Source organism: Protopterus annectens, chromosome 12.part0, assembly GCF_019279795.1.
Source record: "Protopterus annectens isolate FY-2018-M chromosome 12.part0, PAN1.0, whole genome shotgun sequence".
Lineage (NCBI taxonomy): Eukaryota > Metazoa > Chordata > Ceratodontiformes > Protopteridae > Protopterus > Protopterus annectens.
This window is the reverse complement of record NC_056746.1, coordinates 345,011,555-345,299,912: the sequence shown is the minus strand read 5'-3', so window position 1 is coordinate 345,299,912 and position 288,358 is coordinate 345,011,555.

Below are 288,358 nucleotides of genomic sequence, written 5' to 3'. Positions count from 1 at the left end.
ATTAAGAAGCTCAAAGTTGAATATGAACTTAAAATAATCAGTGAAATTAAAATGCATACATACTCATACAGTTGGTCAAGCCCAACTGCCCTTCATAGTCAGTAAAACAGTTATCTATAGTTGTTTTAAATTGTTTTATATCCTTGGACTACCTATTAGATTTTGCTATCCTATTTCATTCATTCTCAACTGAACTGAACATTTATTACTCTATTATTCTCTGAAAAGGTCCTGCATAATAATTGTGACCCACTTACATAACTTTTCACTAGTCAAGGCACTCTCATAAATATTTATCTTTGAAATAACTACCAACCTTTCTTTAACAGAGTCAAGATGTTAAAAACTATCAGTCAGCAATTATTGGAGATAGTCCACAATAATACTGCTCAAAGAAAATAGCTAATATCATAATCAACAAAGTTAGTACACATTTTATTCAACATGCAGTTATAAATATCCCAGAGATTCCACAGTTCCAATAATCTCCTATAACTTCTATGGAGCAATTCCATTCAGCTCTCTAAAAAAAGCTAAGTGTGAGCAACTCATCCAAGGACTGTGATAACATAACAGGTTACTACATTATCAATACCAAATATGGGTTGTGCAAACTCATAATTGTCTTCTTTAATCTAAGCCTCTCCACTGTTTACATTCCCAAAACTAGGAAATCAGCCACTGTAAAACAATGACTCAGCTATAGGCCTTGACAGTCTTGCTAGCCTCATATGTGAAGCTTTAGTACATATTATCTCAGATCTTATTAATCTGGAAATTGAAGATCTCTTAACCAAAGACCCTCCTCAGTTTGGCTTTGCCAAAGCAGGTCCTACTTCTTTAACTGCATTAATATCTTATGTCTTTAAAAAAACACTGAAACAGTGGATAGTGATCACAAAAATAATGCAGCATATCTGAACATAATCAAGGGCTTTAACACTATTTCCAGTGCAGTTATTATTGATAATCCTGTAAATCTGAATATAAGTCTAAGGGCAGGATTCACGAAGCCTCCGTGTAAGAGTTACAAGGCTTACACGGAGGCTGCAGTTAAACGGTGTGACGTCAGCATGTCATGCATATGCATGAGGGCATGCTGAATCACACCTAAGGCTAACACGGTCCGTGGAAGACAGCAGGGGGCGTGTCCGTAGGCCGAGCCCTGCAAACAGACATGCCCCCAGAAGAGTAAAGGTCCCGAAAGTAAACCCCCACGACAGAGCCCATGTAAATGTGAATAAACACAACACAACACATGCCCCCACAGACTACGAACATAAAATGTAGAAATTAACATCTTATAATTTTTTTTTAAATTGTAAAGATGTTTGCCTGTGAGTGCGCTCGTTTGCGTGGGCGTGCCCGTAGCTTAGCCACAGTTAGCAGTCAGTGGAAAAGCATATAAGAACTAAATATGCAAAGTAAGCCAAGAAGCAATAGCGTAGCAGTAGAGATGTCGACTGAAGAGCAAGCAGTCATGGTTCGAGCCCCCACAGCATCAATTTTTATTTTTTAGTGAAATAAGCACGAAACAAGTCCCTGACATATATGTACAGATATAAAATTATATTTTATGTAAAATGTAATGAAATGGGCCATGTATTTTGAAGAAATGTGAGATAATAAAAAAAAAATGTCAGATGTGCCTATAGCTGAGCTACAGTCTAACAAGTTGAGTACATCTGCCTGTAGGTGAGCAGTGTTTTAACAGGTATAAAATGAGTGCCCGTAGGTGAGCAGTGGTTTAACAGGTGTAAAATGAGTGCGCGTAGGTGAGCAGTGGTTTAACACGCTGAAACTGTGTGCCCATAGCTGAGCTGAGCGTAATATGCGTGCTGACAGCCAAATGACACATAAACCAGCGTAACCCATTTGCGCAGAGCTGTGAGCCGCACCAACAAGCTAACCGACGGGTAACGTTGAGCAAGCTGTAACAAAACTGCTTTTACACAGACACACCTCCTAGCCTGTGTAGACCATCATAAAATATAAAAAGCAGTGGCCAGGTTCGAACCCAGGATACCATTCACCGTACTCAAGGTACTGAACCACTAAGCCATGACAGTTGCACTTAGAAATGCAGTAATAGCATATATATAGGAATGAATAGAAAGAGGAGCATGACAAAGCAGGTTTTGTGAAGCTGATACAATTCCAAAATGGCCAATCACAGATAAGTGCGGGAAAAACGGCATATATAAGCCCCATAGGCGGGAATACACAGCATAACCGATTGTAGAACCGACTTGCAGCCAGAATGTCAGGTGTAGGTGAGGGTAGTTGCTTCCGAGCACAGAGGTGGGGCATTGAGGAGTCCAAATATATGGTTTGGCTCCTTGTCCACAATCATGAGGCCCAACTCATGCAGGGCCAGGTCCTGTGGGGAGCATATAGGGCTGAGGCATGGGACTGGTTGGCTCATGATCTCACCAGTGCCACAAGGATACCAAGGACTGGTGAGCAGGTCCATCACCACCATGCAGACCTGAAGAGACAGAAGCAGGACCAACTGAACCGTTGGATCCAAGAGGCCTGGCAAATGCCCAATGCCCCACTACTGAGTAAGTTACATGTAATTATTTATGTAAGAAATTAACCTAGCTGATATTATGGAGATGTGTATTCCAATATTACTTTATTTATATTACAGCTGCAGGTGTCCGTTCTGCGAACCGTACAGCCTATGGAGATAGGCTGGCATGGTTGCGCCACCAGGCAGGTCAGTAATTCTCTCCCTGTAACTGTAAATAAATATATAAGTATGACAGTTAGCAAAAGAGTGCAGTGTAGTCACTAATTAATAAAATGTGCAAGTAACAGTGTAAGAGGGTTTGCAAGTATTGCTTGATTACAAAAGTGTGATGCAGCCTGTAATCCAAACATAAAAATTAAACAAGTCTGAAATAAAGATGTCCCACCTGTAATATAATAGTACATAACCTGCAGCAGGCTGAAAAGTACAGCTGCAGAAGCTGAGTAAAACACGTGTGAAATATATCCCTGTTGAAATACAGAAACATGACAGAAGTGAGACTGTTGGAAAGGATTGTTATAACTACAGGTAAAACATGCCAATAAAGCCTAGAATTAAGTACCATCCTGAATTGTAAAAATAAAACAAGTGAGAGAGTGTGAGAAAAAGTTATGAATCCACCAATAAAGTAGTAATAACTCCTGAATAAAGTATACTGCAGTCAGTACAGAATGAAATGAATGTGACAGGCAGAACCAAACAGTAACATGTGTTGAAAACGGTACCGCAGCTGGAATGTGTATCCCAAAATCTGGATATGTTGCTCTCAGTCTGCAATATGCAGATAGTATGGTTGTCTGAAATACCAAACATCCACAGTTGTCTATAGCTATATAAAGCAAATGTAGCAGGATGATGTAGCTGAACAGAGCCAGATATGAATGTGTATGAATAAAAATGAAAATGTATATTGATGTAGCAGTAACATTCCTATCACCAACTTGAAGTAGTTATCACATAGGAAACTGTAGGCAGAACTATATGTGTATATATCTGCAGCTATTAGAAATGTACAGCATATGTATTGGTATTTGAAATTGTTAATTAAATTTTCTTCACCCTACCCTATAACCACATATAATCCATTCCACGTGAAATTGGTATGTGCAATCACAATTAACACCCCTGGACATTTGTCCTGTTGGTTCATACATATTTGCATGTACGTTGATGCATCTGCCCTGTTCATACATCCAAACCTGATGGCCTGTTGCCATCAATCAACCCTGCATGTTGTTGGACTGTGTATTGCTGTTCAAAATATGCATGTGTTATGCTTGCTGTTCAATGGTTTGAATATCTGGGTGTTTGGTTAATGGGAATACTAATGCATGCTGTTACAACTAATTGTGAATGGTATTGTATGTTACTAACCCAAACTGTCATGACATAATGCAAAACATAGGACGACAGGGAAGGCGGGTTCCAGCGGACCCACCTCTCCCTCCTGAGCTGGCGAGTGCACCTGGCAGTAGTGCCCAGGCCGGACCCCCCTCCGGTGGCCCTGTGCCACCTGCGGGTGGAAGCAGTGCAGGGGATGGGGCTTGTCCCCCCTCTGCAAGTGTGGCCGGAGGAGAACATCCACTCACCCTCTGTAATGTCCGGACTGTGGTGCGTAGAGAGATCTGGGACGCTGTTCTTGGGCCCCTATGCCAGCTTGAGGCACAGGTGGCACAACTAACAGGCATGCCTGCTGCCCAGCCTACACAGCCCCCAGCACAACCCCATCCTGGGCAGTGAAGGCACAGTGGCAACTGCCCATGGGTGGGGATATCAGTTCCACTGTTGCCATCTGTGGGCTCATGGGCTCTAGATATCCAAACATCCGTCTCCGTCAATTGTGTAACCCCCCCAAATGTGTCATACACCACCTCTGTATGCGTCTTGTTTGTCTTGTCTGTTAACCTACCCAACCTACCTCCCCAGCTATACTGACTTCCTGCACCTGACATACCACTCTCACATGAAAAAAAAAAAAAAAAAGGGCACTCTGTACCCACAAAAAAATTACGCCCCATACATAGCTGCCCATTTCACACACATGTCTGCTGGACATGGAAACACAATTACAATTGGCTGTACAACAAGTATTATTGTTGTCCTTACACCTCTCTCAGGGGTGGAAGGTTTCAAATGTCACACCAAATTACAAACATATGCACAGCTGTTTCTGATGAAGAAATGGGCAGCTATGGGCCTCACCTACATCCCTCCTGCAAAATCCGAGCTTGTTTCCCTACTGTCTTACCTTCTTTGTGACCCTTTTTCACCACTTTCCTGTCTCCCCATTTTCATTTCTTTCAAAGAAATTAGCACGGGTGTGCACAAGAGTAAGCACTTTTAAGCAGTTGTAAGCGGGTGTGCACGGAGCTGAACACCAGTGCTTATGCGTGAGCTCCGCACAAACCAGCGCTAACCCGGTTACAATTGCTTAAAAGTGCCTTAGTCACTCTGAATGACAAGGCCTGTAGTCTTCTCAAAAGCAAAATAAAATCCCACTATCAGTCCCGAACCCAGGACCTTGGAAACAGTAGTCTGCATGACTTACCACTAAGCCATGACTGTTATATAAGAACATTGTGCTACAATAAATATATCATGTAATAGCAGGAATGAATGTAAAGGGAATATAGAATGTGTAGTACACAAAGCATGTCATGTATATTTACTGTCAAATGTAGTGGATTTCTATAATAGTAGTGTGTGAACAGAAACAGCCATGCTAGTTGGTAGCTAGTAGGTAATAATGTCACTGTAGCACCTTGCAAGCCTCACAGATACTCACAGCAGGATAATCACTGCCCATACCCCACAACCTCTTACAGCAACACATCTGGACTAAGTAATAAAAAATGTGGAGCAAAGGCCCAAAAACAGGGACACATTCCAAATATTGCTCCAACAAACTTAGACAGTTGAGAGAGTAACAGGTTTCGCATTATGTTGGATGTTTGGAAGGGTATGAAGTCTGAAACTGAAATGTTTGTCACTATAGTCTGACTTGAGCCCAGAGTGATTTGCCAGAAAAAGCTGTTTATGAGATATGGACCAAAATATGAGGCAAAAATGTGGACATCCTGCAAATATATGTACACTTGAGAGGTCTGACACTGCCATATTTGAATAGTTAAGAGCCTAGACATAGCAACAGTAACTGAGTTACAGGGATGCCCCACAGACTCCCTGTGAAATGTACAAACAGTAGGCAGAAATATGTTACAACACATGCAATGGTAACTATGAAGTACTGAAAGTATGCACCACTTGCACGTCGGAAATAGTGTAGTAATACATATGCTCATGCTAACCCACAGTCACAACTGCAGAATACCAGGCAATTTAATGGGTGTACCCCACTGATATGTACCATTCCATGAGGCAGATAAAAGATGCACCTGAGAGTCTCTGGGGCCTGCTCAGCAGCATGCTCAAATACCCTAATAGATGTCAAGGCCCACACCATGGCCAGACCACACTGCATGCAGTAACACCCTAGCAGATATAGCAAGCATTCCAAGGTGTGAATGTACATGGAAAATAGGAAAGCCACAGCAACACACTACAGTCAAGACACCTAGCAGGCATACAAGTAGTGAATGTAAAGGGCAAATATTGAAGCCATAGCAACAAAGTGCAAGAGCCACTGCTATATACCAGTTACACCACATGTCCCACAGGAAAGCACACACACCCACATTAACAGTAGTAGTAGTCTTAGGTGTCAGTGTACATACACACTTAGTACAGGAAACTGGAGAAATGAATGGAGAAATGTTAATCTACAACACAGCCAGAAATATGAGAGAGATACTAACCTTTACACTCACAGAACAGTGTCCACAGCATACCAGCATGGTCCCTGCCCTTAAACTCTGAAAGGGCTATGCCTATCTCACATACCTTTTTATAGCACTGTCCTGGAATCACAGTGAGAACTGCAATCAGTACACAACTGGCTGCATGCAATTAGCAAATGCTGGCTAACAATTGGTACAGAGGCCATCACATGGACATATGCAGATACCTACAAAAGCATGCTGTACTCCCAGTCCACACATGCAATACTTTCATTGCACCCTCTGGAGGTAGGGAGAGAGAGAGAGAAAAAAAAAACATACACAAACAAAAACACTCATCAAAACCGACTAGAAAGCTGACATCTGCCAACTGGAGCAGGACACCAAACCAAACGGCAACGCAAGCAGCTGTGACAAACACAGGTAATGTAAAGTAATACTTTAAAAGTCTACATACTGTGAACCCTCCATATGTGTCATTGGTCTGTACCCATATGTATATGAAGATGTGCATAGTGCAGGGGACATACAGCAACTATCAGTGAAGGCTGTACATACATATGTATGTGAGGGCATCTATGTGCACATATCAATGTAGGCTGAATGTAGGTTGTAGTGCAATGTACAAAGTAGGTTTCACAGTTATGTATATTTAGCAGTATGTTAGTGTGTGTATACAGTTTTGTAAACAAACATGTTGATATACCTATCTATCATATGGATACATATGTATGTCAATATATGTATGTATGTGTGTATATATATATATATATATATATATATATATATATATATATATAATATGCATATATGTATACATACATAGAGAGGGATGTAGGAATACATAGACAGATGTAGATAGAATATGTAGAAACATATATATATGTAATACACACATACAGATATAGATATATGTAGATACATATACATAGACAGACAGATCTGACTATCTACAGATATGACTGTATATGACGATCTCACACCCTGTCCCACCCCCTTTGTCACTCTCACCTCCTCTCTGTCACACTCCCCCCCTCTCCATATCTATAGCAATATATGTACATCAAGATATATATATGTGTATATGTATACAGACATATATATATATATATATATATATATATATATATATATATATATATATATATATATATATATATATATATATATATATATATATATATAGACATATATATATATATATATATATATATATATATATATATATATATATATATATATATATACACACACATATATATATATAGAGAGAGAGAGAGATGTATATATATTCTGAGTAAGGCACATGTGTACAGATGTATTGCAACAGGTGCCTGGTGACAAAGGCATGGAGTGAACACCAGCGTCAAAACTGGAGTACCATACCCCATTTCAAATCACCTACACCAGTAACCACCAGATATGTGATTGGCTTCCCACCACTGCATGTGTCAGGGGTGAACAAGGTCATAAATGTGTACAATAGTCCCCCCAATGATAGTCACAGTGGCACACTATTCCTGGAATACCTGCACATGGTATGTGTCAGCAGACATGGTGTGTCAGTTATGGACATGTAGGTCAGTGTACCCCTCCACACCACACAATGGCTGCCACAGTATGTAACTCACATGACAGCTACAGATATGGAGAAGGACACAGTGACATGTACAACACTGTGACAATGCACTCAAACACATTACCAATGCACAGTGACTGACAACACCACAGAGTACACACATACTACCCACATAGAGGTTACCACTCCTGGATTTACATACTTAAGTCACACCCATGACAGATGGCCAACAACCATAGTAACACCTCACACCATCCACAACCTAAATGACTGCTGTGTGTCGTCCTTGACACTACAGTAGAGAACACATGGCGGAGGTACAGGTTCCTACCCACAGATAAGACATACCCTGCAATAAACCACACAGGGTTAAGAAGCAAGACTCCCCATGAGTACATGTCACACTTACCCCTGCTGAATGTTAGTCAGATAAGTAATATGCCATATGAGTCACCCTGTGTAACTGTTTGACAGGAGCAGGTACCATCACATCACATGTGTCACAATGGTCAAGGTAGCAGAACAGTATGCTGCTGTAGTCCCAGGGGCAATAGCATATTGTATTGTATTGTATTGTAATGTATTGTATTGTGTTGTATTGTATTGATATGTAGAGGTGCCTCCTTTGTGGAGTGGAACCACTGCTGCTGTACGCCAGTGTACAGGTACATATCCTGTAGGCAGGCTAGTGTTACATAGCACTTCTATATGTGTGTTTAGCTCCTCTTGGAGTTCATGTAGCATGCAACCGGGGATACCATCAGGTCCCATTGATGCTGTGTTTTCTGCTTTTCTGAGGGCGGCTCTCACCTGGACATCTGTGATGACAGGGAGGTTACATTCAGCTGGGATAAGTATGTCTTAGTTTTGGGGAGAGGGAGGGGGGAAACTTGCACTGAACCTGTCTGCCACAATGTTGCCAATATCTGTGGGTTCAGTAAATTATTTGTTGTTGTGTACTAACTATGAGCATATTGGAGGGTTTCTGACCAGGTTTCTAACATAACTGAAGAAGACCTTGTGGTTATTTGTAGTGTCCCTGGTGATTTCCCTCTCAAAGTTGCCCATGGATGTTTGTATGAGAGAACATAGCTCTTTACTAGTGCTGATCAGACATGCCTTCCCTTTATGGAATTATGCTCTGTCTTGCAGTAGCTTCCATCTTTTGTTATACAATCTGTCTATGGCTGGGGTCCACCAGACAGGATGCTTTCCCTTTGTGGAGAGTGTCTTGGTCTTATATGGGATTGCATGATCCATGCATTCTCGGAGATGTCCGTAGAAATCATTTGTGAAGGAGTCAGCATTGTGGGTTGTGTCTTCCACTGGCCCAGTGGGCTTAAAGGATACCATCTCAGTGTTACGAAATGTAAAGTTTGCATTTGAAATGTTATTCGCTGTAGTCGTTTGTGCTGGTGGTGGAGGTGGGATATGTATATCCAGGGCAATTAGTTTGTGGTCAGATCACAGTAGTTGATGATGTACCACATACAGTACCTCGATACAAACCCCCAGAGTGAGGAGGTGCTTTGTACCTGAATCAGTGTTCTGACTGCTGGGGTTTGGTAGTATGTCGTATGGAGTGTGCCAGGTACTGTTGCACAGTTGTTGGCTGAGCACTGATACCTGGCCATTTACATGTGTATCCACCAATAGACAGACAGATGCTATATATGTGAGATATGTTGTATCACAACAGTCGAGTAGCATGTGTAGTATGTGTGCCAAATTCTGCTGACATATTTTGCTGATATCATTTTATTTCCTTTTTCAGCACCATGGCTCACCAGCGCAATCCAGCATACTCTGCAGCTGAGGATGAGGAAATACACCAGAGCCTGGTGCGGGATTATGCAATACTCTTTTCCTGCACCAGCCAGAATCAGCAGGAGAGGGCTGCACTGTGGCAAGACCTGGTCCATCGGGTAAATGACATAGGCACGCATAATAGGACATATGAGCAGGAACGACATCACTGCAGTGATTTAATCAGAAATGTCTGTCAGCGTGCGTCGGATATCCACAGGCAACAGGATGCCAACAGGTGGTGGGGTGGCTACACATCCCCCACTCACCAGACTGGAGAGACTACTCATAAGGGTTGTGGCTCCAGCCCGCCAACAGCAACAACAGCAGCAGACCTGCATTATGATGGAGGCTGGAGCCACACAGAACCAAGACTATGAGCGTGCAGGTAATATGTCATATGTATAGTTGACTGTTGTGTACACTGGTAGTTAATGCATGTGTGAGGTGTGTCCTTGGTTTGTAGCTGTCATCATAGTATTTAATGTGCAAGTGTGATATTCTCAATATCAGCAGCTGACCTGTGAAAGGCAACTGTTGTACTACTGACCTGTATCATACTCAGTAACAATGGCACAGTTGTGCCCACTGACGTTAATTTCCTCACTTCTGCAGGTCCCTCCGGCATAACAGCAATGCAGCCTATCCATGCTGGTGAGTGTGTATTAACAATACCTTTACTAGTCTTGATAGTAATAGTAATATTAGGCTCACTTAGTAGTGTTCTGTGTATGCATGCAGGTGTGTCTGTGTCTGTGTGTTGGTATCTCACATACTGAGTAGTGTGCAAGTGTGCAACTGTGTGCAAGTGTGCATGTGTGCAACTGTGTGCATGTGTGCATGTGTGCAAGTGTGCATGTGTGCATGTGTGCACCTGTGCATGTGTGCATGTGTGCACCTGTGCATGTGTGCACGTGTGCATGTGTGCATGTGTGCACCTGTGCACCTGTGCACGTGTGCATGTGTGCATCACTGGTAACATTGTGTAGACATTGTAAACTGTGTTTCCTGTTTCCCTCCCACAGGTTCTGGTGCTGCTCTGGTGTCATGCAGCAGGGAACCTGAATCAGGTGCCACAGGTATTGATAATGATGACATCTGTGTAATGGCACAGGAAGGTGTGCCAGGGTCCGTCATTGGTCAGCCAATTGACAGTACACAGCTGTCAACCTCATCAATGTGCACAGTCATCCTGTCAATACACCCTTTGTCACCAATGTCCCTAGTGATGGACAGGATACAGTGGGCATTGACCAGGGTAATGTGGTATCTGTGGCACATGCTTCCCCACACAGCAGCCATGGGCATGGCCCTAAGATGGTACCACACAGACAGATGTCCAGGGGTTCTCTTGGGAGCATCCGTGGGCGTACTGCCCCTGTCAGATGTGCCCACAGAGGTCTTACAACCTCAGCTATGTTTCGGGCTGTCATGCAGGCACAGTCACGTATGGAACGGTACACCAGACAGGGTCTGAGGGAGCTGACAGCATGTCACACAGCCATGACTGAAAGTATGCGTGACATTGCGGCTGCCATCCGTAATTTCACCGATGTCATAGACAGACATTGTGGGGACATATTAGATCAGTTCCACAACTACATGTCCATGAGCCAGGGCAATGGTGGATGGTTGAGGCGTCAACGTGGGCATATGCCAGCAACAGCAGCAGCTGGCAGTCGTCACAGATGACAACAGGGCCGCGGCTGCCCCCATAGTGCCAGCAGCAGCCCCAGCAATGCTGGGTCTGTGCTGTCATCAGACCGCCCCAGGAGACCATGTGCATGTGGCTCTGGACAGGCCCAACAGGGATCTGTGTCCAGTCAATGAACACCTGCTTCTGATGACAGTACCCAGTCTGGATTGGTACCGGATACGGTCCGTAGCACCCCTGCAAGGCACATGTACTATGTCCATGGCCAGAGACACTGATCTGTATGACCTGGCAGGTACAGTCTGTGGCTGTCCACAAACACCGGTATATGTCAGCCATGAGGTGGAACTGTGTGCATCCATACACACATGCAAATTGACAACACCTAGGGCTACCGCATACATGCACACACTGCATCAACATTGCCCCACCTTGTACTGCTGTCCCTCACCAACACACATACACATACAAATGAATGAGATGGCAGGAGGAACAGCACAAAGTAAATCCACAGGAACCAGGAAATAAGATAAAAAAAAAATTAATATATCCTTTCATCAAACGACTTCATCAGAATACTGTGGATTCCTGTGGATTTACTTTGTGCTGTTCCTCCTGCCATCTCATTCATTTTTCTGTGTTTCAGTGGATTTTTGCATTTACACATACACATGCATGTCAATTGGTGGTATCAGTGGCAGACTCAGGCATACCAAGTTCACACCCTGTGCATATGATGAAACTGTGCCATCTCCTGCAATCTGTAACATCAGTGCAGGTATAGGTTAACATGTTGCTGATGCACAGGGTGACTACATTGATGTGTAGTAATAGTATCATGTTGTTAACAGTACTGTGTGCTGATATAATTGTGGGTATATCCCAGCATGCCTGATGCAGTAAGGGTATGATTGTCTTGTACTGTTTTCTACACCCATGGTAAGTACCATAGTGTATCATCTCCACATGTTGGCATACTGGTTGTAAGGATGTCAACAGAAGGCTACATACATAGGTAGCACAGGGGATAAGGTAATGAAAGTATTGATACGCAATGATGGACATGTAAACTGCAAGTGGCATGTTGCCCACACTGGACTCTGCAATGCGGATGTTTGAGGATGTTGATATGTGTGCAGTACTACATGACTGGTACAGGACACACAGGAGCACCCTAGCACTGCAAGCTCACATCTCATACCATGCTAGACAGCCCCAACACACAAAACTAACTTTCACAGGAGGGAGAGTCCCCATAAATGTCAGGGATACTGTGGTGGCAGGACAGGTAGCATACATCCTACTAAGTATGGAACCACTGAGTGAAGGCTCAGTGTCTGTTATTTGACATGTGTATTATTGCAGGTATGAGCACCTGGGTTTCCATCCGGTTATTGTACATCCTGACGGTACATGGTCTGTACACTTTGTGTGCGTGAGACTGGACCCTGGCCATCTGACCTGTGTATTTCCATGTACATGTGTATAGTGCCTGCATATTTGCACTGTTACCTACTGGAAGTGGTACAGCTTGTTTGTTGTACAATGGACTACATGCAGCCCTGCTTACTCTAGCTTTGTTTGCATGCATGTTTGCTTGCAGTTACCCTGGAACACTGATCCCACCTGCAATGCAGATTTACAGAGCTTCTGTGGACTCCTAGTGACATCTGCATAGCTTACTATATGTATGTCCATGTCTCACTTGACAGAACGTCACTGTTTGTCCTGTTTGCATGTACGTTGCCTGTGACACATTGCATATGACGTACCTGGCATTTGACCATGTGAGCAGTCATATATGCCAGTGCTAACTAATCACAGGCACTACACCCTCACATACTCACCTTCTGTACCTTGTTCCCCATTGGCCCTATGTGTTGTTAATCACCATGGCAATCACAATACTATGATAGCATGTGCAAAGGTCAGGTCTGAGGAAGGGAAGTCATTGAATTTCCCGAAAGCGCTCACATAATAAAGTGTCTGTTTGTTCTGCCTGAAGCAACTAGTCCTGGTTTTTGTTTATTCAGTTTAGTGTGTTTACATTGTGCCTTTGTCTGTATGTGCAAAGGTCACTTGTCAGTCACCTCTATGGCACAGTTGTGGAATATGTGAGTCATGTGGCAATGTCACAGCTGCCACATGTACACAGTCAAACCTCTCCCCTACACATGGATGTACAACACATGTATGAGATGCAACCACATAGCCAAACTGGGGACCAAGCACTCTGAACCCAGTACTGGCATAACCTGTCAGGTGGCATGAAATACTACAGTGACTACAATACCAGTCTGATGTAGACCTACACTGACAGCAATCCAAACACATGAACACACTGGGACATTCATGGAGCCTCAGAATAGCATCCTGCCTGAGCAGCAGGCACCTCTGCAGCTGGCACACAGGCATACGTTAAGCCGGAACACAGCACGTGCAACACATAGCACACAAATCCTGTGTGACAAACAGTCACAGCCTGTACGGCTAGACAACACACCTGCTACAGTTGTGTTAGGTACCTTTATTGTCCGGTACAGTGAGGTCCCACTCACCAGGCTGGACAAGGCGAAGGTCACAGTGATATGCCCGTGGGGCACTATGGTCCACCACATAACACAAGCATACAGTTCAGTCAGAGGCATGGACACATATGACTCAGTCATTGTCCATGCCACTATGGCTGACCTGTGATGTACCTCCCTGGACTACATGATAGGGAACATAGAAGGGCTCTCTGAGCATGTGGCACAGGCTGGTATGACCCTGACCTTGGTTGGCATCATACCCTCACCAAGAATGCTGAAGTATTACTGAATGCTGATGAATTACTGTAGCTACAACACCCTAGCTGAAAGGTTCCTAGCATGTAGTCACTGCATTGCTATGGAACAACTTGTTACCACTCCCACAACAGGTGAAAACATGCAGCATCTGTTCATCAACAACATGTAGACTATATGCCCCAGACCAGATGTGTATCCCTCGCTGCTAGGATGATACCATATACAACTCACACTGTATATACACATACCACATGCAGCACCACAGAAGACCACAGTCATAATGTTATCCAGTGCAAATACCATGTATTCACATGTGGCAGGCGTCAGACATGGGAACTATTGAAGGTCACAGGTACATATGTGTATTTGGCACACACATACATCATCTGTGTCCATTGCCATTACTGGTTTAATCAATGTCATGCATTATTGTGAACAACAACCCACACACATGGGCATTCTGTGTGACAAAAACACATATGGCATGTGTGGAATTCAAAGCCATAACTAACTGTGCTATGACAGTAGTGAGAGACGCAGTAGCAGAGCGTGCTATTTGCATTACTGGGAGATTTGCTCTCTTCTGCTGTACTTGTAGAGTGCTGACATCATCTTTGTATAGAGATTGGAATATGCAGCAGCTGGTGTGTTGTACTGGTTGCCAAAAGGGTCAGTTCTCTCACACATGTAATTGCACACACCCTACTTCCACTCCCCCCACACACACACACTTGCCATTTACAGGATTCAAACTCCTACCTAACTATGTTATAAAACTTAAGACGGACGCATTAGCAGAGTGCGCTATTCACATTACTGGGAGGTTTTCTCTTCTCCTGCTATACTTATAGGGTGCTGACATCATCAGTGTTTAGAAAGAGGAATGTGCATCCAGTAGTGTGTTTTCCTAGTTGCCAAAAGGGACATTTCTCTCACACAGAATTGCACACACACTAACCCCCCCTCACCCAAACTTGCCAGATTCAAACCCCTACCTAACTATGTTATGACATTCAAGACAGACGCATGAGCAGAGCATGCTATTCATATTACTGGGAGGTTTCCCTTCTCCTGCTGTACTTATAGGGTGTTGACATCATCAGTGTTTAGAAAGGGGAATGTGCATCCTGTAGTGTGTTCTGCTAGTTGCCAAAAGGGACATTTCTCTCACACAGAATTGCACATACACTAACCCCACTCACCCAAACACACACACTCGCAGGATTCAAACCCCTACCTAACTATGTTATGACACGCAAGACGGACGCATTAGCGGAGCGCACTATTTACATTACTGGGAGGTTTCTTTTCTCCTGCTGTACTTATAGGGTGCTGACATCATCAGTGTTTAGAAAGGGGAATGTGCATCCTGTAGTGTGTTCTGCTAGTTGCCAAAAGGGACATTTCTCTCACACAGAATTGCACACACACTAACCCCCCTCACCCAAACACACACACTGAGCATTTGCAGGATTCAAACCCCTACCTAACTATGTTATGACACTCAAGACAGACGCATTAGCGGAGCATGTTATTCGCATTACTGGAAGGTTTCCCTTCTCCTGCTGTACTTATAGGGTGCTGACATCATCAGTGTTTAGAAAGGGGAATGTGCATCCTGTAGTGTGTTCTCCTAGTTGCCAAAAGGGACATTTCCCTCACACAGAACTGCACACACACTAACCCCCTTCATCCAAACACTGAGCATTTGGAGGATTCAAACCCCTACCTAACTATGTTATGACACTCAAGACGGACACATTAGTGGAGCGCGCTATTTGCATTACTGGGTGGTTTCTCTTCTCCTGCTGTACTTATAGGGTGCTGACATCATCAGTGTTTAGAAAGGGGAATGTGCATCCTGTAGTGTGTTTTCCTAGTTGCCAAAAGGGACATTTCTCTCACACAGAATTGCACACACACCAACCCCGCTCACACTGAGCATTTGCAGGATTCAAACCCCTCCCTAACTATATTATGACACTTGAGGGAGACGCATTAGCAGAGTGCACTATCCGAATTACAGGGCATCTGTTCTGCACCTGCCGTATTTATAGGGTGCTGACATCATTATTTATACAGAGGTATGTACATCTATTACTACCTGTCAGGTGGGGGATAGCATATATATGCATTTGCAGCCACCTACTTCAGGGTCAGATATGCACATCAGCACTGGCAGGTTATGTTTTATACCATGCTTCGTGACCACAAGACCTGTAACACACAGCACAACCAGTTCAGACCACCCCTCCCACATCTGGGACACACACTTTGCTTCCCTGGGAACAGTGCCAAGATATGAAGGTGTTCACATACACCATTCCAGTTGTTTACGTCAGGTACAGGTATATTGTGTGTGGGAACTACTCAGGCCTCTACAACATTACCCTACAGCCACTACAATTTGTGAGTCCATGTGCTATGGCAGGACCACTCACCACAGCCACAAGGGGGAATACATATTGCACCTGACCATCTGCAACATGGGTACTCACTGTTCCACACCAGAGGTAGACCACCATTGTTGATATCTGACCATAACCACCTTTCCCTGGACATCCATATCCCATCCCCACCCCCAGGCAAGGTTGTCACTGCAAACAAAGTGTATTTATCAAAAGCAGACTTTGCACTTGTGAAGACTGGGGTGGAAGACTTCAAAGGACCCATGCTGGGGGAGTATACAGGCCACTCTGCATAATCCTTGACAATTGCATTCTATGAGCATGTGGAAAGTTTGCATTGATCATGCTATCCCAAATAAATCCATGACTCCTCCACAACAGGACACCCTGTCAGGTGTACACCAGCCATATATGAGCTGTCCAACAGACGGAGTGAGCTAATACATTTCAGAGCAGTAGCCCACAGAGGGAGGACATCTCTGAACAGTACTGGCACGACACTTCAATCCCTCATAATCATCACGACAACGTGTTGACAGTGAAATTGTCCAGACACTGCAGATAAGGCTCCCCTCAGTCTGTTATTGATGCCCACTTACTGTTAGAGGTCCTCACCAACCCTCTTCCAGCATACACCAACAACATGGATGTGGCATAGCAAATTCAACCCCTGGGATCGCCACTGTGTCCCTGCTTGATGGAGGCACAGCACACTAGCCTCAAATGGTGCCTTATGTGACCTACTTTACAGTGACACAGTAGCCTACTGTACTGGGGATGCAGATGCCAAGCACACTCTGGCTAAGATTTCATTCCCTAGGGCAAACAGCCTAGTATTGACCTCTACACCCATATGTTTAATTGTCAGATGCACAATATTTGTTGCTGATAGACTGTTTGCAGGTCTTTATTGCCATAGCATTCCCTGTTTCTATGAACAACTTGTGTATCTGTGGAAGATGTTTGAATATGAGAGGGATCCACTATATCACTTATGTCTCTGTAGTCATTTAACTGTGTGCACTGGGCAGATTGCTGTAATGTGGTTGGTTCCTGGAATAACACGTACAAATACCAGATATGTGTGGCCAACTGCTAAACTGAGATATGGCCTAAGTGTGTGAGCATGCCCAGTTCAGCCTTTCCATGGCATGTTGTCTGACATATGTCTCATTTATCAAAGTGTGCGAGCATGCCCAGTGTGAGCTTTCCATATGTTGAACTCTGCAGTCCACCACATTTGTGGATGAGTGTGAACTTCAACAATATCTCACATTTACGGTTGTGTATTGAGTGTCATGTTGTGTACTTACTGGCCAACTGCTTCATGTCTGAACACAACAGGGATTATACTGTGTCTGCAGGGTTTGCATGGGATACTTTGCATACAGTTGTCAACATCCTTTCATACTGACCTAACACTGTAGTACCATATAGTGTACTGGTTAAGTACTTTCACTGTGGTGGACAGTATCCTGGGCTTTAGTCCTATCACTGCTTTAAATTTTCATAGTGAGCACAACAGACTGTTTAGGGGCCAGTTGTGCACATATGACCATGTTGCATTATGTTCAGATATGGACTACTTAAACCAGGCTTGTCCAACATTGGTAGTGTATTCCACAACATAGGCTGACATTGACAAACACTAGCGATGTGCCCTAGGCCATTTCTAATGCTAGTCAGAGAGTGTGTTTGTCCTTTGACACACACTGTAACTGGAGTTTGCCATGACATATGTCATGGTTAGTATACTGTGCCTCCGTCTACCTGTGACATAACAGTGATACCCAGGGTAAACCTACCATCTCCCATCCACTCATCAAGATTCCTCTTGAGGAGAGTCGATGGGTGACTCTCTGGCTAACCTGTACTGGGAGTTTACTCAAGAGTGGGGGTGGCTTCTGTGTTATGGATCATTCAGTACAGCTTGTCCTATGTATGTCAGTGCTGGGGTTCAGGTCTCTCATGTACATAGCTCACTGCCATTCAGATTGTACAAGGTGCAGCATGTTCATTGATTCCAGCTTGGACATGGCTTTATACATCAGGCACAGCTTGCCTCTGGGCGGGCAGTATGGCAGTGTGTGGAGCTGCAGTTTGTTTAATCAGGCAACACATGGCATCTGTTCAAGCTCTTTGATACTCCTGGTGAGGTACTTTTGGGGTCTTTCCAGTTGATGGAGGTGTCTGCTGAGGTACATCCCACAGGGGCCATTGTAGTCAATTGTGACGTTGATGAAGGATGACTGCAGAGCCACAATGACCTCCCCTGATCTAGATCTGATTACCTTCATGATTAGGTGGGTATATGGTATGTTTCTGTAACCACTACAGCCACATGCTTGTCCAATGCAAGATATCTATCAACTTGTGTCTCCAGGTCTCTTATTACATCTTAAGTACTTAATGGGTTAACACCTATGTGGTAATTGGTGGGCACTTACTGTATATCCACAGGGGTTGACTATACACTTTTCTGCAATTAGCTTGCTGACATGGCTATGGCACCAGTTGTCTGTTTCTATGTGGCCCTTTTGTGGGATGCTTGTGTCAGCTGGAGGGTCAGATATGGTGGCCAGTTTGTAGTCCTCTGCAAACTTATTCAGACACAGTCCTTCCATGTTGGCCTGTACCTATGGGACATATATACCAAACAAGGGAGGTCCCAGGACCGAGCTTTGTGGGATGCCAGTTGTATCTGGTTTGTAGTCTAACATAGCTGAAGCATTTCTGACCATGTCAGTTCTGTCCTTGGTCTGGTTTGCAACCCCTCTACTGACATAGGGGTTTATATTTAAGCTGGTGAGCTTATCTATAATGAACACGTGGGGTATTGTATGGAAGCCTTTTGCAAGGTCCAGCTAGGCTGTGTGGACCACATTCCCCTCATCAATGACCTTAATGATTGTTTCAAATGAGTCAAACATGTTTAAGGGGCAGGATCTGCACTTAAGAAAGCCACACTGGGTAGGGTCCAGTGTCAGTAGGTCCCCAATATCTTTATGTCTGTGGTACATGCTGATCCTTTCCATAGCTTTGCAGACCAAGCTTGTCAGCATTCTGGGGTGGTAGTTTGCAGTATCCATTCAGGCAACACCTTTGTGGAGAAGGACCACTGTTGTTGTACACTGCTCTTTGGGTACATATCCTGTGGTAAGGCTGACATTGAGCAGTAGTGTTATTTGGCATTCCATTCTTCTTGGAGTCCATGTTGGACTCAGCCCAGGACACCATCTCATGCCATTGATGCTGTGTGTTTTGCTTTGTAGATGCTGGCTGTTACCTCAGCATCTGCAATGTCAGGAGGCCAGCACTCTGCTGGGATAGATATTTTGCATTTTGGGTGGGGGGTTGCACTGCACCTGTCAGGTTGGATGTTGGCAATATGTGTGTGTGTTTGGTATGTTGTTTGTAATATTTGAGTGATTCAGAGCATATCTGTGAATTCCCAACAAGGTTCCTACCATCAGTTAAGAAAGCCTTGTGATTATCCTTAGTGTCCTGTACAATTTGTATCTTTATAGGTTCATAGGTTCATACTAGGCTATCCACCCTAGGGCATTTCTAAGCCTAGCCAGAGTGTGTGTGGCTATCACCACCCCTTGCTATGTGAATATTATGGCCATTTATGATTTACTTTACTGTGCCTCTGTCTGGACGTGACACAGTGAAGACCCCCAGTGTACATCTACAATCATCCATCCACTTGGCAAGATTCCTGTTGAAGAGAGTCAGTGAGGGGCTCTGCCTAACATGGAGTGGGATTCCGTTCCAGGGTGTAGGGAGCCTCTGGGTTATGTATCTGTCCCTCCAGCACATCCTATTTCATTATGTGTTGAGGTTGACATCTCTCACTCTCACAGCTCCGATGGATTTGGGTTTTCCTGGGGTGGAGCATGTCCATTACTCCTGTGTCGGACATGGCCTTGAACAACAGGCATGCAACGCCTCTGCGTAGGCAGTATGTGACTGCATACAGCTGGGGTGTCTACAGCCAGGCAGCATATGACAAATATTTGAGACCCTTTATCCTCTTGGTGAGGTACCTTTGAGCTCTTTCTAACTGCTGCAGGTGTCGGGTAAGGTACATCCCAAATGAGGCATTGTACTAGATTATGGGTCTGATAAGAGAACAGTATAGGGGCACAATGACCTCTGTTGACGTAGATGTGAATCCTTTCATGATATGGTGTCCAATATAGACAGTCTTCCTAGCAACGTTGGCAATGTGAGTGTCACATGACAGGTTACTGTCCACTTGTGTCCCTAGGTCCCTGATTACTCCTTCCATACATAATGGATTACCACCTATGTGGTAATTTGTGAGTACCTTGTTTGGTATTTGGTGAGACATTCATACTGTCCAGTGTCTTCAGGACGGCTGAGTGGGGTTCCTGTGTGTGAGAGTGTGGTCTGTAGCATGCTACAGACTGTACAGCAGTTTTGCCTATGGTTAGTTGCACATGGGTGGTCTCCGATGCTTTGTGCATTGTAAGTTACCTGGACGTGTGGGTGTCTGTGCTGAATATGGATACTCCCCCTCCTTTTATGTTTTGGTCCAGGTTTTGGGGCCATAACGCATGATATGAGGTATAACCTGGTAGTGCTGGTGTGCTGTCAGGAGCCTTGCTGCAGGTTTCTGTCACTGCACGGACATCGATGTTCTCCATACTAGGGAGGGCCTCGGGAGCATGCATGTTGAGGTTTACACGTCTGGTATTGGGCAGCATTACCCGTATGTTTCTTTCCACTTATGTTTTCTAGGGAGGTGGGTTAGTCTTTTCAGCCTTGCCTATGAAAGGCTCTATGGAGGTGGCAAGAGCCTTATCCAATATCCAGATGCCCAGGGGTAACAGGTGCAAGCCATCCCTGGCACAGCAGCGTGGCTTGTCAAGCATGACATCCCAAGCAGACAGACATTACATCCCCTTGGAATGACACCAGTAATTGTGCCACTTGTTAAAGCTGATCATTCTGTGTTTGTACTGTGGCATCATTCTTGGTGAGGGTAGGATGCTGCACACGGTCAGTGTCATACCGGCCTGGACTACATAATCAGAGAGCTCATCTATGTCTCTTTTCATGTAGTCCGGGGAGGTATATCTCAGGTCATTCACGCCAGCATGGACAATGACTGCATCATATTTCTACTTGCTTTGGGGTGACCTGCGTACTTGTGTTATGTGGCATATTGTAGCAGCCTACAGGCAGCTTACTGTACCCTTTCCCTTGTTCAGTCTGGTGAGCGGGACAGCAGTGTGTTTGACTATGGAGTCACCTATTACAACTGTATCAGGCATGTTGTTTCTCCTTCTGGCCTGTGACTGTTTGGCACACCAGCTTTGTGTACTATGTGTTGCATGTGCTATGTTTGGAGGTAGTGGTTGCTTGTTGTCTGCTTTGGAGGCCTCTGTTGATGTGTTGTGTTTGTAATTAGGGTATCCGGGAATGCTTTTCTGTGTTTATGTCTTTGGTTTGCAGTTGTGATAGGTCTATGTGAGACTGGGTTTGTGGTGTGTGTGGTTACCTTCTCCTCCTGACTAGTTTTGACAGTACTGAGTTGAGAGAGCTCGGCCTCCGGTTTGGATAAATGGTTGCATCTCTCACATATATTTGTATTTCTTGGGGGGAGGTGAGGATTGTCTGTGTACATGGGGCAGGTGTAACATTGCCTCAAGATTCACAGATTCAACTTGTTGTAGCTGGCCTTAGTGGATTGTATGAGTGGACATATTTTATTGCCATACTACTGATCAGTGATTACTTCCCTTTTTATGTTTGCTCTATCATGTAGTAGCTTCCTCATTCTCTTGCATGGTTTGGTAATGGCTGGAGTCCACCATGCCAGATGCCTGCGTGTATGGCATTGTGTCTTGGTTTTATTTGGGATTGCATAATCCATGCATTCCTGGCAGTGTTCATAGAATGCCTGTATAACAGGTTCTGAGGTGTGGCCCATATTTTGCACCTGCACAGGGCCTTTAATAGATTCCACATCAGTTTGGAGGAGTGCAACTTTTGCTTTACACATGTTTTTCACTGTGGTTTTCTGGCCAGGGACTGTGGTCAGGATGTGTATATCCGGTGTGATTACTCTATGTTCTGGTCTTACCAGTGAGGGATACACTTCTCATCTTGCCATCCAGTACCCATGTTGCTGATTATCACATCCAGTATGCTTACCCCTCTTGTGGGAGTGGTACATTGTTCCTGGGCATTTTGGTTTATGGATTCTAGGCACTTTTGTCCTACAGTGTTGGAGCTAGAATAATGCTCCCAGTCTATGTTTGGGTATTTTCAGTCACCCAATATAATGTGGTTTGGAGGGCTTGATATATTCATGTATTCCAACATAGGCCAAGTGCAGTTCCTGGTGTTAGGACGGTAGTCTGTAGCAGGCTATAAACTGGGAGGCAGTTTTAGCCACTGTTACTTGACCATGGCTAGTCCATGCTGCTTCTTGTTGTGGTACCAACATGGGGGTGTGGTTATCCTTGACAATTATTGCTAGTCACCCTCCTTTTGTTGCTTGTTCCATGTTTTGAGGCTGTACAGCACAGTATGAGGTGTAACCTGGTAGTGTTAGGGTGCTGTTGTGAGTCTTGACCCAGTTTTCTGTTACAGGACAGATATCAACATTCTCCATACTGGGGGAGTTTAGACTGCATGCATCTTGCTGTTTAGACTTCTGGCATTGGGTAGCATTACATCTAGGTTGTTATCCCTTGTGATACCTATGAAGGTGGGTTTGTGTTTTGAGCCTTACCTATTCAAGGCACACTGTGGGTAACAGCAGCCTTTGCCAGTATCCATATGGCCAGGACTGATAGGTGCACGCCACCCCTAGCAGGTGGAACATCATGTCATGCTCAGCATGTCATCCCAGGCTGGCACACATTGGATCCCCTTTGACTAACAGCAATACTTCAGCCAATTATTGCAATTGATCATCTCATCGTCATATTGTGGCATCATGCTTGGTGAGGGTAGGATGTTAGTCAGGGTCATCAAGTTTGCATATACTACATGGTGTTACATTGCTTAACGTATGGCATTCATACCTCAGGTGGTGCTGCAGGGCTGCCTCTGTTGGATGCACATATTACACTCCCTGTACATGTTTGAGAGCAGGTTATGTCATTTTAGGCATCCCTGTTATTATATGAGTGAGTCAGAGAGGGGTATCATTCCCAGGGTTCCTACTGAGCCAGTGTATGTGCTATGCGTTGCCTCTTTGCCAAGGCCAGGGCATACTGGGCATGCCTCCTTCTGCCTACTGGGGCAGGCTCAGGTTGTTCCTCCTCTGAGTCACGCTCTGCCTGTGATGGCCTTGGCAATGGTGGGGGGCTGCTTGGCCCGGCCCTATGCTGGTCCTGCTGCAGCTGTTTTCGCAAGATCATATTATGTAGCATAGCACATACCATGACAATTTGGGTACATGTAGTTGGTGAGTACTGCAAGGCTCCACCAGATGTGTCCAGACACCGGAACCGTGACTTGAGCAGCCCAAACACATGCTCTATTACATTACGTGTTTGTGCATGTGCCTCATTATGGCGTTCCTGTTCAGGAGTGTGTGCGTTTCTGATGGGTGTCATCAGCCACGGCTCCAGTGCATAACCTGCATCCCCCACTAGGTGTCCATGTGGGATGTCCCCATTGGCAAATGTCTGGTACAGCTGCGTCAAATGCCAGATATGGGAATCATGGTAGCTCCCAGGGCAGCCAGCACACACATTCATTATTATGCCCTGGGCATCACACATGACCTGGCAGTTGATGGAGGGGAAGCCCTTGCGGTTTATGTAGGCCCTACCCCACTCACCAGCTGGTGCTTTGATGCATATGTGCGTGCAGTCTATTGCACCCACTACCTCAGGGTATTCCGCTATTTGCTGGAAGAGACGCATATTGATGGCCAATACCTCACGGGCATTGGGGAAATATACATGATCACTGACATGTGCTGACATGGCATCCAGGAACTGGTGCAGTACCCTGGAGGCTGATGCCTGTGATATCCCCATCATATCACCAGTTGGTCTCTGTAAGGTACCTGTTGCTAGTATTCTTAGGCCAACACATACCTTGGTTTCCACTGGGATGGGTTCCCCTCTGTTGGTTCTGTGTGTGAGGCGTGGCCTGCACAGCTCAACAATTTGCTGCAGGAGGTCTCTGTCCACTCTATAGCGCTCCACTATCTCCAGCTCATGTAACCCGTGGTAGGTGACCCTGGGCCTGTACACTCTTCTCTGTCTCCTCACTGTGGGTTGTCTGGCACCATTTGCATTGTCACCACCCTCAGCAAGTAGCCTATGTCTCCTTATGACAACTATGGCAGCCCCTAGCATTTCTGCTCTGAATTCAGCTTTTTCAGTTTTCACTTCTAATAGCTTACTCCTGTCTTGCAGTGTCTCTTGAGAGAAACATCCTGCACTGCTGTTTGCAGAGTTTTAAGTGCTTGGCTGGGCTACTATTCTGCCTGTGTAATTGCCTGCTTCTAATTGTTTTCACCTGCTAGCTCCAGCAGTATTCCCTGCTAGCTTCCTACTAATTCTGTTGCTTCTTTTTTCCTTTCTGTTTCCTCAGGGGGGAGCAACGCGCATACCAGCAGAAACACGCTCACAGTGGCTTACACACGCGCACACAGGCTTACACAGTTTAGAATCTTCTTATTCGGGATAAAACATGTGCACACCAGTGCAAACAGTCTTACAAGTCTGCCAGCAGGCTCCCACATGCTCAGTCTGCCTTACACGCGCCACACTGCCCTACTCGCGCCTCATGGCGCACATGCGCATGCATGCCAGCAAGAAACTTTAGTGTAAGCAACAGTGTACACCTTCCATTTCTTGACTTTCCCATGCTTATCTTGTGGCACTCCTCTTTCCATGATATGTGTCTGACATCTATCATGTAACACTGACCTCCAATGAACTGCATTTCTTTCTGCCATTCCCCCTGTGATGTCACCTATCTTCTACTCTGTTCCTCCCCCTTATGTAACTCTTACACTACTCAGAATGTGCTCATTTGCCATGTGACAGTGGAATTCAGTATCCTAACACTCATTTACATCAGATTGCCTACTAATGCTTAGTTACATGTCTTAGACTCAGCTTCCCCCCTTAGCAACCACTAAATGGTGGCCATGTAGTTTTTGGTCTGCTGGTCCCTGCATTGTAAATCCATGTATTGCATAAAACCCACATTTGTGGGTTTATAACCTTCATTTTATATTTTATATAGCGCAGCCCGCTTATGTGAGGCTGCGCTGCATTTAAACATCGGCGATCACCAAAAAAAAAAATTATTTCTCATGTTTGCATCGGGGTACCTTGCCAATGGCCACATATTTGGCCATTGGCATGCTGCCTGACACATATGCACCCTTTATTTGGAGATGACATGGCTCCATTAGAAGTGTTATTTGAAACGCACTCAGTTGTCAACTGAGTACATTTCTGCAGCTAAAACGGCTCTTACACGGGCTGGTTTGGGCTTCGTGGATTGCTAATCTACCTCATTTGCATGCCTTTCGGCTGCAAGTGAGGTGATTACATATCCATGCCCACTCCGTGTAAGAGACATTTTAGCTGGTCTCTTACACGGAATTTCGGGCTGTTCCTGGATCGCGAGGGCTGCATGGAGTCTTACACTACTTCTAGACTCTGTGCAAGCCTTCGTGAATCCTGCCCTATATGTTGTGTGGTGGACAGCTAAATGGTTTTCTAACGAAAGACCATGTGATTAGAGTCACAGATGCTACTTCTGAAAGCAAAAGAAAATTACATGGATGTAGCACTAGGCTCAGTGTTAAGCCCCCTCCTGTTTGAAATCTATTTCTCAGACTTTCAGGTCAACAGTCATAGCCTACAGTTATCTACATTTGTCAATAACTGTAAATTGGGGGTAGGTATTCATTCCTTTACTGAATCATAATTACTCCAATGTGAGTTAGATTATATTAACAATTCATGCAAGCACAATGGTCTCAGACTAAATGTGAAAACATAATAAAGTTAATTTTGATAAACAAAACATTTCTAAGTAATGTAATATAATGCATGTGACCCACCTATCTAGTCAGACATAATTGAAAGGAATCTAGACACTGTTGTTGATAATTCCTTATCTTCTAACCAATATTTCTCCATAGCAGTTTAGAAATACATATATCTGTCTCAACTAATTTCCAAAGGCACCTCCTCTAGAACTGAAGAAGTCTTACCTCCCTTTCACTCATTTTTTATCCAATTCATTATTGAATATAATATTCCTTTTGATGAACATTTGTAGAAATATACCACTCAAGTTAAAGACTTCAGGCATTCCAAATTAAAAGGTCAATGGCCTCAAGACCACTTACTGTACTCGGTCTTTTACACACCCCTCAGTGCTGACCTGTATCTTGCCTTTGAGACATGAAAGACTTAACACTCTTTGACCTATTCTTTTGCAGAATAAATATTTCCTCAAATACCCATTTAAAGGACCCAAAGCATTATGAATTCATAAATAAGACATATATGTATAAACAGATTTATATCTCAACATGGGTCTATATCAGCATATCGAATGCTGAAAATGATGAATGCAATTTAATCGAACTTGAAACGTTCAAAATCTCAAAAGAGTGAACTGATGGAGCATCGATTTCTTTCCCAGGGAAAGAAATTGATGTTCCATGCAAAAAAGAAAAGAATTTTCAATACTTTAAACACTGACAGAAGTGGGGGGCTTCGCCCACACCCCCCACACCCCTTACTTAAATATACCAACTACGAGACTGCACCACAGTGGAGAAAATAGCAAACTCTGATGACGGCCCACCGATTTCTTTCCCTGGGAAAGAAATCGATCGTCAGTCAGTTCGCACTTCTGAGATTTTGAACGTTTCAGTTCAATTAAATTAAATTCAGCATTTTCAACATTGGAAATGCTGATAGGAACCCTCTCAACATACCCCCACCTTTGGAATAAGCTTTCACTACATGTCAAGCAGACTGGAACTCTTGCCTCCTTCAAGGTAAACTAAGATAATTGGATGGGCTGCCTCAAATTCTGCTTTCACTTATAATCTTTGTTGCCCTCCTTAAGGCTGGAAATAACTTTTGAATATGGTTTATTGACATGATGTGTAATGATCTGATGACCTTTGTGTTAATACTAATTGTTAATATAATCTAACTCACTTTGAAGCAATTGTGAATCAGTGAAGGAATGAATACCAACAGCTAATTTACAGTGAATTGTAGATAACTATATTCTATGACTTTTTTAACAATACTCTATGGCTGGGTGTGGGTAATGCAGGATTTACCCATAGATGGCATGGTTTAATGACAAGGATAAATCTTGAGTTATCAAACAAACCAGATATGGGTAAATATAGCCTTATTTATGCTCAAGAATACGGTATTGCTATTATACAATGACATAATTTATAAAAAAAAGTCTTACATTGTCTAATAATGTAATTGCATAAATGGACCTTAGTGTTTCTCTGTACATTCTCCATTATGTTTGCATAGTAAATCATGGTTTATGGTTCCTTACCCCCTCCCCCATTCTGTTCTTCTGTATAATACTTTCAGACAGCCAACAGCAGTTAAATAGAAGCATTTGTAACACAGAAAAACAGCAGCTGTGAATGTTGTCAGTTTGGTAACTGGTAGCCATGTTGTCAGTTTGGTAGCTGGTAGCCATGTCAAAATTAAGTATGACTTTAGCTACTGAATTGACAGCAGTCATAGCCATTGTTTCTCTATGTTACAAATGCTTCTGTTTAAGTGCATTTGTTTTCTGATGTACATTGCATATTCCGAGAGCAATGACACTTAAATAAATAAATTTGTAACAGAAAATGTAGGTACATTAAAGGAAATGTTTATGGAGATGGCTTATAAAAAATAGTTTTAGATTACATTTTTAAGGAAACTGAGAAAGGGAGTAGTTGTATCCTCCTATTTTAAAAGTATGCTTTGAATGTTATTAGAAGGAGCATAAACATGGACAGTGCTAGGGAGGAATTTTCTAGGGTATTTTCAATGGCCTTTAGAGGGGATTCTAATGCATAACATAATTTGTAAAACATAATTAGAAAATATTGATGGGAATTTCAATAATTTTTAAAGAACTTGATTTGTCAGTATAATGGGGTCAAAAATGAAATCACTTGTAAAGTTTCATTTGGAATCCAGAGTGAATTATGGAATTCAAGTAGTAGATGCAACTTATTTTTATGGCTTTTGTAATTTTTTAAACATCTTTATTGAGTTATCACTTGTGACATAGGCAAATTTACATTTTACAGAAAAGTAATCAAAGTTCACATTTACAAACATTATACTTCATATACCTTTCTATAAATCATATAATCTAAGTAACATTACATAAATTATTCAATTTCTGACCTCTTTTTTAAACAAGAAATATCTTTATTAAAGCATCACTTGTGACAAAGGCAATTATACATTTAAATAAATTAAAACAAACCATACCAACACAATCCCAGCTGCAAGCATTTTACATCACAAACCATAATGACACACTCCCAGTTGCAAACATTATAGATCACTTATAATCCACCCAATCATTTTCAGTCAAACATTACATAGCTCATTAAGTATATTATTGAAGGCCCATCTGTTATGGTGCTCTCTGTGGATAAGTCCATAATGATCAAGAAGAGATATGACTGCAGTAATGTGGCAGTGGCAGTCATATACGTAGCTATATGTTTTTCCTGTGAATGTTTCTATGTGGGTAAGACAATGAGAAGACTTTAACAGTGATTCAACAGATACTGGTATGCTATTCAAAGTAAGGCCACAGGTAAGGCCTTGTATAAACATGCTTCAAAACGTGTTACTTTTAGGAGATTCATATGGCTTGTAGTGGACAGTATCAGAGTGAATCTTGGGAAGATGGCCTAACTGACATCCTCAAGAAGAAACACTCTAAATGGCAGCTGAGTTTGGATGTAGGAACCACCCTCCTTCTGAGGTCAAAATGATAATTTAAAATTTAAAAGTGTATTCAAATTGAGGCCACTGAAATGAACAAGAACTGTTTTCCTGGTAGTTTCATAATTTTAAAACATTGGTCAACACAGCAACTGTTTAATTATTTATTACAAAAAGTTAATACAGTATGAGAATAGTTAACATTTTCATATTTCCATATGTTTTAGGTACTTATTTTATGAAAATAGTTCACTGACAGCCAAAATGTTTTTTTTTTGTTGTTTGTTTTGTTTCTGCTTCCCCCAAGAACCTTGCCCAAAGACTCCTTTACCTTCTCCCATTTGCCCCATTCATTCTGACAGAATGGAAACTAGATATTTATGGGCTAGGCAAGAGTTCTATGGCCAATTCATTCTTTTCCTGAAGCTCCAGTCAGCTCTCTGTTCTCTGGTAGCAGTCAGGTTGTAGAGAGTAAGCTAGCCTGCCGGCCCTGGGGATGGCCTACCCACTCCCTTGGGCACACCACCTGGTGGCTCTTCTGACCTCACAACTGCTTCCTCCCAAGTGGAAACTTGCCTTTGTATGCCAATTTCCTCTAAGCTGCACATTATAAATGCACTATGGCAGTGTGAGCTTGGCTGGCTTAGAACTCTACTAGGTGAACACTTAGAGCTCCCGCTAAGTGTCAACCTTGTGGTTAGCCAGAGTCCCCTCCCTCTCACAGGGAGCAGGCAGCAGCTAACTCCCATCCTCTCCAGCCATCTCCTACAGGTACCCGAGCTGCTAATTAAACTGAGGTCACCTGAAATGTAGCCAGAGCTTTACTTCTGTATACACCATGCTCTCTAAAACCAAAGTGATAATTTTTGAATGTATTGATTTCATATCAAATTTGTAATGTATTGTATTTATGTTTGTATTGATGCATTTTTTAAAACATATATGTATTAATTAGTGAGACTTTTTAGAATTAATGAGTTTTAAAGGACATGATTAGTCTGGTTAGACCATGTGATACAAATGTGAGATGTCAAATACTGGCACCAAACTGAGCGTTGATTAGTTTTGAAGATGACATAAGGAGAAAATAAGATGGAAGTGCTAAATGTTTGTTCAATAAAGTAAGTCTGATGCCTATGTTTGGAGAGTCATGTATTTATTTTTTTATTTTTAAGTCTTAGTGATTTCTGGCCATTTACATAATCCAGCAGGAGTGAGGAGATTTTTTAGTATGCTCCTAATATCCCCCCCAATAGGTCAGAAAGCATGATGCCATGCCTACTATGCTAGACCCAGTGAAAGTGTGCACTTCCACACATCCACTTTTCCAGCTAAACCTTATCCACACTCTTTGGTGTGCTCACTCTCTTGGGCACCTTAAAGCAAGCATACAGTTTCAAAGTTTCTCCCAGACTGAGCTCTTGTACTGAAACTCCATCAGTCATTCCCTTGTGATGGGTGAATCAGCAGCAGTCCTCCCACTTTCATTCTTCCCTGGCCAGTTTGTTCAGCACCTAGGTTGCTAACTGAAACCAGGTCAATAAAGACATAATCAGGGCTGAAACTTCAATGTCACAGAGCATTCTCATCCCAAAAAATGTTTGCTTCCACTCTTTCATAAGCACCCTTACTCAAGTATAGTTAAAGATCTAATCTGGCCTAAGGACATCATGGTTTATGCTTCCCTCACCCCTACCCATTCTGTTCTTCTGTTCAGATGCTGGTGCTGGTGCTGGTGCTGCAGCCTGCTTAGCTCTATATGCATGCTACAAAGGTTAGGTCGTGTGCAAACATTTGGCTGTAAATAGCTGCAGATATCACATACTGTATTACTCTTACAAGGACATGCAGATATAAATCCAATTTTTTATTTATTTTTTTTTTATTTTAATAATTAGTTAAATGGGTAAGTTAACTGCTCTAATGAATATCTTTTCTCAGGCATGTTGTGGGTCACAAGAACTTAGGTAGATACATGGGCAATTTAGATTATTCACTCAGCCAACACTTTTTGTAGGGGGGAGAAAACTGGAATATCTGGAGAAAAAACACATACAGATGCTGTAAGAGCATGCAGATGCCACACACACAGTAACACTGGCAAAGCTACCTGAAATGTTAAGCAGGGGGACAAGCCCCCTGCACCCCCCACACCCCCCACTCTTTAACTATACCAACTCTGAGATTGCATTACAGTGTAGACAATGGAAAACTTTCATTTCCATACTGTACGGAGATCTCCATTGAAACATTTGAACATTTACATGTTCAATCATATGGTGTCAACCATATGATGTTTGAACATGTAACTGTTCGACAAACGTAATATAGACCCCAAAATGTTATATGGAGAAATGTGGTATTTCTGTGTTAGTGAAACAAGTGAATAAGAAAAGCATGCCTCATTTATTTTCAGTGCATGCAATTAATCACGATATCAGCCCATTATACAATTTCAATGTAGACTTCAGGACATAATAAGATGCAATTTAGTAAATGAGTATATAAAACTCTGGAAAGGTCCTTACCAAAACAATAAGGCATGACAAAGGCATTCATTAGAAATCTGTAGCACATGTATAGACAGGTTGGGATGAGGCTTTGGGCCAGGGACGGATCAAACACAAGGTAACTTAGGCAGCTGCCTATGGCCCCAGTGCTGACTGGGGGTCTGTTCACAGTCTTGTAAATATAAAATGAGAAACAAATAAAAAAATCCCACATCAGCTAGCACTACAGTTGATTCTCACTGCTTTACAGTAGATGCTTCTGTAAAAATTTGAAATAGAAGTTTTAATTGAAATCCAAATCTCTACGATAATTGTAAAAGTAAAGAAGGAAATATAATGTACACTAACAGGTTTGAACTGTGTTTATGGCAACTCTGGGAAGACTGCCAAATAATGGGATTAAAAAAATAATGGGATATTGGTATGGCTGGCAGGGGCCTGATTCATTTCCCCGCATAGAGCCTCATTTGTCCATGATCTGGCTCTAGTGACTCATGAGGTATATGCTGGAACAATGCAGCATTATTAGTCATTCATGTAGCTCAGATCTGTCCTGAGTGATGTCAGATGGATTGGCTATTCTTGATGACAGAGATGACACAAGGCAATCAAACGTGAGATGTATGTGTCCTGCAAGCATGTAAGTCCCCCCCCCTGCAAAAATAGTATGTTATTGGCAGTAATAGTTCTGAATTTCGTATGATTTGTGGGTTGTTACAAAGAAAAGCTGCTGCAGCATCTATATTGTCTTTAGTTGTTTTGCTTTATTTGTTGCATTAAAGAAAGAATTAATTACTTAGTAGGCCTATATTGTGTAATGCAGTCTAAATATTCTGCAGTTTAGTAATATATTTTTGCAGTTCCTTCTTTGCAGCCTTCATCATCTGCAAAAAGGATTGAGATTTGTCAAGCCATATAGTCTGCACTATTTAGAGCGTTGACTGGCATTGTTTTCACCTGCTAGCTCCAGCAGTATTCCCTGCTAGCTTCCTACTAATTCTGTTGCTTCTTTTTTCCTTTCTGTTTCCTCAGGGGGGAGCAACGCGCATACCAGCAGAAACACGCTCACAGTGGCTTACACGCGCGCACACAGGCTTACACAGTTTAGAATCTTCTTATTCGGGATAAAACATGTGCACACCAGTGCAAACAGTCTTACAAGTCTGCCAGCAGGCTCCCACATGCTCAGTCTGCCTTACACGCGCGCACACTGCCCTACTCGCGCCTCATGGCGCACACACGTGCGCATGCACGCCCAGCAAGAAACTTTAGTGTAAGCAACAGTGTACACCTTCCATTTCTTGACTTTCCCATGCTTATCTTGTGGCACTCCTCTTTCCATGATATGTGTCTGACATCTATCATGTAACACTGACCTCCAATGAACTGCATTTCTTTCTGCCATTCCCCCCTGTGATGTCACCTATCTTCTACTCTGTTCCTCCCCCTTATGTAACTCTTACACTACTCAGAATGTGCTCATTTGCCATGTGACAGTGGAATTCAGTATCCTAACACTCATTTACATCAGATTGCCTACTAATGCTTAGTTACATGTCTTAGACTCAGCTTCCCCCCTTAGCAACCACTAAATGGTGGCCATGTAGTTTTTGGTCTGCTGGTCCCTGCATTGTAAATCCATGTATTGCATAAAACCCACATTTGTGGGTTTATAACCTTCATTTTTATATTTTATATAGCGCAGCCCGTTTGCGCGGGGCTGCGCTGCATTTAAACATCGGCGATCGCCAAAAAAAAAAAAAATTATTTCTCATGTTTGCATCGGGGTACCTTGCCAATGGCCACATATTTGGCCATTGGCATGCTGCCTGACACATATGCACCCTTTATTTGGAGCTGACATGGCTCCATTGTGTTATTTGCAGAAACGTACTCAGTTGTCAACTGAGTACATTTCTGCAGCTAAAACGGCTCTTACACGGGCTGGTTTGGGCTTCGTGGATTGCTAATCTACCTCATTTGCATGCCTTTCGGCTGCAAGTGAGGTGATTAGCATATCCATGCCCACTCCGTGTAAGAGACATTTTAGCTGGTCTCTTACACGGAATTTCGGGCTGTTCCTGGATCGCGAGGGCTGCATGGAGTCTTACACTACTTCTAGACTCTGTGCAAGCCTTCGTGAATCCTGCCCTATATGTTGTGTGGTGGACAGCTAAATGGTTTTCTAACGAAAGACCATGTGATTAGAGTCACAGATGCTACTTCTGAAAGCAAAAGAAAATTACATGGATGTAGCACTAGGCTCAGTGTTAAGCCCCCTCCTGTTTGAAATCTATTTCTCAGACTTTCAGGTCAACAGTCATAGCCTACAGTTATCTACATTTGTCAATAACTGTAAATTGGGGGTAGGTATTCATTCCTTTACTGAATCATAATTACTCCAATGTGAGTTAGATTATATTAACAATTCATGCAAGCACAATGGTCTCAGACTAAATGTGAAAACATAATAAAGTTAATTTTGATAAACAAAACATTTCTAAGTAATGTAATATAATGCATGTGACCCACCTATCTAGTCAGACATAATTGAAAGGAATCTAGACACTGTTGTTGATAATTCCTTATCTTCTAACCAATATTTCTCCATAGCAGTTTAGAAATACATATATCTGTCTCAACTAATTTCCAAAGGCACCTCCTCTAGAACTGAAGAAGTCTTACCTCCCTTTCACTCATTTTTTATCCAATTCATTATTGAATATAATATTCCTTTTGATGAACATTTGTAGAAATATACCACTCAAGTTAAAGACTTCAGGCATTCCAAATTAAAAAGGTCAATGGCCTCAAGACCACTTACTGTACTCGGTCTTTTACACACCCCTCAGTGCTGACCTGTATCTTGCCTTTGAGACATGAAAGACTTAACACTCTTTGACCTATTCTTTTGCAGAATAAATATTTCCTCAAATACCCATTTAAAGGACCTAAAGCATTATGAATTCATAAATAAGACATATATGTATAAACAGATTTATATCTCAACATGGGTCTATATCAGCATATCGAATGCTGAAAATGATGAATGCAATTTAATCGAACTTGAAACGTTCAAAATCTCAAAAGAGTGAACTGATGGAGCATCGATTTCTTTCCCAGGGAAAGAAATTGATGTTCCATGCAAAAAAGAAAAGAATTTTCAATACTTTAAACACTGACAGAAGTGGGGGGCTTCACCCACACCCCCCACACCCCTTACTTAAATATACCAACTACGAGACTGCACCACAGTGGAGAAAATAGCAAACTCTGATGACGGCCCACCGATTTCTTTCCCTGGGAAAGAAATCGATGCTCCGTCAGTTCGCACTTCTGAGATTTTGAACGTTTCAGTTCAATTAAATTAAATTCAGCATTTTCAATATTAGAAATGCTGATAGGAACCCTCTCAACATACCCCCACCTTTGGAATAAGCTTTCACTACATGTCAAGCAGACTGGAACTCTTGCCTCCTTCAAGGTAAACTAAGATAATTGGATGGGCTGCCTCAAATTCTGCTTTCACTTATAATCTTTGTTGCCCTCCTTAAGGCTGGAAATAACTTTTGAATATGGTTTATTGACATGATGTGTAATGATCTGATGACCTTTGTGTTAATACTAATTGTTAATATAATCTAACTCACTTTGAAGCAATTGTGAATCAGTGAAGGAATGAATACCAACAGCTAATTTACAGTGAATTGTAGATAACTATATTCTATGACTTTTTTAACAATACTCTATGGCTGGGTGTGGTAATGCAGGATTTACCCATAGATGGCATGGTTTAATGACAAGGATAAATCTTGAGTTATCAAACAAACCAGATATGGGTAAATATAGCCTTATTTATGCTCAAGAATACGGTATTGCTATTATACAATGACATAATTTATAAAAAAAAGTCTTACATTGTCTAATAATGTAATTGCATAAATGGACCTTAGTGTTTCTCTGTACATTCTCCATTATGTTTGCATAGTAAATCATGGTTTATGGTTCCTTACCCCCTCCCCCATTCTGTTCTTCTGTATAATACTTTCAGACAGCCAACAGCAGTTAAATAGAAGCATTTGTAACACAGAAAAACAGCAGCTGTGAATGTTGTCAGTTTGGTAACTGGTAGCCATGTTGTCAGTTTGGTAGCTGGTAGCCATGTCAAAATTAAGTATGACTTTAGCTACTGAATTGACAGCAGTCATAGCCATTGTTTCTCTATGTTACAAATGCTTCTGTTTAAGTGCATTTGCTTTCTGATGTACATTGCATATTCCGAGAGCAATGACACTTAAATAAATAAATTTGTAACAGAAAATGTAGGTACATTAAAGGAAATGTTTATGGAGATGGCTTATAAAAAAATAGTTTTAGATTACATTTTTAAGGAAACTGAGAAAAGGGAGTAGTTGTATCCTCCTATTTTAAAGTATGCTTTGAATGTTATTAGAAGGAGCATAAACATGGACAGTGCTAGGGAGGAATTTTCTAGGGTATTTTCAATGGCCTTTAGAGGGGATTCTAATGCATAACATAATTTGTAAAACATAATTAGAAAATATTGATGGGAATTTCAATAATTTTTAAAGAACTTGATTTGTCAGTATAATGGGGTCAAAAATGAAATCACTTGTAAAGTTTCATTTGGAATCCAGAGTGAATTATGGAATTCAAGTAGTAGATGCAACTTATTTTTATGGCTTTTGTAATTTTTTAAACATCTTTATTGAGTTATCACTTGTGACATAGGCAAATTTACATTTTACAGAAAAGTAATCAAAGTTCACATTTACAAACATTATACTTCATATACCTTTCTATAAATCATATAATCTAAGTAACATTACATAAATTATTCAATTTCTGACCTCTTTTTTAAACAAGAAATATCTTTATTAAAGCATCACTTGTGACAAAGGCAATTATACATTTAAATAAATTAAAACAAACCATACCAACACAATCCCAGCTGCAAGCATTTTACATCACAAACCATAATGACACACTCCCAGTTGCAAACATTATAGATCACTTATAATCCACCCAATCATTTTCAGTCAAACATTACATAGCTCATTAAGTATATTATTGAAGGCCCATCTGTTATGGTGCTCTCTGTGGATAAGTCCATAATGATCAAGAAGAGATATGACTGCAGTAATGTGGCAGTGGCAGTCATATACGTAGCTATATGTTTTTCCTGTGAATGTTTCTATGTGGGTAAGACAATGAGAAGACTTTAACAGTGATTCAACAGATACTGGTATGCTATTCAAAGTAAGGCCACAGGTAAGGCCTTGTATAAACATGCTTCAAAACGTGTTACTTTTAGGAGATTCATATGGCTTGTAGTGGACAGTATCAGAGTGAATCTTGGGAAGATGGCCTAACTGACATCCTCAAGAAGAAACACTCTAAATGGCAGCTGAGTTTGGATGTAGGAACCACCCTCCTTCTGAGGTCAAAATGATAATTTAAAATTTAAAAGTGTATTCAAATTGAGGCCACTGAAATGAACAAGAACTGTTTTCCTGGTAGTTTCATAATTTTAAAACATTGGTCAACACAGCAACTGTTTAATTATTTATTACAAAAAGTTAATACAGTATGAGAATAGTTAACATTTTCATATTTCCATATGTTTTAGGTACTTATTTTATGAAAATAGTTCACTGACAGCCAAAATGTTTTTTTTTTGTTGTTTGTTTTGTTTCTGCTTCCCCCAAGAACCTTGCCCAAAGACTCCTTTACCTTCTCCCATTTGCCCCATTCATTCTGACAGAATGGAAACTAGATATTTATGGGCTAGGCAAGAGTTCTATGGCCAATTCATTCTTTTCCTGAAGCTCCAGTCAGCTCTCTGTTCTCTGGTAGCAGTCAGGTTGTAGAGAGTAAGCTAGCCTGCCGGCCCTGGGGATGGCCTACCCACTCCCCTTGGGCACACCACCTTGGTGGCTCTTCTGACCTCACAACTGCTTCCTCCCAAGTGGAAACTTGCCTTTGTATGCCAATTTCCTCTAAGCTGCACATTATAAATGCACTATGGCAGTGTGAGCTTGGCTGGCTTAGAACTCTACTAGGTGAACACTTAGAGCTCCCGCTAAGTGTCAACCTTGTGGTTAGCCAGAGTCCCCTCCCTCTCACAGGGAGCAGGCAGCAGCTAACTCCCATCCTCTCCAGCCATCTCCTACAGGTACCCGAGCTGCTAATTAAACTGAGGTCACCTGAAATGTAGCCAGAGCTTTACTTCTGTATACACCATGCTCTCTAAAACCAAAGTGATAATTTTGAATGTATTGATTTCATATCAAATTTGTAATGTATTGTATTTATGTTTGTATTGATGCATTTTTAAAACATATATGTATTAATTAGTGAGACTTTTTAGAATTAATGAGTTTTAAAGGACATGATTAGTCTGGTTAGACCATGTGATACAAATGTGAGATGTCAAATACTGGCACCAAACTGAGCGTTGATTAGTTTTGAAGATGACATAAGGAGAAAATAAGATGGAAGTGCTAAATGTTTGTTCAATAAAGTAAGTCTGATGCCTATGTTTGGAGAGTCATGTATTTATTTTTTTATTTTTAAGTCTTAGTGATTTCTGGCCATTTACATAATCCAGCAGGAGTGAGGAGATTTTTTAGTATGCTCCTAATATCCCCCCCAATAGGTCAGAAAGCATGATGCCATGCCTACTATGCTAGACCCAGTGAAAGTGTGCACTTCCACACATCCACTTTTCCAGCTAAACCTTATCCACACTCTTTGGTGTGCTCACTCTCTTGGGCACCTTAAAGCAAGCATACAGTTTCAAAGTTTCTCCCAGACTGAGCTCTTGTACTGAAACTCCATCAGTCATTCCCTTGTGATGGGTGAATCAGCAGCAGTCCTCCCACTTTCATTCTTCCCTGGCCAGTTTGTTCAGCACCTAGGTTGCTAACTGAAACCAGGTCAATAAAGACATAATCAGGGCTGAAACTTCAATGTCACAGAGCATTCTCATCCCAAAAAATGTTTGCTTCCACTCTTTCATAAGCACCCTTACTCAAGTATAGTTAAAGATCTAATCTGGCCTAAGGACATCATGGTTTATGCTTCCTCACCCCCTACCCATTCTGTTCTTCTGTTCAGATGCTGGTGCTGGTGCTGGTGCTGCAGCCTGCTTAGCTCTATATGCATGCTACAAAGGTTAGGTCGTGTGCAAACATTTGGCTGTAAATAGCTGCAGATATCACATACTGTATTACTCTTACAAGGACATGCAGATATAAATCCAATTTTTTATTTATTTTTTTTTTATTTTAATAATTAGTTAAATGGGTAAGTTAACTGCTCTAATGAATATCTTTTCTCAGGCATGTTGTGGGTCACAAGAACTTAGGTAGATACATGGGCAATTTAGATTATTCACTCAGCCAACACTTTTTGTAGGGGGGAGAAAACTGGAATATCTGGAGAAAAAACACATACAGATGCTGTAAGAGCATGCAGATGCCACACACACAGTAACACTGGCAAAGCTACCTGAAATGTTAAGCAGGAGGACAAGCCCCCTGCACCCCACACCCCCCACTCTTTAACTATACCAACTCTGAGATTGCATTACAGTGTAGACAATGGAAAACTTTCATTTCCATACTGTACGGAGATCTCCATTGAAACATTTGAACATTTACATGTTCAATCATATGGTGTCAACCATATGATGTTTGAACATGTAACTGTTCGACAACGTAATATAGACCCCAAAAATGTTATATGGAGAAATGTGGTATTTCTGTGTTAGTGAAACAAGTGAATAAGAAAAGCATGCCCTCATTTATTTTCAGTGCATGCAATTAATCACGATATCAGCCCATTATACAATTTCAATGTAGACTTCAGGACATAATAAGATGCAATTTAGTAAATGAGTATATAAAACTCTGGAAAGGTCCTTACCAAAACAATAAGGCATGACAAAGGCATTCATTAGAAATCTGTAGCACATGTATAGACAGGTTGGGATGAGGCTTTGGGCCAGGGACGGATCAAACACAAGGTAACTTAGGCAGCTGCCTATGGCCCCAGTGCTGACTGGGGGTCTGTTCACAGTCTTGTAAATATAAAATGAGAAACAAATAAAAAAATCCCACATCAGCTAGCACTACAGTTGATTCTCACTGCTTTACAGTAGATGCTTCTGTAAAAATTTGAAATAGAAGTTTTAATTGAAATCCAAATCTCTACGATAATTGTAAAAGTAAAGAAGGAAATATAATGTACACTAACAGGTTTGAACTGTGTTTATGGCAACTCTGGGAAGACTGCCAAATAATGGGATTAAAAAAATAATGGGATATTGGTATGGCTGGCAGGGGCCTGATTCATTTCCCCGCATAGAGCCTCATTTGTCCATGATCTGGCTCTAGTGACTCATGAGGTATATGCTGGAACAATGCAGCATTATTAGTCATTCATGTAGCTCAGATCTGTCCTGAGTGATGTCAGATGGATTGGCTATTCTTGATGACAGAGATGACACAAGGCAATCAAACGTGAGATGTATGTGTCCTGCAAGCATGTAAGTCCCCCCCCCTGCAAAAATAGTATGTTATTGGCAGTAATAGTTCTGAATTTCGTATGATTTGTGGGTTGTTACAAAGAAAAGTTGCTGCAGCATTTATAGTCTTTAATTGTTTTGCTTTATTTGTTGCACTAAAGAATGAATTGATTCATTATTAGGCCTGGATTGTGTAATGTAGTCTAAACACGTTGCAGTTTAGTAATATATTTTTGCAGTACCTTCTTTACAGCCTTCATCATCTGCAAAAGGATTGAGATTTGTCAAGCCATATAGTCTGCACTATTTAGAGCGTTGACTGGAACCATGTGATCTTCAGCAAACATTACTTCAGTACTGACTTCTCTATAAGACTGGACTATAAAGGATTTCAGCATTTAGTTAAAAACTGTTACTCTGGCAGTTAACACAAAGGACTAAATCTTGTCTTATGGTTCATAATTCATAGTTCAGTACTGCCCTTGTGGACCATTTAATGAGTTGTTTCCTATGGCAAGGCTACAGTGTTTGAATCTTTCTACCTTCATTTATCTACTGTGTGGTGCTGAGCAAGTCACTTAATTAGTGATTTGGAGAAATTTGGAATTTAGGCTAAGCTTCTTAATTGTCTCCAAGACTGCATGCCTAGTAACTATAAAACTGTTATCATTGTTTATCAGCCATTCCTGATTGGATAGCTGATAGTAGTTCAGGAAATGCTATGGGAATATCAATAGCACACCATTTTTATAATGTAACATAGGCAGTTTATTATATAAGGGCAGCAGACACTGCATTTGTACATGAAGCGCTGGAATGCAAAGTTGTTTGCCAGCAGCAACTACTGCATTAGCAATAGTTCTCTTTAATGTGGAATTATTCAGATGACTTTTACTTTTGCAGAGATTGTGTATATTGACTTAGCATATATTATCAGGTGGTTATTATTTATCTTGCTTTCATAAATACTCTTCTATTTAACTGTGCTACACATGGCAACTGGATCTTATGGCATGGAGATAGTAATTTTTATACAGTTTCATGTAGTTCATCCAAAGCTACCCATAAAGTACATGTAATTTTTTATAACAATATAGGATGTATACAGTCAACAAAGTCTCTATAACTGCTGGTGGGAATGAGGGTCCCTCTGTAGATAAAAGAACTTTTAAAAGGTATATAAAAGTATCCTTTGGCCATTTTTTAAAAGCTTTAATATGGCTTTGCAGGACTAGAGTGCATGTGTGTGCGAATTAAGTTGAAATACTTTGGCTACTGTGTGTTTTTGTGAAACAAATTTGAAATACATGACTTTGGTCATTATTACTATTATTATTATTATTAATATTGTTACTGTTATTATTTTATTCAGATGTTTGAGAAGGATGCAGTTAACAATGTAGCTAGGATTGCTGGTTTGGGGATGTCTGTGGATAAAAATGTCTGACTATGCTGAGCTGTTAAGTAAATTGGAACACTTTAGTGCTGCCATTTTTATTACTATCACACATGTGATGTGTGCACAATGAATAAAGTGTCCATAATTGTTGATTGTGGATTTTGATGGATTATAATAACAACAGTCTGAGTGGCCTTTTATGGCTGAAATTTTCTGAAATGGGTAATTTTGTAATTACTGTTTTTTGCATTTTTGTTTCAATGCTTACTGAAAAAATATGTTCCAAGTTACAACTTCAAAGTGCACTCCTAACAAATGTTGCTGTACTAAACAAGAAATACAATTTAAAACAATCAGGAAAGTGAAACACAGAACACATGCATTTATCCATGGTCCTAAAAATCTGTGTGGAGGTCCCATAGTTTTAAAACAGCCTGGGGCTCAAGATATGCTTAATCAGCCACTGGCCTGAGGCATTTTCAATGAATGTGAGTTTCAAGGGAAAAGAAGTTTACTTTTGCTCATGTTAAGTCTGTTTTCAATGTGAGACTAATTTGTTTTGTTCAGCAAATTGATTTGTGCTACAAAATTTGAATTTTTTTAATTACATGTAGATCCCTGTAATCATTGCACACCGATGGGTTTGAACAATATTTATAGCAATTGTAGTGAGACAGCCAATTAATGGGGCTCCGGAATGGCTGGGGGGCCGATCAATTAATTTGCATAGGACCCCATTTGACCATGATCTGGCTGTGTTTGGGTCAGTTCCTGAGTTTGTCAGCCCATCTAGCCATGCATTGGGACTGCTTACTGCATGTGCCTGTAGTGCCTTTGTGTGCTTATAAATGTGCAAATGTTAGTACATCTTAATTTTTTTTTCTTTCTTTAACAGATAATTGTAGTTTATACCCATGAGCCAGTTAGAATGGTGAAAAATTATCACATGTATCATAAAATCCTACTATCCTATCCAACTTATATTTTTTAGAATGGTTCTATGCATTTCCTTTCAAGTGAGAGTGGTTATAAAAATAAAAGCTTTACCATGCAATTTTTTTAATCTTCTTTTTAGTTGCTGTCCCTCTCTTTTCTTATGGCTATCCAGCTATGCCCTCCATTGGTCCATTCAGTTTCTCCTGCTCCTGACATCAGAATATGCTATCAGAGAGAAGAGATAGTAGGGGATGTGTCTGTCATCTTGTGAGAGGATAGACATGCTTTCCTTATATTGCTATTAGCCCTCACCCAGTTACTCTGCTGGTATGATGCAGTGCCTGGGTAAACACTGGGTTGCCTATAAGTGAACACTTCTGCACACATCTAATGCTTAGCTGAATTATACTCACTCTTCAGCTAGGCTTACAAGCCTCACATGTCCCTGTATATTGGAATACAGTAGTAGCTGTGCCCCACGTGACACTCCTGTGGTAGGGCATCACACAACTCCCCTCCCTCAGATGGACAAGCTGTACTCAGCTGCTCATATCCTTTTCTTGCTACTTAGCTACACCAGCACCCAGCATGAACATCAAACCTGAGTCATCTGCAGTAAAGTAAGCACTCTCATTTATTTATGCCACAGAACCTTCCACCTTTTACAGAGAATATTACAAAGAGGTGTTATCATTTAACCAGCTAAATAGTTATATGTCTGTTATAAATTTTCATTACTAGACACAGTACAATGGAACCATTCTGTTTTTAATTTAAGGATCAGGTAAAAGGGACTCTAAGCACATCTGTAGAGCTGACATATTTACTCATTGTTCATTGAGAGTATTGTATAGGGGAACTTTACTGCATTTTACTCAGATAAACAGCATTAAATGTCACCTCACAACAGCTTCACTGAAGCAAACTACTAATATGACTGTCAAATGCAGTCAAATGGAAAAGATATGAGTCTGTTGTTGCTGCTGAAACATCTGACATTTGACTCAGACTTCAGGCAATGCATTCTATTTTTGCTGTTCTCCACATCTGAGCTGTATCTAAATCTATGTCTCACTAGAGTGTTTTAACGCAATGAAATAGAATTAGAATGCCATATTAATTCATCAGTTTCATTAAATATTAGCTCAGTTATTCACTTTGAACTGAAAATATGGGCATAATAAATCAAGCGTTGGCTTAATTCTTTCCTTTTCTCTGAAGTTCAGATTATACAATTTCTTCCAAATTAGTGGAGCAGCTGGGATTTGATGAACTGATGATACTTTTGAGCAATGCAGAGCCACTTCAGTTTTTAATTTTACTTAAAAATGCATGACATGTTTTGGATCTTTATGGGCTGAGTCATGTTATCGGATGTAACTACATTATTCTGAGCAATATATATATATTAAAAAAACCTGCATACCCTTAGTCATCGACTACAAAAGGAACGGTTATGGGTATAAATGCACACCAAATTCAGCCTATTCTGTATGTATACTTTAGTTATTTATTTATATATATTTATTTAGTTATTTATAAATAATGAATATAAGAAGAACTAGCATATCAGTTAATCAAGAATAATAAACAGTTATTAAGCCTAGAATATCACCTAAATGAATGCAGCATCCATACAGAAAGAACATTAGTTTGTTGTCGTTTTTCACACAGGAAGTGGTGACATTGCAATATTTTCATGCACCATTTATTCTTCTGCATATCTGCATGTCACATCCTTGTGTTTTTGACATTCTAAGAGCGGTTTGTAAGTCCTTTGGGTAAAAAAGTTAAAACTGAGCTTGAACAAGAAACCAAAGAACCATGTTTGACAGAATCAGGAATTACTGTAGAAACAAATTAAAATCATACTGATAATATTGATGGGTTTATGTGCACCATCAGATGCTTTATAATTCTGCTAAATTAAAGAAAAGGAAATATGTAACTAATTCAAGATAAAAGAAATCTACCTTCTCTAGTGTATATAAGGCTAATGCATGACTGTAAAATGTAATAAACTTCCACCCTAAAAGTGCAGTACATTACTGTAATTCTCATTGGTTAAATTTTTTTTCAAAATTGGGTACATAGACAAAAAGAAGCCATTTTTTTCTTGAAAATAAATTATATGACCTAGATTATCTCAGTCTATAAATATATTTTGTTCACACTTTATTTGTAGATTATTACACAGAAGGTAATTGCAGCTGAACTATTTGTACAACAGAGCACAATGCACATTACATGACAGATATGTCATGTCTACACAACTACATGACTTTACTGGCATAAATACCATAATAAAGACTTATAAAAGGTAGAAATTTAGTGAGCATTTAGTATCCATATAGCAGTACTTGTATGGCTATTAGGGGTCATTTGTATATTTCCCACAGGTCTCATTATGAAGAGGTTTATGGAATTACACAGTGAATATTATGATTTACCTAGGTATTTTTTCCTATATGTTTATTTTTCTGTGTGACCTTTTCATTTATTTTTTGCATTTATTAATTGGAACAGGTAATTCAAATATTGGTAAATGTACCTGTCGTGGATGCTCTGCTCTGTTATTTATATATACATGTACCAAGATCAGTAGCTAACTAGAAAGAAGAGAGGACAGGGTTAGACTATAGAGTCACATGTGGGACTGGGAAGGTACAAGGTGTAGTTTATGTCAAGGTCAGTGCTTGAAATAGTAATATTTAGCGAATGCATGATAAACTTGAAAGAGTGAGATAGTGAACGGATGGCTAGATATTCAGACAACATTAACTGGGTGGCACAGAAAATGAGCAAAACACAAAGAAAATAAAACATGACTTTAACAGAATAACATGCTGGCTGACCAAAGCTAAAATGATATTAAATGTCCAAAAGAGTGCACTTATGTAGATAGGAAAGGAGTACAGACAGGCTGCTCGTTCCTTGAAGGGTCACATTTCTGCTGCTCAGATTCCATACAGATATAGGAATAAATATCCATATTTCAGGTTAATCAAACTGTGACGATAGGAGGTATTGCCAGCTATGCCAAGAGAAGTGGGGCAGTGGATGTGTAACATATGCCAGCACAGTTAGCCAGAATTTTGCAAAGAATTATATGTTATTTGAATATCAAACTGATTTGTTCATATGCTTGTGCTGTGAATTGATTTGTAAAGTTGCTTATGTTAAAAATGTATCAACAGTGTACCCTGCTGGAAATAAAATAAATGTGCATGCATTATTATAACTGCTTAAATGTATATATTGTAACAGGGGATACTGGAAGAGAAGAGGTTAAGCTCAGTTCCAGCTAACTTTGGAAAATAGTTGAAATTAAATTAGGTCATAAATATTGTCTTACAGTTCTGATTGCAGCTGGAAATGAAATATATGTGAGAAGCCTGGCTTAGTAGCTCTGTAGGTGTAGAAGTGTTAAAATTGTTTTATGACTTCCAGTTGCTGCAGCAGATCTGAGCAAAGCTCTATCTGTGTGCATGGTAACACATAGGTGCTAAAATCCTGGCAGCTTCTAGTGTTGGTCATAGTGTGGGAAACAGAGTCAGATGACCAGACTTGATTTCATTCTGTAAACAATCCCAGAAATATGTACATATTATATTGAAAAGTATTGCAGTCAGACTGGAACTCTGTTTTGTTAACCTGATATAGAAAGATCTGTCACCTACTTCATCTTGCCTTGCTCTAGTAAGTGGATCAGAGAATAGTATTCTTTAGATTAGTCAGGAAAATATAGTGAGATTAGTTAAGTACTGTTCTTCTGTATCTGTGTGAGTCTATTCATCTGTGTTATTTTAAAATTTCCAGTGGTTGAAACTCTGGTGTTCACTGTAAATAGATATTTCATATTTTCATTTTTTTATTATTTATTATTAAATATATTTAAACTTTTCATTGTGGTTGGTCCTTTAGAGAAATATTTTAACCTTTGAGAGTACTTATATCTAATGGTGACACTGTGGCCATTCCTGAAGCCTGGCTGTTTGGTCAGTATTACCATTTGTATTAATATTAATGTCACTCAGTATAATTGGAAACCCTTTTAAGAGCATTATAGTAACTGACTGATGGCAGTGAATCTACCTTATAGTATGGGCAAAGTTGGTAGAGCAGGTAATCTGTGCCAGCCTCTCCCAAGTGTGTGTGTGTGTTTAATGTTAAATTTCAAAGAGAGTGCGTGTGTGTCAGCTACGTGGAGCAGGGACATGATGCACTGGTTTCACAGAGAGTGTGCTGGAGGGCTTGGCTTGGACACATTACTGAAGACCTAATCCTACAGCTGTGCCAGTAGGGAGCCTTATTGGGGACCTGGGGAGAGACAGAGAGAAACTCAGACCCCGGGCTGTGTTCCGGTGTGCTCGTAAAGGAAATTGTGCTTGATGCAGAGAGGTCCACATCTGGAAATACTGAGTGTATCCATTTGTATTCAAAGTGAATGTCCCTCTCCAGTGTCATTGCTGAGGATTCAGAATTCTTGATTGCTGGCCCAGAGTGGGTACATCACACAAACAATAGTTAAAATTAAGGGAATATTAAATTATGCAAGAAAATATTTAACATCTAGGAGGAATTACCTTTTCTTTCCAATATATATTTTTCTTACAGACAGGGAACACTGCAACACTTTGGCTATCTAGAAGCACTATTCCTACCTTCTATGCAACATTGAAGAGGCAAATTATCCATGACAGCACAACTCTGTTGATAGTTTTCAATATCCTATTTGAATCTGTTCCATGTCTGCTTTCCTATAACAGAGGTCTCTAACCCAATCCTCCCAAGAATTCAGGCACCACCTCCTGATGGGACAGCAAGGTACTAGGTAAGGGAATCCTCATAATGCTCCTCCTACCATTTGACAATCTTCTTGGTGGTGATTAATGCTTCCCTGCCCTTGTTTAGCACAGCCTTTATGATGTCTTGCCTTTCCCTGCCCGGGATCCATGTTATCAGTTGTAATGTCTTTGTGGTCACCCAGGTATTAGGGAGAGATTTGCATGCCTCAGTAAGTTTCAGAGTTGTGTTACCTGGAGCAGTATATTTACAGTATGACCTCCAGTGGTGAACAGGTTTTGAAACAAGGATCAGGAAAGAAATAACCCAAAATATAAAATAAAGACCCCTGTGAGAGTCGCATTTAAATCTAAAAGGATGTGACTGGATAGGTGAGCTCAAAATTTCACTAGGGATATGTGGAGTAAGTCTACTTAATGGAAGACATTCTTCATCTCTCATATTATTGAGTGATGTGGGTTGGCTTCTTGATGGTCTTCTTTGGCCATAGTTTTAGTAATAAGCTATAAACCTATGACTCTAACTGGACTACAATTAATGGAACCACTCATGGATCCACTGATTGCTGGTTTACCCACATAATGCAGAACATGGCTACATTCAGTCATCTTGTAGGTTCACCAATTTCTCTGTGAAGAATAAGAGCTGGGAGTAGTACCTTCTGGGTGGTAGGCATAAGGGGAATGGGTTTGGCTGCTTGGCTCTGGCAATGGAAACTAACTTCAATGACATGGAATGCCACCTCAGTGGACAGGAAGTGTCCAAACTGATGCAGAATGTAGAAGAGTGCCAGCTAAAAAGAGGTGGAATAGTGCTCACTAGATTTTGCTGGCCTAACCTCTACTTACTGCATAATGTCTCTCTTGTTCAAGATTTGCTCCTCCACAGAAGCTGTGCAGGTAGTCATATATCTTTAGTTCAGGGCCATGGTGTTGGAGTTTTTTTTGGGGGGAGGGGTGGGATTGAGAGGTTTATTTCAATGTAGTTATATGCTTCAAAGAGAAAAACTGACAGTTATTTAAGTTTGTACACCAAATAGCTGTCAGGAGTGTTCAGTCTTCTTGAAGAAGGAGTGTGATGTGCTCAAAAGGGTGCTTCCCACAGAATCTATAGTGTTTAGGGTGACTTCACAACTCGTGGGGAAATATGGAGATATGTGGAGCTGCACAACTGTGAGTAATGGCCTTTTGGACATAATCTCAACAGGTGGGATGTTACTAGACTTCATTGTTAGTTACAGTCTGTCCATAACAAATATGTAAACATAAGAAAGCTTATGCATGCACTTTGTACCAAAATACCTTGCCCCAAAGGAAGATAATCAAGTCTCTGGTTGTCACATCCAAACAGGGGGCATATTTTAAAGATACTAAGATAAAGGAGACTACACAGCTGTCAAATGATCATTGTTTAGTGATGAGTTAGATTTCTTAAGTGAACCATTTTCCTGACAGACCTCAGAGACACAAATGAGCAATGAAGTTCTCTTGCCTGCTGAAGGCACCTGTGTGAATTAAGTTAAACATTTTACTTCCAAGAAAAAAATTTAAAATGTTACAATTGAAAGATGGTAGGACTGAAACCAAGTGGACCATGATTAGGACTTTAATGGTTTTGGTGAGAGTTAAGAGGGGTGACAACCTTAAGACCCTTCTGGTGGACACTTACAATGACAGAATCCCAAGCTGAAGAAGGTAGTATTCCATGAAGTGCACTGGGAGGGATGATCTAATTTATCTGAGAGGTAAGGCAGCAATAAAGATCACAGTATATTCAGGTGATCTGAAAGATATATTTATATACCACACATACACACACACACACACACACACACACACACACACACACACACACACACACACACACACACACACACACAAAATTATTTCCCAGGAGAGTTAATAATATCTCTGCAGTACCAACATCCCTGTCCTTATCTTTATGGTAGTGCTTCCACTAACTAAAACACAGACATATCAAAAAATAATTATCGTTTATCCTTCAAATAGGCAAAGTGTTAAATATTGGTACAGTAGCTTCAGCTATAACTCTTTGTAAGGGAAAACCCAACTCTTATTGTTCCACTATTTCAGTGTTTATAGTGTTAAGCTAATAATAAAAACTAAATCACTGACCAAAGTACTTCTGACTTAATAAAGAAATCCTTTAGTTGATGTAAATAAAATTAAGCATTGTACTTTGCAAAATCAGAAATACAGATATCTTTAAACTTGCTAAGGAAAATAAAAAAAACAAATGCATTTGATAAAGCAAGTGGAATAAAGAATATTTCTAATGAACTACTTATCTGGATATGTCAGTAGCTGAAGAGATATACTGATGACCTGCCTACTTCTGACTTAGATGTTCAATAACTACTTATATATACAATTTCCACAGGCAAACTGGAATTCGATTTTAGCTCTGCCAGTAATGTAGTCCACTGGGACAAGTCTTAAAGAAAGTCAGTTGCTTTTTCCTCTGTACTTAACAGTCTCACACAGTATTTCTTTTTTGTTTTAAATTTGGATAATACATTTCATGTGCTCACAATCAATTAACTGTGGGAGGAAGGAACAGTCCTAGCAGCTAGTGTGTAAATGACATAAAACATTTTTATTGAGCTGAAGACACTGCAAATGTATTTTTGTGAAGCCAGATTAATTTCAGGTTATTGCAGTTTTACTGCATTTCCACTAAAAGCAGTTACTTACTTAGCACTGTTCATATTTTTCATTCTATATTGTTATACAGTTGTAGAGTGCAAGATTCATAACTACAACAGTCTTTTATGAAAAAAAAAATGCATTTGCTTTGGGTAACACAGCTACATTACAGACTATATCTGGCTTCGTTGTTTCGTTTTGTGGTGTAGCAATTTGGGTCCTGCAGTTCGTTGTTTGTTGTTACCTTTTCCTATGGCCAGTGATCCAGCTACCAACATTCCACGGATTTTTAGAGAGGAAAACACAGGTACCTCTCAGCGGACTATTGATGGTTTTCTTAGTGCTAATTCGGAACATGATCATGATCGTTCTGACAGGAATACAGCTGCCTGAATATGTGATGTGTTACTCCTTGAAGGCTTACTGTGGCCGAGGCACTAGAGAATAAAGAATTTTTTACTGGCTTTGTTGTTTTGTTTTGTGGTGTAGCAATTTGGGTCCTGCAGTTCGTTGTTTGTTGTTACCTTTTCCTATGGCCAGTGATCCAGCTACCAACATTCCACGGATTTTTAGAGAGGAAAACACAGGTATCTCTCAGCAGACTATTGATGGTTTTCTTAGAGCTAATTCGGAACGTGATCGTGATCGTTCTGACAGGAATACAGCTGCCTGAATATGTGATGTGTTACTCCTTGAAGGCTTACTGTCAGTTCATTGTTTGTTGTTACCTTTTCCTATGGCCAGTGATCCAGCTACCAACATTCCACGGATTTTTAGAGAGGAAAACACAGGTACCTCTCAGCAGACTATTGATGGTTTTCTTAGTGCTAATTCAGAATGTGATTGTGATCTTTCTGACAGGAATACAGCTGCCTGAATATGTGATGTGTTACTCCTTGAAGGCTTACTGTGGCCGAGGCGCTAGAGAATAAAGAATTTTTTACTGGCTTCGTTGTTTCGTTTTGTGGTGTAGCAATTTTGGTCCTGCAGTTCGTTGTTTGTTGTTACCTTTTCCTATGGCCAATGATCCAGCTACCAACATTCCACAGATTTTTAGAGAGGAAAACAGAGGTACCTCTCAGTGGACTATTGATGGTTTTCTTAGTGCTAATTCAGAACGTGATCGTGATCGTTCTGACAGGAGTACAGCTGCCTGAATATGTGATGTGTTACTCCTTGAAGGCTTACTGTGGCCGAGTCGCTAGAGAATAAAGAATTTTTTACTGGCTTCATTGTTTCATTTTGTGGTGTAGCAATTTGGGTCCTGCAGTTCGTTGTTTGTTGTTATATCTGGAGCCTGTCTGACTAACCTCATTGGTTATTCTACATGTGACATCACTCACAGCTGCATTACAGACTGCATCTGCAGCCCGTCTGACTAGCGTCATTGGTTATTCTACATGTGGCATCACTCACAGCTGCGTTACAGACTGTATCTGCAGCCCGTCTGACTAACGTCATTGGCTATCCTACATGTGACCACTCATTTGCTGTACTTCCTCAGTGCTTTGTGCCCTGTATTTCACAGGCTTCCATGGCTGTTCTTTAAGTAATACCACATTTTGCTTGCTACTGAGTTCATGCGTTGTGTCTATAGTCTCCTGTTTTTGTTTTGTTTTGTTTATAGTTCTGAAAAGTGGACTGACAAAAAGCCCCTGAAAGTTGAAATACCAGTGACCATGTCATTATGCCTTTTATAATTAGGATATGATGTGCAACTAACTCTGTTTCTCTCCCTCTCTCTCTCTCTGTTTCTGTCTTTCTCTGTTTAATGACATTTAAAGTTTGTTTCAGAAATCTTCCTTCTCTGAATGGATTAGTATCAAATCTCCCTTTCCTCATCCACAAGCTTTCCAAGGACTGAATCCAGCAACTTTCTTTTTAGATACCAAAAATATGTATAATAATTATCCCTTAATGAACTTCCTTCTCTTGTTATGTAAATTAAATTTCCCTGGGCCTACTAGACAAATCTCTTTTGCATAATATAACACTGAAATATTTTTCTTGTTTTTTCTTATCTTCAGGGAATACAATTTCAGTTTGCTGATGCTGACAAATCGAATTTACCTATCTGAATACTCATCAGTTGGTAGTTTTTCATTCATAAACTGTAGCAATGTGACTGTCACTGAGTGTAAGATACTAACACATGATTCTCCAGGTGAATTTATTGACACCTTCCATACTGCATAACAGATACAACACAAATGGCATCTTATCCACAATATTGATGTAAGCTCAGTTTGTAACAGCCTTAAATGTCTGTCAGCACACAGAGTTCAATGAATTTTATGGTTAACAGTGTCTCAGTGTTCCACTCCTTTCAGTGGCTGACTGCACCTGATGGTGCATAGGGTGCTCGAGGGGATGAAGGTGCAAAAGTCAGGTAGGGTGCACAGCTAGACAAACAGTGTGACCTGCATGTGAATAGCACTGATGCTGCTGCTGTGGCTGTGGGCACAGAGCACAGTCGGTTAAGGTTGCAATGCAGACCATGTACCCAGCAACAGCACATTTAGTGTTTGTGGTAGAAACCATAGTATAATACGGACACACTGCAGTAGACTAGGTGTCATACTTTTCAGTTATGTACTTGCAGTGGAGAGTTATAGAGGCTGACAGGGCATAAGATGTAACACATGGTGTATCCTGCATGTCTAAAACATATACAGTTAACAGCATTAACAACCCGCATTAGCAAAAATTCTAATCATGAGGCAATGTTAGATTGGGTCCTCACAACTGTTCATAGAAGCATTATGGATGACATTCTCTACTTGTCACTCAATGTTATGTGAGGGGCATACCAAAATCCATAAGATTTAAGTTTTGTGCTTAATGAGCATGCCATCTGGAGCTTATTATATCAGATACCATCAGATGATGGTATGTATCACTGCAGCAAAGTCTTTTTTAACTAACTTAAACAGTACTCCCTACTAAACACACACATGGCATTTTAGGGTAAAAAATTTGCCTTATATCACTCCCCAAATAAAGCTTATGATGTCACAAAGGGACCATCTCTGCATTGTTTAGACACATTACAGACTTAAAACTAATCTTGTTAAGTTTTGAGAATTTTGGTACTAGTAAAGGTTTTAATACTCAGGGAAAAAAATATATTGTCTAAAACAGCCACATTGTATATGAACATTCCTAATTAATTCTGGGATAGTACTGGCATGTTGATTAACCCTGGTCATAACACTGTACCTCCCACAAAGCATTCTTTTATGTAAATATCAATTCAAAACTGCAACTGAGATTTGTCATGCCTTTTCATGAAACTATAAAAAAATGTATAATAATGAAAAATAGCCAGCAGACAGACCATTTTGTTCTCACATACAAATTTTTCTGTATGCTAAAACCTGGGCCAGCGTCTGTCAATTGATAACTTCCAGAACTCTAAAACAATTCTGTTAGTGCTTCTGATCACTCTCTCTTGATACTGTTTAATAGATCTGGCAAGCAAAGCTTTGTTCAACTATCAGGAAGAAAGACATTTGTTATTCCCCTACATAAAAAGAAGTTCTGTTACATTAAAGAATTGCCATTCTATTGCTCTCGTACACCCCCCATCAAAAATCTTTGAAAAATGTGTTCATTCAACTCCTACAACATGTAACTCGCAGCATACTTTTAGGCCTAACCATGCTACCAACACGTCTTTGTCCTGCTTGATATGTGCATAGTATATCCATTGTTAATTAGACATTGGGCATACAGTTCGGATGCAGTTTTAGGTTTCTCTATGGCATTTGGTACTGATGTTTATGTAACTCTTCAACATCTCTGGTAGCTACAGCTTTCTCTTAGTGCCATTAAATGGGTTACCAGTTATATAGCAGACAGACACTAGTCTGTCAGATACAACAATATCATTTTTCAGCTGGTATCTGTGATTGTCGGAATCGCTAAGGTTCAGTACTGTCTCCATACATTCTTACAATTTATGGAAATGCCATGGTCTTACACCATGAATATGCTAAACTGGTCTAATAAGCTGAGGACTACAATTCTTTAAGTTAATGCCAATCTCTAATCCTGATTTTACTCTTTATAGCTTTGATTCAAATCTAATGGACTAGAGTTAACATCTTCAAAGACCAAATCATGTTTTTTTTTCTTAAACTCAAACCCAGCACCAGACATTTTCTTCAAAAGGCAGTTATAATATTTCTCGCTTTCAGAAGTGGCTCTTACTATTATGCCTTAATTCTCCTAATAAGGAACTAGCATCAACAAAACTACATGGCCACATAATAGATAACCTGCAATGTGTGACAACTAGACAATGTAGTGGCATGAATTATCATCAGTCATCACCATCAACTATATTTTTCACATTTTCTACTTAGGGCAGGGGTGCTGACTCAAATATCACCATCTCTTTCTACTCAGTGCCACTGTCCTACCTTTTTCAGTGGTCATGCCTGACTGTTACAGGTCTTCTGTCATGCATTCCATCCATCTCTTTTCTGGATGTCTTCATTCCTCTTGCTTTCTTCCCGTCTTTCCCAAATCTTTTTCACCAGATTGTCTTCTACTTCCCTGCACGTGGGCTCAAACCACTGTAATCTGTTATCTTTGGCCTTCTCTGAAATTGGCACCATTTTGGCTTCTGATCTGATGTCTTCATTTCTTTTTCTGCCCCACAGTGTACATCCTACCACTTCTCTAAGGCAATTCATCTCCATAACCTCTAGCTCTCTCAACCGTTCTGCCTTTACTGTTCAGGTTTCTGAACCATACAGAAGTACTATCACACCACTGTTTTGTACCACTTACTTTTCAGATTCTTTGGTATTATGCTGTCACACACTACCCCTGACACTCTGACAGGGGGCTACAGCCTGTCTGATTCTAGCTTTGACCTCCATATTCACACTTCCTTTCTCCTCAATCATCCCTCATGGATACATAAAACTGTTAACCTGTTTCACTGTTTTGCCTTATATCTCAAGTTTCAGCTTCTTCTGATTCCCCCCTTTGCTGCTATGACAACTGTCTTGGCTGTGCTCAATTTCATCCCATGTATCTTCAGTTTTGCATTTCAGACCCCTATCATTTCCTGAAGTTCTTGTTCAGAGTAGCTTTGTTGATCTGTCCCCTGTGGCCTGTAAGCTAATGTAGTCCATCACCAGTATAAACAGCAGCAACCTTAGAGCTGAACCCTGACACACACCCACTCCCAATGGGAGCCCCTTTGTGAATATGAACATTGTTTGTACTTGTGTTATTGAATCCTTGTACATCCATCCATTCTCAACCCCTTTTCCCATTTTTGCACATGGGGTTAGGGCAACAATCATCTAGAGCCAAGGTTTACACAGCTTGGTGGCTACACTAATTCTACCAAAGTTTCTGGAACTTTGAACCATCTCATGACTGCCCAAATCAGCTTTCATGGGACCTTTTCATATGCATTTTCAAAGACTAGGAGTGCCCTGGTGGACTCTTTCATTAACTCTAGCTTCTTCTCAACTATTATTCTTAATATAAATATTAGATCAGTTGTGCAGCATCCTGATCTGAATCTGAACTGCTTATCTCCCATATGCTTTATACTACTCTTCATGTTCATCTATTAATCACCCTATCCAGCACTTTCTTTCTTTCTTTGTGAAAGGAGTTGATACCGCTATACTGCCCATGGTTGTGAATGCCTCCATTGTCCTTGTACACTGTTCTAGAATGCTTATTCTCCAGTCATCTGGGATAGATCTTTTTTCTTCATATTGCTATGGGTACCCTATGGAGTCATTTTTCCCCCTAACTCACCCAACATCTTGATCATATCTGTTGTGACCTCATCTCGGACTATTGTCTTCTCTAACTTCATTTTCCTTATTGCTGTTATTTTAGTGGGTAAGAAGTGCCCATTGAAATTCCAAAGATTGTAATTTTGATCCTTAGAATAGCAAAACTGAAGAAGTGGATGGCAGAATATATACCAAGACTGAGGATGTAAAACATCTGTATTCCAAGGTACAGAAGGATTATACAAATAAATAGTGGTGTATGGCTGTAGTCTTCCCATGTTGGTTCATAGGTTCATAGGTTGGTACGAGGCTATCAGCCCTAGGGCCTATACAAGCCTAACCATAACAATTCCCTGGCTATTTCTTCCCACACTATTTACTTCCCTGGACTCCTGTCTAGCAGGGTGACTGACGTGATCCCCGGGGTGAATTTCCTTTCTCCCATCCAATCGTCAAGGCTGATACCAGTGGTGGTGGATGCAGGAGTTCAAGTTCACAGCAAAAAGTGGTTTGAAGGTATAACATCAAGTTTCAAAAGTCACTGTTTCTTGTCAGAATTACTTTTTATTTTTCAGATTATCAGTGTTTAGATGATAAGGCCTTGCATTTCCAATAGGGAGATAGTGAATAATCAAAACTTAGGCTGACTCTGCTTTCACATAATGCTAGAATATCTACTGCAAACATGTGCTTGTTTCTCTTCCTCCTATTAACTAACATACAGTCTGCAGTGTTGCATCAACTTGAGTCAGCTAACAGCAGTATAGTTAGGCTTGCTGCTAGACAGCAAGTTAGGGCATATTACTACTTGGCTTAGAACCATAACTGGGGGTGGGTAAAGGAGGTTGGTTGCCCTGGTGCAAGCAATTAGGGATCATGATTGTTGATTGCGTAGGGGTTCAAGTGGAGGACTGTCATTCATTTAAGAAGCCTCGGGTGATACTGAGGCTTTTTGAATTAATGTATTTAGCAGCAATAGGCTGCAACAAAGAGCTTTTGCAAGCTTCTTGCCACAGTTAGTGACAAAGTAAGTACAGTAGTTTAGTGAGTTAGTAACTGTAGCAAGGTACTTGCATAAATGAGTTTATTTATTTATTTATTTATTTGGCCCTTAGCATCAGGGTACACCTATTTTTGATTTTGGGTTGACAGGTTTGTGAATTCTGGAGCAGCCTAGGGCACTAGATGACCTAGTTATTGCTCTAGCTTAGCTTTTTTGTAGCTTTAAATAGTTGAAGTTCATAGCCGCATAGGTCTGGTGAACAGTCTCAAGGCTTAGTGGATATCCAGCATCTTGATGCCCTGGATTCCATGTTGGAACTTGCAGATGTTCATGTAGTCATCTAATTCCTTCTTCAAAGAATGAATTGATAGGTTGAATTTAATTGACAGGGAGAGAATTTTTCCTTACATGTGAAAGACTTTGGGATACGTTTTTCTCACATTTCATGGTATAATTGATAGTAATGTTATTGAAGCTGAGTACCCTCTTCTGTTCGGGCCATCGGAGGGATATTCTAAGCAAAATGTTTCAAATTACAAGGGGCCTTTTAATGATCTGTGTGCCAAGCACAGGTCCTCAAAGAAAGTGATAAGATACAGAGAAGAGACAGGATTGTTGTTGTCTTTCACTGTGAGATACCGGGGTGGGGTGGGGGTTAGGATTTGGCATAATGGTTAAGGGGTTTACCTCACAAACACAAAGTACAAAGTTTGGTTCTGACTTTCAGAAAATAAACTGTCTAGGCTTAAAATGGCCCACAACTACAGCTAACCTAGTACTTGCTTATAAGTCTTGAAACTCTTTGATTCTCATTATGATGAACCCTTGTAGCTTTGCCAGCTGCAGCAGAAGGCATGTTAGTAGTTTATATAAAAGGGTATACACAGTTCTATAATTGGTCTTATTAGAGCTGTATAAAAGATGGCAATTACTTTTCTAGCATGGCTTTCAACACCATGGAGGATCAGGTGGTCATTTCCTCATTCTTTGTAGATGAATGTTGTATTTGGATATCAAATGATAGTAATTTGTCAAATTTTAGTTGTTGCCTATCAAGAATGATAATATAAGCTACTTGAACAGATAAAGTTTCATCCAGGGTGATGATCACAAACGTGTGTGTGTGTGTGTGTGTGTGTGTGTGTGTGTGTGTGTGTGTGTGTGTGTGTGTGCATGTGTGTGTGTGTGTGTGTGTGTGTGTGTGTGTGTGTGTGTGTGTGTGTGTGTGTGCGTGCATGCGTGTGTGCGTGTGTGTGTGTGTGTGTGTGTGTGTGTGTGTGTGTGGTTAACCAAACAAGATCTACTTTTGAGAAAACCACATTTGGTTAGGTCTTGGAGGAGGTTTTCTGTGTCTCTCTGAACAAATTCCAAGACAAGTCTTTTCATCGTATTGCAAAGAATCCCTGAGACTGATCAGTTTGTAATTAATGGAGCCCATGTGATGTATTCCATTGCAGGGTGGGACCACAATAGTCAGCTTTCAGATATCAGGGACATAACCAACTTTTCGTGCTCTGTGTTTAAAGGGGTATGCTTGCACAGATTAGGCTTTCTTGTATCTCATCTGGTCCTATGGGACTGTTTTTTAGACCTCACTGAAAGCAGAAGTAACCATTTAAAATGTAGTTCTGGGTGGGCACTTGTTGAAAGGAGGAAGAATAGATGAGCCATTTTGTGTCTTGAAATTTGTCTCAAATCATTATGCTAGTGTGGTAACTGCTTTAATCTGACTCTGATATAATGATACGATTTTGTTCTAACACACTACATTTTTGTTTATTTCTCTTTATTTTTTGGATGTGGTTGTAAAGGCCTTGTTATTGTCACATGTGTTGACGTTACCTTGGGCAAAGTTTTGCTTCTTTTAATTGTTTTAGAGAGTGTTTTTAATTGAATTAACTGTTGCCTTACTGCATTGTTATGTTTCTAATTTCTTGACTTTGTGACTCTGCCATTTAGGTTTAATGCAGAATTGTTCATTGTTATTATTATTATGAACAATGGGAATGGATTTTTCAAAGCAATTACTTAAAGTATTTTAGAGGGTCATGAACAATTTTTCAAAAGGTTATAAGGGCCTAATTTATAGCCCTAGCTGCCCATTGCAAGATGATTGCACAGGGCACCATAGCTGCCATTTAAAACATCCTTAAGAATGGTTTAGTTGTATTTGATTAGGTTTGGTGTATATGAGGAATGCCCCAGTATTGTAATCAAAGAAAAAGGGATAGGACAATGTTTAGTTTAGCACAGCTGCCAGGGATGTTTGTCAGGACTATATCCATTTTTTTCACTTGTTGGCATTTTTACAATTTGTTTGAATTAAAGTTCAAGAAGTTTAGAAGATTTTGTGTCTAAATATCAGTTGAGACATAGTTCTCCCCCTATCCATGGAGGGATAATATAGATCACTAAGCAGAAGGGTTATAAATTTATTAAGGGGTGATCAGGTTCTTGGGGTGATGTGGAGGGTTTGTAATAGGATATTATATAAAAGAGTTGTAACTAGGTATTTGTGAAATTCAGGATGGGTCTTTGAACCATGCATATTCCCATTCCCTAAAAGGCAAATAAGCTTTGAGGCAGTTTAGTTTCTTAACTGGGCTGCAGATACTGAAGAGTCCCAGTGCCCACCTTCATTTTATTGTTATCTGTAAATTTTAGCTTGGAATGTGCATTCATTTGCTAATGCCAAAATGGAACTGGGGAGAGAAAAGGGTCTCTTTATTACTCTAATACTTTTGCGGAGAAATGCAGCCCATCCGTTACAAAGCAGGAGTGGACCCCACACATTTCCACTTAGTAGAAAGACCCTAAATCCCACTGGATTGATACTATACTGTAAGGCAAAGTTGAAGCCAGTTATCTTTTATGCATATTTAGGTGCCATCCTCACTGAAAAAAATATCTTGCTAACTGCAAAGGATTTACTATTCTGGGTAACGTCATACACAAGGTCAACCATATCTCTCTACATCATGGGAAGAGAGAAGCATCCAGTGGAATTGATTCTGACAAGTACAGTTGCAAAACTGAAGTCATTACAAGAACTCTGCATACACGTAATGGCTTTAATGACAGCCCTATGAAAACTTTTCCAATATGTCCTATTTTGGTTTTAAGGCTGGATTTAGCAAATGAGTTATAAGCTTGTTTTCTTGTGATTGCTGCCCAATGGCACTGTGTGGGCATGCTCATGCGTGTGTGTGTATGTGTGTGTGGTGTGTGGCATTTCGAGGTACACTTCTACTAGAATTAAAAGACTTGGTGGGTTGAACAGGCTAGTACTTTCGTATCAGTTCTGATGGAGATAGAGATGTATTCACTGACTACTCTATGTGTGGAGAGCTCTAGTTCTAGTTTAATTAAATGACTGGCCCTAGTTAAAAGAAAATTGTCAGTCAACATCAGACAATGTCGGCATTGCCCAATGAGTCACAAAGTGCAACAACGTTAGACACAAATTCAGGTTTTCCATGGATTTTTTGATGTATGAATACATAAGATTAAGATGCAAGCATTGGCTTGAGGTGAAAAGGTACAAGGACATCATTCACCTATTCATGACGACGTGCAAACAGGTGACATCTCAGTTGAAATATGAACTGGAGATAGAGGCACTGCAAATGTGTACCTTAGGTTATTATTGTTATTATCATTTTTTTAACCTAGTTAGGTCTTTATGTCTCCCTTTGTAGAACATTACAGGAACCAGATCGGGGGCTTAAAAGTAATCTGAAAGTGGAATTAATGCTTTAAGTACTGCAGTGTGTACTTAATGGTTGGGATGATATGAAAGAGAGAGTAACTCTGGTTTAATCAGTCTAAGGGTGGGCCTTCCCAATACAATGATGAAGCAGATGAAATAAGACTAGGGTAAGCTTCTAAAGTCAAATTTACATAAGAGGTGTATAACTCAGGAGTCACTGGGTTTAAAGACACAACTGTAGCAAGGTGGGTTAAGTAGGGTAAAAGAAAGCATAGTCACAGACCAATCTTACTTAAAGCCCTCAGAATTGTTCAACCAGCAGTTGTCCTTAATTCACTTAGAATTTGCATATAAGCTTCTGCATTCAATAAAATGCACTGTTTTGACCAGTACTCTTGTGTTGCATATAGTTTTGAGGGAACAGAAACCATCTACTAGTAGATAATTCTGCACATCTAAATAAAATATGTACAGGGACATAAACAGGGACATAAGTTATCTTATATTTCACGGTAAATGTAATAAGCTTCCTCATACTCTAAGAGCTCTGAAAAAACACTCATCACACTTGGCTGATCACTATTATGTGTGGTTTTGCCAATTTATTTCTAACTGTGCAATGTTTAGACATATATATGCATTTAAATATCATTTCAGTTGCCTTCCTTTCACAAGGGAAATAATATTTTAATCATCAAAGTTCTCATCCACACCATTGGTTGGGTGAGTCTAGGCTTTCCTCCTGTATAAAAGTTAAAAACAAAATTGTTAGCAATGAACTGGCACTCATTTTAGGGATAGTTGTACTGCCTTATACTCACTAAGAGCCAGGATAGGCTTAAATTTCTCCATGACCCTGAAATGGATTAAACTGGTTAGTAGAAAACATCTAAACAAATGAATGAAAAGGATACTCAGCTTATTGAATTATCACTTAAATATTCCTATGTGCACTTTGACCCAATGCCTATAGAAAGGCAGAGTAATAACAAGGACAGATTCAATAAACCCTACACGATCCGCTAAGAACTTGTGTGCATTGTGGTGCAATGCGCACACGGTTGTGCACTGCTTTGTATTCAGTAAGCAGCTCTACACTGTGTGTGGAGCCATACAACCACGGTAAACACTGTGGCATGCTAATTACAGCATAAGCAATTGAATTGTATGCTAGTCAACCAATCCAAGATGGATGAGATATTCAACAAGTTATAAAGCAACTGTATAGACTCAGTGCTGTTTTTTCCTGTGAATTCCAAAACCATTGGAATACAGCCAAGGAAAGGTGTCCACACAGAAAGAATGTTAAGAGCTGCTGTTGCTGTAATTCATGTGTCTGTGCAACAGGCTGAAGTATGTGCTGCTACTGCTGCTGTTAACAGACCAAGGCCAAGAAAGAGAAGAGTTTTCAGACTCCAGTTAACTTATCACAATCTGCATGAGGTGGAAATTGTAGAGAGCTACAAGGTAGACAGAAACACACTACAGGAACTCTGCAACCTCTTTTATCCTCAACTCAGACCCAGTTCAAACCAAGGGGAACCAATTCCAGTGGAGACAAAGGTATGTGTAACACTTAGAATTTTAGCTACAGAAACATTTCAGAGACTAACAGGGGACATGCTGGGGGGTGTCACCAGGCATCAGCGTCCAGGACCGTCCATCAATTCCTGAATGCTATGCTTCAACGTGCTAGTGGTCACATATATTTTCTCCGTACTCCTGAGGACAGGGCCACACATATGCTACAGTTTTACCCTGTAGCACACTACTGTAAAATACTGGGTGCCATAGATTGTACACATAGAGAAATGAAGGCACCACCCAGTGAACAGGGAAGGATCTACATAAACAGAAAGGGCTTCCACTCCATTAACTGCCAAGTCATGTGTAATGATAAGGGAATCCTTTTGAATGTGTGTGCTGGCAACCCAGGCAGTTACCATGACTCACATATCTGGCACACTTCCCAACTGTATCAGATGTTTACTAGGGGTGATGTTCCACAGGGTCATTTACTGGGGGATGCAGGTTATGCACTGGAACTGTGGCTGATGATGCCCATCAGAAACACACACACCTGCTAAAGAATGCATAACGAACCACATGCTCAAATCAGAAATATCATACAGTGTGTGTTTGAGCTGCTGAAATCATCGTTCCAGTGCCTAGATTCATCTGGAGCCCTGCAGTACACTCCATGAGCATGTACTGAAATCTTCACCATTTGTGCCATTCTTCACAACATCATCCTCATAAAACAGCTTCAGCAGGATCAACAAGGGGAAGGGGCACACATCCCACCACCAATGGTAAGGTCACCACAGACACACAGATGAGGAGTCAGAGGGGGAAACCAGAAGCTGCTGTGGGTGTAGGCAGATGTAGGTGTGCTCAATATGCCCTAAAATTGACTAAGAGGCAATGCATAGCATGCTCACTCACCACCTAAGGGGCTAAAACCTTCATCCTATGCACATACATGTAGTAGCATTGATGCCAGGCAATGCTCACAACCTTTACCTACCCAAGTAATGGGTGTGTACTCCTAGCATCAGCCCTGAACTAAAACTGTGGCATCTGCTAGATTTACAAGGTAAATGTTGAACCTGGAATGTTAAAATATAATTGTGTAATAATACAAATGAATGGCATACCCTTGCATGTTGTTACTTGGTAATGTAAGTAAGTAAAAAGTGGGTGATTTGTACAGCAATGACTTTAACATGTGATAGCTGAGACTTATGTGAATACATGTGTTCTCTGTCAAGTAATAGGCCTCAGTTATCAAAGATTCATACATTCATACCTCTCAAAAGTACTGATGGTCACTGATTGCCCTCAGTTTGGCCTCATACTTTTGTACTGCAAAATCATTAAAGAGTGAAGTTAGAAAGTAATGAGGCACATTTCAGTTTCAGACTTCGCTCTGAAGATTCTTAAAAATACTGATGCAAAAAACTGCTTTGATTCTATCAGAATTACCAAAACAACATCATAAACACAGATATACTAAGCACTAAGTCAGCTATGCACCCTGAGCATCAGACACAAAGCTATGTATCCCTGAATCCGAAAGATAGAAAACAAGGATATGGCATATGGCATAGTTATCATCACTTACACAGGGTGTTGTTGGGGGGGTGGGGGTGGAGGCAGGAAGCCTAGGCTGACACAAATGGTAAGTCAGTGCTTGTGATTAAGAAAGCAAAACAGGCAGACATTTGGATATAGTAACAAATGGTCAGACAAAATTACCTTTAAGATTCATGGCTGAACCATGAAACTGTTGCATGCATGTCTGTATGGGCCTTCCAGGTGAAATTGGTGTGCGAATGTCTGCAAAAACACAGCCAAGCTCTATGATAGTTCTACTTCTTATGTTGAACAGATGTGAGCTGCGCATGGTAGAGTTGGCAGTTCATAGTTGTTGTACCCGACTACGAGAACTGGCTCTGACAGAAATTGCACTGGCCAGTGGCGGCTGGTGACTTCAAATCAAAGGGGGGCTGCAGGAGAGAGCTAAATGGGTGGTGTCAATGGGAAGGGGTGCGGCCAACTAGAAAGGGGAGGAGCTATGCTCAAAACCACAAAAACTAACTAAATACACTGCCCTGGGTGCCAAACCGTCATTATGAGAGTCCAATCAAGACAAAATTAAGTGTAGAAGAATAAAAATATTTCAATGCATTGGCTGCATGACAGCTTACTTAATATCTAGATGGAAACAAAAAGGTTGTGAGGCATGAAAAAATAAATTACTTTTTAAATACATTAATGGAATGCCAATCAAAATCAAGTATAAGAAAAACAAGCAGCACTCAACTCAAACCACTTCTTGCACTGCAGTTCTAATTATAATTTATATTCAGCTTTATTAAAGTACCAAGTAACATGCTGAAAGTAGAAATCTCTGATGCCCCCACTTGTAAAAATGTTTCTTATCCAAAAAAAGACCTGCTGCCTGACAACTATCTACTTGTTTCATGGGGAAAACATGATCAAAGTAAAAAATGAAAAGCAAACAAGAAATAAGCTCAAGATACATTGCTTAAAAGGATTACTGTACAGGTTATGGACCACACGATTGGCATTCTGTTTAGTTTACGGGTAAAGCCTGCAGAGATGACTGGAAGTTTCTGAGTGTAATGAGCTTCTTAAAATAATGTAATTCATTCTTTGAAAATCTGGCGGGTTGGGAGGTATAGTTCAGCTTGGGCTGTCTTTATGTTTGCCGCCCTTCCCCTTCACAAAATCATGGTTGAATGGAGCCTCCCCCTGCAGCCATTCCAATGATCCATTACTTGGCTATTTCACTCCATTTACCATAAACACTAATGTGCATACTGATTTACTTCTATGATGATTTGGACTTCATTTGAAAGTTTTATTTTGCATTTTACAGCACAAACACCAAGACATCTGCTAAACAAACTTAGCATTAAAACTCACATTCATTGAAACAGCACTGAAACCCACATTCAAAGAAAATACATTTTTACCAGTGGCAGATAAAGATTAGTTCTGGGCTGTTTTCAAATCATAGGCCCCTTGCATATGAAACATACATGTGCTCTTTGATACACTTTCCCATTGTTTTGAACATTTTTTCAGTAAACAATTAAACAAAACGAATGCACCAATAATGACAAAACTGCCCAATTCAGAACATCTTTCCAGTAAACAATGAAATAAAATACATGCACCCATAATAACAAAACTGCCTAGTTCAGAACATTTCCATCATAAAAGTCTACTCAAATGTCTACAGTCCACCATTATCAGTAAATATGCACAATTCTACAGTCCACCATTATCAGTAAATATGGACAATTCTACAACCCACCATTATCAGTAAATATGCACAATCTCTGAAGAAGTAAAAATGTCATCTAAATAATTCCACATTAAATAAATCTGTAACTAATGAAGATGTTGCTGTGAGCAAACACCTTTATATTTCATGGTTTCATCGAAAAATAAAGTGTCTGATGCCCCTGAGGAATAAATTGCCTATATTACATTAAAAATGATAAGCTAGTAATATTGCAATAGGAAATGGATGGCAAACTGATAACAGGCTCATAGTTAGTATTTTAACTTTCAGTACAGCAGCATTCACCCCTTGTGGGAGTAGAACCAACAACCTTCTGCATCAAAAGCAAGTACACAACCTGTTGTGCTATTAACAATGCAAGCTGACTTAGCATAAGTAGCACTAAGCTTCTCTTCCCCTGCAGCTCTCAGCTCCTTGTAAAATCTGCTCAATACTCAACTGCATCTCAACTTCGCAGCACAAGAAATCTGGAAAAAGACACATTTATTGGGGGGGGGGGGGTCAAAAGGCCAAAAACCAGGGACACATTAAACATTGCCTGTATAATCTTGGAAAGTTGCTAGAATAAAATGCTGTGTTACCACCATACATTTTACTGCCAAGGTCCTTGTGCAAAAGAGTCAGGGCAACATACCACTATGCCAAATCAGCTACTTTGTGAAAGAAAAATGCTGTGTTACCACCATACATTTTACTACCAATGTCCCTGTGCAAAACAGTCAGAGCAACATACCACTATGCCAAATCAGCTGCTTTGTGAAAGAGAGGAAGACTGAAACTTAAATGGCTATCATTTAATGAATTCAGTTCTCACCATAGCTGTCAACCTCTTAGCACAAAACACCTGGACAAACTCAGTAATGAGGGAATACAGCCCTCAAAACATATTCAGTGAATTCAGTTCTTGCCATAGCTGTCAACCTTAGCACAAAAAACCTGGACAAAGCCAATAATGGGTTAATACAGTCCCAAAAATAAGGACAATTTTCAAATATTCATCTTATAAACTTACAAAATTGCTAGAATAAAAGTTTGTGTCACTATATATTTTCTGAAGAATATGAAGTCTGAAATTCAAATGCCTGTGAATTTTACTTCTGATGGAACAAAAACAATTTTCAGCAGAGGCCCAGGGAGAAATACTGCAGACACATGTCTTTGTAAAATGGCAGGCACCAGAGCAAATCCACACAAACACAGGGATGAGATGCAGACTCCACACAGAAGGCAACCCAGCCAAGAATCAAACCAGAAATCTTATAGCTGTGAGGCAACAATGCATACCGCTCAACCTTTTTGTACAAGAAATCTGGATAAAGCCTAAAATAATAGAGGAATAAAGGCCCCGAATTAGGAACAAATTATAAATACTTTGAGAAAGTTGCTAAAATAATTGGATTCATGTTCTTATAAACTTATAATGTTGCTAACATAAGAGGATTTGTGTTAGCAAGCATTTTCTGAAGGGTGTGCAGACTGAAACTCAAATGTATGTCATTATTTAGTGACTTAATCCTCAGTGATTTGCCAGAAAACAAAAATTTATGAGAAGAGACTAAAAATGTAAAGCAAAAATCGGACATTCTGTAAAAATCTGGACAGTTGAGTGGTATGCACCTGGGTTGTAGTCAGGGCTCTTTGTCCTAATATGTCAACAGAGCTGGCTGAAACTATAGTCTCTGCTGTCTATACTGGGTCATCCAGGATGAAACAAATTCCTTTGTAAGATTGAAATTTGAATGTGAAATAAATGGTAAGACCTTCATGATCTGGAAGAAATGAAAACAAAATTTAAAGTACTTAAGGTTATTGTGGGCAGTAAACAACATATTGGTGATAGTGCAGGGAGACAAGACTAACTCTGGAATAAGGACAGCTACATCAGAGGATTGAATTCTCCTTTAAACACCTTCCTGTTTTAGGCAAGCATACTCTATAAACACATTTTCTTCTAGAAACTAATATGGATGAGAAATAATGAGGGCCATTGCTGAAGGACATTAGGACCAAATTGTGTCACTGTCTGTACCACACAAGGTTTGATTCTGTTGAGTATTATCTGTATACCAAGAGCTCAAATTATGGCCTGAAACTTTATGCATTAAAACAATAGGCAGTAGTCTCTGTAGTGAGTGAAAAGACTCATTAAGAAATTATATTCTTGGATTGCTTTCTCAGATGTAAAATTAGTGTTACATTACTTCTAATCACAGTGCATCATAGGATCTTAATTACAGCATCAAATATTTAGGCTGTGAAAAATGTAGCCTTTGTGTGTATGGAGCCATAATTAAGTCTGTTAATATTTTTTCCCTTGAAGTTGCCCTAGATGTGTTAAGTATTCAGCTGTACCAGAAACAGAAAGGTTTGCTTCCTGTTTATTCCATTTTCTGGCACAGCAATAGGGATCTGTCCTTACACACACATACAAACTGAAAACGCTGAATAATCCAAACTGGTAAAAAGCACGAAAAACAGGCTGGACTAGCAAGGAGCCATTAAATCTATTTATTTATAATAGATTTAACAGCTCCTTGCTAGTCCGGCGTGTTTTTCGTGCTTTTTACATACACACACATGCTCACACATGCGCTCACACACACACACACACACACACACACACACTCCTACCAGCCCTGCATGACCCGGACTAACCACACACACACTCCTACCAGCCCAACGATCAGCACACACACACACACACACACACACACACACACACACACACACACACACACACACACACACACACACACACACTCCTACCAGCCCAACGATCAGCTCCTGCACGACCCGGACTAACCAGCGACCGGACTAACCACACACACACACACACACACACACACACACACACACACACACACACACACACACACACACACACACACACACACACACACACACACACACACACACACACACACACACACACACACACACACACACACACACACACACACACACACTCCTACCAGCCCAACGATCAGCTCCTGCACAACCCGGACTAACCACACACACACACACACACACACACACACACACACACACACACACACACACACACACACACACACACACACACACACACTCCTACCTGCATGACCCGGACTAACCAGCGACCAAGTAAACTCCATCCAAACAGCGAGCGACCACCAGATGATCAGCTACATAATCCTGCATGTGACCCAGCCGGTACATCCACAAAAAAGCTGCTGCTACTAAATCCACATACACGACCGAGCCCAAAAGGCATAGGCCTACTGGCTGTGTCCAATGGAATTGGATGGCTGAATATCAACCTCAGTGTCAGAGTCAACCTCTGCACTGCCCAACTGTGCCTCTCTTTGGCTGCCATCATCACTATCAGAGTCTGCTGATAATCTGACATCAAGTGGTAGGAGTCCCACGCTTCCACTGCCAGGATCACCTGTGATAATAAGCAATAAGCACAGGAAAAGATTAATACCTACATTACTAAAGTCCAATATATACTAACAAACTAACAGTGGTGCCACTATTACAGACATTACAGCAATACACACAACAGTCCTGACACCAACATCACACGCTTAATATTTCTTTGAACTGCTCATCATTACTGACATAAAAATGTTTGACTTACCATGTGCAGATGATTGTAGGCTCTCTATGCTGGATGGTCCTGGAAAAGAAGGTAAGCAAAATTTAAGGACACCATCATCACAATGAACAGTAAAACAGTATATTAAAACTTTTTGCCCTTTATATGTCCATTAACAATACTTTTAGCAAGAACTTGGATGACACGTGCACCTCAAGCCCATGTATAATCAACCAGAATGTGTTGTTAACTGTGTTTAACTGTGTCAGTCTACAACTATCCCTCCCAAAAGAAATTTAATGTTAAACAGAACTTAAATATTGCTGTCAACATTTTACTACACAAAAGGTATTTAACAATTGAGATAGGTAAGTCTAACTGAAAGCTCCTCCTGGGACATACTTGTCCTTCCTGAAATAGCAGCACCAACATCGATGACTTGCTGTTGTGCACTTTCCATTGAGTTGTATGGACCCCTGACAGTAGAAAGGAACTCATTTGGTCTCAGTGGTGGCTCTGTAGCGATCCATTCACAGGCCACTGCAGCTGCTCTCCTCCTAGCTGATGAAATCATGTCAGTGACCCTATGGCACACCTGATCATAAGTCCTGTTCTAGCACCTACTGCATTCATATCAGCTGCTATCTGCTGCCAAATTTGCATTCTGACAGACATATCCGCACGTCTCCTCTGAACGAGAAAGGCACCATGTTGCCTAAATGCTTCCACAATTACTTCATTCTCAAGGTCACTGAAGGTGGGTTTGTAGGGATTGGCATGCCGAGGTGCCATAGTCCCAGGTGACATAAAACACAAAAGAAGGATAATACACATATGTATCACATAAGTAAAAATACTGCTTAGATAGAACACATAAAAGGTCATATTTCACTATTCCTCACTGGAGAAACACAAAACAGTCAAGATATTCAAATATAAAAAAGGAATTGTGTGGTTGTACCATATTACAATCACATAAAACAAGTTTGGATGCAAAACAACAGGCAAGTGACACATGTTGCTAACAAGCCATCAATGAAATGCTAAAAGTGCAATCAAATAAACTATCCCTGAAACATGTGTGCACATTTACCACAGAATATTCCATTTTATGCAATTGCCAGTCATGTTTACCTGTGGCCAGAACTCCCCTAGAGGTATTTATGGCCCATCCTAGAAGGCTATCACCTCTCTGTCATTGACAATATAGGACATTTACATTTCATGGAAATAATAATAGAAGAGTGTAAAGAGAAAAACAGTTGTAACATTAGCACTTGTGATGACAGTTAAGGCTGTGCATCTGAAAAAGTAAAATGTACTGACAAACATGCCTATGCCATCAGTACACTTCTAAGAACTTCATAGAGAGAAAAGTAGTATTTGCTAATGCATGTATATATTAACATATTTTTCTTACTGACATTTCAGCATATCCAGTATATAGCTGAAAAATGCAAGTATACCTTATCAAGATCAGTAGTCTTCTGTGCAGCTAAATCCTAAAGTAAATATCTTCTTCTGTGTTATCCACATAAGCCTCCTCGCCTTCAGGTTCCCTAGTTACACAGTTCCCTTTTTATAGTGTAGATTCAGGGCTGTGAGCATGGTGAAGATGCAAATGAGGTGTGAACTCATTAGAATTGTTGTATCCCAAATACTTGGCTTCAAGTAGTTGATGTAAACATAGTGCAAGCACTCCCTCAGTGTTTGTTGCTAATGGGTTGCAACAGTGAATGATTACTAGTAGAGAGAAGCAAAACACAGCAGCAGTTGAGACTCCCCTACCTCCAGTGGGTGTGTCAGCTAGGTTAGACTTACAAAGTGTAGAAGCTATTGTATCAAGGTTTTAAATGTAAGTAAGCAGCACACAGTTCATAGTTTCTCTTCAGTACCATCCAACCTCCCCTTCATTTCTTGACATCTGTATATTATTGCCATTTAATATTTATTTTATTTATTTATTTTTATTTTACATTTGTTTACCGGGCTAGTCCAACTGGATACATATCCATTTTCAGCAGACGCCCGGGGAGAAAAGCTCCACAATAAGCATACAACACATTGATTTACATACAGAAATAAATTTTGGTAGAAAAAAATAAACAGAAAGACAAATTAGACATACAAATAAATTAACTAATTCGAGGAAATGCAATTAACAGAAATATGGATTAATTAAGGACAATGTACAGGAGGAGATAGAAAATGTAGGATCTAGAGATATATGAGAAGAGAGAGAGAGACCATTAGGGAATGACATGAAGGAAAGCGGGTACTTAAAGAATTAGTCTGGTTTAGTACAAGGACATTGCCAATGAGCATTAAAGAATAATTTGAGATTAGTTTTGAATTGGCTGAGAGAGGTAGCTAGTCTTAGGTTATTTGGAAGGGAATTCCATAGTTTTCCAATGGAATTGGCAAAAAGAGCATCACCACCTGAATTGTTAGATTTCGTTGTTTGTACCAGGACACTATTTGAAGAACGAAGGCTATTTAGATTGGAATAGGGGGTCAAAAGTTTGTACAGTGAGGGGGTTTTCTCTGGTTTCTTGATAATTTTAAATGCTTCACTAAGTTGGTTAAGCTTGAGAACATTGGGTTTTAAATGTAAGTAACTCATTCATTTTAAGAACAATGATAGAGAATGCCTTACAGACTGCATGTCTCAGATTACTGGTAAGATAAGACAATAATTAGCAACAAACACAGAGAGATGATACAGAGCTGCATTTATGCAAGCAATAGTCATAAATGGCTGTGTGATCACTCAGTGCACTACTTCTGAAATGAATACACATGCAAACAACTGTCATATGTTTTGTTAGGACTGTGGATGATGTTGCACTTGTTTGTATGTACAATAATTTTAGTTCTCTGCTACAAAGGTGTTTGTGTGGTAAAGAGGGATAAGACACCTTTACAGTGTTTTAAAGGTTCCTTGAAGTGAGAGTTCAAATCCAAACCTGTGTATAAATATTTAATGTGTACCAACATACATATTGTAGTGTTATTTAATAGATTTATTTTCTTCATTTCACCTAAATTTCCTTTTTTTGTATTTTTAATGCCAGTCTTTGCACAGTGTGTGGGTTAATGCAAACAAGGGAAATGGAAGAACACAATGAATTCCAGGTTTGGCTGTGTTAATCTAGTTTGCATGATGCTTAGCAGTGCACAAACTTGGAATAGTGGACCACACATGAAGCAGACAGAGCACCTGCAGACAGGGTTTAGACACTGTAAAGGTAAAAAAAATGATACATTGTTGCATTATTTTTGCTTTCTATCATGCAACACCTCTAAGTGATATTGCGTGGCAGTTAACAAGCATCCTCAACACCTGCAGCCATCAAACACCTGCAGACAGGATGCAGACAGTCAACAATTTAAAACAGATACATTCTATCAATCCTGTTGGGCACCACACAAACACACTAAGTGGTATTGCACAGCAGCTAACACACAGAACTTAAGAATTAATAGAGAATTATGCAACTGTTATATAACCATTTCTGTGGCAGCAGGTGTAAGTGTACAGCTGTAATAGAGATGGTCCTGGGTTCTAATACTGGAAGTACAACATATAGTAATGAACAGGAAAATATACAAGTGTTATTTCAATATTCTTATGACAACAAGTGTAAGTATAGGGCTGCCATACATATGGTTCTGGGTTCTCATACAGGAAATTCCAGATATTTTGCTGTTGCTCCATTTCAAATTATATTAAATATCACTTATAACACTTTATGCATAATTATAAATAGTGGATGAGCTGATATGAATCATATGTCTGTGGGATATGACACCCTTACTCTATCTTGAAGGTTCAGATCTATGACTGAGGGTATACTGTCTAGTATGCTTCTGTGGGTATAATTTTGCTATCTGGACTTAGATGGCCTCCATACTTAAATAAGACACATACACAAATCAATCTATATACAAGGACCTTGTCAGGTCTAATACATACATGGTTAAAACCACAATCTGTCATCTGTATATATGAATAATTTATGACTATGTCTGAGAAGCACGTCTTCTGTAGCAAAGATGATAAATCACCCCTGTGGAAAAAAAATGTTTTGTCTCTTATGCATAGGTTTGGATCCCACAGTGTTAAAATCAATTTTATCTATGTATAAAGCTAAGCAAACATGTGTCAGGTCAGGACATTCTTGCCCCCAGTGCATGTCAGCTAAGTTAAATCACTTAACAGTTACAACAGCAGACACCCCTAAAACTAATGTCAAGCGTCAGATTAACTTTCCAGTTTCAAAAATTGATTTCCTCCCTGCTTGGCACTGTTGCCCTCTGCGTAACATCACACAAACGCAGTTGGCATTGTTGCTTGGGTTCGCACACTACCAGTAAATGCAATAACAGGACTTGGCAGGAAATCATAATTTGCTATTGCTCTACTTTTGGGATTAGACATGTCTGGCATTAGAGGGGAAGATGTCCAATTTAGGGTGTAAAGTTGGGGTGTTCAGGAGTCCAGAATATTTATTGGACTCCTGGTAAAGTGTCATAGCCTAAGGCTTCTGCAGGGGGGCTATTCTGGCTCCCAGTACAGGTCTGAGGCTTGGAAATAAAACCAAAAAGTACACCAAGGCACCAGAAATCACTAAGAAGTCCACAGGTACCCTGAATATGGAAAAGAGACTCCAAGCAGTAGTGCAAAAACACGAGTTTATTCAGCAAGCAAGACACACATTAACACTGTACACACACTATGTTTTCATTTCAATTACTTCTTCAGATGTGGAACGAATCCTATCAGATTGCTTTTATAATGCCTCCAATACAAAAAAGTCCATTCATTAACCGCAAATACTGCAAGCAACAGTAATAACTGTAGCAAAAATGATGAATATCTTCACACAAAAAGAGAAATATGAATAGGTTTTACTAGCCATTCTTGAAAGAGTCTCCATTCCATATTCATAGTACTTGAGGCTTGGAATAGTCTGGCCAAGGCTATATCCAGTCCAACTGGCATCCCCCACACACAGGAGAACAATGTAGGCACTACTTCAATGACCTAAAAAGGTGCAAGAGGGATACACTCGACCACTGGTTGTATGAGTTTCAAACTAGTGACACCCCACAGTTGTGTTAGTATGTTAATAAAGAGAATTTATAATACATATAAAGCTAAATATAGGCAAGACTGGTATGCATAATGCTCTTCTTTTCTTTTTACAGCTAATCCTGAAATTGTGGCACATAGGCAGGCTCATGCTGATCATCTGGAGAGACTGAGGAAAGCAAGTGGTATGTATGCAGCACAAGAGAAATATTACTGTAGCTTTAAAAGTTAAAGAAAACTGTTTTTGTTCTCTGTACAGTGGTAGCAAAGTAAGCTTGCATATCCTAAATGTAAAAGCAAGCATGCATGCACAAATCTGTAGCACAAACCAACTTTAGGTATCAAGTCTAAGACTGTAGTCAGATGTTGTGGGTTCAAATACCACAAGTAACAACTATACAATACTGCAATTCTTTAATAATATTACATAGATTAAAATCTATGCAAGTGGCATAAATGCCCTGCTGTTAACTGTAATCTGTATAACTGGACCAAGCATATGTGAAATATATGCACATTGCAAAGATTACTTTGAACAATCCACGATTATAGTTTGTCATTGTTAGGGCATATACTTAAATGTAATTCTTCAGATAAAATAGTTGTATAATTGTGATAATGCATTGCATATCACATATGATGGTATTAATCTTATTTCTTTTTTTTTTCTCACCCCAACACTTATCTCGTTATATTTTATTTTCTATTATGTGTCAGCAAAATGTCTGCATGTCATCTATCTGTAACAAATATCTAAATGCTTCACAGCAAAGCGAGGTAGGCCAACTGCAGTGGGTCACCTTGCCCTCACTCCACTGGCTCCAGCACTGATGCCCAGGATATCTTGGAACCAACCTTGCATTGCTGCCTCTGCTGCTCCTGCACTACCTGCGCCCTAAGGTAGCACTACCCCAGCAGTTGGTGCTGTGGTACACTTCAACAGTACTGGTGGAGGTGGGGATTTCATCACTTGCCAGGAGATGCCAGGGTTGGTATGTAGGGTCATGCACAGCACCATTGGTGTACACCTGCACCAGATAGAGAGGCTGCTCTCCATTATGGTCCACAGAAGGAGAAGACATCAAGCTCTCCAGTAGCCAGTGGAGTAAGTGTACAGTGTTGACAGTCCTGTGGTTGAGGACTAAATTCTCACTTTCCCCATGTTTGATGGGCATGAGCTTGCATTGTTCCCTCCCTCATCCCAATCATGGTATCCCCCAATCTTTTGTGTCCCTCATGGTCTCTGTGTCTTATCTTATTTGTCCTGTTTGCTGCTTTTTTTCCCCTCACCTACCTGACTTACCTGACCCAGAAATACCAATATTCCTTACCCAACATTCCTCTCAGTGGCACCTGTCCCACAAAAAAATATTGTCCCATACATATTTCTCAGTTTCTCACACATGACTTCTTGACATACTTGATTTGGTCCAATTGGCTATACAACATGATTGCGTTGTTGTCACCCCTCTTTGTGGAGGTGACAGTCCAAATGCAGCTAATATTCTCTACATATTTTCAGTTTACACTGTTGAAATGGATAGCTATGGTTCTTTCCTACCTCCCTCTTGCACATTCCTATATGGCTTTCCCTTTGCTCTCACCCCGGCTTGCATCCCATTTAACCACTTTCCTAAATACTGCATTTTATCACCTATAATCTGGTCAAAAAATAAAATTACACACAACATGCATAAGTACCAAAAAAACAATGCAGCCCTTCACTTTTTGGCTTCTATGATTGCATGGAGTTTGGCATCATCCACCAATACTAACTGATGGTGAACTGCTCTTCAGTGGTCCAGCTAGCTCTGCACAATGCTGCTTAAACATGCTGCACTCCATCAACACACAGTAACACACTGTGAGCACAGTATAAAGATTTATTTCCTTGCATTAACACTACTTATTTAAAAGTATTACATACACCTGGATTTGAATTCTATATCATCTAGGCTCAAAAAGAAATGTGTCAATTCATATATACCTGCTGCCACAGAATCAGCTAAGCAGCAGGTGTATTTCATACCCTTAATACTGACCACTCTTAGAATTATAGCATTGAGGCTTGTGTTTGCACACCACTTAACTATGCCCCAAAAGAGAAAGTGGTAGAAATGTGTATCTCGCATACGCAAAGACTTTTTCAACCATCACACAAACCTGCTGCTTGGCAGTGTGTTATGCAAAGTGGATAATATAATGTATTACTTTTGTTTACTGTCCATTTAGTATTCATGACATGACACTACATGTGGAAACAGAAAAAAATGAAGGTCCTATCCAAGACAATATCACATATTTACAATGCAGCCATCTGTTACCTCCCCACATGCACTGCAACCCAGTCTCTCAGTACTTGTTCACAAACATATCAACTACAATACATAAATTAATAACAAATGTTGTGTTATATAACATTCCCATCTTTAGAATGGCAATACACATTCAGATTTCCCAATACTTATAGTAATGTGGACACCTGTTTGCATATAGTTTGTAAAGCTGTCTTTGAAAGTATACCTGCACATTGGAGCACAACCACCAAATACTACACATTGCACACTCAGTCTTGTAACATGCAGAACTTGAAATGCCTTGACAGTTGAACATGCCTACACATCCATTTCATGCAGGCTTCTCGACATCTTCTCACCAACATACAGTGCTGATGTCATCCACTATAAGTTGTCAAGCAGCCATGTAAAAGTCAGACTTGTGCAGTGGTGCTTGCGTAAAGTAATGTCTTCTCTTGTCTGTGTACTTAGATAGGTAGGGGTTCTGATCTCACTGCAGTCAACTAGGAGGAGTGTGAGTGTGCCTATCTAGTCAGAGGTGCATAAGTATGCATTAGACACTTACCACTCCAATCCCATAGACTGCCAATATTTTGACACTTCCACATTCCTACACATCCATTTCTTGGAGGCCTCCCAACATCTTATTTCCAACATCCAGTGCTGATGTCATCCACTATAAGTTGTCCTGCAGCCTTGTAAAAGTCAGACTTGTGACACGGCACTTGCATAAAGTACTGAGTGCTCTAGTTGGTGTACTTAGGTAGGTGTTCTTTTCTCACTGCAGTCATCCGGGAGGTGTGTGTGTGTGTGTGTGTGTGTGTGTGTGTGTGTGTGTGTGTGTGTGTGTGTGTGTATGTGTGTGTGTATGTGTGTTTGTGCTCTTGTGTGACATTAGAGAGAGCATTTTACACCATCATTTGGAATACCGATATTACCATTTTCTCCTCATCAGACTCTGCTAATGTTATCAGCTATACCTGATTTGTGGATGTGCAATATTCCCATCAGGCCAGGGTCAGAGACTGGCCTGTAGGCCTTGGCACAAGTCACCTCATCCTATCCGATACAGATTACAATGATAGGGCTTTCAGTCTATCCACATATGTCATGGCATGGTTTGTAGGCCCTGTATTTTCTTGGTAAGAAACCCCTGAGGTCTCTCCAGCTGCTGCAGGTGTCTGGTGAGGTACATGCAAAAGGGAGCATTATACTCTATTAGTGTTCTGATGAGGTTTGAGTACAGTGCTATTATATCATCCTTAGATCTGGATACGATGGCCTGACTTATAAGGTGCACAATGTAGCCTTTTCATACCACTGTGAACACTTGGTGGCCAATGTTCTGATTGTTATCTATGTGTGTTTCCAGGTCTTGCACCACTATTTTCAGCATAGGGGAAATGTTGTCAAAGTTGTAATTAGTGGGGAATTCCACTTTGTAGAAGGCCAAATTAATGACACATTTTTGTGTTTATTTGTAGTCCATGTGGCTTTTACACCAATCATTTGTCTATGTTAACCCCCCTTCTGTCATATATCATCATTGGTGGACTTAATGATTGCACCCATTATGCAATAATAAGCAAACTTAGTAAGCCAAAGGCCATATACTTTAGCCTGGACTGTCGAGAAATAGATTCCAAACAACAAAGGGTCAAGCACAGATCCTTGGGGTATGCCAATGGTGACAACTCTACTGGTAGAAGTTGATTTACCAGTGGTGAGTCAACTGGTTAACTTTCTAGTGACATAAGGACTAATCCTCAGCTGGGAGAGTTTCTCAATGATACGTCAGTAGAGGATTGGGTCCACACCAGAGGCCAGATCAAGATAGGGAATATGCACTGTCTTACCTTCATCCAGGCCTATTACACAGAATCAGTGGGCTGAGACAACATCACAGATTGCCTATAACATGACTTAGAGCATACTCCTACCTGACACAGTTGGATACATACTTCAACACACATTCCACATGGACTATATTCCCATTGAAGGGTGTACATCAACATGCATCCATCTGAGTTTGGGGGGCATCGGCTGATACATGCATGTATAGACACATCCTGAGGTAGACCAACATGTCATCATGGACCTTTTCTAATGGACACTAGTAATATCTTGGCTGTGTGCAGTAGACATGTGTGAGTTGTTAATGCTGCAGCCATGTCTGTTACATCTGTTATATGTCCTCAAAAAGGTCATCCAGAGCATGCATGATGACAACACTTTCATCCTGTGGAACTTGACCATGCCAAGGCATTTGACACAAATCGACATCAAGGTATTCATTCAACACTGTCAGATGTGGCCATAAACATCTGTATCACCAAGTGGGTAGACCACTGAATCACCTACATGGCATCTAAATATGTTGAAATGTGTGAAGTGACCCATATCTTGGGTCCAGTGATCAGGTCCATATATCAGGGCTGTCTGCTAGACCCTTTCCTGTCCCTTATTTAAATCACACATGTCAAGAATGATATACATCCTGTGTCCAAACAGCTATCTGGAGGACTACAGATCATGGGCAATCATTGATGCCTACTGTGATATTAGTATAATACAGACAGCATCAACACATACCACAGATGCTACCACAGCCATGATAACATATGAGATGAAACAAAAACATTGGGGGGGATTTGTTACATTATGAAAACAAATGCACAACTGAAGGATAATGTAGACATCACACCCTATAAGTAAACCAATTGATATGTGACCTGTGTCCTGAGATATATAGTATGCAGAACATCCATCAGCATGTGACCACAGTGCTGACTACACCCTTGTATGTAACACAACTACGGAGTTTGTGCAAGACATCCACATCAAAGGTCATAAGTCCTCCATAGTTCTCAGCCTTCATCACTGCAATAACTAAGTACAATGCATCCTTCTTCATGTACCTCCCTACACATCTTCCAGTGATGTGTTACTGAAGTGTACCACCTTTGCCACAGTGAGCTGACACACATCTTATTGGCCATGTCTAGGTATTCTTTTTGTTGCATAAACATTACTGTCTGATGCTGCAGAACCCCCATCAAGGTGTTATACCAAATACATGTGTATTTCCGGTTCTGGTGATGCACACAGTATATACATATTTGTTTGACAAACTTGGAATACTGAAAAAGGTAACTGCAAAAACAGGAATGCAGGCAAGAGGGCTTGAGGCACGCACACAGTAGTAGTTTCCAAAGTTTATTCTTCAGACTTTGCTTCAAACAAACAATAAAAACAATAAGAAAACAGTAACCATAAAGCACTTTTCGTCTCACCCCTTAGTGAGACTTCATCAGACAGTTGCAACAAGAATGTTTCAAACAGTATATACAGGTTCAACCCACATCAACTTCCTCCAAACAAAAGGCAAACCCGTAAGCAGGAAAGAACAATTAACCCATTGTATGCTTCTTTAAAAATCCAGCTTCTTGTAAAACAAGTATGTATGCAGTAAATATATTTGTATATGTGTAAATATAAATATAGCTCATCAGTTCGAAAACACTCTTAAAAGACCTTTTAAAAGTATATTTAGAAATATTTAAAAAACATGCTAACATTAAAACCAATAGTTAAGATAACAGTAAAAAGTGAGAAGTCAAGAATGAAGTGTAAAATTGAAAACAGTATAAAATAAAATACTTTACCACTGTGTGAAAAAGTATTAAAATCTTAATAGTAGTTAATAATGACAGTTCTAAAAAGTAGGAAGAAGAAATATATAACAAACACTTATATTAGCCCCATGTTGTCTGAATTTAAAACCATTGAAAGTTATTTAAGATTTTAATACTTTTTCACACAGTGGTAAAGTATTTTATTTTATACTGTTTTCAATTTTACACTTCATTCTTGACTTCTCACTTTTTACTGTTATCTTAACTATTGGTTTTAATGTTAGCATGGTTTTTAAATACTTCTGAATATACTTTTAAAAGGTCTTTTAAGAGTGTTTTCGAACTGATGAACTCTATTTATATTTACACATATACAAATATATTTACTGCATACATACTTGTTTTACAAGAAGCTGGATTTTTAAAGAAGCATACAATGGGTTAATTGTTCTTTCCTGCTTACCTTGGGGCGGGTTTGCCTTTTGCTTGGAGGAAGTTGATGTGGGTTGAACTTGTATATACTGTTTGAAACATTCTTGTTGCAACTGTCTGATGAAGTCTCACTAAAGGGTGAGATGAAAAGCGCTTTATGGTTACTGTTTTTTATTGTTTTTATCATTTGTTTGAAGCAAAGTCTGAAGAATAAACTTTGGAAATTACTACTGTGTGCGTGTCTCAAGCCCTCTTGCATGCATTCATATTTGTTTGACAACATTGATGGCATGGGTTACATTCCTGACAGTGTGGATTGTGCCATATATATATATGCCATGCACAGCAGTCATCTAGCCTGTAGTGATCATAATGTCACATGCAGGTATAGCAGTGTCCCTCGTGACACCTCTTGTAGATGTTACAGTGTCAGGACGGTGTGCGTGATTACCATCATAGATTGCTGATGTGTCATAATAGTTGTACAAGTGTGTTTGTGCAGAAACATCCATGATCACTTAGAATCATATATGTTGTGTCAGAGGCATGGGATTACTGGTGGTATTATTCTGATACTGTCCATGATTGTGTGTGCTTCTTTTACTGTTGTCCATGAGCCTGTAACTGTTTCCCACTTGTTGGAGACCTCTGGTGATATTACAGTCATATTCAGGCAAATCAGTTTGCACAGCTTCACAATATGCACCCAACCCCACTTGTATATAGCATCCCTGATAGATGTTCTCTCCATTGTTCATATTAAGATGCTTATATCACAAAAACATCTTCTGCATTGTTATGTCAACTTGTCTGACAGTCACATAATATACATTTTCACTGTGCAGTCCGTACTGTACCATGTTGATATGTGATTAGTGTTCCTGCTACAACTGTCTTCCATTTACATGCCCTCATCTGCTGTACATTATGTCTCACCTGTCTTCTTTGCCTGTGTTCATTCCTACAGTTCATCTGTGTGTCCCTATTAAATTCACACACTTCCCCTGACTATTTATTTTAAATGGCAGTCCATATACCCTTGCAGATCATTTACTCAACTTGTATAGAATGCCTGGAATGGGATTCCACAACACTATGCACTGTATAAACTGCCCTGTACTGTGTTTGGACCATATACATTACTATATGATAAACCCTGGTAATAATTGTGGCAGTCTGCACAATCCTGCTAACCTAGATTGCTCTAAGGTGAACAAGTTTGCTATTTGTGTTGCTTTGCATGGTTTGCTGGCCAGCAACACTATTGCCAGCCATGAAACTGCTTTTGTTTACATTTAAATGCGGTTTGTGGCATGAATATGTAATCACCACTGCTGCCCACCATGCAAACATGTAAACACCATATATGCTTCGCCCGAAGCCTATACCGAGTTTAATGAATCCCACCTACAGTGTTTTTTTAAGAAAATGTTTTCTTACAAGTGATACTCTTAAGTTAACAAGTATTTTACCTGAAAGACAGCATGTTAAATTTACTCGTGTACCTTAAAAGCATATGCATAAACAACTATTCCAATAAGAAGTTAAAATAATGTCACAGCACTTGTTTTTAAGGCAAGTCTTTTCTTAAAAAAAAAAATCAGTATTTTATATATTTATTTATTGATGCTCTGTCTAACAAGCACTCAGAATAATACTTACATATATGCTGTGGTCAGTAAAATGGTTCTTTTCATCTAGAAGAAAAAATTAACATTTAAATGAAAACAGCTGCTTCCCATTACTCACACAGAAATTTCTGCATAAGCTGCAAGGTGAACATTTGGTAATAACAAAGCTCAGCATGAAGGCAGTTTTCCTTTAACACAAAAATAACACTGATGCAGCAAATAAACACGTAACTATTTTGTTTTTGTAACATAAGCAGATGTATCCATAAGCTGCAAAGTCATCAAGAGAAGTGAGTTATTATAATATCCAGTTCTCAAGCCATCTCTCTCCACAGGAATTACTAGACACACTCTAAAATAGTTATATAATTGACCATTAAATGGAAAATTCTTACTAAGAATAAAACTGCAAATGCTCATTTAGCCTTATTTCCCTAAAGCTTCTGTTTTTTCAAAAATGTATAACAAAAAGAGATTGTTCTATTGGTAAGATGATATCACAAAGAGGGTGTGCAAAATTCTTATCATACTAACTATGCTGATGATGCAGCAAAACCCTGCCATGGACTGACTTAATTATGATACAGAAATGGAACACCTTATTAGGAAAATAAGGGTGCATAATCCATTGTAGATGTCTGTATATGTTTCCTTTTACCTTACCCTTAAGTCACTTTACTACCATGTTCCACATTTGTCAACACCATTCCAGTTACTCTAACCTCCTGTATTGCACTGAAAACAGATCTAAATTGGCTGATTGTGCCTCACCCAACATTTTGCACCCAGGGCAGTTACCCTCTTGCTCTGCCCTAACTACACTATTCCACTGGGAAGAGGGGTTTTAAATCTACCTCCTAACTTCTTAGCACAAGAAATGTGGACAAACCAAATATACCGGGGTGACAAAAGCCCCATAATAGGGACATATTGTAAGTATTGCCCTTATAAACTTAGAAAGTTGCTAGAATAAAATGTATTGTGTTAGTATGCATTTTCTGAAAGATATGAAGTCTGAAACTCAAATGTATGTTATCATTTAGTGACTTGAATCCTTAAAGATTTACCTAAAAACCAACAATTTTATGAAGAACAGACCAAAATATGAGGCAAAATTCAGGCCATTTTTGGAAAATCTGGACAGCTAAGAGGTATTGTGCAGTCATAAGTGAATTTGATATTTTGTCACAGTATAGGTAAAGGCTGGCAGGTTTGTAACCCTTAGGTTCAGTGGGTTTTGCAGTATGAGCTGTTGTTCGTTTCAAGGTGGAGGTCAGAGTGGTGAAGAAGATACTGGATGAGAAGTGCAAGAGGCAGCCATATTTTTGATAATCAGGACAAACATGTTATGCCTTCCAGTAGGTTTATTTACCTGCTGCTTAAATGAAGTTTTGCTTAGTAAGTCTAGGAATATGTGGGTATATCCTACATTGGAAGTATAGCTGTCTCAGTTTATTGAAGTACAGTTAATGTCACCCAACATAAGGAAGCTTTTGCTAATATGAGACCATTTAAATTTGTGTGTAAACTGAATCTTACATGGCTATTGGGGACAAAGTAGGTGCTTGGTATCAAAGTATTATTTGTTAATTAATCTTGTCTAAAATGATCTGTGGTTCATTTATTTCATTTTGTGAGTCCTTGGCCTGGAGGTAATATGTTCATTGACAAATATGGTGACTCCACCACAGTTGCTATTGGGTCTGGAGGCATAAAAAGCAAAAAACCCTGGCATAAAGGGAGTGCTCTTTTTTACATTTGAACCAAATCTCTGTAACTACACAGACATAGATGTTTTCCAAATGCAGAAGTGCTTTAAGTTTAGATAATTTATTGTTTATTCTTCTTGCATTGAGGAGAGCTACCTTCATGTGATCAAATTTTGGGATTGATAGGCTAGTTACATTGGAATGTCCATCAACTGGGCTATGTCTGAAAAAGGCAATATGGGGGACAGCAAAGTTTTAAATCAGTGTGAAGAATTGGAATGATAGGTGCGACTGTCGAGCATCACATCCCATGCTGACACATACTGGATCCCCCTAGAATGATATCAGCTAGCTGACCAATTATTGAAGCCACTTATATTTTCTTTGAGGGCATAATTTTAGGTGAAGGAAGGCTTCCACTCAGGACTAGTGTTTTAACCTGTATTTATAACATGCATGGAAGGTTCTGAAATGTCTTTCTGCATATCCCCTAAAGATTTTACATCTCAAGTCATTCACTCTCATGTGTACCACTACCATGTTGTTGTCATATTTGACAGGTGTTAAGATCCTTAGGGCTCTTCTAACATCAGAGATCCTGACACCTGAAAGACAATTCACTGCAACCCATCCCTTGTCCAGCCTTGCGAGTGGCAAAGTATGCCGGACAACTGAGTTACCTATTACTAAAACATTTCTTTTGCTGCTGTGGGTCAAAGTGATAGACTGGAGTGTGTTTGCACAAGGTGACTGCTTATGGCAGGTATGCATGATGAAAGGCCTCATATTTGCAGAGACTTCATTTTTATTTCTAGGAGGTTTGGGAGTAATTCTTTTACAGCCTCAATGTATGACATCTTGGTATGATTAGAGAAGGATTGTTGTCAAGAAGTGTGAAGCTTACAGGCCAGGTTTTTAGGAGAATGGAAGCCCTCCAGATTAATTAGATATTTACACCTGTCACAGATGAATTATTAGTGCTTAGTATATGTTAATTATCTATGCATTTAAGGCAGTTTGTGTACTGTCTTAGGGTAATACTAAATGGCTGGTAGGTAAACTTGCAGGCTGACCTTCCATTTTGTAATATGCTTAGGTGTTTAGATGAGTAAAGTAAATGCAAGAGACGGTTTATATAGTTATACTAGAATATAACATATACAGACGGCTATCTAGTGATTTGTAGTCTTAATATTACAGATTTTAAAAGTAAGATGGAAAAAATTTAGTTAATACTTCTAGGTATTGCATTGTACACTAAGCAGGTAGGACAATGTAAAAGAGATGGTATCTCAAGCTTTAGTATTCAAAGGAAAGGAAATTACCCAGTCTATGCCTGAAGTTCTATTGCTCACTAGCGTGAGCAGATAAGCTGAGACCTGGAGGAGTTTCCAAATAAAATTTTATAGTAAGGGCAGGCAATTCAAGAGTGGCCAAGTTTAACCAAATGGGCTTGGTGGACACACAGTATCCTGGCTCTATGGAATACAACAGGATGGGTAAATGTATTTAAATAACTTAATGGGAGCAACTTCACTATATGGTACTTGTGCTTATGGTCTGACAAAAGCCAATCAAAGATGAGAGTGAGGGAATTCTGTCGTCAAATTATTATAACGGGCAAACAACAAAAGTTATACTGTGTTTAAGAACATATCAAGAACAGGGTATGACAGTTATCTTTGCTGTTGTGTGGCCAGAAACTATTTCTCTCTTTCTCTCTCTCTCTGTATATATATATATATATATATATATATATATATATATATATATATATATGGATTTGATCGACAGTTCATTTGATCGACATTTTTTTGGGGGGGGGGCGCCGCACACCCCCCATGTGGGGGATGTGCCCCACACCCCCTAACTATATATATCAACTCCAGGGTTGCACAACATTGGGGAAGGGGGCAAATCTGCTTGTCGATCAAATGAACTGTCGACCAAATAAACTGTCGACTATATGAATTGTCGACCATGTCAGGTAGATCCATATATATATATATATATATATATGTACATACATACATAGAGCGAGAGAGAACCTGCAAGAAAAAATAACAGCTAAGTTAGTTTTCACTGTGTGATACCCTAAACCTCCTGTAGTGGAGTCCCATGGAATATATACAAATGACACGTTAAAGGCATCAAGTGTTTATGGATGTCCATGACTTTTTTACTTTTTAAGTCTTTATAATTACATTCAGATGAATAAAACTAAACCCACTAGCTGTGGACAGGGATGTTTCCACTTTTTTATTGACCATTTCACCACAGCATAAGTAAAATAGTTTGAGTATACTTCAGAAACACATGATCTTTAAACCCAGCTGATGCCCATAACGATTAAGGTGTCTGCAAAATATCCCAGGTAACCTCCAAACCAAAGGGTAAAAAAGGACTCACAGACAAACCATTCAGTAAAATCTACAAGAAAACCCCAGCCAAGCTAAAGTTTTCACCGTTTGATACCTTAAACCTTCTGTAGTAGAGGCCCATGGAATATATGCAAATGATGACTTAAGACATCATGTGTTTCAGCTACATGGCTTCCAAATGTCCATTACTATTTTACTTTATAGTCTTTATTGCTACATTCAGGCACATTGAGGCTGCTGTTATGTGTCACAATTCGCCTACCTTTTGTATTGCCTACCTGTCCACCCAATATCAGTCCTCTATCTGCTTATCCATGACTTCCTTGTATATAAGGCACTGACAGTACCTTTTGCAATGGCAAAGATGGCTGTAATGTTCAATTTCTGAGGCAAAAGCATTGATGGTAACAATTAACATATAATATTTAGCAGTTGTTGTTGCCAGCATATTTACAACAGAACTCCCAATGTTTAGAAGAGGCCTGAACCACAGTGTAGTCTGTTTATTTAACATGTTTCTCAATGTTTGATGTCATAATTTGCATAAATCACATGCTTCCTTTCTGTGGGACTTCTGAGTTTCATATCATTGTATAGTCTTTCGCATACACTGCACACAGTGCTATTTTTTCACATTGCATGGCTGGGGTATCTTTGTTTGAAAATCACCCCCACCTTACACACTTCTGTTACTTTAATTTGAACAGTGCATTATACTAAATGTGTATTAATCCCAGCCTCTGTTTACAATAATGACCTCATGGAGTTTGCACCACAGAAACTGTTTGTCTGTTTAAGCTTTCTGTCACAACATGATATCAGAGTGGCATGATCCCACAAAAGAACAGAGTAGGTACATATGACTGAAGAGCATTTACAGATGTATAAAATAGATATGCTCTCCTAAAGAAGGAACTTGTAGCAATAGTATACGCATATGAGAAATTTTGTGAATATGCCTAAGGTAAAACAGTTCAGGTAGAAAAAGTCCACAAATCCTTGCTAAGAATATTCAAAAACTCTTTCTACAATGTACCTCTGAGATTGCAAAGAATATTAATTGAGGTATACAGACATGATCTGAAAGTTATACACAGGCTAGGCAAGGAATTAAACACAGCAAATATATTATAAGTTTTTAACCAGAGAAAAATGAAGAGTTGTTAGAAGAAGACTCAGAGGTTCTTTGGGTTTTTCATCAGTGAGTAGTGACAGAAAAAAATGCAAAAGAATTCCACAGTATTCTGAAACAGACTTAGCAATGGGGTTACTGTGAGAAATTACAATGATCAGCTGGTCTGAGCAAAAATCATCAGTTAGGAAATATGTTCCATCTTACTTTACTTTCAAAGATGCTTGTGTCCAAGGTTTAAAGCTGACAATCAGCTGAAAGGATAAATGATTGAAATTAAATAAAAATCACATCTAGAAACAGGAAAGTGCAAAGAAAGATTAAAAAATATAATGTACTGGCAAGGAATTTCAACTCAGGCGGGACAGGTAGTGGAATGTTGTACCATATGCAATTCATACTACAGTGATAATCCAAAAGACAAAATGGTAGCATAATCAGAACCAAAACATCTGTGGACTGCAGTATGTACTGACCTGTTTCAGATTAAAGAAGCTGTGTATCTTATCTCTGTAGGTTATTATTCCAAGATCTTTGAAGTTATCAAGTTGACAAACATCACAAATACAAATATGATTAGTACATTAGACTTCTTAACACAGGGGGGTACCCAATGTTGTCGCATTTTACAATAATAAAACATCAGGAATTCAGAAGATTTATGCATAACTGAAAATTCAGTGCCCAGTCCACACTGTCTGGTCAGTTTAAGGGACTTATCCAAACTGTGAAAAATCTTAGAAACAACTATAACAATACAGTAGAGAGTTGATTATCCGAACGTCAATTATCTGTAACGTCAGTTATCCAAACGCAACCTTTCAAAGTTTCCAGGTAGGAACAATCATAAAGTCTGAATAAGTAAACGTTATATGTATTTGCTTGTGTATGTTTTATGAGCTTGTACTACAATAATATACTGTATTGTTTTGTACTTAACAGTACATTTGTTTTATTTTTCTTGTTTAATGTTCATCAAAAATATTTTTAGAAGTTTTTTTATCTGGTTCAATTATATGTTTGATTATCCAAACACTTTGATTATCTGAACTGCCCTAGGTCCCAATTAGTTTGGATAATTGACTCTCTACTGTATATACAAGGACTGTCATCTTGCAATTTTAGAATATAGAAATACTCCACTGTAGGGACTTTCTTACTAGCTCAGTTTTAGTGACCAAAAGTTTATAAACGAAACTTAGCACCTACTTTATCTATGTTAATGATGCCTGAAAACCAATATGAAGAAATACTTGGAACAGATCAGCAGATACAGAAGTACTATTATGATATGAAGTCCAAAGACTCAGTGATTTACAACTCAGTGAGAATAGTACAAATATAGAATCCATGGGAAAGTCTGCAGTCTGAAACTGAAGTGGTTGGTAAACCAGGTGGAGCAAGGTCTTATGTAATTTGAAGGGAAGATGTAAAGCTGAAAAGCAGGAACCACAGTTATTTCATGAGTCAAATACACAAGGAATATCATCCAGAACTGTCACAACCAGTACTATCAAATAAAAACAAAGTTAGTGAAACTTGTGATAGCCAACCGTTCCAGAAAGAAGTTCCTAAAGTTATGTCTACAAGAAACGTTGTTGAGCAGCAAGAACTGCTCCAAATGAATAGTAGATGTCCAGGATGAATAGTCCTAGCGGGTATTCTAGGCTATTAATGAAACCGACCAGGCGTATCGGCAGTTTTAAAATTAGTGAAGGTACCAAATTCTGGAAAATTGCAATAACTAAGATTCCCACTGAATATGAGCAAAACATTAGACTTTAATGTAAAAAAAATTATGATTGTTATAAAGTTAAGGATAATATAAATGATGGTAGCATAATGCATGCCACCTCACAAAATGTATATAAAATAGGTTCATTTATATAAGTAAACAGGTGATGTGTAGGTTATGAGGTATGCAGTTTAAATATGGTGATGAATAGCTGCAAGAAGTAGCACGTGATGTGGTACGCTTCCTCCTAGAAGTGAAGCCCTCATGGAGGCTGGACGTATATACGCAGTGTCTGGGTTACTTAGTGAGCATCCTGAAGAATGTCAGAATGTTATTATGATGGTACGTGAGATACTGATGAGAAGAAGCCATACTGTATCATATGGATGATGTAGCATAAACATTTTTTTTTGCGTCCCTGAGGACCTAACCTGATGACTCCCCTACCTGCATCCAATCAGCCCATTTGTTCTGGGAGGAGTGAGAGTTGAGCATTCCCAGGTGAAGTGAGAGCTCTCTACTCATTTGCTTTTGCCTGGGAAGCCAGATGAGCCCAACTGTTTCACTGCCAACAAGAATCAGGTGGAAGGGAGCAGGCCTGCTTGCTGGTCCTACAGGGAGACCTGGTCTCACCTGGTGGAGCACCCCTCTCTATCTTGGCAGTTCTCTGACCTCCAGTTTGTGCTGCTGCAAGTGCCATGCTTCTACACACTCAATCACTGCATTATATGTCATTGCACATTGTCACTGCATGCTTCCTAGGATCATGCTCCACAGATGTAACACTCAGTGCAGCCACTAGGAGTCATCCAAGTGGCAAGCCAAAACCACCTCCCTCGCCAGTGCCAAATGAGCAGGCAACAGCCCCTCAGTCTGATCCCTCTCTGGCCAACTCCTGCAGATGCCTAAGCCACTATTTCAGCTAGAATCATCTGCACCATAGTCAGAACTTCATTTCTCTTTGCCAAGGAGCTGACTGTTAAGGAATCTTTTTTTTTTTTTTTTTGCACTGATGATACAATTTTTTCTCTTTTAATTTTAAATACTATTTGTAGCTTGATTTGACAGTGCTAGAGGTGAGTTTTACCAATTCATATACAAATTTAATAGTGAGATTTTTTAAGACTCAGTTGATGAACATGAAATAAGATGATGCTGTATTACATATGACTAAAATGAAGCAGGAACCAGTACCAGATAGTACCACAGCAAACAACTTTATTTAGCGCTTTAGTTGGCCTTAAGCCATTTACTTCATCAGAAAAATTACAGATACATAAGTTGTCTAATTTTTATTTGTAATTGTAGCAAAAATCAATCAAAAATATGTTTGGATTATTTAAACAATTACAGATTTGGCCTGCACTTCACCACTGATAACATTTAAATCAAACATCTTATGTGGGTATACATTTACTTGTATAATTTTCAAATATTGCATTGATCATCTTACAAAATTTGCTAAGCAATTATTACATAAGCATTGATTAAAAGCTACTGAGCTTGCAGTATGAATGATTTTTGAAGGAGTCAAAGATACTTTAGTAGACTGATATACCAAGTATCCATGGCTACAGTGCTAGAATGTTGGAAGAGGTTTTTTGTAAAATTAAGCAGAAATAGAAAATAGGATGCCTGACACAAAAAACAATAGAAGATCTCAATCGTTTGATGTGCTTAAATATAGTCAGCTTGCGTGTGTAAATAATATTATCTGTAAGTAATTGGAATATTATACAAGCAGGTTCAGTTTTATAAAATACACAAGCAGATAGATTAAGAGTGTTCCTTTTTAAAGATAATAACAAGACGTGGTGTACATTGTCATTATGATAAAAATAAAAATTAAGAATATACAGTACGATATAAAAGGTGCCACTGTAAAGAATGTTTTTTTATGACAGAGAGTAACATACATATCAAATTAAGTACAATTTTATATTAAGCAGAATGATTTGTGCTCCTCACAAATAACGGACCGGAGTTCCGCTGTGGCGACCCCTAACCAGGAAAAGCCGAAAGACACAACGACAATGTCTTATTTGTGTCCTTGGTGTAATATGAGTACAAAGGAAACAAAACATACTGCCAAATATGCATTTTGGAGCACAATAGTGACTTATGATGCATCAGTTATAAGTCCCTACTTGTTAGACATTTTTAGACCAAGAGCACAAGATACAGGATTTTCAGTTTTTGATCTTTAAACATTATAAAGTTTCAACTATACCAGCACAAAATCATGAATATGGTTAATTACCTGCTATGTGTTGTTTTAAATCATTTATTTCCCTATGAGATATTTGACTGATTTTGTACTTACTAAGCTATATATTGTTTTAAAGCTGTATTTATGAGATACTTGATTTTGTATGCAAATAAACGTTTCTTTAAATTCTTTATTTATAAGATATTTGAATTAGAGTTTGTAGTTACACAGCTGCACTTGACAAGGTGCCATCTGGTAGAATATTCCATGTTTTCTATACAAAATCAATGCAGGTGCAGTTTCTAAATGTCCGTCAGCAGTGGTTCTATTGATTTGGAAAATTTCTCAGTTGTTTGTGCTTGTACATCTCTAGAGTTTATATATATATATATATATATATATATATATATATATATATATATATATACATATACATATGTACATGTATACACACACACACACACACACACACACACACACACACACACACACACACACACACACACACACACACACACACACACACACACACACACACACACACACACACACACAATTGAAGCTTGCCTCCTTGTAAAAATATTTACTTTCATTTTTTAATTAGGCTGAATTGCCAGCAAGTTGTGCTCATCAAGTCGACACTTCATAGCGTTATATCACAAGATATAGTGGAAATTATTTAAATAGATGTGTTTGATTGGGTTCTCACTATGTCTGTCCTAGAAGCCCAAGGTGCTTATGCCAGGGACTATTATTATTTGAAAACATAGTGCAGTTTAGCATAACATCTTGGTTTAGTATATTAGAGCGTACATTTACTAGGTAGAAGATAAGGTCTTCTGCCAATAGGAAAATAACCATGTAATGTTCTGTTACTCCATGATTCTGAGTTTTTTCTTCATTACTGTTTGAAACTTTTTTTTTTCCTTCTGGTAGTCATGACTTTCTTTCAGCTCTTTTTATCTTAAGTTACAACATGGTCAGGTCTTACTATCGAGAAACAAGTGGTAGGTTTGCCACTGTGCATCTTACTTTGGCTGTGCCATCGTTAAGAGTTTGGATGAATGTTTTAATATCAGCCACCGAAGATTCCACTTGTTTCCACACTTATCAGCGCATTAATTTTGGGCATTGGATCTTCTGCATTTAACTATTGAATAAAGTATGAGATAATTGTGTCACAACATTAAGACTTGGAATCAGAGAATATGGTCATAGCTCTGACATCTTTTTCCGTATTCCTTTTATTTTCTACCTCCTTTTTTCCAGTGATTTTCCTTTCTAATAAGCGAACTACTATAATATCTTGTCAGTGCAAGAGACTTATTTCATGGGGCATGCATTTGTTTAATAGGGAAATAAACTGCATTTTAAATGTTTGCTAGCATATTTTTCAGTTTCACTTGTCATCCCAGTGGTGCTATCATGAAATCCCTTCAGTACACCTTTTATAAGCTTCCTAGTGCAGATCCTATAGCATTATTATTATTGTGCTTTATTCTCCCCAGGAGGCTGCCCTGTCTAGACTCTAGCTGAAAACCAATGAATCTATTCATGGTCAGCCATCATCATCCCTTCACTAGAAAACTGTAGTGTTGTCTGGGTGGGACTTACCTCTTCAGAGTATATGGCCTGAACAGGAAACCTGGTAATGCAAAACGAAGATGTTTATGCATGACTGTATCTATAAAGTACACTCTGGGTTGCTTTTACCTGTAGTGCTTTACTAAATATCACTTTAACTTCTTTACTGGCAAATATTGGTGTTAGTAGGTTAGCAGGTTACAGAATTGCATTTGATAACAGAATATCACTAGGTGCAAGTTCTAGCACTGTTCTATAACTTGTGTTTACATTCTAGTTCACGTTCTTCAGAGAAGGAAAAGGAATGCGCTACTCCTGAAACACCATCCTTCAAATAAAACATTTAAGTTAGATCTCATTTACTTGATCTCATCACAGTTTATATGTTCAGGATGTTAGAAATACCATAGCAGTAGTGAACAACTGAGCAGGACTTAATAAATGTTTGTTAAATAAAACAATGGGTGACACAAGGATGCAGCATTTAGTTTTGCTGCCTCACAGCATTTAGTTCTTTTGGTAGACTGCAGGCGGAAGTACACTCTGCGTTGAATATGTATACCCTCCCTGTTTTTATATGGATTTTCACTAGGGTATTTGGCTTCCTCCCACATTCCAAAGACATGCTGAGTGGTGAGAAGTGTCCATCTTCTAAACTGCTTATAGCTGTGTGTGTGTGTGTGTGTGTGTGTGTGTGTGTGTGTGTGTGTGTGTGTGTGTGTGTGTGTGTGTGTGTGTGCATGGGCTCGCGTGTTTGTGTATGTGTGTGTGTATATGTGTGTAAGCATGTGTGTGTACTCGCATGTTTGTGTATATGTGTGTGTGTGTGTGTGTGTGTGTGTGTGTGTGTGTGTGTGTGTGTGTGTGTGTGTGTGTGTGCGTGTGTGTGTGTGTGTGTGTGTGTGTGTGTGTGCATGTGTGTGTGTGTGTGTGTGTGTGTGTGTGTGCGTGCGTGTGTGTGTGTGTGTGTGTGTGTGTGTGTGTGTGTGTGTGTGTGTGTGTGTATGTCCTGTGATATGCTGACATTTTGCCCAGCACTAATTCTCTGCCTTAAGCTTTTTGCTTGTTGGGATGGACTCTGCCCATCATGATGCTGAACAGGATAAAACAGGTATTAGAAAATAAATGAATGAAAATTTAGCACAAAATATGGCACTATTATCCCTTTTACAGTGCACCCAGCAACAGTGCAACTATATCGAGTGTCCAGATGACATGGCTTTCTATTACTGTTTATTTTAAAACCTAAAAAAACAATAAATTAAACAAAAATTTAGTCACACTCATTAAGCTAGGGTTAAAGATTTTGTTAGGACTTTAAGCTAATCTGAAGAATGATCTTGACTTGAGTCTGAAAGCAAGACAGCATGCTAACCTCCCATTTCCCTGTCACATAGTAACAGGCCATGGCTCACCAGTCTATGGCCTGTTACTATGTAGTTTAAGCACTGATACCCTTTTATGATTAGTAAAAGGAGATTACCTAAAGATGACCTGTTAATTAAAGGATGATAATCATAGATGATCTTTGACTGTTACAGAGTTTGATCAGAACATAACCTATTGATATAGGGATGTTAACTGTATTCTTTTGCTTATGACCTAACAATGTTACAGTTAATCTACACTTCTTAAAACATGCTGTAGTGATTAACAATTCTCTTCCTGTGAGGAAAGATCTGATAAGACTTGACCTTGAGTCTATTTATGCAAAGCTTGTGAACAATTTAGTTCTCAATCTAAGCTTTATCTGAATTTAATTTTCCTAAGACAGCATAGCGTTTGACTCACATATATTTTAATTATTTATTTATTTGTATTTTATTAACCGGGTTAGTCTACTGGGCTGGTGGCCCATTTTCAGTGGAGATCCAAGGAGAAATGCTCCCCAACAAAAAAAATAATAATAACAATAACAGATAACAAATAACAAAGTTTAAAAATAATTGTATTTTTTACATAACTACATGCACTCAAGCTATATATGTATATAGATACAATGTGAATATACAGTCGTGTGATACTGGAAAAAAGTAACAATGCATAATATGCAGCAAAGATAGGAAGTTAAAAGTAGAAGAGGAAGAGACCTGTAGTAAAAAAAGATGACTTATAGCTAGGGCTTCAGAGGAAAAAAACAGTTCTTGGGCATCTTTCATCACTACATCACTAAAATGAGTTGGTAGGGAGGGACAAATAGGAGTAATAGAAATGAAGGGAAAAAAGAAGAGGGGGGAAAGTGTAGGGGAGTCAAGAGAGAGAGAGAAAAAAAGCAGAGTATGAGAGGATAAAGGGGAGGGAAGTATAATAGGTAAGAAAGAGAAGGATGACATACAAGTATAGTATTGGTCAGTAGCAGAGCTGAGGGATTACAGTTCTAGTGTATGAGAGAGTTAAAATAAGGAAGGAAAGATTGTTATATTCTGACAATAGAGTGAGAATGTGTTAGGCTGGGTAGTGACAGGTGCAGGAGGGAGAGTTAGCAAGATAGTTCTTCAGTTCTCTTTTAAATGGAATGAGGATTGAATAGAACGTATGCTGGTTGGGAGTTTGTTCCAAGCTTGTAGATAGAGTCTATGAAGTAGTTGTTTAGGAGGGTGGCATTTTCAAGAGGTGATTTATTGGGTAAAGGATTAGGGGTAGAAGGCTTATCTGATTGGAGAATATTGGTCATGGTACACCAAAACTTTTTAGGTTTTGAGGTGTGAGTGGATTAAGCTTCTAGGTAGAATTTTTTCTTATCTTGGATTATAAGTTTTTTTAGCATGGTTTCTTAGTTCTTTGAATTTAAGGAGGAGGGAAGAAGATTTTGACTTTGTCCATTGTTTCCAGGTGGTGTCCCTAAGTTTCGTGGTGGAAAGGGTATCTTTAGAGAGCCAGGGTGTGGGACTGGATTTGTTCCTATTTTTTCTAATGGGTGCTAGGGTGTTTAATATGCTTAGAAATATAGTGCTAAACTCAAGAACAACATCCTTTAGAGGAAGGTTAAACAGGTAAGACCAACTGACAAGTGAAAGTTGATTGTGGAAAGTTTCTGTGTTGAAATTGGTCAGGTTGTGGCAGTGTCTATATAGGTGGGTTTTTGAGGTTTGAGGTTTTCTCAGTATTGAGATGGGGAGGTGATCACTTAAGGAGTCTGGTACAGTGCTAGGATTATGGTACTGATTAGGGTTGGCAGCTAAGACCCAGTCAGGAATGGAGCTGGAGTTTTTGTTGATGCGGGTGGCAGTAGAAATTAGTTAACTGAAACCAAAAAGGCTTATACTAAGGCTAGAAGAGTTGGGGAGAGTTTATTCCATCCAATATATATTGACATCACCTAGTAAGATTGTCTCATAGAGTATATGTTGGGAGATCAAGGATAAAATAGATTCAAGAATTGGAATATTGTTACCAGGGGGTATATAGATAGATGCTATTGCAAATTTCTTGTGTGTGTTAAAGTGACAGTTGAGAAAGATAAGTTCTGCAGGGGAGAAGTTGGGGGGGGGGCTAGTCTGAGGGGGAGAGATCAAGCTGTTCAGAGTACATGATAGCAACATCTCCCCCTTTTTTGACCATCTGTCTTGCTGGAAGATGTTGAATCAAGCAGTATATTGAATCTTCAATGTGAGTGAGTCTTGGTTGGTGAAGTATCATGCCTAATACTTTCAGTTGCTTGATAGTTTCTCTATTTCAACTAGAAAGCAAAGGGATCCTCTCAGCCGAAAGGAGTACAAGAAACAATAATTTCAGCATAAAGGCCTTTAATCAGTAGAGTTATAATTTATGAATACAGTATCAGTATTACTGAGTACAGCATTAGACATGTCACTGAGGCATCATTAATAAATTAGTTTAATAATAAGTATTACCATATTTGCTTACACAGTTAATTCTAGGTTTTAATCCAGTCATGGACAGCTGTAGTGATTTACTTACTGAGTTATGCTTTGAAAGGTTGTCTTTTAGTAACAAAGTTTTTGGTACTCACTTGCAGCATGCAGCTGTAACATTCTCATTGACAACATTCAAACAAACTGTCAGTTGTATCTACTACATGTCCATTGTCTAGATATAACTGATGCCAATGTTTATATCTGCTCTCACATCATTTAAGCATTGATCCCTGAAAGATGATAATGTGGTCTTGATGATGGGATGTTTCACCAGAAGTACTTGTATTATATAAAATGTCAAAGGAGATCAGATATTACATTCTCTATCAGCAGTGGTAGTAACACATATTGCCAGCAGTAATGAGCAGTCAGTTTTTTAATTAGAAAAATAAAGGGAAATAGCAGCAGATGAGGTAAAGCCGCAGACAGTAATTGATACAGTTTGATACACTTACAAATGCAAGACAGGCATATTCTTGAATGTTCTTGGGGCAAAGTTGCCCCCGTTGAATGTAGGGTTATCCATTATGGGAAGTATAAAGTCTCTTGAGTGGGGCAAATAGTTCCCACAGATATGAAAAAGTCAACATAGCAAAACCTTCCCAGTATGGGAAATTGTCTGACAACCAAACAAGTAAACTATAACACATCAAACTATGATTTGAACCTTACAACACTGGGTATAGCCTAAGAACATAACAGTAGAGTGTAACACGTAATGGGTTCCTCCTTCTTAGTTATTCATACACAATCAATCTTTTGTACATGCCTAATATATAAATTATAAATACTCTCTATATTTTATTTACTTGGTAATTGTTACTTTCCTAGAGTTTTTTCCCTGGGCCTCCACTAAAATGGGCTTCATTTCAGTCTGATTACCACAGCCACCAAATGTAAAAAAAAAAAACAAAAAACAAAATATGTGTGTGTGTGTGTGTGTGTGTGTGTGTGTGTGTGTGTGTGTGTGTGTGTGTGTGTTTATGTAATTAAATAATGAAAGGCCACTAAATCAACTAACATGCCATTGATTAAATTATATCAACAGAATAAATTAGTCAAATTAGTTGAAAACAAGAAAAATGCAACAAAAGTGCTGTTGCTTGGGACAGTTGCTCTTGCACCCCCCCCCCCCTACAGCTGTTGACACAATAATGCGGGAAAGGATACACTTCCTTAATCCTGTTGTTAGCTGTTCTCAAACAGAACCACTGTTACTACAGCAGTGAAACATGGAATCTACCAAACAAGCTGATGATTTTAATTTTGACAAAGAACACCATTATATATATATATATATATATATATATATATATATAAAGTTTGCACATATATATGCATACATATATATATGTAGATGCAAGTGTGGATGAATATACCTGTATCTATATAAATATATATGTGTGTGTGTGTGTGTGTGTGTGTGTGTGTGTGTGTGTATGGTGGGGCAAATGTGTCATGTGTGTATATGGAAAACTGCATACAAGAAAAATCCTTAAGTGAATTGGAAAAAATTAAGAATACTGGGAATTGTCTGAAGAACATAGGTGCAGGGTATAACACATCAAATGCTGCTTTTACAAGGGAGGAAGACATATAGTTCTGTGTAAGAGATATGGAAGCTTCCTGCTGGTATAGAAAATTTATACACAAAAAAACATATATATATATATATATATATATATATATATATATATATATATATATATATATATACATATACATACACATACACATACACACACAAATATATATATATATATATATATATATATATATATATATATACATATATATATATATATGTATATATATATATATATATATATATATATATATATATATGAATCTTCTACTTTACAATGAATTTTCACTTAACCGAAAACGGAAAGTAGAACCCCACTTCAGGGAAAGTGCACTTCAATGAAAGTGCATTTTCACTGAAATTTAGGTGCCCAATTGCCTCACAAATAAAAAAAAAAAACAACAAAAACGTGCTTTTGCAGGGGGGCATGCCCCCTGCACCCCCTATACCCCCCTACTTAACGAGATCACACTACAGCAAGGAAAAGGGAATATTCCCATTCCGCACTGTATTGTGATCTCTGTAGTCAGTTTTTGAAGTTTCAGTACTTCGAACAAGTGAGTCCGTACAAGTGAAGTTCGAAGTACTAAAACTTCGACCAAACACAGTAGACCCATATATATATATATATATATATATATATATATATATATATATATATATATATGTATTTTTTAGACATATGTGTGGGTATACTGGAAATAACTAAAAGACCCAAAATTCATCATTCAAAATATCAACAACACAAATGTCAACATTGTTTTTTGGAGGGGGCAGTCCCTAAGCATACCCACCCTCTAATTATACATACTAATTCGGAGATTGCACAGTACTGGAGATCTCGCATACCTGCCAGCCATCTGCTAAGTTGACCAAATTTTGTTTACCAAATAGATGTTGGCAAAACGTTATTTGATTAAATTCATAGCTCCCATATATTTATATATATGTACTGCACTATTGCCACATCTCGGTATAATTGTTTGCATTACTCTGCACCTAGCAAGGAAACAGCTCATTCATGTAAATTATAGGCACATACACACACACACACACACACACACACACACACACACACACACACACACACACACACACACACACACACACACACACACACACACACACACACACACACACACACACACACACACACACACACACACACACAAAATAAGCATGACACTAGCATATGCCGCTTGCGCTTATCAGCCACTGCCCAGTAAATGAACGACAAACCCCCCTGTATACTGATACTGTCTGTTTCAAAAACCCTGTAATTCCTAAGCAATGCAAAATCTTAACATGTACAGTGATGAATGGAACTTTCTCATTTGAAATAACACTAACTCCAAAAGTAGTCATCTCTTGTCTTAAGGAAATCAATATGTAACTCACACCAAATTCAAAATTCTATGGTGGAAATTGTCCAGTAAATCATATCAAAGGTAGATTAGTATGCTAATGACACTGAAAAAATGTTTTGGTGTGCACATATATGCAGTTAAGCTTGTGCAGTCGGATTTTTTCGGGTGTATATTAATTCATTGAAATATGTATTTGATGGCCCAGTGGTGCTTAACCCTGAGAAAAATTCCATGCTTCACTGTAATGAATTTTTGCTGTTTAGCCGTTGATGAATACGTATTCAACAAATACATATTTCAATGAACTAATATAGACCCAATTTTTCATTATTTGCACCTTTACCTTTATAGAAAATACAATTTCATAGCTTTGTAAACCTGCTTTTGGGCCTAGAAAGCCTTTTAACATGTAGACTCCAAATTCATTGAAAATACTAAGGACTCCATCCAAGTATCTAATGATTTTTTGAATTGAACATTTTAATTGCTTTATTTAATTCACAATGATAATTTATTCCATAATTTAGCTAATGATTAAAAAATAAGCTTAGTTCTGGAAATGGGTGTAGACTCTTGAGGTTTATATGTGAGAATTTCTCACCCCTAGAAACTTTCATATGCTAAAGAAGTTTTCAATTAAGTACTACCCTTAACTTTTTGTCAATATTGGAGAAAACTGGATTGTGCATAAATTGCACTCAAGAGTGCAGACTCTGTTATAGCTTGCCACTTATGGCAGTAATGCCCAGGTATTACATTGTGAAACTTTCCTTCCCTCCACTTAAAAAGTTAACACAACAACAGGTTTTGCATCATCATCCATTTTCTGAACAATAAGAAGATTGAAACTCTAATGCCGGTCATAACTGACTGATTGTAATCAAGAGTGATTTTCCAGAAAATCAAACATTTTATGACGGACAAGGCAAGAATATGAGGCAGAACCTTAAAAAGTAAATTGAACAAGAGGTTTTGTATCAACATACATTTTCTTAATGATAATTATGAAACTCAAAAGTCTAGCATAATTAGTTGACTGTAATCCTCAGTGATTTACTAAAAAAAAAAAATTACAAGGGACAAGGCAAAAAAATATGATGCAAAATCAGTTTCAGTTAAAGAATGCAGATTAACATCAATGTACACACCAGTTGTCTTATCTATTTCAAAAACAACCTTTTGAAGCACTTACCTTATGATGATTTAATGTCTATAGCTGGTTATTGAATCAAATGTCCCACCTTTATACACATTCGCAGTTTAATACATTTTATAGATGTAGTAACATAAAGACAAACATGTAACCTATTCACACAATATTATACTGTCCTAAGGATGTAGGGTAAGGTTTTGATGTACATAACTATCGACCATGTGTCCATTTGTAAGTTTTTGATGTACATAACTATCGACCATGTGTCCATTTGTAAGTTTTTGATGTACATAACTATCGATCATGTGTCCATTTGTAAGGTTTTGATGTACATAACTATCGATCATGTGTCCATTTGTAAGGTTTTGATGTACATAACTATCGACCATGTGTACATTTGTAAGTTTTTGATGTACATAACTATCGACCATGTGTCCATTTGTAAGGTTTTGATGTACATAACTATCGATCATGTGTCCATTTGTAAGGTTTTGATGTACATAACTATCGACCATGTGTCCATTTTTAAGGTTTTGATGTACATAACTATCAAACATGTCCATTTGTAAGTTTTTGATGTACATAACTATTGACCATGTGTCCATTTGTAAGTTTTTGATGTACATAACTATCGACCATGTGTCCATTTGTAAGGTTTTGATATGCATAACTATCGGCCATGTGTCCATTCACTGGAAATGTTCACACATTAGTACATTTATCTAGTGCTAAACTATGGCAGCAGAGAAGACCAAGAGTGCCAGTGTGCGGATAGATAAAAATAAGGTTGTTTATCAACCATGTTCTCCCTTTCATCAATGTTTTAGAAGTCCAACAGCCATTGCCTGACAGATGATGCTACATGTGCATATTTAGCAAAAACTGTTGCTAGGATTAACCCATAAAATGTAACAATGTCTACATGAATTCCCAGAGCTTTCAAGGTTCCAACCAAAACAACTTCATAGACTAATAAAAGATGTAGTGTAGACTGCCTATAACTGCTCTGCATATGTTACATACATTGTGCATATTTTGTAATTATTATTATTTTTTTAAAACATGTATGACTTATATTTTGCCCACAGAAATGTGAGGAATGACAACAAGATGGGACTCCTATAACATGATTGATGTCTCAGAATGCACCACAATGAGTAATACCAATCTACAGCACTTGTACGCATAAATTATACAGTGCATATTGTTGTAAACAGTTTGAATATAATATGCATAATCTGTGTTTGAATGTATAGTAATATTCTTTGGATAGCTGCATTGTAATTGTTATTTAGATGTACAATGAGCTGCTTCCTGACTCAGAGGTACAAGGTTTGATTTCTTCCATCTCCATTTGCATAGTGTGTGACTGTAAGCAAGTCATTTCACCAGATGGTGCTCCCAGGTTACAAATAAATAAATAAAATAAAATAAAATAAGACAAACCTTATGAAGATTACTTAAATGATGTGCATTTTATCAATGAAATCTCAAATGTACTTCCTAATAACCTGTGCTTAACAACTGCATGTCCATATGGGCAATGAACACGGAATAATTCAAACTTCACTGCCTGCACTGTACTCTATGTAATATGGCCTACACACCATATGACCAAAGGGGATATATGCATATATAGATTTTATATGGAATCCCATCTGTGTTAACTTCTTCTTCCAGCTTTCTCCTGGTTAGGTGTCACTACAGTGGATCACCTGTCCGCTCATGATTGGCAGTAGAGTTTTACAGTGTCGAGTTGCCAGCCCGGCAGCCAACCTTCCACAGAAGGCCCACACATGCAGCATTCATGCCTAGGGCCAATTTATAGTGTCCAATCCACCTACAGCATATCTTTGGGATGTGGGAGGAAACCGGAGCACCTGGAGTAAACCCACACGACCACAGGGAGGACATGCAGACTCCTCACAGAAGGCACCCCAGCAGAGGATCAAACTGGAGAACCTCTTGCTGTGAGGTGACAATGCTAATTGCTGCACCACCGTGGCCACCACTGTGTTTCTGTGTTAACATATTGACATATCAAAATGAAAGGTCAGAGTTATAGGTTCAAGTCCAGGTCCTGCTGAAAGTTTTTAATTCTGTTGTTTGAAATATGATATTTTTTTTATCTGTATGAGAATATTAAAAGAATGCTAAAGGGAATTAAAAACATGAGTTTCTTATAATGAGGCTTAAAGACACACAGACAAAGGAAAATGCCTAAATGATTCCATATTGTATTTTATGATACCTTACTCTGTTTAAAAATTACAGCTGTGTGAAGAATATGCTGATATAGTTATGAACTTGGACTGCCGATTGAAAGAAATTAAGTTTTCATCTATATACAGTATTTAATGAGTGAGCATATTTGCAAGTATAAAGTATACAAATTCTACAATTTCATTACAAAGTGTAACAGTAAGCAGAAATTCTATCGTATTGCAGCACTTTTCCACACACCTGGAATAACTGTATAATTTGTTTTGTGAAAGTTTACATAATGACCTTCTGTTCTTAGAAGAAGTAGAGTGGTACTGGAACAATCCATTTCTGTCCTGACATAGATAAATAGCTGTACAATCCATATAAACAGATGAGGTGTGAAACTGTGCGCCCTTATTGTCCCTTTCATATCTAATAACATATTGAGAGGAAATTATATTATTATTTCATATCCAGTAACATTGAAAGGAAATCATATAAACATTTTGATTGGTAATTATGAATCTCACCAGTAGAAGCAAATTCTTAGATTTATAATGAAAGGTTTCTCACCAAGAGGACAGCATGTATCTGTAAATAGAATCAAGATACTATGTTGCAGGATTTTTTTTAAATGATGGACTCCTCTTGCAAGAAAAATCATTTCTTTTTCATAATGTAAATAAAATCCTGAGATTTAAGTTTCCATTTCACATAATTCTGAGTGAGTTTGTTTTTCAGGAGCTAGCTTTGATAGCATATACTGCATGAGGTCAGATGCTGTCAGGATCTGTATATCAGTACCTTGTTGCTCTGTTAACATAATGCATGATTTCACGTGATATCTGGCATGTGTAATAGACTATCACTGTGCTCACATATTCCCTATGCAGACTTCTCAGCTGCACAGATTTTTGCAGAATGTCCAGATTTTTGCCTCATAATTTTGGTCCATTTTTCATTAAATTGTAGTTTTCTGTCAAATTAATGGCAAATCATTAAAGACTGAAGCTAGAAAATAATGACAGACATTTGAGTTTCAGACTTCATAACCTTCAAAAAATTCACACTAATGCAAAACCTATTATTCTATCAACTTTCTAATTTTGTAAGTGGAATATTTAAAAAATGCCCCTATTTTTGGGCCTTTGTGCAGATTTCTTGCTTTATGAGATTGAGAGGTATATCCCTATGCACTGTGTGATTTCAGTCATAGTACACACACATAGTATAATGAACATTTTGCTTTAACAGCACTGTAGTCATGCGTTACATTACCACTGATGATTCCTCATGTACATGATGAGTACTGGCAGGAATGTAGTTGTTGCCATAGTATATATGATAAACAGGTCATCATATTATAACAATATGTACAGGTAAATGTAAATTAAATTGCCTATGTGATACATACTGTCATCTAATAGTACTACTACACTACCTTTCCAGGATTTCATAAGGGTAATCCCAAAATGGATAACAACATCAGTTATGTGCCAGACATTGTAAATTGTGGAAAGACGGTATTGTCATTGGCCCAATAATATGAGCTTTATGGAGTAAAGCATTGTACTGACAGCAACTGAATAAGCATAATACACCAGAATTGTGACAAGGAGATCTGACACCTTGGGCATCACACTGATATGGGTCCCTCCTCCCACCAAACCTTTAAAAAAGTTTGACAGCTTATAGGCTGTCATTAAGAAAATTGTGACTATTTATGACAGCTTGCAAATTATCTATCAAAATTCTGTTTTTTTTTTTTTTATTAAAGGTAGTTAGCTTAAAAGAAAAAGTCTGACAGAGTTTAGAAGCTATAAGTGATCACAATCATATTTGCTTGTCATCTTGAAAATTGTCTCACTGTCAAACTTCTGAGACTGTGATGATTTAATGACAATTGGTACATGTCAATTTTTGTTAAGATGCAGTGTGACCTATAAATTGATACCCAGGGCATTTACCCCATTTGCACCATCCTTCCTACAACATTGGGACAAATGTACAACTGCAAAATATATTACTATGATGTATAATATACACAGCACAACATCTATACAAGTTTGTGCACAGGTATTATGTTATGTACCTGTAAGGACTCTGACTGGATGGAGTATAATAATCATCTCAGGACATATGTATGGAAAACAGGTGTGTCTCACGAGACAACAGTGTTGGCATTCTTAATCTATTATGCTGTTGGCAAAACTTATCTTTTTACAAAACTTTATTAAAACATTAGTGGTTATCAACTCATGATGACTGGCATGAATTAAAATGGGACTCGTACCTTTTCCAACAGAAGGAGCTTAAAATGATTGAAATGCATGAATAAGCACTTTAATTCTGTTTAGCAACAAAACTCTAATATAAAAGATAAGGTAGGAGCTAACAAGCACAGCCTAGTCCCAGGGCTAATTATTACTCTCAGCAAAACTTGTTCTGCAGATGATTTAATTGTATTTCTAACTCTCCCTTATAGTTTCTTACCTTATGGCCTGGGAAATGCTTTTACAGTTCAGTACAATTTCCAAGTATAACATTAGTTACAACAGACCCATGCCTCTTTCTGCCCGCCATCCCCTCAGGAAATGCTTCTAAGCTTGTTCTTTGCCTACCTCTGTGCATAAGCTTGCTGATATATTAGTTTAAGTTAGTCAAATACATTTTTGTCAGTCATGACACAGATCATCATATAAAATCCAGGATATATATTTCTATAGTTTGAAAAAAAAATAGATCAGCCACTAAAACAGCCTTTCTCTACAAAAGTGTTATATTCCATACAAATTGCCTCTATAAATCTATAAGCTAATCTTACTTAAAATGAAAAAAGCTTGAAATTTTCCTCAGCACCAAATAAGCCAATAATTAAGGTTACAGCCAACTTTTCTAATATTCAGTATCTAGCCTTAGCCTTTTTAACTACCTTTGTACTCTGAAACCTTTTTTTAAATCTCATGTATATTTTAAATCAACACAGCTAAGCCTTATAAAAATAGCATTGTTCATTTGCTTTCAAAACCACTAGCCTTATTTTACCTCCCAACTTGATTTTTCTTCATTTTATCTTATGCAGCCAGACTTCTTATTTTAATAAAAAAAATTATCTTTATTTTGTTTGTACAAATGTTATATGAAATATTGCTTCACTTTTACAAATCTTGAAAATCACAATGCCCTCTTAGATCTTTCTATGTACCCTAGACACTCGTGCTACACACACACACACACACACACACACACACACACACACACACGCACAAATTGTTATATAGCCAGGTGTTGGACCCAAGTCTGCCCCACTTACTTGCACCACTTAACACTGCTGTCCCTATTTCTCTGCTTTACTCCCTTCTCATTAAAGGCACATAATTGTCACATGATGCACCCCTGATACCTGGCCAGCCAGTAAAAATGGTCATTTATTTTATACAGCAATAAAGGAGGACATTTATAAAGGTACTGCAACTTGTACATGATATTTTTTTTTTTTCATAAATGGCCTTAACATAATGCTACATGGTGCTCTGTCATGAAGACATGCAACACCACATAGGGCTGTGTCAGTGGCCATGCTGGATATTAATGAGGCACTCCAGGGAAGAGGCATATGCTAATTAATAATTTGTTCTCCCCCCCCCCCCCCAGAACCATCTTCAGGAAGGCTATGGTTGTACCATAATGGCACCTGGAGAAACTACAATTGTGCTATATTGGCACTTACACTGTTATTGGGACTGGGGGGGGGGGTTGGGTTGGTGAAAACACTAGCCAACAAGAGGACTGCAATTGTGCTGTAGTGGCACTTAAAGCAGTAAAGTGTTTGGGGGTGCAGGGAAACACTAACCACAACGGAAACTATAATTATACCATAATGTCATTCACACTATTACCCACTTCAGAACTCACCACTGTATAGCACTAAAAAGCCTAAACTGGTTAGAACTACCTCATCAACTAACAGATACACAGTTTCTTACTACTTATAAAATTATCCAGCATCCATCTGCTTGTCCAGCACTAAATCCCATTCTATAAAACTATGTTCCTACACAGTCATTATGATCCAGTAAATAAAAGTCCTCTCTGTCCACAAATCCATCACATCTGTTGGGCATGGTCTGCACTCACACCATTTTGCTAAGGCCTGAAACTCATCACCTATATCCTTCAGGTCAATATAATCCTTTCAGTCCTTTAAAGTAATTCTGAAAGACCTCCTAACCAAAATCTGTCATCATATTATAACAATATGTACAGGTAAATGTAAATTAAATTGCCTATGTGATACATACTGTCATCTAATAGTACTACTACACTACCTTTCCAGGATTTCATAAGGGTAATCCCAAAATGGATAACAACATCAGTTATGTGCCAAACATTGTAAATTGTGGAAAGACGGTATTGTCATTGGCCCAATAATATGAGCTTTATGGAGTAAAGCATTGTACTGACAGCAACTGAATAAGCATAATACACCAGAATTGTGACAAGGAGATCTGACACCTTGGGCATCACACTGATATGGGTCCCTCCTCCCACCAAACCTTTAAAAAAGTTTGACAGCTTATAGGCTGTCATTAAGAAAATTGTGACTATTTATGACAGCTTGCAAATTATCTATCAAAATTCTGTTTTTTTTTTTATTAAAGGTAGTTAGCTTAAAAGAAAAAGTCTGACAGAGTTTAGAAGCTATAAGTGATCACAATCATATTTGCTTGTCATCTTGAAAATTGTCTCACTGTCAAACTTCTGAGATTGTGATGATTTAATGACAATTGGTACATGTCAATTTTTGTTAAGATGCAGTGTGACCTATAAATTGATACCCAGGGCATTTACCCCATTTGCACCATCCTTCCTACAACATTGGGCCAAATGTACAACTGCAAAATATATTACTATGATGTGTAATATACACAGCACAACATCTATACAAGTTTGTGCACAGGTATTATGTTATGTACCTGTAAGGACTCTGACTGGATGGAGTATAATAATCATCTCAGGACATATGTATGGAAAACAGGTGTGTCTCACGAGACAACAGTGTTGGCATTCTTAATCTATTATGCTGTTGGCAAAACTTATCTTTTTACAAAACTTTATTAAAACATTAGTGGTTATCAACTCATGATGACTGGCATGAATTAAAATGGGACTCGTACCTTTTCCAACAGAAGGAGCTTAAAATGATTGAAATGCATGAATAAGCACTTTAATTCTGTTTAGCAACAAAACTCTAATATAAAAGATAAGGTAGGAGCTAACAAGCACAGCCTAGTCCCAGGGCTAATTATTACTCTCAGCAAAACTTGTTCTGCAGATGATTTAATTGTATTTCTAACTCTCCCTTATAGTTTCTTACCTTATGGCCTGGGAAATGCTTTTACAGTTCAGTACAATTTCCAAGTATAACATTAGTTACAACAGACCCATGCCTCTTTCTGCCCGCCATCCCCTCAGGAAATGCTTCTAAGCTTGTTCTTTGCCTACCTCTGTGCATAAGCTTGCTGATATATTAGTTTAAGTTAGTCAAATACATTTTTGTCAGTCATGACACAGATCATCATATAAAATCCAGGATATATATTTCTATAGCTTGAAAAAAAATAGATCAGCCACTAAAACAGCCTTTCTCTACAAAAGTGTTATATTCCATACAAATTGCCTCTGTAAATCTATAAGCTAATCTTACTTAAAATGAAGAAAGCTTGAAATTTTCCTCAGCACCAAATAAGCCAATAATTAAGGTTACAGCCAACTTTTCTAATACTCAGTATCTAGCCTTAGCCTTTTTAACTACCTTTGTACTCTGCAACCTTTTTTTAAATCTCATGTATATTTTAAATCAACACAGCTAAGCCTTATAAAAATAGCATTGTTCATTTGCTTTCAAAACCACTAGCCTTATTTCACCTCCCAACTTGATTTCTCTTCATTTTATCTTATGCAGCCAGACTTCTTATTTTAATAAAAAAAAATTATCTTTTTTTGTTTGTACAAATGTTATATCAAATATTGCTTCACTTTTACAAATCTTGAAAATCACAATGCCCTCTTAGATCTTTCTATGTACCCTAGACACTCACGCTACACACACACACACACACACACACACACACACACACACACACACACACACACACACACACACACACGCACACGAATTGTTATATAGCCAGGTGTTGGACCCAAGTCTGCCCCACTTACTTGCACCACTTAACACTGCTTTCCCTATTTCTCTGCTTTACTCCCCTCTCATTAAAGGCACATAATTGTCACATGATACACCCCTGATACCTGGCCAACCAGTAAAAATGGTCATTTATTTTATACAGCAATAAAGGAGGACATTTATAAAGGTACTGCAACTTGTACATGATATTTTTTTTGTATTCATAAATGGCCTTAACATAATGCTACATGGTGCTCTGTCATGAAGACTTGCAACACCACATAGGGCTGTGTCAGTGGCCATGCTGGATATTAATGAGGCACTCCAGGGAAGAGGCATATGCTAATTAATAATTCCCCCCCCCCCCCAGAACCATCTCCAGGAAGGCTATGGTTGTACCATAATGGCACCTGGAGAAACTACAATTGTGCCATATTGGCACTTACACTGTTATTGGGATGGGGGGGTTGGGTTGGTGAAAACACTAGCCAACAAGAGGACTGCAATTGTGCTGCAGTGGCACTTAAAGCAGTAAAGTGTTTGGGGGTGCAGGGAAACACTAACCACAAGGGAAACTATAATTATACCATAATGCCATTCACACTATTACCCACTTCAGAACTCACCACTGTATAGCACTAAAAAGCCTAAACTGGTTAGAACTACCTCATCAACTAACAGATACACAGTTTCTTACTACTTATAAAATTATCCAGCATCCATCTGCTTGTCCAGCACTAAATCCCATTCTATAAAACTATGTTCCTACACAGTCATTATGATCCAGTAAATAAAAGTCCTCTCTGTCCACAAATCCATCACATCTGTTGGGCATGGCCTGCACTCACACCATTTTGCTAAGGCCTGAAACTCATCACCTATATCCTTCAGGTCAATATAATCCTTTCAGTCCTTTAAAGTTATTCTGAAAGACCTCCTAACCAAAATCTGTCTCTGTTTTTGCTTAACCCCAGGATAGACCATATCCCTAAATATGTACAGATACCTATCTGTACCTTACATCTTCTTACTCATTCATTCACTTCCTTACTTTAATCAATTTTTCTCCCCTGACTTGATCTAAATAAGCCATAACCCTTTTTCTCTAGCTTCATATTGTAATTCCTGTTTATATTAAGCTAACTTACTTTCAATTTCTCTAAGCTGGATAACATTTCTCTAAATATTAAATCATTGTCATATAAGTTGTATTTATTCTCAACCAATGCTTCCACCTTATGTCTACTTTGTTATAATTATTTAAACTGTAGATGTGTCTGTACTATTTTTGAAGACTGTAAAATTATTGTTCTTAAAATATTTTTGTAATACATTGGAGCTTTTCTCCCTGGGCCTCCACTGGAAATGGGTGCCTACCCAATCAGACATTTTCAGCAACCAAATATCATTAAATAAATACATTAAGGGGATTGGGGGTGGGGGAAACACTATCTACCAAAGAAACTACAATTGTGCTATAATGGCACTTACAGCATTATGAGGCTCAGAGGTGGGGGGGAAACATTAACCATCAGGGAAATTGCAATTGTGCTGTAATGGCAGTTGCACTACTATGAGGATCAGGGTATGGATGGAAACAGCCACTGGGGAAATAATTGTCCATTAAAGGCACTTACAGCAGTATGGGGATCGGAGGTGGGGGGGGGGCACAAGCCACCAGGGAAACTTTAGTTGAGGATTAGTGTCACTTATAGCAGTATGGTGATCAGGGATTGGGAGGGAAACACTAGCCACCTGGGAAACTACAATTGTGAATAATGGCAGTTACACCATTATGGGAACTGGGATGGGGGGGCACTATATACTAGGGAAACTACCATTGTGCTATAATGAGGAATGAGAATCTGGTGGGTGGGGAAACACTAGCTGCCAGGGAGTGCACTAAAGCTTTGTGCATTAATCACACTTCAACTATTATGAAGATTGGGGCAATCACTAGATAGGGGGAGGGCAGTCAGGTTAGGGACAGGTACACAGATTGTGCGGTGTGTGTGTGTGTGTGTGTGTGTGTGTGTGTGTGTGTGTGTGTGTGTGTGTGTGTGTGTGTGTGTGTGTGTGTGTGTGTGTGTGTGTGTGTGTGTGTGTGTGTGTGGGTGTGGGTGTGTGGGTGTGGGTGTGGGTGTGTGTTTGTGTGTACATTTGTGTGGTGAAAGTGACTTAGGGGTTGCCAGTGGTTCAACAATCAGCAGTTATCTACAGTGTAGCAATTATCTGAGATGCTTATTATTATTAGGGTCTATATTAGAACACCGAACATTTGAAATGTCGAGTGTTCTAATATCGACCCATTTTCACCTAATGCTGAAAATATCAAAGAAACAGAAAACCCAATTCTTTCCTAGGGAAATAATTGATTGTCTGTTTCTGTTGCTTCTGTATTTTCAATGCTCTGGTGGAAAGTTGCAGGTCGGGTTCAGGTAAGTGTGCGATTGTGTGGACGTGTGGGTTAGGTGAGTTAGGGTAGGGCTCGGGTCAGGTAAGTGTGCGATTCTGTGGACATGAGGGTTAGGGCAGGGTAGGTGAGTTAGGGTTAGGGCGCAGGTGAGGTGACTGTGTGATATTGACGGACCTTAGGGTTAGGGTTTGGGTTAAGGTAAGTGGATAGTTAGTGGTGTATGTATAGTTTAGTGTAGGGTTAGGTGCACGAGTTTAGGTGCATGTGTATGGATTGCTGTTTGTTTGGTGTGCTTGTGTTGTGTGTATGTGTTTTGGAACAGCAAATTTTTTCCCCTAGGAAAAAATTTGCTGTTCCGAATGTTCAATGTTTTGTATTTTCAATTGCTAGGGTTTGATATTAGAACACTCGACATTTCAAATGTTCAGTGTTCTAATATAGACCCTATTATTATTGATAGTAGTAGTATATCAAACACATTTGTTAACAATAAGGCAGATATCAGCGTAAACATGCAGAATACATGTTTCAGCTCTTTCCTAATGTAATGTTGTTGTAACACATTCACAACCCATGATGTTTTATGGTCAAGTCATACATATGTACTGTACATTACATGGGTAGAATTACATAGTATATTTGTGATACAGCATATGCAGATGAATGTAGATGTACAATTGTATTATACATTTAAATAATGGTTGTCTGTCAGACATAATTATTATAGTATTTGATTTGTCTGAATTAACGTTTTGTAGGCTGAATATATAACCATGGAATCTTGCAGTGGTAGAACACATTTGTGATGTTATTTTGTATACAAATGTAATAGTAAGATATTATGTCACACTTGTGAGTACATTATTACTTTGTTCCTATAAACAGTAAACAGTAGATTATAGTCAGAGTAACAGTATATTAGCAATATTATCACAAGGGCTTATGGCACTTGTCAGGGCAATCCTGCTGTCATATGTTGGTGAAATCATACATTGGGGAACCCTGCTACACAGTTTTTGTTCTGTAAATGTTTTATTTGGCCATTGATTATTGGTGACATTATCATATGAAATGATACATACTATACCTGTGAGACAAGCTAAACACTGATATGTATAGGTACAATCATATTTCAGACTGAGCTGCAGCAAAAATGCACCAAGGAGGGTAGCAGGCAAGGGAGGAGGTAATGGTTGCGTTGTATTGCGTGGGGAGGTGATCTAGCCACCAACTGTCATGACTGGAGATGAGTGTCATGGAAACCAGTGATGTTCTAGAGCAATTAGGAGCAGCCATGGGGAGGATGAAAAGGACTAAACACAATGCCATGTAGGAAGCTGCAGATGTTATATGATATTTGCATTCTATACAAAGAGCATAGTACTGTAGCAAAGAGCATGTTGGCCTATGTAATAACATCTCCCCAGTACTTTTATTCTATCAGTGCTAGGCATTCCTCACAGACCACATAGAACATCTCAGCACCACATGGTTTGTGTGCCCCTTCCATGGATGCCAGACATTCATGTCACATTAACTTTAGGTAGCAGTGGTGGTGTGTGCCTGTTTGTAGACAGGTAGAGCTGTTTTGTCCCTCCTCCATACCCCACAGTTTCCCCTTGCAGCAGCATGAATACTCCCAGACAGAGGCAGGCAGGCAAGTTGTTTTAATGTATATAGTTATATATAACCCATTTAATTTTTGTAAAATGATTTAATTGTCTACATTTTAAAATCATTTAAAATATATTTATTTTCGGTTTTGATAACTGAGTTTATGTTTGTATTTCAGTCGTTAACATTTCTGTTTGCTACTTGGTCATCCACCTCATCACTACTTACTTGTAAACAGTATACCTTTCATTGTCTGTGTATTGGCTTACTGTGGCAAAAAAAACTTTTTAGAGTGTGTGGGTGTTTTGTAGTCACAAGGTTAGCATTCACACAACTGCCACCTTTGTAATGTAAATTGTCAAGCAGGTAATACTTCTGTGATATGCATTCAAGCTGTTTGTCTCATCTATGCATCCCTTAGTCTACCATTTTTGCTGCATGTTGGCTATTGCTTGCAGTTCACAAGCATGAGCAGGACTCCTTTCCCATCATTCTGTGGTGTATGACAGCCACGCATATTTTCAAGAGCATACCAGTGAAACTCAGATCTGCACTGACTAACCTGCAATTGTCACACCATATTTACGAATCCTCCAGCCTATCTAGAACAATTAATGCTGCGTGTTTCTTTAAACCTTAAATTCTACAACAAGAGGTGAGTTAAGTGCAACATTCAGATTTGCCAAAAATATAATTTACTGCAAAGACATTTTTTTAATGTCATGAGGATACCAGGGTGAAAAGATATGTGGCACAGAGTTTGGAAAAATGAATTGCTGCCACCTTGTCTAGAAAAGATCTTCAGAATGGTTCACTTATGACATGACATGCCATGACTACAAAAACAATGTACTTTTGTGGAGGTTGTATTGTCCCACAAGAATGATGATGATGATGATGATGACTGAGTCTCTGTAACTAAAGGTATCTATAGCCCCCACTCAGGCATCCACTCCCACATGATGAAGGTGAATGGAGTAGTTTTGCTACTAATTTGTTGAGGGTAGACTGCCATTTTGTGACACATGCCCTGGCAGCTGCTGGTGCTCTTCTGAATGGTGATATCTGAATTACAAAAGGAACCTTGACTATGGTAACTGGGGCTGTCAGGCCAAGAACGCAAGAGACTGCCTTAAACTATGTTATTTTTTTTCTGTCAGTTTTTAGCCAAATACAAAAAAGATGCTTATACCTGGCACCAAATAATTTAATGTATTAATATTGCAAGGAGAATAAATGCATGGTAATATCCTACATCTGTTTTCCAGGCAGTACGCTACTTTGATTCGTAGGTTCGTAGGTGAGTACTAGACTATTGTGCCTGACATGAGTCAATCACTTGTTTTATCTCATACATGCTTAACTATCCTTGTCATAGTTATATTTACTTTGCAATGAATTTGTAATTTCAAGAAAAGAAGCTAGAGCCCATTGTTGATTTTTTTACAGATCTGTATTTTTTTCTTATCTGTATCATCTGTTTAAGTGTGAAATTCAGAAAATGAACTGCTATAGTCCTTGGCATTGAACATCCTGAGGTTAAAATAATAAATAAAGAGTGAACTGGTCAGACTGTGGCTCTTGCCTTCAGTTGTGCACTGTACTCCATTTGGCCACTTTTTGATATTAATTATTATTATTATTACTATTTCTTATAGTTTTGCAGTTTGGTTCCCAGGGTCCAGTTATAGATAACATTATTGATATGTTTATCTTTATTGTGACATTGTCAAGTAAATCACATCTGCATGTCAGAAGAACTGAACTTCTGGTTTTCACCAAAATTCTCTTATACTAATTTGAACACAATGCTTCTTGCATGATTATGTTTGACACTCAGCTGAAGTCTGAAAGGGCTGGAATATACCATTCAACTGTCCAGATTTTCACAGAATTTCCAGATTTGTGCCTCTTATTTTTGGTCTGTTCCAACTTTATGGTTTTCTGGCAAATCACTGAGGATTGCAGTTACTAAGTAATTATATATAACTGAGTTTCGACTTCATATTCTTCAGAAAAATGCATGCTAATGCAAATACTGTTATTCTAGCAACTTTGTAAGTTTATAAGAGCAATATTTACAATTTGTCCATATTTTTGGGCCTTTATTCCCCCCTTATTTTAGGCTTTGTCAAGATTTCTTCCTCTAAGGGGTTGAGAGGTATGGGCTGCTTATTAATGTTGCCTTTGGTTTAGTGATGGGAATATACAAGCATATTTTTGGAAAACCATGGAAGTCATTGCACCTCATCACATCCAAAATTTCCTGCATGGAAAGACATGCCTGAAGCTAGGGCCAGGCCATCTTTAATACAGACATAAATATGAAGACCTGTATGTGAAATTTATGGTAACATACAGGGCAAATGAAAGCCTAATATGCACTCTCTACTTCTACTGTAGCTGTACCACTACCTTGAAAAAAACTGCACATCTGCCCTTGACAGAGCTTTTAACTGGTGTATATCTTAAGTATGTTTTGTATGCATAGTAAGGATCCACATGATGACACTTTTAGAAAGGAATGGTGTCAGAGGTAGAATTATAGGCACTATAAACAGAACAGGGCAGTAGTCCCTATCAGAGCACACTTCCCTTATTTATGTGATGCACTGCTATTCTGCCAGCCTTGTTTCATAGTAAACTATCTATCAGGTAAGCCTTTTCTTGTGTGTGTGTGTGTGTGTGTGTGTGTGTGTGTGTGTGTGTGTGTGTGTGTGTGTGTGTGTGTGTGTGATAAGGATTATTCTTATGTAAACATACACGTGTTTCCAAGTGATTTATTTAAGAAAAATAGACCATAAAGTGAAAATAAGTAATTCTGGTATCATTTGCTGTTACATAGTGTATTCATATCTGTAATTAAATAAATTGAACTGCTATTGTTTGTGCTGTATACAGCATACCAGAAAACAGACATTTATGTGTTCGGTACTCCCATATGTAAAAATAAACATTTGAAATAATTACAGTATCCTAAGAATATTTCATATACATGCACATTAGAGAAGAATAGAAGTGCAAGCATTACTTAGTGATAGTTTATCATGAACAAATGTGATCAACATACCTCTCAACAAGCAGACATTGAAAATAAGAACAAAGGCCCTTGAAAAATAGGAACATCCAGCTAAAAATCTGGATGTCTAATTAGCATAAATTTTGAATTCCAAATAACAAAACTTTTCCTGCTTCCTGCAGGAAAGTAGGAGTCTACTCAGAAACACGTTTAAACAACTGAGTGACAAAAATGATGGAAACAAATAAGCACGTTATCAAAGAAACAGTGCAAAACTCTGTAGACTTTAATGAACTGTATTGCAAAATGCTATCACACAAGGTTATTTATTTTTGCTTCTAAGAAAGTAGATGTAAGATGCATGTCCTCTGTCTTTAAATAGTTGGTCATGTAGTATGGTTTTTTGTGTACTAGACAGCTGCAAAAAATCAGAAAATTGTGTGAAGGAGTAAATCAAGCCTGAAAATGGGGACATCATTTGCAGGAGTAAATGAGGCCTTAAAATAGGAACATTCTTCCTGAAGAGGCACAGTTGAGAGGTCTGGACTGCTTAATAATTTTTAAATAAAAAAAAAAAACCCTTGAACATGTCACTCTCCATTTCAACTATTTTAAGGCTGACCAAACATGCAAAAAGTTTTCTGACCGGTCAGATTTGTTTCACGATGTTTTGTTTGTCTGTATGGTGAAATATTATTCTGCTTAAAATTCCATGGTAAAACTATGGGTTGGATTCAGAGAGAGCACCCTACTAGCAATAGGCTAATTGGTTCTATTTAGTTGAATAGGGCTCCTTTTCCTCAGATGGCCCCGCACTGGGCTGTGGCAGGATCATTATGTTTTATTTGGTCCACGAGACTTGCCTAAAAATCACTACAGTAAAGTTCACAGCATTTACTTAATCTTGCTTTTGCCACTGATATGGATCTCATCAGTGGAGCAGACCACACTGCTTATCATTCATTGCACTTGTGGCTAGTATTGTATTAGTAATGTGGCAGTTTTGTGGCATGTGTGTGACTCACAGTGTTAGTCGCTCATTCTCCCATATTATTTGTATGTAGTTGCTTTTGATGAGTACACAACAGAGTTTTCAGCCCAAAACTGAGGTTGGATTAGTTATCTCCTTTTGTAAATCACTCCAGTTAATGTTGCATAAGATAGTTAGATCATGCTTAATATGGACGTCGGGCAGCACAATGCCAGGGCACTTCTATGGGCTAGGCTTGTAAAGGCTCCAGGGCCATTAGCCTAGTACACACGTATGAATCTACGAACCTATAAAGACTGAGAGTGGTACTGTGTTTTCCTTTGCATCTCTTGCTGATGTGGGATATACAACTGGTTCTTAATGAATATAATTAGAAATAATAACCGCGGAATAGTCAACTTCAGGCAATATGAAAAAAAATAAATAAATACATGCATACATACATGCATACATACATACATACATAAATAACAGATGCAATAATGCAAAGTAACTTCTAATCACCAAGACTTATGGCAGAATCTTACCTGTTAAACAGAGAAACACATGCTGCAGATGCAAATGGGAGCAAAATAATCTAAGAAAATTTAAACAAGTTGTGTATATTGAGTAGAGGGAAGCAGAGGTGGCTAGAAAAATGATTCCACTTGACAAAAAAAGGAAAGCCTAACAGAGACAATTAGACTCATAATGGTACTACAAGGATACCATAGTTTCAGACTCACAAGAGGGGCAAATAGAAACTTAAAGATAGAAAATGGTTGGCTTGGATTGGGAAACAAATTTTGGAGGGAAGTGAGTTGAAAAAAGCTGAACAAATTATGAGAGTTTAGTGTGTTCATTCTACATCCACATAGGTTCTCTTAAGGCATTTTTGATTTCTTCTCACCTGATGAAACCTTTTGCTTTTAGTCTGCCATAAAGTTTCTCTGCATATAACTTTACTGTTGCCCTTGCAGCCAGAGCTGTCACTGGAAATGATATACATGCATTAGTTAGCTATTCTCATTAAGCAAATAATTAAGTAAATAAAAACAAACATTTAGACATAGAAGTGTGTTTTAAGTGTGGAGGTGTGTAAGCAATGCCACTCCTAAGGATAGACATGAGATGATGATGATGATTATTAATCATTCTGAGGAAGCTGAACAATTTTTATGACCGCAACAAGATATGAAAAATAACTTGGCAAGGGAGTTTAGCATTTCAGAGCAGGTGCAGAGGTGATTGTAACCCCACGACAGAAGAAGGTACTATGATATGAGAATATATAACTGTGCTTAGAAAATTGCCATATTATTTTTACCTCCTATCTCTACCATAACCATCAAGCCCAACCCCACTCACACAATTGTCCAGACTTCCTGGCATCCCGGCATATTGGGCATGGAGATGAGAGTTGGGGACTGTGATGAGTCAGAGGATTTTACCAGGTTTCATGTTTCAGTTTAGTTTACTTCAGAGTATCATATCTGCTTAGTGATGTCTTTTAAAATATATCTAAGACAGTAAATAAGGATATTATTTTATTTGTAATAACGGTAAAAGTATGCATTTCTGATACATAATATGAAATAATATTAAGTCCAGGAGGCCAAAGGGTGGAAGGGGTTTGGGGTGGGAGTGGGATGGTAGGACATATAGTCATCTGGGGGCCCCACCAAAGTGATCTAAATTGGGCCCCCTAGTTAATAAGGCTGGCCCTGGCTTGCAGAAACTGCTGTGGCCAACAGTATCATTTTCTATGATCTTGGCAAATGTGGTTCAATGACATGTTAGTAACAATGAGGAAAGATGTCATTATCTATGAATCTTGTGTTACTTTCCTGTGGTAATCACCTCTCGTGACCCATGCATTGCATTGGCAGCCCCATCATTCATTCCCCCACACACATTCACACAGTCAAGCACACTCATACGCGTGTGTACACACACACACACACACACACACGCACACACACACACACACACACACACACACACACACACACACACACACTCACACACACACACCCCTCCATACCGCTTGCCTATCCCTGAGTTTACAGAAAGTTCCTGATATACCCTTTTATTTTTTCCCTGCACATCATAAATTGTGGATGATTACAGTCAGTCAATAATGCCAGAGAACAGTTTCATTTTTTTCATATTGTTTGAAACTGTATCATAATGCTATACCTCTTACTCTTATAACTTCCCAAGTGACTCAGAGTAAAATTCAAAAATTCCCCATGGTGTCATTTAGTTTTTCTCCTGACTTTGTCTGGCAGTCTTGAGTACAGAAGTATGGCAACCCATTAGACATAAACACCCCATTCCTCTCAAGTGTCCCTGATTTTACGGAACATCCCTGATACTGCTGTTATATCTACCTTGTCTGTCGTAACTCATGGACCATTATAATCAGTCAAAAACACTAGGCCTTAAGTTCATACTTGGTGTTGTTCAGAAAATACATCCTGATGCTCTGCCGGCACTTGTATAATGTCCTCAGTTAGTGCACAGGGCTAAAGTGTTGACTTATGAATGAACTGCTTCACATGCAAGGGGTACAAGATTTAAATCCTTAACCTTTTAACTTTTTAAAAATTTAGATTAATATTAAAGTGACACTGGTATCTAGTGCTTGCTAAACCAATTATACTATTAATTTTTAAGTAGGCTGTGACAATATCAAAGTGTCCTTAGTGTCTAGTGTTCCCCCAAACATTGTATATCTTTCATGCTGCAAAACTGAGTTTTTCTATTAAAGAAAAACTTTTTAAGTGCAATGTTAAATACTGGCCACAGTGTCTAGTCTCTCCCCATTTGTACTTCATTTGGCCAAATTTCCTGTTGTTCTTTTAACTTTTTAAGTGCCTTTGAGTGATATGTAAAATTCCTTTATGTCTACTGTCTCCCCACATCCCCAGTTTTTCAGGACTTGCTCATTAGCCTAGCGGAGTTTACAGGTATGACAACCTCACAAACACAAACCCACACACAGACACACACACACACACACACACACACACACACACACACACACACACACACACACACACACACTAGCTTGCAAGACAGTGACTGACACATCTCATACCAAGCACATGCAGGAATATAGCACTAGTTGCAGAGCAAATATTAGTGACATTAAAGGATTTTTTTGCCACAACATTTCTCCCTGCAGACCGGAGAGCCCTGGATACATGCATACCATGAAGTTGCAGTTAGACACCATACTATTCCTGCTTGCAACCCTGCATCACCTGTGGACCACTTGAGTATGGTTCTGTGATGTCAAGCTCCAGGATGTGACATCAGTTATATACCTGCATCAACATGATGACAGTGATAAAATCAGTCCTCTGGTGTATGCTGTTATGAGTGCCAAACCACATAGGACATTAAGTGCCCTAGTTAGCTGTCTAGAGAAGTGTGCTAAAGACATTGATATATATATTTGCAACTAAAGCACATGATGACAGAGGTTGAGAAAGCTGCTGTGGTGACAACATTTCCTGAGACACAGTTGAAGGGATGGCAGTTCCACTTCCAGTAAATAATGTGGCACCAGGTGCAGGCAAAGGGAATGTCCAAGAAGTACAGGACACAGATGTCATTTGCTTTGCATTTTTTCTAGATGATTGCCTTGACTTATATGCCATAAGGAGAGGTCCATGACACATTTGTGGAACTGCAGGTTGCTCTAACCCCAGAGAAACCAGAACTAGTCACAGTTCATGCAGCACAATTATATACTTGGATGTCCTAAGCATCTTAGAAATCCATCATGACTATGTCTTATGCAGAGGCTGAAAAGTAACATTTGCCAAGAACACACTCTAAAAGATCTAAAATATATCAGCCTTCTGCACACCAGGAAACACCTGCTCCTTCTCTACTCCCATATACTGCAGCTACTCACGGTTCACCCAAGAGTTACCAGGAAAGCAGGCCTAAGCCCAAAAGCCCACTATGTCTGCTGTCACACAAGAAACTGTTTTAGTCATAGGTCACTCTATAGTTAGGCATACAGATTCCACAATTACCAGACTGGACAAGAACAGGGGAACTGTAAGCTGCTTTTCTGGTGCCAGGATCTGTGATGTCACAAGGGTCCCATGTCCCTTAAGCCACAAGTATAATTACAGTCTAATGGAGTCCCATGTTGTGCTCTACTCAGAGGGTTATGCAGAGAGATATGATAAAAGTTACTTAGCATATGTTAGAGGTGGGAAAGACATTGGTCTTGAGTACTACCTTGTCTTCACCAGAAATTGTGCCTAGATACCAAGAATAGATAATTGGCTTTAATAAGTGACTAAATAATTGATGTCATTCTGAGGAGATCCAGTATGTATAAACCTGGGATGACATGGTAGATAAGGCTTCCTGTTTCACCAGTGGAGGTGTACTCCTCTCATACCATGGCATCCCCTTACTGGCTGAAGCCTTTGCTGCCACTATATTGTCTTTTTTTAGGCAGTGTCCCCCATTGAGCATTCCTACATTGAAAACTGAAACCCAAATTCAGACAACATCATGGTGCGCTACTCAGTGCTAGGAGGCCACACAGAAGGATGCCAGAACTTGAGTGCCTCCTGCAACGCAAACACATTCATATTTGTATGGTATCTGAGATGTGGTTTCAATGCAATGAAAGCATTCCCTCTGTACTGGGGTTTAGCAACTATCATGCCTTCAGGCCCTCGCATAACTGTGGGGGGGGGATCTGTATTTGTTAGAAACACAAACACCTCACATTATATTACTCACCACCCTAACATGAAGCTCCAGGATATCCAGTCATTCTTAACAAATCCAGCTATTACTTCATTGCCTGCTACAGATCCCCATCAATGTTCCCCAAAGATCATGGAAACTACCTTAATATCATTGAAGGGTTAAATGTAAAACTAAATACCTTCTTGATAGGAGACTTCAGTTACCCAGCATTGACTGGCAAACGTACACCTCGGAAAATGGATATGCTCAGTGCTTCCTAGACTTTCTTAGTACCAAGGAACTGGATTAAACTGTAATGCTACTGACTAGAGACGCTAATATCCTTGACCTGGTCCTTACAATCCTAGCCTCTGCCTGTATCCCACCATGCATCTTCCCATTTCTGGCTACGTCTGACGACAAATCAGTTATGTTCTCTGTCTGTCTTAAATGCTACCACCTCACCACTAAGTATAACCATCTTTAGGGACCTCTCCAGGGCAAACCTACTTCAGCTTGTACAAGACCTATACAAAATTGACCTAAATGAGAGGGCTGCCACATTCATCTCCATTTTTTGCTAGTATCTAAATAACTGGAAGGAAAAGTCTTTAACCATCTACCCTAAATATAATTTTAAATGTAGGATTAAACCTGTATGGTAGAATTCCCATATAAATAAAATGTATACCAAAAGAAGGGAAATAACGAAACGTTGTAAAAAATCTGCATCCTTCTATGTCAATACCACAGTGAAATATGCCCACCAAGGAACTTACCATTATAAAATGTAAAGCTGTGTATGAACTTAACGGCACTACCGATTTCAAAGAAAACTATAAATCTTTCTTCATTTATACTAAGCAATTAAGGAGTAATGTTCAACAATGCACTGAGCTCAACCATAATAATTTCACATATTCCAATCCCAAGGATATAGCCAATATATTTCCTAACAGATTTAACTTTATCCCACCTACCCACATTGTTGCTCCCACTACCCCTGAAAATTTAGTTTCTCTGTAATAACTTTGGAACCTGTCTTAGAATCCGTTAAAAATGAAAAATAGTGTTTCTGTGGGACTGTATAACATACCAAGCTGCATTCTCATCAGGACCAAGTAAGAACTATGCAAGCATCTATGTAAACTCTTCAGTCTCAGCCTATCCACATGGATTGTCCCTGATGCCTGGAAAACACCCACTGCAACTCCTCTACAAAAGGACTGCCCCTCTACAGACCCAGATAATTACAGCCCCATCACCCTCATCAGCCCTCTTTGTAAAACCATGGAATCTATTATAGCAGAACACATTTATGCAGATACTGGCCATATAACTGATCAAGACCTCACACACTTTGGTTTTGTGAAGGTAAATCATGTCTCTTGATCCAAGCAAATTTCTTTGAAAAGGTTACAGAGGCTGTGTGCAGTGGTCAGTTTGTGTGCACTGCTTATCGACCTGGCCAAGACTTCTGACACTATCCCCCATGCTGCTGTCATTAAAAACTTAGACAGATTTAATTTAAACCCCTTTGTTGTCCACTGGATTGCTAACTGGCTATCCAACAGATCCCAAGTAGTGAGAGTTGCTGTTACCTCTCTGAGCGTAAAATTGTAACTAGTGAAATACCACAGGCATCATTGCTGGCCCTCGTCAGTTTGGCATTTATTCCATAGGTTAGGAATACATAGAGTTAGGATCCTATCTTTCCAGTCAGTCTTGTTTATTTGTTCATGTAGATTTAAGTTCCCAGTGCAAGTGTTTGCAGATCTACTGCTTATGGAAAGAAATAAGAGGTCAAATAGGACTGGGTTTTTCATGGCTCAAAAAGTGTGATACAGATCACCTTGCAGTGGCTTTATGCTACTGAATATAAGGAGAGATGAAGGAGAGACGTGCTAATCTGTTGGGATACTTGAAGGATTTAATCTTGGTTAGTTGTCTGTGGGCCTTTCAAGTTGAGCAGTATGGGTTTATACATACAAAAGGGTTTGACTTTACTAAAAAATGCCACTTTAATAAGGTTTCCTTACTAAAGTTGAATAGTGGCTCTAAAAAAATCTCATTATTGTGTTGGAGGTGAAGATGACATCTATCGTCAGGAGATAAATTGTTTGCACAGCGATTATTACATTTCATCAACTCCACCCTAAATATTTATATGTTTGCTCCTGAAATGTGTAAGTCTACCTTTGTTAGTTTCCTTGCCTAAACATGATCCCAAAACTCATGTGGAGTTTTACTGGCCTACTTCTTTACTGCCTTACTGAAACTCCTTGAAATGACTTGTTCTGCATTTGAAGATTCATTTATATATATATATATATATATATATATATATATATATATACACACACATATGGCTTGCCCTGTAACTAACAACATGGCTTTTGTAAGGGTATATAGCACTATCATTGTACTGTGTTTATACATCAGTACCATCTTCAAGACAGTGGCAGGTGCTGAATGCATTAATGTGTCTTTTGGACCTCACCAAAGATTCTGATTATGTAAAACACTCATGGAATGAACAGAGTTTCACTGTATGGTCATACATTTTCACTTGCATAGTACTCACAAAATATATCCTTCAGAGTTGTAATTTTTTCCACAGATCATGCAAACTCACCCTCAGGCAACCAAGAGATGGGGTGCACAGAGGTCTATTTTAGGCCATCTACTTTTAACCCTGTTTCCTTGTACATTAACTCCATAGCTGCCATTTAAACAATTGAATGCCAGTGGTTTTGTTATGTGGGTCTCAGTCTGGTCAATACAGTGATGTCTTACAGACTTAAGGGTGCTCTGCCACAACTGAGTCCAGGTCTGAGATGTATCTTCACATCAAGTACAGAAAAGCAGTACTATTTTGTTTGGTACTTCAGTGCCCATGTTAGACTTATTACAATAATGAAGACGTGCAACATTTTTCCACTATCTGGAAGTATGGTTGAATCAGTGCCTAGTTTTAAGTATCTGGATTTGTGTTTATATCCTGTGCTGAACTTCTTACAGCACACCTGAAGTACTGTGCATTAAGCATGTTCACTGCCTGCCACCTGTACCGCAGTAATAATTTGCCATGTTATGAATCAACACAAGCACTGAGCGAAGGTTTGTTGCGAATCCCTGCTTTAGAATATGCCCTTCCTGCAGTGGTTCCCACCTCAGCTAAGAATATGTAGCATCTGCAAACAACCTTAAAGGGAATCTGCAGTTTTGTGACTCCTGCCCCCCCCCCAAAAAAAAAAAACGAGACATCATTACCCGACTTTGGACAAAGCTAATTACTTGTCTAATTTCTTTAGGCTAGACTGACATTTTGCAGTAAAAGTTACTGGATATTATATTTTTAGATGCTTGTAAAGGATACACACAATTAAAAACTTAAGAAAAAGTCATGTCAAATCTTACTGCATCTTTATCTGCTCATCCATTCATGCTTACAAGTTGCATCTGACTCCTGTAGTGACCCCATGAACAGCTGCCACCATCCATACATTTTATTAACCAAGTAATGAACAAAAGTAGTTTTCTAGGCCTTTCTTCTATACTACACACACACACACACACACACACACACACACACACACACACACACACACACACACACACACACACATGCCTGCACACATACCACATGCACACCTAGAGATGATTTACATTCACCACTTCACCTACTGCATGTCTTTCAGAAGTGAGAAGAAAGTGGAGTACTTGAAGAAAACCCATACAAACACAGTAAGGATATGCAGACTCTAGACAGAAGGCACACGAGCTGAGAAAGGAACTGCAGAACTTTCTGTGGTAAGGTGCAATGCTACTCATTGCATCACATTGCTAAAGCAGTCTCAGGTCTAGGGCTCACACTTTGGAACTCTATCCCACCCTCATTAAACTGTTGGCTAACTGTAACCATATTTAAGATAAACAGTTCCTCTATCAAAGAGGAGGTGTCCTGCTATGTTTTATATAATTACTTCTGAGCCTGCAGTTTTTGTCTGTGTTGGCTAGGTAGATCAGGCTTTAGACTATGAAAGGTATCCACACCTTATTGGCTTTATTATATTTTTTTTGCTAATTTGTATCTATGTTTGAAGGCTTTTCATGTTACATTTATTGTTTTGATTTCCAGAGGATCATAGCTTTGCTGAACAAGCTGAAGACCGTTTGGTCACTGAGGGCCTTCATTCTCTGCATCCTGTGTTGGAACTTGCAGGTACCCATGTGGTCATCCTATTCCATTTTGGAGGCATGCATTGACACTGAGTTTAGTCTTTTTTTTTTCCAAATGCTAGATTTTACTATTTATTTATTTATTATTGTATTTACCACTTGTTTACTGGGAAAGTCTGACTGGGACAGATCCCATTTTCAGCAGAGGCTTGGGGAGAAATGCTGCACATGGATGTCTTCAGACAAGGGAGGAAACAGCAGCACCTGGAAGAAACCCACATGAACACAGGGAGGACATGCAGGCTCTGCACAGAAGGCACCCCAACCAAGAATCAAACTGGAGAACCTCTTGCTGTGAGGCGACAACACTAACCACTGCACCACTGCGCAGATGGGGACCAAAGTTATTACCTGTTTCATAGCTAAAGTGGACTGAAGGAGGTAGCTGCCTCAGGTGCAAAGTGTTAGGGGGCCACAGTTGGGTGTTCAGCACATTACTGGCATTCAGAAATGAAAACTGATATTGTGAAGTGTTTTAGCACTCTGTATATGGCATAAAGTGTAGCAATTGCCTGTTACAAGTGTAGCAAGCAGTGTACTACAGTTTAAAATTAAAGAAGAGCTTTAGGAGTGCCAAATCCAGATCAAGCATGACGGCTTTTTTTTTTTTTTTGCTCCTCAACTAGTTATGCTTCTAGTTATTACCACTTCATTTACCTTCAATCCCTGAGTTTATACATGATTTCATGACAGGATATAGTGTCAAACATTTCAGTCAGATTAAGGTAATTTATGTAACCAAACAGACCTCTATCCCTGGAGATGGTCATGCACACACCACAAAAAATATTTGATGAAAAGCAAACAACATCTACCTTTCATAAATCCATATTTGTTTAAGTTATAGAGAAGGTTTCTAATGTCTATCTGAATAAATTCTAAGTGATACTCTGAATTACCTTAAATACCATGGTTGTAAGGCTGAATGGTTTGTAATTACTCAAGTCTGGATGGGCTTCCTTGTGAACTGGGACCATAATAGGATAGTGCTAAATATCAGGGAAATAGATTGTTTTACCCTAAGAATGTCAATAAGAGGAACAGTGCATGGGGTTTCCCTTTTTAGTCTGGCATTTTCTCCAGATCTGTATTCTAGTGCATTAGTTATATCTGTTGGGTAATAGCATTTTGGTATAGCATATTACATTCTTATTTTTTTTGCCTTAGGTTTTTGGCTGCTACTGTTGGAGGTCTTTCTATTGTTGCCTGTCTTGATGGGACATTTATTTCAAATGAAGCTTTGATTATCTTTATTATTTATTGAGTTGTCTTGGATGGAATTTACCTTAGCCCTGTTGTACTGGGCTGGGTAAAATTTGAAGGCTATGTACACTCTTTTTATTTGCTTTAATAATAATTTTTGATTTTTTTAACTCCACCGTTTAGATTTACTGCATAATTTCCACTCTGTTTTTGTTGCCTCACAGGGATGAATTTTTGAGTGCATTCATTTAAATGATGTAGAGGAATATGTATTATTTACCAGTGGGCTGTAAAGAGAAATGCCTAACACACAGATGATGCAAGAACACTGTGCAGGGAAACACAGCTGTTGTTTAAAAATGTTACCATTTTTATTAGATTCAATTTGGTGTATATGAGGAATGTGGTAAGAGTAAAAGAGTGTGATGCAATGTTTAACTTAGTGTAGCTGGCAGAGATGTTTGTTTCCCCTTGCTGCCATTTTACAATTTATTTGCTAATGTTAACGTTTATAAAGTCTTAATATTTCTTACACCTGATCATTAGTTGATGTATAGCTCTTCCAGTCAGTTGTGGGATAATTTAAGTTGTCAAGTAAAAAAGTTATAAGCTTATCAAGGAAGTTGTCATGTTCTTGATGTGACATGGCATACACTACAACATGTTATAAATTTGTAGTTTGTACTGTTTATTGTAACCTGGATATGTTGCACTTGTCCATAACTTGTTTCTGTTCTGCTACTTTTGAAACACTGACTTATAGAAATGGAAACATCACCTCCCAGACCAATTATGACCCAGGTGACTTGGATCTGATTAGAGACTTCGGCATCTATGACATTTGGCATGGAAAGGATAGGTGTGCCCATCATGAGAAAGCTGGAGTCAGTATTCTTCCTAACATTTATATTATATTTCATTCCAAAAAGAAATATTATATATACCACTATGCCTCAACAAAATATTTTAACCTTGAAGTCAGTGTACCTTCAACTGATTGATATTTTGATTTTGGTGGGGTGGATTCCAATTCTGGAGTTTACATTTGAGTATGACTGCACAACATTTTATGATTTAGTCTTCTTTTATTTGACCAGTCATACTACTACCTATTCATTCCAACATGTAGGAGGACTTGATGCACTATAGCTCTTTTTTTCCAGTCAGTATCTTCTTATATTCATAATCAAGTCTACTATACACCTTTCCTTTCATTAGTCTATAGAAGGCTTGACAGCACTTGGCCAATCCTTCAGACATTACCCTAAATGATCTATCCTGAGATTTGTTCTACCTTCCTTTGTCTGTGCCCTAAATAAGCATGCACCATTGTATAAACTGACAGGCTTGGTTTAGCTGGATTAGACCCAACCTGAAAAAGAACAGGACAGACCACATCTGTTGTGGCGCCAATACAAATCATCTGGGCTAATTCTTTCTCTGATTATCTGATTTATCCACTTTAATATCATGAGGTCCATAACATAAGCTGGCACTGAGTAGATGCATGGCTGAGAAAATAACATTGAATTGGATGCCAGTCTACTACAAGCTTATATATCTATCTATCTATACATATATACATATATACACTGTATACTCTTTATCATGCATGGTACAAGAATTGGCATCTTGGACAATCACCAAATCACCTACTAAATATCTCTGAGATATTGAAGGAAATGAAACCCCATGTGAAAAATAACATAGACAAAGGAGAGGACACAAAGGCTCTGCACAGACCTAAACTGAAAATTATTGCATGGCACTATCTCCTGTCACTACTGGATTTCCTTGAATGGTTACACTGTGGCAATTTGGTGCCAAATGTTTGGGTTAATGACTTTTGTAATTACCGGTGCTCATATTATCTGCACTATAGTAAACTACAGTAGCCAAAGGCAATACTTCACTAGTAGACAAAAAAAAGTGTTGTGTTTTTTGATTACAGGGACACTGCCAATTTACTTAATCTTCTAGTAAAGCTGCTGCAGCCATTCCCAGCTCTCAGTCATATGGAGGATGCAAAGTCTACCAATGGACTTATCCCTTTCGATTTAAGTTTGTAACATGGTCACTGCTGCCCAGAGTTAAACCAAGTCCCTCCTGTGGGCAGCTGGACTTCAGACAAATCTCACTGGCTGAGCTTCAGATATAATGATACGAGCTGCAAATATTGCATAATTTCTCCGGAGAAACAGACATTTGTTTTTCTCATAAACAAGTGGAACGGTAGGAATCTCAAGTTAAAATGCACCTTTTCTCCACTCTTAGTATTCTGTATAAAATAATGCAAATGCGGTTTATAAGGTGACTGAAAATCTTATGAAATGTGTTCTCTGTCCAGTACAGCACACCTTCAGAAGATGAACTTGGAAATACAAACAACATTCTGTAAAAGAGATATTTTGCTGGAACTGAGAAAGGCACTTGTCATGCTTTTTTTACTAAGGAAAATTGTTGACTCAAGGCAGCTTATAGAAGTGATTACCTATTCTTTTGAGCTTGCTATAGGTCAGATGATATTGCCATCTTTTGTCTTATCTCCCTTCAGAAAAGGCAAGCCCCAGTGGTCAGTCCTAGGACCATTGTCACTTTCAGTTTTTGTTAGTAGCATGTGATGTTGTACTGCAAACTGATCACTATTAGTTTCTGCCTGTTCAAGGCCATGATGCATACTGAAAACAACTCTACTCATATATTCTGGTTTTGTAGAAATAATTTGTGACTAATAATTTGGTCCCTTAATCCCTGTAATAGAAAGACTGCTCTCATTATAAGCAGGTGCCATGTTAAGAGCAAGGAGACTCTATTCAGCATTACCACTCAGAAGAAGACCTGTTTTGAATTTCTTTGAGATTTTCAGATCTACTGATAGCCACTGATTTACAGCTGAAATACAACGCCCAACTTGAAACTACAATAAGCAGAGTAGAAAGGAATGTGAGACAGTTTTATGGACATAGAATAGTCTCTTCACCACCACTTCTTTAAAGAAGAATTCTGCTAAAACAACTGACTGACGAATTAGTCTGGAAGGCAAAGAAAACATAAAACTGTTATGTTATGCAGTAAAGACAAAGCCCTTTCATCCCTCATTCCACTAATAATACAATAACATCTGAACTTGCCATACTGTAGAATAAGAAATGGTCCAAGTTTTATTTGTTTACTGACATTTGATTACTGGGAAAGTCAGATTGGGTAGGACTCCACAATTTCATTGGAGGCCTGGGGAGAAAAGCTCTAAAGTATTACAAAATGTTTTAAGAATAATAATTTTACAGTCTTTCAAAGTAATACAAGAAACAACTATGGTTTAAATTACACCAGATTAGATATAATATGAAAACATTGGTTAAGAATAGATACATTATATGACAATAATTTAATAGTTTAATAGAAATTATAGCCAGTTTATAGAGAAATTAAAGGTAAGTTAGTCTAATGCAAACAGGAATTGCAATATGAACTAAGAGAAAAACACACATGATTAGAGAGAAAGCCAAGAGAAATTGATAGAAGTAAGGAAGCGAGTGAAGAAGGGAGAGTAAGGAGATTTAGGTATGAATAGGTATTTTTCCACATTTAGGGATATAGTTTGTCTTGATGCTGAGCAAGAACAGAGACAGCTTTTGGCTACAAAGTGTTTCTGAATGGTTTTGAAGGATGGATGGGAAAGTACTGGCCTGATGGATAGAGATGAGGAGTTCAAGGCCTTAGCAGCATGGTAAGAGGACAGACAATGCCCAGATTTAATAGGTTTGTGGACAGACAGAAGTTTTTGGTCATTGGATCTTAATGCCCAACTAGGAACATAGTTGTGTAGAATGTTATTTAGTGCTGGCCAAGCAGATGGATTGCTGATAATTTTAGAGGTGGCAAGAAGCTGTGAATCTGTTAGTTGATGAGGTAAATCTAACCAATTTAGGCTTTTTCGTGCTACAGTGGTGGGTTTTGAATGGGGTACTTGCTGCAAATTTAGCAGCTTTGTTATAGCATTGCTCAGGTTTTGATTTTTGTGATGCCTGAAGCTTAGTAAAGATGAGAGCATCATAAAGACGTGCGGGAAGGATATCTGAAGTGCGTCAATAGAGTAATGGCAGTTTAAGCGACTGACGTTTCAGTGAAAATGTTTTGTCAATAGTGGAGAACTTCTGTCAGTAGTAGAGAATTCCCTTTTCTCCACTGTTGTGCAACCTCAGAGTAGTTATATTTAAATTTGGTGTGTCTGGGAGTATCCTCCACATGGCTGTGCAGACAGGCTTGCCCCTGCAAAAAAATATTTACTCCGAGTTTCACCAAAAGTGCTTTCAGTGAAATATTTTCAGAGTTTCTACTTTTTGGGAAAGCAGTGTGAATCTATCAACATGATTCCCTAAGTTTGTGGTGGTCTCAGAGTTAAAAAAGATGCATCTATTAACATTTCCCTCAGTCTCAACATAATGCATTTAACAAATACATCTTACAAAATAGTAATTGGCAAATTGCCCTACTCTCCTTCTTTACAAAGTAAAAACAAACAAATAAATAAATAAACAAAATAAAATAAAATAAATAAATAGAATATTTAATTTTGGATATTCTTGCTGTGCAGTCTAAACTGTTCTGCTTCCTGAGCCCCTGTACAGCGTGAAAATAATCAACTCACACTCAATGAATTCCAGCTTCTGAAAGGTGCTTAACAATGACTAGAGGAATTCATAAAGGGCAACATCCTCTAGAAGACCACTGGCTGTCATCCTTAAATCTGACTAGCCACAGCTGGGGCAGACACATTCAAGTGTGGACTGTTTACAGAACCCTGTGTGGGACTCACTACTCTAAGAAAGTGCAACTGTCCAGACAACCTACTAAAGAGGATCAGCTCACAGTTTCATAGGACAGCCCAAAGCTTATAGCCCCATGGCTTTCAAGAAACTTGGCCATAGACACACATTGTTTATATATACCAGTGAAACTGCCTTATTCTTTTTTAAAAGTGGTCTGATCCTCATAAAATTAGTGATTTTTCAGGCAAATCACAGTATACTGAAGTCACTAAATAATGACATACATTTCAGCTTCAGACTTCAGATCCTTAGAAAATGCACTATTCTAAGTTTATAAGAACAATATTTAAAATCTGTCCCTATTTGTGGGCCCTTCCCCCATTATTTTAGACTTTGTCCATATTTCTTGCTGTAAGAGGTTGAGAGATATGTGGGACACAATAGTAGCCCTATCACTTCCACAACTCCCCCCAAGTGTTATACCAGCCAGACTAAAGGCCTTTCTGACTACTGTTGCAACTCAGAGGAGATGTTTCCAACTATAACTGCTCTCAGGTCCATAATTACCATTTTTAACATAAGTGGCCACTCCATAACAAAATAGGTGATGGAAAAATATTTGCTTCCCAAAGCTGATTATGCTGCATTTGCCAATACTGAGGAACTATCCAGTGTTTTTTTTTTGTTTGTTGGTTTGTTTATTTGCTTGTTTTGTAGTATCAAGAGTGAGTCATAGCTACCAGAGCTGATGTACTAAGGCATTGGAGGGGGAAAGCACAGTTGTACTAGGTCTGTAGTCTCAAGTAAAACAGAAGTCCAGAAACTGATGGTTTTGACTTGGGCATCTAAGAAAAAATGCTGAAAGAAAGAGCTGAAGAAAATGTTGAAAAAGAGAGGACCATGTTCAAAGCCCTATGGGACCCCACAGACTACCTCAAAGGATTTAGAGAACTAACCATCTGCCATCAACACATGAGCTCTTCCTGAGAGTATATGGGAAATTATTTCTTAAAGTGATTCAGAATTATAGGAAGCCTGGCTATTTGTGTCTTAGTTATTGAGCAAACAAACCACTGGCTGCAGTTTCTGCCTTCATTGCCACACTTCAAGTGGGACTTTCTCCATGATACGAGTCACTGTTCCTGATTTAGCAAAAGAAGCAAGGCTTATTGGAAAATAATAAATAATGCAATATTTCAGTGTACCAGAATGTTATATTTAGGACTGGACTGGGTGGTTTCCAAATGTGATTAGTATCCATTTCTTTTTTTTCACAAACTAAAAAAGCAAATAACCACAAACTGAAATAAAAGCCACAAGCGCTCAATGGCTTACAAGTCCTGGTTTGTTCAGAACAACAATATGCAAATCTCAAAAGAATTATGTATAACAGATAGGACTGTTAAAAAACTCTTTAATAAAAATTGTTTAAAATAAGTGCTTTTGTTTTGTTTCACCGCAAAACTTCATCAAATATATCCAAGGAAGTAGGGCCAATAATTTATGTAAGGCATCACTCCTCAGCAGCAAAGTGTAAGAAATGAGCCAGCTCACCCTTAAAGGCAGATCTGCATTATCTTCTAAAAGCCTTTAATTTTAGCAGACTAGAAATGGAAATGTATTCATTAATGTCTGGCCAAACATCAGTTTGAAACACCAGCTGCCAAAATACTTGTTTCTAGAAAAAAGTGCCATGGGGCTCCCCTAAACCCTTGACAGATCTGCCCAATAACCACAAAATAAAAATAATGGTCATGGAATTCTGTTACATGTTTAGCCAGGGTGTTTGTGATTTTACCTTTTCTTATATCATAAAGATTTTCGTACATCCTTTCTTTTAAGACACATTCCGTTTTTCCAATATAAAATGATGGACCTGACAAAGAGCAGCATAAACCACACCTTTGCTGTTCCAAATCATGTTTTCCTCTAACCCGAATATGCTGTTTGTTTTATCCAAAAAGAGTCACCCACTTGGATCCACTTGCAGAAAGAGTATAGCCCACATTTGATTATTCTACAGATGTTACTGGTTACATTGTAATTAAGTATTGTACCTTCCAACATCTTCTTTAAGTTCTTCCCTCTTCTGAAAACCATCAAAGGGTGTTCTGGAACTAGTTGTGAAAGTTCCCTGTTTTCTTTAAATAAATCCCAACTCTTAAGTATCCATCATATAGTCTGGTGGTCTTGTTTAAAGTCAATAATAAAGCACTCCCCAGATTGACAGTTCCAGTGTTGTCTTCTTTGCCAATTTCAGTGATAACAGCACCATTGTTATTGAGTATTGGGATGTAGTAATTTTGTTTCCTTTTCGCCACAACTTCTCCTTAATGTCAGTTAAAAACTCTTTTGGGTAACCCCTTGCTGAAAACATGTTCTCCAAAGTAGCATACTTTTCCCAGAAGTGTTGTTCCAGTGTGACCATTCTTGTGGCCCTCACAAATTGACCCTTTGCCACTGATTTCTTTTGAGCAAGGGGATAGACACTTGAAAAATGGAGTAAGGAGTTGAAGTACATTGGCTTTCAATAAATCCTCGAAATATAATGGACATTATTTACGTCCTTAGACAAAAAAATCCAGTTAAGGAATATTAATCTTATCCTTATTTATTGTGAATTTCAAAAACTCTGTGCTTTAGTTGATGTTGTTCATAAATTCCATCAGCTTTTCTTCAGTATCCTGCCAGATGATAAACAGATCATCCATGTATCTGGTGTAAAATCTCACAGACTTATGAAATAGGCCATTAAACATGAAAGCTTGTTCCCATTTAGCCATTACAATATTGGCATAAATGTACAATTTGCTCCCATGGCCATACATTGGTTTTGATGATATGATTGTCCCTTATAAAAAATATAATTGTTGATAAGGACAATTTTCAACAAATCTTCCAGCAGACTGGTCTGATCATTATTCAAGCCTTTTTTTCAAGAAACTCGTGGAAGCAGTTCAATCCCACCTCATGTGGTACCACCATTGTATAAATCAAACACATCAATAGTGACCAGTAGGTCAGTATCCACATCTGTGGTGTTATTATCAATAGTGACCAGTAGTTCAGTCTCCACATAGGTGGTGTTATTATCAATAGTGACCAGTAGGTCAGTCTCCACATAGGTGGTGTTATTATCAATAGTGACCAGTAAGTCAGTCTCCACATAGGTGGTGTTATTATCAGTAGTGAAAAAGTAAGTCAGTCTCCACATATGTGGTGTTATCAATAGTGACCAGTAGGTCAGTCTCCACATAGGTAGTGTTACTGATGTTTTTTAAGAACTTCCAGATGTCTTTGCTGACTTGTAATTCAGTCTTGAGTATGTTTTTTAATTTATAATCCACAAACTTAGCGCATGCCTGGGTGACAGATCCCCGACTGTCCACAAAAGTATGTATAGGAAGGTTATTAAGGTCCTTGTGAATTTTGGGATCCCAAAAATTGTAGCCATCACAGGAGAGATATTAAGGAAGTTAAATTCTTTGATGTTAATTCTTCCTTCTATAAACATATTGTTTGACAGAGAAGTGATCTTTTGTATGCTTGATTTACTTTCTTTATGGATACTTCATTGTAAACACTGTTTAACATTTCCTTAATTCTCCTGCAATATTTTTTCTGTTCCGTGATAACAAGGCCCCACCTTTATCAGGCTCCATAAATCGTATGCCAGTCATTCTGATATTATATAAGGATTCTTCCTCTTCTCAAGACAGTTAGGTGTAATCTTACACTTTCTGTGTCCCATAAGTCTTATATGCGGAGTTCCGGGGAGAAAAGCTCCGACATGGTTAACAATGACAGATAGTTACAAAGACATATAGACAATTTACATAGTTTATAAAGAGAAAAAAAAAATCCAGTTCACAGATTTTTTGGAACAAATGCAGAGTGAGTTCAATGGAGAATTAAGTGTAAGACTAGACTCAAGCTCAATAGGGTCTTCTTTCCCCACTGATTCTGCCAAACCCATTCTCTTAGCTGTGGTTGCACTAGATAGTAGGTAGGGACAGTGGGAATCTCATTCATCCATTCATGTGCATCACTAATTAGATGATGACGCATTTTGCTACCTTAAGAGAGTCATAGTTATTCCCTCCGTTTACCCATGCTTCATTGAATTTCTTTACTTTGACATTCAGAGCATGGGGCAGAAATCACATCACGTCAACACCCATCTCAGGCCTTCACAATGCTTTGTTTTAATTAAACAGCAGGATTCCTCTGGTCCACACCAGTTCTAAGTCATCTGCTAGCTGTCAGATGATGCGGGATGCAGTTTGGGACCATGCCCACCACAGCTGGGGCCATTCACAGGAAGGGTCCAGCATGTTCCCAGAGTCACCACCTCCATCCCCCCATCCTCCTGAAGGGGGGGTGTGGCAAGGGGGCAATGCCTCATCCAGCAATGGTGCGTGACCAGCTGCTCTTCATACCCAAGCCTGACCGACACAGCCTTTAGAGCCAATCCTTATCCTAAAGTTGTGGATCTGGCTTGCTGACTTCTCTCACCTACATTGTTCTAACATGCCAGCGGCTGTTCACCTTGGAGACCTGCTGTGTATATGGGTACTGCCTGGCACCAAGAGACTTACACCCTTTCCCCCGGATTTTCAAGGGCCGGTGAGAGCTCAACTGACACCACTGGAACCATGATGCTTTCCAGGAAGTAGGCCCATCTCTCAGGGTGAACCCTTTCCAGGGCACCCTGCCCTTTGTAAAGAAAAGAGAACTCAGCCAGGGGCCCACACCGACTTCCCCAGGATTGTTTGCATCTCGGCACTGGGTGCCTACTAGGCACCCGCATCTGCAATTCTGGATACTGGGATCTGAACCCAACTTTTTTTTGATCGGCCAAGGGCAGTCTGCATCTTGTTGTTCTGAACAGACCTGTAAGCTGTTAAGCTCTTGTGGCTTTTACTTCAGTTTCTCTTGATATGCATATATATATATATATATATATATATATATATATATATATATATATATATATATATATATATATTTACACACACCCTCTGTATGCCACCTTTTTTCCTGAGTATTTGCATGGTATGCATTATTTTAGCTTTAATATAGATGCCAATGGCTTTTAAACCAAAAATGTCTCTTCACTAAGCTGGAATGTGTTATAATATGAAGAGTACTTCTCCCAGCGTCTCATCTGTAAAATAAAAAGTTCCATTTTAATTACCTCCTCACCCAAAAAAAAAGAGAAACATACATACATTTATATTCAAAAGCATATGATGTCATCATGTCATCATGTCTGCTGCCAAAATGTCCTGAATTTAGTCGATTTTATGCTTCCAGCATCCTCTAGATGTTATTGCAACCCTGCAGCTGTCTTCCTCCCTCAGAGGGATGGAGGACATTTGCAGGATGTTCACTCCATTTTTCCCCAAGCCAGACCGCTAACAGCTCGGGCTCTATCCCAAATCAAAGTCATCAGTGTCACAGACAGATGCCACTTTTCTGTGCTGGGCACCATTATTGGTTCTCCACACTGCTCTGTTTGTTCTCACTTATTAACTATAGTATTACAGCACATCTTCTCAGCATAGCTTACTTGAACTGCCAAAGTTCTGGGATTCTTTGTTACATGAAAAAACTTGCAAATTGCTATCAGAAGCTACAAAGATTTGGACCTGTGGCAAAGACTTAACCTCACACCATAAAAAAGCTTTTATGAAAGTGGGGAAACTGAGATGACAAAGCCAAATGTAAAATATTACAACAAGACAGAAACTGCCATAAAATTGTGAAATATGTTAATGTTTCATAACTAGCTTGTGTGCTAGGCACAGAAAGTCACATTTAGGTTCATATGGCTATCCCGGAAAGAAAAACTGTTATAGTCTACAGTACCTGTATACCTGCAAATGGAAAAGGGGATTTACTTACTGTTATAGGATCTGAGCCAAGGAAATGTATATGCCTTCAATCTACTAAGAGAGGAGACCTTAATGAAGGGTATGACCCTGTTCTAAGTATGTTTTCATTGACTGTTTCTTAATTTATTCAATTTATTACTTTAAGTCTCAGCTTACAATTCATCCTTGCCTCATTCAAAGTCAGAATAAAAAAAATAGATCATGCAAGGACATTAAAATAGTTGCATAAAGTGCAAGCCTTTATCTGAGGTGATTTCATAAGAATGGCTGTTGAAGGAATTGATTCACTGTAAAGAAAGAAAGAAAAAAATAAGACTGTGGCAGGCTAACTGCTCCAGATGTGCAGAAAGAAGGATGAATAACTGTTGGGGGTAAGGGGCAAAAAACATGGGAATGGGAGTACTTTAGATCTGACCTTTCATTCTCATATCAACAAGCCAACATAAATATCACAAAGAAAATGTGCAGGAAGCATCATTTGGAGGGCTTAGTGCTGCTGGATATTTTTTTCAAACTTGCTAAAACATGATATATTTTCATTGCTGTTCCTCTTATCCACATATTGAAGTTTTCTGTTAGTAATGGAGAATTCCTCTGGTACTGGCAAAACTCCACCATTATCCCAGTAGTCAAAAGCAGCTGTGAACAATTCTAACTTTAGGCATTATACACCACTGCTCATCCTCCGAAAAGACATTGAAAGGACTGTATTTAAGCAGTTAACTCACTACCCAGACTGCTCTGGACTAATAAGTCACACATAGCAAATTACAAAACTTGTCTTCAAAAATGCATGATGGTAGGCTAACTGGACTGGTGTTTGTTATCTTAAGTAACAGTTTTGACTCACTCACTTCCCTTTCTGATTAAATCATTTTTTACATGATCTCAATCATCATTGTTTCAGCATCATGGCTCTTGAACTACCTTAAAAACAAATTTTTTAAGTATTGAGCCAAGACAAATATTTGCATCAGCTTGTGATTCAGAAAGTGTCTCACAAGGATCAGTCTCTATACCAATTCTTCATTCTTATCATTATTAACATCAGACTTATAAACATATCTTGCAAATACATAAGCTGATGATTTCATGATTTTCTGTGTTAACCAGTAAGAAACTACTCTGAATTCATTGCTTATAGTAGCAGCAAGCCAAGTAGGGTAGACCAAACTTAATTTTATTTCATGGTTCTTTTACTGAGTATGTCAACTGGTTCATGAACCCTTTAAATCTACAACCCAGGTGCAACTGCTCAATTTGATATAGAGATAAGAATTAAATTATTAAATAATTAATCACGCAGATAATTTTGAAATGATTGTGACAGAGTTAGTTTACATCTCATAGTAATAAAGGTTATACATACTAGAAATAAATAGATGGCAAAAGTACTGCCTTACAAATTGTCATAGACTGAGTGCTGCATGTAATATAAATTGCTACCAATTTATAGGGGGTAGGGGTCCAAATGGAGCTACCAATTTATAGGGGGTAGGGGTCCAAATGGAGAGATGGAATCAACAGGAGAAGGAGAGTCATATCGTTGGAAATTAATTCATTCTTAATCCTTTTTGAGTATCTTTACATGGTATATGCTATTTTTTGTTGTTGTTGTTGTTAATTACAAAATCCCACCAAGACAACACTAATATACAGATTATAATTTATATATCCTAAAGAAAGATAGGTTAGCAAATAAAAAAGATGACTGAGTGGGTGCACAAGTCCCAGGATAAAAAGTGCCCCCTCCTAGCACAGATACTGGTGCTAGGAGTAGAACAAGAAACAGTGTAGAATCCTCAGAGCACAGAAACATCCTTACCACACAACTAGGCCGTACTGGGGTGTCCCTCCCATGGTAGAAGGAAGGGGATACAATTCAGCATCAAACATGATCTTAAACAAGTTTCTTTTTTAGATGTTGCTATCACAAAAATAATGATGGTACTTTCAGCGCCACAATATATGGAATAAATCCACACTTTAACAGTTTATTACATGCCACTTGCTGTCATCAAACCAATATTATTCGTAAAATTCCAAAATTACAATTTCTAAGAATTCAAAGAATATGTTCATCAGATGATTAATTGAATGAGCAAGAATTTGATCTTGTTAAGAGATTTTGTGATAGGGATATAATTATAAAGATATATGGGCCACTCAGAATACTGTCAAAAATGTTGACAAATTACAATTATCGCAGTACACCAAGAATAGAGTTAAAGGTGACACATTGAGATTAGTGACTAATGTTGGTAGCAACACTGGGTTTTTTAGGAATTTGATCATTAAGCATTGGGACATTTTAATGTCGGACAACAAATTATGAGAGCTAATACCTGCACATTGTTTATTCTCTTACAGAAGAGGTAGAACTATAGGCAATTGTCTTAATCATTACAAAAAAACTACTAAGCCCAATATTAATAAACAAACAACCATGGATTGTAGTGTTTTGTTGGGCTGTCAACCCTGTGAGCATTGTTCTGCATGGAAGTATGTCAGGAAAACAAAACAATTTACTTCTACTAACACAATAAGCGTTTTTGATGTCTTAACTTTTAGTACCTGCAGTTTTGAGTGGTTAATTTATCTTGCTACATGCATATGTTCAGCTTTATATGTTGGACAAACATCCAGACCATTAAAAACTTGTATTTACGAACACGAGTGACATTAATAATTGTCACTCTTTTAATGCATTGTATAAACACACTGAGAAACATCTACCACCAGTGGTATTTAATTTTACTGTCATTGACAGAAATAGTTACGCTAAATTTAATAAGTTAGGCTCGCATGGTATACTAAATAAGAAAGAACAATCCTGGATTGTGAGGTTGAGGGCACTGTTTTCACCTGGAGTAGATGAAGTTTTGTAATTACTTCACTAGGGGTGGAGCTTAATTAATGGTTATGCTATTTAAATGCTTTAAGTGTATTGATTTGTATTACACTTATGAAGTCATTAGTTTGCTGAAACTGGTCATTTTTTTGAAAACAAGAATAAAGAAGGATAATTTTTGCTGACTCTGAGTGCTGTCCATTATTGCTATTAGTTAAGGAAGCAGCAGTCCATTAAAAATTAACAACTTAGAAGATATAAAGACAGATATAAAGAAAAAGTGCAAAACAAGTCATTTATTGATTACACAAACAGGTTTTATAAAGAACTGGGTGGGAGGGGGAGCAAAAGTAATAATTACATAAAAGAGAAGAAATCAATACATTTTGGATAAGTATTAATGAGGACTCTGATAAAGGCAACAAAGGTGATAGATTGAGAGACAGGGGAGTTAAAAGAAGCAGTAAGAAATTCTAACATAGAGGATATGAAGAAGAATGAAGACACTGAGACAAAAATTAAAAAAAGGCTCCTAAATGGATTGATTTTAGGTCCAGGTATAGAACCTAACTTTTTGCTAAAACACAAAACCAGGAGAAAATTCTAGATAATATGGAAAGAGAAGGACCATTAAGCTTTTTTTATGTCTTCATGCTATCAAGAGTTTCCCCTGGTTTTGCATTTGTGTCTGTCCCTATTAGAAAGACTTTGTGTCATGTTTTGGGCTATAAATCCAGTACAGTTTGGAATAGTATCCTATTTAATTAACCTCTGGCTAAAGGCATTAACATCTTTGCACAACGATTTAGCATTGAGTAAAAATGATTTACATCCTGAGCTGAAATCAACCTGGTTAACATTCTCCTTCTTAAGAGCAAATCTGCAAGACACCTTAAAAGCTATAGACTAAAAGCTTGCCTTCTGACAGTATATAAATTATATAATGGAACTGATGCGAATAGAGTTTATAGTCATTTAGAAAAAAATTCAGTCATGACATCAGAACAAAAAGGTTAGAAAAAGAAAATCAGGTCAATATCACTACATCAAAATGCCACTTCAGCTAATGGCATTTCATCGGAAATGCTGTTCATCGAATTCCCCTCATGTGGGTGGCTGTCGTCCACAGTTTCCCCCGCTAATTATATATACCAACTCCAAGACTGCACTACAGTGGGGAAAGAGCAAATTTCCCTATCCTCATTGTACTGCGATCTCTGTATGAACAGTTTGATGAATGGCATGTTTGATGTAAGTGCACTGAAAATACCATTTGCTGAACTGATTTTTCACTGAACTGATTGGGACCCAAAAAAACCACATGGAACAAATGACCATCTGTTATAAAACAAAGCTATAACAGAGAGTTGTAAAAGTGGAAGAACCTGAGTATGGCATGGATAGATTACAAAAAAGCAGTTGATAGTGTCCCACATTCATAGATTATAGAATGATTACATATGTATAGAATACATCTTACCCTGAAAATTATGTAGCAGTTACTATGAAACAGTACCTAGCCACTTTACAACTTAATCAAATAAAGGACAAATTATTACAGCAGGAATAAAAATCCAAAGGGTATAGTCCGAGATGGTTCTTTGTCACCACTGCTGTTTTGTTTTACCCTTAATTAATTAAGCTTTTTACTTAATTGACTAACCCTATCCAAGGATATCTCATCTGCATTTTATCTGTGATTCAAAACTGTACAGCTCTTCACAACTACAAGTGGTTAAAACTTTCTCAGACAATATAAAAATGACATTTAATCTTAATACACATGCAAAGGCAATATTTATATCAAGAAAACTGAAGCATCAAGCAAATAGCCTGGAAGAGGAATGTGATATTGAGTGAATAAATATCTGGGAATAGATGAAGGGCCTTGATCAGAGCCATTTCTGGCTCATTTAGAGCCTGGTGCCATTTCTTCATTTCATACCACTTAACATCCTTGAGGAAAAAAAAGGTCCATGATCTGGGGGCTGGTGCTCCTGAAATGCAGGGGCCAACCAAGTCCTTTTTCTGTATCTCACCCCTACCTTTCTTCAGCTCAGAAGTAAGAAAAAGAAAAAAAAAATCCTCTCTTTCTTTAAGAAGTTGCTACAGTTTTGCAATCATGGAACATGAAGCATTAAAGCACTTATGTTTATATATATATATATATATATATATATATATATATATATATATATATATATATATGGGTCGACTTTCACATCTCGAAGTACTGAAATATCAAATTTCAGTATTTCTAGACAAGCATGTCAAAAGACCACTACAATGAAAAAGTAAAAAAAATGAATGTTACGATACTGAAAATTCATAATATCGAATGTTTCTAATAACCCCTCCACCACACAATCAAAACACAAATACGACCTACTTCCCTACACTATCACAAACAAACACAATACACACACACCAATGAAACCCAAATAATCTAAGTATAAGCAGGGGGCAAGCCCCCCCCCGCACCTCTCACACCCCCTACTTAAATATACCAACTCCAAGGTTGCACTACCACGGACAACACAACAAACCCATCGCTATGTGCCTTACACATCCATCGCACACTGCCACACATGTACCCTTGATAAACACACACACTACTCATGTACAAAAAACACTTTCAACACTTCCACACACATACACACATACTCTCACCTACCTACCCCAACCTACTCCTAAACCTTCCCAAAAACTATAAAAACACATTCATACCCAAAACCCTAACACACTGCAAACCTACCTGCATCTCCATACATAACCATACATCAACTGACATGTCTAAATCCCAGAACACATTATACCTTAAAGAGACAGTACACCACACACAACAAACTGCCCCCCAACTATGTACGATTTATTAATATGCAGTTTCAAAAAAACTGCACTTTCAACATTCTCATCTTGAAATACTGAAATTTGATATTTCAGTATTTTTAAATTTGAAAGTGGACCTATATGTATATATATTTGGTTTAAACTGTAGCAAGGTGCTTGCTACATTTGTAGCTCATAATTGCTGCAGTTTATGTACACAGAGTGTTAAGTGTACAAGTTATTAAAACAGCTCTTATTTTTTTGTTTTAAACTGTGGCAAACTGTTTGCTAATATAGCAAACAATTTACTACAGTTTATGCCACACACAGAGCTCTAAGCACTTCTGTTCTGACCACAAATGCAAATACTGCCATTCATTTCTGAATGCCAGTAATGCACTGAAATCCAATTGGGACCTGTCGATCATGCCTCCCTAGCTTCTAAACTTGACATTTAGGAATACACTTCAAGTTGTAAATCAGTTTACTCTTCTGTTTTAAAGTATAGCTTTGGAGTGACTGACCCCCAGTCTGCCCCCAAAAGCATTGGATTAGTTGGAGAAGAAAAACAAGAAAAATGTATGTCCTTCTATTTCACTGTTGTAAACATCTCCTGCCCAGGGCAGCCCGACGCTCAGCCAGTATATAAAAGCCTAATGATTTTGTATGCACTGTACATCACATTTATGCTTCCCATACAGAACATAGGACATAAAAGAGATGTATAGACACAATAACCCAGAACTTCTTTGCCACCAATTCGAATGCTACTTTTGCTAGTTGGTCTGAATGCCTTGTTGCTGTACTGAATACTTAGCCACCAGATAAGTCCCCTGTTAGGGTTGTTTTTTTTTTTTACTTTCTTGGTCTTGTATTTTATTTTGCTATGTAGAGTTCATGTCATCCAAGAATGGAAAATGTCAGTGTGGGAGGCAGATTCCCCATAAGGATCATCATGAACAGTGCCTTTTTTGTTTGGGTGCTTACCACGACCATACCTTTTGTAGTATCTGTAAGGCATGTGTGCCTAAGACACTCAGAAGCCATCTGTCTTCCCTGGTCATTTATCTTGAAAACCAATGGCTTAAACAGTTAGCTCAGGGTACCATGGCAGCAACCTTTAACCCCGAGATACTCCTGCTAGGTAAAAAGTAGCCCAAGAAGTCTCAGATAGATTCAATAGCTGTCCAGCCTCCACTGAACATCCCTCTAGAAGTGGGTAATAGCTTTGTAGGTCATTTGGGGTCTTACATTGGATTCCTCTGACGTGACCCCCATCAGAGGCCAGCATGGATCCATCTTTTCTCATGTTCTCTGAGGCTTTGCAGGCATCTGCACTGGATGTTGAGCAGGAGCTGTGTTGATTATCTTGGAGGTTCCAAGATGGATTCCATATATACTGATGAGGGAAGAGGTTCTAAGTTCTCTTAATGAATTTGGACAAGGGGTCAGAAACTCTGGTATTTTTTAGGACAGATTTCCCTTCCAAGACAAGACAAAAACTGAAGCATGTTTCAATCCATCCTAAGGATCCTGAAAAGGAATGTCAGGAGTTTACTCAGGGCTTGTTTTCTGCCTTGAAGGCCCTAAAGCCTCTTCAAAGGGTTTTGATACCTGCTCCTCCTTGGACCTCTACCCTTTCTAAATGGCTTAGGGAACCAAATTCCTTGGATGAGGATTCAGTATCTGATGAAGGTTCTTTGTCATATTTTTCACAGATGCCTTCACATTTAGCTCATGGTACTGATGAAGAGGAGTCTGTCAGCCCTGAGTCTCCTTCTGAGGAATTGTCCTTTAAGGACACAATTGATAGGATGATGAAATACTTTAAGTGAGATTGTTCTCAAGTGTCTAATATTCAGAGATAATAATATGAGTTGCTTCAATTGGACACTCCTAAACCATTGGTGGTTCCTCCTGTGTTGGCTGCCTTGTTAGATACTTCCATTGCTGCCTTCAAGTTTCCTGATTCTCAGCCTCCTGCTCCTAAGAAACCTGATAGGTTCTATAAGGCTCCTGAGGATTGTCAATTTCTATTTAAATGTCCTTTTGCTGATCCTGTGTGGTGTCAGTCTCTTCTAACAAACCTAAGCTTTTGCCCTCTTCCAAACTTTTGCATTCTGATAAGGATAGTAGGGCAATGGAGAGGATTGGTAAGAAAGTTTACACTGCTTCTACTTTGGCCTTTAGGGTTGTTAATTACCAGACCCACATGACCAGGTATGCTCTGGCCTTGATTGCTCAGGCTTGTCAGGTTATTTCTGACCATCTTGATTCTGAAGACAAATCCTCTGCCTTATCTTTTTTAGGTTCTTCTTCGCCACTCTATTAAGTTTAGCTATGATGCGACTGACACCTCTTTTAGGGATGTGGCTTTTGGGTCTATCATGAGGCATTATTCTTGGCTTTGTCTTCAGTTTCTGCCTGAGGACATTAAGGTCAAGTTGTTGGATGCTCCTTTGGATAATACTCCTCTTTTTGGGACTGCTGCTGCTGACATGTTTAAGTCTCTTCAAGAGAAAGGCAACACCTTTCAGGACCTTAAACATATTTTTGTCCTCCTATTCCTGTGTTCCAGAAGAATTATCATTCTAGATCTGCTTTGGTTTGTAGGCAACCCTGCCAGGCCTCTAAGGGTAGAAATGTGGGAGGCAGGCCCCTTCTTCTAGGGCTTCTTAGATTCCTGTGGCCCAGAAAGCTCCTTTATCTGATAAGCCTGCTTATCTTTGACAATTTTCTCACTTTCTCTTAGACCAAGTTCATTTGTCCCTTCAACTTTTCCTTTGTCTTCTAATTTGGTGTCTCATCACTTCAGACTCTTGAGTTCTTTCTATCATCTGTCTGGGCTACTTCATAGTATCAAAAAGGAAAAAAAACAGCTTCACAGCACCAGGTATAAGAAGTATAAAATGGTTTTAATATAAATATTCAAGTTTTACACGACTGATGAAGGATTTTTATCCGAAAGCTTTGTCATGTAAAACTTGAATATTTATATTAAAACCATTTTATACTTCTTATACCTGGTGCTGTGAAGCTGTTTTTTTTTCTTTTTGATACTTGGATGTTTTACAGCTTCGCTTTATCTCAGTGGTGCTTTTTTCTGTTTTTGCTACTTCATAGTATGGAAGTCTGTTCCTCCTTTTCCAAGGATCTGTCAACCTCCTCTAGAGCAATTTCCTCATTTCCTGGAGGTCCTGGTTCTAGGGTTCCTGGTGAATCAAGGAGCCATTCAACCTGCCTCCCCTTCCCAAGTGGGAAAGCGTTTTTATTCCATGATGTTCCTGGTTCCTCTAAAGGAGGGCACATGGAGACCTATTCTGGATCTCTCCTGGCTCAACACCTTTCTCAAGATCCTTTCTTTTCATTTGCTTAATATTCAAGCCATGTTTCCTCTTTTGTTACCCAAGGCTTTTCTGGTATCCTTGGATATGAAAGATGCTTACCTTCATATTTCTTCACCCTATTTTCAGGAAGTTTTTATTTTTTTCTGCATCTTCTTTTCATTGTCAGTTCTCTGCTTTGCCCTTTGGTCTCTCTACTGCTACAAGGGTATTCACAAAATGCCTAGCTCCTGTGATTGCTTTCAGCAGTCTCCAAGACATTCATATTTTTCCTTTTCTAGATGACCTATTGCTTCAGGCATCTTTTTCCCAGTCACCTGTTACTGGATCTGAAGTTCACTGTCTCTCTTCTTCAAAGTCTGGAGTTTAATATCAACTTCCAAAAGTCCGTCCTGACGCCCTATTAGGATTGTGTATCTGGGATGCAGGATTCAGACAGTGCCAATGTTGGCCTCTCTTCCACCTCCAGAAGTTTTGTCATTGACAGCCTTCTTTCAGTCTTTTCTACCTCTGACTGCCATGTCAGCCAGGGAGTTTCTTTGGCTCCTGGGATTTATGGCCCCTTCTATTCCAGTGCTTCTTCTTACCAGACTGCATATGCAGAAACTTCAGTGGTACCTCATGTCAGTTTGGCTGCAGCATTGTCACCCTCTAGATTTCAGTGTACCTCTCATTCTGTCTAAAGAAGGAATTTGAGTGGTGGATTCAAGTTTGCTCTCAACCCAGGCCAGCCCTTTTATCATCCAATCCCTTCTCAAGAACTGTTCACTGATGTCTCAGACATGGGGTGGGGGGCCTCATTTTGTCTTCTGAAAGTTCAGAGTTTCTGGCCTCCCCTTCAGCAGTCAGAACATACCAACAACAAAAAGATGAGTGCTCTGATTCTGGCTCTTCAAGCTTTTCACCTTATGTTCTCTCCAGATCCCTTAAAGGTATACACAGAAAACACTACAGTGATGTGATACGTCAACAAGCAGGGAGACAGGAAATTTCACCTCCTCTGTAGGATGGTTCTTCAAGCTTGGGAGGGAGCTCTCCATTATCAGTTAACTTTTCAGGCAGTATACATTCCTACAGAGCACAATCTAGTGGCAGACTGTTGGAGCAGGACTAAAACACAGGCTCACAAATGGATGCTTCACATAGACATGTTTCTGGACATTATCTATTGGTGGGTTATTCCTCATGTAGATCTTTTTGCCTTTCCTTTGAATAGGCAGCTTTCTCTCTTCTGTTTTAGAGTGCCATGCCATCTGGCATGGAAGATGGATGCCCTTTCTTTTCCTTGGAAAGGGATGTTTCTTTATGCTTTCCCCCCTCTATTCCTCTACTTCTAAGAGTCCTGCAGAAGATTGAGGTGAACTCCCTAAAAATCTTGCTAGTGACTCCCTTTTGGCCAAGACAGCACTGGTTCCCCCTCTTAATGCATCTGGCCAGGTGCAATCACCACAACTTACCTCACCTTTTGGATCTCCTCACACAGGACAAGAAGTCTCTCATCCATCTGCACTTGTCTACTCTTCAGCTGATGTGGGTAATAGGGTTTGATCCCTTTCAGGCATCTCTTTTTTGAGGACATGCTCAGGGTTTTACAGGAGGCAAGGAAACCCTCTACCAGGAAATCTCGTATGTCCAAATGAAAAAGATTATTGTCTAGTGCCATGCTCGTAGACTACATTAGAGTTCAAGTTTGCACTATTGAGATTGCCTGTATTTGATATTATCTAGATTACTTAAACTGATCATTGTAAGCATGTCTTTCAAAGATAAGTAATTCAACATTAAGCAAAAAGGAAACACTGATGGTTAAAACAGAGATTTTGTGAATTAAAGGAAGTTGGTGGGACCCATTAGAAAAATAAAAGTTATTAGATATGGCCAGAGCCAGATCAAGCACTAGGTGACCTAGACAGTTGCCTAAAACCTGCTGGCTGGCTGCTGGCTGGGGGTGGAGGATGCTAGATGGAGGATGCTCACAAGAGTTTATTTTAATTAAAAAGAAAAAGTTGCATTTTTCTTTAAGGACACACTCTGAGTGCATCACATATGTACACTTCAGTTTCCCTTTCCTTTCTTCCAATGCTGCTCACACAGAACTTAAATGTGGAGAAGAACAACTCTGTAAGAGAGAAAGAGAGAGAGAGAGAGAACCCAGCATGCCCATATGTTCCTTTGGTAAATGAGGGTGTGAAATGCCCCTAGTTCAGCTGACAGGTCAGTTAATTAACTTGCACAGGCCTTGGTTACAGGGAGAAAAGCCTGGATCCTCTACACCAACTACTACAATGCTCACTTCATTATCAAGGGTGCATATTTAAGGAATGTGAGTTTTAGTGCATTTTCAGGAAATCTGAGTTTAATTGCATTTTCAAGGAATTTGAGTTTCAGTGAATTTTCTTTGAGTTTTAGTATATTTCCAAGGAATTGTGAATTTCAAGGGCTGATAAGTTTACTGTTGCTTACTCAAGTCTGTCTTTAATGTGCAACTATTTGTTTAGCAAACAGCTGTCAGTGTTTGTGTTATAGAATTTGAAAGCAGTTGCAATAGCACAACAGGTAGCATGCTTGCCTTTAGTGCAGAAGACTATGGATTCTACTCCCATACCGTGTAGGTAGATTGCTGATACTGTGGTGTTCATTAAGTGGGGTGGAGGTACTGCACTCCTGAGTGTATGTCTTCCTTTAGATGAGATGCCTAGCAACTATGGCACTGTTGTCAGTTTACCAGCCATTCTATATTGCCATATTATCAGTTTACCATTTTTTAATGTAACCTAGGCAATTTATTCTTCAAGGGCAAGAGGCACTGAATTTATACACAACACTTTGAAATATAAAGTTGTTTGCCAGCAGCAATATCTTCATTAGTTACAGATCTCTTTAATGTGGAATTATTCAGATAACTTTTACTTCTGCACAGATTTTGCATATTTACTGATACTGGTGGAGTGTAATGACAGAAGGTTGAGTGACATTTTATGGTTGAAATGTTCTGAAATGGGTAGTTTTGTCATTATTGGTTTGCACATGTTGTTTCATTGCCTTCAAGAAAATTTTTTAAAAACTACAAATTTAAAACACACTTTAACAACTGGTCCTGTATTATACAAGGAATATAATTTAATACAATCAGGAAGCTGAATCAAAGAACATGTGCATGTATGCATGGTCCTAAAAATGTGTGCATATGGTCTATGGTTTGAAAACAGCCCAAAGGTAAACTTAAACAGCCATTGGCCGGATGCATTTTCTTTAACTGTGGGTTTCAATGCCATTTCAATAAATATGAGTTTCAAGGGCAAAGAAGTTTACTCTTCATGCTAAGTCTGTTTTCATTGTGAGACTGTATTGTTTTCTTTAGCAAATTGCTATCAGTGTTTGTCCTATAAAATTTGAAATACGTTTCAAATTAAATTCAAATATCTGTAATTGTAGAAGTAAAGAAGAATATGGTATGCATACTGACAAATTTGAACAGTGTTTATAGGTTCATAGGGTCATAGGTGTTTACTAGGCTGACAACAACAAGGACCTTTTTAAGCCTAGCCATGCATCCCAAATCTATGACAAGTTCTGATACCCTTGATAAGTGTAAGCAGGAGTTTGGAAGATGAACCATTTACAGGTTACCTGTGTCCATTAGAGATATAGGTGCCAAACCAGGGATGAATTTCTGGTTTCCCATCCAATTGTCCAAGTTGCACTCTAATTGGGTTAGGGAGGAACTCTGCCTCACATGGATGGGGAGCCTGTTCCATAGATGCGGTAGTCTCTGGGATACATACCTATCTCTCCAGCAGAATCTGCTTATATCACAGGCAAGGTTTATGTCTTTAGAATGGGTAATTTTGGTGTTGTTTGTTTTGTGGATATGAAGGAGGTCCATCAGAGTGGGGTCTGACAATGCCCTGTATGCCAGGCATAGATCTCCCCTCAAAAGCCTGTAGGAGACAGAATACAGGGATAGGGCCTTGAGCCAATCTACATAGGACATTTACTTATGCCCTGTATTCTTTTAATGAGGAGCCTCTGTAGAAATTCCAATTGTTGGATATGCCTGGTTAGGTACATACCAAAGAGGGCATACTCAATGATAGGTCTGATGAATGCCGAATACAGTGGAACAATGACTTCCTTGGACTTAGATGCCATACCTTTATTTATGAGTTGTCCAATATAGAATGATTTCCTCACCACTGTAGACACATGATGGTAAAAGGCTAGATTACTATCTATGTGTATCCCTTAGTCCCTGATTTCTGGGTCATCTCTAAGGGGTGTGTTGTCAATATGATACTTACCAGGGATGGAAGACTTCCCAAAGGATACAATTATGAATTTCTTGGGATTTAGGTTTAGTCCATGGGTCTGACACCAGCTGCTTGTCTGTGTTACCCCCTCCTGGAGAACATTTGTGTCAGTGTGAAATTCAATGACAGCTCCTAATTTGAAATTGTCTGTAAATTTAGTCACCCAGAGACCACTGATATTGGCATTGACTTCTCAGAAATAAATGCCAAAAAGGAGCAATCTAAGGACTGATCCCTGAGGGACTACACTTGTGACTGTCCTCTTTGTAGAGGTGGACTCCCCAATTCTAACTTCCTGGGTCCTGTCTGTGAGCCAGGTGGCTATCCACTGGTGACATATGGGTTTGTACCTAACCTCTTGAGTTTGTCTTGGCTAGGTCAAGGTAGGCAGTGTGAACAATTTTGCCCTCATCCATTGCTTTGGTGACCTTCTCAAAGATGTCCAACAGATTGAGTAGGCACGATGTACCCTTGACAAAACCAAACTAGGTTGGGTCCAGTGTCTGGAGGATTACTATATCTCATTTGATCATCTCCATGATAATTTTTTCCATGGCTTTACATACAAGACTAGTGAGACTTATAGGTCTGTAGATGGCCTACCTTTGTGCAGAGGGATGACTGTTGCACTTCTCTATTCATGGGGCATGAAACCTGTTTGGAGGCTACAGTTAAACAGTAATTCCAGAGGCCCTGACAGGTCATGTTTCATGCTATTTAGAAGGCATCCTGTGATATTATCTGGGCCCATTGATGCAGTGTTCTTGGTCTTGGAGAGAGCATGAAGGACCTGTTCCCTAGTGATAGTAGGAGAAGTTATATTTGATGATATTTCCTGAGGGAAGGTTGAGGGGGAGAGAGGGGTAAAGATGGAGCTGAATTTAATGGGTAGTAGGTTTGCTATGGCTTCTGTCTCAGTATAGGTGCCTGCATTTACAATGAGCTCTGCACACAATTGTGTATTGCCTTTGAGGCTGCAGACATAGCTAAATAATACAAAAAAACTACACCATGGCAAACCACAGAATAAATATAAAACACTGGACCCAAGACAACTTTTAAGTTTAGCACTTTCATCCCGTTTATTACAGAACTTCTTCAGAACAACCATTCAATACATAATGACTTCCTTTTATACATACAAAATTATGACATCACTTCAATTGTTAACCCATTAAAAAAAAAAAAAAAAAAAAAAAATATATATATATATATATATATATATATATATATATATATATATATATATCTACATACACACACGTATATTAATACACAACAACATATGTATCAATGTCACTATAAAACCTCTAAGACAAATGTTAAACATATTTATTCAGTCATTGACATACTTTAAATGGCTTTTTATAGAAACTTTATCATTTAATCCTGGAGCTACATCCACTCTCAGGAAAATCTGCCAATTAATCTCAGCTTTTTCTAAATAATTATTAAAAAACTCTAAAAATCTGCTTTTATCTACTTTTTCAACAGCAAAAATGTAAGCTTTCTAAAATCTACACAATGAACTGAATGATTTGTTAATGCATTACTAAAATCTCTTTTTTTAATAGCAAGCATATGTTCCCTTACTCTATGGCCCAGCTTCCTAATGGTTTTTCCAATATAGAAATTCTCACAATTTGAACATAGTGTAAGGTAAACTAAACACTCACTTTGACAATTAAATCGTCCTCTGGCCGTCATTGTAAAATCCATCCCCCGGATTCACTATCCTTCTGTCCAGGACTAGCTTACTCCTGCACGGAAGTGGATGTTTAGGAGCAGGGCAGCAGCTCGCCATGCATATTAATGAAGGGGCACTGCCTGAGCTCCTAAATGGACATGGAGCATGTACAATTGCAGGGGGCGTGTCTGAGAGCAGAGCTCTAAGAATATACATGCCCCTGCAATGAAGAACAGCAGTGTATGAATAAGAATGAGTGAGACCGCTCATAGGTGTTCGCATACCCCCAGCAATATCCCCCCAAGTTTACAGGAGCAATAGTTAAAACATTAAATATAAAGAAGTGCTTTTTTTTTATAAAACAGATTAAATTTAACCGTAGGTGTGTGGGTTTGCCCATTGCTTAGCTACAGTTAATTCAGCTTAAATGGCACAAGAGGATAAAATGCAAGATATATGCAAATGCAGCAGTACAGCAATAGTGTAGTGGGCAGAGCATTCGCCTTATGAGCAGTCATTTCCAGTTCGAGTCCCAATCCATTTTCCATGTCAAATCACTTTATGATCAACTGATTTTGTTGCATAACTTACGACATAACATATATTTGTGTACTGAAGTACTGCATTAAATGCAGATGTGAGGTGTCATTGTCATAATGTACAGTCCACAGATAATCACAAGTGCCCCATACAGTATATGTACACAGGAATCAGGGATACAAATGGAAGGTAAAATGTGTAATGAATGATAAATCCATACCATTTCCAAATCCACCACCTTCCCAAAAACCATTAGACATTACTGTCTAAATTAGTGCAGTGGTAAGCAGGAGTGTACAGTAGTAAGCAAGAGTAAGCATATTTAGGCAGTAGTAAGTGGGTTTAAGCCTGCTTGTGCAGGGGGTAAGCAATACGCACACAGGTTAAGCAATATTGAAGCTAACGCTCTGTAAGCATATTTAACTGGAGGTTAGCATTGCTTATCTTCACGTAAACCCGTGCAAACCCGCTTACAGTTGCTTAAAAGTACCTTAATCAATCTATATGCATCAGCTGCTGTTCTGGCCAGAAACAAAATAAACAGCCTTAACAGGTCTTGAACCCATGACCCTGTACACTATAGACACAGTAGTTAACCACTAAGCCATCACAGTAGTACATAAGATTGCGGCATCACCAAACAGATCCTCAGTATAGGAAATACAAACTGAACATGTGAAAGGAATCTATATACAGTTTTATATTGTATAACCTACTTCTTCTTTCGGCATTTCCCGGTTAGGGGTCGCCACAGCGGATCACCTGTCCGCTCATGATTGGCAGTGGAGTTTTATGGTGTTGAGTTGCCAGCCCAGCGCTCAACCTTCCACAGAAGGCACACACATGCACCCACTCACACCTTAGGCCAATTTAGAGTGTCCAATCCACCTACAGCATGTCTTTGGGATGTGGGAGGAAACTAGAGCACCTGGAAGAAACCCACGTGACCACAGGGAGAACATGCAGACTCCACCCAGAAGGCACCCCAGCTGAGGATCGAACTGGAGAACCTCTTGCTGTGAGGTGGCAATGCTAACCGCTGCACCACCGTGGCCGCCCCATATTGTATAACCTACTACAGGACATAAATATGTGAACTGGAGTACTGCATTAAGCCCAGATGTGAGGTGTTATTGTAATAAAGTGTTGAAATCCCCTAACAAACACAAGGACCCCATACAGTGTATGTACACATGAATCATGGATACCAAACACATATATAACATGTAATGAATAATAACTCAATGCCACAATGCAAATATAATGCAAATTAAATATTAAGCAATGCCAAGCATTGCACAGCCCAGGTTTATAGGTGTAAGCAATGTGTAGGCCAGCTAACTCAGTCTGCCCATTGGTACACCCCTTTAATCAATGCCAACCTTAGGTAAGCAGGTTTGCCCATAGCTTAGCATTTTCAAAACTGTCCAATAACGGCAAAGTGCAGGAAAATGGCCCTATTTAAACCCAACAGGTGAAAATACATCTCATAACTGGTTGTAGTTTCCCCTTGTAGGAACTATGTCTGGAATGGTAGAGGGTGTGCACTTTTGGGTGCAGCGCTGTGGCATCCAGGAGTCCAGAGTCATGGCAGGACTCCTTTTGAAAGGCCATGACCAGAGACTATTGCAGGGCCAGTATCAGGGTTCCCAGTACAAAGCGTAAGCCTGGGACTGTCTCGACCATGACCTCACCAGTGCCACTGGCATACCCTAAACTGGTGAGCAGGTCAGGCATCACTATGCCGAACTGAAGTGGAGAAAGGGGGATCTCTTGGATCAGTGGATACAAGTGGCTAGGAGGACAGGGGATGTCCCAGCCAGTATCAGTCCACTACCTGTTTAATAATTGCCAGCTCATGTATATTATGGATAGGTATGGCTCAATATTCCCCTTATGTCTTTCACAGCGGCAGGTGAGTGGGCTGCGAACCAGGAAGCCCATAACTGTAGACTACAGCAGTTGCGACGCGAGGCAGGTTAGTAATACTCTTGCATGTACTGTCATAGTAAATACATCTAAAAGTAGTAGTAAGTTAATTGCCTGTATAAAACCTGTATTTTAAGGCATGTACTGCATACACCAGAGAATAGGGCAGGAAGAGTCTCATATTGGTTGTATGTAAATAAAAAGCATAATAGCCTGACAATTAAGGTGTAAATGCTGGACTGCATGTGTTCACTCTGGTATCATATGGTAATGTAGAGTTGCAATCACTTAATAGTACTGTTGTAGTAAGCACTGTTACCCACACTGTGCTACATAAATAAATTGTGTAGGAATGTCTGTATATGACTGTTGTAATCCCAAGAGGTCAAATAGTACAACTGAGAGAGACTTAGACAGAAAACACTGAAAAGACAAACAACAAAATCCAAATAGCACACTCAACTGCGACGTGAATTGCTGTATTTTTTGCACACACAGCCATGGTTCGAATCCTGGGAGTGGTAGTAGGCTGTATGCAGAATCATACCCCACAAGTGTACAGAAATGTCCAGAATGTCCAGTAAATCAGCCCATAGCTGCTGCCTGTCCCCCTGGCAAATCAGTGGGATGACCCCAGACATTTAGGCAGCAGACAAGACATACAAATGATTGTCAGACATCTACAACAACAAACCTGTCCCTCTAGCAACCCCCCAAAATGTTATGAGAGTAAGTAGCCAAGTATGTCCCATCTCCACCCCCATGTTGTCAAGCTGTGACCAGAGTGTGTACAGTAACAGAGTGAGATGTGTGCGCATAATACTAATGTGGAAACTGGTAATTTGTGTGGCAACATGCAGGTAGTGCTAACAAACATTGCTCCCACAGGTCTGTCAGATACAAACACTTTGCCTATAAATAAAATATTGATATCCTGTACTGGTACTGTTTACTCTGGTATTTTATGGCATTGCTAGTGTTGCAGTTGCTCAGAATAACAAGGTATTACTCATCACTGTCACCCACACTGTACTACATAATACAACTGTCTAGGAAATTCTGTATAAGAGTGTTGTAATTACAAGGTCAGAATGTAAAACCACAGGGGAGTTATAGACAGAAATCAGACAAGAGATACACAGCAATACCTATATAGCACACTCAACTGCGATGGACAGTTTTTTATTTTAGCAGACACAGCCATGGTTCGAATTCTGGGAATAGAAGTAAGCTGTATGCAGAATCATACCCCACAAGTGTACAGAAATGATCAGCATGTCCAGTTATTCAGATCATATCTGCTGACTGTTACCCTGCCCCCTGCCATATCAGTGTGCTGATTTCTGACATGTAGGCAGCATTTCGTGTCATATAACTGACTGTCAGACCTGTACACATTTGGAGAATGTCGAATAAAACAAACCTGTCATTGTACAAGTCACTAAAGGTTTAAGAGGGCAATAGTTGAAATATGTCCCGGTTCACCTGCATGTGGTGAAGACATGCCCAGAGTGTGTGCAAAAAGAGATGGACAGGTATGTGCATAACATCAACCTGGAATCTGTGAGTATGTGTAGAAACAGTTAAGTAGTGTTAACAAACAATACCTCCACAGGTATACCAGGTAAGAGGTATATACAGCAGGTAAAACCAGTTCATGTATATAATTGTCAACAGCCATACCACTGTCCAAACTAAGGCAATACAGTAGTGTACTGATACCTTTAAGGTACAGATCACAGCACTGACTAGGAAAGTAATGTGAACTACAGGAATATACTAGTTGTTAATTGACATCTTTCTCTTCCCCCACCATATCTGCAACAATAAACTAAATAAACAACTCAGTTGGTATGTGCTGACTTAACTCTACTTTTGGGACATATGTCCTATTGTTTGATAATTATTTAAATTTGTTTCTATGCATGTGCTATGTTGAAATACTCCCACATTGGTGGCATGCTGCCATCAATGTACCTGCATGCTGTTGTAATGACCACTGTGATCCCATATATGCATGTGTTCTGTTTGCTATGCAACTGTTCCATATCTGGTGTTTGGGTTAATGGAATATCTACGCATGTTGTTATACCTAATCCTGGAATGTGTTGACTATTACTAACCCACATATGTTGATAACATTTAAACACCATAGCACGTTTGGGAAGGCGGACCCACCTGTCCCACCTCAGCTGGCCATGGCACCGGGCACCAGCACATCTGCGGCCCAACCCGGGACCTCCTCGTCCATTGGTCCTGCACCACCTTCGGGTAGAACTGCCTCAGGGGATGGGGCTTGCGCCCCTGGGAGCAAACGTGGACAAGAACTTGTCACCCGTGGCCAAGTCCAGGTCGTGGTGCATAGCAAGCTCCACAGGGAGGTTGGAGATCTGCTACACCAGCTTGAGGGCCATGTGTCACAAATAGAGGGTTGGCCTGGCCCTCCTACTCAGCCTCAGCACAGTCACCTTCGGGACTGTGAAGGTGCAGTGGTGACTGCCCATGGGTGGGGATCTCAGTCCCACTGTTTCCACTAGGGGGCTCATGAGCTTCCGATTTCCCAACAACCCTCCACATCAAGGTGTTTACACCTCACATGTCATATACTGCCCCTGTATGCGTCTTGTTTGTCTTGTCTGTTAACCTACCCAACCTACCGCCCAAATATACCTACTATCCCTCCGCAACATCCCACCTGAAAAAAATAAAGGACAATCTTTTCACAAAAAAAAAATCTCACCCTATACATAGCTGACTATTTCGCACACATGTCCACTGGACACATGTAATCTGGTCTAATTGGCTTAACAACATATTATTGTTGTCCTCACCCCTCTCTCAGGGGTATGAGTGTCCAAATCTATCTCCAAATTCAGTGTATATGCACAGCTGTTGCTGTAGAAGAAATGGGCAGCTATGGACCTTCCCTACACCCTTCCTGCATATCCCTAGCTATTTTCCCTACTGTCTTTCCCTCTTTGTGACCCTTTTTCACCAAGTCTCTCAGAAACTAATACAAACACCAACAGCAAATTCCACAGCAGAGAAACGACAGGCTGCAGCAAACTGTAGTTTGAAGTCTTTTAATAACCTTTAAAATCCAAAAAACATCAAATATCTCAAGCGCTTTTGCCTGGTTCCTATCAGGCTTTATCAAGATACAAACATAAAAAAGTAATGCCCTTAAATACAATAACCATTGGTCACATGGTGTTTTTTAATTGCTTCAATTTAAGTTAATTAATCAGTCAGAATTACTTCAATTGAATTCCTTTAAAAAATGAATGTTAAAAACCTCCCCCACATTTTTGCATTGCAAAATGTTTAACAAACCATATACTTACAAAAACAATACTTTAATACCAAAATACAAACACATTGTTCACTATTAAAAAACATTCTTTCAACCATATTATGTTAATGGTCTATCTATAAAAAATATATATAATATATATATAACCATATGAAATACTAATACTGTCATTTAAACCTGGGGACCTAGCTAACCTGCTCCAGTACCATAAATTTAAGTTTCATGTCAGGGCACTGTATATAGTGCTTATAAAAGGTTTGTGTGTCTTTTTTTTAGAGATGTCATTTACATGTTCATAAATTCTAAAGGCCTTTCTGTCTTCCCTATATAAAAACTCCAACATAGAACACAGATCCCCTTGGTTGCACAATTATAGTATCCAGTTGTATGGACCTTAAAGTTCCTTGAAGGTATATATACACTACTATCATTAATAATCAGAGAACACTGTCTACAGGCACCACATTTATGTGTGCCTATTTTCAAACCACAGCAAAATTAGTTGAAAGATGATTTTAATAATGTCATGAAACAGGCCAATATTTCAAAACAATTTGTTCCAACTGCTCAGGTCCCTAGTATAGGTGTAGACAAAGATACTATGCCCATTAAATTGTTTTTCCTGCCTACCCTGCACATTGGGTAACAAACCCGTGCCAGTAGAGGGGAATACATTAACCCTCTGTTAGCCATCACTTCTTGTAGATTATTCACCAGCTTTATAGGGTACCCCTTTCTGCAAAAGTTCTTTCAAAAGTCCACGGATGAATTGTCCTTTCACTATTCCTTTCTTTTGGAAAAAGGGATGACCACTCTCAAAGTGTAAATAAGAGTTGGAAAAAGTTGCCTTCCTATAAATCTTAGATTGAAAAATACCCCTTGTAAGATCGTTACATCTAGATAATTAAAAACTTCATCACTCACAGTGTGTGTAAAAGAAAGAAAATGTGTCGAATCATTAATATAGGACATGAATTCTAAGAAATTTTCATAATTACCTTCCCATAAAATGCAAATATCATCCAAAAATCGTTTATAATGCACAATATGTTTTGCCCAAGCAGTTGAAAATATAAATTTGTTTTCCCAGTAATGTAACACTATGTTGTTCTTTGTCTGTAGACCTCACCATTAAAATAAATAAAGTTATTTTTGAGAATAACTTCCATAAATTCTACCAATAACATCACTATATTAGCACTCAACCCTGATTGTGTAGTCAGCACTACAATGAACCATACAATTCATGTAAAATGTAGAATCCTTGAAGATAATTCCACAATGTCAATAGAAACCATTAGACAAATTCTGATCCAAACCTTTTAAAAAATTCCCAAGTCTTTGCAGACATGTTCCAAGGACATGACACATTTTTCAATTGGTCTAAATCTTAATGGGTCCAAACCCTTATGGGCCTTAGGTATTCTTAGGTTTATCCACATTCAAAAAGTTATATAATTTTATTGATAGCTCCTTGCATTAATAAGTCAAACAAATCATATTTAATTTTGGCATATGCTATGTTGACGTTTCTAGAGACTAACATTGTGCACTACCTGCAACATGCTAAGAATCTATTATACATTAAAACTATCCTTCCACCTTTGTCAGGTTTCATTACTCTTATGCCTTCATCCTTGAGCAAATAAATGCTGGTCAAAAGATAAATTGGGGATGATTAATAGCATGCTGCTTCCTTAGGTCCAGTTCCACTAATTCTTCAAATACTTTTAAAATTGGGTGAGTAGGGGATTGAAGGTACTTGCTCTGACAAATTGTTCATTCACTGTACCTGGCCTACCTAGTTCCAGAGATAAGTTCAATGCGTCTAACAAAAAGTTTCAGATCTATTAATGTACTGAAGGTATGTAATGCAGACCCCTTATGAACAGTTCAAAAGTCACCTGTAACATTCATGTCCCGTAAAATTGTAAATGTTGAAATTGTATTTAGTTACTACCTCATTTGTCCTTTGGTAGCCCCATCCAAAATGTAACCAGTTCAAATCCTTTATCTGTGTGGTCTGTTCCACCCTTGCTGGTAATGTTTCTATTATCTTTTTATACACATCCATATTGTTATTTGTTATTACAATTACCAACTGGGTGAGTACCTTCAACTTCAAGGTTGTTACCCTTCCCTTTTTTTTTAGGAGAGGTAGGCCACCCCATCCCTGTATTCAACAAATCCCATTCAAGTTTTCTAATCTTCACGATTAACTATTTTTACACAGTGCAGGTCAACTTCCTCAAACACACCCATCATAATTTTTTAATACCAAGAAAATTTTTCATTCAATTTGTTGACATCATCTAACAAATTTACAGCTTAAACCAGTTTTGTCAAACAATTTTACTAAATCATTGTATAAATGGTAAAGCACTGTTGAATTTTCACCACTTTCCTATCAACCCTTTTTCATTTCTTTTAAAGAAATTAGCATGGGGGTAAGCAAGAGTAATCACTTTTAAGCAGCAGTAAGCAGGTTTAATCCTGTTTGCATGGGGGTAAGCAAAGCCTACACAGGTTAAGCAATGTTGAAGCTAACTGAGTATAAGAAACTGTAACTGGAAGTTAGCAGTGCTTGCCTCTGCACAAACCTGCGCAAACCCGCTTACAACTGCTTATAAGTGCCTTAATCACTCTGTATCCAACACCCCTTGTTCTGCCCAGCAACAAAATAAACAGCCACTGCAAGGCTCAAACCCAGGACCCTGCACACCATAGCCAAAGTGATTTACAACTAAGCCAGTCAGATATACAAAACCCTGATGTTTTCACAAACATATAATCCAGCACAGTCATTCAACAGTACAGGAAATGTATTTAAACATGTAGCTGTATATATTTATTTATGTATTTATTTATTTTACATGTGTTAACCGTGTTAGTCTGACTGAGCTTTTGACTCATTTTCGGCAGAGACCCAGGGAGAAAAGCTCCTCACTGTGAATAAAATGTAACAAAGTCCCATTGCAGACAGCAAAAAAGTTACTATCAGGTTACAATAGCACGTATGTGTATATATATTTCTATCTAAATAGCTATATAAATATAAATATATATATATATATATATATATATATATATATGGTTTACCTTCATAATATTGAATGCCGTAATGTCTAATGTTCATTTGCTCGAAAAATAACATCTAAACTCAAAACATTGAATTATCAAAATGTCTCGAATCATTTAATTGAAAAAGCAATGAGATCACCTCTACTACGCCCCCCCTGCACCACCAATGTGGGGGGCTGTGCCGCCCACACCCCCCCTACTTATATATACCAACTCCGATATCGCACTACAGTGCAGAAATGGGCAAATTCGATAATTTTGACATTGTGAGTTTAGACTAATTTTGGTTCAACATTTTGATCATTTAACATTGTGTGTTCAACCAATTCTGGTTCAACCATTCAGCATTCAATATTATCAAGATAAACCTATATATATATATATATATATATATATATATATATATATATATATATATATATATATATATATATATATATATATATATATATATATATATATACAGATATATAGCTATAGATATAAAAGAGACCGTAACAAATACATTTTTGACCACAGGCACCGCTAATGGGGGTGAGGGGGCCCAAGCTACATACGTCTTGTACGTAGTGATATTACCTCACCAAACAGCCTAACAGGTCTGCCCTGCAATACAATACCAACTGTTGCAAGTCTCATAACCAGGACCCGACACAACATGGGCACAAGATGTTAACCGTAATCCATTCCACCTGTATGATGTCAGGCTGGTATCAATAACATATCATGCAGTACAGTCTGGCTACCACAGGAAATGTACAGTGTGAAAGCAATAAACATTCCTAAGATACATATACACACACACATACACACATAAATATATATATATATATATATATATATATATATATATATATATATATATATATATATATATATATATATATATATATATATATATGGTCTATATTAGAACACCGAAGTTTCAAAACTTCGAGTGTTCTGATATCGACCCGTTTTCAGTGAAAATATAGAAGAAACAGAAAACCAATTTTTTTCCTAGGGAAAGAATTTGGTTGTCTGTTTCTATTGTTTTGGTATTTTCAGGGCTGTGGTGGAAAGTTACTGGTCGGGTTCAGGTAAGTGTGTGATTGTATGGATGTGAGGGTTAGGGCAGATAAGGTGAGTAAGGGTTAGGGCGCGGGTCAGGTAAGCGTCCGATTGTGTGGACGTGAGGGTTAAGGCGGGGAAGTTAGGGTTAGAGTGACTGTGCGATAGTGATGGACCTTAGGGTTAGGGTTTGGGTTAAGGTAAGTGGATAGTTAGTGGTTTATGTATAGTTTAGTGTAGGGTTAGGTGTAAGAGTTTAGGTGTATGTGTGTGGATTGCTGTTTGTTTGGTGTGCTTGTGTTGTGAGTATGTGTTTTGGAACAGTGAATTTTTTCCCTAGGAAAAAAATTGCTGTTCTGCATGTTAGATGTTTTAAATTTTCGATTAATAGGGTTTGATATTAGAACACTCGAAGTTTTGAAACTTCGGTGTTCTAATATAGACCCAATATATATATATATATATATATATATATATATATATATACACACACACACACACATATATATATATATATATATATATATATATATATATATATATACATGTTACTACACATACACACACAGAGATATGTATAGGAAGATACATATTTAGAGGGTGCACACCATATGGAACAGCCAGTATTCCTACAGTTGCCACCTTACCAAATGTAAATTGTATGAGTCACCCATACAAAAGACAATTGTTGCCTGAAACATATACCCACAGAGAGGTCAAAGGATATAACACCACACACAGGTTTGCATACAGGAGAAAGCTTTATTTGTGTACTTTACAGTTGCATATGCTATGTCATATAGCTGTTTAGACTTTGAAATACATATAAACAGACTAATGCAACTCTCAAACAGATCAATGAATACAATATTCTGGAAAGCATAACATATGTTGCTGTCCAGGCCAAGGCCTTCAAGTAGTACAACAGTAAAGACAGACTGGGCCACAGGATAACAGTCAATCAACAATAAGTATTGCAGATGTATAGTCCAGCAGCCTCTAGCTACACTCTGTACGCAATCCCTAGGGGAAAAGACTTCAGTTGACAGAATGGGATGTATCTCTTACATAACAAGGCATAACTGAAACTGTCACAATCACACTGACAAACAGAACAGTCTGTATGGCAGGAAGCAGTAGGCCTGCATTTTCCCAAGGTGAATTGTATGGTAATATACATCCAGATACCCTAAGGGAGCTTACTCCTGATATCTCTCACATGTTGTAACAGCCTATGTTAGTTTTGGTGCACCTCCCCCCCCCTTAGACTGACATACAGGGGCATATACCACTGTTACATACACTGACCTCTGGAATGCAGAAGGGCCCACATGTACTGTGCAGATGAAGCCCACACATATATGGACCCAACCCCACAATATGTGTGGGGGCTACAACAGCAGTGGAATGATGGCAGGAATGGCAGCATGACATACTCATAGGCCACTACATAACCCCTGACAGCATGTCATATGGACAAAGCCCGGTATGTAAGTGGAAGACAGAGGCTGGAACACAGGCCCATATGTGAAATAGTATTGTCATACACTAAGCAAGTTGCTGGTGTTACAGGATAGTATGCAACATACATATGAAGTCAGAAACACAAATGGATATAGCCATGTACTGACTGCACTCAGCACACACATTGCCAGTGATATATCTGACATAAGACCTTTGTTCTGGACAGACAAAACATAACAGGGACATCTCTGGCTAACAAGTGGATAGGTCCACAGTTGAGAGCTATGCAGACAGACTGCATTCCATGTTAAACTAGTATGTACACACAAACCCTGTAACACTGGTGCTATACAATGCATACAACAACACTACTCACACTCTGTCTGTAGTTTTGGAACCTCATACAAATATGCAGCTGGCCTGAGTGTGCAAATTCTCCTGTAAGAGGTATTACTACCTGCTGTCTGTAACACTGCTGCCCACACACAGGATGGATGCCCACCATACAGGAAAGGTAAAGGTACCACGCCCACATGATGTAGGGATTTATAGTAGTGGGTTGCCATGACAGTGATAATTGGAAGTACTACATAGCATGCTGCATGCAGGTCAAAGTGGAGGACACTGATTGGTGCAGAGTGTGAGTAGTGTGTGTGTGTGTGTGTGTATGTCTGCATATATACAAACACACACACACACACACACATATGTATATAAATACATGTCCCCTATATTACCACCACAGTGCTGCATGCTATGTGTGAGGGAACATCACAAATAGCAATACACACAGATATATACAGCTGTAAGTGTGTGCAATATGGATGGGTATGTCACATGTGAACCCTTTGTTGGGACCACATTGCCCTTGTCCGTGAAGTAGGGAATGGACATATGGGGAAGGATAGCAAGTATATTTGTGGAGGTGGTTTGGGTTGGTAGATATAGAGGACAGCCTACAGCGGTGGTATAACACCCTGGATGGTGTGTGTGGTCTGCGATGTGGAAGCCCCATGAGTCCCCCATATGGAAACAATGGGAACAAGACCCCCACCCATTGCTAATCACAGCAACAGTTCCATGGCCCTAAAGGTGCCTGACCTGGAGGCTGAGCAGAAGGACCATGTGGACCCTGTGACTTTGTACTGGGTGCCTCAAGGTGCTGTAGCACATTCCACAAGTTTCTGTGGAGCCCCCTAAGGAACAGACCCTGGACCTGACCTTGGTTGACAGGATCATGTCTGTGTGTGCCCCCTGCGGGGGAGACAACATCCCTTGAGGTGGTTCCACCTGACTGTAGTGCTGGAACAGTAGATGAGGAGGCCCCAGGGTGGGTCCCATATGTGATGTGGCCTGGTAACATGGCCAGATGAGGTGGGAGAGGTGGTTCTGCTGGCAACTTTTCCCTAAACATGCTATTGTGTCACTGTTATAGAACATTTGTGGGTAGTAATACTTCACACAGTTCCAGAACATTTCCAATAGCATGCATAGATATCCCCAATAACACATAATGACAGATGTGCAGCAGTCACATAGCAAGCACACCACATGCATATATGAAACCATAGTAGCCCTGACAATGGCATGCAGGTGAAACAGTCCATAATAGGCCACCAATGATAGTGTCCATACAGGGAACATGGCTACAAATGCATAGCACAAAGTGTGGTACAATACAATATATGTTCCAATGGTAGATAAGCTGTAGCCATACCTATTGAGTTGTGTGAACAGTTGTCACTGTTATGGTGGGGGGGTGACAGAGATGTGTATTAAGAACTATGGTAACCTTACTGTATGAGTTGCTCAGACCTGTTTCCATCTTTATGTCTTTCAGGCAAGATGTCCCACGGCCATTTATTAGGGTATTCAGTGGCGGAAAATGAGGTAATTTTGAACCACCTTATACAGCACTATCCAGTTCTGTTTGGCAGGACCACCCATGAGCAGCAGGAGGAGACAGCCCTGGGGAATGATCTAGTCCACAGGGGCAATGATGTTGGCCTGCATAACCGCAGTTATGAGCAGGTCAGGCATCATTGTACTGACCTGCTGCGCAATGCCCGTCGGTGTGCTGCTGCAGTCCAGGGAGATCACCTCACAACAAGGGGGGTTCATGCCATCCATCCCCCCGACACGTGTTGAGGAGCTCCTCACCAGCCTCATGGCACCTGCCCGCCCAGACATCCAACAACTGGCAGAGACCATAGTGGAGATGGGTGTTACCCACACACCGGCTGCGAAGCATGTAGGTAAAGCCACATGGAACATCAGTAGACCACTGTTGCATATGCATCCGCATCTGTACCGGTAGATCATGCATATGTAAGATGTCATACATATAGTCTGTTGCTGCGTAGTAGTAATAAACAGATGTGCATAAACGGTAGTATTGCGGACTTGTACTGTTAATGTACTGTAATGGTGCACCCACCCTGTAGCAATGCCACAGCTCTAGCCTCTGACATCACATCTTTCACACTCTTATGTAGGTCCCTCTGGTATACCACCAAGGCAGCAGCCTATAGCTGGTGAGTATGGTTTATGTTCCTGCTTGCCAATACACCGAGCATGTAATGGCTATGGTATATTCCATGCACACATCTAACACACCTACCCATAATGCATGCTGTACATGTTCACATATAGTTGCTGTTAAATGCACTGCATCACAGTGGTGACCATGATGGGGTATCTGAAGGGTATGTCAGACACCTACAAGATAACTAACATCCTGTCATTGCGAAATGTGGACACACAGATGAACATAATGGTGGGACACATGGCCTACAGTAGGGACATGTGTGAAACATCACCTTTATACAGTGCTACAACAGTGTATATACCAGTATTAAAATGGCAACTGTTACAGATCTACACTATGGCATAACATAATACTGTGGTCCACATTATTAGCTGGGACTAGGCTGTTACATGTGGTGTTCAATGTTTGGGACACTGCAAACTGACACATGTGAAGGCCATACTTGTCAATCATCTGCAAAAAGGCTGAAGGTGGGGAGGGTGTGTCATCATGACACACCAGTGCACTGCAGCAGGGACCCTAAGGATGCTAAGAATGGCTGTATCTGCACACAGTCAGGTTCAGGAACTGTGGCAGACGTAACCCTAACTCCACAGCAATAGTGACGGCAGTGTGTGAACTCCAAGGGATGTGCACATGAGTAGACCTTGCAATCATGCAGAGTTGGGGGACATGTGTAGGGCAGACTGACCATACACTGGCAAATGCAGAAGGCCCATGCTAGTATACCCCTGCCAAGAATAGTGACTGCTGTAGTACACATAACAATAGGTGTAACAAACTGTCATGATAAGGGCGTGCACACATATGCACCCACAGAGTGTATGCATCATGGTCAGCATCTGCCCACCTAACACATTTCTTAGACACTGCATGTGAATGTACAGGACATATGTCACATATCAGGCTCATGTACAGTTAATATATGTGTTGATGTGGTCCCATGGCAGATCAAGGAAGAGTGAGTCATATCAATAAGGGTGTGTACACTCCTCATAGCTATGGTAAGGTCTGATAGTTGTCGGTGTAATAGTATCGTATTGGTCATACATGCACCGCTGATGTTGAGATCTGTAAACCAGACATCAGGCATTCACAAATGACATCTGTCCACATATCATCCCAAGTATGTGTCGCTCAAACACATAGGGGCTGTGAGCATTAGAGCAGACATAACTGACACAGTAATACACATTCAACAATGGTTTGTACACCTGTGAGGTTTGGTGCACAGTACATGGCAGGGTGCAGAACAGGTGCACAGCAATACTGTGTACATGGGTACAGTGTTTTTCAGGGGAAGGGGCATCACCTACTAACACAGCCCATGCATCACACACATGTATACTGTTGCTAGCATATATTGAGTATAGCTGCACTGCATGCTGTTGAGTACCATATGTTATGCATGTTGACAGATGGGTAAGGAGAGGACTGTGTGTACTTTGTGCAACCTCACCTGTAGGTGTGTGTGTGTGTGTGTGTGTGTGTGTGTGTGTGTGTGTGTGTGTGTGTGTGTGTGTGTGTGTGTGTGTGTGTATGTGTATGTTTGTACTGTTATGCAATGCTGTACAGGTCTTAAAGTGCATTTCTTGTTTTCCCCCACAGTTGGCAAGGTGGGTCAGGGTCCCTCCTGCATGCAGTCTGGTGTTGGTGTCCATACAGGCACCGAAGATGATGATAGCACTGTTGAGGCACAGGTGGGGTTGTCAGAGGCTGAAACTGCGCCATCGTTTGACATCCCCCTCTTAGCCACCCCAACCCCGCACACAGTTACAGTACCTATACATACCCCATTACCAGTGGTCATAGCAGAGGGACAGTTGGCAGTTGGTGGCAGTGCACAGGAGAGTGTGGTATCTATGCCTACTGTGTCTGGTCACAGCAGGCATAGCCAGATGTCTGGCAGGGCAGGGCATAGGCAGATGTACTGGGATGCTCGTGGTAGGGCCGCTGGTCATCATGCACCTGGCAGAAGTGCCACAACTGGTACAACCAGGTGCATGTTTCAGACTGTCATGGGGGTGCAGGCATGTATGGAACTGTACACCAGACAGGGCCTGAGGCTGTAGAGGGCTGCTCTCTCATCTGAAAGTGACAACTTCCATGAACTTTCTGGTGCCCTCCGTGATTATACCGAGGTCATGGATAGATGGTTGGCTAAGATGGTGGGCCTCATCGACTGTGGTTTTTCCGTGCTTGAACATGTGGTGGGAGTGCAGCAATGGCCGAGTGGATGTAGGCCAGCAACACCAACAGCTGGCAGTTGACGTGGACGTGCTAGGAAACCAAGGTGCTCCCGCAGTGGCAGTACCAGCTCCAGCACTGCAGGGGGGTGCTGTCCACACCATACCACAACAGGCCACATGCACATGGCCCTGGCCAGTCCCAGGAGGGACCTGGCTCTAGTGGATATATATCATCATCAGGGGAGAGTAGCACATCGAGGCCTGTACCTGGACAGGCCCATGGAACCCCTGGCAGGCACAGTCCGCATGTCCGTGGCTGGAGGTGGTGAACTGCACACCCTGCCAGGTATGGTCTGCAGCTGTCCAAGAAACACCTGTATAGGGCAGCCACATGGCAGAACTGTGTGCATGCATACCCACACACTATACAAACACACCTAGGGCAACCCTATACCTACACACACCACATCACCATGCCCATTTCAACTAATTACACCCTTCACCCACACACAAGGTGTCAAATGTATGGCCCATCCATGGTCTCTGGCAAACCAACAACACACTCTGTGCATATGATGATACCTGTGCCATATCCCTGTCATCCAATACATTGATGCAGGGACAGGTTAATATGGTTCTGATGCACACGGTGGCTGTACTGCAGTGTACCAATGTACTGCTGTGTAACATGTTGTCAGGAGTAATGTTTAATGCATACATGTCAGGTAGTGTAGCTGTACAGCCATTATGCTTTATAGCTGTTAGTAACACTGAGTGATTGTGGTCTCCATAATGTTATCCATTTGTGTTTTAGGTGTACATGTGTCAGCAGGAGGATGATCTGCAGTCATATTCCGAAATGGGTATGGCACTGTGGTGACACCATGGCTGTGACATATCCTGGGTACAGATGAACACATGTCACAGGTTGTATAACAGTTATTGCCTGTGCTACATGGACAGGTGACCCACTGGGACATGTATAAACAGCAACCTGATGTAGATCCATCCACATACATGCACACTCTTACTTGGCAACACTGGGACTAGACCCCTACCTAGGTATGTAGTGCTACTGAAGTATGTGGCTTTCATTGCACACACCACACAGTGTTTAGGGTGAGGTGTGTTCCTGGTTACATGTTACATGCAGAACATCCCCAGACATGTACAGTATGGTAATGGGGGATGTAATGGTTGTATATGGACAATACATAGTGTGACATACCATCATATACACATTAACAGACACATAACAGGCAGACACACATCCGAGAGACCTGGGCCTATCGGTGCTAACTAGTCAGTGTGTCCAATGTGTTACAGGTAGGCTGCACACAGCACATACATAATTCAGCCGGATTGTGGTATCAGTTACCTGTATGGTTGATGGTGACAGTGGTCACCATACAGTGGTACATGGGACATATACTGGGTGTACCATGGTGTAATGACAGTGTACACAACACCCACATCCCACAGTGGATATTGTACTCACTGGAACCCATGATGACACTCTGACATACCCACCATCACACATTGCCCATGACTGTGATACAACCCACTGTACATCCCAACAGTGGTACTACAAATATATGCATCTAATGCACATGCCACAGGCATAGTAGGGTGTTGCATTGTCCTGCCTTACCTATGAGCAGAAACAACACTATCCGTACTACTGTGTGGCAATGCGTATTGTAATAGGAGTATGTGGCATCGGAATGCTGTACCCTACAGATATACAGACATGCACACATACAAGCACTTGCCAGAACTCAATGGATATCCTATGCCTATCGACCCATTTGTACAACACTGTTGTGCTGGTACTGCAAGGCTCATGTAGCCATTAGGGAGAGGAGTGTAACAGGGTACATGTAATGTCCGATACAGCAGCAGCCACATCTTACTGTGGGAATGGGTATTGCGGTGGTTGCGAAGGCCATCATTATATTCCCAACTGCAGGTGTACTAACACACAGATACTGCTATCCTCAGTAATGCACATGTACACATGTGTCAGTACTGGGGTGCATTGCTGCAGGTGGTCATAGGTGTGTACCTGGCTATTGTCCATGGAGAGATGGGTAGTATAGGGGATGTGTGTACAGTGGTATCATGCCTCCTGCCATGTGCCAGCAGGCAATCTATCAACAGACACCACTGTGGTGACCCTCAGTGTGAGAGTGACATGCATCAGCCAATCCTCTGGGTGCCTCCTGCAAATGGCCACTGAGGTGATCCAGTTGACATGTATGCAACATGTACTACAACACATGGTTAGTGTCTGTGATGGAGACCTGTATCCAAGCATGTTCTGTTGACTGTGGTAGTCTAGTGGAGGTACCTGTGGCATGTGGTGCATACAGAGTATTGTCTCCTATATTTGCCAGTTATAACACAGCTGGGCAGACATGTCAGTGTCAGTCAAGCATAGGTTGCCTGTACATATCCAAGCTGGATACCTGCCATCTGCATATTTGTACAGGGACTGACAGACATCATCTTGGCAAGTAGCTATGCAGTAGGATGAATGTGTCAACAGACAGACGTCTGACACCAATATGTACTGTACACACAACCACAGAATGCCTAGGTTATGTCCTCAGAAATAACCCCTAATATACATAACATGTCTAGCAGTCTGATATCTGACTGGCATGGTATCAGGTATGATGTCAATAAATAATGGTGTACAGAACATATGCACCGCTTACTGCATGATATATGTACAGAGGTTGACAGACTTGTGGCTGGAACCACAAACACTGGACCAATATTGGCATGTTGCTGTGATAACCTTATACATTTACTGTCATACCAGGGTTTGTTGTGACATATGTCCTATGAGGGATATGAAGTCAGTAACTCTCATGGCTTTCACCATGTACTAACTGCAATCCTCAGACAATGCTTCTGCAGTGCTAAGATAGGTGTTCTGTGAGTAACACAAGAAACATAAGGATCCACACAATGCCCAGTCTGCAGATGAGCCTACAGGTGGAAGTTTCCTCAAACACACAACACTGTCATGATAGGTATTAAATCATGTAGACCAGCCATATCCACACACACCCTGTTAAACCGACATTACTCCAAATGCAGAAGAGCAACACTTACATTCTGTAGTCATGTCTGGCACATCTCCCTCATGTCTGTTGGCCTGTTTTACAGTGTATGTTGTTAGAGGTAAATCCCAATACCATCTGTGATGCTGTTTGCCAAACAACAAATTGAGGTCCTGCTCACAGTGAATGAAAAGACCCAACACCCACATGATGTTCCTAGATATTTGAGTGCTTTTCCATGCAATTGGCTATGGGAATGTTACCACAGCTGTTCCACATGCAATCAGCTAGAGGGGGACTGCAATTCATGCAGAGGCCATCAGCTGATCATGAGCATCACTTACAAAACACAAGCTGGTGCCTAAGCAAAGCAGGTGTATTTCTCCACATCCACCAGTGAGGGAGTGAGAGAGACAGGCAGAGACAAAGTATCAGGGAGGGGGTGGGAGAGTAAAACCTAAGCATGTTTGTGTCACACACCTACCAGTATGGGGTTTCAAACCCCTGACTGGCTATGTATTGCTATCACATGTCTCTGCAGTTATTGCATGCACCACATTGCTTACATGTTGGGGAGCTGTCCAAAGGTATAGGTTCATAGGTTGGTATTAGGCTATCAGCTCTATGGCCTATACAAGCCTAGCCATAACAATTCCCTGGCTATTTCTTCCTACAGTATTTACTTCCCTGACATATGGTATATCTGATGGTGAGTGACATCTGCAAAAGTGATATAGGAGTTCATAGGTTCATAGGTTCATAGGTTGATACTAGGCTATCTGCCCTAGGGCATTTATAAGCCTAGCCAGAGTGTGTTTGGCTTTTGCCACCCTTTTAGATTAGTTGACTGTGCCCCTGTATAGTAGGTCACAGAAGATAGCCCTTTTGAGGTTAGTTTACTGTGCCTCTGTCTAGTAGGGATACAGAAGAGATCCCAGGGGTAAACCTACGATTTCCCATCCACTCATCAAGATTTCTCTTGAAGAGGGTCATTGAAGGACTCTGCCTAACATGAATTGGGATTTTGTTCCAGAGTGAGGGGAGCCTCTGGGATATGAATATGTCCCTCCAGCATGTCCTATTTATTTCTGTGCTGAGGTTTAAGTCCCTGGAGCGTGTAGCTCTAAGGGATTTGGATTTCCTGAGGTGGAGCATGTCCATTAATTTTGGGTTGGACATGGCTTTATACGTCAGTATAAGGTAGGTGTAGTACACATGCCTGTCCACATGAACAGATGTCAACGTCAACACAGCCACACTCTTTCATGGACTCACACACATTGACACAGTTGGCAGGGCCAGGAATAGACTTCTTAACTAGGTAGTTTGCCACAGTACAGTAATGTGCAGGTATCACATGCACCACAGGGGTTATCCAGATGATATATGGGCAAAGGGTATGTGAAGGTGTCTGACATCAGATGGCATGCTTCAGTAGGCCAGTGGGAATTGTAGTGAGTGTGAATGTTGTCGAAAGTATCATAATCCACACACACACAGACACAGGGTGCCAGTACTGGCATGCATGGAATCATTGCTTCACAGATGTGTAGTGGTTGACTGTGCCAGAAGGCTGTACAAGGCTAGGTGAAAGGTATACCTTGGCATCAGGCCACATGACAATGGTCTGCAGTGTGGCTCAGGGGTGTATTGTCTGGATTCGCCCACACAGGTGGGTATTGTATTCACCATCCAGTCACCTGGGTTACTACTGTGTGTGGCCAGTGCTGTGCAATGCTTGCCATTTATGTGTTCTATAGTCCATGACATGGACAGTGTCTGGGATGTGCACATGTCCCACATGCATGTTCAGTGACATGTGGAACTGTACCTGGGATGTCTGGCCCATGTTGTGTACACAGATTATCATCAGATATGCCAGTCCTGGACTCATGTGGTGGGAACTGGTAATAGATACCAGGTTGACCCTGCACCTACATTGATAGCATGATACAGGTATTCCCTGGTATCAGTGGTATCTGTCCGTACAGGGCATGTGTTTAAGGCATGGTATGTCCTTCATGGGTCACATTTGATGGCACCACAGTTGTTGCAGGCGTCCAGTAGGGAACATAGTGAAGGCACACTGTCTGCAATTATGTGCCTATTGTAGAGATGGGACAGGGTTCCATGCCCTCATTAGTCCACTGCAATCACACCATGGTTACTATCTATGGGCAATATACAGGGTACTGCCAACAAAGCGGCTGTTGCCTAGGCAAGTGTGTTTGTGCATAAGACATGGGTTGAGAGTGTTCTCTGGATAATACAAGGGTTTCTTAATTTGTTCACCAGGCCTTGATGTCAAATGTAGGGGTATAGATTGGCACCTGAGCCTCTCGGCTACTTGACATCTGTTATCCTTGTAAGGTGGACATTGTGACATATACTAGGCCCACCATATAACAAACCCGCTCCACAATGAGTCCAGTTATTACACACTCATAGCCACCTCCACACAGGATATGAATGACAGACAGACAGACACCCACACACATACACACACACACACACACACACACACACACACACACACACACACACACACACACACACACACACACACACACACACACACACACACACACACACACACACTTGCCATGTCTGGGATTAGAACTCCTACCTAACTAGTTTATCACACTACAGCATTACTCAGTTATAGGACGAGCCACGGAGATTACTGGACTATTCCTTACCCAAAGGTGTATTTCAATGGGAATGACATCAGCAGGCTTGCCAAAGAAGGGCAATGGGGTTGTAGTGACTGTGAATGGCCTCAAAAGCATTGCTCCCTATACAAACACACACACACAGACATCCACACTTGCCATGCCTGGGAATAGAACTTCTACTGAACTACTATATCACACTACAGCATTACGCTGTTATAGGATACACCACGGAGATTACTGGACTACTCCTCCAAAAGTGCATTTCAAAATGAATGACATCAGCATGCTTGCCAAAAAGGGCAATGGAGGTTGTATTGACTGTAAATGGCCTCAAAAGCATTGCTCCTTACACAGACAAACAAACACACACACAAACACAAACATCCACACTTGCCATGTCTGGGAATAGAACCTCTACCAAACTACTATATCACACTACACATTATGCTGTTCTAGGACACACAACAGAGATTACTGGGCTACACCTTCCCCAAAGGTGCATTTCAAGGTGAATGACATCAGCAGGCATGCCAAAGTAGGGCATTTGAAATTCTAGTGAGTGTGACTAGCCTAAAAATCATTGCTCCCTACACAGAAAAATGCACACACAGTTGCAATGTCTGGGATTAGAACTCCTACCTAACTAGTTTATCACACTACAGCATTGCACAGTTATAGGACGCACAGAGATTATAGGTTCATAGGTTCATAGATTAGTACTAAGCTAACTGCCCATGTGAGCCATTTTAAGCTTAGCCAATTATCCCTTGTGAGACTCAAACCCTGCACCTTGTGTTTGTAAGGCAAACACCTTAACCATTAGGCCACCCTGGGCTACTCCTTCCCCAAAGGTGTATTTCAAATTGAATGAAATCAGCAGGCTTGCCAAAGTAGGGCATTTGAATTGTAGTGAGTGTGACTAGCCTAAAAAGCATTGATCCCTACACAGACAAACAAACACACAGTTGCCACATCTGGGATTAGAACTCCTACCTAACTAGTTTATCACACTACACACACAAACACACACACAGTTGCCACATCTGGGATTAGAACTCCTACCTATTTTATCACACTACAGCATTACTCAGTTATAGGATGCGCCATGGAGATTACTGGGCTATCTCTTCCCCAAAGGTGTATTTCAAGGTGAATGACATCAGCAGACATGCCAAAGTAGGGCATTTGAAATTGTAGTGGGTGTGACTAGCCTAAAAAGCATTACTCCCTACACAGACAAACACACACATGCACACACACACACACACACACACACACACACACACACACACACACACACACACACACACACACAGCTGCCATGTCTGGGATTAGAACTACTACCTAACTAGTTTATCACACTACAGCATTACGCAGTTATAGGATGCACTACAGAGATTACTGGCCTACACCTTCCCCAAAAGTGTATTTCAAAATGAATGACATCAGCAGGCTTGCCAAAGATGGGCAATGGAGGTTGTATTGACTGTGAATGGCCTCAAAAGAATTGCTCCCTACACAGACAAACACCCACACAAACATCCACACTTGCCATGTCTGGAAATAGAACCCTTAATGAACTACTATATCACACTACAGCATTACACTCTTCTAGGATGCACCATGGAAATTATGGGCTACACCTTCCCCAAAGGTGCATTTCAAGGTGAATGAAATCAACAGGTATGCCAAAGTAGGGCATTTGAAATTGTAGTGAGTGTGACTAGTCTAATTGCTCCCTACACAGACAGACGCAAATACAGTTTCCATGTCTGGGATTAGAAGTCCTACCTAACTAGTTTATCACACTACAGCATTACGCAGTTATAGGACATGCCACAGAGATTACTGGGCTACTCCTTCCCCAAAGGTGTATTTCAAAGTGAATGACATCAGCAGGCTTGCCAAAGTAGGACATTTGAATTGTAGTGAGTGTGACTAGCCTAAAACAAATTGATCCCTACACAAACACACACAGTTGCCACATCTGGAATTAGAACTCCTACCTAACTAGTTTATCACACTACACACACACACACACACACACACACACACACACACACACACACACACACACACACACACACACACACACACACACACACCTGCCACATCTGGGATTAGAACTCCTACCTAACTAGTTTATCACACTACAGCATTATGCAGTTATAGGACGCGCCACAGATATTACTGGGCTACTCTTTCCCCAAAGGTGTACTTCAAAGTGAATGACATCAGCAGCTTTCCAAAGTAGGGCATTTGAATTGTAGTGAGTATGACTTGCCTAAAAAGCATTGATCCCTACACAGACACACACACAGTTGTCACATCTGGGATTAGAACTCCTACCTAACTAGTTTATCACACTACACACACACACACACACACACACACACACACACACACACACACACACACACACACAGTTGCCACATCTGGGATTAGAACTCCTATCCATTTTATTACACTACAGCATTACTCAGTTATAGGATGCGCCATGGAGATTACTGGACTATCTCTTCTCCAAAGGTGTATTTCAAGGTGAATGACATCAGCAGGCATGCCAAAGTAGGGCATTTGAAATTGTAGTGGGTGTGACTAGCCTAAAAAGCATTGCTCCCTACACAGACAAACACACACATGCACACACACACACAGTTGCCATGTCTGGGATTAGAACTACTACCTAACTAGTTTATCACACTATAACATTACGCAGTTATAGGATGCACCACAGAGATTACTGGCCTACTCCTTCCCCAAAGGTGTATTTCAAAGTGAATTACATCAGCAGGCTTGCCAAAGTAGGGCATTTGAATTGTACTATTACGATGTTATAGGACTCACCACGGAGATTACTTGACTACTCCTTCCCCAAAAGTGTATTTCAAAATGAATGACATCAGCAGGCTTGCCAAAGATGGGCAATGGAGGTTGTATTGACTGTGAATGGCCTCAAAAGAATTGATCCGTACACAAACACTCACACAAACATCCACACTTGCCATGTCTGGAAATAGAACCCTTAACGAACTACTATATCACACTACAGCATTACACTGTTCTAGGATGCACCATGGAAATTATGGGCTACACCTTCCCCAAAGGTGCATTTCAAAGTGAATGACATCAACAGGTATGCCAAAGTAGGGCATTTGAAATTGTAGTGAGTGTGACTAGCCTAATTGCTCCCTACACAGACAGATGCAAATACAGTTTCCATGTCTAGGATTAGAAGTCCTACCTAACTAGTTTATCACACTACAGCATTACACAGTTATAGGACATGCCACAGAGATTACTGGGCTACTCCTTCCCCAAAGGTGTATTTCAAAGTGAATGACATCAGCAGGCTTGCCAAAGTAGGGCATTTGAATTGTAGTGAGTGTGACTAGCCTAAAACGAATTGATCCCTACACAGACAAGCACACACAGTTGCCACATCTGGAATTAGAACTCCTACCTAACTAGTTTATCACACTACACACACATACACACACACACACACACACACACACACACACACACACACACACACACACACACACACACACACACACACACACACACACACACACACACACAGCTGCCACATCTGGGATTAGAACTCCTACCTAACTAGTTTATCACACTACAGCATTATGCAGTTATAGGAAGTGCCACAGAGATTAGTGGGCTACTCTTTCCCCAAAGGTGTATTTCAAAGTGAATGACATTAGCAGCTTTCCAAAGTAGGGCATTTGAATTATAGTGAGTGTGACTTGCCTAAAAAGCATTGATCCCTACACAGACAAACGCACACAGTTGACACATTTGGGATTAGAACTCCTGCCTAACTAGTTTATGACACTACACATGCACGTGTGCATGTGCACGCACACACACACACACACACACACACACACACACACACACACACACACACACAGCTGCCACATCTGGGATTGGAACTCCTACCTAACTAGTTTATCAGACTACAGCATTATACAGTTATAGGATGTGCCACAGAGATTCCTGGGCTATCTCTTCCCCAAAGGTGTATTTCAAGGGAAACGACATCAGCAAGCATACCAAAGTAGGGCATTTGTAATTGTAGTGGGTGTGACTACCCCACAAATCATTGCTCCCTACACAGACAGATGCACACACAGTTGCCATGTCTGGGATTAGAAGTCTTACCTAACTAGTTTATCACACTACATCATTACGCAGTTATAGGACGTGCACAGAGATTACTGGGCTACCCCTTCTCCAAAGGTGTATTTCAAAGTGACTGATATCAGCAGGCTTGCCATAGTAGGGCAATGGGGAGGCCAGTGTGTGTGCATGAGCCATAACCCATTCATCTAGAGGTAGAAACGCCACACTCAAGCACACACAGGTTTATATTCCATAGGTATGTGTATACAACTGCTAGATGACTTCTGCCTTGTACAGTCATGTTGCACAATTAGCACTAGCACCACAGAGTCTATAATGCTGAGGGATTCCAGAGGCAAATGTCTATGGTGAGTGACATTTACACATCATGTGGTTGTAGCCATTTGGCTGTGTGTTGGGTGGGACAGGCCTCATGATGGGAGGCTCTTTGTCACTGTCACTCTCTTCCACACATCTATGTATATGTACTTTTGGCATAGTATAGTGTGTTGTCCTTGCATATATGTGTGCATTCCTATCCAATGTATGTGCAAAGCATGACTGGTCCATACTGAGGAGTGTATGCACTAACATCTGGAACTGTCTGAAATGTATGGCCCACTGTTGTTGCCAGACATGGGCTTCATTTCTTTAAGTGTGGGAGCATGGCCAGTATGCCCTTTGGTTTTGAATGTGTGGATCCATTTCAGGTAGATTGTACTCCAGTGCAGACTTTTGTGTTCTACACCTACAGCTAGCAAACTGTTTCTGCAGGATAGCTGTAGATCAGTTGACAATATGGGGTCAAACTGGGCAAGAGATAGTGGGCACTGTAGGTAATTGTGTCTGTGCTGCTTCTGCTACATGGTCCTGGTGTTAGCAGAGATATTCAGACATGCTTACTGTTATACACTGTGATGTTTTATGTCATCAAGTACTGTCAGGTAGACATTTTTGCTCACAGTGATGTCCTGGGGAACACAGGGTGAATGTAGCTGTGTCCAGTATTGTGGTCATATGCCTACATATTCCTGCAAACTAATGCCATTCTGGAGGGGACACTTGCTGCTGGGTCTGTGTAACTGGTTCAGCACCTTGGTACAGTGGTGGCAGAGGATCCCATACTTGTACATCCATCAACGTAACAGTATGGCCTTATCTTGCTGTGGCAATACCTTACAGCTGTACAGATTCATGGAGGTTACCCAGAGGCAGGGGTCATAAGTCAGGACATTACCCCTATTGAGGTTTACGAGCAGGTTTGTAGCCACCCATTCTTATGTTTGCAGCCAGGGATAGTATGTGCACACGGCTGTGCTTTGGACTTCACACATTCCATGCTGCCCATGCTCCCCCCCATTATTCTATCCTCTTCCATACATTATGCAAACATTCTCTGATACTTTCCCTATAGTTATCACCTCATCACAGCAGTGTATTGGTGTTGGTCTACAGTTCATGCAGTGGGACATGGTGGACATGCTACTGTGGTTTGTCCACATGCCCTTGCATATGAGTTCTGTGGACTGTTATGTTGTTATTTGGGAGTCCATGACATAATATACATTGGCAGTACAGGTTAGACACAGACCTTTGGCAGAGGACTGTAGGCCATTTGGTAGTGATGCAAGCCAGCTGTAGCAGGCTGTTGCATTCTGTCAGTCCTACAGTCCCAGACTGCAATACAATGTATTCCCATGGGGTGACAGGGTAGGTGCACTAGGTGTTCATGCCAATACTTTCTGTCAGTATTGATCAAGTGGTGTGGATGCTGGCAGGGTGCTGCTTACAGCTAGGGACACACCTACATGGGACACCTGCACTGCATGCTGCATTCTTACACTATTGCCATACACAGGTGGGGGTCATATTGAACCCATTCCCAACAGCAGGGATAAGACCAGAGAGGTACCTGTAGGTGGTGGTTGGGTGAGCTGGGTGCATGTGTGCTATGGATACTACTTGCATCTGACTCAAAGATATGCATGAGGCATTCCACTTATGCTGGCTTGTGCAGGGACATCAGCTGTTTCTCAATACATCATTCCTATGACCTTTGTGGTCTGCATGTGTTTGGCCAGACAACATCAGTTTTCCGTACTACAAGCCCAGATAATGTGCTGCAAACCTGTATGTACAATTCCAAGGGTGTGTCCATTTAATGGTTACATATTATACACTGTCTGTCTGGGGTACTTTCCCCTGTGTACTGCTTGTATATTTGGCCCAACAGTCACGCCATGTCCATCTTTCAGATGGTGACACATATTACCTCCATACATTTACAATGGTTTACTGCTAGAATGTGTTATACTGGGGAGCATTGTGTTTGGCACTGCAGTTGTGAGGACTTGGCCCTATCATTGGCAGTACTGGGCAATGGCCACCAGGACAAACCTCACCATGCATACATACTGACCACTCTCACACAATATGAAACACACACCAACCTAACACACACATACCTGCATATTGTACAAATGCTACAATCTATCCTGCTACCTTGACCACCTCAGGTAATCTGTGCTCCACTGGTATTATATTACATTTCTACATAGGATTGGTGGCAAACACACCTGACTGTTACTATGTGTCTACATCAGATTGGGGGGGCACACCTGACTGTTACTACATTTCTACATAGGATTGGGGGGGCACACCTGACTGTTACTACGTGTCTACATTGGATTGGGGGGCACACCAGACTGTTACTACATTTCTACATAGGATTGGGGGGGCACACCTGACTGTTACTTCATTTCTACATAGGATTGGGGGGCACACATGACTGTTATTATGTGTCCACATCAGATAGTACTACAGGTCTTAGGTATGATTGACCTACATATCAGTTTCTGACTTCTTACCCTTCAGAACTAACATCCCACTTCCTGACCTGATGTAGTCTGTCTGTGTAGGCCTGGTGGGGGGGGATTACCCATAGCCATCATTCAGAGGCCTTAGCACAGCCTTTGATTGTGTTTGTCTACACCTGTCCTGCTGGCTGAGACTGTTGTTGGGTATGCTAGCCTCCATGACTGGCATGTGTGTGTCATATGGACACAGATGTGGCCCAGCACATTTCCTGCAGTGGCTTTTGTCACCATGTGTAGTACTGGCTACTATGATGACACCAGTATTTGTTACAGATCCCATGCTGCCACTACAGGTGTCTACTATCTGCTGGCATCCCATTCAGCCACCCGATTCCCTTGCATGCTCATATCCATACCATAGATACAAGTAACAACATATACTACTCCATTTGGCAATTGGTAAGAAGAGTGACTTAGCTTGTGGCTGTGCCAGTATTGAGGATGGTGCTGGAGGGCTGCCAATGTCGGATGCACATAGTACACTCCCTATACATGGTTGAGCACAGGAAGTGTCATGTTTGGCATCCCTTTTACTGTATGCGTGAGTCAGAGAGAGGTGTCATTCCTTGGGTCCGTACTGTGCCAGTGTATGTGCTATGCGTTGCCTCTTTGCCAAGGCTAGGGCCTACTGGGCATGCCTCATTCTGCCTACTGGGGCAGGCTCAGGTTGTTCCTCCTCTGAGTCACTCTGTGCCTGTGCAGGCCTTGACAATGGTGGGGGGGCTGTGTGGCCCAGCCCCATGCTGTTCCTGCTGCAGCTGTTTCCACAGGATCATATTGTGTAGCATGGCACATACGATGACAATTTGAGAACATGTAGCTGGTGAGTACTGCAAGGCTCCACCAGATGTGTCCAGACACTGGAACCATGACTTGAGCATTCCAAATACATGCTCTATTATAATTCTGGTCTGTGCATGTGCCTCATTATGGAGTTCTTGTTTGGGTTTGTGTGTTTCTGATGGGTGTCATCAGCCACGGCTCCAGTGCATAACCAGCATCCCCCTCTAGGTGACCATAAGGGATATCCCCATTGGCAAATCTCTGGTACAGCTGCATCAGATGCTGGTTGTTGGAATCGTGATAGCTTCCATGGCAGCCAGCACACGCATTCATTATAATGCCCTGGGAATTGCACATGACCTAGCAGTTGATTGAGGGGAAGCCCTTGTGGTTGATGTAGACCTTAAACCACTCACCAGGTGGTGCTTTGATGTGTATGTACGTGCAGTCTATAGCACCCACTACCTCAGAGTATTCTGCTATTTGGTGGAAGAGATGCATATTGCTGGCCAAAGCCTCATGGGTGTTGGGGAAATATACATGCTCACCAGCATGTACTGACATGGCATCCAGGAACTGGTGGAGTACCCTGGATGCTGATGCCTGTGAGATCCCCATGATATCCCCAGTTGGCCTTTGGAAGGTACTTGTGGCTAGTATTCTTAGGCCTACACATACCTTGGTATCCACTGGGATGGGTTCCCCTCTGTTAGTTGTGTGTGTCAGGCGTGGCCGGCACAGCTCAACAATTTGCTGTAGAAGTTCCCTGTCCACCCTATAGCGCTCCACTATCTCCAGCTCATATAGCCCCTGGTAGGTTACTCTAGGTCTGTACACTCTTCTCCGTCTCCTCACTGTGGGTTGCTCGACAGCATTCTCATCCTCACCACTCTCAGCCTCTTCCACATGTTGATGTATGATAGCCGCTATCATTTTGTTGTTTTTGTTTGTTAAAACTTCCCAGTTTTGTATACACTGGTGGTATAGAGTATGTGGGAAAAAACAGAGGGAAAGGTGTTTCCATAGTTTATAGTAGTGTTCTGGGCTGGGCTACTGCCTGTAATTGGCTGATTGTGATGCATTTCACCTGCCAGCTATGCTAGTTCTTTTTGATTACCTTCCTACTGCTGTTTTCCCTTCCCACTGGCTTCCTGTTTAAGCACTGGGTAAACACAGTGCTCAAATATGCAGAGAGCTGCTATTTCCTGGTTTACTTTTTTTTTCCTTTAAAACCTGGTGTGCGGCACGCACACCCGCTTAGGCAATCTAAAGAGTGCTAGCCAGCCTCAGACACACCCCCTTGCTTAGCTCTGCTAAGCTAAGGGCAAACCCGAGTCACAGGGCTCCAGTCCGCTTACAGTATGCCTGACACCCCTCCCCATGATGTCAGCTAACTCTTAGGCTTGAACCAAGCTATTCCTGCACTTACACTGTTGGGTGCTGACTAGCATTGAGGGGAAATCTGGGATTCAGTATCATCCCCCTCATTTGCATAGGATTGCATGGGAAATGCATACTTACTGGTCCCACACTGAGCCTCCCCCCTTAGCAACCACTATTCACTGGCCAGGTTGTCTTCTGCCTGCCATTGAGTATAATGGCAAAATAGTGATTTTGGTTAGAATGCTTATTTCAGGTTAATTTTTATATTTTCGGCCCAATCCCATTTGCGAGCCACTGCCCTATGCTTAAACAGTCGAAATTGGCTAAAAAAAATAAAAGTTAAATTTTTTTTAACTTTTTTCCATGCCAGTGGCCATATATTTGGCCATTGGCATGCTTTACATGTTATATACACCCATTATTTGGAGCTGTCATGGCTCCGTTTTGTAGTTTGCAGAAATGTACTCAGTTACTAGTCAAGTACATTTCTGCAGATTACACTAGTCCTGCACGGCCGGCTGCCAGTTTCCTGGATCACAAATTCACCTCATTTGCATGGTTTTCACCTGCAAATGGGGTAATTTGCATACAGGAGCTGCGTCTGTGCAGGAATAGTGCAGGAGCGCTCCTGCACATCCCTGCAGCTTATTCCTGGATCGGACGGCGGACATATTGCCTCCTGGAGCTCCTCACTGTTCCTGCACACCGTGCAGGGCTTGCTGTATCTGGGGGCATATGTTTAAAATGATGGCTATGCACTGCCACCATAAATCTACACTGGGTGCAATTCATACAAGGATAAGTACCATAATGTGTAACGTTCTCATCCCTATGAATAATATTCGAAGACCTTTCTAACAATTGTTTGAGATTTCTAGTATTCTTATTTATAAATTCTGGCAGCGAACCTACTACTTCACTTAAATCTTGATTACCCATAATAATTTCCAATTATTATGAATAATATTCCTAATACTAGGTCCCTCTATACTCATAGGCAAAGGAAAAGCACAACTTAATTTGTCACAGTTTTTGTTTTCTCCCCTACCATTGTTTCTTTTAGTCAAAAATACTACCTTAATAATAGGGGGAAACTTATGTTCCTATTCAACCCTAACATAACTAATGACTTGATCTAAATCTTCTGAAGGGTATCCTCTTTCTACAAACAGCTGTTTCAGAACAAATAATTCCTTTACAAAAACACTTGTCATTCTACTAATTATGATGGCTTGACCTTTAAACACGTTCATCTTCATATATCTTTGATGATAGCTATCAAAATGCAAGTAATTATTCCTAAAGGTATCCTTATGGAATATTACACTACTAAATTCTTTTTTCTCTGTATCCATAAATACCTCTACATCCAAAAACTGTGTTTTAATACCAAGATTACCTTGAGTAAACTTAAGCCAAGGGACATTTTGATTTAATTCTTTAAAGAATTCTTCTAACTGTGACTTACTACCAGCCCATATAAAAAACAAATAATCAATAAATCTCTTGTAGAGCCTAACGTACTTAAAATGTTCTAATTTTTTCAGAAATTCTTGTTCCCATCAACACATTACAAGACTGGCAAAGACTGAGGCCACATGTGCCCCCATCGCTACTCCACTCATTTGTTGATATATAGTCTCATCAAACATAAAAAAATTATTTAATAAGACTATTTCCATGAGCTGGCAGACCACAAATATATCTTGTTTAAATGAAGTCCCAAACTTACTGAGATAAAATCTCATAAATTCTACACCTTCATTCTGCTCAACTGCAGTGTATAAAGAACAGACGTCAAATGTAAACAAAAATGTCTCATATCCCGTAAATTTATACTGCTTCAATTCATTCAAAAACATCCAGGAGTCTCTTAAATACCATTCACTGGCTTGCACTATTGGATTAAGAATTACGTCCAAATAAATGGAAATAATTGAATTCTTACTATGTGGGGTTGACACTATAGGCCTAAAATATGGATACTTAGTGTCTTTGTGTATTTTTGGAATTTCAAATAGAATTTCTAACTGTGGTTGTTCAACTGTTAGAAATTCAAAGAGTGCAACAATAATATATTGTTGACACAATAAATCTAACAAAATTAAATGTACCTCTTGAAATCTTCTCCTGACAGTATCCTTAGATACGTTCTTATATTTATTGCTATCTGAAAGCATAAATTCCATGGCTCTGTTGTAATCTGAAACATCCATAATAACTAATCCTTGCCCCTTATCAGCTTTCATATATCTGACTTCATTGTAAATTGTTGTAGGGATGCTGTTTGTTCAAATGTAATATTCTTATTCATCCTATCAAAAATCTAGCTAAATAATGCTTTGTGGTTGCCCTTGGCCTAGGAGGCCAAGCTTACCTCAAATTTGGCTTTGGTAGACTTTATTTGTCCTCTGAGTTGTTTGTTTAGTTTGATGAGAGTGCTTTTATCCTGCTGGGTGCTGCACCTCCTAATTTTTGCCATGATTTTCTTCCTCCTGTTATACAGCCTATTGATTTTGTGATTCCACCAGGGTGGCTTGTTTTTTGTTAGTTCTGTACTTCTTCTTGGTGGGTACAGCTGCCTCTATGCAGCTATTAAGATGCTTGTACAGGGGATTTTGTGAACAGTTCTGCATAGGCAGCAGTGTTCTTAGGGTTTATGGGGGCTTGACATTTTGTCAGGTTCTCACTTAATAGCAGGAGGTTAGCCTTAGAATAGTTCTTGAATATTCCACGTTTAGCTGGGGGTCCAGGTTTTATTTTTACTTCAAAGGAGACCATTTTGTGGCCTGACCTTACCAGGGAAGGCATTACAGTAGGGGGTGTGCAGCACTCTCCCATATTAGTGAGGACCAGATCCAGTATGGTTGCACCCCTGGTTGGTGTACTGACTATCTGGTCCAGGGAGCTTGTGTTTACAAAATCCAGGAATCTCTGTGCATGTATGTTTGGTGTCATATAGGATTCCCAGTTAATAGTGGGGTAATTAAAGTCACCAATGAATATGGTATTGGGTTGGATGGTTAGTGTTTCTAATAAGTTTAAATACATGGTATGGGTTTCCTGGGTGATACAGGGGGGACCTATAGCTTGCAATGAAGTGGTATTGGATTTTGCCTATGGTGATCTGAACATGGAGCAGCTCAAGTCATTGTCCTGTTTGACCAGCCTTGAAGTATATTTATCTTTGTTGTAACTAGAGACACCTCCACCTTTAGTCCCTGCCTGTGAAGTAGCTGGCCTAAATGTGTTGAAGTCATTATAACCTAGCACTGCTGGTGTGCTCTCTGGGGCTTTAAACCATGTCTCAGTGACCACACAGATGTCAGCATTCTCTAGGGTAAACAGAGCTTCTAGGGAGTGGAGTTTTTGTTTAGATTCCTAGCAATGAGCAGTAATACCTTAAGATTTTCTTGGTTTTGATTTGCTATATCGGAAGTACTTTTAGTTTGGCATTGCCTAAAAAAGGCAGTATGGGGAAAACAGTGTTTTAGCTAATATTCGAAAGCCTAGAAGGGAGTGGTGCAGGCCATCCCTGGCAAAGCAGCATGGTATGTTGACCATCTCCTTCCATGCTGACAAATATTGCACCCCCTTAGAATGACAGCAGAAACTAAGCCAGTTATTAAAGTCAATCATCTTTTGTTCATAAATTGCTGCTCAATGCTAGGCTCATACAAGCCTGAGACACATATTCCAAGAGCTCCGTGATGTCTCTCTTCATATAGACTGGGGAGGTACATCTGAGGTCGTTTACTCCCACAAGGACTATGACTGAGTCATATTGATAATTGTGGTCCAATGACCTGAGTGCCTGCGTAATGTGGCAGATCCAAGCTCCTGATAAGCAACTGGCCGTGAGTTTCTTCTTACTCAGCCTGGTGAGATGGGCATTAGCGTGCCTCACAATGGAGTCTCCAATAACTAGAATGTTGAATTGTGTGGTGACTTGCCTTATGGGCTTAGAGGTAGAGGCTCCATGAGATGTAACTCTGTGTTGATGTGGGTGTTGTTTTGAAAGAGAGCATTTGGGGCTGCTGAGGGTATTTGTTATGTGTACTTCATCTATGAGGTCTTTGTGGTTTAAGAAGGTTACATTTAAGTGCCTCAGCATATGTGGGTCAATATGTCTGCTTTGAATTGTGAGTGATGGGTGCAGCGTGTGTAATACTGACAACCTTATTGACATTAGGAGTATTTTTATGTGAGAGCTTTGCCTCCAGTGACATTGTATAGATACATCTCTCACATACAATTTCAGTTTGTTTGAGAATTAACTAGTTGTCAGTAGACATGAGACAATTTCTACATTGCTTCAGGATTCCCATATCCACCAATATGGTAACAGAGACAGTAGGAAAGTTTATAGCCATGGCAACAGACCCTTTTTTATTGAGTAGACAGTTGGAGTGAGAATATAAGTCACTGTCAGGAGTATCCAGTTTGCAACTATTGGGACAGTGCTTGTCACTGATAATTAGATGTCCTGTGTGCAACTAGGTACTGGAGAAATTTCAATTGTGCTTTTACAGGAAAAATGTCACTCAAGGTGTCTGAGTCTGTACAGAGCACTGACAAACACTTGAGGGGAAACTAATACTTAGACCCTGAAAATGTAATGATGAAGTATTTAGGCAGATATTCTGAAGTTAGGAACAAATCAAGCAGTACTTACTGAAAACAAAGAATTAGTTTGTCAAGAATAATGAAAAGAGGGGAGTCGCATGAATGGCTACTGCCTGGCTACTACTAATGCTGATCTGACCACCGCTTCACTCTGTTGGGATACAATGCTCCTTTGTTCTTCTCTCACCAGAAGCAAAATGTTAGCACCAATCCCAAGACAAGAAGCAGGCCGCAGCCTCTTTAGTGATCCACAGTCTTGTCCCAGATGATGCAAGGGTCTGTAGGCTTGTAGCCTTTTCATGGTAGATGCCTTGAATAGCAACCAGACCAGTCAGCCAAAATAGCCAAGTAGTGGGATACTGGAATGACTGAGGAGGGCTGCTGTTGGGGGGGGGGGGTGAATCCTTTACCCTGCCTAGGGTCCCATTTGACCATGATCTGGCTCTGCATATGGCAAGATAATTAGTATGAAGCTTTAACAAGGTAAATAGTTATGGGAAAAGAATGTGAACAGACAACTGTGATGAGATAAGATGAATAGAGTATGGTCAGAAATATCAGTGAGGTGTGCAGATGATGAAAGATTCTTTTTTTTTCTTTTTATAAGATGGATCTGATGTCTCTGTTGTATATGTTAAGAAACATAATTTAAAAATATAATTACAACTTAATTTATTATAAATTAAATATGTAAAATAAATGTTATTGTATTGGAACGTTATGTTATAGAAAGAAGGATGGATTAAGTATAATTGCACTTTAGTATGACATCACTTTTTGTATAATGATTATGATTCTAAGGGAATAGGAAACTGTGTTATTGACATAAAGATGAAGTTGTTTCCTTTTTTACTTGACAAACTTCAAATACCTGTCATACAACTAAAGCAGTTCGAATGACAAACAAAATCTACTTTTTTGCAGGGAGCAAGGCCTGCTGCACCCCCAACCCCTGCTAATTATATATACCAGCTCCAAGATCATGCTAACTTGTGGGGAACGGGTAAATGCCCAAATCCCTAGTGTGCCATGATCTTGCACTGAAAAAAAGCTGGTACATGCAATCAATTGATTTTTGAACAGTTGAACAGGCTTTAATCCCCTTCAGAAAGGTGCCACTTTGATGGGTTGAATGGAGCCCATATACATAACTATCAAGCAGTGCATCATGCCAGTATACAACATACTACAGTGTAATGAAGTTATCTAACCAATGCATTCCTCTTGCTATACACTGCATAGCTCATTATACAAAGTAATAACATCACTGCCTATGTCCCACTGAAGAAAACCTCCCAGGTCAGCCAAAAAAGCAACCAATTCCATGTTGCAAGCTACCAAGATGTACATTTACGCACTACTGTACACTACCAAACAGTGTTCCACAATAACACAATCTACAGAATGGCATTAAATATACTGATCCCAATGATATGGCCAATATCCTGGCAGATCGATTCAGTGCCAACTTCACCCCCCTCTCACCCCCTAAATGGCCCATCTCAATACCGGAAGATTGCCAAATTTTGGTAATAATGGCCACACAGGTAAAAAATACACTCTCCAATGCTAAGAATACAGCATCCATGGGACCAGATGACATCCCAGGCTGTGTACTACATGAACACTTCACCTAAGTGTCATGTTTAATCATACCCTCACCTCAGGCTTCATGCCCACTGAGTGGCGCACAGCTACAGTTATCCCACTCCACAAGGAGGGATCCACCTTGGATCCCAGGAACTACTGCCCCATCAGTCTGACATGCCTGATCTGCAAGGCCATGTTACGTATTATCATGGAACTTATAAACAAAGACATTGGCAACCTTAAAACACTGGACCCCACCCAGTTTGGGTTCGGGAAGGGCCGATCCTGTCTCCTGAAGCTGATTGACTTCTTCAAATCAGTCTCCAGAGCTTTGGACGAGGGTAAGGAAGTCCACACAGCCTATATGGACCTCGCCAAGACCTTTGACACCATCCCCCACTCTGGAATCATAGATAAACTTACTAAGCTGGGCATTAATCCCTATGTCACTCGATGGGTTGCCAACTGGCATACTGACAGAACCCACACTGTAAAAACAGCTGACTCCAAATCCAGCTCCAGACAAGTGACAAGTGGAGTACCTCAGGGTTCAGTCCTGGGACCTCTCTTGTTTGGCATCTACTTCTCTGAAGTACAGGCCAACACTAAGGGACTCTGGCTAACAAAGTTCGCAGATGACTGCAAACTGGGAGCCATTACTGAATCCCCAAATGATGTTGATACTCTACAAAAGGGCCTTACAGAAACAGATGCTTGGTGCCAGAGCCATGGGCTCAAGCTCAATGCCAAGAAATGTATAGTTATCCCCTTTGGGAAAAAACATGTACCCGTGAATTACCACATAGGTGGCAATGCACTGAACACCAAAAGTCTGTTAAGAGACTTAGGGACACAGGTGGACAGTGGTCTCACCTTCAATAACCACATCGCCACAACAGTCAGGAAATCCTTCTATGTGGCACATCTCATCACTAAGGGCTTTTCATCCAGAAAATAGGAGGTCATTGTCCCACTGTACTCATTCCTCATTAGACCCATTATAGAATACAATGCCCTGTTTGGTATGTACCTCTCAAGACATCTGCAACAACTGGAAAGGCCGCAGAAATACCTCACTAAAAGAATCACAGACCTAAAGCAGATGCCCTATGCTGACCACCTTAAAAAACTCCAGCTATATTTTGTCGCATATCGTCTACTCCGAGGCGATCTCTGCTTAACATACAAGGCCATGTAAAACCCTGAGCTGTTGGACATGCTACACTTAAAGAAATCCCAATCTCTCAGAGCCACATGCTCCAGGGATCGAAACCTTGTCATCACAATAAACAAAACATGCTGGAGGGATAGGTTCCTGACACAGAGACTCCCCAGACTCTGGAACAGACTGCCCATACATGTCAAGCAGAGCACCTCATTGGCCCTCTTCAAAAGGAACCTTGATGATTGGATGGGAGAAAGAAAATTCACCCCAGGGATCACGTCAGTTGGCCTGCTAGACAGGGGTCCAGGGAAGTAAATAGTGTGGGAAGAAATAGCTATGGAATTGCTATGACTAGGCTTGTATAGGCCCTAGAGCCGATAGCCTAGTACCAACCTATGAAACTATAATACTATGAAAACCAACTGACAGCCAAGGTGCATTAAGAAATTAGTGCCCCCCCTACACACACACAGACACCGAAGCATACAGCACCACTGTGACCATCCTCATTTTGTTTCTTGGTGCCTTTGTACTTGTTAACAGGACAACACAGTTACTGACTAAACAATATCCATGCAGTGTGCTTGCAAATACACACCATATCACATCAATGGCATTTCATAAGCTTATTGCAGAAAGCAACATTTGACACAAATATGAGTGTGAAAATTTATCAAAAATTCAGTAACATAAGCACTCCACTGTCTTAATAACATTGGCCAATGCAGGATGCAGCTCTTTGTATTTCTGTTTTCCATAAACCCTACCTTCCAGTGATCCGCTACCAACACTGCTGACAGGAAGCCCCCCATAGAATGGCATTTTGCCCAGGAAGACCTCCGGCAGGCCTCTTTAATGGGGTGTGGGCGTAGCACCTGCTGATAGCAGAGTTGACACTGGCAGTAATGCGGCCTTCACAAGAGGAATAAAAGGTGACAGTAAGGAGTGTGCTGAATGCTGGCTAACCAGACTTTCAGGAGGTTGCTGTCCCCCAGGCAAAAGTGATGGCTTGATTCCTCCAGCCTTTGGCAGATTCTGATGTCAGCTGTGGTATCTTATTGAATGGGATAAGTTTGCCAGCTGGTTGGATGGACCAGCTCATTCCTGACAGGTCACAAGTAACTTAGGTGGCTGACACCATCTTCACTGCAGTAGTGTGGTCAGAATTCTTGAACACAGCCTTTTGTATGACTTCGTGGTCATGGGGAAGTCACACACACATATCACTGCAGATCTGTAAGGCAATCTGCACAAATCCACCTGTATATGTGGATGCTAGATATCGGATCCCTACCAGCTGGCAAGTCTGGTCAGCTAAATCCACAACTCATGAAACCTGTTGCCATTGTCCCAGTTGCACCACCTTCTCCACTTGTCACTGAACTGTATCTATCACTTGTCAGTGGGTAGCCATGTTGTGCTTCCCTCCTCCATGGCCACCACTTCTGCCCTCAGTGTTCTTCAAAATGCAACAGAGAATTAACATATATCATTTGCAAATACTACACAGCTGTAGTTTGGTAAGCATGGATTAAACAATACCATTCATACAGTTGTATGATAGAAAAGTATGACTCACAAAAGTTGTGGGCTACATTCAACAAACACACGTGCACATGTTAGATAAATTGTGCATGACTGTGGTGTTTATGTTTACCAGGCTGCCAAAGACACAGGAAAGTCATGGATATGAAGCACTGCAGTTAACTGTTTTATGCCAGATATCTCAAGCATGTACAATACTCTGTGAGAACACACATGACCACCAGTGGCCAATGTGCAAAAGTGTGGAGTGGTCCTACAGTCCAAATGCCTGCAAAGAGACACATCTGTGACTGTTGTTTACTTGCATATAGCTGTTTATACATGTGCGCACCTCTGTGTCACAGCTTGGGAGTACACACTGACATATGTGTAACCACATGTGACTGTGCACAATAGCAGTGTAACTAGTTTACATACATTCACACACCTCAAGGAGTAGCTGTAGGAACACAACATCATGGCAAGCTCGGTGGTCACAGTGGGGAACACATGGCACTGTTGCTGTATACCTGCTGGGAATGTTATAAATATAGGGTACCAAGCTGACATCAGCAAGACCACACTGCTGGCACTCACCTTTATGTAATGCTTCAAGTATAAGATGCAATGATGGAGATGACCAAGGCAATAGGAGTGGATGTTACTTATGATGATGCATTCCTTTAGGAGAGGATTTCCTGCACTGCAGCAGGGTAAGCTGCGTAGGTGCAATTGGAGTAAGCCACACTGCTAGTGTATACTTTTACATGATATTCCATGCATATTGCACTAAGGGTGACCTCACTGGGCTAAATGGGAAGACACTACACAGGCAACATATACCTTCAGGTGAGTCCCAAGATAAGCCATAAATGCATTCCAATGCATACAATAAAGAATGTGTGTGTGTGTGTGTGTGTGTGTGTGTGTGTGTGTGTGTGTGTGTGTGTGTGTGTGTGTGTGTGTGTGTGTGTGTGTGTGTGTGTGTGTGTGTGTGTGTGTGTGTGTATACGGGTTTACTTCATAAAATCAAATCCCCAGAACAATGAATTGCATTTCATCAAGATGAATTAATTGACATTGCAGAACACGAAACTCCACATCGTCAAACCTCACTTCCTTGAACACGCCCCCAGACTAAATCACAAAACTACACAAACTCCACCTACAACATACACCCCTCCCCAAAACACCAGAAACCTAAATTATCCCATTCTACATTTTTTGCAGGAGGGCTGTGCCCCCCTGCACCTTCCCCACGTACGGGGTTGTGCCCCCCACACCCCCTGCAAATTAAATATACCAACTCCGAGATTGCACTACATTGTAGACAAGGGCATACACCCACGGCACTCCCACATCTACCATAGAGTTGTCCAGTGACCTGTACAGCATTTCCATTCTGTTCACTACTGTTGCTACAGAGAATCAGAAAAATACCTTCATTTTGATGATGTGAGGTTAGACCATGTAGAGTTTTGCTGTTCTGCAACTTCAATGGATTTGTCTCTATGAATTGCAAGTCAACGTTCTGGGGATTCGATTTCATGAAGTAGAACCATACATATATATATAAATATACACACACACACACACACACACACATATATATATATATATATATATATATATATATATATATATATATATATATACACACACACACACACACACACACACACACACACACACACACTTACATGCAGCCATTATGACAGGCAAGCAATCACTATGAGTCCTTGAGAAGTGTTGCTGCCTGGCAGTATATCGTCGAGAGTTTCTGTTGAAGGATATTGGGTTCTCAGATTAAAAAGTGCACTTCAGGGATAAACTGACAATGTGTATGACCATATCACAATGCAAATACAGTGTTGGGATACCTGCTTGGTGCCCTGCCCTTCTTTAACTTGCACAGTCTCTTGGGTTTTTCAAATCCAGGAGAGTCTGTGTGCATTTACACTATTTCACATTCCCATAGATGGATATGGCATCCATCACTGTGTAGCTAGTAGCAGACCATTTGGATGCACTTATCTCTGTAAAAAGCAGACTTCAAAAGAATTAAGCTATACAGAGAATATACCTTCCCATGAACAATCAGGGCATAAGGATTGTTTGGTGTCTTTACGGATTCTTAAAAACACAAAGTCAAGCAGATTCTCAAAATAAAAATGCAAACTGTCTACCAAAACACAAAGTTAAGCAGATTCCCAAAATAAAAATGCAAACTGTCTACCATATTCTTGACACAATAGTGATCATCATCTGTTGGTATGACCCCCACACACACACACACACACACACGTTTCAAATGGCAATGCACACAGTGTGGTAAGGCTGAGAAAGTGGGAAGCTTAATCTGACTTAGGATCAAAATGGTTAATGAGATGAGGCTGCCTGGGAGCTAATTACCGAATATCTGATCCCATAGGCCTGGCAAGGCTGTTAAATGGTAGACTATTTTAGGTTTAAATCAGTTCACCTGATGAGTGCAATAAAAATAGCTCACATAGTCTAAAATAAGACTGTCTGTTTCTGACTGAAGTCAAAAGTGAGAAGTCTTGCATTCTTCAGAAAAGGAAAGTATTGTGATTTTGTTACTTGAGACAACTGCAGAGTAGAAGGCCTCTGTTTGTGTAACTGAAACTGTTTCTCTTTGCATGCAGAAAAATATGGTTAAACTAAGTAAGGACATTCAGACAAGGGGAACACCTGTGCAATCTGCTTTTTTAAAGAGCTCAAAGACTACAGTTAAGTAGTAGCCTGAAGACAAGTTACTAGTACACTGAAATATTTGAGAAATATTTTTCTGTTCAAATTATTTACATTCATGTTCAGATTCAAGAGTCTGTGTAAATAATAAAGACATCTTGGGGTTTCACATGCATGTTCTTAGTACAAGATGTGGTGATCCCTTGAGGTCTGTGTGTATTCTGAGCTAATAGCCGAACACAAAGAGTCAAGCTTCTCATTCTGCGGACAAAATAGACATTTTGGAACACCATTTGATGCCTTGTGGCCCTACGTCTCAAAAGAGGACCACAGATGGGTGTGTGTGTGGGCCTCACACCCGACCTTCCAGTGATTACTTGATGTTGAAGACTGGACTACTAGCGCATCTTGAGGTAATTGTCATCATAAGAGTTAAGTATTTTAATGCCTGGATCTTTTCAACACTAAAACTGTTGTGCTCCTAGCTAGGTGACATTTCACATCTGACTAAGGAGTGATTAGAGTAACTAATCCAGACAAGAAGTGAAGCTGGCTGTCAAAGAAACCTTTCCACAAATGTTATCCAGTACTGGGTGATTCAGACCTTTCACACAATTATGGACGACATGATAACTCTCATAGAGAGATATTTTACAGAACACTAGAACCATTCTGAATCACGTGCCTTCCCCAAGCAGTCAGCTGTGAAGAAGTAGTAATACTATTTTTAAGGTGAAGAATGTAAAATATAAGATGCAACTAGAAGAAGTTAACTCTTCAACTATTACTAGAGCTCCCAGTATATGGTAGGAGATGTCAAACAAAATATCTACCTTTCAGGTGCCCTAGATGAATTGAAAAGTGCCATTTACAAAGGAGCCATGCTCTGCAAGAGGAACCCAGGGAGTGCAATATTAAAATTAGTTTTTTACAGAGTATATAATGTTAATAGGCAAAAAAAAATCTGTTTGTGCTACTGCATGTATTGTTTCACAGTTGCTCTTCTTTCGGCTTTTCCCGGTTAGGGGTCGCCACATCGGATCTCCGGTCCGCTAATGATTGGCAGTAGATTTTTACGGTGCCGAGGTGCCAGCTCAATGCCCAACCTTCAATGAAGGCACACCCATTTACAGTAAACTGAAAATTTATTTATTATTTATTTATTTGACATTTGTTAACCGGGTTAGTCCGACTGTGCAGCAGCCATTTTCAGTGGAGGCCCAAGGAGAAAAGCTCTAATTTTAAAAGTAATGTACATTCATGAAATATGTCAAAATATAACAGATAAAAAAAGTTACATACATGAAGTACAATGACCATGTCAAACATGGTGCAAAAAAGTTACAAACATGTAATACCAGGTGAACAAATAAGTGATAATACAGAATATATACAAAAATTAACAAAAATACAGTACAATAACCAAGGGTACAGTGGAGAAAGCTGTAGGTAATGCTGTTTATAGTAGGAGTTTAAAAGCAGTTAAAAAAGGACGGAGAAGTTTGGAGGTAGCAGCAGTAACATTAAAGGAGGGGAGGATAGTTTAAGTTGGGTGATTGCATAAGCATGATCATGATTTTAGGCAGTTTTTTAGGAATGTTTTAAAGGAGTTAGTGTTAGGGATAGATCTTACATCCAGTGGTAGTTTATTCCAAGCATTTGCTACAGAGTGGTTGTAGAGGAGGTTGCCAATATTTCTATTGGGCACAGAAACATCCAGTAGCTGTTGTTGAGAGCTTCGGAGTGAACAGTTGGGAGTGTAAGGTTGAATAAGGGTAGAGAGATAGAAGGACAGGATGAAGGATTGTATAGGATGGAATGAGCCATGTAAAGCTGAGGTAGGAGGAACTGGCAGAGTTCCAACCACTGTAGGCTTTTTAAGGATAGACAGTGGTGAGAGTGATAGGGTTGACTAGCGGCAAATCTTGCAATTTTGTCATAAGTGAATTTGAGTTTAGATATAAGGTTGCATTAGAGGTTAGTGAGAATAGGGGCAGCATAAAGTAGAGTGGTGGATAGGAAGGCTTGTGCACGAGAGAGTTTAGCATCATTTGTGAGGAACTTTTTGTGCCTGTAGAGCAAGCCAATTTCTGATGAGTCTTTTTGATGCAATGTTGAATGCAAAAATAACTCCTAGAAGTTTTGTGTGAGGTTCAACAAATATGGTTGTGTTGTTAAGGGAGAAGACAGTTAAGGTAGTTTTGGGATAGTGGAGAGATTTTGTGAGGAATAGGAGGAGGAGTCTGATTTTCTTAGGGTTTAGCAGAAGTTGGCTGGATGTTAGCTATTTTTCAACTGAGTGAAGAGATTCTTGGGTGAGGATGTGAAGGTGGGTGAGACTGTCAGAGCTGGTGACGACTGTAGAGTCATTAGCATATTGTATTAAAGAAGAGTGGGAACAGGATGAGTAGAGGTTGTTAGTAAAGATATTAAACAGGAGGAGGTCCGAGAATGGAACCTTGGGGAACTCCTGTTTCTACTAGCAGAAAGGAAGAAGGACAGATTTTCATATAACAGACTGGTATCCATTGGAGAGGTAGCTAGAGAATCAAGAAAGTGCAGAGTTGAAGAGATTAAGGGTGGTTAGTTTGGATAGAAGTAATTTGTGGGAAACAGTATCAAAGGCCTTAGAGAGGTCTAGAAATAGACAGGAGACTAACCTATTGTTGTCTTGAGATTTAGCAATAGAATCTGTGAAGGATAACAGTGCAGTAGATGTACTGTGGTTAGGGTGAAAGCCATGTTGGGTAGGGATTAGGAGATTTTCTAGTATAAGATGTTCAAGGAGCTGTTTATGAATGCACTTTTCAAGAGTCTTTGATAGGGGTGAAAGAATGGAGATTTGTCTGAAATTGGACAGGTCTGTTGAATTAGCATTTTTATGTAAGGGTATAACATAGGATTTGTTCCAGATTTCAGAGACAATGTTTTCTTGGATTGATCTATTGATTAATATGGAGATTTGTTACTGCAGAATTTCAAATGTCTATTAAATGAAGTAAGTACAGAGAGTTTCTTATATGTCAGTATGGTAACCATTGTTTCCAGTGAGGTTGTTGGCAAAGACCAGCTCTGAAATGAAGTATCTGTTGTGAGTGTGTTTCCTTGAAAACAAAAAATACTACCTTACTGTCAAACTTAAATTTAAAACTGAGTATGGGAAGCTAATACAATCTGAATATTTTCTGAACATAATCTCAATGGCTTATAAAATAATAAAAGGAACATAGTTTCTTTAATTTAATAAGAAGTGGCACTGGAGACTTTGAGTTAAATGGAAAAACAGAAAGTAAAGAATGAGGGCTGATAAGGAAATGTTTTTCTTCTATAATTTATAAAGTTAATCCCCTAAGGATGATAAAAATGTCTATGTTTATTGGACATAAGTTAACAGGGCAAGGGGCACAGACCCATTCAAATTGCAAAACTAATAACAATGGTGCTTCCCAGTTACAGGATGTTCCTGATGGTTGACAATCTCATCTTCTGGAAGTCCAGGGGTGAGCCAAGTTAAGTAAAAAAAAACCAAAAAAAAAAACCCCACTACTCTCACCATTGGGAAAGCTGTAGTTGGTGTGAAACCATCAACTGTTTGGATCCCTTCTTGGTGAGTCTCCACTTGCACTGTGTTCCCTGTTTGAGCTTTAGGGTGGAGATCTCAAGGGGAGATGCAGTTGGTATCAGGCTATCAAACACCTAGGTCCTTCTCTGTAGGTTGTCCAATGTCATTTACCCCTTGTGGATAGAGTCTCTGGGTCTAGTTGTGACTGCTCTCTGTAGGAGGTTAAAGAAGTTACAAGCAATGAAATCAAAAATTCTCAGGAGGCTGTTTCTTTGTATCAAGTTCTTTATTGTTGTTGAGGAAGATGAGTGCTGCTTTAGTCTGATTCAATTACGGATCTTTACAGAATTTTATATACATGCAAATGAAGTGTCCCTCTAGTTCATCCCACCCATGGGCATGTTCTCCTGGGAGAAGGGAGAGGGAGTGTCAGGGGTGTGTTCAGGGCTTCAACATGGGGTCCACCTCTTACAAAGAATGTTCTCTTTACCCCTTTAAGTTTGGGTTTCATTATAATTTAGTCTCTCTATTCTTAATAAAGATAGTCCCTGAGACATAAAAATGTATTAGCACACATTAGAAATATTTTTGTCAATAATACCAGTTAAGGTTATGGGTGTTTCTGCTACACTTTCACTAATGCCTTCATGAGATCTGCCTCTAAATGGTCCACCAATGGACCTGGACTGGATTGTATTGGGAATTTGTTTTATTGTGTTTTCAAAATAGATCTCTTAAAACATCCAATTAAATCTAAATACCTGGGGATTTCATAAGTAAAGACAAGGTTATTTGGTGGAATTATTGCAGTCGTGGTAGTAGCATGCGCAAACAGGGAAATATTGGTGGTGGTTGGGGTTGGGAGGGATGGAGTTTGATAGTGGATTTATGCCTATTTGGAGTGCAATGTTAGCTAATGTTAAATAACAGTAGCCAGAATCAATAAGATATGCAAAACAATATTTTAGCTGTCAGAAACAAGATATAAATGCCTATTCAACTAACTGAATTGTCTGGGAGACTCAATAGGTCTTAAAGTAGAATAAACCAAATGTGATTGTTGCTAGAATGTTGCCTAAACTTCACATTGTCCACCAAATGAATTCAGAAGTGTTTGTGGTGTCTTTCATGGGTATAATGGGGGTGCCTCCAGGATGGCCCTGTGTAGGCAAATGATCTGCTTATGCTCAATATGTCAAAGTAATGAAAAGGCTCCGTCCATATTTTTTGTAAAATCCAACATGCAAGTTCTTTGGTCAGAATGTTCAATAGGACATATGATGGTCTAGCTTTCTGAGATTAAGAATGCAGCTGATTGAGAACTTAGTGTTGAGTCCAAGTGGTTTGCCTGCTTGTAGATGAATCTGTCACTCCAGCTCCTTCTTCTCCAGACTATAATTTTTGTTTCCATCTAGTTGACCATAGTCAACTTTGTCTACGGGATGAAACAGGTATATACTGTGTCCAGGTCTCTCATTTGAATGTTTTGTTAGAGGGCTCTTTGACCTGTTCTGCCCAATGTTTGTATAATGGTGCATGATTTTGGTCTTAAGCATGTTGATGATTTTAAAAATGTAAAATATTTGGCATTTGTGGCATTGAGCTCTGTAGATGATAGAATCTGTGTTGTAGTTCCCATAAAATTTGCTACCAAATCTTTTCTTATTGTTGGGTGAGTGTCAGGTGTTAATTTGGTGTTGTGAACTTTCTTACATTCAATAATGGGGTCAAATATCTGTTTAAGGATGCATTTAGTCTAGCCTCTGGCTAGGAAGTCTTGTTCTAGATCAATGATGTTTTTGTAAATGCCTTCAGCTCTTTTGAGACCCTGGCTATCCTGAATCCTTGAAATGTTATTACATTTCTATTGGCCTTGAAAGGGTGCATGCTGTTTCTGTGTAGCAGGAGGTTTACTCTGGTGGGTTTTTCATAAAGGTCATTGGTCAGAATGTCAGAGATGTGGAGTTTGCTGATGTGGAGTTCCAAAATGTTTACAGAATCTTTACAATAAGTGGCTGTGAATCTGAGAAAATTGGTTGAGTTGTTGATATGATCAAAAATTGTTCTAGCTGTTGGAAGTCATTATTCCAAATGATAAATATATCATAAATATACCTTTGGTAACATTCCATGGATGTGTAGAAAGGGGAGTTGTAGGATAACTTCTTTTTCCCATTTGCCAAGGGCTGTATTGTCTCAGCTGGGGCCCATGGCTGCCCCCATGGCTATGCTGGAGTGATCCTTGAAACAGAAAAAGTTTTTGTTGAGTAGTAACCTCAGTAGATGGCTGATGACTTATGTTTCTTCTGGTAGGCTTCCCATTCCTTTTGGTATGCTTTGATGACTGCTTTAATACAGTAATCATGAAGTAGGGACTTTGTTTAGAGCTTCTCCATCTATGGTGATCAGCCAGGAATCATCCTTGACCATGTGATGAACTTCCCTTCTCTTCAAACGATTGTGCAAGTAACTGGCAGTGTCCAACACCAAATAATGTGACAAACAGATGTGGCTTGAATTCTACAACTGTCAGCAAAATCTCACAAATGAGTTAAAAGCCTTAAATCCAATACTACTGTTACCATTGTAGAACCAAGCATACAGGAGTTGCAAAACCCAAATCCGCACTACTGCCTCTCAAAGTATATATGCAAAAAGTAGTTGGCCTTAAGAACTTATGGCAAATGCACACTACTGCCTTGGTTTATGAATGACACTTTTACTCAAATAGGTTTTTACCTTATGAGCTACAGAACAGGGTAATAATCACTGATTATACAGGACCCCCCCCCCCAAGTCTGTGCCCAGTGCCATTTTAGTGCAACCTTATCAACAGTAACTGAGGCTTAGCTAAATTATTTTTCATACACATAAACACTTTTAGAATTTTCCAGGAAGGAGTTAATGATGACTCTCCAATGACAGTACACTTTTCCTGTGTTCACAGTATGCTGTCACCAATATGACTACTAATCAGTAACCATTTGAAATGTCAGGACCCATTAGAGTGAGTTCCAAAACAGAGACTGAATGGCTGAAAGGCAGACTTACATATAATTAGTCTGAGGTGGCCATTTCTTGGAGTATTCCCTTTTCTCCAATGTATGGTGATCTCAGAATTGGTATATATACATTTGGGGGTGGGAGACTTGTCTCCCTGCAAAGAAAGAAGTTTAAAGAAGAGCGATCTGCAAGATTTGCTCTTTTCCTGGGTTTTCTATCTTTTTTTTTCATCATGTCAGCACTTCAATTGCTGATATTTCAGTAAGGAAGCCTACTAATCTGATACCAAAACCTCAGTTACTGATCACTTTTCCAGCGATCCACTCAACATTAAATTAGGATAGCTGATAGCCAAACAGTTTCTCTCTTTAAAAAGATGGATAGAACTGCCATACCAATGTTGTGAGGTTACCCATTGCTGATGAAATAATCACTCACATGCTATTAGAAATGAAGAAATAAAATGCTTTACTTTTAAAGAGGATCTGATTACAAATGCAGAGCAGTATTTAATTTGTAAAGAGAAAGAAAAGCCAAATTATTTCATATGAGTAATCTGATTGCATAGAACCTCTTCTTGTTGGCAATTCTAATGCTATTTAAAAGTTTCCAAAGTTCAAATAGTTTCACACAATAATAAGGGAGATGGACAGCAGCAATTCTGATGCAATATACTTCTCAGTGGTTATTGAAACAATCTGTAGAAGTTTCAGGCAGTATTATTTCATGATGCTGTAATTCATGCTGTGGAGAAAACAGTGAGCCCAGAAATCATAAAAAATTCCATAACATTAAAATAAAACAGTTATACATTCTGCACATCTAATGAAATATACAACTATTTACATTTTAAATCCAGGACAACATGTATCATGTGACATTTCCCCTTTTAGTGCACAAGCAGGTTTTCTTAAGATACACAGAGACACAGCTTGGTGAGGAAGTGTATTTTTTATAGTTAAATTACCCAGCTCCCTGACTTGGAAAAGCTTGTATATTTTTAAAATCAGAGTAAACCCATTTTGACATTTCCAGCTAGTATGCTTCACTTTATTAGTTAGCGCTATATTGTCATTGGTTGTTGGGTCCCTGTATTTACACAGTACTCCACTATTTGGGGATACCTTGGTTTAGCAGAGAATGCATCTCTAAACTCTCAATTCTGCTTAGATTTCCTGAAGCTTGGTAAGGGATAGCTGCTCTGAGAGTTCTACCACATTCACTGAAGTGTCAGAGCAAGTGTCACTGAAACACGATCAACCTCTAATTCCTCCAGTAACCCACTGCAGATGCTAAGTATCAATGATATATCATTATAGGGCTTCATGTTAATATGGTAAAGATTCTGTTTCTGCTCCTGTCTGGCAACTCCAGCATGTAATAATATTGCTTACTATCCTTACAACAGTAAAAGGTCCTCCCCTCTACATAATGTTTGAAGCTTATTTTGTTAAACAGGAATTAGCACCATTACCTTTTGTCCTACTGTATATTCTTGTGCTCTCAATGTTTGGTCATAACCTTCTTCAGTTATTTTGCTTGAGCTACGTGCTTCTTTCCCAACTTTCTAAGCACCCCTAAACTTATTCCTGAAATTCAATATGTATTTCACAAACAGAACAGACTCTTTGCAGTAATCACATTAATTTTTCCACTCATCCTAAATAACGTCTAATGGCCCTGTCACCCTAGGTTCATTAGGTATCTCAAATGGTGGAAGATTCTAGATTCTTGAGGCACTTCCCTACATGCAAAGAAGAGATGTGGCAGGTACTTGTCCAACTCCCATTTACACTGGTTTGTAAATGCTTTCAACACTGGTAAACATTTTCACCAATCCATGTGTTTGTGGATGACAGAGAGTAGTTATTAACTTCTTTACCCCAAAGTGTTTCCACAAATAGGTCAGCAAGTCTGATATAAAGTTAACCCTTCTGTCTGTCAGTGCTTGCTATGAAAAACCTACCCTGCTGCAAATTTCTAACTGAACATTTGCCACTTTTTTGCCTCAACAGAAGACAAAGCCACCATCTTGGGGCACCTAGTAGCACGATCTACTACCACCACCAATATATACCCTTTTCCTGCAGTGTTTGGGGTACTAAAAGGCCCCACAATATCCATAACTACCATCTAAAATGGTTTCTCAATAAGATGCAAAGGCAACAAAGTAGTCTTAACTTTAGCTCTAGCCTTTCCAAAGTTTTGTCACTGCTCACATATCCTGAAGTACTGTCATATCGTTTTGAATACCTGGCCAATGCAGCTTTTGCATAAGCCACTCCTTTGCATGCTTTATGCATTGATAGACTGATAAAAGGATACTCATGAGCTATGACAGCTAGCCCTTGGTACCATCTGCTGTATTACTTTTCCCTCTAGCCTTCATCCAGGAGGCCATTCTTTGTACAATAATCCTGTTTCCTGATATATGTACTCCTTCTGTCTTTGAGAGTTGAAAACCTCCTTGGCATCCTCATTTAGTTTTATAAGGTGGGATGTTTTGCATGTCATCTCCTGAGTTCCTCTTCCATAGAAACTATACTGTATTTTGATATATGTGGCTCAGATTTAGGCTTACTACAATCAGCTGTCCCCTCCCTTGAAGTAGTACCCTTCAGAAAAAGTCCAGTACCTTTTGACACCTGTATCTGTAATTCAGGCTTGTTAATATTATCCAGCTCCTATCCTGAATTAACAACTTTGATGGCCAGGTACCTCCTCCTTATACATTCCTAAAATGCTTTCCTGCATGCCAGGCTGCATGTAATTGCATATGCACAAGGTACTGTATCATCTAAGTCATTTGTTATCAGGGAATCTGCTGTGATATAATCAAAAATTGCAACCTGCTTATCAACTTGTCACTTTTCCCAGATCAAATAAACCCTGATTACTAGCATCTGAAAAGGTGTCGTTCGCATGGCCCTAACTGTAGTGAACTGCCTAGGCAGTTAAACCTAACAACTGCAGATGTAACAATACTTACATCTGTTGCAGCATCCCTCTTAACAATAGTTTATTAATCCTCTGTGAAAATAGGTTCATGCCCTTGTGATAAATTAGAGCAACTGCAGTTTTAAGAAACCTACAGCTACCATGTTACTATCTTCACTAACCCCCCATTTCCCACTCTGTCTCTGTGGACATCTGAACCATAAATTTCCGACATGGATACATTGGAAACATCTAACCATAGGGCCTTGTCATGTACTGGAACCTGTGATTTCCCTTATCAATTGGGAAAATCTATGGAATGATTTAGACTGCCTCCATAGTTTCCTCTATACCCATCTTTACTGCTAGATTAACTCCTCTTGTACAATTGTACCCTGATTCCTAAATGAGGTCACCCTCTTTACCATTCTGTTCAGCTGAGGCACATTTGTAATTTGTCAACCAGTTCTTCATATCTTCATACAAAGTACTGAGTGCTTGCTTCCTGATCAGAAGCACTTTCAAAATTTCAAATGTGGTAACTTGATTTCAATTCACCCACCTATGAAAACAACTGCTTCTTTCTGCAGTAATATACCTGACACTGTCTTCTGTTTTGTTTCTATGTTCTATAAGTTTGAGGTTGTTGTATCTTTCGGCTTTTCCCGGTTAGGGGTTGCCACAGTGGAACTCCGGTCCGCTAATGATTGGCAGTAGATTTTTACGTGCCGAGTTGCCAGCTCTGACACACAACCTTCAACGAAGGTACGCCCATTCATACATGTCTCCATACTGAAGACACTTTTAGCTGAGAATCAAACAGGACAACATCTTACTGTGAGGCGAAAACGCTACCGCAGCACCACCACTGCAGTGTTTTAGGTGTGAGCTTAAAATGTTTAACATGTTTTAAAAGCATCCCATTTATTATAGTCCATGCACTCAACATCTGACATGTCAAATAAAACTATCAAACTCACCCCTCTTCAAACTGATGAAATAATTTAGTACTGACCTGGGTGTCTAAGGTTTAGGTTTCTTCTCTACTATTCAGGTGTGTTTGCCAAAGGGTCCTGGGTTCCTGCCTATGCTAATGTTGCTTTTCTGTCTCTTCACTTACCTTCTGTCTCTTTCAACATTTTCATTCAGGTGCTTTCTTTCCTCCACTTCTCACTCCTTTTCCATGTTGTGCATCTTACACGTTTCATTCTCTAGCTGCTTCTGCACATCTTATCTCCATCTCCACCTCCAGCCCCTAATTCAATCTGCATTTCAAGACCATCTGGGGAAATACTGGGTGATCCTTTAGCTGCATGCTGCACATCTCCAGTCCCTGCCACTCTGTCTCCATGTGCATTGGAATGAGCTTCAGCTGCACATGAGATGGTTATTAAGTTCTCCTTATTCAATACAGTAGACAGTATATAGCAGTCCTCTTGATTTGTACTCTTACTAGTTGCACCACTCATATCTTGCAATATTTTTCGGAACTTATCTTGCCAAAATAACTGTTGGGAAGGTATACTGCTGCATGCTTTACCTTGTGGCTGCAAGGGTATCCACACTTTTTGATGACAGGACTGTTCTGCAAGGTATTAAGTCCATTTTGTAATACATTCACACAATGTGATGAATGGATGGAGTTTGAATCCTACAACTGCCATCAAGTAATGTAGTGAATGGTTGGGGTTTCATTCCTACCACTACACCAAATATGTCACTGACAAAGGTATAAGTCTTAATTCCCATTTCACTGTTCCAAAAGTAATAAGCAATTAGGAGTTATGGAGCCCAAACTAAACAACTGCCCACCAAAATATGTTTGCAAGAGGTTATTGGCCTTATGCACTTGCAGCAGGTGCATTATACTGCCTTAGCTTATGACTGACACCTCTCAAATCCAAACAGGATTTATACCACCAGCTACAGAACAGGATCATAATCACTGACTCCCTAGGATTTTATCCACCTACATTTGAACCTGCTGCCCTCTAGTGCAATTTTAGCAACAACAACTGTGGCTAAACCAAACTGCTTTCCATATGCATACATATAAGATTTTCCAGAAGGAGTTTCTGATGCCTCTCCATTGACAATGCCACTTACATGAAGTCACTGCACACTGCCACCAATCAGACTACTAATCTGATCACTCTTCCAGTGAGCCAACCAACATTATATTTTGATAGCTTTGGCCAAATAGTCTTTCTCTTCAAAATGGTAAGACATTAGTCAAAATATGTTACTTTTAAAAGGCACTAATTACACATGCAGAACTATGTTTCAGTTGCATTGAGAAAAGATAATACAATTATTGCATATAAATATTCTGATGACAAAAAAAGTTAACTGTATCCAAATACTTATGAAAGAACGCTGAAACCTGAAGATGAAAAATAAAATAAAAAAATCCAAGCATCAACTGTTACAAAAAGGACAACAGCAGTATACTCCCCAGTGCTTAGAGATATTTCAAAGTCCAAAGTAAAAAGAACATCAATGGCTATGATGCAACATATTCTTCAGTGGTTAGAGACATATAGCTCAATGTCTTAGCACAAGAAAGCCTAAAATAATGGCGGGACAAAGGCCCAAAAACAGGGACATATTTTTAAATATTGCTCTTATAAATTTATAATGTTGCTAAAATATCAGGATTTGTGTTAGCATGCATTTTCTCAAGGATATGAAGTCTAAAACTCAAATATATGTCATCATTTAGCGACTTCAATCTTCAGTGATTTGCCATAAAACTACAAATTTTATGAAGAGATGACCAAAAATATGAGGCAAAAATCTAAACAGTCTGCAAAATCTGGAGTTTTATCATTAATGTCATCACATGACTGTTGAACTCTCTGTGATTGGTTGAGTTTCTATTTTAAATAGTACCTAGACTATGTGTTCTGTCATGGTGTGATGAAGTAGAGGTTACTCTGTGAAAGCGCTTACCTTCTGTTTTAATAAAATTACTTCTATATAATAGTGGTACTGCGGTGGTGGTGATGCGGTAGCGTTGTCGCCTCACAGTAAGACGTTGTCCTGTTCGATTCTCAGCTAGAGCGTCTTCTGTGTGGAGACATGCATAAATGGGCGTACCTTTGTTGAAGGTTCTGCGTCAGGGCCAGCAACTCGGCATGTAAAAATCTACTGACAATCATTAGCGGACTGGAGTTCCACTGTGGTGTTACTGTTTTGGATCTGACTGCTACGTTTACTCCAACCTTAACTGAGTGGTCTTCTTTTTCTTTTCTTGTTGTACAGATCTTCATCAGCCGGGTTAATTCTACTTGTATCATATGACTCCTTATAACGGCAAATGTTTAAACGACATGATGAAGAAAAACAACAAAATAAGGAAATAACTATTATAAGTATGAATTAAATATATAACCTGGAGATAACATCACAGAATGGAAAAACATTGTAGCATACCATGACCATGGCATTCACTTTAGCTAGCATATACTACAGAGCTCCACAAGAGATATCCAGGCAGTGGAAGTGAGACATGAGGTAGGTAAAGATAAGCTTGTTGGTATTCTATTCCTGCTGGTGTGCCCTCTTACTTGCTTCCTGTGACTGCTTTGCTGTCTTCTGGATTGTAACAAACAGCTAGAGTGTAAAAGATATACTGATTCACTCACTCCACAAGAGACTGTAGGACATGTTGACCATATGCATGCATGGCACACTCACAGTGGACACAGACCACCTGTAGATTCACACTGTAGCTCTCTAAGGAAATTAAATACGTAGTGGCATCCTTTGTGAAACAATGATGCTAGGAATATATGCAGTTTGGTGGAATTCAGGCATCACAAGAGTTCTTTCAGCCACATTCTCAGGCTTACATGAGTATTTTCTCTGCAGTGGAAGTCATGTATTCCAGTTATTTATGGAAGATTCTTCTAGCAGAGTACCTGTTGTACCTCAGCAAACATGTGGAAGGCTGTAGTGGCCAATATGTGGACTGTTGTTGTGCTTTACATTTTCATGTTCTTGGGCATCCACTGGTAGTATGCATTATCATACTGAAATACAGACAGCTTAGAAAATCATGGGTCAAGATACTCATGTGAGATCTGTCCAGTTGCTGATGGGAAGTAACTGGGGTGTGCTGCAACCAGCTCCAGTACTAGTACTGCCAGCCTCATTCTCGAGCTGCTGCACCCATCTCCTGCATTTAATTTATTGATTTATTTAGTCTTTCATGTATTTATATGTTTGTTGATTGGGTAAATGGACTACTCTGAGGACCCTTTTCAGCTATGACCTGGAACACTTAGGTAATAACAAAATACATAATTAAATAAACAGATTATAGTAAAATGCAAAATGGAAACATAAAGTGCAAAGCTGATAGAACAGATTGCAATGAAAAGCAACACATTGCTACAACAGATGGTGGAATTGTAGTAATTGATTAACAGAGAGGAAATATAAATACTCCAAATGATGATGGACAGCTGATTATCTGATTATTTTAGGAATAAGAGACTTTGTTACAATGTTATCTGTTGGACAGGTTCTTCCTAGTTTAGTACACAAATTTTGTCTTTGAATCAATTTCTGTTTTACATACATGTATGCAGACCACTAAGCACAAAGCTGTATATACACTACAGGCAATGTCCTGTATGTAGATACCATCATTGTATGTTGTATATTGTAGGTGTACTTCTCTCAGATGTGTGTACTCCTTGGGAGACATGTTTCAGCATGGGAATAGTAGGAACTGAAAAAAACATTAAAATATTAAAAAGCTATAAAACAGAATAAAAACACAGGTTTTAATGGTAGTCCTGGGTAACTTGTCTTACATACCCCAGGATTTACTAATCTTCTGTGTAAGACTACATTAGTCTTACACGGAAACGGCAGTCTAAGATTATGATGGCAGCACACCATGCATATTAATGAGGGCACGCTGCCTCAAATCTAAAGCTTACACGGAGCGTAGACGAGTGTAGGGGGCGTGTCGGACTGCCGAGCAGTCCAAAAATCCACATCCCTGCAATTTTGAAACTCGGGAAATGTCTAGTTACATGAGCGAGTCCTCTCACATGTGTACATTCTAACATTACACTCCCCCATATATTAAACCCTGTACAAATATAAAAAGTAAAAGAAATATATATTTTTTTCATTTCCGATATAGCTGCCCGTATTTATTTGCGCGTGTTTGCGCGTGTTTGCCCATTGCTTAGCTACAGTTAGCAGTTTAGACACCGAAGAGGATAATAAGAAAAATATATGCAAATTAAGTGAAATAGTGATAGCGTAGTGGTTAGAACCTTTGCACAAAGAGGAGGCATTCCCGGTTCGAGTCCCACCACTACACGTTCCATTTTATGTTGGAAATCTGGATACAAAAATATTTCCTGACATTTATTATTTAAAGTTTTGTAAAAAGAATTGACATTTTATATGTAGTAGTGAACAAATTATATATATATATATATATATATATATATATATATATATATATATATATATAGGAAGGTGAAATGGTTATGCATACTGATGCATGAGTAACTTATTTTAAGCAATGTAAAGCACTGCTAAGCATATTTTACCAGTATTGAGCATATTTATATTTAATTGCTCATAGCTGAGCACTGCGTTAACTAGCGCAATGTCTTTGCGCGGAGCTGCACATTGCGCCAACTAGCACAACCAGAACATGTTTGCATGGAGCTGCGCACCGCGCTAACCAGCGCAATATCGGGCAACGTCAAGCAACGTCGGGCAACATCAGGCAATGTCGAGCAACGTTGAGCAAAGTCGGGCAAAGTTGAGCAAAGTCAGCTAAACACGGCCACACCTCCTTTACTGTACCTTAACCATTCAGGTCTGGCCAGTAGGAAAATAAAAAGCAGTGACAGGGCTCGAACTCAGGATACTGTGCACTATAGTCACAGTACATAACCACTAAGCAATGACAGCATTTCCTAACCATGCACTTTCTACAGACACATATCTATCAAAGGAATATTAAACATTGCTAACATCAGCTAAGCAGGTGTGCCTACAAGCTGTGTTTTTTCAAAACTGGCCAATCACAAATAAGTGCGGGAAATGAGGCATATTTAAGCTCCACAGGCAGGAATACTTGCCATAAATGGTTGTAGCTCCCTTCTGCAGTCAGCATGGCCAGTGTGGGAGAAGGCACTCGGTTTCGTGTGCAACGTTGGGGCATTGAGGAGACCAAAGTAATAGTTTGGCTCCTTGTCCACAATCATGAGGAAAGACTCCTGCGTGGCCAGTACCAGGGCACCCAATACAAAACGGAGGCCTAGAACTGTCTAGCTCGTGATCTCACCAGTGCCACTGGCATTCCTTGGACTGGTGAGCAGGTCAGGCACCATTACTCTGACCTGAAGCAAAGTAAGAAGGATCAACTGGACCAGTGGATCCAGGAGGCCCGTGGGATGGCAAATGCCCCAGTACTGAGTAAGTAGCCATTGTATTAAGTAGTTAAGAATTGCTATGCTTGTCTATACTATGGATAGGTATGTCTCAATATCACTGCATTTACTTCACAGCTGCAGGTGTCTGGGCTATGAATCAGCAAGCCCATGAAGATAGGCTGCAAAGGCTGCATCATCATGCAGGTTAGTAATTATTCTGCATGTACTGTTATATAAAATAAATGAGAGAGCCTTCAAAAAGTGTTTTAACCCAATAAATAAGGTGTAATAATCCTTTAATAAAAGTATAATTCCTTGAGTCATTCTGTGTCATTTTCTTTGATATGTTGTATTGTTGCATTTTACAAATAGTACTGTTGTATTAAGCAGCGTTAACCCACACTTGGGTAGGCCCATATCACGTGGATGAAGGGAGTGCCAGTAGCTTTTATGCATATTTACAACCCTCAACTGTTGTTTCATGCCCAGCATGTACAGGTTGATCTGGCACATGAGTAGCTTGGTATTTTGTTCCCCAGAAATGTCAGTGTGCTGCCAGAAATGTAGGGAGCTATTAACATATAACTGATACTTTCACCTGAACATATCTAGATAATTATATGAAAGTAGAGCTGTCAGTGTACCATCGTAGCAGTAGTGTGAGTGAGCAACTCTCAAAATATGTAGCAGTAACATCTGCATCTTGGACAGTTTGTATGCAAGATACAGCTCATGTATATAATGATCTAGCAAAATCCAATTGCACAATATAAGGACATTTGGTAGTGTAATAATACATGTAAGTGACATATAACTGCAGTTAATAGGAATGTAGTGAAAACTAGAAGGATATATAAGTTGTTAATTGAGCTATTCTTTTCCACCCTACTGTATGTGCATACAAAATGCAATTCCACACCTTAATGGATATGTCTAATCCCAAAACATTTGTTGGGACATATGTCCTATTGATTTATAAATGTTTGCATTTATTTCTATGCATGTGCCCCGTTAAAATACCACAATATTGGTGGCCTGTTGCCATCAATTCAACCTGCATGCTGTTGTAATGTCCACTATTGTTCTATATATGCATGTGTTATGCTTGCTTTTCAACTGTTGAAAATCTGGTGTGTTGGGTTAATGGGAATACTTCTGCATGCTGTTATAACTAATTGGGAATGCTGTTGACTGTTACTAACCCATATCTTTATTAAACCCTCCAAAACATAGTTTGTATGGGAAGGCCGGTCCCAGAAGACCCATCTGTCCCACCTCAGCTGGCCATGGCACCTGGCACCAGCAGGTCCAGTGCCCAGCCTGGGACCTCCTCCTCCATTGGCCCTGTGCCACTTGCAAGCGTGGGCAGAGGAGGGCCACACCCTTCGAATGGTACGGGCTGTGGTGCATAGAGAGATTGAACGTTCTGTTGCAGAACCTCTATGCCAGCTTGAGGCATGAGTGGAGCAACTCCCAGTTCAGCCTGCCCCTCCTACACAGCCCCCAGCACAGCCACCCTCTGGGCTGTTAACGTGCAGTGGTGACTGCCCATGGATGGGGACCTCAGTCCCACTGTTTCCATTGGTGGGCTCATGGGCTTGCGATTTCCAAACATCCCTCCCCGTCAAAGGTGTTCACCCACCACGTGTCATATCCCACCCCTGTATGCATCTTGTTTGTCTTGTCTGTTTACCTCCCCAACCTACCTCCACAAATATACCTACTTCCCCTACCCCACATTCCACTTTCACCTGAAAAAAAAAGGGCAATCTGCTCCCAAAAAAAAATTACGCCCCATACATAGCTGCCCATTTTGCACACACGTCCACTGGACACATAAAATGTAATTTAATTGGCATTACAACATACTTTGTTGTCCTCACCCCTCTCTCAGGGGTTGAAGGTTTCATATCTACCTCCAAATTTATTCCATATGCACAGCTGTTGCTGTTAAAGAAATGGGCAGCTATGGACCTTCCCTACACCCGTCCTGCACATCCTGAGCTACTTTCCATACTGTCTTTCCCTCTTTGTGCCCCATTTTCACCACTTTCCTATCTCCCCATTTTTCTTTTCTTTCAAAGAAATGAGTGCAGGGGTTAGCGGGAGTAAGCACTATTAAGAAGTAGTTAGTGGGTTTGTGCGAGTGTGCGCTTGTTTGCGCTTAGCTAAGCATTGCAAAGCAATGCGCAAACCCGCTTACAACTGCTTAAAAGTGCCTTAGTCACTCTGTATGTGAGGGCCCTTGTTCTGCTCAGCAGTAAAATAAAACACCTCTCTCAGTCTCAAACCCTGGACCTTGTACACACTACACTGCATGAAGTACCACTAAGCCACGGTAGATATACAACAAGTTGGTGCTGAAATAAATATATCATACATCAGAATGAGTGAATGTAAAGGAAAAATAGGAATGCCATACCACACAACTTGTTCTGTGGATCTTTACCAACAGTTGTTGTGGGATTACATTACATGACTGTGATAAGAGAAACAGCCATTCTAGCAGGATATAATGTTACACCATCACTTTACAACCCCACACAGTATCACAGCAGGACAAACACTGGCATATCTGTTTAGGGCAGAGGCCATACCTCCCAACTGTCCCTAATTTTCAGGGATGTCTCTGATTTTGACACAAATTTTAGCTCTGTCCCTCTGAATCCCTCCTAAAACTACTGACTTTGGCCAGAAAGGTGGTGAATTACACTTAATGAATAATGACAATAATTAAGAGTTAGACACTTATTTTACTTCAGAAAAGGTGTATTAATTCATATGTTCTAATTCTCTCAATGTTTCAACTTAATGGCGCTAACATTTTAAAGGTGTCCCTGAATTTTTCTCTACTTTTCCCTGAGTCTGTTCAAATATGTACCTGAGTATTTGAGAGGTCTGGCAGAGGCAGAAACATAGAGGCCTATCAGCCTTTCTGCTGTTACACACTGTGCAAATAGCTTTGGAAGGAGTTCCGGAAGCATACCCTTATGTAGGAGTACAACACTGAAATACAAATGGATGTAGCCATGTGCTGGTAGCAACCAACTGTAACAATGCCATTGCTCTATTGCTGAAAAGACCTGTGTGGTGCACAGACAAAAAATAACAGGCTATTCTCTAGCTACCATGTGGATAAGTCCACAGTTGGGAGTTACGCAGACAGATTACTTGCCTTGATAAACTAACATGTACACAGCAACCCTGTAAGTCCAGCAAGATAAAATTCACACAATAATACTTACGCTCTCTGTACTTCTGCACCCCTACCCAAATGTAGAATATACCTGTGTGTGCAGGGTCTACCAAGGATGTAGGTAAGCATACACAGTACTGACATGTGTCCAGTTTTTCTGAGCAGCTTGTGCTAATGTCAACACTAAAAAAGCACAAACTGTTTAGAACTGAGTAAATGAATATTCACAGTAAAGCAGTTCACAAACAATTCTTGTGCCAAAGGAATACATCTCAATAACTAGCTTTGTATGGCAGTTAATTGTAAAAGTTGAAAAGAAAGTACATCTTTCCATGTATCTTGGTGTAGCATTTTGAGGGGTGAGTACATTTCTACACTGACAAGTGGGTACTGGAAGCAGCAACATTAGGTCTGAATGCTGTTGTTGTTGTTGTGTCTTTCAGCTTTTCCCAGTTAGGGGTCACCACAGCGGAACTCCGGTCCGCTAATGATTGGTAGTTGACTTTTACGTGCTGAGTTGCCAGCCCTGACGCACAACCTTCAACGAAGGTACGCCCATTCACGTATGTCTGCACGAAGAAGATGCTCTAGCTAAGAATCGAACTGGACAGCGTCTTACTGTGAGGTGACAATGCTACCACAGCACCACCGCCGCGGATAACATTAGGTCTGAATACAAAATGTAAATCTCTGCCTACACCCCTGGCTTCTGATATAAGAACTATACCAACCTTCTGTCTTAAACAATGATGTCCACAGCAAACAAGGATGATCTCCATCTTGAAAGCTGAAAGGGCCATGCCTACCTGAGTTAGCAATTTATAGTACTGGGTTGCTATGACCATGATTACTCCAATTACTACACAGCAGGCTGCATGCAGTTAGCAAGTGGTGGCCACTAAATGGTGCAGAGGCCATCACATGCTCATGTGCAAATACCTACAAAAGCAGGCTGCAATCTCTGCCAACAAACTCAGTCACTCTATTGCAGAGACTGACAGAGAGAGAGAGAGAGAGAGACAGAGAAAAGGAAAAAGAAAAATAAATATTACCAAATCATACAAAGGAAAGGTATGTGACACATATGTATTTACTGGCATGTAGTAGATGTTATTGAAGAATAGTCTACATAATGTGAACCATTAATATGTGGCAGCAGTACTTATGCATAGATGTTCTGCTTAACTACTGCTATGGACAATACAGTGTGTACCTGTGGGCAGTGGGACATACCTGTGAAATGTGTAGCTCAGCATTAAATGTCAACGATCTGATCCATGTTATCTGTGTTCTGTACAGTAGTGTGGCCAATGGCTGTTGGGGGGATTAGCGTTGACATTATATAAACATGGGTGTGACAGAACAACACATGCATGATAGTCATATTAAACTGTAGCTTAGCATTGGCAACTGCTGTAGCAGTCTAGCATGCTTCTCTAGCATTTGTAGCCATATATACCCCCTAATGTTAGTGTGTGTTCATATGTGACACCTGTTTGTGTTGCAGCAAGGCCCAACAGTTCAGCTGTGAGGTCCAGGGACTTACAGCAGTGTGGACCTTGTGTGTGTATGCCACACACATACGGAGAAATATATATGTGTCATATATATTCACATCTGTATATGTGCATAGAGCAGGGGACATATTGCAACTGTTTGCAAAGGGTGGAGATATATATGTTGGTGAAGGTTAGTATGCGCATATTTGTATGTAGGTTTTAGTGTGTGACAAACAAGACAGCATACAGTGCTGGTATATGACATGTGGTGGTTAAACACTGTGGGTGGCTTGTTTAGTTTGCAATGTTGAAGCCAGTGAGGCCTGCTAAAGCTACCTGGGCTGTGAACACCTTCAATGCATTTATCCCAAGACTGTGCGATTTAATTACATTACTGTACACCTCACACCCTTTGTATAACTGATATTCTCACTATGAAAGGTGAAATGTATATGTACCTACATATATATGTATATGTACACCACTGGATGTGTATATGTATATATATATATATATATATATATATATATATATATATATATATAGTTATATATACTCATACACACCTACATCTACTTGTTGCAATACATTCTCTGTACTGTTAACTGACTGTGATGGTCAATGTGTTTGTGAATACGTCAAATATATGGATCTGTGGGATAGCTTAGTGGGAAACTGTTTATGTCATGGTATTATGGGTCCTTGCTTTGATCCTAGCAAATGTTGTGTATTCTGTTGCTACGCAGAAAAAGTGCTATTGCATACAGTGCATTTAAGTCCCTTGGTTTTAACTAGGGTGTGTCATTGGAGGCTAAAGCACTACATCTATGATTATTGATTGGTACTGATGTTGACTCCAAATCCTGTATGTACTGTAGTACTATCTGAAACTCTGGGCCTGTACAGCAAAGGATGGTGTATGTCCACATTGCTTGCATCCACTGTTTTGTGTGGTCCCTGTATACATCATAGATTACATTTCTCAAGATTAAGGTTGTGTAAGTACTGACACACAGTACTGTATACTACACACTGAAAGCTTATCTGGGTTGTCATACCTTTGTGTCCTGTAATTATGTCTGATGTGTGTGTGGGTATGTCTGTAACATGTCCTTTGACATATGTGTGGTAAAACATATAATTGCGTATCTAGCAACATTCATCATGTACTACAGCAGTATGCAACCTATATTCCCAATTGTGCAGATATTTTGGACACGGGTTTGCCATTAACAAGTTGTGTGGTATAATAGTAATACATTTACTGGACCTTACACTCATTGTGATGGATGATATATTTCTTTACACATCAGCTTGATGTATATCTGCTGTGGCTAGGTGGTGCATCGTGTTGCATACAGTGTGCCAGGTACTCTTGTATAGTCTTATATAGTGATTTTATTTTGGTTCATTAGATTGAGAGTGAGCCAGGCACTTCCAAGCAGTTGTGGGGTGAGCAGTAATAAGTGGCAGTTAAAGTGTTTCACTCTTGGTTAGCTAATAGGTTGCTATATATATGGCAGTTCAGTGATATCTGTACTGTATAATGTTAAATGTGCCATATGACTTGCTCAGACATATTTTCATATTTATGTCTTCCAGGGATCATGGCACATCACAGGAACCCCACTTACAGTAGTGCTGAAGATGACATAATTACTACCAGTATGATTTAGCACTACAGTCTCATGTTCTCACGAACCAGCCAGGACCAGCAGGAGCGTACTGTAATGTGGCAAGATGTTGTCTGCAGGGTAAATGAAGTAGGCCTGTATAACCGGACATATGATCAGGTACGTCACCACTGCAGTGATCTTCTCAGACTTGTCTGTCAGCATGCTGTTGATGTGCAGAGACAACAGCTTTCAACAGGAGGTGGTGTTAATATCCACCCCCCTCACCAGAGTGGAGGAACTGCTCCTGAGCCTGGTGGCACCTGCCCAACAACAACAGCAGCAGACATACACCATGATGAAGGTTGGAGCCACCCAGCAAGCACACATGGAGCATGCAGGTAACATGGCATATCTGTAAACTACGGTTATCTGTATTGGTAGATCATGCATATGTGAGATGTGGAGTGTGTCGTTAAAAAATGTGGAGCCTGTTGTTGTGCAATACTGATCATTTGGAACATAATCTGTAGCTCTGTGAATGTAAACTGTTGTTGTACTGTAAGATTGCAAACACACAGTAGCAATGCCACAGTTGTGGCCACTGACAAACTGTCTCATCTCTATCTAGGTCCCTCTGAGGTGACATCAAGGCAGCGGACAGATGCTGGTGAGTGTGTTCTACATTTATTATTGTAAATAATAAGTGCATGTCATAGTTTAGGTGTAGGCCATGTACACATGTAACACACCTACCCATAATGCATGCTGTGCATGTTTGGTGTAAGACCACGCACATCTCACTAATGTGATTAGCTGCCTCAAACACATGCAATACCAAGACCATCTCAAACAAATGTGGCTAGACTGTAGTGACCATTGGATAGGCATAGTTGATACTCAACATGCACATAACATACACATCTACGTCATATACAGAGCATTTTGACATGCTACACATAAAGGATTCCCAAACCCTCTGTAAAGACACACTCCAGTATCCAAAATCTCATCCACACATTACACATAATATACCTGAGGGGTAGAGGCCTATCATGGGGCATTTTAACACTCTGCAACACACTACACATTCATGTCAGGGAATGCTCCTTATTGGCCTCCTTACAAACTCATGTAGCAACTGTTTGTGAAATGGTGAATGTAGCCAAGGTAGTACAGTTCCGGTACAGCATGAGTAGTACTGGTTTGGGAAACATTTGTAGCCTTGAGTGACCACATGATGCTTCATGATGATGGCCTATGGTACTATACCCCATACAGTTATTGTAACCAGAGTACTACACATAGCTTTCATTGCTATACACCTTGCTATACACCTTAATGTTGCGTGTGTGCACACATATGCACCTCTAAACAATATGCATACCAATCCCCATTTGCACAACTGACACATATATGTCTTGTGATGCTATTGAGTTTTGAATATCTGCACAGCAATGTTGTGGCCATGTATGCATTGTGTTCCAGGGGGAGGCCCATCACCTAATAACAAAGCACATGCATCAAAGCCATGTATACTGTTAGTAACAAGGACTGTCTATACTTGCACTGCATGCTGTTGAGCAACACATGTCCTGCATGCTGATGTGTGATATGACTGTTTTGCTTGTGATACTGTACCTCACCATCACCTGCTATTGTGTATGTTCTGAGATTGCTGGTGTTGTGTGTGTCTGCTTTAGGGAGGAGTGTATTTTTGTGTGTGTGCATGTGTGCATGTGCGCATGTGCGCATGTGCATGTGTGCATGTGGTCTGACATCAAAATGTGGAGCCTGTTGTTGTGCAATACTGATCATTTGGAACATAATCTGTAGCTCTGTGAATGTAAACTGTTGTTGTACTGTAAGATTGCAAACACACAGTAGCAATGCCACAGTTGTGGCCACTGACAAACTGTCTCATCTCTATCTAGGTCCCTCTGAGGTGACATCAAGGCAGCGGACAGATGCTGGTGAGTGTGTTCTACATTTATTATTGTAAATAATAAGTGCATGTCATAGTTTAGGTGTAGGCCATGTACACATGTAACACACCTACCCATAATGCATGCTGTGCATGTTTGGTGTAAGACCACGCACATCTCACTAATGTGATTAGCTGCCTCAAACACATGCAATACCAAGACCATGTCAAACAAATGTGGCTAGACTGTAGTGACCATTGGATAGGCATAGTTGATACTCAACATGCACATAACATACACATCTACGTCATATACAGAGCATTTTGACATGCTACACATAAAGGATTCCCAAACCCTCTGTAAAGACACACTCCAGTATCCAAAATCTCATCCACACATTACACATAATATACCTGAGGGGTAGAGGCCTATCATGGGGCATTTTAACACTCTGCAACACACTACACATTCATGTCAAGGAATGCTCCTTATTGGCCTCCTTACAAACTTATGTAGCAACTGTTTGTGAAATGGTGAATGTAGCCAAGGTAGTACAGTTCCGGTACAGCATGAGTAGTACTGGTTTGGGAAACATTTGTAGCCTTGAGTGACCACATGATGCTTCATGATGATGGCCTATGGTACTATACCCCATCCAGTTATTGTAACCAGAGTACTACACATAGCTTTCATTGCTATACACCTTGCTATACACCTTAATGTTGCGTGTGTACACACATATGCACCTCTAAACAATATGCATACCAATCACCATTTGCACAACTGACACATATATGTCTTGTGATGCTATTGAGTTTTGAATATCTGCACAGCAATGTTGTGGCCATGTATGCATTGTGTTCCAGGGGGAGGCCCATCACCTAATAACAAAGCACATGCATCAAAGCCATGTATACTGTTAGTAACAAGGACTGTCTATACTTGCACTGCATGCTGTTGAGCAACACATGTCCTGCATGCTGACATGTGATATGACTGTTTTGCTTGTGATACTGTACCTCACCATCACCTGCTATTGTGTATGTTCTGAGATTGCTGGTGTTGTGTGTGTCTGCTTTAGGGAGGAGTGTATTTTTGTGTGTGTGCATGTGTGCATGTGCGCATGTGTGCATGTGTGCATGTGGTCTGACATCATGTTCAGGTCTTAAAGTGTGATTCCTGTTTTCCTCTCACAGGTGCCGAGGTGGGGCTGGTTCAGTACAGCAGGGAACCTGATGTCACTGAGACAGACAGTGTTCATGAGGATAGGTGTGTTGAGGAACAGGCAGGTTTGTCAGGGTTTGTTGTTGGGCCACCAATTGACAGTACATAAGTTTCCACCCCATCCATGCACACAGTCATACTGCCTGTACATCCATCATCACCATTGCCCTTAGCTGAGGGACAGTGTATGGTTGGCACTGGCCAGGACAGTGTGGTATCTATGGCACATGTATCAGGACACAGCAGCCATAGCCAGATGTCTGGAATGGTACCATATAGGCAGATGCCCAGGGGTTCTCATCAGAGCACTGCTGGTCATCATGCCCCTGGCAGACATGCCACACCTATTTCTACCACACGCATGTTTCAGGCTGTCATGGAGGCACAGACATGAATGGAGTGGTACACAAGACAGGCACTAAGGGCACAGAGGGCTCATAACACCTCTGTAAATGACAGTATCCGTGCTCTAGCAGGTGCCATACGCATTTACACTGAGGTCATTGATAGATGTTGGGGTGAGACATTGGATGTCCTCCACAATGTCATGTCCATGTATCAGGACAGTGCAGGATGGTTGAGACATCTAAGAGGACGTATGCCAGCAACATCAGCAGCTGGAGGTCGCCGTGGGCGTCCAGCAAGTCACAGCCACTCCTGTAGTGCCAGTACCAGCCCCAGCAATGTTGGGGGAGCCCTCCATAGACCGTCCTAGAAGACCACGTGCACGTGGCTCTGTCCAGTCCCAGCAGGGACCTGGATCCAGTGGACATATATCAACCTCTTCGGATAATACCCAGTCTGGATTAGTACCTGATACTTTCTGTAGCACCCCTGCCAGGCACAGGTTCCATATCTGTGGCCAGAGACGGTGATCTGTAAAGCCTGCCAGGTACAGTCTGTAGCTGTCTCACAAATCCCCATATATGGCAGCCACATGGTGGAACTGTGTGCATGCAGACACACACACATAAACCAGAAACCTAGGGCAAACACATACCCGCATACATTACATCAACATTGGCCCATAACAGTACTCATGGCCCTCACACACACACTCGCACACACATGTCGATTGTATGGCTCAGTGTAGGCCTCTGGCAAACCAACAACACACCCTGTGCATATGATGAAACATGTGCCACCTCCTGTCATCTGTAACATTGATGCAGGAACAGGCTAACATGGTGCTGATGCACAGGGTGACTTTAATAAAGTAGAGCAATGGTTGCATGTGTAGCATGTTGTCAGCAGTAAAGTGTAATTATATCCTTGAAGGTGTAGCTGAGCAGGCATGATGCATTAAAGCTGTAATTAGCAATGTTGTATTGTTTCCACCAGTGTTTATTCCAATTGTGTTTTGTTTGCCCATGTGCCACTTAGCTGATGTGTGTAGTTGTGTCAGCATGTGTTATACAGTGGAGAGTAAGTGTGGGGTGTGTGCAGCACAGGTTTGCAGGTGTACATTTGTGAACATGGTAGAGGTGCACTGTCTGCATGTACGTGCATATTGGACACATGGGAACAAGGGTTGAGCTACAACGTCTTCTTCTTCTTCTCCTTTCGGATGCTCCCATTAGGGGTCGCCACCAGTACATCATTTCTTCCTGGCCTCTGCATCTTGCGCTATCACACCATCCACCTGCATGTCCTCTCTCACCACAGCCATAAACCTCATCTTAGGCATTCCTCTTTTCCTGTTACCTGGCGGCTTCATCCTTAGCATCTATTTCACAATATACTCTGCATCCCTCCTCAGCACATGTACAAACCAACTTAATCCTGCCTATCTGGCATGGTCTACTAACCTTCAAATCTGGCCTGACCCTCTAATATACTTATTCTTAAACGTGTCCACCCTCATCACATCCAGTGCAAATGTTAACATAAATTGATTAAGGGTAGAACTACAACAGTTCCTGGAAACTCTCACCCTATAAGCCAGACCAATGTTATCTGGAAGGCTATGGAGCACAGCATTATGGAACTCATTAACAGAGACATTATGAACCTGCAAACACTGCACCATACCCACTTAGGTTCTCTAAAGGCAAGATCATGGCTCCTACACTTATAGGTGAGGGAGGGTAGGTCAACACAGCCAAGCTATAGCTCACCAGCAATTAATACCCATCCCACATACTGATATTATACATAACCTCAACAGACTGACCATAAAAGATTGTTAGATGATGGCTTGACAACTGACGCACAGATGTAGGACACACAGTAACATTTGCAGCCTCCATGTACTATTCTATGCCAGTAACAAGTGGTATTCACCTGCACTCAGTCCTGGGACCACTCCTGTTTGACATATAGCTTTCTTAGGTACAAGCAAACACAGTAGGGATATGTCTGCCCATGTTTGATGACAATGCATACTGTGGGCTATACTTTATTCTCCAGATGACACACACATCTTTCAAAAGGGTATCATACAGACAGATGCCTGGTGTTAAACTCATGCTGTAAAGCTATAAGCCTAAGAAAGCATAGTTATCCACTTTTAGAAAACAAAGTATCCCCAGAGTACTACATAGGTAGTAGCCCCCAAAATGTGGAACAGGTACTAATGTATACATAGAACCATGTGTTAAGTCATCTCTCCTTTGATGATCACATTACCAAAGGGTTTTGGAAATCCCTCTGTGGAGCACATAAGCAATAAAGGGTTTACATGCAGATCCACAGAGGTTGTTGCACACCTATAATGATTAGTCATCTTTGCCAGACTTTGCTTGCTTTGGAACAGGTTTCAAATATACCTCAAGCATAAACCCTCACTCACACTCTTCAATAGAAACCATGATGAGTGGATGTGAAATGGAAGACATAGCCCAGGGATCACTGCAGTGGCTAAGCTTGTCACAAGCATACAGAAGTGACCTAAGGTCTGGAAAGCGCCAGCATGCTCTGGCAAAGATAACACATGCGTTCATGGAGAAAGCAGAGTACCCACCTATGAAATACTTGAGGCCACATGTATGTATATGGATTTGCCCCACAGCTACCTTACATGTGTAATGCACATACAGTTGTCATTGTGATATGTCATACACTAGAAAAATCAAAACCCACTCCACATTGGCCAATGGTGTCACACAACCTGCAGCACAGACACACACACAGTCAGCAAGTGCAAGATTCAAACTTTTTCCTAACTACATTATGATACGACAGCAGTATGCATTTACATGAAGCGCTATATACATTACTGGGATTTAACTTTTCCACAGGTATAGTTGTAGGTTGGTGACATCATCAGACTTGACAAAGATGAGTATACCACTTTTAAGGTGTGTGAGGAGTCTCCAAAAAGGTTGAGCCTCCCCAGGGAGACATACATACTCACACAGTTGGCAAGTACAGGATTCAAACCCCTATCTAACTACATTATGATACTACAGCAGTACGCATTTACACGACGTGCTATACACATTTCTGGGATTTCACCTTTCCACAGGTATATTTGTAGGTTGGTGACATCATCACACTTGACAAAGATGAGTATACCACTTTTAAGGGGTGTGAGTAGTCTCCAAAAATGTTGCTCCTCCCCAGGGAGACACACTCACTCACAAACAGTTGGCAAGTGCAGGATTCAAACCCCTACCTATGATACTACAGCAGTACGCATTTACATGACACACTATACACATTACTAGGATTTCACATTTCCACATGTATATTTGTAGGATGGTGACATCATGAGACTTGACAAAGATGAGTATACCACTTTTAAGGGGTGTGAGTAGTCTCCAAAAAGGTTGCTCCTCCCCAGGGAGAGACACACACACACACACACACACACACACACACACACACACACACACACACACACACACACACACACACACACACACACAGTTGGCAAGTGCGGTGTTCTTAATCCAAACTAAATACTTATTTACACTTCAGCAAGCAATATGGAGTTACAGGATGCAATACAGACATTACTTGCTGACAGTCTGCACAAAGGCTTATCATACTAGGTGTATTGTGAGTGTATTGTATGCATAGACCATGACCATATCATATATGGGTTGATGCACCATATGCTGGCACACACAGGGTCAAACCTTGAGTAGCATCTTACCTTCACCTACATGATACTGCAATATAACAGAAAGATGATAAACTTCAACAATTGGCTGAGCTTCTGGTGTCATTCAAAGGGGATCCAGTCTCCGTCTGCCTGTGATGACATGATAGACAAGCCTTGTTGCTTCGCTACAGATGGTTTGCATCTGTCGCCCCATGCTTCTGAATACTGGCCAAGGCTCTTGCTGTCCCCATATTACCTTTTTTAGGCAAGGCTCAAAGATTCATAGGTTCATAGGTAGGTACTAGGCTATCGGCCCTGGGGCCTATACAAGCCCAGCCAAAAAGGTACCCTGGCTTTTGCCACCCAAGAAATTTATTTTCCTGTGCCACTGTTGAACAGAGACACAGAAGTGATCCCCAGGGTGAATTTCCTATTTCCCATCCAATCATCAAGATTTTTCTTGAAGAGTGCTAATGAGGAGCTTTGTTTGATATAGATAGGAAGTTTATTCTGGAGTATGTGAAGTCTCTGGGACCAGAATCTATCCCTCCGGCATGTTCTGTTTATTGTGGTGACAAGGTTTAGGTCTCTAGAGCATGTAGGTTCATAGGTTCATAGGTAGGTACTAGGCTATCTGCTCAAGGGCATTTATAAGCCTAGCCAGAATGTGTTGGCTTTTTCCTCCCTTTTAAATTAGTTTCCTGGGCCTCTGTCTAGCAGGGCCACTGAAGTGATCCCAGGGGTAAATTTACAATTTCCCATCCACTTGTCAAGATTCCTCTTGAAGAGAGTCTGCGAGGGGCTCTGCCTAACATCAACTGGGATTCTGTTCCAGAGTGATGGAAGTCTCTGGGACAGGAATCTATCCCTCCAGCACATCCTGTTTATTGCTTTGCTGAGGTTTAATTCAATGGAGTTTGTGGCTCTAAGAGATTTGTTTTTCTTGAGGTGGAGCATGTCCATTAATTCCGGGTAAGACATGGCCTTATACATCAGGCATAGATCACCTCTGAGCAGGCAGTAAGCAACCAAGTAGAGCTGGAGTTCCTTTAGTCGAGCTGCATAGGGCATCTCTTTGAGGCCCATGATCCCCTTGGTGAGGTACTTCTGTGGTCTTACCAGCTGTTGTATGTGCCAATTAAGTTATATACCAAATGGGGCATTGTACTCTATTATGGGCCTAATGAGTGATGAGCAGAGGGGCACAATGACCTCTCTTGATCTAGAGGTGAACCCTTTTGTGATTAGGTGGGCTACATAGAAGGAATATGTAACCACTTTGGCAATGTGATTATCAAAGGAGAGGTTACTATCTACCTGGGTCCCCAGGTCCCTAATTACATTTTCCGTACCTAGTGGATTACCATCTATGTGGTAATTTGTGGGCACTTTGTTTTTTCCAAAGGGAATGACTATGCATTTTTTGGCATTCAGCTTGAGGCCATGGTTTTGACACCAGGTATCTGTCTCCGTAAGACCCTTCTGAAAGATGTCTGTGTCAGCCAGAGAGTCGATTATGGCCCCCAGTTTGCAGTCATCTGCAAACTTGGTCAGCCATAGTCCTCCCGTGCTTGCCTGTACCTCAGAGAAGTATGTACTGAACAGGAGGGGTCCCAGGACCGAGACCTGTGTGATGCCACTTGTGACTGGTTTAGATTTGGACATGGCACCCGCAACTCTGACCATGTGTGTTCTATCTGTGAGCTAGTCGGCCACCCATCTCATGACATAGGAGTTAATGTTCAAGCTGGTAAGCTTTTCTATGATGCCAGAGTGAGGAATGGTGTCGAAGGCCTTAGTGAGGTCCAGGTAGGCTGTGTGGACTACCTTCCCTTCATCTATGGCCTTGGTAACTGTTTCAAAAAAGTCAACTAGGTTTAGAAGGCAGGATCTGCCTTTAACAAAGCCGAATTGGGTAGGGTCCAATGTCTGGAGCTTCCCAATGTCTTTGTTTATGAGTTCTATGATAATTCGCTCCATAGCTTTGCAGACCAGGCTGGTCAGGCTTATAGGGCGATAGTTCCCAGGTTCTGTTGTGGCACCACCTTTGTGGAGCGGGATGACTGTTGCTGTATGCCATTCTTTGGGTACATAGCCTGTGGTAAGGCTGAGTCTGAACAGTGAATTTAGGTGAGGGTTTAGTTCCTTTTGGAGCTGATGTAAGATGCAGCCTGGGACACCATCCGGTCCCATTGATGCTGTCTTCTTAGCTTTGGAGAGGGCTGTTTTTACCTGCATGTCCATGATGTCTGGGGCTCTGCATTCTTCTGGGATGGACACAGGCCCTTTTGGGGGTGGGGAGTGAAGTTTGCACTAAACTTGTCCACCAGGATGTTGGCAATGTCAGTTGGTTCAGTGTATTTTTTGCCATTTTGCAGTAGCTCAAAGCATATCTGAGAGTTGCCACCTAAATGTTTGATATAGCTAAAGAAGGCTTTGTGGTTATCTTTAGATTCCTTGGCAATTTTTCTTTAGAAACTGGCCTTGGATGATTTTATGAGCAATCGTAGTTTCTTGCTAATAATGATCAGTGATGCCTTTTTGGAATTTTGCTCTATCATGTAGTAGTTTCCTCCTTCTGTTGTATAGCTTATTTATGGCCAAGGACCACCAGACTGGTTTCCTCTTTTTGGAGGAGTGAGTCTTGGTTTTACTCGGGATGGCTCGATCCATGCATCCCTGTAGATGCTCATATAATGCACTTGTAAAGGATACTGTGGATTGGATAGCATTATCCTGTAGCAAGGGGCCTTTGAAACTTTCCACTTTGGTCTTGAGAAGTGTGAAGTTTGCTTTTGAAAAAGTTTTTCACAGTGGTTTCCTTGACTGGGGGTGGGGTCAGGATGTGGATGTCCACTGTGATTACTTTATGATCTGATCTTACCAGCAAGGGGTTTACCTCTGGTGTGGAACACTGATCCTCCATGCTGATGATGATCAGGTCCAGTATGTTATCACCTCTAGTGTGCATGGTGACCAGCTGTTCCAGGGCGTTTGAGTTTATAAACTCTAGGAAGCATTGGGCAAAGGAGTTTGTACTTGAGTAATTCTCCCAGTCAATGTTTGGGTAGTTGAAATCTCCTAATATCATGGTGTTTGGTAGGACCTTTATATTTTCCAGTGTTCTCAGGAATGCTGAGTGAGGGTCCTGAGACAAAGTTGGTGATATGTAGCAGGCTACGATCTGATAAGCAGCTTTTCCCACAGTTAGTTGCACTTGGATGGTCTCTGAGGCCTCGTGCTGTGCCACTAACCTGGAGTGTGGGTATCCTTTATGAAAATGGATCCACCCCCTCCTTTTGTATTTTGGTCTGGGTTTTGGGGGTGAAGCTTGGAGAGATTGGGATTTCTTTAAGTGGAGCATGTCCAACAGCTCTGTGTTTGGCATAGCTTTGTATGTTAGGCAGAGATCACCTCTGAGTAGGCGATATGTGACAGAGTAAAGCTGGAGTGTTTTGAGACGGTCTGTGTAGGGCATGTGTTTGAGGCTGCTAATCCTCTTTATGAGGTATTTCTGCAGGCTTTCCAGTTGTTGTAGATGTCTTGTGAGGTACATACCAAAAGGGGCATTGTACTATCTAATGGATCTAATGAGTTATGAGTAGAGGGGAACAATGACCTCTTTTTTCTACATGGGAAACCTTTTGTGATGAGGTGTGCCACGTCAAAGGATTTCCTGACTACTGTGGTGATGTGATTATCAAAGGAGAGTCTACTGACCACCTGTGTCCCAAGGTCTCTTATCACACTTTCAGTGTTAAGTATACTACCGCCTATGTTGTAGTTCATGGGTACAGAGTTTTTACCAAAGGGGATGACAATGCACTTTTTGGCATTGAGCTTGAGGCCATGGCTTTAAAACCAGGCATCTGTCTCAGTGAGGCCCTTTTGTAGGATGTCCACATTGTTAGTAGTTTCGATTATGGCTCCTAGTTTGCAGTCATCTGGGAACTTCATTAGCCAAAGACCTTCTGTGTTAGCCTGTACTTCAGGGAAGTAGATACCAAACAGGACAGGACACAGGACTGAACCCTGTGGTACTCCACTTGTCACTGGTCTGAAGTCGGACTTGGAGTCTGCTACTTGCACAGTGTGGGTTCTGTCAGTGAGACAGTTGGCAACCCATCTTATGACATAGGGATTTATACCTAGTTTAGTGAGTTTATCTATAATTCCATAGTGGGGGATGGTGTCGAAAGCCTTGGCAAGATCTAAATAGGCTGTGTGAACCACCTTACCCTTGTTTACGGCTTTGGTGACTGCTTTGAAGAAGTCTATCAGGTTTAGGAGACATGATCTGCCTTTTACAAACCCAAAATGGTTGTGGTCCAGAGTTTGGAGATTGCCAATGTCTTTGTTTTAAGTTCCATGATGATACGTTCCATGGCCTTGCAGACCAGGCTCATCAGGATAATGGGGCACTAGTTCCCGGGGTCCGTGGTGGCTCCCCCCTTGTGTAGTGGGATAACCGTCGCTGTGCACCATTCAGCAGGCACAAAGCCTGAGGTGAGGCTATGATTGAACATGGTACTTAGGTGTGGTGTAGTTCGTGTAGAACGCAGCCTGGGATGTTATCTGGTCTTGTGGATGCTGTGTTCCTGGCTTTGGAGAGTGGTTTTCACCTTTGCAGCCATGATGACAGCAACTTTGCATTCTTCCGGTATAGAGATGGGCTCTTTCATGGGGGGGGGGGGGGGTAAAGTTAGCACTGATCCTATCTGCCAGGATGTTGGCAATATCAGTTGGGTCTGTATATTTAGTGCCATTGTGCTGTAACTCAGAGCAGATCTGAGTGTTACCATTGTGATTCTTGACATAGCTATAGAATGCTATGTGGTTGTCTTTAGAATCTGTGGCGATTTTGTTTTTGTAACTAGCTTTGGAGGATTTTATCAGGGATCGCAGCTTCTTACTGAGGCTGACCAGGGAGCTCCTCCACTCATGGGTTTTACCCTCTTTTGCAACAGTTTCTTCCTTCTGTTGTGCAGTTTGTTTATGGCAGGGGACCACCAGATTGTCTTCCTTTTCTTGGAGGATAGCATCTTGGTTCTGTTTGGGACAGCATGATCCATGCACTCATGTAAGTGCTTATAAAGTGCAATTGTGTAGGATTCAGTAATCGTAACTATATTGTCCATCTGCATGGGTGTCCTGAAGTTCACCACTTCTGTCTTAAGAATCATGAAGTTGTCTTTGGAGATATTTTTTAACATGGTTTCCTTAATGGGGGTGGGGGGTGGGGGCAGAATGTGGATATGTAGGGTAATTAGCTTATGGTCGGATCGGACCAATGAGGCATTGACTTCGGGTGTGGAACACCGGTCACTCAGGATAAACCAATCCCCGTAACCAACACAAATAACCACAAAGTGAGCTAAATGCTACTCATTGCCAGAAGTCTCAACCTCCAGATGCACACACTCGAGGCATTTCTCAGTAGGGAGAATATTGATATCTGTACAGTAACAGAAACCTAGTTCAAGTTTCCAGAGAGCACACCAGCACTACCAGGATACTACTCATTCCATACCTTCCAGCATCAGAACCTGGATCATAGCACATAGGGTGAGGATGTATCCATATTCATCAAGGATACTTACACCTCTTTCTACATGCTCTCTACAGGATATGTACCCATAGAATGTTGCACAGCAATGTTCTTCCCACTCCACAGGGGTGGGGCCACAAAAGACCCTTGGCATTCATGCTCTATGAACCTGATGAGTCTGATCTGCAAGGCAATGTAGCCAATCATAATGGCAGTCAACAATAAAGACATTGGGAACCTTCACATAGTTGAGCACACCCAGTTTGGCTTCGTCAAATGCAGATCACACCTCCTGAACTGGGTGGATTTCTTTGAGACAGTTAAGCAGGCTACAGATGATTGAAATGAGCTCCACACAGCCTACCTATACCTCGCTAAGGCCTTTGACACCATTCCTCAGTCAGGTATCATAGATGAACTCACCAACCTGGGAATGAATCTATACATAAGATGGATTGCAAACTGGCTCACAGATAGATCCCACAAATTAAGAGTTGCTGGCTACATGTCAGACTCTACACTGGTAACAACTGGTGTCCCCCAGGGTTCAGTCCTGGGGTCCCTCCTGTTTGGTATAGACTTCTCAAAAGTACATGCTAGCACAGAAGGGTTGTTGTTGACTAAGTTTGCTGGGAATTGTAAAGTGTTTGCCATAATAGATTCCCCGGATGACACAAATATTCTCCAGGAGGGACTATGAGACAGATGTGTGGTGTCAGAATCATGGCCTCAAGCTCAATGTGGAAGAATGCATAGTAATCCCCTTTGGTGAAAACAAAGTACCCACAAACTTCCACATAGGTGTTACCCCCTTAAAACTGACAAGGTAATAAGGGATCTGGGGACACAAGTAGATAGTCATCTTTCCTTTGACAACCATGTTGCCAGAGTGATTGGGAAATCCTATGTGGCCCACCTAATCAACAAAGGGTTTGCATCAGGATCAAAAGAGGTAGTGGTGGCCCTCTACTCTTAAGTCATCAGACCCATCATTGAGTACAATGCACCATTTTGGATGTACTCAATTAAGCATATCCAGCAGCTGTAGAGACCACAGAGGTACCTCACCAAGAGGATTACTGGCCTCAAACAGTTGTGTTATGCAACACAACTGGTAAAACTAAATCTGTTCTCCGTTGCATACCACCTATTCAGAGGCACACTCTGCCTAACATACAGAGCCATGTCCAACACATAACTGTTGAACATGCTCCATCTACGGATAACAAAATTGAGTTGCACTACACACTCCAGGGATATGAACCTCATCACAACAATGAATACAACATGCTGGTGGGATAGAGTACCATCCCAGACACTTGCCTTACTGTGGAACAGAGTCCCAATGTACATCAGACAGAGCCCCTAGCTGACATTCTTCAATAGGAACCTTGATGAGTGTATGGGAAACAGACAATTCACGCCAGGCATCACATCAGCAGCCCCACTAGAAAGGTTCTTAGGGTACTAACTATTAAAACTAGGGCTTGGTAGACTACCCAATGGGGTGGTGAAAGCTGCACAACTTGCCTAGGATAATATATGCCTTCATGAAGATAGCCTACTACATACCTATGAACCTATGTGACAGGTACATGTCTACAGGTAGTAGATGTGTACTTCATTGTACAGTCATGTTGTACAGCAGGCACATGGACCACATACACTGTAATGCTTACAGATGCTGGTGGTTGTTATGTACAGTGGGTGAGATGTGCACCTCATGTCTTTTGTGCCATTGGGATGTGTGCTAGGTGGGACAGTCCTGGATGGCTCCCTGTCATGTTCACTCTCTTACACACATCTCTGCCCATCCATCTTTGGCTTATTATACTGTGTTCCCCCTACATATATATGTAGGTACATAGGTAGGTAATAGGCTATCTGCCTGAAGGCATATATTAGTATTGCCAGAGTGTGCAGCTATCACAACACATGGGGTTAGTTCCCTAGGCCTCTGTGTAGTAGAGCTGATGAAGTGATCCATGGTGTGACAGTTCAGTTTCACATACACTCATCAAGGCTCCTCTGGTAGAGTGTCAGTTAGGGACTCAGCTTAATGTAGGTTGGGAGCCTGTTCCAAAGCAAGGGAAGTCTGTGAGTTAGTAATATATCCCTCCAACATGTTCTATTTATTGTTGTGATGATGATATCCCTAGACCATGTGGCACAGTGAGCTTGGGTTTACTTCAGATAGCGCATGTACATCAGTTCTGCATTGGACATGGACCTATCTGTTGGGCAAAGATCGCCTTAGTAGACAGTATGCAACAGAGTACAGATTGAGTTAAATTCAGTCTTGTTGCATGGGGCAACTGTTTGAGGCCAGTAATCCTCTTGTTGAAGTACTTCAGTGGTCTTTCCAGCTGCTGAAGGTGCCTAGTCAGATTCATCGCAAGTGTGCCATGATACTCTCTGATGTGTCTGATGACTGATGAGTAGAGGGAACCTCCTTTGACCTACATGCAAAGACCTTGGCAATTTGTGGGAACACATAGCATGATTTTCTAACCACTTTGTGAATGTGTTTCTGGAAGTAGAGATGACTATCCACATGTGTCCATAGATCCCTTATTATTACCTCCATATTTAGGGTGTTGGCACCTATGTGGTATATGTATGACTGTAGCTGGAGGCCATAATTTTGACACCAAATCTGTCTGACTGAGACCCTTTTTAAGGATGTCTCTGTTGTCCCAAACATCGATTATGACAACCTTTTTGAAGTCATCCACAAACTTTGCTAAACATAGCCCTCATGTGTTTGACTGTATTTCTGAAAAGTATACACCAGACAGGAGGGGTCCTAGGACTGAGCCATGGGGGACAGCAGTTGTTACCAGCTTGAACAGGAGACCACAATTCTTACCTTGTGGGATCTATCTGTGCCCCAGTTGGCAATCCATCAGATGACATACGTGTTTATGCACAGGTTGTTGATTTTGTGGATACGACGTGTGTGGGATGTTGGAAAAGGGCTTTTCAAGGTCTATGTAGGCCATGTGGAGCTCATTTCATTGATGTATGCCCTGGGTGACTGCCTTGAAAACTGTCTAGCAGGTTTAGGAAGCATGATCTGCCCCTGACCAAACCACAATGGGTAGGGTTGGGTGTTTGTAGGCTCCCAATAGCTCTGTTTATGATTTCCATAATGATGGACTCCATGGCCTTGCAGATCAGGCTTATTAGGCTTATAAGACTATAGTTCCCATGGTCTGTTGTGCACCGACACTTGTGGAGTGTGCCAAACGTTGCTGTAACCCATTCAACAGTTTCATATCCTGTCCAGAGGGTGAGTCTCAGCAGACTGTTCAGGTGCAGGGTCTGTTTGTTTTGGAGTTCACATATGACATAGCCAGGGAAACCATGTCATCCCATAGATGCTGTGTTTTTAGGTTTGGATAGAGCTGTTTAACCATTGTATATGTGATTTCTGGTTTTTCACAATTTCCAGGTATGGTAATGGGCCCTTTTGTCAGTGAGAGGGGGGGGTAAATATGTATGAACCTGTCTGACAAGATGTTGGCAATGTCAGTCATGTACATGTATTCCTTTACACTTTGCACTGACTCAGAACATATATGAGTTTGCATTGATATTTATGACATAGCGAAAGAAAGATTCATGGTTCTCTATGGACTCTTTGGCAATATTTTTGCCAGAACATGGCTTGGATAATGTTAGGAGTGCTCATTGTTTCTTGATGATACTGATCAGAGATTTATTGATCTTCTTTGATTTTCACTTTCATTGAACAACTTAAGTACTTATAGTACATAGTTTGATTATGACAGGGGTCCAATATATTATATGGGTCTGTTTTCATATCACTGTGTGCGCAAGGCAGGATTGGTGAATAGTGACAAGTGTCTGGAGTAAGAACTGCAACTGCCAGATATGTGTGGCCCACTGCTGTACTCAGACATGGCCTAAGTGTGTGAGCATGCCCAGTATGACCTTTCAGTATGTTGCTGACTGAAATTTGTTAAATTTGTTTAAGTGTGTGAGCATGCCCACTATGGGCATATATACTATATGTGTGTGAAAAATCAAGTTGTTTTTTACTTCAGGGCTCACCTTTGTGTTGTACATTGACAGGAAGCATGCTGTGCCTGCAGGGCTTCCATGAGTCAATTTGCATTGACTTATCAACATTTCTGCATACAGGGGGGCAGCTATTATTTGTACATTTCTACCCGGGGGGGCACACCTGATTGTTACTGTGGATGTACATAGGTAGAGGGGTACACCTGACACTTACACATTTGCTAGGCCTGCACTGCTATGTCAGGTACTCCATTTCAGTCTGTACTGTTGCCTATCGTACTGGCTTGAGGCATACCACTGTACTACAGACCTTAGCTTCCAATTATACTCATATTAGTTTGTGACTTCATAGCCTACCCAACCCACATCACACTGCCTGGCCTGCTGTTATCTGTCTGCATAGGCCTGGGAGGAGGTTACTCATATGCCTCTTCAGAGGGCAGGATACAGCATTTGTTTGTGTTTGCGTTTGTCTACAATTGTCCTGCTGGCTGTGACTGTTAGGTATGTGATCCCCCCAACTGGTATATGTGAGTGACTTAAGTTGTGTCTGTGCCAGTGAAATGCTGTCATGGCTTAGTGGTTCAGTACTGTGACTATAGTGCACAGTATCCTGAGTTCGAGCCCTGTCACTGCTTTTTATTTTCCTGCTGAGTAGACCTGACTGGTTAAGGAACAGTAAAGCAGGTGTGAGCGTGTATACCCGACATTGCTCGACTTTGCACGACTTTGCCCAACATTGGCCGGCTTTGCCCAACATTGCCCAACTTTGCCCGACATTGCGCTGGTTAGCACGGTGTGCAGCTACGCGCAATTGTATTTAAATATGAGCAATACTGGTAAATTTTGCTTAGCAGTGGTTTATATTGCTTAAAATAGGGACTTATGCCTCAGGTGGTGCTCCAGGGCTGCCTATGTTGGATGCACATATTACACTCCCTATACATGTTTGAAAACAGGTAGTGTCAAGTTAGGCATCCCTTTTACTGTATGTGCGAATCAGAGAGAGGTGTAATTTCCAGGATTCCTACTGAGTCAGTGTATGTGCTATGCGTTGCCTCTTTGCCAAGGCCAGGGCATACTGGGCACGCCTTCTTCTGCCTACTGGGGCAGGCTCAGGTTGTTCCTCCTCTGAGTCACGCTGTGTCTGTGCAGGCCTTGGCAATGGTGGGGGGTTGTTTGGCCCTGTCCCATGTTGTTCCTGCTGCAGCTGTTTCCGCAGGATCATATTGTGTAGCATGGCACATACCATGACAATTTGGGTACATGTAGTTTGTGAGTACTGCAAGGCTCCACCAGATGTGTCCAGGCACCAGAACCAGGACTTGAGCATCCCAAACACATGCTCAATTATGTTTCTTGTTTGTGCGTGTGCCTCATTATGGAGTTCTTGTTCGTGTGTGTGTGCATTTCTGATGGGTGTCATCAGCCACGACTCCAGTGCATATCCAGCATCCCCCACTAGGTGACCATCAGGGATGTCCCCATTGGCAAATCTATGGTACAGCTGCGTTAGATGCCAGATGTGGGAATCGTGATAGCTTCCAGGGCAGCCAGTACACACATTCATTATTATGCCCTGGGCATCGCACATGACCTGGCAGTTGATGGAGGGGAAGCCCTTGCAGTTGATGTAGACCCTACCCCACTCACTGGGTGGTGCTTTGATGTATATGTGCGTGCAGTCTATTGCACCCACTACCTCAGGGTATTCTAGTATTTGGTGGAAAAGACGCATATTGCTGGCCAATGCCTCATGGGAATTGGGGAAATATATGTGCTCACCGACATGTGCTGACATGGCATCCAGGAACTGGTGCAGTACCCTGGATGCTGATGCCTGTGAAATCCCCATCATATCACTAGTTGGTCTCTGGAAAGTACCTGTAGCTAGTATTCTTAGGCCAACACATACCTTGGTATCCACTGGGATGAGTTTCCCTCTGTTGGTTCTGTGTGTGAGGCGTGGCCGGCACAGCTGAACAATTTGCTGCAGGAGGTCTCTGTCCACCCTATAGCGCTCCACTATCTCCAGCTCATGTAGCCCCTGGTAGGTTACCCTGGGTCTGTACACTCTTCTCCGTCTCCTCACTGTGGGTTGCTCAGCAGCATTCACAACATCACCACCCTCAGCACCTTGCACATGTTGGTTTATTATAGCAAGAGCAGCCCCTAACATTTTGTCTGACTTTAAAGTTTTTAAGCTTTCCCTCTTTGTATACTGCAGTGTTGCAGAGTTCTTTAGAAAAAACAGGGAAGAATGCTGTTTGCAGAGTTTAAAGTGCTGGGCTGGGCTGGGCTTGTCTGCTACCTGTGTAATTGTCTGATTCTGATATATTTCACCTGGCAGCTCTGCTAGTTCTCATTGGTTAATGTCCTACTACTTCTTTTCCTTCCTTTTCCCTTTCTGTTTCCGCCCAGGGCAGCGCTGCGCAAGCAAGCGCACACGCGCGCACATGAGCGCACATGTGAGCACACGCTGTGTGCACGTTTGCAAGAAATTTCAGATATATTCACGGCATACGCCTTTGGTTTCTGGTTTTCAAAAAGGACAACTGTAGACACACCTCTTGCAATCCTGAGCAACTCAGGGCAAACACAAGACACTGTGCTCCAATAAGCTTACAGCCATTCTGACACACCCCCTCATGATGTTACCTATATTCTACTCTACTACTCCCCTACTCCTACACTTACACTCTTGGGACATGGCTCACATGCTGGGGAAAATTGGGATTCACTATCCTTATCCTCATTTGCATAGGATTGCCTACTAATGCATGGTTACATCTCTCATACTGAGCTTCCCCCCCTTAGCAACCACTACTCAGTGGCCATGTTGTCTTCAGCCTGCCATTCACCTGCATGGCAGGATAAGCATTTTAGTGAAAATGGCTATTTTTGGTTCTTTTTAAATAATTATTTTCTGTTTTTGCACTACGCTTAAACATCGGAGATCGGGGGAAAAAAAGTTAGATTTTAATCATTTAAAACATTTATAAATGCCAATGGCCTTATATTTGGCCATTGGCATGCTTCCTCAACTGTATGCATCCTTTATTTGGAGCTGTCATAGCTCCGTTTAGCTATTTGCAGAACGGTACTCCTTTACCAACGGAATACATTTCTGCAGATAACACTAATCTTCCACGGACAGGTTAGTGTTTCCTGGATCGCAAATTTACCTCATTTGCATGGCTTTCACCAGCAAATGAGGTAATTTGCATACCATGACACTGTCCGTGCAAGAGTAGTTTTAGCAGCTCTTGTGCACGCCCCTGCCGGTTGTTCCTAGATTGCACGGCAGACATATTGCCTGTTTGATGTCTTACACTACTTTACAACTCCGTGCAAGCTTTCGTAAATCCGGCCCATAGTCTTTTGATTTCTCTAACTTCTGGATAAGCTTCATATCCTATTTAATCAACATTATTTTATTTATTTATTTATTTATTTATTCCATCCATCCAATATTTTACATATATCTCTTTACAGACTTTTTCACTTTTTAGATTCAGAGTTCTAAGTACATCCCACTTGGGAGTTGTGGAAGACTTTCAGATAAATATGTAAATGCATCTATTTTAAATTAAAACATTCATCTTTTTATTGGCAAAGTGTAGTGGTTTGGGCAATATCCACCAGAGAGCTATCAAATGTTTCAGTAAATTTAGTATTTAATCTAAAAGACATGGGTACACAGATGGACACTACTTCAGATCCATCCATAAAAAGGTCTTGAACTGCCAGTAACCAATGGCCTCATACCTCAGCTATAAGGAAAAATGTTCTTAGATCAAATTTTACAATCTTTTGTATACTATAGGTTTTGAAGCCATGTCTTTCAGTATGTGCATCAGAACATAACATTTACATTCTGTCTTTTTTATCTATCTGACCATCCATCCATCCATCCATCCATCCATCCATCCATCCATCCACCTATCTGTCCATCCTGAAAGTAGCTAGCTATGTGTAATTTATACTATTAACTTCTGGCAATCAGAGACACCCAATGAAACTAGAAATCGTCTAAAGGGAGACCTAGAAGATATAATTAGCCATGTGACTTGTTTAATATCAACTAGTATGTAACAAAATTATGTTTGTCTTATGAGATAGCAGAGAATTCAGCACTAGAACCTATGTAGAGGGCATCATTCAAAAACACCAACAGGGTAGCAGATGAGATCCTTAAATTTGTCACAAGTCTGTGAACCCCTAAAATAATATGTTCTGGAGGTTTGTCATAGAAAGCTTGATACAGGGATAGTGCAACCTCATGTATTTTTTGTGTAAAGAGCTGCACCTGATCCATTAGTCACTAATTTTGCTGTTTACATCCCATGGAGAAGCAGGAGCAAATGACACTACTTCCTTCTTTGACTGTAACATCAGAAGATGACTCACAATCTAAGTAACTTATGAATCTTTATTTACAAAGAGGCACATGCAAGGATGTTTATTTTATGTTTACCTAGGTAGAATGGGTTTGTCAGATGATCAAGTTTTCAAAAACTTGAACTTCATATGATTGAGACCATATGTTTGACTTTCCAAAAAAATTAAGTATTTATATGGAGATTGGAGTGCAGAAGGGACTGGGGTATTTATCCTTTTCCCCACTGTAATGCAGTCTTGGAGTTGGTATGTACAATTTGCAGGTGGGGGTGGCCCCCTGCAAAAATGTAGATTTTTATTGTTTTGTTTCGTTTGGGTTTTTGGAAAGTTGAGCATATGATCTCAACCATATGAAGTTCGAGTTTCCAAAAAACTTGCTCTTCTGACATCAACTTGGTAGGATATATTTCTTCAGTTTTTCTGATGGCAGTGTGACACAGTGGATAAAGTAATAAGCTAGGAAAAAAGTGACATTCTGAACAACGTACACACTACATAAACTTTCTAAAGTCTTCTAACCAGAATAAGATTAAAAAAAGCATCACCACCTAAACCAGAAGGTTCTGCCCATAGGGTCTTCTTACTTGGTTATTAACAAGTTTATGAAGTACAATAAATTACCTCAAATTACAGCAATGTTGCTATAAGCAGACAATCATCTACTGCTGTAAATGCGTATACATGATTTGTTTCTGTATACTTCACTTATTGTGGATATAAATCTTGTCTGTTTCTTAATTTGAAATTTTGCACTCCATAGTAGTGTTGATTCTCAAATTTGAGACCATCACTGTGATTCAGTAAACTCCGTGTAGGTTTTGCGCAAAACCTACAGGGAGTTTACATGTGTGGGTGGTGATGAGCAGTGAGCAGCACGCTAATGATATATTCATGCTGCGCACTGCATTTAAACTTAAATAAGCACAGTTTCATGGCTGGAAACTGTTGCCAGACAGGAAACCATGTAAAGCAACACAGATAGCAATCATGTTTACAGCAGAGCACATTCGGTTACCTTGTTTCTGCGGAATGCCACAATGATCACCAGGACTTAACATATAAGTTTCCATAGCTCTCAATCTCTTAGTGCAAGAAATATGGACAGAGCCCAACATAATGTGGGGACAATGACCCAGAAATAGGGACAGATTCTACATATCTGAGGTTTGTGTTAAGATACATTTTCTGAAGGATATGAAGTCTGAAACTCAGATTGTATGTAATTATTTAGTGACATCGGTCCTGAGATCATCCTAGTCATATGGCAGAAAAACACAAATTTTATAAGGAACAGAGCAAAAGATATAAAGCAAAAGTCTGGACATACTTTGAAAATCTGGACAGTTGAGAAGTATGGTATGTATATAGTCCAAACATAGTACAGGGCAGTGTACACAGTGCAGAGTATTGTGAAATCTCATTCCTGGCATTCTGTCCCGATGTTGTGTAAATATTCTGTAAGGGTTCATGGACTGTAATGTAAAATAAGCACTCAGGGGAAATGTGTGTATTCAATAGGGACACACAGATGACTTGTAAGAATGAACACAGGGAACAGAACAGATCAAACAACCTAATGTACAGCAGATGAAGGCATGTCAATGGAATACAAGTGTAGCAGCAACACCAGTCACATATCAATATAGTACAGTAGGGACTGTACAGTGAAAATGTGTATTATGTGACTGTCACACAAGGTTACATAACAATGGGGAGGATGTCTGTGTAAAATAATTATCCTTACAATAATAGATGTGGAAGACATCTATTAGGGATGTTATATACATTTGGGGTAGGTTGAATCTTATGATGCTGTATCAAATGATTTGCCTGAATATGATCATAATCTCAGCAAAGGTCTCCAGCAAGTGGGACACAGGTAAAGGCTCACGGACAGCATTAAAAGTAGCATGCACAATCATGGACAATATCAGAATAATACCACCATTAATCCCATGTCTCTGACATAACGTGATTTAGAGTGATCAGAGAGGGTTCTGCACAAACACACTTGTACAACTATTTTGCCAAAACTGCACTCTATTAGGTTAATCATGCACCCTGTCCTGACACTGTAATATCTGCTGGAGGTGTTAGGAGGGACACTGCTATACCTGTATGTGACATTATGATCAATGCAGGCTAGTTGACTGATGTGCATGGCATATATATGTGGCACAATCCACACTTTCACAAATGTTACCCATGCCATTAATGCTGTCAAACACCTATGTACATACTGTGTGCATCACCAGAACAGGTATCACACATGCATCTGGTGTAATAACTTGATGGCATTTCCGCACCATCAGACAATAATGTTTACCCCACAAAAAGAATACCAGGCCATTAAGATGTCTGACAGCTCACTTTGGCAAAGGTGGTACACTTCATTTACACATCACTGGAAGATGTGTAGTGAGGTACATGAAAAAGAGTGTATTGTACTCAGTAATTGGTGTGATGAAGGCTGTGAACTATGGCAGTGTTATGGCCTGTGATGTGGATGTCCTTCACATACTCAGTAGTTGTGTTACACACAAGGGAAAAGTCAGCACTATGCACATGCTGGTGTATGTTGCACATACCATCCACCCCAGGACACAGGTCACATACCTATTGGTCTGATTATAGGGTGTGATGTCTGCATTATACTTGAGTTGTGTGCTTGCTTTCCTAATGTAACAAACCCCACCCATCCTTTTGTGTCATTGCAGGTGTTTTCATGGCTGTGGCAGCAATCTGAGGTGTGTGTTGATACTGTCTGTACTATATTAATATCACTGATGGAGTCAATGATTGACCACAATTTGTAGTCCTTCAGATAGCTGATTGGACATATGATGTGCGTGTCATTTGTGAAGTCTGTGACTTAATGGACAGAAAAGGGCCTAGCAGACAGCCCTGATGTATGGACCTGATCACTGGACCTGAGATATAGTTTACTTCACACATTTCAACATATTTCAATGTCATATATGTGATAACAGTGGTCTCCCCATTTGGTGATATAGGTGTTTATGGCCACATCTGACAGTGCTGAGTGAGTACCTCAGTGTAGATTTATGTTAAATGCCTTGGGCTTGTCAAGTTCAAAAGGATGATAGTGTTGTTACTATGCATGCCCTCCATGACTTCCTTGAGGACATCTAACAGATCTAACAGACATGATGTAACATTAATAAATCACACAGGTTTGTTGCCCACAGCCGGGATATTACTAGTGTCCATTTAGTAAAAGGTCCATGATGATATGTTGGTCTACCTCACAGATGAGGAGAGTCAGAATGTGTGTATACATGCATGCATCGGGTGCTGTCCCCCACAATTCACATGGATACATGTTGATGTACACCCTTCTACAGGAACATAGTCTATGTGGAGGGTGTGTTGAAGTGTGTATTCAACTGTGTCAGGAAGGTGTATGTGCTGAGTCATGCAATAGGCAATTTGTGATGTTGTCACAGCCCATTGATTTTGTGTGATAGGCCTGGATGAAGGTAAGACAGTGCATACTGGCTATCCTGATCTGACATAGGGTTTGGACACAATCCCCCATGCAAGTATCATTGAGAAACTCACCCAGCTGGGGATTAACCCTTATGTCACTAGATGAGTAACCAGTTGGCTCACTGACAGAACACATACTGTGAATGTTGGTGAATCAACCTGTACCAATACAGCTGTCACCACTGGCATACCTCGGGGATCTGTGCTTGGCCCTTTACTGTTTGGACTCTATTTCTTGACAGTTAAGGCTAAAGTATATGGCCTCTGGTTGACTGTGTTTGCTGATTATTGCATATTGGGTGCAATCATTGAGTCCACCTATGATGATAATATACTACAGGAGGGACCGACACAGTCAATTGATTGGTGACAAAGCTACATGGTCTACAAATAAATGCAAAAATGTGTCTTTATTTTGTCCTTCTGCGAAGTGGAATTCCCTGCTAATTACAGCATTGACAACAGTCCCACTATGCTGAAATGCAGAGATGCAAGTACAAGGATCACACATAGATAGCAACCTGAACTTTGAGCACCAAGTGTAAACACTGGTATTGAAAGCCTGTATTGTGCACATTATAAGTGATACCATCATATTCAGATCTGAGGATTATATTACAGCATTATACTTGAACCATATCTGAACACTAATAGAGTATAATGCTCTCTTTTGCATGTACCTCACCAGATGCATGCAGCAGCTGGAGAGACCACAAGGGTTTCTCACCAAGAAAACACAGGGCCTACAAACCATGCCATGATGTATGTGGATAGACTGAAAACCATGTCACTATAATCTGGATCACATAGGATGAGAAGACTTCTGCCTGGTCTCCAGGCCAGTCTTTGATGCTGCCCTGGTGGGAATAGTGCACATCCACAAATAAGATATAGCTGATGACATCAGCAGTGTCTAGTGAGGAGATTATGGTAATAGCATTGGCCCACATGCTGGTGTAAAAGGCAAGTGCACAAGCACACCTACTCCAGATGTCTGCAGTGAGAATTGAACCCCTACCTAAGTACACAGAGTACAGAACTCTGTATGTAATGCAAGCGCCACAGCTCAAGTCTGACTTGGACTGTCTCAGACAGCACTTTATTGCTGATGGCATCAGCAGTTTCTGGTGAGGAGAATATGGTAATAAGTGTCCCACATGCTGGTGGAAAAGACTCTAATGTCAAGCAAGTGCACAAACACATCCCCCAGTCAACTATAGTGAGAACAGTACTCTTACCTATCTAAGTACACTGACTACAGAGTTCTCTGTTTAAGGCAAGTGCCACAGCTCAAGTCTGACTTGAACTATCTTAGACAGCACTTTATAGCTGATGACATCAGCAGTTTCTGGTTAGGGGAATATGGTTATAACAGTGTTCCACATGCTGGTGTAAAAGGCTCTCTCTAACGTCAAGCAAGTGCAAAAACGCATACACCCCAGTTGACTGCAGTGAGAACAGAACCCTTACCTAAGTACACTGACTCCAGAATTCTGTATTTAAGGCAAGCACCACAGTCCAAGTATTTCTTAGATTGTCTCAGACAACACTTTATAGCTGATGACATCAGTAGCTTCTGGTGAGGAGAATATGGTAATAACAGTGTCTCACATGCTGGTATAAAAGGCTCTCTGTAATGTTAAGCAAGTGCACATGCACACACACACCAGTTGACTGCAGCCTACCTATCTATGTACACAGAATACAGAGCTCAGTACTTTACACAAGCGCCATTGCACAAGTCTGACTTTTATAAGGCTGCAGGACAACTTCTAGTGGATGACATCAGCAGTGCATGCAGCAGATAAGATGTTGAGAGGCCTGCGTGAAATGGATGTGTAGGCATGTGCAAGTGGCAAAATACTGTCAGTTCATGGGATTGGAGTGGTAACTATAGGATACACACTGATGCTCTTCTAGGTAGACACACACACACACACACACACACACACACACACACACACACACACACACACACACACAGTTGACTGCAGTGAGAACAAAACTCGTACCTAAGTATACAGGCTACAGAGCTCAGTACTTTACATAAGTGCCACAGCACTTGTCTGACTTTTACAAGGCTGCAGGACAACCTCTAGTGGATTATATCAGCAGTGCATGTAGGAGTTATTGATATATGTGTGAAAATGTACTGAGACACCAGGGTTGCCATGCAAGGGGGGAGGCAACACATAGCTGCATTGTAAATAAGTGACATATTGTTAGATAGAGCCTTCAGTTTGTTATGTTTCCACATGGAGTTTCATGGTATAAGGAGTAAATGGACAGTAAACAGCAGTAATACATGCTAATAGTGACTTTTTTCCTAGTGCAGTGGTGAGTAGTAGGTTTGCACGATGGTTGGCAAACTGTTTGCGTATAACTAAACTGCAACGAAGATAAAACTAATGAATAAAAACAAATGAAGAAAGACACTCGGACCACAAAATCAATCTTGTAAGCTCTTTCGTTTACTCCACATAGGCAAACTTCATCAGATAATGTATTAACAATTACAACTCCTTTTATAGGGACCCTTGAATGACATCACCATAAAATTAAATGGACAGAACATTTAAAGCAGTACATAAGCAATAAGTATATACACTCAAAAGCTTATTTAAAAATATTTACATATACATATACAAGAACAACAAACTACCACTATCTCATCAGTGCTTTCATTTTTAAAATGCTACCGATAGAGATAGAATCATTCAAGCCAGGATAAACCATGGCATTCAATTTTAGCTGCCACATTAGTTCCTTTTCTTCCAATTTAAGTGGAAAAGGCCACCCCTAACATTTTCATGAACTTTATCAATAACCATAAATTCAAACCTATGGTTAGGATGTGTAGTATTGTGTTTAGCTAAAGCATTGTTTAAGTTGGACTTCTCAATCACATACAGATGTTCATAAATTCTGTTCCTAAGGAGCCTCTCAGTTTTACCTATATAAAAGGCATTACATGAGGTACAAATGCTGAGGTAAACAACTCCTTTGGAATTACAATTGAACTTACCCTTTATCTTATATTCCATACCCTGGATGCAAAAAGATTTACCTGTTTTTATATATTTGCACCACTTACAGGATTCACACTTAAACATACCATTGTAAGGTGAATATAAGTTTGCAAGCTGGTTCTCCAAAAGGCATTTAATATTTCTACCTCTTCTAAAAGTCACCTTAGGACAATCCCCAATAGATTTATAAATGGTGTAATCTTCCATTAGGAAGCACCAATTTTTATATAAAATAGATCCAACAATAGGGGCGTCCAAGGAAAATGTAATAAAGCTCAATTTCCCATCATTTGTTTGCAGGGAATGATTATTATTATTGTTATTAACATTAATTCCAACACTGGAAAAACTGTTTATTTCAACGGGGTCACTCGATGCCTGGATTCCAAAATCCATGTTGGAATAATCTAACCCCAAATCCAAACCTGATGTTTCACTCAAACCTGTCACATTCAAATTGGGATAAACCAACCATTCAGCCTTTTCCGATGAACCTCCTCTATTAATTCATCCAACCATACCCTAGGATACCCACGTTTCAAGAACATTTCTTTTAATGTATCACATTCCTCTAAAAAATCAGGTTCAAGGGAAACCATTCTTCCTGCCCGAACTAATTGCCCTTTAATAACTGCCCTTTTCTGGGGTTTGGGGTGGCAGCTAGTAAAATGAAGGAATGTGTTAGAATACGTGGGTTTCCTATAAATACGTGAAATGAACCTTTGATTAGGAATAGCCTTAATTAAGCTAACATCCAAATAGGATATTCTTTCAGCTTGAAATTCGCAGGTAAATTTCAGAAATTCAGTGTATTTGTTTATATCCTGGATGAACAAATCAGCTGAAAGTTGGTCTCCTTTCCAAAGAATAAAAATATCATCCAAGAAGCGGGTGTACCAAACTGCCTTCTGTTGGAATTCCACATTTTTAAATAAAAATTGTTTCTCCCAAAATGCCATAACCGTATTGGCAAAGGTGCCCCCACATGGGGAACCCATGGCTACACCCGTTTTTTGGAGGTAAAACTCTTGATCAAATAGAAAGTAATTATTCTTAAGCACCAATTCTAATAGGTATAGAATCAAATCAATACTAGCGCCATCAACATGCTTCTCCAGCAAAAAATCCCTCACCCATTCACACCTGATATCATGGGGTATCACAGTATATAAGTCACGTACATCTATCGTGAGAAAGTTGTATTCTTCAGAAAAGGTGAGATCAAACTGAAAGAATATCCTATTTGGATGTTAGCTTAATTAAGGATATTCCTAATCAAAGGTTCATTTCACATATTTATAGGAAACCCACGTATTCTAACACATTCCTTCATTTTACTAGCTGCCACCCCAAACCCCAGAAAAGGGCAGTTATTAAAGGGCAATTAGTTCGGGCGGCAAAAATGGATTCCCTTGAACCTGATTTTTTAGAGGAATGTGATACATTAAAAGAAATGTTCTTGAAACCTGGGTATCCTAGGGTATGGTTGGATGAATTAATAGAGGAGGTTCATCGGAAAAGGCTGAATAGTTGGTTTATCCCAATTTGAATGCGACAGGTTTGAGTGAAACATCAGGTTTGGATTTGGGGTTAGATTATTCCAACATGGATTTTGGAATCCAGACATCGAGTGACCCCATTGAAATAAAGTTTTTCCAGTGTTGGAATTAATGTTAATAACAATAATAATAATCATTCCCTGCAAACAAATGATGGGAAATTGAGCTTTATTACAACATTTTCCTTGGACGCCCCTATTGTTAGATCTATTTTATATAAGAATTGGTGCTTCCTAATGGAAGATTACACCATTTATAAATCTATTGGGGATTGTCCTAAGGTGACTTTTAGAAGAGGTAGAAATATTAAATGCCTTTTGGAGAGCCAGCTTGCAAACTTATATTCACCTTACAATGGTATGTTTAAGTGTGAATCCTGTAAGTGGTGCAAATATATAAAAATAGGTAAATCTTTTTGCATCCAGGGTATGGAATATAAGATAAAGGGTAAGTTCAATTGTAATTCCAAAGGAGTTGTTTACCTCAGCGTTTGTACCTCATGTAATGCCTTTTATATAGGTAAAACTGAGAGGCTCCTTAGGAACTGAATTTATGAACATCTGTATGCGATTGAGAAGTCCAACTTAAACAATGCTTTAGCTAAACACAATACTACACATCCTAACCATAGGTTTGAATTTATGGTTATTGATAAAGTTCATGAAAATGTTAGGGGTGGGCCTTTTCCACTTAAATTGGAAGAAAAGGAACTAATGTGGCAGCTAAAACTGAATGCCATGGTTTATCCTGGCTTGAATGATTCTATCTCTATTGGTAGCATTTTAAAAATGAAGGCACTGATGAAATAGTGGTAGTTTGTTGTTCTTATATATGTATATGTAAATATTTTTAAATAAGCTTTTGAGTGTATATACTTATTGCTTATGTACTGCTTTAAATGTTCTGTCCATTTAATTTTATGATGTCATTCAAGGGTCCCTATAAAAGGAGTTGTAATTGTTAATACATTGTCTGATGAAGTTTGCCTATGTGGAGTAAACGAAAGCGCTTACAAGATTGATTTAGTGGTCCGAGTGTCTAAACTGTTTGCGTATGCCAGATACACATTTCCATTACTTTCCTCTTTACATATAGTTAAGCAGTGTACAAACATGAGCCACATTGCTAAAATTCTGCGAGTTAGTATTGAGTCTATGAAACACACCTGCTGCTTAGCTGAATCTGTGGCAGCAAGTGTAAATGCATTAGCACATTTATTTTTGAGCCCAGATTATATTGGGTTCAAATCCAGGTGAATCTAATACTTTTAAATAAACAGTGATAATGCAATGACAAGAATTCTTTATAGTACATGTGTTGCTGTGTGTTTGGTTTAAGCGGCATTGTGCAGAGGTGACTGTAGCATTGTAGGGTGGCTCACTGTCATTTGGCATTGGTGTGCGATGCCAAACTCAGTGCAAACATAGAGGCTAAAAAGTAAATGGATGCTTATTCTGGTACTTATGTGGTTCATGTGTGATTCTTTTTTTTACCAGATTATTGGTGTTATATTGGGGTAGATAGGAAAGTGGTGAAAAGGGGAGCAAGCAGGAGAAGCAACCACGAGAAACCAATGCAGGAATATGCAGCAGGGATGTAGGAAAGAACCATAGCTATCCATTTATACAACAGTACAAACTGATAATATGTGCAGAATGTTAGCTGATTTTGGGCTATCACCTCCACAGAGAGGGGGGTGACAACAATGTAAACATGTGGACCAACTGGACTAAGTCAAATGTGTCAAGATGACATGTGTGTGAAATGGTGAGCTATATATGGGATTTTTTTTTTTTTTGTGGGGCAGGTGCCCTTTTTTAATTCAGTAAGAGAGGAATGCTGGGTAAGGGATGTAGGTATTCCTGGGTCAGGTAAGCTGGGTAGGCAAGGAATCAAATGCAAACAAACAAGACAAGGCACAGAGATGGTGAGGGACACAAAAGTTTGGGGGACACTATGACTGGGGTGAGGGAGGGAACAACACAAGTTCATGCAACAGTGAGAATAAAGCCCTCACCCACTATACTGTCATTACGGTCCCCTTACTCTGCTGGCAGCTAGAGTGCTTGATGTCTTCTCCTTCTATGTACCATAAGGGAGAGCAGCCTCTCCATCTGGCATAGGCATACACCAATGGTGCAGTGCATGATTCTGTGCACCAACACTGGCATCTCCTGGTGGGTGATGAAACAGCCACCTGCATCATTACTCCTGGAGGATACCACTGTACCAACTGCCAGGGCAGTACTACCTGAGGGTACAGGTAGTGCAGGGGCAGCAGAGGCAATGCTGCCAGGTTGGGCCCAGATGTGCTGGGCATCGGTGCTGGAGCTGGTGGAGCAGGGGCAGGGTGATTTACTGGAGCTGGCGTAGCTTGCTGTGCTATGTAGCATTTAGTAATTTGGTACACATAGTTGACATGGAGACATTTTGATAGCACATAATAGAAAATAAAAAAAGAGAGATAAGTGTTGGGAAGGGAGAAAAAAGAAATTAAATTAGTACCATCATATTTGACATACAATGCATTAACACAATTATACAAGTATTTTATCCAAAGTATTACATTTAAGTATACATCCTAACAAATACACACTATATCTACAGATTGTTGAAAGTAATCCTTGAAATGTGCATATCTTGCATATATATATATATATATATATATATATATATATATATACATCTTCCAATTATACAGATTACAGTTAAACAGCAGAGCATTTATGCCACTTGTATAATGTTTAATTTAATGTAAATGTTATTAAAGAAATGCAGTACTGTATAGTTGTGACTAGTGGTATTTGAACCCAGAACCTCTGGCTAAAGTCTTATATTTGACTCCTAAAGTTGCTTTTTGCTATAGACTAATGCATGCTTACTTGCTTTTCAATTAGGGTATGCATGCTCAATTTGCTACAACTGTATAAAAAAAAAATCGATTTTTTAACTTTTAAACGTACAATAATGCTTCTCTTGTGCTGCATATATACCACTTGCTTCCCTCAGTCTCTCCATTTGAGCAGCATGAGCATGTCGATTGAACTCTATGTCGGCATTAGCTGGGGAAAGAACAGAACAGAAGAGCATTATGCATACCTGCTTGTCTATATTTAGCTTTATAAGTATTAAAAATACTCTCTTATTGTCATACTTACACAGCTGTGGGATGTGCACCAATCTCAAATTCAGTCAACCAACGGTTGAGGGTACCCTTTTTTACATGTGTAGATCATTGATATGATGTCTACACTGTTCTCTAGTTGCGGGATGACAGTAGCACTGGATACAGCCTGAGATAAACTACTCCACACCTCAGACTTGTAGTGGGAGCCAGAATAGTCCTCCTGTAGAAGCCTTTGGCTGTGCCACTTTATCAGGAGTCCAATGAATATGCTGGACTGCTGGACACCCCACCTCTGTGCCCTAAATTGGGCAGCTTCCCCACTAACTCCACCCATGTCTAACACCCAGCCTAAAGCAATGGAAAATTATGGTTTCCTGCCAATTCCGGTTATCATGTTTATTGGTAGTGTGCAAACCATGTTTGCACAATGTTAAGCAGAGTGCAGTAGTGCCAAAGAAGGATGACATACATATTTGAAATAGGAAGGTTAATCTGACACTTGACCTTAATTTGAGGGGTGTCTGGTGATGTAGCTTGGAAATATGTATTGAAAATTCTTAGATGACTGTTAGGTGAATTAACTTTGCAGACATTCACTAGGGGCATAAATGCCATGACCTGCCAGATTTGTTTTTGGCTTTATACACTGATAAAATTGATTTTTAAAGTGTGGGATTCAAACCTAGGCATAAGGGACAAAACATTTTCTTCAACTGCATTGATTTTCTATCTTTGCCACAGAAGAAGTGCTGCTCAGACACAGGAATCATTCATTAATACAGCTGAGAGCTTGAGGTGTTACACATGTATGTGTGTAATCTGACAAGGTTCTTTTATATAGATCCACTTGTGTATGCATCTTATTTAATTGTGAAGATGATCCAAATCCAGCTAACAGAATTAACTTACAAAAATATAGTAGTTTACCCTCAGTCATGTATCTGAAAGCACACTAAGGTTGTCTTTTACCTCATGCATATAATTCATATCAGCTCCACTATCTAAGTGTTATAAGTGATAGTGAACATAATGGGAAATGGAACAGCAGTAAACATGTCCATGTGTATGGCAGTCCTATTCTTACACACAAGAATGTTGAAATAACACTTTCTATTTTACGGTTCATTGCTATAAAATGCACTCTCACAAAAGTAAAAATAGGTTGCACATCCTCTACTAGAACCCAGGACCATCTGTATTCCAGCCCTACACTTGTGCCTGCTGCAACAGGAGTAGTTATATGATATTTCTATAAATTCCTACTCATTCTTAAATTCTCTGTTAACCATTGTGCAACACCTCTTAGTGTGTTTGACGGTGCACAACAGAATTAATTGAATGCATCCATTTTAAATTATTGACTGCAGCTGTTGTGGAAACTTGCTAACTGCCCCACAACAATGCTAAGTGATGCTGGATGATGGAAAGAAAAATTGCAACAATGTATTCTTTTTGACCTTTGCACTTTTATAGACACCTGTCTACAGGTCTTCTGTCTGCTTCCTATGTGGGCCACTAGTCTGGGTGTGCACACTACTAAGTGTCATGCAAATGAGATAAGCACAGTCAAACCTGACATTGATTTTTTCTGTTTCCCTTGTTTGCACTAATCTGTGAACCACACAAGCACTGTTCCAAAAAAAAAAATGAAAGGGAAAAGTAGTTGAAATGAAAAAAACAATCTACGATATAAACAGTACAAAATGTTTGTTAGTACACATGAAAAGTTTTGACATGGATCTGGATTTGAACTCTCGTGCCAATGAACCTTCAGAACACATGAAGGGTGCCTTATCCCTCTTTGCCACACAAATAAGGAACTGAAATCATTCTGCATACAACCAACTGCAACATCATCCACAGTGCTAAGAAACCCCATAACAGTTATTTGTGCATGTATAAAGTTTGTATGCACTGTACTGATTGATCACACAACCATTTATGACCATTGCTTGCAGAAATGCAGCTGTCTTTTCTCTCTATGCTTGTTGCTCATTCTTGTCTACTCTGAGCAGTAATCTGAGACATGCAGTCTGTATAACATTCTGTATCATTTCCCTGAAAATGTATGAGGATATTAAATGGCAATAATATACAGTTGTCAAGAAATGAAGGGGAGGTTGGATGTTACTGAACAGAAACTATGAAATATGTGCTGCTTACTTACATTTAAAACCTTGATAGAATTACTTCTGCACTTTGTAAGTCTAACCTGACTGACCCACCCACTGGAGCTAGGGAAGTCTGAATTGCTGTTGTGTTTTCCTTCCCCATACCAGTAATCATTCACAGTTGCAATACATTAGCAACAAACACTGATGGAGTGCTTGCACTGTGTTTACATTTGCTACACGAAGCCAAGCATTTGGGATTCAGCAATTCTAATGAGTTCACACCTCATTTGCATCTTCACTGTGCTAACAGCCTTAAATCTACACTATAAATAGGCAACCGTGTAGCTGGGGAACCTGAAGATGAGGAGACTTGTTTATGTGGGAACACAGAAGAGGCTATTACTTTGGGATTTATCTGCACAGAAGACTACTGAACTTGAGAAGGAATGCTTGTATTTTTCAGGAACATACTGCAAATTCTGAAATGTCATTTAATAAAAATCTATTTCATATTTATATAATATATTAATTAGCAAATGCTACTGTTATCTGTGTGTATTACTTAGAAATGTACTGATAGTGTGGGCATGTTTGTCAGGGCATTTCACAGTTATATATGATTGGCAATAGCTTGAAATGGAATGTTCTTTATTACATCTGTACACATATTTCAGGGACTGTTCATTTGATAGCACTTTTAGCATTTCACTGATGATTTGTTAGAAAAATGTGTCATTTGCCTGTTCTTTTGGGGGTGGGGAGCAAATCTGCATTTCTCTTTTAGCACAAACAAGGATATGTTGCTATTGTTACTCTCCCTTGTTTAATGTATTTCCAGTGGGTAATACTGAAATGCTACCTTTTCTGTTTTATCTGGAAATAGGTATTTTTTAGTTATGTTATACTTATCTGTATTATCCTTCTGTTGTGTTTTAGGACACCTAGTATTATGGCACGCAGGTGTCTCAATCCTTGAAGAACCCCCCCTTCACTGATGCTAATAATCAGGTCATTGTGGAAGCTTTTACGTGGCATGGTACCTTTCTGCTTGAGAGGAGACATGTAGATATGTCAGGCAGAATGCAGATTTGGCAACAGATAGTTGAAGATGTGAATGCAGTAGGCAGCCACAACAGGACATATGATCAGGTGCACCATAGGGCTGCTGACATGATCTCATCTGCATGGAGGAGAGAAACTACAGTGGGCTGTGGGTCCTACTACAGAGCCACCACTAGCACCAATTGAAGAGTTCCTGTCCACAGTCAGGGATCCAGACAGCTCCCAGGAAAGTGCAGAGCAGCATGTCATTGACATTGGTGCTGCTGTTTCAGGGACAGCATGCATGTCCCAGGAGGAGCTTTGAGGTAGGCTTATGTATCTCCACTGTTAGATACTCTTTTATAGTAAAATATTTACATCAATGCATTAGTTCTATTTAACAAGAAATTAATTGGGGGAGATACAGCTAACAACACCTTCTGACTGATTACCCATGGAACTTAGGTTGGACATGTCATACAAGTTCTTTTTGAAAGTATAGTTAATGGACATATAAAGTGCAAAAAAAGTTTTACCTCAGTGTTACTGTCAATTGTAATGATGTTGTCCTTACCTTTTGTTAAAATTTTCCAGGACCACCCAGCATAGGGAGCATACTATCATCTGCACATGGTAAGCCAAACATTTTTATGTCAGTACTGACGAGCAGTTCAAAAAACATTTAGTGTGTGATGTTGGTGTCGGGACTGTTGTGTGCATTGCTGTACTGTCTGTAATAGTAGTACCACTGTTAGTTTGTTAGCATGTATTGGACTATAGTAGCGCAGGTATTTATTTTTTCATGTGTTTGTTGCTTATTATCACAGGTGTTCCTGACAGTGGAAGTGTGGGACTTCTATCACCTGATGTCAGAGTATCAGCAGATTCTGATGATGATGGTGGCCAAACAGAGGCACAGACGGGGGTGCAGAGGTTGAATCTGACACTAAGGTTGACATACAGCCATCTCCTGTAATTCCATCGGACACAGCTAATAGGCCTATGCCTACCTATTCCAGTGAGCACTCAGATATTGGACAGGTGGAGGGTGAGACAACTGATCAGGGAAGTGTGGTTACTGTAGCTTCAGTGCCTGTTGACTCTGGCTGTAGCTAAACTGTGGGCAAGGTGCCATGCAGAAGGGTTGTTAGGGCTGCTCAAAGGAAGGCTGTTGTCCATCCTTTGTCTGATCAAAATATCTTTTCCCATGCCACTCCTATTTTTAGGGTTGTGATGGAGGACAGGCATATTCCCATAGGTCTTCCAGAGAAATGGTTAGGGTTGCAGATATGGCACCAACTGACATGCGTGACTGCCTCCACTGTGTTGCCAATTCAATGGATCAGATGAATGACATGTTGGAATGGGGGGGGGTCTGTGACGGAACATCTGCTGGGAGGGGGACAGCATCCTTGTGGGAATAGGTCAGTCACATCATCTGCTGTTAGCCAATGTGGCCATGCCTGATCATGCTCCCATAGTGGCAGTACTTCCACTGCTCCATCAGTGGTTGAGCTGTCCACACACAGACATGGCAGGCCATGGGGTCATGGTCCTGGGCATACTCATGTGGGTAGCTCATCTTGCAGACATCAGTCACATTCAGGAAGCAGCAGTGCATCTTACCGTGGGTGTGTATGTGTAGTGCAACTCCTGGCAAAGCCAGTTCTCATGGTCAGGTATGACAACGATGATCTGCCACCTCAACCATGCATGGATCACACCTGTCTGACATACTAAGACTTAGTGCTAGCACAGAGCTTGACTGTGTTCATGCAGACATTCACACACCAGTTTCACCTGGACGACCCATACACACACACACACACACACACACACACACACACACACACACACACACACACACACACACACACACACAAGTTACATGGTTCAGCATTGAAGCTTAAAACTCATTTTGTCTCACTGACCATTTGTTACTTTATCCTAATATGTGCCTACTTACCAAACACACAACACCCTGTGCAAGTGATGATAACTGTGCCATATCCCTGTTTTCTATCTTTTGGATTCAGGGATACATAAGCTTTGTGTCTGATGCTCAGGGTGCATAGCTGACAGTGCTTAGTATATCTGTATTTGTGATGTTGAATTGGTCTTAGAAAGTTAGAAAGTTGATAGCATCGCACTTTTTTGTATTAGTATTGTTAATGATCTTGTGAGGGTTGTGAGTATGAAACTGTAAATATGTCTCATTACTTTCTAACTTCTCTCTTTAATGATTTTCTAGTACAAATGTATGGTGCTAAACTGAGGGCATGCTGTAACTATCAGTACTTTTGAAAGGTATGACTGTGTGAATCTTTGATGCCTGAGGCCTACTACTTAATAATAGACACATATAAGTCAAATAATTCTCTGCTGTCACATGTTAAGGTCATTTCTATACAAATCACCCACCTTTTACTCTACCTAGTAACAACATGCAATGATATGCCAGTCATTCATATTATTCACAATACACTCTGGATTCAACACTTACCTTGTAAATCTAGCAGTTGTGACAGTTTTAGTTCAGGGATAACCTTGTCTGATGCTAGCTGTATACAGCCATTACATGTATAAGTAAAGATTGTGAATGTTGCCTGGCATCAATTTTACTATATGTATATGCATATGAGGAATGTTTTAGTCCTTCAGATTGTGAGTGAGTGTGCTATGCATTGTCTCTTAGCCAATGCAAAGGCATACTGAGCACGCCTACATCTGTCTACACCCACAGCAGCTGCTGGTTCCCCCTCTGACTCTTCATCTGCGTATGGCTGTGGTGACCTTGCCATTGGTGGTGGGATGTGTGCCCCTTCCCCTTGTTGATCCTGATGAAGCTGTTTTCTCAGGTTGATGTGTAGCATGGCACATACAGTGAATATATCAGTACATGTATGTGGATTGTGCTGCAGGTCTCCCCCAGATGTATCTAGGCATTGGAACTGTGACTTCAGCAGCCCAACCCAAACACATACTCTGTGATATTTCTGGTTTGAGCCTATGCCTTATTATTATGTTCTTCAGCAGGTGTGTGTACATTTCTGTTGGGTTCCACATGCACAACCTGCATCCCCCAGTAAATAATCCTAGTGAATATCTGATTCAGTTGGGAGGTGTGCCAGATATGTGAGTCGTGGTAACTGCCTGGGTTGCCAGCACACATGTTCAAGATGATTCCCTTGCCATTACACACAACTTAGCAGTTAACAGAGTGGAAGCCCTTTCTGGTTATGTAGAGTCTATCCTGCTCCCAGAGTGGTGCCTTAATTTCTATATGCATGCAATCTATGGCACCCAGTACTTCAGGGTAGTGTGCTACATGGTAGAACTTCTGCATATTTGTGAGCCTGTCCTCAGCAGTACTGGGAAAATATATGTGGTTACTGGCATGTTGGAGCATAGCATTCAGGAACTGATGGAGGATCCTGGATGCTGATTTCTGTGACACCCCCAGCATGTCCCCTGCTGGTCCCTGAAATGTACCTGTAGCTAAAACTTTAAGTGTTACAGATACCTTTATCTCCCACTGAGATGGGTTCCCCCTTGGTTTGCCTGACTCTGACTTGAGGATGACAGAGGTTGCAGAGTTCCTGTAGTGTGTCTCTAGCCACCTTGTAGCAGTCTACAATTTCCATGTCATGTAGATTATGATATGTTAACCAGGGTCTGAAAACTCTTCTCCTTCTTGGCCTTGGTCTATTAGCAGCAGCAGTAGCAGAGACTTCAGCCTGTTGCACATACACATGAATTAAAGCAACTGCAGCCCCTAACATTGTTTTTGTGTAGACTCCTTTCTGTGGCTGTATTACCGTAGGTTTGGGAATTTGCAGGAAAAACCAGCACTGAATCTACCTGGTTGCTTTATAGCTTGTTGAATAGCTCCTCCATCCTGGGTTGGTTGATTAGCATACAATTCAACTGCTTATGCTGTAATTAGCATGCCACAGTGTTTACCTTGTTTGTGCAGTTCTTTGTGGCTCTACACACTTTGTAGAGCCACTTACTGAATTCAAAAACAGTTTGCTGTGGTGGGCGCGATGCACACGGTGTAAGCATACCATGTGGGCTTTATTGAATCTGGCTGCATGTCTTTCTGCAATTTTTGTTCACTGTATAGTGTAACTTCTCTGCTTTCATTGTTCTTCATTGCCTAGGCTATGACTGAAATGGGTCCACTTTTGTTCAGTCCACTACAATAGATAACATAAAAATAAACACACAAATACTGAATACAAAAGTGGTCTGAAGCTCTTATAGTAGCTCTTATAGTAGCTGGTGGAGATCTAAAACCCCATGTGAACAAGAAAGCAAAACTCCAAATTGTTGACAGCATTTCTACACCAAATGCCCAAATGTGTGTATTAAAAAAAAAACTGAATGAAGGCCCTTTTCCAATGCATCAGGAGAGATAAACCAGTCCAGACCAGTCCAGTTAAGATTCATTGTGTGTGTGTGTGTGTGTGTGTGTGTGTGTGTGTGTGTGTGTGTGTGTGTGTGTGTGTGTGTGTATCTATATCTATACATATATATATATATATATATATATATATTTTGATATATATATATATATATATATATATATAGATATATATATATACATACACACATACATATGTATATATATATATATATATAGATATAGATATAGATATATAGATATATATATCAGCTATAACTGAACACAAAAATAAGCAAGCACCAAATGGACAGACAAATTGTTCGTCTGCACATCACACCAAATATACACCTCATTGAATCAAAAACTTGGGAAGGTAAAACAAAAGCTAACAAACTCACAAAACAGTATTTTTTATAGTAGGGGCCAATCCCGCCAGACCCCACAACCTCCAAATTTAAATATACCAAGAAGAGGTGCAGCTAGCTATTCTTACATCATTTGTCATCCTCAGTCTGCTGGTCCCCTGAAGTTAAGCAGCAAAAAAAAAGAGCTCTTCTCTCCTTTTAAACTATAGCAAACTTCGACAGTTTATGCCACAACAGGAGCACTTTAGTTTTAACTGCAAATGCACAAGTGGCAGTCAGTGCAGGTATTCCACTGAAGACTGATTGGGATTTGCCGAACCCACCCATAACACTTTGCACCCAGGGTGGCTGCCCCATTTAACCCACGCTATCCACACCTCTGATACAAACCCCTTGGTCATAATAACTCAAAGAAGGGAGAATATCCCCAGCCATACTAATCATTGCTGGTACTCACTACCAACCACACCATCAGTGGTGCCAAAATAAACAAAAACAGCCAAGTACAACAGTAACATCAACAACACCAGTATAAGACTCCTAAGTAACCTTTGCCCTAACCAAAACAATTAAAATACAAACCCACTACACTCACGTAAAGAGCTCCACATGCAGTTTGGCATTATTCACAATAGTTCAATCCAACATTCGCACTTTTGTGCATTCGCTTTATCTAACACCACTCACTTCTATTTGCACAAAGAAATTTTTGACCAAATAGGAGAAACTCATACATGTATACATTTATACAGACAGATATATAGAGACAGATTTATATATGTATATGTATATGTATGTGTGTGTGTATATGTATATATATATATATATATATATATATATATATATATATATATGTTGCGTCTTTCGGCTTTTCCCGGTTAGGGGTCGCCACAGCAGAACTCCAGTCCGCTAATGATTGGTAGTTGATTTTTACATGCCGAGTTACCAGCCCTGATGCACAATCTTCAATTAAGGTATGCCCATTCACGCATGTCTCCACGCAGAAGATGCTCTAGCTGAGAATTGAACCGGACAGCGTCTTACTGTGAGGCAACAACACTACCGCAGAACCACCACCGCTATATATATATATATATATATATATATATATATATATATATATATATATATATATATACATACAGATAGATGTAGATGTCATTCTACAAATACAAATACACCTGTACATGTGTATTATAAAAGAAAATCTGAATCCTTTTTTTAACTGTATCAGGAAAAATAAACCAGTCCAGACCAATCCAAACCTATCTAAGATTCATTTTGCCCCTGATATGGTCAAAGGAAACTACATGTTTCACAAAAACTGTGGTAGATGACTGGGGAAGTATTTCTGAACAGGATGTAAGGTCAAAAACAGTGAAGGAATTAAAAAGATGTCTGGAATAAACTGTGGCAGTTATGCATTAGTATAAACTGGCACAAACATGCAAGCACACACACAGGAGTGCATTTCAAATCATAGTTTCATACTACTTGTGTCACCTTCCAGTTTTAAAATGTAGGTATAATATCCATCTGCTACAGCCACACATTAGGCATCTACTTTTCCTCTCAGCTATCATTTCCATTAATTAATTAATTAATTCATTCATTCATTCATTCATTCATTCATTCACTCACTCACTCATTCTCCCATTATATACTTAATCCCAGTCAAGGCTTGTAAGGAAACCAGTGTCTATGGTGGTACTCAGTAGGCAAGGAGATTCATCCTGAATAGGACAATAATCCATCACAGGGTGTGCACACAAATAATACACACACACACATACACACACAAACACACACACACACACACACACACACACACACACACACAAAAACACACGAGCAGGCACACACATGCAATGGATATCTACTGGCAACTTAGACAACAGCACATCTTTAAGGTGTGGGATGAAATTTTTATAAATTTGGTTATTTTCAAATGGGGATTTATACCTCTAAACATGTTGTACATGGAGATACATTACAAAATTAATCTTTTAAACACTTGACTAGAGTAAATGTAGGTCATCAGCAGAGCGAGAGGAACAAGGGGGTTGAAGGAGCTGCATCTTCAAACCCACATGTCTGACTCAGGCCCTGCTCTCGCCACACTGCACTGCCGTCATGCCAGAGGAAAAGACCTCTGATAACATTCACTTACAGGCCCGTGAGGCATATGATATTCACTGGTCATCAGGCAGTATGTCTTTATATGTTTAAGTACTGTTTATCCTTTTATAACTCTAATTCCAGATTAGGAGAATGGGGTTTACAAATGCAGCATATTTGTCAATAAACACAAATAAAAAACTGTAACAGAATTTGCTCAGAGTATACCCATCTATGTCCATGGTTATACAAAGATTTAAAGCTGCAGTTGATTTCTTTCTGTTAAATTGATGCTGCTAATTTTGTCATTTAATTGAGCAAAAAGTTAAAAGAAGCAACTTTTCTTCCCCTGCACAAGATCTGCAAAAAAGGCTTTCCCTGCAAAACCATGTGTCTTCAGCAGAATGCTGACTACTGCAGGAATTCTCATAACAAGGAACTGGCTGTCTTATTTTGACAGAGTTCTTAGTCAGCAGTCAGCATTCAGAATGTGGTTTTATCTGCATTTTACAGCACCAGCAAATACTTTATCTGCAATGCCCTAAAAACACTCTTAACCAAATAGATGCTATAAAACAACTGAGAAGTCTGTGTTGTGAGGCTAAAAAATAAAACTACAACTTGACATTTTTTTCTTGCATTTATTTGAACACTACAGGATTCAAAAATCAGTAGTTTGCCTTACTTCATAGGAGCAATCATCAAAATCCTCCTGTTCTCTTCCAACTCTTCTATGGCAGGTACCTTTTTCACTGGGCATGGCCCACCACTGATTCGATTTTACCCCAGTTATGATGGTGAAGAGTAGCTTCTGCGAGCAGGTCACCAACATCATCTCTCTATGGCTCATGCCCAACACTTTCCTCAAATGTATGATTTTCCTGTATAATGTATTCTTATGCAAGTATACTATACATGTATAGTGTACAACAGTAATATATCACCACTGCAGACTGCTAAAATAAATAAATCAGTAATGCTATATCATACTGATAATCTGCTTTTGCGAAAAAGAAACAGAAACAGAAACAGAGGACCGCAGTGAAGGTTAAGGTATATCATTAGGCAGTGTTTGGCTATTTCTCTGTGGTATAGTTGAAGACTGCAGCAGGCTGTTTAGCAATGTATACTGGAAAAAGATTGAATATTTTTCCACAGTGTTGTGAGAAGGCTGGTATTTTACCAAACAGTAATGAGATTGAATATTTTTCCACAGTGTTGTGAGAAGGCTGGTATCTTACCAAACAGTAATGAGAAGTTTGCCAGCTTGCCCCAGAGACATCTCATTCTCTGTCTTTTAGGATTCACGACATACCCACTATGAGAATCACTCAATAAAACTAAAATGCCTTTATTAGAGAATCACTGCCACAATGTCTTATTTCTTCCACAAATGTGATCCAAATATAAAAGTAAGTTTCTTTTAAAGCAATAACAGAACAAATCTAACTCAAAATAGTTTGTCTTTTGATAATCACTGCTAAACCAGTTTAGCCTCTTTTATTTTCTTCATGCTTTGCCCTGATTCATCCTTACCACACACACACACACACACACACACACACACACACACACACACACACACACACACACACACACTTTACACATAATTTTCAGATTCCCCTAATTTATAGGCCAACCTCACAACTGTAACTCATTATGAGGAATTGTCCTCACTCTCAGTCAGAAAAGTTCCATGTTCCTTGCTATTCTAAATTGGAAGGATCTGTCACACATTTAAGAATTGTTTTAACAAATATCTACTATAAATCATATTGATTCATATTACTTCTTCAAAAGAACTTTTTGTAAGTATGGATTAACAGATTTTAACCATGTTGTGAGCTTCCTTTTTAAAGTGATTAAAATGTGTTCCACATTTGTCCATTTATACCACACTATGAGAGCTTGTGTTCCACATTTTGGAGATGGAAAGTTGAGAGTTAAAGTTATAAGTCCCATACACTTGCTCAAACAGAAGAAAAAGGCCCATTTACTTCTGTTCCTATCCACTGAGTTACCTAGGAATCTTCACATGGCTTTCTATTTTCTGATCCTCCTTTCAGATCACAGTTTGTACAGCTGTTTTTCACATCCACTAAAAATATTTCACCTGCTTCTTAGTTTTACATAACTTCTTTAGCTCAGATGACTGCTACCTGATGCAGAATGCAATACCGGTTTGTAAAACAGGTCAAGTGCAGCTAACTAGGCAACAGTTTACAACGAGGCAGCTCAGCTCCATTAATCCTCTGTAAGCCAGGGTGAAAGCAAACATCCTACCCCCATGTCACAGAGTACATAATCATATGCCATTGGTGTCTTCCTGTGTGTACTGTATGTATGCATATATGTATACATGCATAAATACATATACATCTATCTATGAATCCTCAACCCCTTTTCCCATTTTGCACATGGGGTCGGGGTGTCATTTCAGCAGTGACAATCATCTTGAGCCAAAGTTTACACCACTGGGTGGCTAGCCCTGCTGTGGTAGTTCATTCACACCACTCACTCACTCACACACTCTCACCTATGGCCATCTTAGAGTGTCCAATCCACCTACAGCATGTCTTTGAAATGTGCAAGGAAACCGGAGCATCCAGAGGAAACCCACACGACTGCAGGGAGGACATGCAGACTCGACACAGAAGGCATCCCAGCCACGAATTGAAACAGAGAACCTGAACCTTTTGCTGTGAGGTGACAACGCTTACTGCTGCACCACAGGGATACCCCTACAATACATATACATACATATATATATATATATATATATATATATATATATATATATATATATATATATATATATGTATAGATATATGGGTTCCATACACTAGATCAAATTTTCACTAATTTGAAATAGTGCATGGAATGCTCACTGCAGCGAAAGTGCACTTAATTTAAAGTGCACTTAAGCGAAGTTCAGTACAACAAACGGGTGTTGTACTGAACTTCTGTGCAGTACTCATGGACCTTAGGGTTAGGGCATGGGTCATAGTAAAGGGATAGGTTCCCCTTACCCTAACCCGTGCCCAAACCCTAAGGTACGTGACTATCGCATCATAGTGGAGGGCATAGCTTGTTTTTTATGTCCTCCATTGTGCTACGGTGTTTTCGGTGAAGTGCACTTATGCAAAAGTTCACTTTCGTTAAAGTGAACTTTCGCAGAAGTGAGGCTTCCTATTACAAGTTTGAAGAAGTGAACTTTCGTTCTTGTAATAGGAATCCATATATATATATATATAATTAGAATGTGGTGAGAACTTGACAAGAGTTGCATTGCAGTAATAGCGCCAGTCTACTCATGAACTGACTCAGCTAAATAAACTCAGTAGTTATTCTTTACAACAGCTGGTTGTTAAACCAGACTAAAAGTTTGATTTTTTAATTTCATTTATTTGCATTTTTTAAGAAGGAACGTCCCATTGATTCAATAGCCATCTTACAGTGAAGACACTGAACAATATAGCCTACAACAGATACAGTAGTGAGAAACAGTAATTTATGAGACAGTAGATTGAAAAAACAATAGAAAAGTTATTGCAGCCAGAAAAAAATAAAATCATACAGCACATCACATTATCTGCTAACAAAGGTCTAGTTACAGTCTGTAATCTATATAACATTCTTTGTAAATGTTATTCTGTAGGAGGCTAAGGTAGTTTATCTTTTTAATATGACCATCCTGAATAACACAGTTAGTGTAATCAGATGTAAATTTACAGTAGATGCAATCCTTTGCCATGTCATTTATCCAAGTGCATGGATGCAGGTAATATCTAGACATGTGCAGTGCAATTACAGAGATTATGTGCTCACCTAGCAGGATCTGAAGCTAGTAGAAGATCTTAAAGGAGTTGATAGAGAATCTTAGTGCTTATGTGTCAAGAGCTAAATGCTTGGTTACATGCACCCCTGTATACCTAAAACAGATAATCAAGAGACAGTCCAAGATTCTCAAGTTCTTTGTCAACTGATATTCAGTAAGTATACATCTTTCTGATGCCTGTGAGCGTTACAGAAAAGCTTACCAAAGATTCTCAATTAATGCCCCACTGGCCAAGACTAAAAAGTATACCAGTGGAACTCAAGTCTGTTAGCCACAGTCACTAGTTTAACTGGACTATAATATGCAGAATCCAGTTTGCCACAGTTGGCCTAAATGAAACAGGAAAGTATAGCATTATGTTAAAGGAGTGCGGATAGCAGTACATGGTTAACCACCTTTATTTCAGTCTGTGGTGTGAGTAGTGCTTTGTTCTGCAAAACAGCCACAGTCTTCTACTGGCTTTAAAGGCCACTAGGTTAGCATGTTTAATGAAAGTCATACTTTTATCCCCCAAAAACATAGGTATTTATAGCAAGGGCTATTTTTCCTATTCATTTGTTAACAGGGTAAGTAAACTGTTTCAGTCACGATCCATGCTAGAAGTGCAAAGGTAACTAGACCATATATGAACAATTTAGTGTAGCAAATTGGCCAGTATATATTTGAGAGAGAGGAGGAAACTGTAATTCCTGGAGAAACCTCATGCAGACAGGGAAAATATCAACCCTCTCCATAGAGAAAGACTAGAGATCAGGTTTGATCCTGGATCTGTGAGGCGAAGCTCTTACAACTAAACCATCATGTTGGGGACATTAAGTAACTCAATATGAAGCAATATGACTGACTCTGTGACTGTGCATCTCTGCATATGATAGTTCTCACTGAGTCACTATTTGCCGACAAGACACGTCCCCAAATTTCATAAATCAAAAGTAATAAAAAGAGTAACCTGCATGAAGTGGAAAGGTGAAAGATCCCTCCCCACACTCCATATGTAATGGATATCACCCCTGCACTACTTGTTAAACAAAATCACCTCTAAGGCCACAGTACCTCAAATAAAGGGGCAAATTCTTGGAATGTCCCATGAAAGAAATAGAACTCCACCATCTAAATAGTTACCGTTTGCTCCAACTTTGTCAGCAAGGCGAACATGCTAACATCAGCAGCAATTACTGCAGAGAAATATCAAGTAAGCAAATGGTGACTGACATTTCATCATAATTTCTGCAATAACTCTTCTGCATTACAGAAGTTCTGTCCCAAGGCTGTTTGCCTACCCCTCTACACACACTTCATATATAAATGCACTCACTGCCTGTGTTAATTTGAATCAATGTACAGGTTATGTTTTGTTGAATTTGTAAATCATAATGTAACTCATAAGTATGAAAAACACACACAAAAAGCATTTTTTTCAGGGCAAGCCCTATTGCACCCATAACTTCATATGTATATATGGATCCACTTCTCAATCTCGAAATACTAAAATGTCGAATTTCAGTGTTTCGAAACCAGAAGTTTGAAAGTCCACAAACATGAAACCACACAATGTTGAAGCATCGAAACACTGTAAAACACAAAACACAAATTAAAACACAGCCCTCCTCCCACATAAAAACAATAACAAAATAAAACAAATAACACAAGCATATGTTTTTGCAGGGGGCAAGCCCCCCTGCACCCCTCACCCCTGTTACTTATATATACCAACTCTGAGGTCGCACTAACTTGAAAAAAAAAAAACAACTTGTATGTGCCCTACACTCCCACTGCATACTGTCATACTTACACTCACTAATAACACACACACACATTACACATGTACAAAAATCACCACTTTCAACACTAACACACACACTCTCTCACCTACCTACCCCAACCTACACCTAAACCTCCTCAACAAAATAAAAAACAACACACTTCTACCCAAAACCCTAAAAAACTAAACACCCCACCTGAATCTCCATATACAACCAGATATCAGCCACAATGTGGAAATCCCAGACCACACTGCCCCTTATAGAGACACCAAACAATAAACTACACACCACAGCACACCTACTGCAGAATCTAGAAACTTAGATTTGTTAAAGTGCAGTTTTGAACAACTGCACATTCGACATTCCAGTCTTGAAATACTAAAATTCGACATTTCAGTATTTTGAGATTGAAAAGTGGATCCATACATATATCTATATAAGGTGCATTCCTATTATACAAGAATGACACTTTTGTATAGCTCTATATAGTAAGCATTAATTTAGAGGGTTATAATTATTTTGTGCTGTTGAGGTAGTAAAGATTCCAACAGATGCTCAGGAAATAAAATGTGCCCATTTGAGTACACTGAGTATGCCTAGCTACAACACTGACTGCAGCACTGCAATGTCTGCAAACTTTTCTCAACTTTACTAAGTGTAACTCAGCTGTGAGTAGGTGACTAGAAGTATGGAGAAATTGTACTGTCACCTCCATAATATATGTGTTCATCTGCTAGATTGTAAAGTCGAAACTCTGTTTGTACACTGTTACCCCTGCTTGTAAAAAAATCTTGTACCTACTGTGTTATTTCTTGCATATGCTTGTTTAACCTCATAAGTAAATATATTTACTTTAATCTTTACTGTTATTATCTTGTACATATTTGTGTTCATTTCTTTTCTTGTTATACTCTGGACATTTTTTATACTTTGTAATTTTTTGGAGCTTTTCTCCTTGGGTCTGCGCTGAAAAAGGGCAGCTTCCCATTTGGACTAACCTGATCAAATAATGTCAAATAAATAAAATAATAAATAAATAAATGAATTTAGCCATCATCACATACATTGACTAAACAGACAATAGTGCAACTTGTTATTCTAGGCAAAATGAAATCCAACCCAGACATCTACCTTTGCTCACATTAGCAAGCATTGTGTAACATAACTAAACAAGGTAAACAGAGAATCAGGCAACTAGCTGTCAATATGCAGTGGACCATTTAACTTAAGGAAAAATGGAAGGAGCTTTGGAAACAAGGACAGAAAATAATAAAGAACACACTATCAGTAGTTTGAGATGTGAATGTGCCTCATTCTGTACTTCTGAATTTAAGGCATCTGGTTGTATGCTGGGAAACTCTGAGCAAGTCAGTTACCCAGACGAGTGCTCATACATTGTGTTTTAACTAGTCATTGTTTGAATATGTCAGCAGATTAATAAATAAACTGCTAAACATTCTACTGACTTAACTGACTGCATAATTTAAATGGAATCTGTAGCTTCAAACCAGACAGACAGATAAAAGGTGTACCTTCATTGACAGTGAGCACTAAGACAGGAGAAAGTTTAACAAGGTAGACTGAAATGAGACTTAAATTATAAAAAAATAAATACTAAGAACAAAATACATGTTCCATTGGTCAGAAAAAGCATATTCTTATACATTCTACAGATAGCTGTCTTGTAAAAATGTCATCTTCTGAATCAGGAAAAAATAAAACTAATAATTAATGAAACTGAAGATAAGAAGATTTAGATTATTTTGATGGATTCTACTATACTCCAAAGAGACTCCTCTCCTGAGATTATCCCCCAACTAAATTATACCCAACTTTTCTTAACATGCAAAAAAATTATGTTTAATTTCGCTTCCTGCCCAGCTATAAGTAGAATTCTCCACCACTACTTCCCAAATCTCAACTTCGATCGTCTTAAAGAAATCTACTTGACATCTATAAGTCTTACAAAAACTGCGGTAAAAGTCTGTGCTCACACTGTGTAGCAAAGTTTGGAATGTAATCCTTGTACCAATCAGGATAATGCATAAAATTCTTTGTTTTAAGCTGCAAATAAAATATTTTTTCTTAGATTATTGGCTTTGCACATGCTGCTTTCATTGCTAATTGTCTCTGGTCTCTGTTCCTAAAGAAAAAAAACTGAACACATATTTGCAGGAGTGACCATAATACTTTCATTAATAATAATTTATTGCAACTTTCGACTGTATACAACTATAAGTATATATAATAACCATAAACCACATTACAAAGTATAACTTTACTATCACTAATCTAACCACTGGCTTGCTGTTGGGTGGCATCACCTAAAGCCCTCCTGAATGGCCTTCAAATTTGATTTGATAACAATAACCATAAGCTACAGATCACGTTACTGCCAGTGCAGTGCCATTATGAACTGCCTTTTTCTTATCAATACCAGTCAATATGAAAAGGGGGGAAATGTAACAAAAGGGGGGCTGATGCCATGAAGAGTTGCCTACAAGGCTGGCAAAGTCTGCCCCCCCCTTTTTTGAAATACATTGTCAAAAAGTTGTAACAATATTAACTTTGATTGTAATTACACTTGCCAAACTGTAACATAACTTTGTATAATACAAATGGAGCCTCAACAGTGGTCTTTTAAAAACAAATTTAATTCACATTGAATAAATCCAAACCAATGCTCGGTAGGTGGGCTTCACCCTTATTGAACCAGGCTGTATCTTTAGCATAAAAATTATGCTGTTGCAAGCTGAAAAGTCCTAAAAATGGGCCCTCTTTTGAAACCTTGTGGTTAACTAATATTTCAGCCTTGTTTAGAGCTCATTCAGTGAAGCCTGGGCATAATACCTCGCCAAACTGTGAATATACCAGGGTAATTTCTAGAGCACATAAAATGTAGTATATGATTTGTTTTTTAGGGTTGAAACACAAACTGTTCCCTCCAGCATGGAAAATGATGATAACCAAATGATTTATTTCTCCCAAAATCTGAGAGATAAGATTGACACCTTGGTTTAAACACAACACAGGGAATCCATTCCACAGCACTATGAATTCATTATGGAGTAGACCAAGGTTATTACCCTTGGAAAGGAAAGAAGCTCTGAAAAATACTTGGGGAAAAAAATAAATGTCCCAAAATGAGGATGGTTCTAGGACCTAAAAGTAAACTGAATTATTAAAATTAATTATAATCAGGCTGGTGCATATGTCTAAAATAAGAACTGGAAGACCACTTGCCTAACCACTTAATAGCTTGTGAAGATTGGCTTGCTGCCACTAAATCAGATGTCAGCCTATTCTGAAAGAGTGAGAGATATAAGGGGTTGGCAAAATGCGTAAGGATATCAAAACTCTAGTAAGCTGGGAGGTTAAATCAAGTAATGATGCACCTGTGATGAACGGAGATACAGCCAGCACCGCTAGCTGGAATTTTGTAAATAATTATGTTATTCGTTAATAGCAAAATTATTTATATAAGATGCTTGTGTTACAAATGTATTAGAACTGTATGTCATATGTGAATATCAAACTGCTCTGTACAGATGCTTGTGTTGAAAAGGTATTTTTTAAAGTGCTTATACTTAAAATGTATCCACAGTGTGCCCTACTGGAAGAGAACAGAAATGTACATGCACTATTGTAACTGTTTAAATGCATATGTCAACAGAGGAAACTGGAGGGTTAACTTCAGTCCAGCAAACTTTAGAAAAATCGCTGAATTTAAATTGCTTTATAGGCTATGCAATAAAAAGGATATGTCTCAGGTTTTCAATGTAGCTAGAGACACAGAGTCTGTACTAGGAAGCTTTCTGTATTGTCCTTGGAGTGAACTAATTGCTACTTTTGAAGCATGAAGGAATTAAATTGTTTTATGACATCCAGGATCTGCCAAAGACTGGAACAAGCCCTTGTTTGTATATTTTTACAGGTAGATGCTAAATGCTGCCAGCTTCTATCAATGAGGGTTTTGGCCTGGGAACTAGAAGTCAGATGATCAGAAATTATGTCATTCTGCAAGCTATCCCACCAATAATATTTTAGATATTAATCTGAGAAGTCTCTTAGTGAGACAGAGCATTCTGCATTCTGTATTTGGTCTTGGACCTGACAAGAACTATTCACCACACATCTGCCTTGCTCTAATGAAGTAAGTTTCTGGGGAACAGTATAATTCTCTTAGATTCAGTCTGGAATGTAGTAAAGCTTAGTTTAAATGTTTTTTTTTTTATTTGTGTGAGCCTGTACTGCAATGCTATTTTAAATATTGCTTGTGGTTTGAACTCTTTTGTCACTGTGAATATATATGTATATTTAGCATTGTCTTGTTCTTTTTTATTTATTATTAAATATATTTAAAACTTTCATTGTGGCTGATCTGTGTAGAGATATTTAAGTTTTGAGAGTACTTGCATATTTATTTGGTGACACTGTGTGGCCCACTCCTAATAGCCTTGTTCTTGGTCAATATTACACAGTAAGATTGGTCACCCTTTGTTAACGGACTTAAGGTCACTGATAAGGGGTTCTTTTGGCAGTGGTAACTATCTTATAGTCTGGGCAGAAGTGGGCATAGCTAGTAAACCTAGCCAGCCTTTCCCAGGTGTGTGTGTGTGTGTGTGTGTGTGTGTGTGTGTGTGTGTGTGTGTGTGTGTGTGTGTGTGTGTGTGTGTGTGTGTGTGTAAAACAAATCTCCAAGAGTGTGTGTGTCAGCTACTTTGGCAGGGATATGAAGTACTGGTTGAACAGAGAGAGCATTGGAGGAACTGGCTTAGAAGCCTGGCTAAGGACTCAACTCTAGAGCTGTGCTAGTGAGGAGTCTTACTGGGAATCTGGAGGAATAGGGAGAAACCAGCCTCGGACAGACTGTGGTGTTTGTGTGCTCTTAAGGGAAATTGCATTTGATGCAGAGAGCTGCATCTGGAAATTCTGTGTGTGTACTTGTCATCCTCTCAGTGAATGTCCCCCACTGTTGCCAATGGTAAGGACTGAGGCTCCTTAATTACTGGCCCAATGAAGTGTCATCACAGTGCCAATCCTGCCAATTAAAGACAGCATTGGTACCAATAGCCTGAGGACATAATTTCCTTAGGGTTCTGTCTCAGGAAGCAGGAAAGGTCATGGGATCTTGGGTCCTATTTATAGAAACGGGATGGCAAAGACCTAAATGATAAGTTCTAGATTTAATAATCCAAATTAAAACTGCCTGGCTGATAAAAATTACTTCAGACCCCCTAAGAGTGCCAATTAATTCCCTAATTCTAAAATAGTATTCCAAAGGCAGTAAGGCAGTAAGGCAGTAATTGAAATATGAGCCACAGATAGAATGTAAAGTTATGAGAATGGATTTAAGTAAATGTAAACCTATAGGGTGTCTCTTGTCCACCCTTAAATTAATTAGAGAGCTCCAGCCTTTGAGTATTCTGGCAATAGTCTAATGTTTAGTATCATCAGAAACTTGAAACATTTTGGCAAATAAGCTTAGAACTGCTAAATGAATTCTGACAGTGTATGGTCCAAGGCCTCTGTATTTTCAATGGTGAAAAATAGTGTAAAATAGTAGTAAAAGACCAGAGATGGTCCTGATTATCTAAGTTTCATAGTTTAGTTTCATAGTTTGGTACTAGGCTATCTGCCCTGGGGCATTTATAAGCCTAGCCATAGTGATGTGGCTTTCGCCACCCCATGTAATGGTACAAAAGTGAACAGAATAGATTTAGAATACTGTGCCTCTGTCTAGTAGTGACACAGTGAAGACCCCCTTACATAATAGAATTAGTTTACTGTGCCTCTGTCTAGTAGTGACACAGAGATGACCCCTGGGGTAAATCTACGATCTCCCATCCACTCATCAAGATTTCTCTTGAAGAGAGTCAGTGAGGGGCTCTGCCTAACATAAACTGGGATTCTGTTCCAGAGTATGGGAAGCCTCTGAGTTATGAATCTGTCTCTCCAGCATGTCCTATTCATATTTGTGCTGAGGTTCAAATCTTTAGCTGTCGTGGTTCTGATGGATTTGGATTTTTTGAGGTGGAGCATGTCCATCAATTCCTGGTTGGACAGGGCCTTGTACGTCAGGTACAGATCACCTCTGAGTAGGCGGTATGCTGCTGAATAGAGCTGGAGTTTCTTTAGTCTGGCAGCATATGACATATGTTTGAGACCCTTGATCCTCTTGGTGAGGTACTTCTGGGGTCTCTCCAGCTGTTGCAAGTGCTGGGTGAGGTACATACCAAATGGGGCATTGTACTCAATCATGGCCCTGATAAGGGAGGAGTACAGGGGCACAATGACCTCCTTTGATCTGGATGTGAATCCCTTCATGATAAGATGGGCAAGGTAGAAAGTCTTTCTAACCACTTTGGCAATGTGGGTGTCAAATGAGAGGTCACTATCGACTTGGGTCCCCAGGTCTCTGATTACTTTTTCTGTACTCAGTGGGTTACCGCCTATGTGATAATTTGTGGGCACTTTGTTTTTCCCAAAGGGGATGACTATACATTTTTTGGCATTCAGTTTAAGGCCATGACTCCGGCACCAGTTGTCCGTTTCAGTGAGGCCTTTCTGTAGGATATATGTGTCAGCTGGTGTATCGACTATGGTGCCTAGTTTGCAGTCATCTGCAAACTTTGTCACCCACAACCCTCCCATGTTTGCTTTCACATCTGAAAAATAAATGCCGAACAAGAGGGGTCCCAGGACAGAGCCCTGTGGGACACCACTTGTCACTGGCTTTGAGTCTGACATGGCTCCAGCGATTTTGACTTTATGGGTTCTATCCTTTAGCCAGTTTGCCACCCATCTTGTGACATATGGATTTACATTTAAGCTGTTGAGCTTGTCTATGATGCCAGAGTGGGGTATTGTGTCATAAGCTTTAGCCAAGTCCAGGTAGGCTGTATGGACTGCTTTGCCCTCGTCAATGGCTCTAGTGACTGTTTTGAAAAAGTCAACCAGGTTTAAAAGGCAGGATCTGCCTTTTACAAAGCCTAACTGGGTGGGATCAAGTGTCTGTAAGTCCCCAATGTCTCTGTTTATTAGTTCCATAATGATTCTTTCCATAGCTTTGCAGACCAGGCTGGTTAAGCTTATGGGGCGGTAGTTACCAGGGTCAGTAGAGGTGCCTCCTTTGTGGAGTGGGACTACTGTTGCTGTACGCCAGTTTTCAGGTACATATCCTGTAGTAAGGCTAAGGTTAAATAGCATTTTTATGTGCGGGTTTAGCTCCTCTTGGAGTTCACATAGCATGCAACCCGGGATACCGTCGGGTCCCATTGATGCTGTGTTTTTAGCTTTGCTGAGGGCGGTTCTCACCTGGACATCTGAGATAACAGGGAGGCTACAGTCAGCTGAGATAAGTATTTCTTCTTTTGGGGGTGAGGGAGGGGAGAAATTTGCATTGAACCTGTCTGCCAGAATGTTGGCAATATCTGTGGGTTCAGTGTATTTTTTGTCATTGTGAACTAACTCTGAACATATCTGAGGGTTTCCGCCTAGGTTTCTAACATAGCTGAAAAAGGCCTTGTGGTTATCTTTAGTGTCCATAGCGATTTTTCTCTCAAAGTTGGCTTTGGATGTTTTATGAGAGAACGTAGCTTTCTACTAGTGCTGATCAGAGATGCCTTCTCTTTATGGGATTTTGCTCTGTCGTGCAGTAGCTTCCTTCTTTTGTTATACAATTTGTTTATGGCTGGGGTCCACCAGACAGGATGCCTGCCCTTGGTGGAGAGGGTCTTGGTTTTATTTGGGATTGCATGATCCATGCATTCTTGGAGATGTCCGTAGAAAGCATTTGTGAAGGATTCTGCATTGTGGGATGTGGTTTCCACTGTCCCAGTGGGCTTAAAGGATACCATCTCAGTTTTAAGAAGTGTAAAGTTGGCTTTTGAGAAGTTTTTCACTCTAGTCGTTTGTGTTGGGGCTGGAGGTGGGATATGTATATCCAGGGTGATTAGTTTGTGGTCAGACCTCAGTAGTGAAGGGTATACTTCCAGTGTGGAGCACTTTGTCCCCATGTTTGTGATGATCAGGTCTAGTATATTATCTCCCCTTGTGGGAGAGGTGACTAGCTGTTCCATTGCATTTGAATTTATGAATTCCAGGAACCTTTGGGCTAGGGTGTTTGGGCTAGAATAATGCACCCAGTCTATGTTAGGGTTGTTGAAGTCTCCCAATATGATGGTGTTTGGTGAGACATTCATATCATCAAATGTCTTCAGGAAGGCTGAGTGGGGTTCCTGAGATTGGGAGGGTGGTCTGTAACAGGCTACCAGTTGTATAGCAGTTTTGCCTATGGTTAGTTGCACCTGGATGGTCTCTGATGCTTCATGTGTTGCCACTAACCTGGAGGTGTGGGTGTCCTTGATGAATATGGACACTCCCCCTCCCTTTTTGGTTTGGCCCGAGTTTTGGGGCCGAAAAGCATGATACAAGGTATAGCCTGGTAGCACTGGGGTGCTCTCAGGAGCCTTGAACCAGGTTTCAGTTACTGCACAGACATCGATGTCCTCCATACTGAGGAGTGCTTCAAGAGCCTGCATCTTGAGATTTAGACTTCTGGCGTTGAGCAGCATTACCCTTAATTTTTTTCCATTTTTGTTTTCTAAGGAGGTGGGTTTGTCTTTTGAGCCTTGCCTAAAAAAGGCACTATGGGGGAGGCAAGAGCCTTAGCCATTATCCAGAAGCCCAGTGGAGACAGATGCAAGCCGTCCCTTGCGAAGCAGCATGGCTTGTCCAGCATGTCATCCCAAGCAGACAGACATTGGATCCCCCTAGAATGACACCAGTATTTGAGCCAATTCTTAAAGCTGGTCATCTTGTCTTTGTATTGTGGCATCATTCTTGGTGAGGGCAAGATGCTGCTCAGGGTCAGGGTCATACCAGCCTGGGCTACATAATCAGAGAGCTCCTCTATGTCTCTTTTCATGTAGTCCAGGGAGGTACGTCTCAGGTCCTTCACGCCAGCATGGACAATGACGGAGTCATATTTGTACTTGCTTTGGAGTGACCTGAGTGCGTGCGTTATGTGGTGGATCCTAGCTCCCGATAAGCAGCTCACCGTTACTCTCTCCTTGTTCAGCCTGGTAAGTGGAACGTCAGTGTGCCTGACTATAGAGTCACCTATTACTAGTGTATCAGGCATGGTGTTTGGCCTTAAGGGCTGTGATTGTTTGACACACTGATTTATTGAAGTATGTGATGCATGTGTTATGTTTTGAGGTGGTGGATTTTTGGGTGTCTGCTTTGGGAGCCTCTGTTGTTTTGGTAAGTTTTTTGTTAGAGCCTCCGAGTATGTCTTTGTGTTTTTATGTGTTTGGTTTGCAGTTGTGGTAGGTCTATGTGGGACTGGGTTTGGTGTGTGTGTGGTTACCTTCTCCTCCTGTCTGGTCTTGCCAGTCCTGAGTTGAGAGAGTTCAGCCTCCAGTTTGGCTATATAGTTGCATCTCTCACATGTATTTGTGTTTGTTGGGAGGAGGAGAGGGTTGTCTGTGTACATGAAACAATTGTAGCATTGTCTCAAGATTCCCAGATTAACCAGCTGAACCGGAGAGGATGCCAGCAATCTACCACTTGACATGCTAGAATATTATAAGGGAGTGCTGTGCCTTTAAGGGAAGTGGGTACTCACAGGAAAGGTAAGTGGATGTAGTGCTTACTTTAGTTAGCGAGTGCTTACTTAGAAGAGAGCTTTTGAGAACAAGTGCTAGGCTTATAATAAAGCAATTAGACTAGGTTATTATAAGAGTAGAGCTTTCTTAAGGGAAAATTTGAAGAGCAGACTTGGCGGACCCAGAAAAAGTTTAACCTTGTTTAACCATGCGCACAACCGCGCAAACGCGGATTTTAAACAGGGAACTTCAAAAGAGCTAGAAATGGTCCAAAATAACCAATTCCTACAAGCTCTTGTGCTGAGGTCACTCCTTCAGGGACAGATAGGCTGCTCAAGGCTCCCCACTCCCACTGGTGAGCAAAGAAACTTCCTTCTATCCAAGTAAGGCAATGGACACCACAGGAACTACACCACAGCCCAGAATACAGCAAAGTCTGTATACTGGTCAAAACTAGTCGAGAAGAGGCGGGAAAACAAGGATATTTTTTTGTTGTTTTTTTGTTTTTGAGATAGAAAGCACACAAAAATGCAGGAAACAGTAATAAATCAGTTACACGGGCTAGCACACTTTAGTGGGCAGTCTCAACAGTTAAATTAACAAACAAACAAACAACTTTCGACCAATTTTCAACTAAATGAAACTTTAAGTGCAAATAATATATAATGCAACAGACAGTTAAAAAAACAGTTTAAGCTTGTTCAAGGTAAGCAAGAGAAGGTATTTCAGGTAAAAAACAGCAAAAAATACTTAAATCAGGAAAGTAGTCACTTTTCTCAGTTCTCTGCTGCTAGGACCACTCTGCAGGACCACGAGGAGCTGTTGCTGAGTAGTATAGCCAGAAAAAAATGCTCAGAGGTGGATTTTAAACAGGGAACTTCAAAAGAGCTAGAAATGGTCCAAAACAATCAATTACTACAAGCCCTTGTGCTGAGGTCACTCCTTCAGGGACAGATAGGCTGCTCAAGGCTCCCCACTCCCACTGGTGAGCAAAGAAACTTCCTTCTATCCAAGTAAGGCAATGGACACCACAGGAACTACACCACACCCCAGAATACAGCAAAGCCTGTATACTGGTCTAAACTAGTCGAGGAGAGGCGGGAAAACAAGGATTTTTTTTGTTTTTTTTTTTTTGAGATAGAAAGCACACAGAAATGCAGGAAACAGTAATAAATCAGTTACACAGGCTAGCACACTTTAGTGGGCAGCCTCAACAGTTAAATTAACAAACAAACAAACAACTTTCGACCAATTTTCGACTAAATGAAACTTTAAGTGCAAATAATATATAATGCAACAAACAGTTAAAAAAACAGTTTAAGCTTGTTCAAGGTAAGCAAGAGAAGGTATTTCAGGTAAAAAACAGCAAAAAATACTTAAATCAGGAAAGTAGTTGCTTTTCTCAGTTCTCTGCTGCTAGGACCACTCTGCAGGACCATGAGGAGCTGTTGCTGAGTAGTATAGCCAGAAAAAAACGGTCAGAGGTGGATTTTAAACAGGGAACTTCAAAAGAGGTAGAAATGGTCCAAAACAATCAATTACTACAAGCTCTTGTGCTGAGGTCACTCCTTCAGGGACAGATAGGCTGCTCAAGGCTCCCCACTCCCACTGGTGAGCAAAGAAACTTCCTTCTATCCAAGTAAGGCAATGGACAACACAGGAACTACACCACAGCCAAAGAATATGGCAAAGTGTTTTATTGCTGTGCTGTACGCTCTCTTCATACTGTTCAACCAAGACTCCCAGATCCAATTTAAATTTAGCCATCTCCAATCATCTGGATGCTTTTCAGTATAGTTGTTAGAAACAAGTCTGCTTGATGAGCCCACCTTCTGAACTGTTGCACCTGTAACTGAGAAAGGGCATCAGATAGTTCATTTTTGGATCCACTGATATGATCCTGTGTAAAGGACAAGTTGATAATTTCAGGATGATGAGAACCAGAAGCCATAGAACAGAAATGACCCAAAAGTAAGTTCCTATAAGATCTTTTTTGGAAAGAACCTCCATCACAGCCTTATTGTCAGATCTGAAAACTATAAATTTGTTCTTGAGTTGCTGCTGCCGTACTTGTATGGAAACCCATATGGGAAAAGTTTTCTAAAAAGTGTAATGCCCCTCAACATAATAGTTAACTAATGTTTGGCCAATGGCTCAGAAAATCAAGGTCCTTTAAAATATCCCCATGCCTATGTTGCCAGATACATCAGTGAACAACTGAAGATTTTTGTTAGACACCCAGTTATCTTGCCAAAAGAAGTACCATTAAGATCTTGCAAGAAAAGTGACCATATCTTTAGGTCCACCTTGACTCTTATGTTGACCATAACTCTGTGATGTTTCTTCCAACCTCCATGTAGAAGGTCTGGTAAAGAACTGGTGAACAGTCTGCTGTGTGATATAGCCCATCATGCAAAGCTAAGGAGTCCAGAAGCTGTATGACCTCACCTGCCCAATGTTGCCCCTTTGCTGCCTAGAAATTTGCAAACTAAAATGGAAATTTTCAAAATATTTTCCTCTGGTAAGCTAAAGCAAATTTGCAAGTTGTCTGTTTCAAAGCACAAAAATGTTAGGACCTTGACCAGACCTACCGTTTTGTCTTCTGCTAATGGAACACCTAATTGTTGCATAACCTGATAAAGACCAATAGTCCTAGCTTTGTTTGTGTTTCTCCTTCTCTGCAATTAGGAAATTGTTAATTTATTTTACTCCCATGAAGGAGGGATGAAGGAGGGACTGAGTTGTCTCCAACATCAGAGTAACATTTTGCTGAAACAGTCAAACACCTGGCATGCCACTGAGCATCCTATAGGCATGGCTGTGTCAAGGAAATACCTGCTCTCAATTTCTGTGCCTAATTTGTGCCAATCTTGTAGATGGATGGGATACAAATGAAAAGCTGATTGGATATCAATTTTGGTCAACCAAGGTTCCTTGAGTGTTTTTATGATGCCCACTGCATCTTCCAGTGAGGAATATTGAGATCAGGTATCTCTGCTGTTGATTTCATTTATTGAATAACCTTCCGTATGTGATAAATTGTGAATTAACAGGTATTCACCCAGTTTCTTTATAGGAGCCAGTCCTAAGGAAAAGATGATAAAGGACTGTAGTGGTGGAGATGTAAATGGCTTTCTGGTGCACCCAATTTGGATTTCTTGAGACAGAATAGACTAAACTATGTATTCCTTCCCTTTAGTAAGTCCTTACCTGGCAGTAGTATTGATTGTATGTTGGATCTTAAAGAAAACTCTTGTAGAAACCCCCCAGAATGAAACTTGCAGAAGCTTGGCCAGGGTGGCCTTTTAAAAGGTCCTGAAGGATAGTGTTATTGATGGGTAAGTAGTTCCAATTAGACTTTTTTGAATCTGTGAAAGTAACAGTTTCTTCTGAACCATGAAAATTACAATTGCCCAATCTGTGGCTGCCTCAAAGTTGGGTTGGGGCTTAATCTGAGATGGATTTGGGATGGGGGTTGTATATTTTGCCAGAATGTTGCTTACAGATGTGAGGGAACCTGCAAGCAAACCAGCTACAGTTGCCTGCAAAGAAAGCCCAACAGGTTCTGACTTTGGTGGGGGGGTTGTTCTGACTGGCTAGGGTCAACTATCTATCAAACATGACACTGAGCCAAGTGTCAGTATGTCTAGCATCCTACTTCATTTGGTTGCCCTTGGATTTTAACTTCCTGAATTTCTGATTGTAGTCATACCATGCCTTGCTCCCTTTTAGCAAATTAACCTCTCTGATTATAAGGGGCAACCTAATAAAAAATGGCTTTTGAGGGATCCTCTTCTAGAACTACAGCCATGTAATGTATGAAACCAGCTACCCAACTACCCCATGATGTACCTTTATGATTTTTTAGGTTGGCATCTGCATAAAACTGCTAAAACATCTGTATAATCTTTGTGACCCTTGAGATCATTGTCCATAATCCTCTGAATGCCCTCAGCTTCTACCAAAGCAAATATGTCTACAAACTCCTCCCTCCAAATATTCGCCTTCACTGTTTGGGATATATGTGCAGTGATAAATGGCCCCATGTTTACTTGCACCTGATTAATCAAAAAGTTGTGGAAATATTGTAGTTATGACCTAGTGTTGTAGTAGGAATCTTTGTACTGGGATGTGCTATGGGTAAGAGCAGGAATGAGCAGGTACTAAGGTTATCTGCTGTAACAGAATTAGTGTTTCTTTCCACAGTGGAACTAATTTGTCTACCTATTAACTGACCTAACCTCTCCTTGCCTGCATCATTCAATGTTTCAGTAAAAGACTCAAGTATTCATCTATATCTCCAACTTGTAGCTCTCCCATATTGGAAAATATCTCCAAAACCTCCGTACCTGAATGAATGTGCAGACAGCTGTCCTTTGGATCTTGCAATGTAGCCTCCTTCCCAGGCTTCTTTTTTGTGGAGGTTTTCTCCCCAGGCCTCAGCTAAAAATGGATAAAATTATCCAGTCAGACTTTCCTGTTAAACAAATGTCAATAGATAAAGAAAGAACATCACCAAAATACTATTCATTTACACTGAGATCGTGGTTTCAGGAGAAACATTCCATGCAGAAGTGACTATCTAAGCAAACAAACTTCCAGCAAGTGTGTTACCTTTTTCTACTTAAGTAGAGAGATAAAAATACATTGTTAAACACTTTACTCTCTAATTGTTCTTTAATTCTAAGCATATAATGTAAGAATATTCTTTATTGATTGCCAAACTTCCTAAGTATCTTTTCAGCTAGCCTGATACGTGAAGCTAAACACTGAGCAAAGATGATGACTTTACTTTCAATCTACTGCCAAACTGAGAGGCAAGATGATTAATTACTTCTGATTTCAGCTTTTTTGTAAAGAATTAAAAGGGAAATACAATAACATTCCAACATGCATAAAAAACATGCTTGTACTGAACTAGGCAACTACACCTTATGACACTAATTTGCAAGTGAGTTCTGCTGCAGTAATGCTTTCACTATGTTCTGCTGGAGTCCCCTTCCAAAAGCTTAAACATAATTTGGTGAAACATAATCACCAAAACTGTTTTTCATAACTGTGTTTCAATTTTTTTTCTGTGCAGAGTAATTCCATCAGGGAAGAACCCCCCCCATCCCTCATTTTAAATATAACATATCTCCACATTGTAGCACTTTGAGGTAAGTTACAGTTCTTGGATAAAGTTTCTCAGTGAATGGCTGATTTATTGATATAGGTTTGATGCATTACCAAGCCTTCAGCCATCTGTTATACTTTCATTCTTTTGTCGTTTTACCTTCCATGTTAATGGAAGTGGCTAAAAACATAGTTAACATCCTTACAATTCTACTGACAAACATTAACTAATGCTATCTTATTTTTTCACTGTAAGGACATACACAATTAGGCCTCATTACTCCAACACCCTGGGTAACTGTATGTCTTATTTAGTTCCCATTGACATTTTCCATTAATTTATCTCCTGAAAGTTTCTTAACATCCATTCTGTGTTCTCATCTGTTCTTCTTCTCCCTTCTCCCATCAGTTTACTGCACCTTTTTTGTGTCCTTATCCCACTGCCATTTCCTTTTCCCTGATTCTTGTTGTTCCTACAGTTTTCACTCTGCTTATGGTTCCCAGTAAAGGAACAGATATTCCTTTAATATGTTAAATCTATGTATCTCTGCTAACTCGTTATCATCTCACTTATTCTATTAATATCTCTCAAGTGTACCTTGCTATGAAGAACATTCCTCATTTTGACTCTGAAAATATCCATGTTCCTGGCAGTTCCACAATGAAAGGGTCTGACATGCATTCAGCATGAAGATTTTTTTTAACTGATATCCATAGTAAATTATATTGAATCTTATTAATTTAGCAAAAGAATGTCTTGTATAAAATAAGAGAGGATAGTATTCCGCGTTTTGCTTATGGAAGGTTGAGAGACATGACTGTGGTCACTCAATAGCAGATAGATTGTGCGAGTGCATGTATGTGTGTGTGTGTGTGTGTGTGTGTGTGTGTGTGTGTGTGTGTGTGTGTGTGTGTGTGTGCATGTAGACACACATACACACATATACATACATATAGCTGGAGAGCTATATAATATGTGGTGTCTGATGTACAGAGCATGCAGAATTTTAGGGGAAATATGTGAGGAATGGTTAAACCATGAGGCCCATAAAAAGTTCTTACCCTTACAGTGCCACATATTGTATTCTTTCTTATCTGACCACACAGATTGCATCAATCCACTTTTTCCTAATATTTTATTATTTCTCAGGTTTTTGTGTTTCATTTATTTATTAGTACTCCAGCTTTAAAGTACATTTGTGTGCTACAGAATGGCACCTTTCCATTTCATGTCTTTATACCTGAACTCATCACACAGGGATACTGGGTCATTCAAGGTAATCATTGCTTTCATTTGCAATCATTTTTGTTTTCTTACTGGTAAGCATTTTGGGTATTGCTTACTGATGGCTTGAAGAGTGCGTTTTGGATTTGTTCTGTGTATTTGTATTGCTGGCTTGATTGTTAATAACATTTTTTCTGACTGGTTGGGGTAAGAACTGGTGTGTGACTGAGAATGTTTTCTTGTTTTTACTGTTTTAGATATTTTTTCTCAGTCTGTGGCTCACAGCTGGTAGCAATGGGTGGAGAATTCCTGTAGGTGTGTTTTATTTTTGTCAGCTTTTTTATTTATTTATTGAATTTTCTTTATATTTCTACTTGTCAATAGTTGGTTGAGGATTTAGATTGGGTGTAAAGATACTGTTATATGGCATTTAGATGGCCACCTGAAGTGGAATGTTTAAGGTTTTCTGGCTGCTTCCCAGTTGGACAGGAGTTTGCAGTGGGCTGGTGAAGGGGCGAGGGTCATTAGAAAGCTTCAAGTCTAAAAGTGTTAATAAGAAGAGTACATCAATGTACACATTTTTAAGACTGTCAATTTTAACAATTCAGTGTTATTTACTTTATTTGGGAAGATTGTTTTGAAGGTAAGGCTGGGTATGATTCTGAGTAGATTTTTTTTATATCTGAATACTTTTTTTCTTTAGCAGTTCATTGACCTGCATCTCAGGACAACTAATCTATCAGAATACAGCCTGTCACATCTCCAGAATGAGCTTTAGTATGGACCCTGAGGGGGTAAGCATAATATTCTCTATGCGATTAATCAGGACTAGATGAATTGTGTTAGACAAGTCCAAGTTTAATTACTTGGCATGTGATAAAATGCTGAATGGCAAAAGTTTGACCGCAACTGGTCATAAATAGTATTTCAATGAGATAGTGGTACAGAAGAGACTGGTGTTTGCCCTTTCTCCATTGTAGTTCAATCTTGCAGTGGGTTTATAATTAGTAGGGGGTTTGGTGGGTGCAGGGGACTTATCCCCCTGCAGAAAATGTGTGTTTATTTTTTAATAATGCTTTATGTTTCATGTTTTTGTGGGAGATCTTTTGCTGTTCAGTGTTTTGGCCATTGTACATATATATATATATATATATATATATATATATATATATATATATATATATATATATATATATATATATATATATATATATATTTGGGATCCATACACATACTCGACTAGCATATGTCCGAATCACAAAACATCGAACACACATACACGAAAGAGCTTAACATCGACAAGTGCTTCTGTGTATGTGTGCCTGTTGCGTAGATCAGATTACAGTGCGGGTAAGGGAAAATTCCCTTTTCTCCATTGTAGTGCGATCTCAGAGTGAGAATAATAAAGTAGGGGGGCTGCAGGGGGGTGAAGCCCCCCCCCTGCAGAAAAGTAGATTTTTTTTTTTGAACTACACATACACGGAAGTGCTTTACGATGTTAAGTGCTTTTGTGCATGTGTGCTCGATGTTTTCTGATTCGGACATATGCTAGTCAAGCATGTGTCCTAGACCCATATATATATATATATATATATATATATATATATATATATATATATATATATATATATATATATATATATATATATATAAATATGGGTCCCCTTCAGTCGATCGAATGTTTACAAGTTCGAACCACATATGGCCAAGACCATATGTTCGAACTTGTAAAAGTTCGATCGGACTGAATGAAGATCTCCGTACAGTGCAGAAAGGGAAGAGTTCCCATTTCCGCAATGTAGTGCGATCTCGGAGTTAGTATATTTAAGTAAGGGGGATGTGGGGGGTGCAGGGGAGCATAGCCCCCCCCACTATAGATGTTTAGTTTTGTGTATTTTTGTTTTATGTGTTTTTATTTCAGTGTTCAAACTTTTACGAGTTCGAACATATGGTCTCGGCCATATGTGGTTCGAACTTGTAAAAGTTTGATCTACTGTGGATCTGTATAAAGATATATATATATATATATATATATATATATATATATATATATATATATATATATATATATATATATATATATATATATATATATATATATATATATATATATATATATACCAGAGAAGTGTTGCTGTCATTTTAAATGAGGACATTGATTTATGAGCAGATAAAAATCTTTGCAGTATTAGCTAAACCAAGTTTACTTAATAAAACAATTCATGTTGTAAAATGCAGGTAATATTGTTTGCCTTCTTGTAACAGAATTTGATGTCCAGAGCAGTGGCTCTGGAAGACAGACAGCAGAGTGAACTAAGACCTGGAAGAAGACACTGGGAGGGATGTGGTTCTGCGGACAGGAACAGAGACAGCTACTAGAGGCACAGATAAAAAGGAAACCTACTGAAAGACAGTGTGTAACCCAATTTTTGTATTGAAGGCCTTTGCTGTGAACTTTTGTGAAGCCTAAAGACTTTTTTTGGAAAGCAGAAATCTTTCCAGTGGTGACCTGGTAGCCTTGGTCTAGTTAAATGATCCAACTAGAATCAAACTCTGGGAATGAAAAAAATCAAAATGAGTTTTATTTTATGTCCTTATTAACCAGGCGCATTACAATAAATGTCTAAAAATAGCAATATCATACAACAATAATATAGAAAATAAAATGGAGTGAGACTAGAATCTGAAGAAGAAATATAATTTTGTATCCAATTAATAACCTGGCTGTACAGTTCTGTCAGCTGAAGCTAGGTGAGGTCAATATCAGCTGGGTCTAGGTAAAAAACACTCACCTGGGCCGAGGTAAAGACCACTACAGTAGGTCAGACAAGATGATACTTGTTCATGGGTGATTACCTCAAGATACTCTTATAATCAATCATACGTAAGTTAAATATCTATCAGACTTGGGTAAAAACATTGTTGACGTGGTCCACACATGCCAGACAGTCTAAGATTTTGCCCCTTAGAAACCTACTCCAACCTGTTTCCATGGAAAACAATAGTATGATTCAGGCTAAAGAAGAGGAAGGATTGCAGTGTTACATGCATAATCATGCAGTTGAATCTAAGTCTACAGGATGGAGGTCAGGAGGAGCTCAGAGTCTTACATCTGTAGGTTATAATGTTAGACCTGCAGGCAGCCATTAAAGATATGCAACAGACACTGATATGCTTTAAAGCACTTGACTTTCCCTTTTATTTATCACAAAATATTTGCTGTGATTATCAAAAGCACTTTAATGTTCATCCAGTTTTTATGTTTAGGCATATACACCATAAGAAATGGAGGTAAATGAGGACACAGAAAGTGGTGGAACATACTATAAAACCAAATATTATTGTAACAAAGTACATTACTAATATACTTTTTGTGCTTTTCTTAACAGGCCGTGCTTAACTATATAAAAGTGGTTTTCAAGAGAAGCTGAAGCAGCAGACTTTATTACCAAGAAAAAAAAGGTTATCATATAAATGACAGCCTTTGCAGTCATGTAGCATCCGATACACTGCTGTCAGAATGTTTCTGAAATGTGTGGGCTTCTAGATAATGAAAGACCATATATGCTCAGCTAGCAAAACCACACTTATTGCAGCATGAAGCTGCTGAGATGGAGCCATATATAATACTCAGAAAGAATGTCACACGAGTGGATGACTTCTACATCAGAGACTGTAAAAAAATGATCACCAAGCATAATTCCGAAATAATGATCTAATAACCCTGAACAGGTTGTCACCACCATTTTTTAATGTATCATTAAACCTCTACAGTAGCAAGCTTTGTAATAACACTGTGAGCATGTCTTTGAAAAATAATATTTATATCAGTGAATTCACTTACTATGTGTAATGCTTGGCCAGCTTCTGAATTTCTACACCATCTCTTTCTCTCTCTCTCTGTCTCCCTTGTGAAGTGTTTAAAAGGATTGTTTTGATTTGCTGAACTAGTTGGTGATTAAAATAACAAAACCCAATTACCTAAATATGTTTGAGAGTTTGAAATTTCAGGATCAAGGTGTGCTGATTACTAAAGATTTTTTTAAAAAGCAAAGATATTTCTCATTTAACCTATTCTGTTACATATTCTTATGAAGAAGTCCTGAGTTCTTTAACTGAGACATCACATTTTCCTCATCAAATAAATAGTTTAGCTGTCACAAGAAGTTATTTTCATATTTCCTCTTTCTCTCTGTGAAAATGACTGAAGAAATACTAAACTAACAGTAAGACCTGAAAGATCTGCACTTGCTTGAAAGGTACACTGCAAACAGTCACATTACAGTCCCCCACCTAGGTTCATAGGTTTATAGGATGGTACTAGGCTATCGGCCCTAGGGCCTATACAAGCCTAGCCATAACAATTCCCTGGATATTTCTTCCCACAATATTTACTTCCCTGGTCTCCTGTCTAGCAGGGTGACTGACGTGATCCCCGGGGTGAATTTCCTATCTCCCATCCAATCCTCAAGGTTCCTTTTGAAGAGGGCCAAGGAGGCGCTCTGGTTGACATGTATGGGCAGTCTATTCCAGAGTATGGGGAGTCTCTGGGTCAGGAACCTATCCCTCCAGCATGTTTTATTTATTGTGATGGCAAGGTTTAGATCCCTGGAGCATGTGGCTTTGAGGGATTAGGATTTCTTTAAGTGGTGCATGTCCAACAACTCAGGGTTTGACATGGCCTTGTATGTTAAGCAGAGATCACCTCTGAATAGATGATATGCCACAGAGTATAGCTGGAGTTTTTTTAGACAGTCAGCATAGGGCATCTGCTTTAGGCTTGTGATTCTTTAAGTGAGGTATTTCTGCGGCCTTTCCAGCTGTTTCAGATGTCTTGTGAGGTACCTACCAAATGGGGTGTTGTACTCTATAATGGGTCTATTGGGTCTAATGAGGGATGAGTACAGTGGGACCTCATATCATATCATATCATATCATATCATATCATATCATATCATATCTCCAGTGTGATCCACCTCCATGAGAGGCAGACTATCAGAAAGGCAAACAAGTCAATCTGACCCAAGGTCCTACTTCCTCAGTGTTTGTTAGGTTCCTTCTCTTATGTGTATTATACTGTGTAGCTATGTATACTCCCAGTACCAGGTAGATGCAAATTAAACTTCTCATAAAAAACTGCATGCACAAAAGGAAAACACACTTTTCCAATACTATAAGACAGTTCAGCACTTCATTCTTCAGTGATCTCCAACAATATGATGGCTAGACATTTTTGGCCAATATAAAATAAAGCAGTCAGAGCACATCCAGTTTAAGTTGTCATAGCATTCCAACATCTCAGCTAACCTCACATTTGATTTAGGTACTATGAGGACACAATTACAGCAGTATTACTTAACTCAAAGACTGATGATATTATGAAATAAATTATCACTTTGTATTAGAGACAGTAAGAACTAAGAACCTTTTAAGAGGCAACTGGATTCATGGGCTGTGGACAAAGTGTTTGATCCAGAAATCTTGGAGTCAGCTATATTGCCTTAATGTTTGTACACAACATATGAACTTATGAACATAACATGATGTTGCTTGCAAAGTAACACAACTTTGACTGTAAGGCATATGTTTACTTAATTACTTTAGTGTCATTTAAGAGAATAATATAGTAATTGACAAATCAGAATTCCCTTGCTCCCCATAGCAATAGATGTATTAAAGTTCAAAAAGTGTCATTGTGGTGTAGCAGTTTGCATTGTTGTTGCACAATGTTTGGTTCTTTGGTTTTGTTCTTAGCTGGAGTTCCTTCTTTTTTTTTCTTTGTGGAGTGTACCTGTCCTTCTCTTTTGTGGGGTCTCTGGTTTCTTCCAACATCTCAAAAACAGGCTGATACATGAAATAATCCTCTGAATTGCCAGTGGGTGTGTACATGGTCTCTATGTGAGCACGCATGTATCTTGATATGGTCTGGTGTACCACCCAGGACTGGTTTCATGCCTTTATGCCTACTCCTTATCATGATGCTCTCCAGTACCTTGAATAGGATAAAATGTTTATCACAAAATGAATGAATGGTCATTGTCCAAGAAATAATCTA